The sequence below is a fragment of the Platichthys flesus genome, chromosome 16, assembly GCF_949316205.1.
Source record: "Platichthys flesus chromosome 16, fPlaFle2.1, whole genome shotgun sequence".
NCBI lineage: Eukaryota > Metazoa > Chordata > Actinopteri > Pleuronectiformes > Pleuronectidae > Platichthys > Platichthys flesus.
The window spans coordinates 15,185,772-15,418,739 of record NC_084960.1 but is presented as its reverse complement, the minus strand read 5'-3'; the positions used below and the strand labels follow the sequence as shown (position 1 = coordinate 15,418,739).

Here is a 232,968-nt window from a genome sequence, read left to right as displayed (position 1 = left end):
AATTAGCTTTGGCATACGCCAGGGGCGTTTATAGGACTGAAAGAAAGGGGAACCTAGCCCCTAAGGATGCCGAATGTTTGCTGGCGCTAATTTTTTTGGGGCTCATTTGAGGCTGCGGATATCCATTGTTTCAGACAGTTCATAGATTGGTTCAATCAGAAAGAGTGTGATTTTTCTCTGTATCTTTGCCTGCATTCATTCAGTATAAGATAACAGAAGAGACAGAATTTCAGTGTCATTGTGAAATTTGACAACACAAATATGAACTTTTCTCAAATAGAGAGAAATAATTGTCCTGCTTGTAAAGGAAAGACGGATATACTAGTTTTCATATCCGCGTCACTCCCAAAGCCTTATTCTTAAAGGGAACACACATAATGGATGGGGAATGGACCTGCCATTGTCAACTTCTGAGTTGTTTATTTGTTGTATTATGAGCAGAAGGGAATAAGATACACAATAAAAAAAAATTCATTCAAATGATTTCAAAAATAGAATCCAATGCACAGGAGATTTTTAGAAAATGTAATCACTCTTAATCACTGGAGACAAAATAGCTAGCTAGCTAGCTTAGTTTAAGACAAACACAATCAAGTAACACTGTCTCCATTTACGCTGATTCTGTGCAACAACTGTGACTCTTATTCGGAAAATATCTGAAAGTTAGATGCTTACTATTGCTATTTGATCACCAGCCATAATGAGGTTACTCTCCTCCGCATTACACAGCTTTTGGGAGCTAAGTTCAGGTGAAGGTGCCGATGGCTGATGAATTAAAGGAAGAAACTTGCACTTAAGAAACCGTGAATTTTCAGCTTGTAAAACAGCCAAACTTAGGCTGAGTGGAATAAATACTGAGAACAAATAATTCCATTTTAGAAATTTTATTCATTTTTATAAATGTGGGTATAACAGGAGCACCTTGAGAAAACCCATTGCAAAACTTTAGACTTAGTAAAAACTAGGCCAGGCCGGAAAATCCCTGGAATGAAAATTATTATGGGGCTACCTGCACCACAGAGGATCACTGAGCGCAGGTGAGAGCTGATATCTGATTGGTCCACACTTTGTGTTTGTGTTAAGTTTGTGTGTTCACGTGTGTGGTGTACAATAAATCATGTTAACAAGCAAACATTCCGTTTCTGGCTTTGTGTGGGAGAGCCCCTTGGCATGCACCACCGCCACACTGACATTTGAAAGTGAAGCTATCGGAGTAACATCATCCACCTATTACCTCCTGAAGAAGGAAGAGATGCCTGCTCTGAAAGAGGAGAAGAAGCCAGGCTTTTTGCACAGGCGTCTTCTCAAAATGGAGATTATTGACATCTCAAGTTCAGGATCTCTTCCAAGAAGGGAAGACAATAGCATCTTTGGAGAAGGCCACTTCTTACACAACTCCTTGTAAATGTCCATGTTGAATATTGTTTTCGGGATGTAAGGTGAGTCAATGTCTTTGACCTCGGCCCATATTCTCTCCAGCAGATGAAGCCTTGTGTCATCATCATTACAGGTCAGCTTTGCCTTGTTATAGATTTGTGTGACGAGCTTGTCCGAGAGAACACTGACATACATTTTATATTTGGCCTCTGCCTGGATCTTTTCAATCTTCTCCCTGGCCCGCCTGTCTGATGATCCCGAGTTCTCACGTTTTTTGCCGACTTCTGATGAGGAAGACTGCTTCGATCTTTTCTTCCCACTGCTGGTGACCACTGTTGATGTTGACTGCTTCAGTCTTTCATTCCCTCCACTGCTGACTTCTGAGGATGAAGACTGCTTCGAACTTTTACTCCCACTGCTGGTGACCACTGCTGGGGTTGACTGCTTCAGTCTTTCACTCCCTCCGCTGCTGACTTCTGAGGATGAAGACTGTTTCGATCTTTTACTCCCGATGCTGCTGACCACTGCTGATGTTGACTGCTTCAGTCTTTCATTCCCTCCGCTGCTGACTTCTGAGGATGAAGACTGCTTCGAACTTTTACTCCCACTGCTGCTGACCACTGCTGGTGTTGACTGCTTAGATATTTTCTTCCTTTTGCTGGTGACCACTGCTGGGGTTGACTGCTTCAGTCTTTCATTCCCTCCGCTGCTGACTTCTGAGGATGAAGACTGCTTCGAACTTTTATACCCACTGCTGCTGACCACTGCTGGTGTTGACTGCTTAGATATTTTCTTCCTTCTGCAGGTGACCACTGCTGGGGTTGACTGCTTCAGTCCGTTGTTCCCTCCGCTGCTGACTTCTGAGGATGAAGACTGCTTAAATAGTTTCTTCCTTCTGCTGGTGACCACTGCTGGTGTTGACTGCTTCAGTCTTTCATTCCCTCCGCTACTGACTTCTGAGGATGAAGACTGTTTCGATCTTTTACTCACACTGCTGGTGAACTCTGATGATGGTGACGACTGCTCAGATCTTTTCTCCTCGAGGCTGTTGACCTCTAATGATGATGACTGCGATGAGTCGATGGTCATTAAAGCGACTGACACTTTTTTTGTGTGGCGGTTAACTTGGTTGTTCAGCCACCAGCTTATCAAGGACAGAAAACAAAACACCCTGGTCTGAATGTCTGCATATATGCCCCTGTGTGAAGTAGGAACACGAACCTTCTTCACTAGACCTGAACCCCTGTCTGAATTCTTGCCAGGTGCGATGTGTGAATAGATGAGATCTGAAAGCTGTTTTGTGAATACAATAACCTTTTCAGATTGAGGCTTTTCCAGTGTTTTGAATGCAGAATTTTCATTTCCACCACCTGGCTTCTCCTTCTCCAGAAGCACAGCGTCAATACTAGCAATCAATGACTGCATCGCCTTCCTGCTAGCGACATTGGGATTCTCATTGAATTTTTTCGCGACCATTGACAATATTTGGAGCGTCCCTGCTGCGGCAAAAGTCTTTATGAAAAGCCTATTGATCTTTCTCATCGCTTTACCGTTTGAGAAGTTTGGCTCTGAGGATTCCTTTCCATTTGTGCTTTCCTCACTGATTGACTCAATTATTTCATCTAAAGCCAAATCAATCTCTGAAGAAAATGAGGAACTGAGAGAGAGGCTGTCTTTAAACTCACTGAAGAAGTCTGTGATGTCAGTCAAACTCTCGTTGATTGTTTCCTGGACAAGCCTCTTCACACTGTCCACACTGCTTGTTGTTGAACCTCCCTCTGAGGAACTACCTGACTTGGAGCTTACTCGTGAAGAGTAGGAGCTTGAAGAAGTCCTAGACACCAGAATGGGATCATCTGAAGGGTCCTGTTCCTCTGAGGAGATGGCCCGACTTTGCTTGACCAACTGTTTGATTCGTCTGTCTGTCTTTAACGACTCGCAGGCATAACAGATCATCTTCTGGACTTTAGCGGGGTTAATGAGGCGGGTTGGGACAGGCTTCTCAGAGCTCACACAGCTGGAGCTTGCAGACAAGGTGGAGTTGACAGTCTCCGTCACCTCCTCTACAACCAAGTCTGTGAGCTTATCCAAACTCTCAGACGTTGTTTTGCTGCCTGGTGAAAGACTGTTGTTGAGAGTGTCCCCCAGAATGGACCGAACTTTATCCTCAGACACGGGTGAACGGGGACGCCGCTTCACAATGGCATTTGAAACAGACGTCATTAGGTTCAGCAGACGTTCTGCCAGCATAAATGTTGTAGCTTCATCCGGATTGCATGACTTCAACCTCTCCCACTGCTCTGCTGTGAGCTTCGTAAAAAAGCTTTCAAAGTAAGAGCGGACAGTCTCTGCATTTATGTCCATTTCTTTAACTTTCTGAGTGAACTCCATTGTGACTGTTTTTTTCGCTGTTCGAAATGTGTTTTGCATGAAAAATCTCTTGTTCTTCTTAGTTCTACCAATTGGCTGGTTGTTGCAGACTGATTCTTCAATGAAGCAAAGTGGTTACTAGGAATTGAGGCAAAGGGGATTAGAGGAATTGAAGCAAAGGGGATTAAAGGAATTGAAGCCAAGGGGGTTAGAGGAATTGAAGCAAAGGCGGTTATGTAGCAAAGGGGGTTAGAGTAATTGAAGCAGAGGGGATTAGAGGAATTGAAGCCAAGGGGGTTAAAGGAATTGAAGCAAAGGGGGTCAGACGAATTGAAGCAAAGTTGGTTAAAGGAAGCTAATGGGACTAATAGATCAAAGGAAACTCTGATGTCACAATAAGCCACGCCCCTCAACTTTGACTGTTACACAAAAATAACTCATCGAACTATTATATCCATTAGTCTGGTATTAGGCTTTTGTTTCACAGACAACACGTGTGCTTGCGCTTTCCACTTGGATCGATCTTGTACTGCAGTACCTAACCCTACCTGGTCCAGAGGAGCCCATCACATCACTAACCCTAACCCTAACCCTTACATATTATTGGGTTATTCAATATGGCCTTGTTTTGTCTTTTTTTGCCTGTTATTCATTTATTTATTCAAATTGATAGTTAGAGTTAGTTTGTTAACAAAATAAACATACAAGTTGAAAATATCCTACTGTGTTTTTATTTATAAATTATTATTTTTAATAAACTAACCAGGGACAAATCCCCAAAAAGAAAGGTCTGGGAGGTAAATAAAGAGTTTAATTTTTCGTGGACAGATTAATTTGCTTTCAATGCCAACGAAGCAGGTTTACCTGTATGCTTGATATATGGCAAGGAATTAGCAAACACAAAAATATGTAATGTTTAAAGACATTTTAAGAGCAAGCACAAAGTATCTGCTGAAAAGTACCAAGCTGGAGATGAGCAAAAATAGCATAGTTCTGTGTTTCATTCATTTCAAAGTAGGCCTACACATGTATTATGTTCTCCTCTTCATAAGAGTTTTGTGTTTTTCCTTTTTTGTATTCGGTCCAGTTTGGGATTATTCAAGCTTTCCACGCAAACCATTGGGTTTACTGCTAAATTATGTACTGAGAATAGGGAAGCCAGTAAATGTGATGCCGACACAGAGAAGATTCCAGTGCCTGTATTTTTTCTGTTTCCATTGATGTTTATTCCGTTGGTGTAAAGGGTGTTTAACTGCCAAGACTTTCCTTTGATCCTGAAAAACATCTTCCGTTGTCTCACCTTAGGTCTCGGATTTGATGCTAAATTTGGCAAGGGCCCAAAGAAGACGACGCACTAAAACATCTGGAACGCAGAGAGAGACCGAAACATTGCAAAAGAAATGCAAACACTTTAGAGCCAGTATCTTTATTTTCTTAAGACATGCTGTACAGGCAAACTGTGCCTATGATATGATCAAGTACACCATACGTTTTTTAACATTAACTGTATTTAAAAGTCGTCTTAGTTTTCACTCCCATATTTCTGTTCTGTTGATTATACTGTTATGAACATTCAACTAGGGATCAAGATCTGACTGAGCTGCCATGAGCACTCAATATTGTGTTCGCTACACCAGCTATGGCGGTTTTGTGGAAGAATTTGGACTGGCTGACAGTTGCTCTATTGAGACAAATCTTGTAATGTTTCTGAAACCAGCTGTCCTCCCTCGAATGGAAGTTGAACCAAAACAAAGCCTAAGAATTTCAGCATTTAACTTGACATCAAATAAGGGCTGATTTACAAATTGTTGCTTGATATCACATCCTGTTTATTTCTTGGCAAACAATTAGCCAAGTTTAATGCAATTTATAAATAATGAACGATTGTATGTGGCCTGTCGTGTTATGTCCAATCTTACTATTGAATTGTTTTTACTTTTATTTTCTACAAGTTGAAAATCACTTGCCATAAAAGGAATAATGTGATATGATTTCATGGTCCTTTTCTTTTCATTCCACCGACTTTACTTCATTGGTTCACACCAGTGAGCATCCTTAAGATAAAATATGGAACTAACATCCATCTTAATACTGTATTTTAAACTCTCTTAAGAAATCATGTCTGGGAAAAGCAACCATCTACATTTACTTCAAGACTACTTAACCACAACTTTGAGTACAAGTATAACTTGTGTATTTATATTTGGGTACTGTATGCCTCCACTCTATTGCAGTTCAGAGCTTGTGAGCGCTGCGGAGCATGTCGGGGCTTAATTTTCTCAAGAACTCAAATAAATGCCCCGTCAGATATCAAAACACAATTGGGGGGAATTGATGACAGAGAGAGTCATTTTTATTCTTAAATATTGATGAATGAAGAAAAAATTGGGCTCCAGCAGAAGGGCACTTTTCTCATCCAGGGCAAAAGGTCCAGTGCTTGAGCACCATCTCCACCTCACTAACAAAGACCTCGACATCAGTGTCGCAGAGCGCACAGGAGAAACTTTCCAAATAAAATCCCAGAGTGGAGGCAAGGATCCACTGATATGAGGGAATCGGTCCGATGCTCTAAATGGATAAATACTGCCGTGACACCGGTGCTGGGTTCTGCACGATGTGTGCATGCAAATGGAAGGAGGAGGAGGAGGAGGCGAGGGTTCAGCGAATTCTGATCTCACACATTGTGTTATCCACAGCAGCAGCGGCAGAGTATCAGTGTATTTTCTTTATTAGTGACTGAAAGAAAGGGGGGGGCCTAGCCCCTAAGGATGCCGAATGTTTGCTGGCGCTAATTTTTTTGGGGCTCATTTGAGGCTGCGGATATCCATTGTTTCAGACAGTTCATAGATTGGTTCAATCAGAAAGAGTGTGATTTTTCTCTGTATCTTTGCCTGCATTCATTCAGTATAAGATAACAGAAGAGACAGAATTTCAGTGTCATTGTGAAATTTGACAACACAAATATGAACTTTTCTCAAATAGAGAGAAATAATTGTCCTGCTTGTAAAGGAAAGACGGATATACTAGTTTTCATATCCGCGTCACTCCCAAATCCTTATTCTTAAAGGGACCACACACAATGGATGGGGAATGGACCTGCCATTGTCAACTTCTGAGTTGTTTATTTGTTGTATTATGAGCAGAAGGGAATAAGATACACAATACAAAAAAATTCATTCAAATGATTTCAAAAATAGAATCCAATGCACAGGAGATTTTTAGAAAATGTAATCACTCTTAATCACTGGAGACAAAATAGCTAGCTAGCTTAGTTTAAGACAAACACAATCAAGTAACACTGTCTCCATTTACGCTGATTCTGTGCAGCAACTGTGACTCTTATTCGGAAAATTTTTGAAAGTTAGATGCTTACTATTGCTATTTGATCACCAGCCATAATGAGGTTACTCTCCTCCGCATTACACAGCTTTTGGGAGCTAAGTTCAGGTGAAGGTGCCGATGGCTGATGAATTAAAGGAAGAAACTTGCACTTAAGAAACCGTGAATTTTCAGCTTGTAAAACAGCCAAACTTAGGCTGAGTGGAATAAATACTGAGAACAAATAATTCCATTTTAGAAATTTTATTCATTTTTATAAATGTGGGTATAACAGGAGCACCTTGAGAAAACCCATTGCAAAACTTTAGACTTAGTAAAAACTAGGCCAGGCCGGAAAATCCCTGGAATGAAAATTATTATGGGGCTACCTGCACCACAGAGGATCACTGAGCGCAGGTGAGAGCTGATATCTGATTGGTCCACACTTTGTGTTTGTGTTAAGTTTGTGTGTTCACGTGTGTGGTGTACAATAAATCATGTTAACAAGCAAACATTCCGTTTCTGGCTTTGTGTGGGAGAGCCCCTTGGCATGCACCACCGCCACACTGACATTTGAAAGTGAAGCTATCGGAGTAACATCATCCACCTATTACCTCCTGAAGAAGGAAGAGATGCCTGCTCTGAAAGAGGAGAAGAAGCCAGGCTTTTTGCACAGGCGTCTTCTCAAAATGGAGATTATTGACATCTCAAGTTCAGGATCTCTTCCAAGAAGGGAAGACAATAGCATCTTTGGAGAAGGCCACTTCTTACACAACTCCTTGTAAATGTCCATGTTGAATATTGTTTTCGGGATGTAAGGTGAGTCAATGTCTTTGACCTCGGCCCATATTCTCTCCAGCAGATGAAGCCTTGTGTCATCATCATTACAGGTCAGCTTTGCCTTGTTATAGATTTGTGTGACGAGCTTGTCCGAGAGAACACTGACATACATTTTATATTTGGCCTCTGCCTGGATCTTTTCAATCTTCTCCCTGGCCCGCCTGTCTGATGATCCCGAGTTCTCACGTTTTTTGCCGACTTCTGATGAGGAAGACTGCTTCGATCTTTTCTTCCCACTGCTGGTGACCACTGTTGATGTTGACTGCTTCAGTCTTTCATTCCCTCCACTGCTGACTTCTGAGGATGAAGACTGCTTCGAACTTTTACTCCCACTGCTGGTGACCACTGCTGGGGTTGACTGCTTCAGTCTTTCACTCCCTCCGCTGCTGACTTCTGAGGATGAAGACTGTTTCGATCTTTTACTCCCGATGCTGCTGACCACTGCTGATGTTGACTGCTTCAGTCTTTCATTCCCTCCGCTGCTGACTTCTGAGGATGAAGACTGCTTCGAACTTTTACTCCCACTGCTGCTGACCACTGCTGGTGTTGACTGCTTAGATATTTTCTTCCTTTTGCTGGTGACCACTGCTGGGGTTGACTGCTTCAGTCTTTCATTCCCTCCGCTGCTGACTTCTGAGGATGAAGACTGCTTCGAACTTTTATACCCACTGCTGCTGACCACTGCTGGTGTTGACTGCTTAGATATTTTCTTCCTTCTGCAGGTGACCACTGCTGGGGTTGACTGCTTCAGTCCGTTGTTCCCTCCGCTGCTGACTTCTGAGGATGAAGACTGCTTAAATAGTTTCTTCCTTCTGCTGGTGACCACTGCTGGTGTTGACTGCTTCAGTCTTTCATTCCCTCCGCTACTGACTTCTGAGGATGAAGACTGTTTCGATCTTTTACTCACACTGCTGGTGAACTCTGATGATGGTGACGACTGCTCAGATCTTTTCTCCTGGAGGCTGTTGACCTCTAATGATGATGACTGCGATGAGTCGATGGTCATTAAAGCGACTGACACTTTTTTTGTGTGGCGGTTAACTTGATTGTTCAGCCACCAGCTTATCAAGGACAGAAAACAAAACACCCTGGTCTGAATGTCTGCATATATGCCCCTGTGTGAAGTAGGAACACGAACCTTCTTCACTAGACCTGAACCGCTGTCTGAATTCTTGCCAGGTGCGATGTGCGAATAGATGAGATCTGAAAGCTGTTTTGTGAATACAATAACCTTTTCAGATCGAGGCTTTTCCAGTGTTTTGAATGCAGAATTTTCATTTCCACCTCCTGGCTTCTCCTTCTCCAGAAGCACAGCGTCAATACTAGCAATCAATGACTGCATCGCCTTCCTGCTAGCGACATTGGGATTCTCATTGAATTTTTTCGCGACCATTGACAATATTTGGAGTGTCCCTGCTGCGGCAAAAGTCTTCATGAAAAGCCTATTGATCTTTCTCATCGCTTTACCGTTTGAGAAGTTTGGCTCTGGAGATTCCTTTCCATTTGTGCTTTCCTCACTGATTGACTCAATTATTTCATCTAAAGCCAAATCAATCTCTGAAGAAAACGAGGAACTGAGAGAGAGGCTGTCTTTGAACTCACTGAAGAAGTCTGTGATGTCAGTCAAACTCTTGTTGATTGTTTCCTGGACAAGCCTCTTCACGCTGTCCACACTGCTTGTTGTTGAACCTCCCTCTGAGGAACTACCTGACTTGGAGCTTACTCGTGAAGAGTAGGAGCTTGAAGAAGTCCTAGACACCAGAATGGGATCATCTGAAGGGTCCTGTCCCTCTGAGGAGATGGCCCGACTTTGCTTGACCAACTGTTTGATTCGTCTGTCTGTCTTTAACGACTCGCAGGCATAACAGATCATCTTCTGGACTTTAGCGGGGTTAATGAGGCGGGTTGGGACAGGCTTCTCAGAGCTCACACAGCTGGAGCTTGCAGACAAGGTGGAGTTGACAGTCTCCGTCACCTCCTCTACAACCAAGTCTGTGAGCTTATCCAAACTCTCAGACGTTGTTTTGCTGCCTGGTGAAAGACTGTTGTTGAGAGTGTCGCCCAGAATGGACCGAACTTTATCCTCAGACACGGGTGAACGGGGACGCCGCTTCACAATGGCATTTGAAACAGACGTCATTAGGTTCAGCAGATGTTCTGCCAGCATAAATGTTGTAGCTTCATCCGGATTGCATGACTTCAACCTCTCCCACTGCTCTGCTGTGAGCTTCGTAAAAAAGCTTTCAAAGTAAGAGCGGACAGTCTCTGCATTTATGTCCATTTCTTTAACTTTCTGAGTGAACTCCATTGTGACTGTTTTTTTCACTGTTCGAAATGTGTTTTGCATGAAAAATCTCTTGTTCTTCTTAGTTCTACCAATTGGCTGGTTGCTGCAGACTGATTCTTCAATGAAGCAAGTGGTTATTAGGAATTGAGGTAAAGGGGATTAGAGGAATTGAATCAAAGGGGATTAAAGGAATTGAAGCCAAGGGAGTTAGAGGAATTGAAGCAAAGGCGGTTATGTAGCAAAGGAGGTTAGAGGAATTGAAGCAAAGGGGATTAGAGGAATTGAAGCAAAGGGGGTTAAAGGAATTGAAGCAAAGGGGGTCAGAGGAATTGAAGCAAAGTTGGTTAAAGGAAGCTAATGGGACTAATAGATCAAAGGAAACTCTGATGTCACAATAAGCCACGCCCCTCAACTTTGACTGTTACACAAAAATAACTCATCGAACTATTATATCCATTAGTCTGGTATTAGGCTTTTGTTTCACAGACAACACGTGTGCTTGCGCTTTCCACTTGGATCGACCTTTTACTGCAGTACCTAACCCTACCTGGTCCAGAGGAGCCCATCACATCACTAACCCTAACCCTAACCCTTACATATTATTGGGTTATTCAATATGTCTTTTTTTGCCTGTTATTCATTTATTTATTCAAATGTATAGTTAGAGTTAGTTTGTTAACAAAATAAATATATAATTTGAAAATATCCTACTGTGTTTTTTATTTATAAATTATTATTTCTAATAAACTAACCATGGGACAAATCCCCAAAAAGAAAGGTCTGGGAGGTAAATAAAGAGTTTAATTTTTCGTGGACAGATTAATTTGCTCTCAATGCCAACGATGCAGGTTTACCTGTATGCTTGATATATAGCGAGGAATTAGCAAACACAAAAATATGTAATGTTTAAAGACATTTCAAGAGCAAGCACAGAGTATCTGCTGAAAAGTACCAAGCTGGAGATGAGCAAAAATAGCATAGTTCTGTGTTTCATTTATTTCAAAGTAGGCCTACACATGTATTATGTTCTCCTCTTCATAAGAGTTTGGTGTTTTCCTTTTTTGTAACAGGCAAAAAATAGCAGCTAAATGTCAACAGTTTTTTTTATTTTCATTCTATAATTTAATAAATGCAACAAACTATAGTTTTTATACATATTGTATAACTATATATATAACTTTATAACCTGTGTTATAAAATATAGTTTGCAGCTCCAGACAGAGCTGCAACCCCCCCTTCCCTAGGTTGAGGGAAGGGGGGCAAAATGGCTCTTTCGATAGTAAAGCTTGCCCACCCCTGAGGTAAGGTCATCTTATCTCCACAACATTTATTATTAAATCCACCACTTGTATGTATTATTAAGTAAATCTACGTAATAATATACTGCAGTAATTAATACTTGATATAAATGCATCAAAAGTATATGAAACAGGATCGAATACACACAGTACATTAAATATCCTACACATTCAATAATGAGAACAATATAAATAATTTTCAGTGTTTGTATTTGGCTGGATTTAGTTTTGTTTCTGGTTGAAAGCAGGTGAATATAGCAACATTAAGAAAACTGCCAGAATAAAATATTTTATGGAAATTCTGTCTGAAAATAAAACGGGCACAATTAGATGAAACCAGGTGAAATTTCTCAGTTTTTATACATATATGTAGTCAAATATACTTTATAAACACCGCATATGATATAATAAGTGAGGTTTATTTCGACATTCGCGCAGGCACTATTCGAAGCTTCCTACTTTCTCCCCTCGGCCTCTGACGTTAAATCGCGCACGGTGTCGAGGCGACTGGTGGTATTACGGTTATTTCTGTTCAAGCTCCGCTAAATCGGATTCCTCACGCGTTCAAAATGATCGGCACGGTCCGCAAACAGCTGACCAGCCATCCAGCTGTGAGTAAACTCCACTTTTATCCCTTAAAGATTCGGGTTTGAGGCTTTGCTTCTTCAAGCATCTGTGAATTCTTCAGGCTAACCTAGCTTAGCCTCTTCAGCTAACTTAGCTTGGTTGGACTAGTTAGCGTCGGCTAGCTAGTCGCGCTCCGAGTTTGACCGCTCTGACTTTGAGAAATCGTGTAAATCGTTCTGAAATTATCGTGTTTACTGTTGGTCTCTCACAGATGTGGATGAATAAACATTTCCCAGACTTCACATGTGTGTGTTGACTTGTGGCAGTTGATTCTTTGGAGTCAAATCAGGTCACGAATGAATTTTGACCAGGGAAGCTCCGCTGTGCTGGAACTAGCAGCTACTAGCTTGACTGGGGGTCGTTAGCAAGCAGGGCTAGCTGAAGTTCAGCCCGTCAGGAAGCGACGGGAGATACAGAAACGACCTGAGTTTTTAACTTATTTAAAGCAGACTGAGTATATTTAGTTTAATGTCGACCACCTTGTGCTTTGTGTGTGATCGCAGTGTTGTTAGTGTCCACAGCCTGTCAGCCCTCTCTCTGCGCTCTCTCATACAGAGCTGTGCAAATCTCTTCTGAAGTTTAACAACACCTCTCACCATCATGTCTGTCACTTCCAGCTCATCCCCCTCTTCATCTTCATCGGCGGAGGAGTCGTCATGTCCATGTCCTACCTGGCTCGTCTGGCTTTGAGAAACCCAGATGTCTGGTAATGACCCTCGACACGCATGATCTCATATTTACCTACCTTCTTTATTTCTGAGTATTCTGTGATTGCGTAAGAAGTTGTGTAATATATGAAAATGTCACACTGTCTCTGCAGATTCTGTTTTTAACGTATCTTGTCCTCTGCAGCTGGGATCGCAAGAACAACCCAGAGCCCTGGAACAAACTGGCCCCCACTTACCAGTACAAGGTGTGTTTTTCCTAAAGTCCTGTTTCTGCTGAGTGTTACTCTTCTGTGCTGAAGTGGTCACTGAAGGAGTATGTACACACAGGCTGTTATATTTAGGGATCGTAGTATGGATCTTTGCCAGACTTAATGCTGAGCTGGGGATTCTTCCTTCAGTTTGATTAATCAAATTACGTAATCTGGTTAACTCTGCCTTGTGGTAATACATCTGGTGGAGTCATTAACTGTTCACTCTTCCTCCAAAGTAATAAGAGTTCCTACGAGACACTGGATCTCTCCTGTCTTTTGAAATTGAATGATTCTGTAACGTATTGGGCATCATTCTGTGCCAAGTCACCTGAACTTTATTCGTATGTGAAATGTCTGTGTTTGGACTCGAGCTAAAAAACAATTGTGTTCTCAGTTTTACGCAGTCGGCATCGACTACAGCAAGCTGAAGAAGGAGGGTCCCGATTTCTAAAGAGTCACATCTGCTGGACCAAAGGCACAAAGTTGGGATGATCCACCGCACAGCCCCGTTTTGGACTTTCTCTGGAAACCTTTGGGGATGCAGAGGCTAAACCCGCACAATGATTTCATATTTAACTTCTTCGTTGCATCCCATTGGCTTTATTTGAAACCCTTCCTTTTGTTTGTCATTGTCAGTCGCTCTCAATAAAGTGAATGAGTCTTTTCTCCTCCATACAGAGAAAAGCGCTTCATTTATTGTGGTCTTATTTATCGGCACTTATGTTTTCAGTGGCCTTGATCCTAAGTCATGATCCCGAGTCATGTTTTTTTTAATTTGCAAGGTCACAAGTGTGTATCATGTATTTATTTGCATGGTCCCTCAGTTCACTCTTTGTTTACAGTCCTGCTCTGCTGTTGCTGTTTGGGTTTTGCTTTCACCTCATTTCACCTTCGTCCTGCCGTAAACCCAACTGCTGGTGACTTGTGTGCCACACTATTCTTGGCTGCTGTCCAGAACCTTATCGCATGGAAGGGGGCAGACTTTACCCTGGTCACGAGTGAGCAGAGGGCTCCCTCTGGTGGCAGCCTTGAAGCTGCAGAGAAGCGTTAATAGGCTTACTGGTCACCCTGTGCTGCTTCTGCATAGTCTTACATGCGCAAAGGAGAAAGTGTAGTCGTATACTTTAAAAGGAAGACTGAGATAGAACACATCACTCCCTGCAAAGGTTGAGTGCTGTTTGCTTTGAAGCAATAACATGTTCACGTGTAGCACAAGGCGGTGGAGCCAGGACTGTGAGGTGGATATTTGGAGGTGTTTCCCTTTATAGAATGCCATCGCTCTCAGCCAGATGAGTTTGTAAATGTCATCAGGTCGCGCTTTTCCATCTGCAGTTTGGAGAATTGTGACATGGATGAGCAGCCGACGCAGTGCAGGGAAATGTCAAGGAGACCTTCGTATTTGAATAGAAGCCCACGTCTTAATCTTCACTCAGTCGCTCCACTGTTGGAACGTGCTACACGTGTCTCGTTCTTTCTCCTTTTCAGCTGGAGAAATGAAAATTAACTTCTGGCACAGTATGTGACATTGATTCGTTTTTAGAACATGGCAATAATTTCAGTGTGTTCACTGTGAGCACTCAGCCAAGACCAACATAACTACTGGTTCAAAAACATTTTTCAAAAATGGAAGTAACACCACAAATGCCATTTCTTTACATAAGCGCCTTGATCTTTGGATGTAACCTGTGATGTTCAGCTGAACAGAGGGAAAATGAAAACAAGGGTCTGTACAGCAAACACTGGCAACCGAATGGTTGATGGGAAAATGCAAAAAATACCATAAATACAACCTTAATGCTGCAACTGTTTAATAAGGTTTTATAACGCTGTCTTTGTATCCAATGTTTTATTATAAGGCAAAATTTAGTTAAAAATATTTCAGGGTTTTTATAAAATATCAACTGAAATCACAAACCTGAGCGAACAGTTAAATTCCGAAATGAAACATCTGCTTTGGAAGCTACAGACATTTACAGTTTTACAGGAAGAGTCTGAACAGTACATTAAGTGCAGAGTGCTGTGAAATTATGTTTACGATATTAACGTTTTTACATCAGTGACTATTTACATGGATGGAAATAATTTGACCTTATTCTGAATGAGACATCTCGATTATGATGTTTACATGCATCGCTAATAAAATATTTCCGTTTACAGAATGTAGTCTGACTTCAAGCAGGTGTAACTCCTGCACATCTCACACAATGCTGTGATATCTCCCAATATGTGATCAAAACATACGTGTCTACATACTGTGACTTAAGTCAGAATAGTCCACATTTCTTAATTCAGTCCTTGCTAAATGTGAGTGTGACCTTATTCGGGTTTAGATAATCAGAATATGCTGTCTACTTGGCAGTGTCTTATTCAGACTATTGTCTTGATCGGTTAATGTTGAATTATTGCTGTTCATTTGTACAAAAGTACTGCTACTGCTGAAGAATGAAAACCACTCGATTTTTGTAGCTCTGACTGTAAAAAAAAAAACAAAAACTCTGGAAAACCATGAATGTCTTAACATTATGTCATGACAAAAATAATTGAGATACTGGAAAAGGGGGCGACAATGTTTGGCCAAAACATTTAGAATCCAAATATCAAGAATAGGCTGAAACTCAGAAGATCACATGCCTACGCCAACAGGCCCAACTTTAATTTCAATCAACATGAACCACCACACTGCACACACTCATAAAAAACAGTCCCCTCAATATGCCCGATTTTTAATAAAGATCTTGGCATTATTTCTTTAGAAGTTCACAAACTTGCTTAGAAAGTTAAAATAAATGTATCCCTGCATCGGCCTGTCTGAATGTCCTCCAAAAGGTATTGGGTTCTTTCCTGTCTGAGACCCCGCCCCTCGGCTCAGTAGTTTTTGTCTCATCCTGTTGACAGGCAGACACAAAGTGATGGAAACATTAGCTCTGTAGAGGAGGTAATGAAGCAGTCCATTTTTGTCAATGATCTAAAAGTCATGATGTCAATCAGCGTCTTCCTTCGGTTGTAGAGATGTGGATAATTGTGACGCTGCAGAGAAGATTGATTTTCATCGCGCATGTAGTATGTTTTGTTACTTGACATTAAAGCTGAGCAGTCGCTGTCTGCTCCATTAGTACTGTTTGTGGATCTCTCCTCATCATTACGGTAGATAAGCGTCAGCACCGAGGGTCAGCTTTTGACAGACAGCTGGAGGGGTCAGAGTTCAAATGGCTTTTGTGTTGGAGAATTCTCCGAGGACACAACTGTAGTAGCCAATCTGACCTGCATCTTTAGCCTCCTCCCCGCGACCCCTCACCCCCTGCTGTTGAATCCACCCCTCTCCTGCCAACCTGCAAAGGTAACAGTGGGAGAAAAATAATGAGGCAAAATAATGTGGGCCGAGGCGCGAGGCGATCGCTCCCGCTTAAGATTTACTTTCGAAAGGTCAAGCCAAAGGTCTGTCAGCCCAGGAGCCAGGTGTGTGTGTGTTTGTGTGTGTGTGTCTGTGTGTGTCTGTGTGTGTGTGTGTGTGTGTGGGTGTGTGTGTTTAGAGACTCCTGCTCCATTATTACTAACATAGCATCTTCATTGTATACTTGATATATTATTACTATTATCCGCCATGAGAATTAAATGCAGTTGACATCAATGTAGCTCACTGTTTTATAACTACAGAAAACATAACTGTTGAAGAAAATATCTCAATGTTTAAAAAACTATAAATAAATGTAATATTGTTAAAGGCATCAGTGTTAAATTAGTCAAATAGGGATTATAAATATGAAATTGTTTTAATTTATATTTTCCCATCCTACCTATAATTTGAATGGACCTGATCCCAAAAGGTTTACTAAAAGAGATGTTAATACCATAAATGGACAAATGAAAATCACATATTTAGAACATTTGAACGTCTAAATAATAAAAATAATACTAAATATTAATAATTACATATTCTAACTGGTTTGCAAAGCACCTCACGGATCTGAAAAGAATAGTTCAATTGCAAGTGGGAACAAGTCGATGCCGATAAACCAATAAAACATTTAATTGAAAGCCATTTAATAAAAGATTTTAAAAGAGGACACTGACTCGTCTGATCGAAGGTTATTCCACTTGTGAAATCCCGTCTTGTCCTTGTAACTGAGAGAAACCGCTGGTTTGCACAAGGTGTCCCCAGCTTCATCGACACCCAAAATAAAGATACAACAGACTTGGGACCCCCACTGTATGCTCCAAGCATACAAAAGATATTGATTTGAACTAGTTGATAAAAAACAACGTGCGCATGTTGCAATGTTTCTTGTGATGCTGTAAATTGACCTGCTGCAAGTGATTCTGTCAATCATGTCTAATGTTCTGTCATGTGGGCACAAAACACAAGACAGTTAATTGGCTAAAAGATGCAACGTCAAATAGTCCCCCCCCCCCCCTTTTTCCCAATATTGTGAGATATAGGATCTTCAATATTTTCCCTTCATTTCTCAGAGGATAATTCATGGATAATGAAGAAAAAATCTGACATGTTTAGGCAACGGATATTTATGAGGGTGTGCAATCTTGTAATTTTGCGCCTTATCCAAATCCAAATCTTAATGTGGTGTCATAGGGGACTTTTGATCCTTGGCAGGGACATGTGCTCCACTGAGTGACATTCTTCCTGGAAATCATCTTGCGACCCCCCCCCAACCCCCCGCCCACTAGCTCCATGTGACCTGCCAGGGGGTCGCGACAACCATACTGGGAACCACATTGGCACTTTAGCAGATTGAAAAGTAGCAGGGGCACAAGAGATGACGAGGATGTGTTCCCAAAACACGACTGAACTGCGACTAAACAACTCATCATAAACTCGGAGCTGTTTTATCTCCCCCGCTTAACTGCTCCTCCTCTCATCACCCAAACACTCAAAGACTATGTCGCCGTATCTTCCTGCTGCGAGTCTGTAAACGGCAGACATGCAGATGATAAACCCTCTGTAGCGTGTTCCCTGTTAACTCAACACGCAGAAGAGTAAAAATTCAACATGTCTGCAGTGGCCACACGTACAGATGCACAGTGTTAGTTTTCGTTTATCTCTGTCTCAAATCTCCCTCTGTATTGCCTTGGTTACCTTTCAATTACTTCTCTGATATCAGTCAGTCACACACACACACAGACACACACACACACACGCTCGCAGACGCTTTACTGAAGGAATAAACCGCTTTCCGTCCCCTGCTGTGAGCTGTGTGTGAGTATAATGAGCGAAAGCCTTCTTCCCTCTGTTTCTCTCAGAGAGAGTGCCTCTCATGTTTTGCCACTTGGAGTCGGACTCAGAGCCGTTCTCCACTCGTTCTTTCTGTGTGTTCACCCCAGCTTTCTTTTTTATCCCTCCTTTCTTCTCCCTCCTTCCTCCTCTTTCAAGAGTTTAACTTGTTTAACTCATTAAGCCCCCCCCCCCCCCCCCCCCCCCCCACACACACACACGCGCGCACAGCCAATCAGACAGCAAGTTCATCATGGACGTTTTATTCTAACACAACCACATTGATCCTTGGGCTTGGTCACTCGGGATGACAAAGTGCCATTTGCAGCAGATGCACAAAAAGGTCAGGGTTGTCGATGTATTTTTGCATGAGGGATTGAGTAAGGACGCTACAATTTAACAGCCATTTCAACAGGAATACCACAGGAATTAATCATCCCCGCTATCTCAGGGACAGAGGGGCCGTGCGGGCGTGCTTTATGGGCTGTTCCGGAGCGTGCATCACTCACTTTGGGAGCCAATTCAGCGGCGGCCCGGCTGGATGGTTAGAGACTGTCTCATAAATACAAGGCCTCAGGTTTGATCCCTGGAACAAGCAGAGTTGACTTGTTAACGTGTCCTTGAGCAAGACAGTGAAGCCCCGAGGACAGACTGTCAAACAAATGTCTGTAATGAAAAAGAACAGTTGAGATATTGAAAAAGTTAAAGAGCAATATTTGATGTGTGATTACTCCCTGGATGCGTTACGAGGACGGGGATAACAGAGATGCCAGATCTACGTTCCCTGGCGTCTGTGTTTCCATGAAATCCCTTTCTTTTTTCTTTTTTGCATCCATGGTAGGAAAGCAGGTCAAAATTTAAATAGCTGAAAATAGAACATCTGGCTGGGCCTTGTCAGTCAGCCGTGTGTAATGAAATATGGAAATTGGGGCGCTCTTCAAAGAGATGCGGGGCCTCTCGATGCCGTCCTGGGTCTCCAGCAGGCCCCTCCACAGCCCCGGTGGAGCCCCGCCCCCCTGAAACGTGTGCTACATTCCCAGGTGCTGCCGCCGAGGCCCAGTCCGCCGCCAGTGCCAGCTCGTTAGCACTCACAGCCTGGCGGAGCTGGCAGCTGGCATCATTAAACTTCAAACCGGCTTTCGACCCGGGGTGCCGCTGCAGGGACAGACCGCCCGCTCGTCCGCCTGCCAACAGCTGATCAGAGCCGTGCTGACACCAGCAGCCAGACGCTATCCACACGCCATCCACACACCACCAAGCACACCAAAGAAACGGCCATGTCCACACACCACCAAACACACCAAAAAACTGTCCATGTCCACACACCACCAAACACACCAAAGAATTGGCCATGTCCACACACCACCAAACACACCAAAAACTGTCCATGTCCACACACCACCAAACACACCAAAGAAACGGCCATGTCCACATACCAACACACACACACACCAAGAACTGTCCAGACATAATGTCCACACATATCCACAAACCACCCTACATACTGGAACTCTATAGAGCCAAAACCACTGCCAAGGCCAAATAGTCCCTTTAAATTGAATCAAGTCGCACCAAAATGTCTCACTCTCATAGATATCAGTCCTCTTAAAGTGCCAGATGATCTTTCATGAAGATCCACATACTCCTCCTTAGGAAAAAAATGGTTCCCGCACCATAAATTAATAGGTTCTTCCGTGACCCGTACCACATCCTGCCACCAGGTTTCATGGTAATCTGTCAAGTCGTTGCTTTTCATAATCATGTTTATAAACAAACAAAGGACAGGGGTGAACACACAACCTCCTTGGTGGAGGTAATAAGCTGCATGTTTTTAGAATGTGGGAGGAAGCTGGAGTGTCCACAGAAAAACAATGCAGACTCGTGGAGAACATGCAAACTCCACACAGAAATACCTCGGCCGAACCGTGATGTGAAAAGAATCAAACCCAAACAGCCGATCCACACAGCTAACCAAACCACAACCATCGTGCCAGTGTGTCCCCCAGGCCTCCAGAACCATCTCCTCCTCAGTCTGTAAATCTACTTCAATTAATATTTTTCATGTGAAGAAGAGCGAAGATAAATTTGGAAGCCTTGGCGGAAATATCTCTCCGTCAAATTCGGAGAGATGTGCTTGGCAGAAAATCAAATGGAAGCAAAACTGCCATGACCAGAGGCCTTCATGTTCGAGCCGAGCAGCAGTGGAGGAAGGCAGGTAGACAGTTATAACCTTGATGGATTGTGAGTCAACATTTCAGTCAGGTTTAAGAATATTCTGTACTTTGAACATTTCTCTTCATTGAGTCTCAGTCAGCAGGTGGAGGAGAAGATGCATATCGCTCTCGCACGTAAGTCAGGCCCATTCACAAACTTTAATAGTCTTTGTGCCACCTCAAACTAATTAATACATCTCATCTCATTCGTTTAGTCGGCACGATAACCAAAGCTTTATAAGAAAACGACACGTAGTGGTTTCACGGGTGTTATGCCCAGGAGTTGTACGTGCCAGACATTCTTGGCTGTGAAAGAGAATAACATCCTGAGCTCGCCGCCATTTGCCTGGCAACCTCGCAGCGACGCAGAGACTTCAAGCAGTTGCCGGTTCAGGCCAAGAAATAGTCCTGCTCATATTTTATATTCAGTGGAAAACAGTCAGAGAGTTGTATCGATCTCTTCTAAATCAACTCTTGGCATGAAAGGGAATAAGAGTGTTTCCTAAAACATTGATTCCATTATTTACGATTGGGGAAAGACACAGAACCCTTTGTATCCTGGAAACTGACCATTGAAAAGCAGACATCCCTCGTTCACCACGTCAGACAAAAACCTGTGTTACCCATCGTCTGTAGTAAAGATGGACGATGGGAGGGCCCTACTGTCCCGCTGCAGTACAGGTCATTAACCCTGAGTCCTCCATGTTAGTGGACGGGACAGAGACCAAAGTCAAAGTAGCCTACATGTTAAAGATGGTGTCTGCTATGCAGGTAGTTCTTTTGTGCATGTATGTGTAGGCCTATAAATATTTCTGATAAAACTTTTAAAACTAGATGGAACACCATGATTGACAGCAGCTCATGATTGGTCGAGCGCGTGCATTGGCGGGGCCTTGATACCACCACTCCACTCCATGATCTCTAGACCATACTGCAGACTCTGGCTCATTACAGCGTCATTGGCACAAAATGGCAGCGTACCTATCCCTGGATAGTGGGAGGAGGTGGAACTACGTCGTCCATCTTTATTCACAGTTTATGGTGTCACCACATACTTCTGTTCAAAGTCCACATTTATTGACATCAGATCATGGAGAGATCCAAGTGCATTCATTCACATAACCTCAAAATGTAATTTCATCAACCCATTGGAAATAAATAGCACACCAACCACAAACAAAATGACAATAGTACTTCTTTTGCCTTTAGGATATAATATTCGATGTAACACACATGCGATTGTACACTTCGCCTAAATTCTCCCTTGATATGCTTTTCTTTACAGCTATTGCCTACAAATAGATTGTTGGCCATTTTGTGCTCCGTCTTTGCCTTCCATTCAGATGATGAGACAAGATTTAATTTGCACTCAATCAGGCCCAGGTATGGCAGAGCGCCCATATCTCGCCAAACCCCAGTGACGCACATGAACACCGGTCCCACCGGAGCCAGGGACTGGTTCGAGCTCCATTAACGTCCCTTTGTTTTCTCACATGTCTGCTCTTTTATTATTTCTTTCCTCTGTGCTGCCGGGCACAAGCAGAGACATGGTAATTTCCACTGTGATTGAGTCATGAATGATAATGGCTTGATTATTTGGCGAGAATTGGTCTCTTTAGATTCATTTCATGTTCGGTGATAATTGAGAAGCTTTGTCGGGTCTAGATAATACCAAACGGACTGACTGCTGCTACACATCCCTCTGTCTTTCTATTTTCACAGCTGAATACTTTAGGCCAGTGGAAAACTCATTTCGTTTTTCGTGCGTTGGGAAAATCTCCAGATAATTTCCATTAAACCAATGTATCAGCAGACCACAAGGCTGTAAAAGAACCCTGAAAGCCAGTGCAGGAAACCTCGGAATCTATTCCCTCCAGTGAGAAAAGACCGATCTCGTCTGCAGGGCTGTCGAGGAATCTTGGCCCCTCCCTCCTTTGGGCGCTAAATTGTCCCTTCTGTCATCGTTTGGAAAAAGGCACTTTCACCTCTTTACAGTAAAACACCAGATCTAAGAAGTCAGTTATTCATCGATAAGTAGCCCAGGATGAGTGCCGATTTCTTTATCGCTGAGAGGAAGGTTTTGCCACAACCATAACTTCCTTCCTGAAATAGCAGCGAATCCATTAATGCGCTCTAAAGGCACCTCTGGGATGAGTGTGGGCTGCTGGGAGGAGAAACAGCCTAGTTAGGCTGCTGCGGCGGCTGCTGCTGCTTACTGAGAGAGGACTTTAGTCATAATGCAGCTCTGCCGCTAATGAACACAGACACCCACAAATATCAAGGCTGGTTCTGGTCAAATCCAAGCAGGGGAGAATTTATGAATCCACAGAGAGATAATAGAGAACAGATATGAGGTCTAAAGGAGCTTATATAAGGACAGCAGTTGGAAGTTTTCCCTTTTTTATTCGGATAGGCTCCTTTTTAGGAGAGCTGAGTGTATCGTTACAAACTAATAGCAGGAGGTTATTAGGAGTTCCAGAGGCACAACTGGTGTGGGTGGATCGCTCCTTAAAGGATCCCTAATGAGCTGGCCGTGTGTCTTCAGAGACCTCATGCATTGATTTATCACAAAACCAGAGACGTTAAGGTCACCGAGTCAAGCTGTGATGGACTTCGGTGGTTTGGGGTTTTGACACAACCCTTTAACCTCTCCCTTGCCTCCAAATCCTCTCCATATCTTGCTGTCACGCAGTCCACGTGCATCAATATGCAACCAAATCCCTCCCCGGGGATAATAAAAACCACATCAATATGTACACCATTTCCAATTTGGCATCCCTCCCTCTCTCTCTCTCTCTATCTCTCTCTCTCTCTCTCTCTCTCTCTCTCTCTCTCTCAATGAAAGATGAGCTGACACAAAGACTCCGGTCTTGATAGTTTCAGAGCTGATAGACCTTGAGAGGGCATGTTTTTGTCTGAGAGAACAAATAACTGCGCTTCAGTCTATGCTTGGAGATGTAGTTTTGCTTGTATCCACGGGGGGGCACCAAAGTGTTTGTGGGACAGGAAGGAGGCAGGGTGACCCCACTCTGTAAACAGTTGACCCTTGTGGCGCTGGAGGGCTGGGGGCCGGGCAGGGTACCCATGTTCCGCTGGCCTGTTGCCGTCCGGCCGGGGCGGGAGGGAGCTGGACTGAAAGGAGCAGAACCTTCGGACTCCATCTGTTGCTTCCTCCACAGCGGAGAGGAGGGAGACAGGGAGAGCCAGAGACAGGTGGGCCCACCCCCCACCAGCTGGCACCGCAACCAGCATCTGCCCACAGCCAAGGCAACTTTCCTTTCCCCTCGTCCTCAGAGCTCAGACAGCTCTCTCCATCTTGTCCTTTCATCCTTTTTTAAATCTTTCATCCCTCCATCATCTGAAGTCCCTTTACCCAGCACTTTAATCAAGTTACTTTATATTTAAGCTAAATCAGGAGCACTCAAGTTTCTGTGGAGCGCTTCCTCTACTGCCCGCTGCTGTCTGTTCAATACTCAATCAATAGCAGCAAAAGTGAAGCGTGGTCACGTCATCAGAGGGATGCAATCATCCGACAGATTAGGCAAACATTTTTATATTTTGACACAATGTGAGTTGTGTGAAGGAACCAGTTAAGTTAACAAGTTGAAGCCAAACGTATACCGTAGCCTACATAGAGAGAAAACTGTGCAACAGCAGGTTTCAGAGGTCACACTCAGTCGAAACATCAGGGCTGGGAAATAAATTGTGGGGAGATTTTTTTTCTGAAGAATCTTTGGGACATTTTATACCTTATTATAGAAAAAGTCAATAGAAGAGCGGTGGCAGTAAATGAGGAGAGAAAAATCCAGAGGACAAAAGTTCCATTGTCAGCAAGGGTCATTGCAAATGGTTAAAGCCGCCGTTCACCAGAGGATCCTCCACAAACAGGTTTTTGAACCTCTTTTCACCGGTGGACGTCTGTTTTCAAAACTCTGTACAAAGATGTAGGCCAGAAATACAAACTTTTATTCACGGCTGTGGGTATGGAGGAATTTTTTTGGGCAGCACAGAGCCGTTAACACTTAAAGACAAACATATTTGTACCTTGGTAGATAAAGTTTTTAAACATGAATCAAACTTTTCTTTAGAGATCAGGTCAACACAGTTTAAAAAATACTTTTTACTCTCTTTTAGTGTCTCCTTACCTGAAACTATTTTGAAAACTGATTCAGAACAATTACACTCCTCCTCTGTGTTAAAAGCCTGATGGTTTGTCTCAAATCCCTTCATTTCATCACAGCTGGATTTACTGTAATACACTTGTTTGTCCCTGTCACATCTGGAGCCGATGCAGAATGTTGCTGCCGGACTGGAAACCGGTACCTGTACTTGCATCCCTACATTGGATTTAGTGTAATCTTTTTTTATTTGTTTTACCTTTTACAAATAAGTGCTCCCATTCTGTTGATATATTGATAAATATATATATATATATATATATATATATATATATATATATATATAAAATATTATTCTATTTTATAACATTTGTATGCAGGTTTAAACTAGGTTAGAGTTCAATGCAACAGATACTGATACATTCTAGCCAATGCCTAATATCCATCACAATATAAGAATAAACACTTCCTTCACTCTGGCTGGTTGGCCACAGAACATCATGCTCCGCTATACACTACATTCTTGATACTCAGATGTGCCCTGGTAGGAATGTATTTGAGCACATTAATCTTAGTGCTCGTAGCACTTTGCGTATCTCCCACTGGGAAAGTGCCACTTTGAGAAGTCATGATTGAGATATGTTCAAAGCTCCCTAACAGCTTTGGATTTGTTTGTATTATAGGTTCATATTTCTGTTTATAATTTGCTCTTTTTAACCTTGACTCAATGGTTATTTGAAGTGTAATGTTTACTTTAAGTAATAATAATCTTTTATTGATTTGATTGTTGTAGCTCACAACAGAGATTTATAACGAACCTGCTCATTGTTAATTATCATATAACCTTTTTAACAGGTCAGGTTTTTTTTTTAATGAGCTGTTCTGTTGTTGGGCTAACTAAACAAACTGAAGGGAACTGAATCACCCTTCCTGCATGTGATAGGATGAAGATAACTGACATCTCCCCCCTGTTCTCCTTAGAAATTGGATTGAATCAAAAGACCTATTATATTAGTTTGTTCATTATTGAAATACAATGTAGGTTGTAACTCACCTCGGTGTCGTGGTGCACACACAATGTGTAGAGGGGCAACGCTGCAATGATGTCACCCAGAGCTTCAGAAATCCTATAGTCTCGGCCCAGGAATGCACTGCCCATCACAGTGGATCTCGCCTATAGGGGGCGATGTAGCTTCTCTGCAAATTTGGTGGAACTAAGTCAGGACCTCTGTACCCTTTTGTAACACAGTGAAAGGTTTAACATCACACATCTGTATAGTTTAGCCTCTGAATGAGCTGCTGTTTGGTGTTTTACTGTGGAAACTGTGACACTGGAGTGAAGTGCGATGATAGCAGCCCAGCCTCTCCCCCCTCACCGCCTAATTCTGCTACATCTCTGGTGGACCAGGCTAATTTAGTTGAAAATTGATACAAGGATGGGGATAAAATGTTAAGCAAGACAATCCAGTAAGTCAGATTAGGCTGTATGCAGCCAATTAGGCCCACTGGCTCCCATCTGAAGTCGAGTGAGCAGCAAACACAGGCACATTAGTCTCCTGGAGAGCCTTTCGTCTGTCCCGTAACATAATTATACCCACGCCGTTACATTTAATCAGATTCTTGTCAGATTTGACGTCCCTGTAAAGTGCACCCAAACAATAAAACTAAAAGGGCAAAGTGCAGCTCGTAGATTTGTAATTTCTGTGTCGATTGTAACAGGACAATCTTGCGGATGCAGTTTGACGTCTCACTCAGTCACCACAGGAGATATGTGGCCAAAATGTAAATGTAACGTTAATGTACAATATTTAATCAAATAAGATGCAAATTGCCCACAAAAACACAAATGCATCTTGGCACATGGAACATCTGCAATTCTTTTTTTTTATAAGTGCAGAGAACAGACTAGCATACTGGTGTTTATGATGTTTAAAGACCCAGGACAGGAGATTTTGTCCAAATGATCCCCTTTCTACTAGATGCATCATTCTGAAATCTTGCTCATTATAACTGGTCAAACTCCTTTTAATTCATACTGCTTCGTATTGATGTTATTCTTCCGACTCTTTCTGTTGTTTATGGTCTTTACTACTTTGCCTGTAAACAAAATCCCTCCCTTGAGTTGTATTCCCTTCAAAAGAAGAGGAATCCAATTTAAGGGGTTGCTCTATATTTCCTGTAATCTCTGAATGAGTTTTAAAGGGAGCAGCAGTCGGTGGTCGGCTTACCCAAAATAACATGCAAATGAAGCTCCTATATATTGCTTTGAAGACATCACGTGAAATGCATGGATAAAGAAAAATAAAATCACATTACATGGTTAACTTTTAGATTTGAAGTATAAACGTTATGTTCTCTGTAAATTCATCATCTAAAAACCTCAGCGGTCACGTAATGAAGAACAGGTGATCGGTACATAGATCATTTTGCTTCTGATTTGTTTTTTATGTGCGCGGTGGCACCATTGCCTCTGTCTCATTTGCCTCTGCCGCCTGCTGGGTTTAATCTCAGCTCCCCACAGACCCCAATGTCCATCTATTTATGATCATTAGTCCTAATAGATGTGCAGTTGGCCTCTATTTGATGACCCAGGTTGTTTGTTGACATAGCCTTGAGATGTTATTTATTACAAGCTGCCGAAAGGATGGATTTCCTACCACAATAACTCAAAGCACATAGGTTTGTATCAATATACTGTGCTCATATGTCATTTAAATATAGATCCCACAATCGATTATTACGGTGATCTTCACAACACTACAAAAACCCGATATACAGCTCCACAAGGAAAAATACAATTCTTTGGAAAAAGTGGCATGATTAATAAAATTCACTTAATTGCGTGTATTGGATATAAATGAATGGGTTGTGAGTTATGCTGGAGGGACTGTCGGATGGGACTGTTAAAAAATCTTAGATTTCTGGAAGGTTGAATTTGGAATGAAAACCTTGCATAGGGGGAGTTTAGACCAGCGTTCAGTTAGTTTCTGAAAACTCTGATTTTAATTATCAAAGAAAATGATGACAATCACCTGGTTAAGGCCACAGCCCCCAACATAATGCATTGAAGACACTCTAAAAAAAGCTCTTTAATTATTGTTGTATTTATTACAGTGAAACTGCATTCATACAAGTGTCTTTTATTTTATTTTCTACTTTCTATTTTCTACTTTATTTTCTACTTTATTTTTTTTACTTTATGATCTACTTTCTATGATTTAACTCCAGATTCTCCAAACAGCAAGAGTTTCAAAAACTTTGAATGATATTCACTGCTGTAATAAGTGGCATGTGACAGATTATCACATCCTAAAATCAGCTCAAGGTTATTAATGTGTAAATATGTATTCCAAGGTGTGATAACGCACCTCTGTGAACACATGGTGCTATTTTTATGCCCTGGAGCATCTGATGGAGGACGTACTGTAAGTGTTTGACAGTCAGAGGGGGAAGTTTGCTCAAGGCCCCCCCCCCCCCCCCCCCGAGAGCCTTCAGGTACATGGCGTATATGTGATTTAAGCAGGTTGAAACGATGAGCTGATGTTGCCAACAAAGTCAGCTGCATAAACCCATACAGTACTGGTGGTGAATTGTGTAAAATATTTTTGTAGAAGCAAAAAAAAGTGAACTTAGGTCAAACAGTAATGAACATCTGGATGTTTATGATTGATAGTGGATAACAAAGATGTCGTTATCCAGACATAAGTATAAGTATAATCCAGTTTTTATTGCAGTGACCAGGAGACTTTCCTTATCTACACCTCATTCAGTCTGGTTTTAGTTTTGAATATGCATATACACTAAAAAAACGTTTCACATTACAGTCACTGACCTGCACTGACATATCTGCAGAGTAGCGCAGGAGACGAATGTTCCAAATCTCCCTCGTTCACACTTTTAGAACCGACCTAATCCCATTGCTAGTTATTGCCTTCATTCGTCTCCAGTATTATCATTACTGCAGGTGATTGGCAGTCCCCCAGTGACGCTTTTTGGCAAGTCCTCCCTTTACTTGAAGTGTGTGAGCCAGGCGTGATGGACGCGCCTCTTGGCACCACGTCGTACCTATCTTCAGATCATCTGTTATCGCTGACTGAGCATATTGGATTATTGATTCAGAGAGGGAATGTGTTTTTGTAGGCGTTCAAAGATCCACATTTGTCTGTAGAAACCTAACATGTAGCCTAACTGTGACTCGATAAAATGCTCGATGGAAAACAAATAATAAACCTAATTCTCTCCGTGTGCTGGCATTGGACAAATTCCAGACTGGAGCTGTCCATGGTGCTGAATCTGATATTTTGGGTTGGTTGAGCCTTAAAAGAGAATTCCAATGATAAAAAACGACACAAATTAATTAAACATAAGAAAAGAGGGTATACGCTGGCGAGCTGAAAACCCCGCCTCTCACCCAATATCAGCTGGGATTGGCTCAAGCCCTCAACCACCCTCAATGGATGGATGAACTTGAGAACCAAAATTATAATGTGTTGTATATGGTTCATTTTTCCACTCTACAATTTAATTTGACTGGTGGCAGTTTGGTCAGAGTGTCCATTTTTCATGCTCGTAGCAGCTGATCTACTAGCAGAGATGCAGAGATGATTGATCTGGTCTTATAATGGAGGATCTTTCTTTTGTTTGTCAGATTTGTAGTTTTTAGCTACAACCAATGCAGACTCCAGGGACATCACTTGAGGCGATGTTTCAGATTGAGCATATCTCCCTTGGGAACCACAACAGGATTTGCACATTTTCTATATGCTGTAATAGCAGAAGTACTTGCCAACAATGAACATTTAATGTGTAAAATCAGAATTTCCATTTAACAAACATTTCAAAATGTTACACCATGGCCTTGCGAAACAAAATGAAGGTTAGATTTCCTACGTGGAGGCCGAAACAGAGGAGTTTATTTGATATTATTAAAAAGACATGCAACCATCCACATCCACAAACATGTACTTTAAACGTGCGCTGGTCAATCTGGGAGCAGGTTTAATTTCTGGACACCTTCTATTTTAATGTGCCCTCTTTGCACCAAATGTGTAAAGCTGCGTGAGTGCACCTGCGCACACTTTGGGGTAAAACGAGCGGGTAAAGCAGGACAAAGACGCACAATACAGGCAGCTGCACTTTGATGGTTCCTCAGGAGGATCTGTGAATTAGGACAGCCTGAAAATCAGCAGCAGGAGAGAGGAGGAGTCTGTCAACAGGAGGAGAGCAAAGTGGGAATGCGCGGAGACGTGGCAATGAATTTTATTGATATTTCTCCTGCCTTTTGTGTGTGTGTATGTACACACTCGTATGTGAGTGTGTGTGTGTGTGAAGGAGGCAAAGATTGAGAGCGATAGAGATTGACCAAAGAGACACCAGACTCTTCTGCTGCCAGGTCACATTAATTGTATATCAGTAACTGGCTTCCATTCCTCCAGTCTGATGCCGTTTCAAGTAACACCATGATTATTTTACCAAGCATGCTGAGACACATCCAACAGTTTCTATCTTTGGCCGTCGTATGGTTTCAGCCCATCATCAGCCTTGCAATTAAAATGAAAACATGCAAGAAGATTTTATTTTGCTGGTAATCACCTCTTGGCTAGATGCAATGGACATCTCTGCAGTTCCACCTTAATTATATTTCAGTCAAACTGTGTCGTAAATGTAAAATGCATGACTTCCTTCACACCTGAGTTTTCCCTCCAAACAGTCAGTGGATGATTGGAATCATTAATGTATATTCATGAAATGGGAATAGGTTGATTTTTGTGTTGTTATCCTGCTGATTAATTTAAACAGGCACAGCGATTACAACTCATATAGATCAATAATGGACAGAGAGAAAGCAAGTGTCTATACATGTGACAGCGTGACCAAATCCACTCTCTCAGAGGAGTGGATTTAAACTTTGAACTCTTTTCTCTCTGCATGTCCCCATGCTGGCGCGCTCTCACTGTTTACCAGCGTCTCTCTGGTATATGACGATCAAAGTGTGTCTGGCTGCAAAAATCTCTGCTCTCTGAGACAAGCTCCTACTTCCTTCGTTCTACAATTACCTGACGGCACTTCCTTCTTCTCACACAAACACACACACACACACACTGGTCCCGGCTAAATTAGCTGATGGCATGCTGTCTGGAAGCGAGTAATACACTGGGGACCTGCTCCTACTGTCCCCAGCTGTCTATATGAATTAGTAACACACCGTGCCACTAATGCTAGCAGATCACAGTCCCAGGCCCGCTAACATCTGTGCACATCTGCGTACATCAGTGTGAGTCCTTGAACCTAGCGGGGAATCTGCTCTGAGGACACTGTCAACTGTCAGACAACCGGTGGGGGGCGCTCTCAGGGTCTAACCTACACGAAGGAGCAACATGTCCTTCTATCTACCCGTCCTGACTGCTGCCATGTGTCCGGGGGGGGGGGGAGCGTGGAGACGGTGGGCTCAGGTGACCTCATGAGTCGCTGACAGTCGCCTACTCGTCATCCACCACCCACCACCTCCGCTCGATCCGTCGCCTCACCCCGTGGCTCCGTCACGGCCTCTGCTCATCACTTCTCAAACGATCCCCTCCATCTCCATTTTCTATTTTAGTTTCCATATGTTTGTTTATCTCTCTCCCACTTTCTCTTGGCGCACAGCAACCCCCCCCCCCCCCCACCCTCACACCCCCCTCCTCCTTCTTGCAGGCAAACAGAAGCGTTGCCAAGAACAGCTCCGTTGGCCTGCTTAGGATTTACATATGTAAATGAGAGCCGGCGTTGCTTGTAGATCTGCAATTAAGCAAACAGCTGAAGCTTACAAACAACGTCGGTCCCCATTACTTTACCAATAATAGAGTTTCTTGCGAGCTGATTTATATTGCTAACCCTTATTACCTTCTTTCTCCTGCCTTTATGCAGTTGGTTGAAGATAATGTCCCGGACCCGACTCGAGGTCTTTGATTAGCGGGAGCGGCACAATGTGTTCAGAAGGAAAAGAAGCGGCGCACTCTGTCTTTCAAAACACAAAACACGGAGCTTGACTTACTTTTTATGCGGTGGGGTCAGAGGAGCTGCTGAGCATGTGTTCATCAAAGAGCTGGTAAATCTATTCACTTACTGCACTCCAAAGAGAAAACAGCTCTTTTAGTGGGTTGCAGAGTTCAAAAGTCATGATTTGGATTTCACACCATCACTTATTATACCCAGCATGCAAAAATATACAATCCATCTCTAAGCAAACAAAATATTGTGTATAAAAAGGCTCTGTACTTCATAGTAAAGAGTGAACCAAAGCAACCTGACTATACAGTTTACTACACAACAGTTCAGAGTTTATCTACCTGCTAATTCAACAAACGTCTGTCTGTGGGACGCATACCCAGCAAACTGTTCATCTTATTGGCTTCAGACATGTTAATTCCCAATGGCCCAAGGAAGTGCAGTGTTCAATTTTGTGCAATTAACTAACCTTTGGAAAAAACTGAAATGTAGAAAAAGAAATGCAGAGACCTCAGGGTGGATCACAAGGGAGGGATCCTTCTACTTGGACAGACAGAAGAGTGATAGATTAAGTAATAGCATGGTAAATGGTAAAGGGTGCATTTAAATTGAAAGCTTCTTGCAAAAAAAACAACCAAAACAACATTAGGCCATTGTGAGGTATATAATAATATTAAAGGTTACAGCATGCCAGGCTGACATGATATCAGATAATTGCATCTGGGAAATCTTGCAGTGAATCCACCCAGTTCCAGTTCCTGGCTTGGACTTCCTTAGAAAGTTTCCGACTTTCCAGCATCTTCTGGCTGTAGCATTAGATACGGCATCTGGTGCCAACTGGAGATAAGGAGGTCGGCCTTCTTATTGCAGCCTGGTAGCCCCAGTGCTGCTCGGGACTTGATGTGCGGTGATTTGAGGTCACTGTGACCTGCCCCATGTGTGAGGTGAGTGAAGGTTCTCCAATAGCACCTCCCCTCCAAATGATTCCTCTACAGAGGAAATCAAAAGAGGGATTCAAACTGTGTTTGGTGACAGGAGAGGCTGAAGTCGTCAATCGAGGTCATGCATTTTTTTTGTCCTGATTTCCTTCCTGTTTATCTGACACAAACACTCAAATGGTGTAAATATCCTTTCAAAAAACAGATAGGACTTATCAGCTGTGCCATGTTGCAAAACCAAACAGACTGAAATTGTAAACAAAAAAAAAAGCATAGAGAAATTGATTCATTCACCAAAATCAGGAAAATCACCATGAAAATAAAGCATAAATTAAAGGATTTGTGTCTATGTAAGACTCAGAAAAGTTTATCCATGCTTTCAATTTGGGTAGGCTATCAGGGGAGAACTCACTAACACTAAGAAAGCAAAGCACCATACTACAGTTCTCAGATCAAGGCACAAGGCACCTGTGAGTCAAAGGACGGATATTTGAACACTGTAACAGACAGAGGATGAAGATATGATATACATCTGTGACCTGGTTCTGTGTTGCAAACCCTCCAGACCTCCAAACTTTGTCTCAGGTTGTCTGGGGCTAATTTGATCACTGTTCCAAGGAACAAAACAAAAAAACAGCAGAAAACATCTTTTACTTTGGAAACATCTCATATTTGGAACAAAACGTGATATTTAAAACACTGTAAAAGCTTATTTTTTTAGCTTTTTCTTCTATTTATTGAAATTGCAATTCACACTTTACAAACTTTTTGGACCATTTAGGACCTGGATTGCCACGATATTTGCCGGAGAAGAGAATAAAAAGCCACTATTGAAATGATGGAATTGGATTATGGCACATGATGAGAAATTAGGCTGGGGACCGCTGAGATGTTAAGTGTTACAGTCCCAGACCTTCTCTAATAGCGTGAAATGAGAACAGATCTGTTAAAGCCTCAAAGAACACAGAAATGGGATGGGATTGGCTTTATGCCCTTGTACATTACAGCCCTCACATTGATAGGCGCTTTATGAGACTTAATTAAAAAGTCGATGGCATCTTTAATGGCCACGGCGCGGGTTGTTTTTCTGTGTTTCTAAAGCGCGGCTTCCCTAATGACCAGAGGCAGCCTCATTTGGGGGTTGGAGGAAAGAAAAGTATGTTTTGACCTGTGGCACGAGGTCATTATGCCCCAGCTGTATCAGAAAAACAAGTGTTTTGTACATTTCCACTGAGCTTCAGCTGCTGGATAGCGGGAAGAAAATCAGGCGGCCGGCATCACAGATACAGCAGATGAAGGGGTTAAATGAAATGACAAATGGAGTGTTTGTTGACAGGATGCTGCTCCATTTGCTCTTCACGCAGCTACTTTTCTGGCATTTTGTTTCGTGTCCTTGTTTATCCTCTGAATTAGGAGCCGAGTAATAGTGCAAGATGTTTGCGATGAAGCCAAGCGTGTCAAAGCCTTGAAAGACAGCCAGTGTCCTCCCTGTCTCATAAACTACTTTAGTTGAAGTTAATGACTGCACTTTAAAGGACACAGGAGAAGGCCTCATCAGAGTATATGTAGTGGAATATATTATAAACTGATCTAACAAGTTTTTCCTTTATTCTTATTTGTAGCTCGAAACAGTTGATGAAAGAGTATTCCAGTTTTCTACGACATTACATTTTGGGACGAATTTAATTCATAGTAAATAACGATGGTTGATGGTTGATCGAACTGAAATATCCATATACAGGATATTGACCTTGTGATGTCTCTTGGAGCCTCAGTCTCGGAAGCGATCAGGTGACCCAGCCAAGGTACGACCCCCCCCCGCCCCGATACACATGCATGACCAATCAGAATTCAGTTTCAGCTGTCAATCATGAGGTCTAACCCTGTTTTAATGGCATCAATTATTTGATTAAAACTTACCGAACAAATGAACAGTTGAACAAACAGTAGTATGATAAAAGCCTATGACTTACATTGCAAAAAGCCACCAGGGGCCAATCAAGATGGCTTAATTTTTTGCCAATATTTTTACACATGAAGATCAGTTTGCTTGTTATTCGACTAACTACATATTCTGTGAGTTATAGCTTTCCAAAAAACTTTAAGATTAATAAAAGAAAATTTGTGTTACAAACTGTGCGTGTGTTGTTTGAAAGTTGTTGTTAGTAACAGGAAAGTGCAGGTTCTGTCCTGGCATAATCCTGTTGCACCTGCAGGACCACGCAAGGACCTGGTGACATGATGCAATTTCATTTGGATTCAGCAAAGTATTTCCATTCACACCTAATTTTCATAAGGAAATGTATTATCTACTTTAATCTGTCTTTTTTGAGTCCAACTTCATCAAAGAAAATCACCAAAGCGTTTCCCTTTAAATTTAATGATTTCTGTTTTCTGAACTTAAAACACAGAACTGTGTAATATCTTTGATCATCATCAATTTCATATTGAAACAATTCATTACATAAGAAATATTCAAAACCATGTGCGCTCTTGTCGTCGTATTTCCCATATGTTTACCCTGAAAACCTTCCAGCTTCTATACACACTCACCCTTTGCTATGCAAATGCTTCTGTGCAAGTCAGTGCTGGAGGGGAATTAGCCTGTGGAGTCAATCAGATTGAGCTGCATAACTCAGCCTCCGACAGCTCCAGAAAAACAAGCATCTTTCATTCTCGTTACGTGTCTCGTTCTTTTCACGTTGTAGTTGTTAATTAAGATATTAATAATTTGCTTCATAGAGGCAAACTACACTTCCAGCAAGGATGTGCTACTTTCATAATTATAATTTGCCTAATTCGGAAAAACACATTTGCAAATGGCCAACTTTTCAGTGAAGCATTTATGTTGACATAAATACATCATTAACTTATCATTAATAACTGCTGTTGTCATTAATCATTATTGTACTCAAAGTGCAAAAACTACTCGACATGGAAATTCACTAAAGGTGATTGCGATATGAAAAAAGTAGGAAAAGTGAAAGTGGAGTGTTAATCGGAAATATTATCAACACAATAAAGTGAGAAGTGAAGATTATGTCCATTAAACACAATGAGGCGATCTTGAGTCTAATCTAATGGATACATTTATCTCATTTCTTTTCTTTGAGCTATCAACTCCCACGAGGCTCTAGTCGCTGCCTGCCTTTGTTAAAGATATTTTCCCACCTTGATGTTTTAAGGCATTTCCAGCCTGTTTGAGTCTGACATTAGTGAGGGACTGAGCATCAACAGCTCTCCTTTCTCCATCGAAAGAAAAAAAATGATCCTCGCTCTGAACAGGGAGTCTATCTTCCAAAGGATGCCTCTAATTGGAGGAGAAAAAGCTTCTTCCTGACAGCACTGAAGATTTCAAATAAAGCTCATTTGCCGATGTAAGGAGTCATTAAACATGTCATTAAACGCAGCTTCTATGATATAAGTGGATGAAGCTCTGGATCCCATTTGGTCTTTGGAAAGGATGATGGAATTTAAACTGGGCTTATGGCAGACAGAGAATCCTGCCGGAACTGCTACAAACACAAAGCGACATATATAAACGCGCGTTCACACACAATGGGCGAGTGTGTATTGTGTATTCAAAAGACGACTAGTACAGTCTATCATTTTCATACAGGAGGCCCCCAAATCATCCCATTACTGCAGGAGGAGAGTGTGACACTCAGCCACCGGATGACAAATCCTTGATGTTCTCAGACCGGTCACGCTCTTCTGTCTGGCTTCCACTTCTTTGTTTCACCGTTGCGGCAGATTGTTTTTTTTTTTTTCACTAATCTTTGTTTTTATTTTTTTCACTTTGTGTTCTGATTTGGACTGCAGCGAGTGGCTGGTAAGTCCCAGTGGACATGTCGGCCTAAACAGCCGGGTCTGAAGTGATTATGTGAGTGTAGTGTGAGAGATTCCTTTAGGGCCTGTGGGAAGCCTGCACATTCTTTGTTGACAGTAGCAATGGAAGAGAGAGAGAGAGAGAGAGAGAGAGAGAGAGAGAGAGAGATAGGTGTTGGGGGAAAAGATTATCTGAACAGAAAGAAGAAGTGGGGAAATTAAAGAAACGTGTTGATATAAAATCCCCTTTTTGCGGTAAGCGGATAGGTTCATGAGATGAAAGCAAAATTGGAAGAATGCAAATATATCAGGACAAAAAGAGGAGTCCTACACTAGAAAAAAACAATAAAAGTGTTGACATAGCAAGACAACGAGATTCTAGAGCTTCCGGCGATATGGGTCGCTGTTGATGTGCTGCAAACAAAAACACTGCTCTCTGCATTCTTCAATTGTCTCCTGCTTATCCAAGCTCGGGTCCTAGGTAGCCTGCCAAGGGGATATCCAGACATCCCTCTCCCCAGCCACAACCTCCAGCTCTTCCTGGGGGATCATGAGGTGTTCCCAGGCCAGATGGGATATAGAGTCCCTCCAGCGAGTTTTGTGTCTATTTCAGGGTCCCCTCCCAGTTGGGGCAACGGAAGACAGCCAGCAGGCATCCTGACTAGATGCCTGAACCACCTCAAGGACGACAAGGAGCAGGGATTCTACACCTCACCCTTATCTCTGAGGCTGAGCCATAGGACAGAGAACAATATTTCGGCTGCAATCTTGTCTTTTCGTCATTACCCATAGCTTGTGACCATACGTGAGGGTCGGAACTTAGATCGACCAGTACATCCAAAGCTCCCTCACTAAAACGGTCCAGTTCAACAATACTTTCTGCAACAGAATATTTATGTCTTTTCCTGCCTCCTTCCTGCTCTACTCAGGCACCCCCCCTCACCTGAATGTTATAAACATGTTCCTGGTGTTGTGCTCGCGTCGGACACAGAAAATCTCCTCCTGCCTTTTTAATATGTAAAAGACTAACTCAGGTAAATGGAACCCAATTTTCTCGACATTTTTCCAAGTTCATGTGTGAAAACAGCTTATGTTCAGGTAAACCTCTGGTGTGTATCTTACAACCCTCTCATGCTGTTTTTGTGCAGCCTCCTCATGCAACTTACTCTAAAAGGGATCCCTCTACACATTTTAATCTTTAAATCATTGAAAACTCACCGTGCCTCGGGCAAACATCACAACCAGTAATTAAACACCGCGAAACCTGCATTTAGCTCTAAAACAATTAATTATTCACGTTCATTTCATCTCACTACGTCTTCCTAACTTTAGCCGTGCAGTCAAATTGAAATTTTCCCTCTTTCTTCCCTGCCATTGGTTTGTTTACTCTAAAAGCATGTCCTTCAAGCATCTCCTTCTCAGAATCAAGGAGCTAAGCCGTGGAAAGGCGAGCTGCCGTTTATCGCTGCCTTGCAGACAAATCCACTCTAAATGGCTGCTGATTTTCGCTCATTGGCTCAATAATCCATTTGAGAATTTACTCAGGGACTCAGACACATTGTTGAGGTTTTTTCTTGCTTCATTTTGAACAGAGTCTTCCGTGAACCCCCCTCAACTTGAAGGAGACGTATGTAAACAACACAGAGAATGGAAATTAATGTGTGCGTACACACACACATACGCACACACACACACACACACACACAAACACACACACACACACAAACACACACAGGCATTTGGAATGAGTGTGGTGCCACACTGTGTAGCGCCTGGCTGTTTAATGGATGCATGTTTTCAGACGTCCTTGTTGAATCCAAGGCCAGGACTTTGAGCGGGGGACCCGAGTCACACATGGATGGATCTCCCCCCAGTTGTTCCTCCTCATTTGATCCTTTCCTCCGTCCTTGTCTTTGCACGGATCCATCCCGATTAAATACTTGGCTCAGGCCGCACAAATACTTGACATCTCTTACTTTTTCTCCTCCTGTCTTCTCGCGTCACCTTGCTCCTTTAGCCCGCTGCCTATTGGCCGTCCACCCCTTCCTGCATACACTGTCCCTCCCTCCGTAGTGCACTGTGGTAATTGAGTGAGAGCTGTGGCCCTGGAGTCCTTGTGTAATCCACACTTTATAAGCACTCTAATTGAAGTGCAAATTCAATACTCCCTCATCAACCTTTTACTGGCTGTGCTTTTGCCTGCACCCCTCAGGTAATTACAAGGAGACTGGCGGTTCAATCATTTTGCAGAAAATAATGTAACAAAAAACACAGCGGCGTACACCAAACCATTTCACTGTGGCTGTGTAGAGGGTGTGATAGCGAGGTGACTGGGGGTGAAGTACTGGAAGAGACAATTAAAATACCTTTGCCTTTGTTATCAGGGAGGTAAAACATCCAAAACTGTGTGATAAAGAAGTTTGGAAAACCTTATCTAAACATCATGGGGATTACTCTAGACTCACGTTTCCCGTCTGTGATATGGTCTGTAGACATGTTCACACACAGACTCATGTGCATGTGGATACCAACACGGCACATGCACGCTCACATAATTTCTCTTTTGTATAGTTGCAAGGGAGACGCATACACAAACATTTGTACGTTTATCGGTTTGCCTATGTTTCTGCATGCGTGCGTGTGTGTCTGTGTGTGGGAGTGCAGTTTGCAGCTTTAATTAAACTTCCTCTATTTTCTCTCAGCTTGTCCCCATAGGGCCCTGTCTTCTTCCCGTCCACATGCTTATTTATTTATAATTGCATAAAACTCCAGAGCTGAGCCGCGGCTGAACACGGTGCCAGACCTGTGCAGCAAGCTGGGGTCGTCACACAGTAATACAATTTCATGTTCTGAAACATCCCACCGCCTGGGACAATTCCACATTATGAATCATGAAGAGGAAGCACTAATCATTAGAAAAGCACAAACAGAATGAAAAAAAAACTTCAGATCACTGTTTACAATATGAGAGCAGCAATACAGTGTCAACAAAGATGTATGGAATTTAAATCTGTGGGGAGATGGACTGTTTCACGCAGCAGAGAAGAAAAAGGATCTCATGAATATCATCATTGCGGCAATTGTCTTCCTCAAGAGATCAAACATTCCATAGAGGAAAAAAATCCAGGTGTCTTAACAACTTTTTCTTCTCTCTTCTTTATTCAATTGCCAGATTTCGACCGTACTTTTTTTGTTTATCTGCCTAATTTGCTTTGCCTTATAATAAATATCCCACCAGACAACCTTTTGGATGAGCATCACAGCAAATGCATAGTTATCCCATGTGCTTTTGTTGAAGTTGGATGAATAGATTTAAATCTTCAAAAGAGAAAATCATGTTACGATATTCCTATAACATCGCGAAATTGCCAAGATAACCTACACGGGCAGCTATACCCACATGCGGAGACTTAATATCTGAAATACTGCCTCCACACATCTGCAGAATAAACCAGCCTGCACAGCCTTCTTTTCAATTTGAATTCTGGCATCACAATCATAATCATATTATCGCACGTCTTTTCCTGTCAACTCATCGAGCAGCAAAGCCCCCAGACCTGCACAAAGACACTGTACACTCATTTATATATCCAATCCCTAGCAATAGTGAAATGTGAAAAGCATACCTAAGTATACTTGTCAAGTATAATTTTAAAGTTATTGTTGAGATACAGAGATTGGAAAAACAAAAGAGAAAAAGCAAGACAGACAGACAGACAGAAAAATTAACCAGACGTTAAAAGTACTCAAATAATGTATCAACATTTGTTTTAGAGTCAGTGCATCTCTACCTGTGGAATATTTCATCTATATCATCACTGTCAAAACATAGAAAAAAATCCATATCCTGACACTGATTTGTTTGTCCAGTTTTTATCCTTATAACATAGACACCCAACCAAAAGACCCAAAACATTTATTGTTTCATCAACCAGTTCGCAGAAGTTGCAGGGATCTCAAATATTGATGCAAAATCAATCACGTGTCTTTTTAGCTGCATATATTTGATTTGAATTAAAAAAAAAAAGTCTCTTTGACATCGTTACCGAGAAAAAAATCTGTCTTTAATGGAACAAATTCCCAGTGAGATTCCTCCTCCTAAGAGAATCGACCTGCTCTGCAATCAAAACAATCCCAGCATGGCCACACGCCTGTGACGCGCCCTTACACGTCACAGGTTCACCCGGAAGTGCGGTGACAGCGCTTGTCAAAAATCCTTCAACGCTTCCATGGAACTACGAAATAAAAGGTGAGTGTCACGGCTTTAGAACAACCTCTTCCTACACTGACTCCCTGTGCGTCACAGTACATCACCGGCATTGACACGGGTTGTAAGTTTGATTTAACGCTCGCAGCGCTTTTATACTTCGTGAACATTAGCCGCTAGCTGGCTAATGTTAGCAGGTGAGCCAGCGTGCGGGTCGGGTATTTGTGTTGCCGGCCTTTGGGAAGCACTTCCCGGCGTTTTTTTGCCATTTTTCCACGTCTTGCCGCTGCTTTGACGCTGACGTCACATCAGCGGGCAAATTTCCCTCATGCAAAATAATGAGCCCACTAGCAGAACACGTGTTCAGTCGGCGAATCCTGCCAAATAGTGATCCAGCCGGCTGCAGTTTAATCCACCTGTGTATTGCATGATGCATCTGCATGCTCAGCGCGGGACAGCAGCTCTTTACACTGAGAACCCCTGCAGATCAGACTGAGGAGAGCCCGAACTGAGAGGCCACTGCCATATAGTGGGACGTGACAACGATACCAGTGCAACAAGTCGTCATAAAGTGGCTTTGAGACTGATGAAGTGGGTTTATTTCTTCAGTCAGAGAATATTGACTCAGTTTCATAAATGGCCCCATCAGGGTGAATATTGGGATTTAACTCACAATTACGACGCTTTAGAGTCTTAATTGAATACAACAACAACACAAGGGCTGGCCGCAAATATTGTTTTTATCATCGATTAATCTGCAGATTGTTCTCTCCGCTGCTTGTTTAGTCTATATGATGTCAGAGGACGGCACCAAACCTCTTCGATCAAGTTCCTCAGTTGAAGCAGACTCAGTCCCCCTATGAGGACGGTGAGATGTGGGGGAAAGTTAGAGAAAAAAACCTTTTGAGTAAATCTTTGTTATCAAGGAATTTTCACACTGAACTTTAAATGCCTTGTTTTGTCAAAACCACCAGTCAAAACAGAAACAAAGTGGTATAAACCAGAGAGAAGCAGCTAATCCTCACACTGGAGAAGCAGGTGTTCCTGAATTTAATGATTGATCGATTATCATAAGTTTTAAAGACCCATTTTCTGTCAGTCAAATAATTGAATAGATTGTTGCAGGTCTATATTAGATCCAAGCTCCAAGCACATCTGCGACAGAAGGATTGGGAGGGAAACCTTGTGGAGTATGATAGGGTGATTGGATGTTGAGGAACAGACTGGTGTGTAATAACAATAGCAATGGGTTATAAAATCCTCATGGGGAAATGGCCTGAAATCTGATTTTATAAAGTAGGGCGTGAGAAAATGTTGTATTGTAGAAATCAAAAATTGGTTTGATTGAAAAGAAAAATTTTCAAGGGTTTAAAAAAACAGTGGTCATTCAAACAGAAAACAACTTTCATATTAATTAATGTTTTTCTTGTTTGGAGCAGGAATGTCAATCAATAGAAGTACATTTTATGATATGACAAGAAAACTAAAATTGATTCATGTCTACTTCTTGAGCATTACGAATCAGTTGAATTCATTCTTTGTGGATTGGCAGGAAATTAAGAGCAGCTATTTTAGTAATTCAATAATTGACAAGTCGTTTTCTTAAAAATGAGAGTTTGCTGCATTTAGTTGTCTTGGGCTAAATAACACATTATCTTCAGCTCTGTAATAATAATCAATAATGACAATATTATGTGCAGCCTTACGGCAACGTTACAACACTATTTAACGAACAATTTAAAAGTAACACAAGATCAGATAGTCAGCAATGAGTTGATTAAACAATTAGTAAAATAACAGAATGGTAATCAGCAGCTATGTGAATAATCAAATACTAATTTTATTTTAATTTTATAACCCAAACATTTGCTGATAATCAAATAATATTTGTTTTCTTTGTCACATGATTCTAAAGACAAAGGGAGACATTTGAACACAGGCACCACTTTGGATTGTTGCTTTGACATTTTATAGACAAAGCAATTTATTGATTAATGGAGAAAAGAATCAACCTGGTTTATCATTATTAACTTTTTTTTCAGTCCTAATTGACGGCTTGTTAATGACAAAACAATTGCATTGACAAAACACATAGATCCAGGTCATGAACAATTGACTAACTACCTATTTGGATAAATTGTAAAAATAAATCATGATGACTTAACAATAATGAAATAATCCTGAATAAATCTATAACTGTTAAAAAAAACACAGTTAAATACTTCTCAATTCTTAGTTGTGGTGACTAATGAGGAGCAAGTTGGTGGAGTAGCTGTTTCAGTTGGTTTGTTCCACAATGTTTTTCCACTCAACTGTGCTGGAACTGTATGCATGAGTAGAGAGGCAAGTGGGAGCTCAGAACTGCTTTGAATGGGAGGCTTGTTTGATTCATAACAGTCAATGGGTGAAAATATTTGAATCTCAAAGATTACTTGTAGACTGGCTTTGCATTTTTACCATTTTACTGTTCCTCTCCTACTGTCAATCACACTCTTTATATATCTGTCGGTACAATGAGTTATGTTGGTGTAAAAGTTTGTGGAAATATGTGTGTGAGTGTTTTTAAAAGGATGCTGCTCATCCGGGAAAAGAAAACCCATTCTGCTGTTCTCTGATAGTATTTGACTTCATTTTACAGATTTACTGCTGCAGTTGTCTCAGTCGCTTCAGCACAGCGTAAAAAATGTCCCTTGCTGACACTCATTGATAAAAGGATGAGATGTAATGTCACTATGTGGAGTTTTAATAAAAAAAGTTAATTATTAAGTAATTATTGACACACACCTCAAGTCTAGATCTTAAGGCCGAATTATAGTACTGCAACTGCGGCTGTTGCATCGACGGACTCGTTTTGGTTTATGCTCCTCTAACGTGTTGTGCAACGCAATTCACCTCCAGAACACTAGGCGGAGTAATTTGTTTTGTCGAAGAAACGTCTTCTTCTTCGTCGACTGATAATTTACATCGCCACTCCGGCTCCTCATAGCCTAATTTTGGTGGACAAATCCGACAGTCAGTGCTGGGTTATACATGTGGTCATACTTGCAGATCTCTTCTGCCAAGTGCTCACCTATTTGGTCTATTTTTCGTTCTTCTAAATCTTCCCTGATTTCCGCCGGTTTTATGGGGCATGAAACCGGAAACTAGACTCTGGACGGGATGTAGTAAGCAGACCAATCACAAGCCTTGCGGGCTGCGTGAGGCTTGCGTCGCTTTGTCGTATAGTTAAAAAAATTGGCGGACGCAGGCAAGCCGCAAGAGGGGGCACGCAGGCACGCAAGGGGTGTGCTGTGTGTCTTGTGTGCATGCGTGCCTGTGTAAAATCCGACTATAAATCGGCCTCAGGGTCAGGGTTGTTGCAGGAGGTTGATCTGTCTTAACTATATACACAGCATTCAGTGACCCTTATATTAAGTTATGTGATGCTTCTGCTGAGCACACAGACTGTCTCATAAAGATGAACAACGTGCCTTCATATCCTCCCACTATCCGGAAATGAAACCAAAATATCTCAGATACGAACGCTGACATCACAGAAAAGCTTATTTGATTTGTAGAAAACCACCAGGGGGCGATAGAGACACTTCAGCTTAATTTAAGGGCAGCTATCATGTCTATGGTTATACAGTCTATGATTGAACATGGCTCATTGATACCATAGCCATCATTATTTGTATCAAATACTCTGCTGTGCTCTTCCTGCTATGACACATCCAATTTTCTGAAAAGAATAGTACAGAAACAATCACATGTATTCAAAGGTCTGTTTTAATTATATCTGTATGCAACTGACATGTACTTCTATCTCATTTATTATTATATTAATTAGTATTACAAATACCATATATGCTACTTTATTGTATGTCCCCCCAAATAGATTTCTTCCAGCATATTATTATTTCTTTCAGAAGTTTGAAGTACAAATAGCTGATTAAATTTCACTTTGTGAGCAGCACTGCCAGCCTTTCTTCTGTCAGCATACTTAGTTTTCAATCCAGTTCTTTTTTTTATCTGTACCTGTTCCAAATGCAGTAAAAAAAACTAATTTAGCTGCAGCATGTCAAGCATTGCATTTTTAATAATTGTCACTAGAATTTGCAAATCCATTTAATTTTACTGCAGGGCTATTTGGTTTGTAAAGAAAGAAGAGAAGCGTCTTGGATAAAAAGCTCTTGGCTTAGCTGGACAACAACCAATACATCCTCACTCTCTTCTCTTCCTCAAAATGTCCAGTGGACATCTGGTGGATGAGTGTTGGTGGCAAAACCACATTGTGATCCCAATCCCTAATTCGTTAAATTGAAAAACACAAAATTATCTTTTTGGTGAGTGGAGAAAAAAGCTGTTTAGGTGAACCAACCAAATGAATTCCATGTGAGGATCTGTGACAATTGTGCTGTTAACACGATCAGTTTGAAGGGGACAGGCCAGATGCTTAGTTTCATATTGCTGAGCTGTGTGCATCAGAAACGGATATTAGAAAGGTGGCCTTTCCTTCCACTTCCACCTGGCAGCTGGCAGATACACTTTTTACTTTGTTTATGGGAGTGTGTGTGGAGTGGAATGAGACCACTTGTCTTGATTTAACAGCGCTTCCCTCGCCCGGCTGCTTGTATTCTTCTTAAACACCAGTCAAATTTAAACTCTTCCACTGATATGTGTCGAGCTGTCCCTCTTGTCGTCTGTGTCCATTTAGCCCGGTGCTGTATATTAAACTATTCAACCGCTCTGTCGGATGTTCTTTACACACAAGTGCCCAGCTGCCCGGACCCCCCCTCGCCTCCCTCCGTCCCCCCCCGCCCTTCACACCCTACAAGATGCAGCCATTTGGTTTATTTACGGGAGGTGCTTCTGTAACTGCTGGGAATAGGCCAAGAGCCAATCGAAACGCACAGTGGAGGCCAAGCTAATAGGATCTGACAGGAATGGAGTCGTAGTGGCCGCTCAGGCATCGTAAAGCTGTCGACGTTTAAGGCCCCTATATTTGTCGCTATTACCTGCTTGCCTCACCCTCTACATGGGTAATGACTTGTGAGGAAAAGTGCGGCCAGACTCCCGTGTATCGCTGCGTGTTGTTAATCATCGTTGCCTATTTTAGCAACATTAAAGGAGTATGGTTATGTTGGTTTGTCGAGGACACATGCCCCTGCATGTTCAGGGTATAACGAAAGTTGTTCCTTCCAGAATTAACAACCAGCCTCGTTGCCGCTCGACCACAAGCACCAGGATCCTGACTTTCAAATGCACCAATAGTTAACTCCAGTGCAATGTCATTTAAACTGTGCAATACTTGCAATCTTTTTGTCCATAGAATCTTTAGATCTTTCTATGTACATCCTTTTTTACTAGAGCCCATACGTTGGCAGATAATATCGGTATGGACACAGTATGGGTACCAGGTTAATGTTTACAAATATGAAAACTTTTATTTGACAGAATATACTATGAAGAAAAGATGTCTTTTATTTATTTTCTCAATTTAAGTTCTATATATATGGTTGTATTTGTGTCTTCTCTTATAGATATTCATATAAGAATTTATCATTAAACAGTATCAATCCTCATCTACATTTCAAAGACTGACATCTTGGACTGCTTGCCATATATCTTTACTATTTCAATATTTCCTTATATTTATACTGCATGTTTACTTATTTAGTACTTTATATTGATGTAAATGTAGTGAATGTAAAGATTGGTAATATACTGATCAATAAAGTGAATTCCATCAAACAAAATACTTCTGCACTGCACCATTTCTCAGTTTGTCTCTGCCGCAGCCAGTTATCCATGTACTGTATTTGTTTACAGTCATATTATTATTTGTGTCTGTGCTTTGTTGATGGCGCCACAGGGAGCGATGTCAAGATGAGCGAGTCTGTTCTGTGGTGTCTGATTGGAAAATGCATCAGCAGTTAGTATATTAAATACTAGTCAAAAAGGAGGGAGCATTTTGAGATTGTTCCCTCGTCAGAAACAGAAATCCATTGTAGAATCCAAATGAATGGATCCCATCTGATGAGCCTGATTTCACACGACACACGTATATATTCCCCCTAAAACTTGGCTCGTCACTGTGGCCGGTTTGTTTCCTGAGCTGCGTCGGTGGATCGAATCCAAGAAGAGTTGGCCGATGGCATCACAGCCCACAGCGTTTGCATTCTGTCTTTGGCTTTGAGGGATGTTTACAACTTCATAAATCTCCACTGATAAATGTTTTTAGCTGAATTCCACTCTCAGGGTCAAATCTAAAATTAGAGCAAATCATATAAGAACTACTCATTCAACAGACTGACCCACAGCTTAATACTTGATGCTTATTTAATAGCTTGGAAACCATGAGTAGTTAAGCCCTTGATATAGACACTGACAGTATACGATGTAGTTTTAGAGTCTAAAAAATGGAAGACGGGCTGAACGCAGTCTGACGACAGGAAGTGGAGAGAAGCGATTTGCATTTTGTGCTTCATTGCGGTGAGAATGTTATAAAGCACAGATTTTCCATCCTCAAGCGTTACTTCCAAGAATCTGCCTTTGTGCAGGCCTACCGAGACATAATTGATGTGGGCAGAGGCTCTCTCAAAAATATCTCTGATTGGGCATTTTATAGAGGCAGCACGAGAAGAAGCTCATTTCTCACATAGCTGATCACATGTGGGGGAAGGAAGCAAGTATTGAATTAGTTTGCATGAGAGAAGGAAAATTGAAATATGGATTGGGGTCGCAAATGCCTGCCAGTGCTATTGGCTGTTTCGGATGTGGAGGATGAAATGTATTTTCGGTGTGTATGTGAGTGTCAGCGTGTGACTGATGCAGACAGTGTCGGCATCGAATGGTTTTCCAACGTTCTTGTCGGGCGCTATATTCCAATAACAGGTTGAGAGCTGCAGTGACACAGATGAAGTGAATGTTTTAAGAGGAAAAGTCATCTTAAAGACAAGCCGAGCCATTCCTCACTCGAGTACGTCATCGTCTGCCTCCCCCCACATCACTGCTTCTGTCTTAGAGCCAGACATGAGCTGGCTCTCTTGCCATCTGCCATTTAGATGTATTTAAATCATGCATGCATGCTGAGTTTGGACCCGCGATTTGAACTGGTCAAGTCCCTGGTCTGCGCCAGGCTGCTCAGCACAACGTGTGACCCACGGAAGCCATCTGAATATGAATTAATGACAACACAGTTGGATAGAAGTGTCACTGCCCAAAAGTCACATCCAAATTTGCTGATATTATCTGGCATTTATGCCTGGAATATGTTGACCCATCCAAATGGTTTGATTACCAAACGCAGCTCTGTGGAGGCTGAAAGATCGTCTGATTTGGCATTTGAGAAGGATATCATTTTTATGTAAAATGTTGAAAGCAAAACCAGGGTTAATGTGTTTAGAATATTGATAAAGTGTCCAGGAAGAAAAGCCATGAAGCCAGAAACTGTGGTTTATATGTTAAATGAGATGAAAATAACAATAACATCCTCAATTTGGATCTAACTGAACTTATTTACTCATTTATATGCATAGTTGTTGCATGCAGATTGTAAATTGACATTACTAACAGTGTTTATCCCAGCTTGACTGCTTCTGGGGGGGGTGTCATGTTTTTTCATTTTTGTTGTTGTGTACAGATGCAAATTGGACAGTTTGTGGTCTGAGTGGTAAAAGATTGAATGAAGTTTATACAAGTGCACATTTTATTTACTTTGGCACCTAACCTAATTAATATCAGTCTTGCATAGGGCTGAACGATTAATTGCATTTGTGATAAAATCGTGATATGATAAAACGCGATTTTCTAATCGCAGCGTGCATGCCTTGTGTTTATACTTACAATGACTTTGATTAAATTACTTAAATGCACACTGATTCGTTGTTCCTGGTTCTGTAATGAGCAATTCAATTAAAATGTGGGAATGAATATTATACAGTAAATGTATCTAATATTGTGGTGGTCATATTTAAATCATTCATTATGTTTTTTTGGGGGGAAAAGAGGATAAAAAAAAAAAAATCGCATATTAAATCGCAATATTTGGGAAAAACAATTTGATAATTTTCCCAAATCGTTCACCCCTAGTCTTGCAGAGGTAATGTATTTCCTTTCCGACAACTATGGGTCAAAGCCAGTCCTCTGTTGGGGGGGGGGGGCAGATGTAACAGCAGGAGAGCTGCTAACTTCCTCGCCACTTTTGCCAGATTGCTGTTATATTTTTGCTTTCACTCACTTTCAGATGTTCAGGGTTAGACGTTTTTCCGTGTTTGGTTTTAAGAGTGAATTGTAACATTTATTTGAAAGGTTTATTTAACTTTTCAAACTGTCTCTCCTCCCTGAAATGTGTGTGGGAAAGGGCGAGCACATACACGCACACACTCTGGAAGTGAGAGCAGAGGAAAGGAGAGAAACACAACCGTAAATGACAGAAAAACACAGTGTAGACTTTTAGATCGGAAGTGACTGCACATTTTTCAATTTACCAGTTAATTGATTATTTGATTGACAATAAATGACTGGAACAATTAAGACAATTAACTCGTTGCTTTGATCAATTTTAAAGGAAACATGCCACTAAATGACTAGTTCCAGCTTTAGTCATGTGTCAGTATTTGCTGGTATTCTCAGGCTTTAATAGAATTGCATTGGATTTATGTGAATTTGAATATTTCAGCTTGGCTGCTTTTGACTTGTAATTGGCAATTTCACTATTTTCTGATGTTTTATTGAAGAAACGGTTAACAAATTAGGTAAGAGAATAATGTAGAGTTTAATCAAGTATGAAAATAATTGCTCATTATTGCTGTAAATAGTAATTAAGTTGAAACTTTTTTTCTAGGCCACACACAAATCAGCTGTTTTGACAGCTGTTACTGACTGAAGCAAAAATAAAGAGCAAACAATGTTTAAATTTTTTTTAAAACATCGAAATGCATTTAGAAAGAGCAGTAAGTAGCTGCATTTTTCAATTAGTGCAGGGAAAGAGTTACTTGGTTATATTTCAAAAAGATAGCTCTAGATGCCCTTCCAGTGATTCATTTTACCAGGGGATGAGACTTAGAATTACCTTGTCCCAGACCAACTGAAGTAACACCACAGTAGGTCACTTGTGAGGGATTTGAATGGTGGTCTAATGAAGTTCACAGATAAGGACGAGTCCGTCACTCTCACTACTGAACATAAACATTCACGTTTCCATTTAACAGAGATTGGAAAAGCAGTGTCAAGGGTAGGGGACTGGTAAAAAGAGAGGACAGGGAGAGGCGGAGGACGAGTCTGAACCATGGCTGTGAATCGATAGTTCATACCGTTCTGAAATTGAAGTTTTTTTTTGTCTGCAAGTGTGTGTGGATGCTGGAATATGAAATAGCTTTGGTAAAGGCCCTTCATGTAAGCAGCAGTATTGATTTCCAGAGACCTGGTCCAATTATGGTTGCATGTTTTTTTTGTCCATGCCCTTTAAAGGATCAGAGTGACTGGTGGGGCAAAGTATTTGGGCATCGTCCAACTTCACCTCATGTCCTCCTCTGCTAGTGTCCGAATGCCTGTGTCACCACAACCACGGACAAAAAGTCAAGGAAATGGAGTCTGCTGCTTCTACACTTTCCAGGGTCTCTCTGAGGACACAGCTGCAGGATGGGAGATTTCCCCTGTTGGCAGTTCCTGTTAAGAGATTCACTGGCATTACAACATAAAGAGAAAAATAATCCCCTCTCTACGTTTGGTTGTATCTGTCCGTGTGTGTGTCTGTTGGCAAGTGGCTCAGAGAGAAAGAGTCTGACTGACTGGACTGACAGACTCAGTGTCTGTATACTAGACAGCCGGGCTTTGTACGGCTGCATGTGCGGGTTTGTTTTGTTGCTGAACAAAGACGAAGGGTTGCACGAATGTCTGTACAGCTGCAGCTTGTGTTGAGGTGCATTTTCACATATCTCAAACACTTCAGCTGTTATTGTGAACAACCAGACATTAAGCAGAGAAATTGCAGCTGTTTTAAAGCTTTTATTGCGTGTGCTTTTGTCGGGTAAAATGGCCTGTAATTCTCTGCCTGCGCACCCGCTGTGCTGTCCCTGCTGCTGACGCTGCTTTCATACTGCCCTAGTCTGGCTTCGTAAGGAAAAGTGGCAGGAGTTTATCAGCTCTCGGAACAATATGGAACATTCTCCCTCTTCACTCTTGAGACTCAAAAAAGTTTGCTGGCAGTGAAAAGAAGGCTTTGCCTCTTACTCTGCTTCTCTTCCCCTTTGCTTCCTCTACAATCACCATGTGTCCCATCTCTTCTTCCCCTTTCCTCTCCCTCCCTCAACTCTCATTCTCTCTCCAAGTAAGGGGAGTCTCATGCAATATGCCGTGTTCCCCCACTTGAGTGCTAATGAGGCATATGAATATTCATGAAGAGGAGGCTGACATCGCTGGATAGCGATTGTGTAGAGGGTGTTTGTGTGCACTGGGACTGTGGTGGCCACATTTCTGAGGGATCTGTTTTGCAGTGAATAGACATCAGGAGACTCTGGGCCTCTCTGCTAATGATGCAGATGTGCATCCCTGAGTTTTGTTTTGGTCGGTGATTGTGTATGACCCCTTCCCAAGGCCTGGCCTCTCTCCCTAATGGCTGCTGGAGGAGCCGAAGTCTAGCCTCCAGCTGCTGTGGAGGACAGCCAGGGAGATCAGGACTGAGGAGAGGAGTAGCAGTCTGCACTCCTTCTCCTCCTCCTCTTCCTCCCTGTGGTCCTGGCTTGTGACAAGCAGTTGCCATGGACCATCTCTCTTTGGATCATCTTTACCATTTTCATTTTACCCTTCTCTCTTTCTTGCCAACCCTCTTCATCTTTTCATTTTCTCTGGCTACTGCATTTCTCTTTCCTGGAACATGTTGTGATGTGATGTCTGAAGCTGTCAGCACTATGTTTTGAAGGACATATGAGGAAGCACTCTGCCTTTTTAAGCAGCAAAAGGCTGTGTGATATGTGCCCATCATTTCTCATGTATTGCCATTTCCTCCTGAGCTCTCGCTCCCCCTTTCTTGCTGCACGTTTTCATCTGCAGCTTTGTTCTTCTCTTCAGATTCCTGTCCAGCAATTCCTGTTGTAATCTCTCACTTTCTCTTTTCCCTCTTTTGCTCGGCAGCCTTCATTTGCATTTTCTCACTTACTTGTCTTTTTCTTCTCTTCCTTCTGTCATTAGCCTGCCCCCCTTTCCCTCTCTTTTCAGCCTTTAATCAATTTGTTTCCTCTCAGGCAAGCATTATACTTTTTGCATCTACGCAAGGGTCCAAGTGACATAAATGTCATCAGAGGAGCTACGCGCCACACTGTGCCTCCAATTGGTTGTGTCTGGACACACAAACACACAGCTACACTACGTTGACATCAACTGTGCATGGTCTGCACCAAGCAAATTACAAGCAGACATTAAGAACTATAATAAGAACAGCTATGTGTCTTTGGTGTCCACTATTGTCCATGTGCACACTAGCAGGGGAGAATGATTTAGCCCCAAGCTTTTCTCTTTCCTCCCTTTCTTCTCTATGTACATATCCAACTCCTGTAGTCTACCTGAAATAGCTCCTATGGTTCTGTAAAATCTCCTCTCTCACTGGTTATTTTCTACATAAAATGATGCGGTGGAAGGATGTTTGTTTTTCTATCTCATGCTGCTTTTGCTCTGCAACCTTTAATTTTAGAGAGGTAAGTTTGTTGGAGCTGTGGAGGAGGATATATAGTCCAAAATACTTTTTATGTGTACTGTTTGCAGGGGTCTATGATATCACAATCTAAAATTATGCCTTAAATGTTGTTTTAATTATGTTAGAGCTGTCATAATCAAGTTTTTCTCTCTACTTTCCAAACCTATTAAAAAGCCACCTTGTGAGCCCACACATTCACTGTTGCAGTTTGTAGACATGCCCTGCGGAGGGTCTCCGGAGGATTGGTTCTGGACCATCTCCACAGTTTGCCTGTTACATAGGCACAATGCAGCGGCAAGTTCACTGAAGGAATTCAGGTGAGGTGTGGTACTGCAGGCAGAGGCAGGACGTAACGTATGAAGTCTGCTGCGAAGATCACATGATTTTGTTTAAAGTACATCGAGATATTATACCTATTGTTTTTTTCAATTTTGGGTTATTGATGTGTTAGAAGTGTCATCAAGCCCCCCCTCGCTCTTACTGAATCCAGTTGGGGAACTCCTGCTCTGTTCTCACATTGACTCCTATGGACTCGGTGGACAACAGGGACCAAGTCAGATAGTGTCTGTCACTCGGACATTTGCGTTCACACATACACCTCCTCTGTAGAAACAGTGGACCATATCCGGAGATCATTGCATGTCTGAAAGTAGCTTGTGTTGCAGTGCATACAGTGTGCTAGGTCATACATAGCTACTACAACTTGCATGACTGAAGTTATAAATTAGGGAACAAACAGCAACAGGAGACTTTATAAAGCCACCACCAGGCTCAAAATATTCGTTGTGAGATTAACTTGCTAGATGTGGATGATACCCACTCTCATGGCAGTGGTTTGGCTTTTAAAAGATGGATGTTGCTTAAAAAGGGGCGATCTGACAAATATGTCATAAAAGACAGCTCTTGATCCTCATGTGCAAACCAACCAAAATATGAAGAATATGAAAAGCAGAGCAAATTCACAGGTAGAGAGTGATTTTTTTAAACATTGCCTGGCAATTTTTTTTTTCAGTCAATCAGCTCTGCCTGTATGATTCATGTCACCGAACAGTCAATATCTTCAACACCATTTTGAAGGACGCGAAATACCCTCTACTTATCATTATCAAAAAAATCCCCCCAGATATCCAGATATCATTTTTCGTCACTATCATACGCCCCTGTACTGTGACATAATAGAGGCCCTTCTGCTCATTTGTGCTCTTGGCGTCCCTGCGTTCATGAAATCGGTGACAGAGCCACTTTATATTGTCAGTTCCAGTCTAGCAGGTGTCCATGCTGATTCTCATGCACAAACACACTCGCTGCAGGCGGGGAAAGGGTGGAGGCTGGCCAATTTATCCGCGCTCTGACTGTAAGGCTACAGGGAGCCCTCCGTCTTCATCAGTTCACTCAGCAGATAGGTACCCTCAGTCACTGCTACTAGACTTACCTCATGCGTCTCCATTACACGTTAATAACAAAGCGGCGAGGATTGACTAGAATTGGGGCTCCATGTTATGCCATGTTAAGAAGCAGGGCTCTGCTGAAAGCACAGGTGAGACGGGTTCAAATGTATTTATTAACTAAATTGAGCAGCACCTTCGATTTATTAGTGTACCTCTGAGTGTTGTGGATGGCAGTTAACATATACTTCATATTATGATAGTAGTCATTTTTTATTAACTAATGGCATTAACATTAGTTGAATTGTCCCTGTGGTATTTGCAGAAAATTACTGTTGATTTTCTGGAAGGGCTGTATGTGAGAACAAAAATGTCCAAGTCAGTTGCTCCGGACATATTCCCGAACTTTTCGGTCCAGCCTGGACAATCTTAGCCCATGGAAAAAAAACAGTGGGAAACTTCCCAGAAAATTTACAGCGAGCAAGTGAGCGTATTGATTATGTTTCCATCACACGACAGACAGTGGAAGAATGTAAATATCCCAGGATGAAAACGAGGATCCCCACATGTAGAAGACAGGGACGAGGATACGAGAGCTTTCGGCGATAAGTGCTGACGAGTTGATGTCCTGTAAACAAAAACACTGCAAATGTATACGTCAGGTTACGCCGACTCCTTAATGGTCAACCCAGACACCAGCCCTCACCTGAATGTTCCTGTTATCGTAAAACAAGACTGACCTCTACAATCTCCTGCTGTTCAAATCTTAAAAATGGTTAATGACAACATAACCGAAAATATCAACAATGAATCAAATGTATAATGTGGAAAAATATATCGGCACAAGTAGGCACATGTAGAGGCAACCGCACATTCTTTATTACTTTCTGCATAACAATCAAAAATGTCTTCAATTGAGTTGATTTTTGACAAGTTTGAAATTTATCTTGTCAGCGTATTTGACAAGGTTATGCTCAATAAGTTTGAATGCTGGTCAACCGAACTGTTGCTGTCCCATTATGTGATATCTCAGGGCCATCCTGTAAAAGCAAAGGGTGGTTGTCTCCTTCGTCTATCTGTCTGTCTCCGCTCTCAGTCTCTGTGCTGTCCTTGGCCCGTGTGCCCCCTCGCTCTCTCCGGCCCGCTGATGATCAAAGCCCCTTTGAGGATGCTGAATGGGTCCAACGATGAAAGTGATTCGAAGATATTTGTGCCTCTTCAGAATCTTCTCTTCTTGTGTGATTAGATGACAGCCGAATCAATTATCAGTGGTTATGTTAGTGTCAATGTCTTAAAAGGCTGGTTGAGCCCGAGTCCCGTTGCCTCTTCCTCCTCCCCTTCCTCTTTGTCACAGTGTCGCTCAGAGACCCAACAGAAGCCACTCTGTGCTGATCCCCACTCAGAGCTCTGCTGTTGCTGAGGGACAGATAGAACCAACTCTCAGTTTACTCTTCCTCTTCAACAGTGGTGTAACCAAACAAGGAGGGTTTATTATGCCTGACAAAACTCTGCTATGTGGGGAGTCTGAGCCTGTGGTCTCAGACTATTGGACAGTATTTTCTCTACAGTGCAAAAGCTGTATAGCGATTACCCCTATCATGCTCTCGTGCGGGTGTAGCCGTCAAAGCTGGCTTTGTGGACTTTATGTGTGCTTGGATTAAACACGATGCACATTGCTGCAGAAGACTATTTGTATAAGCAATAAGAAAGCGCAGAGCCTTTACTACACCACACTTGCGTTAGCTGGTAATAGGAGAATTTGCTTTGCAAAAAACTCTCCTCCACACTTTCCCATGTATCCTATCCTTTTCTCTCGTGGGATTTTCTCAGAATTACCCACTTGGCCTTGGATTTGCTGGTGATAGATACCCAGTGTGTGAGTATGTGTGTATGGATTATTGCCAGTGTAACACATGGGGCAGTGAGGCGGCTCGTTAAAAACCCCTCTCCGCTGCAAGGTCACAGCTCTGGCTTTTGCACCTTTGCTTTGCCCCAGTGCTTCGTCACACACATACTCGCACACGTTCTGGAGTTTTTAAGCATTGTGAGGCGGCAAATTTAGGCTGTAACACTTTCAAACACATTCAAAGATGCGCTACCTACTGTTTGCTTGGGGTCTTTTCAATAAATAAGTATCAGCTGCTCCATCATGTCCCCCAGCTCCTTTGTATTTACTCACATGCCTGCTAGTGCTGAAACAGTATGGGTGGTATTTTGGCTCCAATTTTTTGCTTCAAGCTCTACCATTAACATTACTCTATCAGCAAATCCTCTTCTCTCTTTAACCTTTTTAAGCTTCACATCTTTTGCCAGTGCTGACAGCCATCACTGTTAAAATGTCAAACATATAACAAACATATTATTCTGGTAGTTTTGTTGGGACTGTTGTAGATCCAACAAAGTGGCTACTCTAGCTGTCTTGTTGAACTGTAATGGCTCGGGGAGGGAGAGCTGCTTGTCTCTCAATCGGAAGGTCGGCTGTGTGATCCTCCCATCGGCAGGTTGCCATTGACGGCTGTGCTAGCAGTGTCTGCATGGGATGTGTAAATGATAGATAAGCACTGTGTGAATAAGTTGAATGAACCGCGGTGGTTGTTAAATTACCATTAAATTAGAAAAACAAATTCCCTAGATATTTGATCTAGCTCATTGTACCAGGGAGCATTCTCTCATTAGTCATTCCTCTTTCATGAATATCATATCAACATTTAAATTCTGTCAGAATAACAATTATGAATTGGGATCACCAGCATTTGAAGCAAGTAATAGGTTCGTCACTGTTATTTTGCTGTGTCAGAAGCTACCTTCGAACATGCACTGAAGTCTGGACCGTTTCCCTTACATTTTCCTGTATGTGAGAATACAAATGTCCGATTCAGGTGCTCTCGACATTTTCCAGAAGATTTACTGCCAGCCCCTCAGTGAAATTTCTGGATAATGTCAGTGTGACGCCATATGAGAATACAAGAGTAAAACTACCATAAAACTGACAGTGAGCGAGTGGGTGTGATGATGACGTCTCTTACATGTGATGTCCATGCCCAACCACAACGCAGTTTGTCAATTTGTCAATAAAATGTTTCGTTTAATGAGCATAAAATTAAGTCAACATTATTGATTGTTTGTTTTAAGTATTTCTCAAGAGGAGACTTAGCCTTTGTGAGCTGGTGGAGACTTTTATTGCCATTTTACAGATTCATGCTATCATCAGATTGATTTCAAAATATCTTTTTAGAATTAATTTGATTAACTGATTACAAACCAATTGATAGTAACAACAGATCCTCCACCCAAGCCAGCCGTTTACCAAAAATAAAAGCTGAAGTGAATAGCCTGTGTTCCTACATCAGCAGAACTCTGGAAATAAACGAAGGGTCAGGTTTGAAGTTGCCATTTAGGATTAGATTTTTTAAATTCAGCCGTTGTCCTTTATTTGACAAGCCTCCGCTGTTGACAGGGGGGGACGTTTGTTTGAGGCTTTTAAGATCTAATGTGTCCGCCTGCTATCTAAGATTGTTTCTTTGCCTCTCTGTCTGCCCACCCTCTCCTTCCATGTTATCCAGTGTTGAGTGGAGGTAAGGAGAGATAGTAATCTGCTGTAGCCTTGGCACTCTCTCGCACTCTGGTATCACTGAAGAAGATTGATGGCCCTCTTTCTGAAATGGCTGTTGTTTTGGATGGAGAGAGAAAAAGACGGAGGCAGAGAAGTGGATTTAGAATGACAAACTGAGCGAGGAAGGGCAGGTTATATTCGGAAGGGGAGAAGAGAAATGGAGGTAGGGAGAATGTTAGTTGTAAAAGACGGAGAAATGAAAGAGGAAATGTCACAGTGGAGGAGCTTGAGAGCTCATTAAATTTAGTTTGTATTTTATTGAGCGGGAGTGTGCATTCATCTGTGATTGGTTTCAGACTCACACATCATTCTGTTTTCTGATGGACCCACGGGTTATGGAATTGGCTGCACGTACTTTGCATGTCAGCAGGATTATATTTAAATGTCATGCTTTCCTCTCAGGATGCAAATGAGGCAGGGATGTGATGGAATGAATTTCTACATGTGTCTCTTGTTTCTGTTGCATTAAAATACTGTAGCCTGTAGGCCGTTAAGGTATCAGGTATTCACTATAAGCAGTCAGTGCGGAATTGCTAGGGGGAATTAACAGCTCTTTATCCTTCTTCATGATAGGTCTATTGCTCAGTGCCTGTATGTGGGCAGCACTGGGTGTATTAGCTGTGATGACAATAATTTCCTTAATTGTGTCGATTATTTTTCCTCTGTGACTCTTTTTGGATAGAGTCAAGTGCTTCGTGTAACCTCCTGGCGTCTTTACTCCTTTCTACATATTGGACTTTTTAAGTCTGTGCAGCTTTTCGGACCGGTGAGACTGAGAGGAACAAGCCTTTCTTCGTTGTTCTAAATTCTCCCTTCTGCTGAGAGAAGAATTGGTTCTGGCATTCTTTTTTTTGGGCTATCCTCATCTCATTGTGTTCCCCTCTGCCCTTTGCTTAATTTGCCTTGGATCTCTTTTGAGTGCCTAGCCGGCGTTGTCAGACTCACAATTCTAGTCAGAATGTGAGTCTGATTATGGGGCCTGTTTCAACTGACCAGGAATAAAATTCCTCTTCGCTCAATTGGATAGACCTACAACCAATCAGAGCAACGTAGTATGTGACGTATGCTAAGCAACGCATTGTGAGTTATTTACTAACCCGGGTTCACACCGGACGCTTCAGCGCAGCGCCAAGCCTTAAATAACAGCTGGCTCCCATCCACTCCCATGTTAAAACTTTGTGCCGGTCACACTGGAGGCTGAAACACTGTGAGGCAGCCTTGGCGCAGCGCGGTGCTTCAGCCTCCGGTGTGACTGGCACAAAGCCGTGCAGCGATCTACTGGATCAACGGGTGATATTATTAGCGCTGCCCGGCGGTTCAGCGTCGCTTCAGTGTCCGATGTGAACAGCCAAGCGCCGGGGCGATAGGGATTAGCGCGGTGCTTTGGCGTCGCCTCCACGTTTTGTGTTCCTCTTTCAAAATGAATGCGCTGTCGATGTCTTCTAAAACAGACTCAATGGCAGCATCTACACATCTCAGCTCGCCAGCGGCAGGGATGTTTGTTGAAAACGAATTCAACCCAAGGGCACTTTGATGACTTGGTTGATTACGTTACCGTTGATCATCTGTCAATCATCGTATAAAGCCCGCCCTGACAATCTGATTGGCCCGGTTGGGTATCATTTTTTCCCAATGGAGCGACTCCAGACCGAACTGCCCGACCAAAAATGTTGTGGGCGGGGCTAAGTTCGTCTGGCATCCAGGCTAACTCCAGGCCGAACTGCCCGACCAAAAATGTTGTGGGCGGGGCTAAGTTCGTCTGGCATCCAGGCTATAGAGTGCCTCCTCTCGCCTCTGTTCTTTGGTATTGTTTGAGTTGCTGTTCCACTCCTTTTTCCCTTCTGTCTTTCTTGCTCTATTGTATCAGTCTATTGTGCAGCCACCAATCCTTTATCCGCCTGCTTTCAATTCTTCCTGCTCTTGTATTGTTGTTTCCCACATCCTTGTCTGGCAGCCCCATCCTCCTTTTCTATTCTGTTTTCCCTAGAGTCTAGGGCCTAGACAGACCACACCATCTCATTATGCTCAGACAGCGCTGGAGTCAACCAGTCAGGTTTTGGTGGCATGACCAATGTCATCCGTCTCTGTCGATAGTGACCACTTGAGACTACCGGAGTCAAAGGAGGAGAAAACAGTGTGAACTTAGAAGACAGGAAGGGCATGAAGGCCAAGTCCTGTCCTCCTTATCCAAACTCTTGATGTGCTCATTACAAGCTCCAGGTCATACCTCATTTCCTGTGGTCACAGTGATCACACCTCTGACCAGCATGAGTGTTTGATAGAGAAAGTGCTGAGCTGTAGTCTCCTGTTCGGCTGGTCAGTTGGTCGATTACCTCTCCTCTGACAAAATTATTACTAGTCGGAGTTGGTCGAGTTTGGAACTCTGTCCTCCTTGTTGTTGTAATTTAGCCCTGGTTGGGTCACCACCCTCCTCTGAGGGAAGAAGTATTGCTCTTAAGGTGCTAAATGGTTCCGCTATGTTCATTAGCAAGAAGCTAACTTTTTCCATCCACCATTTGGTGATTAAGTTGTGGACAGTGAAGATTTAGAATGAAAACAGCTGATATTTGGTTTCATTATTTATCATATTATCATTTAATTATATTAGGTAATGATTTTTTACCAATAAAATATGAAATAAAAAGGAAGAGTTCTCTGTCTTTGAATGTGACACCTTCAGAAAGTTTTTTTTTTTTTTTTTTGATTATTACAGCCCAAAACCTAAGATATTCAGTTAATGATAATATAAAAGAGAAATACTCAGCGGGGAAAAGCTGGATCCAAAAAACAATTGATCGTTGAATCAGTTGGCAATTATTTTTTTCTCACTACTTTCACAACAAATAGAGCTGTTGTCTCATCACCACTTCTCTTCTTTTTTTCATAGTTTTTCTCTATGATCCTGGTAAAATAAGCTTCATTATTAAATCTGTAGTAGTGACAAATGAAATTGATCTTAAAACTTAAAGAAAAGAGGGATTACTGAAGTAGCGTAGTCTCATCTTTTGTGTTAAATTAGAAAAATGGAGAGCAATTGAAAAAATCCAAAATCGTTGTAAAGTAGGATGGTCAGTACTTAGTCTGCCTGCTGAAAATGTTTTCTCAAACTCGGTCGGTATTAAAAAGATTTTGAAATGAGTCCTATTGATCTTAGTTGTGTCTGTTTAGTCTATTTTTAAGTTTGGAGTGCATGTCGAGTTGGATTCAGAGAGAATGATCACATATTCATTTCAGGTTAGCTATTGATCAAACCGCACTGGGCCCATTCAGAGATCACAGAGTCAGACTAGCTTTTTGACATTTCTTTCAGGGCTCAGCCTCTGCGATTTTGCATCCGATTGACATTTTCGTGGTATGTATATGTAAACATGCGGCTCTTAAGTCATTTCATTCATTCATATTGATCATCAGTTGTCTCTCTAAGGTAAAAAGCCCACAGGCAGGTTTAGTTCTGGTCATGAATACAAATAACCTCAGTGTGGTCTATTCTTTGCACAGTACATCATAGTGTTTAGTGTTTTAGTTTCACTGGAAATGCATTTCAAGTTAAGGCAATTTGCGTCACACATTTAAGTATTACCATAGTTTCAAGTCATTCATGCCTGTTTTAAAACTCATACATCTTTGAGCTTTATAAGCTGGTATAAACTAAAAGTCAATTAAGGCAGAGTTTTCTAGTTTAAAGGTTTGTGTGTGGACTTTAGTGACATCTATTGTCATAAGTGTCATGTTGCAGCTGAAGACCCCTCACCTCATCCTCCCCTTCCAATCGTGAAAGAGAACCTGTGGGAGCCTTCAGTTGTCATAAAAATCAAAGGGTGTTTAGTTTGTCTTGGCTTCTGTAAAAAAACATGGCGGCCTCAGTAGAGGGGACCTGCTCCCAATGTAAATATATAGTATCTAAATACAAAGGGTAAAGAAAGCAACAATTTGTACAATTTAAATCAAAAACAATAGTGAAAACATCACCAGGATTATTTTATATTAAATATCTGTCAATTGATTCCTTTCACCTAATTCTTTCACACTGAACCTTTAAATGTCAGGCATCTTTATGGATTGGCTTTATTATGAGCCCAAATAGTATCAGTGTGGTTTTTAAGCTTCAGACGTTTTTTTTTTTACAATCCACAGACCCATAGACACTTTTTTAGAATAATGGTTGACCAGACACAACCAGCTGCCCGTGAAGTCCTGCTCCTCTGTGGTTGGCTGGCATGTGGAGTATGAGTTAGCGTCTACGGCCATGTTTATTTAGATAAAGGTGGTATCTGAAGAGAATAAGACTTGGAGGATTTTAATGAGAATGTCAGAGCAGACTTCTACTCTGGGGTTGACCGTCACCATGGGTCTGCTCTGTCAGGTAGTTTGACTATTATTTGGTTGACTGTCGGCCATTTACATATCACATTAACATGCAATGCCTATATCAGAATTATATCCACAATCTTTTTCTTTTCATTATTTAAGGGTCAGAGTATATAGCCTTAAAAGTATCAAGGAAGTTTAAACCTGCTTTGAATCTGCTTAGCACCATCATTTGATATGTGGGAATGAGATCGCTTTCCTCCATGGATCTGTTTACACCTGTGACTTGGCTTTTTGTTTGGATACAGTCCAGATACTGTTTGTGTTTGGATTAGTGTTTTAATGGCGGTTGTAATTACATTTGGAGGGCCCCTCTCCCACTATGTTCCGCCTGGCTGTGTAAACCTCACTACAGTCCTCATAAAACTGTGTCTTTGTAATATCTTGTCAAACAGTTACATACAAACACAAGCATACACTATATCTAAAGAAAATTCTGTTTTCAAGTCTCCTACAAAACAGATGTGCGTCAACTTGACATGGAGTCTCTTACAAGAATGTGATAAGGCACTGGCTCACACCCATCGTGTTGTTGATTTTTTTGGTTGTTTGCGTTTGCAGCTTGCCAAGAAGCTCCAGCTTTGGACAGACAGACACGCAGTATAGTGACACACCTACAGATGCAGAGACCTGACGCACACAGTCCAGCTGGCTAGTCATGGCAGCAGCAAGCAGAACAGATGTGCGAGGGACTTTGATCTAGGTGAGTACCAAATAGGGTGAGGATCTTGGGCGAGGGAAGTGAGGGCATTGGTCTGTACCAATATTGGGAAATGCCAAGTGTGTGCAGGTCTTGGAAAATTCTTAAAAAAAGTTTGGAACCATGCTATTGAAACTCAAGGCCACATATTCCCATCAATGAAATATTTTATTTATGAAACTAACCCTAACCTACTTTATCTTAAATATTGTTGGTGCCATGTTTTCTACGCTGATTTGTCAGCCCACATACAGTATACGGATCAGTGTTATTATTATCAATCAACAGTTAATCAGATTTACATGTTTAATTAGGTTGGAGAGGTTGTAATCCTATGAATCATATATTCCCTAACTTGTCTTTGATAGTCTTCCAGACAGTTTTTTAAATATATGTTTTGCTCTGGAAGACATGCTGTTGAAAATGATTACTCAGTGTATTATATTTCTTTAGACATGCACTGAACTGAGGACATTCTACTGGAATTATCCGGAGGATTCTGTGCGTGAGAACGCAAATGTCAGAGTCAGTTGCTCCGTTTATTCTCCAAAATTCCTATTCCTGCCAGCTCCCTAGTAAAATATCCGGAGAATTCAAAGCGATTAAGTCGGTGTGTTGATGATGTTTCGAACACAAAGAAAAAAAAAAGAATAAAAATATCTCAGGATTTAAAGATGTGCTAGTAGAGGGTGCAGACAGATAAGTCACTTCTGTCACAAGGTCATGTCTGAAAATGGAATTAATAATTTGTTCTCACGCAAACTACATTTAGCTTTTTTTTTTTAATGAAACCACCAAACACTGAGTTCTCAGATGGCCAGGACTGAACCAAATAGTGAGTAAGAGGAACTGGATGGTGCAGAATTTGAAATAAGTCAGATGGTTTGAATAGGACACACAAGCCTTCAAAAAGAGTGAAGGTGACAGAAGATCTAAAAGTTACCTGTGGAGGAATACCAAGTAGCTCAAAGAACAGAGGATTCAGTAGACAGTTGATCACGCTGGCAGCTGGGTATGAAGTTTCAGGTAGTATTCAGCTGTCATTTAAAAGTGGAAATCGCATACACTTATAATAAAAGAGTAAAAAGCGAGAAAAGGGGAAGGAGATTACGATTTTTAAAGGGCAAATGAGGGCAGAGGTACAGAGTATGTGCTTACATGAGAGGCCAAAGAAGGAGAAGGATGAGAAAAAAAGAGAACACAATAAATCCTTCAGGGGAAATTATGTGGGCCGGTGTGTTTCATGCCTCCCCCCAAAACGTCTATGTTAATTAGGTAAAGTAAAACTAGCAAGAACAGCAGGACAGCAAGAAGAAAGCAAGAGCAAAAAACTGGATGGAAATACAGTGTAAAACAGCAAACTCCATTCAGTTAGAGGCGATAAGACTTTTGCTCTTTTGTTGGTGCTGAGACGAGAAAAATATTACATGATAGATGCATTATTGATGCGATATAATGGCCTGCTGATGTGTACAGGTTTGTTGCTGTTCCTTTTGGTTTAAGTTCAAAACACAATGTAGAGACGAGAAACTCCAGGTCCCAGTTCAAATCTTTCCCCACATGTATGGAGTGTGATTAACCTTCATATGTTTATATTGAAGTGAAACTAGCATTTCACTCCGGCGGCGTCTTCTCAAATCAGTGCTGCTGTATATCCATGAAAATTAAATCTGTGCGTAGGATTTGTCGGGAAATGCAGGCATATTATTTTCCATCTCCTTTCTATATTATCACGCAGGCAGCTCGCCATGCAGAATCAACACGGCTGTGGTTCTGCAGATGGATGTACTCCGTTACTGGATTTTTTTTAGCTGTGACATAATTTCAGTTCTCTGGGGAAACAATGATGGGTTTTCTTTTTGCACAAGACAGGATGTGTTGTGGGCATCCCGTGTGTAAACGCGAGTGACAGACAGTCCTCCCTGACCCTGCAGTTACATCCAATTTTCTGTGCAATGACAGAACGTCTCTGTATGTATACTTAGTAATTAGTCTGGAGAAGATGCAGAAAGCTTGGTGTTAGTGGGGCATTAGAGGACCTGTCAGAGTGCCCCACTCATCTTACCCCCTCCCAAAATCTGCCAGGAGGCCTGTCTTAGGTCCCCTCCCTCACACTTGGCTGCTCCAGTTAATTGAAGCTACTTCAGATCAGTCAGAGGTGCTGGATCTGCACGCCTGAACAGACCACGCCGCTCACCTAATCTGTCACTCAACACTGCCAGAAGCCCGCCTCACACACAACCACATCCACCACACGTCGTCCACTTTTACATTTACCATCCCTAAAACTCTGCAGGGGAGACGCTCAGTATACGCCCACGCCAACCCACATCATCAGGGTCCTTCTAGTCAGCTTTGTAGACGTGTATTTGAACCTTTGCTTATTTAGTTTTTTCATTCAGATAGGTGAGTTAGCATCACATAAATCTCTACTCAATAGCCTCAGAAATATTGATCTCTAGTGAACAGCAAAGCTCTGTATTAGGAGTTAGATCTTCATCTAAAAGATGTGACCCTGCAACGGAGTTGAATGGCTGCAAGGAGATGGATATTGTCATCTCATAGCTAATACTTACTGGGGCTTGAAAAGCCAAGCATAACAAAAAGAATGAAGGGCAAACCTACACTCAAGATGCAGTGAAATGTATTTTAAGTACATAGCACATTTATAAACTATATAGCTCAGTGCAAACAAAGAGCCAAGACTGTAAGTCCACACAATACTAAGTGAAAGTGATATGCTTTTGTTGATATTTTATGGCTTAATTGAAAATTGTCTATGGTTTTCATAGAAGCAACCACTGGATAAAGTGAAAAATAAACAACTTGTCCCCTGATTTGGATCGAACCTATCTCAGCAATGTTTGCAAAGATCATTAATGTGATACCTTCATCCTCCCTGCAGAGATTATTCTTTACATTTGTCCCTAGCACACAATCAGATACCTGCTACCTCAAAAAGGAAAATAATAGGTTGTTAGTGCTTTCCATAGACAATATGTTAAGACAGATCACATCACTGCTCCCAAAAAGTGAAACCAGAGTGTCTTGATCACCACCTGATGGCTGGTTGCAGTACAGGTCATAAACCCTGCCTCCTCCATGTTTGCAGATGGGACATGGACCAAACTAAAAAGTATATCTTAAAGATGGTTTATCTTTTGTGGTAGTTCCTATCACATTCACATAAGTGTTCATTTGTTGCACATTTGTTTTTAATTACTTATTGGATGAAATATAAAGGAAGGGAAGTTTCATGATTGATTGATTTGTTGACGGCAAATGTCAAAGGGACCTTGCTACTGCGGCACAACTATCCGATCGCTATTTCGCTGACTTTGGTTTTGATAAATGCTGAAGATCATGGTGATGTTGATATCTGGCATATTTTAGCTGCATATCTGGATAGTCGGATGAAGTGGATCGGCGTCATCCATTTTTGTTACAGTCTATTGTACTTTTCAAAGTTTTCGGACCTCTACTATATGTAACGACTTATCTCACCATGTTTAAGAAAGTAAACGTAAAACATTTCCTCACTCTTCCAAAATGGGATTTCTACTAATTAGGTTTGTACTCCACACCTACACAAAATTTGACGAGAATCAGTTCAACTGTTTTTGTGTAATCTTACTAACTAATTTTGAGAATTTTTTTTATATTAGCATAACTTCCTGGCTAAGGTAATAATAAGAGGTTTAGGGTTATAGTGTTTAGTTAAAGTCTTCTACTACAGCATAAGCACAGTCCAATCTCTGAGATATTATAAATGGCTCAATGTCTTGATCAGTGGCAAATTGGCAAGTTTAAGGATAGTCACTGTAACTTGCCAATCTTACATCCTGCAGGAATTCTACAGTTTGCTCTTAAATACTGTTCTCTTCTCTTTTCTTCTCTTTCTTCTCTTGGTTCAGCGCAGCGTCACAACACCGAGCACTGGGGATGTGTTGAGGTGAACTCCAGGGAATAAATCTTTTTGAAACAACCCACTTGGGAGCGAACATCTAAAATGAGATGTAGGGCTTGTGTATTGTTTGAAATGCCGGGCTTCGCCTCATTCTGTGTGAGTTCTGGCACGAGCCTTTAGTTGTAGCTCAGTCAGCTGACATTTAATGCCCGGCCATTACATCCTCTGCCGCTGCTTTAGAGTAGCCTCGGTCCTTACTGGCATGAATATGAACAGACAGATGTGACAGCTGGCCAGCCATATGTGACAAGCCTTTTAGATCTTTACGCCTTAATTATTCCTTCCCATGGGACCAATATTGACATTTTAGGTCTTAACACTCAGACCTTATAAACTGCCAGCCTCTGGTTGTTGTTATCTGTCTCTTGGCAACCTCCAGACGAGAAAGGTGCTTGATATCTGCTCACGGCTAAATTTGTGTCTTTCAGCTGTGTCGAAATGGCTGCTTTCACATTTATAACGTTGTTATAAAATCAATTGTCAGTATATCATGTCTGTTGTTTACTGATGAGTAGCTCTTTTTTCTTAATGACGTTTAACGGGAGTTTTCCTCCTCATTTTCCATGAAGGTCTGAGGTTGGAAATCGTCGTTTTCATTTATTTTGTGTGTGGGTGTTGAGCAATCCTTAGAGACTCGCTGTGATTAGAGGCTATACAGATAAAATTAACTTAATTCATAACTTACACAGAGCTCCAATGATCCTGCTGCAGTATGCAGCCATGTATTATTATCTTATTCAATTTAGATGAGAACCCATTTATAGTTCATCATATATTATGTTGAATTAGCCACAGCCTTTTTTTTTTATTTGTGTGTTTTGTTTATTACTTTCTTGTATAAGTGTACACTCATAGGAGTGTAGGCAGCTCTTTTATTTTTTTTCCAGACCTCTTTTTCTTTCAGTCAAATTTTTTATCTCGCTGTTCCCGTCTTTCTGTCTGTCTCACCTGCATCTTCTCACACGTCCTCATTTCTCTTGTTATCCCAGGTTCTAATTTCAGTTGCCTCAGCAACTCCCTCTTTTATGCCTCCCCCGTCGTCTGTCTGAGCTCCTTGTTAAGTGCGTCAGAGTTGGTTAATGTTTTGTTTTATTATTTATTTCCCCCCAAGTCGGATTTAGTTTGATGGGCCATACATGTCTTCACTCTTGACTTTTTTTCCGACTGTATCTTTATTTTATTTCTTTCCTGCTTACTTGTTTGCTTTCGTCCTGACTCGTCTCTTTGGTTTATCTCACCCTCGCTTTCTTGTTTTGTCGTATTTTCTTGTTTTTCTCATGACTCCGCAGACTGCCACTGCTAGCCGTCAGTCAGGCAGTAAATTGTGGTCACTCAAGGACACTAGCTGGACCGTCACTGCCTATCCAATGGCAGATGCAAATGAGTTTGCTCAGTGTGCCTTGTCTGTTTGTTTTTATGCAGATCAAGTTTTAATGGAGTTCAGCCAAACTCGTGGTTCAACTATTTCAGAGAAGAATCCAATTCGACACACACACATGCAATCCATTTGTTAAACATCTTAAGATTTTTTATTGTTCTAAATATCAGCTGTGGAAGGAATTGCAACGAAGTTAAAGTACTGTTATTCAAGACCTTTTACTCATGAAGAAGTAATAATACTTGTATTATAATTTACCTGGTTTGTGCAAAGTAAGTAGGTTAAAGTGAATTTGAAAGGGGAGGAGTCAAATTTTGTGTAGTAGTAATGATGTATGATAAAAGCAATTAATTAAAGAACATCTATCGGCTGCCATTAATATTTCAATGCATATCTGCCGCCCTGGATGAAAACCAATAAATTCCGCATTTACAGGCTGTGCTTAGAGCTGATAATTAATAATTGATAATAACAAGTCTACAGACACCACGGCGGGTGTCCATTAACTCTTCAGCAATATTCAGCTAGATAAATGATATAACCTGCCACTTAACGCTAGAATAAAGCACCACAAACAGCGATGTATAAACAACAGAAACTCCACAGCAGCGGAAAGGCGGCTACATTCCTCACTGGCAGAGGAAGTGAACGTAGAAGTCACAGCTAGAGGATGCATTAGCATGAAGAGTTTAGCCAGCATGCATGTGTCGGTCACGCAACGTGGCAGGTGTCTTTGATTTGGGACACTGGGCACGGTCAGCCGGGTGGTGCTTCCAATCAGCAGCTTCTTCTCCTCTGCAGCTGCTGATTTGGCTCTTTTCATTTGTTGCGTTCTCCCACAATTTATCACATGTTCTAATCATTAAAATTCACATCAAAGTAAAAATGAATGAATTACAAAACTTGATAAGCGAAATTAATGCTTTTAAAATACTAATGTAAATGTAACCTGTTACTTTAACCATTTGAGCCGATATTTTTTATTTCACAGTAATACCACCAGTAGAGTTCACATATTTTACTGTAACTGTAGAGCTTAGTACAGACATTTTTAAGTGCTGAATTATTTCATTGTCTGTTTTCAGTAAAAGCAGGAAGAGAAATGTGTCCTTTTTTTGTGCAGCAGATGCATCTCTGAAAGGTTTCCAGTTAGATTCTGACTTTCTTAGTGTTGTGTTAAGTGAAAAACGTGTTGTTCTAAATATCAAAGCAGGGAATTATCCTCCAATTTCTCATCATGTTTAGTTTTAGAGGTTACAAAGAAAGGGAGGAAGTAAAGTTTAGCAATTCAGTATTCTTCAGCGGAGATATTCCCTGAAAGCCCCAAAAATGACAAAGCAAAAGATATTTTGGGCAATTATTCCATGATACGTGGGCTGACTTGTATATTGTGCACCTCTACAGGAAGCTTAAATTCACTTAGATGACATACTGAGTTCTGCTAGTTCAATACAGATGCATCATGGGACTGAACAGCCTTTTTTCCCTCCCTTTGTTTGGATATATCAGTGTAAGAAAAGCCGAGGACAATCCCCTGCACACTTTGTGTGCTTGTTTGCATTTCTTTCCTCTTTCTTACCCTACCACTCGTTTGTACTCCTGTCTTTTTATCTTATGGCGTATACAGTATATGTCCGGCTCCCCACTGTTATTTTTATCTTGCCGACTTTCTTTGTCTGTATGTCTGGCTGTCCGTCAATCACTGCCTCTTGTTGCCACCGTCTTGGCATCTGCAACTGCACAGAAAGTCTTTCTAGTTTTCTAATTAGCGTTCAGAGATATGTGAGTTCTGGACTCAAATTACTCCATTAGAGGGTGATAACCTTTGAAGGGGTTTCCACCAATTGTAACCCGATGTGACTGATTGGTCATAGCCATTTAGACAAAAGACGAAATGTGTGGAAAAGTTAATACAATTCATTTTAAATGGCAGAATCGGCAGAGGCGACAAGTTTTGGGGCTTGAAGTTTGATATTGGCCGGAGTACTCTCAGATATAGTAAAAAGAGAAAGGGGATGAATTAGGAAGGCTTTGATTCAGAGCGTAACTGTTGGTTACGGTCCCAGATTTACCGTGGCAGTGTGAAATGTCAGTGTGTGTGTGTGTGTGTTTGTGGTAGTCTAGCAGCTTTATCGGCCTGGCATTTCCTGCTTTCAGAAGCGAGTACAGCACCAGGCACCATCTGATGACCCTCCAAAAGGCTCTGCGCTGCAAAGAATATTGAAGGGGAATTCATGTAACCTTAACAGGAATTACCACAACACGGATTTGGAGGATGACAGACACGGTTGCATCACCTTTACTAACGCCACCAGTTATTTTGTGGTTGTTATCTTAATAGTTTGGGTTTGGATTTGATTCTTCCATAGAGTCCCTGTATGCAGGTAATGAACTGATATCAAATCAGGCTGGTGGCTGATTAATACAGATGATATGACACATTCACATAGTTGTCAGCTTGTGGCTGCAACTTTTCAGTCTTTTCCACTTCAGCTCTGCAAGGATCTAGTTTGGCATTTAGGTGCCAGCAGCCAAACCGAGATGTGCAACTGCAGGCACTCAACGCCCACCACTATCTCAACTAGGGCTCTCCTGGGAGTGAATATTGAAAATGTCACTAGAAAATTATGTAAATATTGAAACTGTAGAAAATTGTAGTTTATTTAATGCCATGTATCTCCTCAAAAGAAAATTACATACAGACATAGATTAAAAATAAAGTGAAGTCATTGAAACCACATTTACATTTTATACTCCAATCAACTGGGAAGTACTTTTACTTTTAATGAAAGCATAGTTAGAAAGAAATGTGTAAAAACACTTTTCATCAGGTATATGAATAGAGCTTCCAAGTGCAACACAAGGCTCTTGTTTAAATAGCAAACCCACTTGTCCCCATCTTAGAGCTCATAGATGTCTTGGTCTTAAAATGGGTAGTGGAAGGCAATTATGTGATTGACCATCAAAAGCCTCAATGTTATTTTAAGGGTACAAAAACAAGATAGTTATTAGTGTCGACATATAGGTTCACAACCTGTCTACACTCAGGGAAGTGCAGCAGGAATGTTAAACGGCAACACAAACAGGTATTATTGCCGACCTGTTTCCTCTACAGAAAAGTGTTAATTAAATCATTAAAACCATCATAATAAGATAAACAATTTTAATCTGCCAAGGTGCAAACATGACTGGATTTTAAAGGGGCTGGCAAATGGCACCACAACCAATTCTAATTGAAAGCACAACCCTCTTTAGCTCTTGAACCATGCATTGTGTGCAGCGACCTTCATTTGTCCTCTGTCGTGGCATAGACTGTTTAAAAGCCAAAGCATCTCATTCACCACCTGGTGGCCGGCTGCGGTGTCGGTCATAATCCCTGCCTCCTCCGTGTTAGCAGATGAAACATGGACCAAACGTAAAAATACATGTCAAAAAATGTTTCCGCAAAGATGGCTTCGGTCATTCTAGTTAGTTCAGGTTAGGTGGTTCACATGGATGTATGTTCAGGTGTTCATGTTTCCAGTTAGTAATTATGAAAACAGGGTGAAAGTGATGGCTGAGACTGACAAGTTATTGCTTGAGCATCAGTATTGGCAGGACCTTGAAGCCAAGATTGCCACTGCACAGACTCTGGCTCCAAGTAACAACATCGGTGCAAAATGGTAGCATTCTGGAAAGACCAAATAAATTGATTATTTGAGATCTTTTGTCCCCTCAGATGGTCCCATCAAGCAAGGCCTTGGTGATATTGCACACAGACATTTTAACAAAGGACAAACAGGACTCTTATTGTCTCTTTTTTATTTAACTTGTTTCTTAATGGCTGCATCTTCATTATATGTTTTCTTTTATGATGTGTATGGGTTGTGTGTTGGTTGTGTGACTACTGTTTGCTAACCAAATTGCTCCTCTGGGACAATAAACACTACACTTAACCATTAACCTTCATATGAGGGATATTTTGGCTTCATTTCACGATATTGGGAGGAAGTGGGTGAGTGTTATCCATTTTTATATATGGTCTGTGTTTAACTAGCAGATGCAGTATTGGACACAAACTGAATGCACTTGCTCTGTGCGCTTTAGACCATTTGTTCCTGAGTAACGAGTACAGCCTCATGCATCTAATGTATTTTCAATAGCACTTGTATAAAAAAATCCAATCAGTATCTTGAGCCAAGTTTTGCTGATGTTTCCATTTTAAAAGTTTATGCTTTTGCACTTGTGTTCTCATCTGACCAGCAGTATCTTCATGAGCTTGCTCTAACTGGCATTTTTTTATTTCTTATTATCAGGTCTGTATTTTGACGCTTTTTAGAGTAAGGTGGCTCATTTCCTGTCCTCACTGTATAATGTGAGTACTATTTAATGTATATATAACAATGTATAAAAGGTGAAGAGATCACTTATGGTTTCAAAAGACGATCCATCTTTTATGAATTTAATGGAGAACATTTAACATTCTCGCTGAATATAAATGAGTGTGAATGTGAGTGTGTATGTGTGTGTAAATGTGGTAATTGGGAGGCAGAGTGACGTCGGGGCACACGAAGGAGTAACCCTTGTCGTACCAAGTGCAACCGATGGATAGAACTGAACTTATTAGCGCAGCTACCTTTCCTCTCCCTCCCTTTTACTGAAAAGAGCAACAGCAAAGCAATAAGACAGAGAGCAGTGTGTGCAACTGTCTCCCTGTCTCAAAATCTCCCGACTGCGTTTTCCACTGTGTAGAAGTGTATTTCTGTAAGCTTTAACCATAGTGAATGAGAGAAGCTTGAATAGGAATATTTCTTAACAAATTATTAGTTCAATAATGAGATAGGTGCATTCACTCCTTTTAAGAGTGTTTTCATAACCCTTCGTTTGTACATTACTTGATTGTTATTTATATTATTTTTATTCTGTAGATGTTGAAATACATCGGTTAAATAAAATGTGGCCTCACATCAGCAGACATGAAGAATAACATCTTCTCTTGTATTTGTGTTCCTGACGACTTCACACTCTCCTTGTCGATGTGATTTTCTGTCTGTAGAAGCCAATTTATTCACCTCAGTAGAGCAGATGGAAACACACATTTTCCATCTGCTAATTGCATTTCAAACGATGCAACTTTTCAAATATCATTTTTCGTTTGGAGTTCTTGCATGTCTGATATTACCATAAATATATCAATTTGAAATAATAAAAAGTTTTTGCCCGGATTCTTTGGCTTCATTTTTATACAGTTGGAGGATGTGGAGATGTGTCGTCCATCTTTATATGCAGTCATTGGTCCAAACTGATCTCCCTGTGTGGTCACTTTTGCTCTGTAACATCACCCCAATTTTCCTCATTGCGCACCAGGACCAAGCTTTGCGACCTGAACACACACATACAACATTCTGTTGTTGTTCTTGGGAGGGTGACCCAGCACCACAGCTTCCAGTGACCCTGCACAGTGGCTCCCTGTCTTAGTGGTTTCTGCTGAATGGTCTCAGATGTAAGCTTCTCCAGGGAGAGGGGGATTAAAAGTGGCATTTGGTAGGAAGCAGGAATATTGTCCCTGCTGTGAAGATATGCTTTTGCACGGACGAATGTCAGTTTTAACCCCGTCTCTCCCTCCTATAGCATTAAAAAAGCCTTTGATTCCACAAAAAGATTTTATAGCTTTTTATTGATATTTGGTTCAGTGATGTTTCTCTTGACTGGGTCTTCTATCTCCAGAGGCAGACTTACATTGGATCTATGAGATGATTCTAAACAGCTTAATGAATGGTCTTGTGCCCCCTGCTGTCAATCATATTTCCTTTTTTTGATTATACCAGCTTTCTTACATTATTGCTCCTTCTCCCCCTTTTTTTATTTTAATTTGCCCACACGACTCCCTGTACCTCTGTATAAGATGACATCTCACAAATTCACTCGCTGCATTATAATTGTTGGAGCGAAGAGAGGATAGGGTGAGGAGGAAATGAAAAGTAAGGGAGGATAAAGTCTGAAATGGCTCCCGTATTTGCTCATCCACTTCTCTCCACAAATTAAACATTTCAAAAACTCAGAAGTCCTCCCTCCACTCGTTTGTGAGCTTTCATAGACTACTAATGCACAATCATTCAGTGGCACAAATGTCATCTTAAGAGCAGTAGTGAGCAATTGAAGTGGGATTTTTGAATGGCTAGTATTTGTCTATGTTAAAAAAATTATTTAGACTCTTAAAAAATTGATGAAGGTACATTTTGTAGCAAATTAACGAGGAGTGATTCTGAGCACCATAGTGGAAGGGGAGACTGAAATGAACCTTTATAGCTGTCTGGAGATGGATGTACAGCAGTTTTACCTCAGGCTACATTTCTGTGCCAAACCAAGCTGACACGATTTCAAACTGTAATTAAAATGGAAAACAACATGAGGAGGAGATTGGTGACCAAAGCCTGACATGGTCTTAACCTTTATGTGTATAATTCTAATAATGTCAGGACATGCTTTAAACAACCAAATCGATTTAAAAAAAAAAAATTGTGTGTTACTCTGTTAAATGTCATCACACAAGTTTAGATTTCTTGACATGAAAACATTACAGGAAATATGGGAGTAAATATTAAACTTGCTTTGTAGTTGCTAGTAGTTTATCAGTCTTGTAGCAAATGTAATCTGTTTCTTCAAGAGTGGTTCACCCAATGCTGTATTCAGAGGTTGGTTATTTTTCAGATCTGTAAAATACACATCAAATCCAACATGTTTGCTGTCATATGAGCTCATTCTTATTCGGTTTTAATAAATTGAATGATTGATTTGATGCTATTAAAAAATGAGGGTGATATATCATGATTGACAGCTGAGACTGACTTGTGATTGGTCAAGCTCATGTGTTGGTGGGAACCCCGATACCCCGGGTCTGTCCCACTATCACTACTGCGCAAACCCTGGCTTCAAATGTACAATATGGCAGTATTCGTGTCCAGTATATTTTAGCTTAATTTCTCGATAGTGGGAGGAAGTGGAGACATGTCGTCCATCTTTATGGACTATGGTTTGTCCAATTTTGTGAAGTGAGAAACAATTTAAATTAATTTACTCAGTATTTTCAGCATTTTAAAATGCATTTTATGAGGTGAACTTTATCATTAATGATAACCCATGAAACAGGTTCTGTTTTGTTTTTTAAGCCTGTTCTTGTGGCTCGGGTATCTAATTTTGCATCATGCTTTAGTTCATCAAAGCTGAAACCTCTTGGCATATAAAGTTATTGACTCTGTACATATATGATGTCCAACACCCTTCGTGAAGAGAGAAGGATCAGAAGAGATTAGACAAGTGGAAGGGATAAAGATAGAGCTAAAGACAGGCTTTGTTTTTGGTCCCCTTATGATCCAGGGCTCCTGCTAATTACCAAGCTCTCTGGTCCTTGCTAAACGTGTTTGAAATCCACTGGATGCAGATAATTGAGCTGGAAATGTGTTACATGACAAAGTCACACTGAAGGACAACCAATAGAAAAAGCTTCCACTCCACTTCCCCCCTGTTTTCTCTGTCAGGCTCACTTTTGGAATAAAACTCACCCAAATGATTAATTCCATGGCATTTGTCTTTGTTGTTTGTCAAGATTGAAGCTTAGAGGACATTTGAGCCATCTATTGTGATAAGCTATAGTCAAAACAGAGACAGGCCAATGGCGTGCATGTCAGACAAGCCTGTGTTTTCTTCTTTCTGAAATAATTGCTTTTAGCCTTCAGTTTAAGGATGTGCTTTAAAAATCCCTCACACATCATCTTAGCAAAGTAGAAAATGTTTTAAAGCCACAGGCTGGATGTTTCTGTCCGTGCAAGTTTTCTCTCAGCTTCGCACCGGCTTGTGCTTAAAATTTAGCACAGCCCGAATCTCAAATTGATTTCAGAGCTTCATATGAAAATTGATTTACTGGCTTGGACACATAGATAGTGCGCAGAGATGGGCCTCCCCTGAGAATACTCGAGTAAAGTGGAAACAAGGTGAAGAGAGACTCCCTTTCTTTCTATTTGCATTTTAATTATAAATTGCATCATTGCACTGAGTGCAGTAACAAAACAAATCCCTCTCCCTCCATTCACTCCTCCCTTTTGCTTCAAGCTCGACTCATTTCATGAGAATGAAACTTCATGCAGAGAGCCTCTGCAGGGCGGAAAATAAACAGGGAGGGTAAAAAAAACAACCCCGCAGGAGCACATCCAATACAAACATTGCTGCACAAGTATATTGTCTATCATCTTTGTTCAGGGGAACGAAGAGGTCCTCTGATCACTCATCAGCCACAACATATATATGATGTGTGGGTGTATATGTATGTTTATGTATGCATATATAATAGGGGTGTCGCGCTATGGTAACGTGTAAATCAATTCAGCTCTTCTTAAATTATTTAAGTTTCTCCTCATCGGGACACAGTAACTATCTGGATCACATTCCAACATGGTGAATATGTATTATTAGTTCAAATTATTATTTCTGCCATATGTGCGGAGCGAAACCCGTCTCTCTCTCTCTCTCTCTCTGTGAGAATGGGGGTTGCAGTAGAAAAACAGGTGTGTTGCTAAAGGCAAAGCAGGCAATGAACTTCGGGCCCTAGCTGAGAGCCCCCTTTTCCTGGGGACTCCCTCGAAATAATACTGCTTATAAACAGCAGATAATGGGCCTTTGCCATTACCAAGATAAATAATAATCAGGCTGACTAACAACTGATGTCTTGTCTTTGTTCTAATAATTTAATCATGAATACTTATGGCCATGATTATTATATATGTTTTAGTATAATACCTAATGTGTGGGTATGTATATACAGTATACACAGAAATAGTACTTTCTTGATTCTTGTTGTTCTGGGTGTTACGGTTTGAGGGAGGAGATGGACCCAGGATGCAGAGGTTGCAAACAAAAAGGTATTTACTATAAAAAAGGCTTTAAACAAGACAAAAACAAAACACTAACACTAGTAACACTGGCGACAAAGCGCACAGAGAACAAGGAAGCAGGAGAAGCTGGTGGAGACAGCAGGAACAGACAAACCATATCTTACACGTGTGGAGACGGCTAGACAACAACAAGTACGAACCGACAAAGGGCTTGGGGAACACAGAGGCTTAAATAGAGACACAGAGGGAAGGCAGGAGCAATTAACCACAGGTGAAACACATGAGGACTGGGAAGACAATCACAGAAAGGAAGTGAAGATAGAAACCACACACAAGGGACAGATACTACAAAATAAAACAGGAAACAGAAAATACACTGATGAGACTGAGATTAACAAACTAAAATGACAGGACGTCACACTGGGTCTTGTAGCCTCATGGTTGAATGCACTTATTGTAAGTCGCTTTGGATAAAAGCGTCAGCTTAATGAAATGTAATATATGTACACAAACATTGTTGCTGATTAAAGTATGCTGTCTCAAATAATTTTATTTTGATAGTCACTCTCAGACTTTGCTTTGTTGCTCAGTTAATTTCTGTGTTGGAGAAGGGGACAGTGTCATGTTGTCGTGCACCTCTCTGCTGCTAACTCAGCTACACGTGTTCGCTGAAGTTTGATGTCTGCTTCAGTTTATATCATTTTTATCCTTTCAACTCTCAAATTACTGTGGATTTGCTGTGCTGTAAGTGTGTTATGCATGTGCGTGTGTTGTGCTGTGAGTGTATAGATGGTTAATTGGTCACACTGAGTAGAGGAGAGGTTGTGTGAGCGACGACTGAAAAGCTTCAGATGTCAGGCTCCAGGATGCTAATCTCCACATACACTTGGTTTCATTTACGGTTAACGGTTGTGTGTGAAAACCACATGCAACTGTTACTGCTGTGAAATAAGTACAGCAGCAGTGCAGGGTTATTTTTTAGGTCAGTCTTATTGAATAAGTAATATCTGATATTTCTAGCTGAGTGTGCAAAAAACTGCAGAGGAGTATGCAAATAGATTTGTTTTGCATGTGTAATGTGATTCACTAGGACTGGAGGTCATGCAGTATAAAGGTATTTGTGTTTGTATGAAGTACACAATACTTTTTATTTATCAGGCAGTCATTCATAAAGTGCAGCTTTGTGGCAAAATGTGAGACAAAGCATCAACATTTGTTTTTACTGACTCGTAAAGACGATTAAATATCTTTGATAAGAGAGAAAGAAGTTATTGATATTACCACTAACTTTAACAATTTAAAGTGAAGCAATGATATTAACATTAGTGTTTGGGCCTAGCGATCTCACTGTGACTGTGATATTGTTTCACTTTCTTTTTTCTTATCTTAGCTACACAGATGAATATTTATTATATCTTTTAAAGCAGGAAATGCGATCAAATCATAGCATTAAGGAAGAAGTGTGGCATTGGAAAGGTTGTGTGGTATTCTAGCAATTTTGTAGGTTTAAGAGGGAAAATTTGAAGTCTGGAGGATGGTTTGAAATGGGGAGAAATAACATGAAAGAGGAAAAGAAAGAGATACTCAGAGAAGACACTATCAGTGATATGGAGAGGAATGGTGATGTTGTTTCACTGGGGTTAACTCCACGGTTCAGAGAGGGCCTCTGTCTCTGCCAGCGCCTCTTAATCCATCATACCTCCTGCGGCCCTGGCTCCGACACACTCCAGTGTCTCCTCAACACTGCCACCGACTCTGCACTCAGCCCTGTCATGCATGTGTGCCCGCTTGTCCTGGCATTCTCTTATCCCTGTTTTCACCCTCCTTTTCTCTCCCTCAGTGAGTGTCAGGGCTTTCAGCAGTGCCTGGGGCAAGATGGACGGACACTGTTCTAGAGCAGAAATGTTTTCATATATGCTCCACATCCCGTCTTGTTCACACGTGTGTGAGTGTGTGTGTGTGTATGTGTATTTCGCTCGCACCTTAGAGAAGATTCTCCTCTTCTGTCAATTTTGCCTGCCAGACTCACCTGCAGCAGCTTCTAATATAGTTTAGATTTTCTTGCCAATAATGTCAGAGTCAGCTCCAAGTTACTTTCCTCTCTCACAAATGTCTGCCTGACGGCTGCCAAAACTCCTGAATCTTACACCTACAACTCCTGTGTGTGTGCATATTTGACAGGACGTGCACCAGTTGTCCAGCTGTGTATGGTAATTCTTTTTGTAGAAGTGGGGGTCAGCTTACTTCACTTGATCAGTCTTGCTGATCCCCCGGATGCATTCGCTGCCAGCATTCGCTGCCTGTAAGCTTTCATTGGAGCTGCAGTCTGCCTTTAATGGAATCTGACCTTATAATGAACAGGCTTCGTTAACCCTCTGTCAGATTTCTCACCAGAGCTGAAAGGAAGAGGGTGGTGACGGGAGAGGAGAGGGGGGTTGTATGAAGAGCACACGGTTGACTACAGCCGTGTAAAAGCGAGCTAGCATGTGGGTGTTTGATTAACAGTCAGACAGGCGTCATGCATACGCTCATGACTGCAACACTTTGTCACTTAGCCTCAGCTTTTGGGGTATTTTTGTCACTCCCTCTCTTGTACTTTGTCTTTCTAAACCCTGCAGCTCATCTTTGTACCTCACTGTTACACTCGCTGCCTATTGTCTCACAAGGTGACCCTCCAAACACTCCACAATAGGTGCTGTGATCGCAGCCTTTTCTCCAGCAGCCAAAATCACTCAGCTCCACCCTCTGTCCACCTGGTGGTGGTGTCTCGGCACCGTACCACCCATTTATCTGTCCTCCCAGCAGTAAGAGGGACCCTGAGGGAGAGGCTAGTGGGTGGTTTGGTGTATTTGATGTTTCCCTTTCACTTTGCAAGTTAAAGGGAATTTAGATAGAGACATGTTTGTGTGTGTGTGTGTGTGTGTGTGGGGGGGGGGTGCTTGCATGCAGAGTGTGTTATTTTCTGTTGAGCATCTGAGCAAAAGCTGTAAGGAAATCCAGGTGGATATCCATTGCTCTATTCTGTCAGTCTTCACCTCCTACGGCAGACCTGGTCGCCCCTAAAGTCCCTACCACACGGCCCTACTGAAGGACGTTTGGGACAAACTTGACAATTTCATACAAATCAATTGGTTGAACATATAATATCTTATCATCAGGTAATGGGTGAATACTGATCGCGAAGAAAAAGGAGCCTACATTATCTTATAAGAATGTGTGGACAGTGATTTAGTATTTTGCCATTATTAGCAGCAAATATAAGACAAGAAATTAAATCTAGACAGCTTTCATAGAGTGAAATAATTGTTGTTTGAGGGATTGCCTTGAGTCGAAATCAGAGGCCAGCTTGAGCAGCCATCCAACAATCACCCTTCTCAATCAATGTTGCTGAAAATATTTTTGCTAGAATTTTGCGGCTGTTCCATGAGAAAACATTCTGGAGGCAGTTGGCTTAACAGCTCTCAGCAAAAGACGAGTAGGCAAACAGGTCTAAGCTCTCTCCCTCTCAGCCCAACAGTAGGTCAATAGAATCCACTCTGCAACTGTGCCACGCATGAGCACTTACTTTACAGAGTTCGCTGAGTTAATTGATAAGCCCTGTCCACTTTTAGCCAGCCAATAGGAAGAGGAGATGTTTTAATTGTATGAGCTAATGCCTCAACATGCATGTTAATATGCTCACGTTTAGTCTAAGATTTTAATATTAGCAAATTTGCTCGCAGATTAAAGCGCAGCTGAGACTAAGTACAGCTGAGGCTTAGCTCTGACAGCTCATCCTCATCTGACAGGGTAGATCTAAGTCGCACAAGATGAAGAAATACTGTCAAATCGCCACTGTACAGAGGATAAACCTATTAGATTTAGTTAATGGGACAAGTCAAGTCAAATAAAACTCCTCAAAATCACACATGTGCTACAAAAGGATTTATAGTTTATACAAAATAGACCATTCAATATATGGTTGTAAATGAGGCTTTCTACTGTGCCTTCGTCAGGCAAGAAGTATGTAGCCTCATTTGTGGCACAGATCTAAAAATAGCAAAGTTGTGGCTCCATTTTTTTGTTGTCTAGATGTTTTTTGTTTCTGGTGCGTATTAAGCATTACAATCTCGGAGGCCTCTGTGTCAACATGTTTATTTCTGTAACTGTTTCATTGGTAACACCATCAATTTAGATTGCAGCAGAAAGCGTTAATTTAAACACAGAGACAGGTTTCCATAAGGGACAGTAAGTGTTTGTGTATTTCCATGAGAGTTGTACTAAAGGTAACGTTATCATATTCAAACATATAGTAACACACTGAAAATACACTAAATAAAACATGTTCAGAGACTGGCAGGTCGCGGTAGCTGTGCAGGCAACGTGTGCATCACCAGCGATCCGGATTGTCACGAGCACAGATGGAAAAACAAATGAACAGAAATTCATCCTGGAGTATAAATATGCATTGTAAGCTGTTTGTGTTATCAAATTTGCAGATGGAGGTAACATATGCGCAGTGATATATGCTATCACCATATAAAATTTACAGATGGAGTAAATATCACAGCACAAGCATTACAACACCAGGAGCTGATGTGTTGACTCGGTGGGCAACATGAGCTGGCGGTGGAATGACTGTACGTGGTGTGGTCAGTACACTGGGCAGCTGGCAGCCTCCAGCTCTCATCCTAATGGGGGAGGCAGATCCACCATCATCTTGCTTAGCTCTTGTTTATACAGAGGAAGTTGAATCTCTCTTTCTGTTGGTTTGTCGGACCCTCCTCCCCGGCGGGCTGAGGTGTGTGACAGAGAGATGGAGGCTGGACTGGCAGAGTGAGAGCGGACTGTCTCTCTGTAATGAATATAAATGGGCTCCAGGTCTGTCTCTCCTCATCTGGCTCCCCCTCCCTGAAAACAAGCGTGGGACCTTAGATGCAGGATGGAGGTTGCCCATCCTCCTCCCCTCCCTCTTAACATATGCTTGCACACTTGCTGCATTGCACATACAAAAAAAAATGCAGATATACTCCTTTTGTGGTGAGGGCTCTGTTGTTTATTACATCCCAGTTCAACCAACGCAGGTGAGAAACAGCATCAAAGTACCTGTTTAAAGTGTTTGCTTTTTTTTATTAAGAATGTGTGATACCAAAAATATTAAGCCAGTCATTCTTCTATTCCACCTACTACGATGTATTCAAATAATGCTTGAAGATGTAGAAGCAAATAAGACCAAACTTCATGAAAATTTCATTCCTGAGATAAAGGGACAAAATACTCACACATAACATTGGAGAACATGACTATATCATGTCATTGTTGAAACAATCATTTCACAGTTGACACATAATCACCTAAAATGTGTTTAATCAATTAATCATTAAAGATTAAAAATGCATCTGGACAATACAATAAATAGATTTGTTATTTAAATGAAAAAAACATATTCAGATATATCCTAATTAACACTAGAACTCAGAGAGCGCACACCTCCGCCAAGGCCCAGCCAATTGCACTCACTCATAAATGCCAGTCTTCTATAAACATGGCAGAGTTGGCTAACCAACAGACAGACTGAGAGAAAATCAAAAACCACTTGTTATCCTACACTAAATCACAATATTGCATCAGTTGTTCTTTGTACCAAGCTGCAGTCTGTCACACACACTCATACAATCGAATGTGTCTTTGTGTGGCTCATGATGTTGAATAGCTGTTTAAACTTGAGGCAAAATACAGCCTCCGCTATAGTATAATCAGTATAACAACAGCCCTCATGAATTGCTGCATTGAATCCCAGTAAGAAGTCAACAAGAAAGGCTTCACAATGTAGAATCCACTGCAGGGCCTTTGTATGCATATGTATGCAATGCGATAAGCTGTTGTGTGCTTCTTGCTGCATTTGCTGGCGAGGAGATTAAGGCGTATTCTGCTTATAATTCCTACTTGTTTGCTCTCTTTCTGTATTGACGTCTCGAAGCTTCGAACCCTCTTCATAAATTCCACTACTTTTTAATCCAGCCTATGAGGTGCCGATGACATCCTAGTAGCGGCATCAAACACTTCAGCCATTATCTGAAGTACAGCACCTCCATTACCTCCATGGTCGTTTAATTGCCTTTTTGAGGGGAAATACAGTCTTTGCGAATCCCTTCAATACGAACCCTGTAATTTGACAATATTTATTTTCTCTATGCACTGTGCATTATCGCCTATTAGTAATTTTTCCCATTCACGGTGTCATCAGCTGATTTCCCGTGACAAATGAACTGTCTGAAGACATTTCTACGGACTCGTTATTGCAGCTTTCCTTCTGCCGCTGTGCTCTTGATGTTTGTCATGAAAAGGATGAAAAAAATATATATCTTCAGCGTTACTCTGGTTAAGTGTCATCTGGGTCTATTTAGAAAGCTGTGAGGCTGTTAGCAGTGCTGCCAGTGTTTTCATGTTTTCTTAAATTGATTCCCTGTGATTACTAGGCATTCATGGTGCTCTATAAGGGACAGTATACAAGAGGAGCACTCGGTAAATTGTGCTTGGGATATGCTGTGAAACAAAGCCCGAATGATGACATATACACACGCACACACCTAGAGAAACACACATACGCTCTCACTCACTCATACGAAATATAATTAATTGCCAGGAAGTCTCAGGTAATTTAAATTGCAAATCAGGGCAGCCTTGTTCTCCCAAGTTTTGTGATTAATATTTTATTGTCTTACTGAGCGAAAATGCCACGAGTGTTTTTCATCAGATACAAATAGCACAAAAGAAGAAAAGGGGGGCGCAGAATTGAGAAAGATCAGATCCAGGCGTTATCTCGAAACATTAATTAAGCCATGTCTCGGTCTGGAGCTGTCGAGGTTTCGGTGTCGCCCCTGTCGTCCCCCAATCCTCTTGCAAAGACAGAGGTCACTCTCACTTTATACCTTTCTCTCATTTCTTCCTCCTTGTCTTATGCACTCTTGCTCTCATACTCTAAATTCTGACAGGTTTTCACAGGTCCTGAACTTTTCTTTCAATCAGCCACTAATTAAGCACCAAAGTGGATGATTTCTTTGGCTGGAGATTGGAAGGACGTGCAGGTTGAGTGGGAAAAGCCAAATCCTGAGACCTTGTGATGACTTGGGTATGAAATGTCTGGGGAGGAAAATGAAAGGAGCAGGGATATGAATCCGGCGGAAATTAGGGATTTAGTTACCAGAGAAATTAAGCTTTGAAACCAAACTTTCACGTGATGTTGGATCTTTGACTACCAAAATTGATTCAGTCCCTTTGAGTCCAAGTTAAGAAAGCTTTTCAAGTTGTTACTGTCGGTGAAATACGTCATTTACAGAGACCAACACATGTTTTGTGATATAACGGTGACCCTACAATACCAAAGTTTAATGGATTCGCTCCTGATCAATAGTGCACCTTTTCATCACGTTGTGTGAGAACCCATCCAGTAGTTCTTGCGCAATCCTGCTAGCACGCAGATGAAAACATAACTTCTTTTGCGGCGGTTAAACAATACTGTGAAAGACGTAGGTCGACTGTGTGATTGCAAGATCCAAATCTTTTTTTATACTTTCCTCTCCAATTCAGTTGCATTTTGTACCAGCTCAAAAGCTGCTGTGATTGTTTACTGTAGCAACATGAGTTTTGAAGATGGAACTTGGCGGCAGCAGAAGTGGAGGAGAATTCTACAGTGACCCTGACCTTTGACATATGACCATCAAATTAGGTGTAGTTAATATGGATGTTTTTGCCCGGATTTGAAAAACTTCCAAAGATACTGTGTTTATAAGAATGGGATGGACGGACAGACAAACGTGATGCCTCCAGCCACAGCTAACAACAAGAGGCATACAAAAAAAAGTCAAGAATACGGGTGCTTATAAAAAAAAACATAATTTTAAGTTTCCTAAACCATTGCTGCCTTTTGAAATAACCGTGTGACCTTGAATCTGTTTGAATATAGACTGGCAGCTGGAGATGAAAGTCTTACGTCTTGCCCTTTCAATCAGAGCCACAGCAGACAGTTGCAGCCTGGCTGGAATCAGATGGCTGGCGCAGCACTCTGCTCCTCTCAAAGCAAAACAAAGACGACACCAGGCGCAGATTAAGGAAGGCTTCCCTTACTAAAGCAGAGCGCGTGCCACTGCTGTGCTCTGAATGCTGACGCCTCTTTAAAACAAATGAACTCAGAGCCCTTGCGTTCTACTTGCTGGGATATACCGCTCTATTACCCCATTCAATTAGAAATTACCTTAATGTGCACAAATACAAACACAGACACACAACAACATACACAAGGTCACACATTTTTAAAGAAATGTGCCATGCAAATGTGATACATTTATTTTAATGACTGTATTTGTGTGTCCCTACAGGGTGCCCGTTACTATTTTGGAGTCTGGTCCTGTTGTACTGGATTCATCTCCCTGCAGCTCACAGTACAGATGTTGTGGTTTAGGAGGCTGCCAGCTTGACCTATTATCTGCACTCCTCTCCACTACACACCCTGAACCACCTCACCCAACACCTGGCTGGTGCTCTTGCCCCATTCAGGTTCCCTCTGCATCAAGGCTGGCAATGTCCAGTGCCCAAAGCCCCCCTTCCCCGGCAGACATGTCCAGCGGCCCTGTGGCTGAGAGCTGGTGTTACACTCAGGTGAGGAGGGATGCATGACTTCCGGATGTGTGGTATAAGTGCTTGAATTCCAGTGGTGAAAAATGTTTCATAAAGGGCTGTCATTAGTTCTGTGTAAATAAATGTGTATTTGCTGTTTGATTTAAAAGAGATTTGTATGTTGTTTTACTCAGTGTGGGACAGTTGCTGCACAAAGTGCATAACACTGAGGCCCTGTCTAGACGGCTGCAGATATACATGTTTATATTTTCCCTTCCACTAAATAAAAACAAAATATCTCCATCTAGATGAGAACACAATAACGACTTTAAACACTCAAACAAGCGTGGCGGTCCAATTGGTGGAGATATTGTCTACATTTACAATCCTTCAAATACCACATAGCATTGTGAGTTTCCTCAGTGAAGTCATTGACCTTCAGCGGTATACAACCACCGTTGTTGTTGTTGTTTTCTGCTGCATGCTCATTACACAGAGCAACAATGGGCATGCGCAAAGTAAGCTGTGATGTCATCGTTTTTTTCAGTGTTTGAAAATCTGCACTTTGGAACGCATTTGTAGAAATCTCACTTGAGGTGACTTGAAACGCCATTTGAGTGTAGACGAGAGGCCCAAAGACGGAGGAACCGGTTTGTTTTGCTAAATATCTGCATTAACGTGGACAAAGTGTGAAACACCTGAATACGCGTGGGAAGTTATTATTCACGTGCCCAGTGCATGTGCCTGCCGGTGTGAACAAAAGACAGATTGCCTTTACTCTCTAAAATACCAGGATCAAGAAACAGCAATGATGAGAAGTTAGAGCAAGCGAGGTGGCACTGTCTGTGTGTCAGTAGGTGTTAGCTGCGTTTCACCTACAACGCAGGTATAGGCGAGTCAAGGCTGATAAGAAGTGTAGGGATGGAACTGACTCTCAGCTGAGAATTGCTATATATTTTTGTGTAAAACTCAAACGTGTGCCTTCACTCTCTTGCTCGGTTTTGGGCGTAACTTCTTGAAATGAGCCAAATCAAGACAGAAGCAGTTCAATGAAGATGAATGTGATTAGTCAGACAAACTTGTATTTTATGTGATTTAATTTGCAGCTGAATGGACATTAACCATATTAGGATTTTTCCAGTTTCTGATTAAGTATTATGAGCATAATTTTTACATTGTTGTCATTTCACTTATTTACTTGTTGAAAGGTACCTATACTGTGATAATGTTTTTGTTTCAGTCCTTGCAGTAGACTTTTCTAGTTCACATATCACTCCTCTGTTAGGAGCCACGGTAGATAAACTTCATACTTCAATTTCATTGATGATGTCTATTTTTTCATCTCTGTCCTTGTAAATTTTTTTGTTTTTTTTGTGCTGCTACTTTAACAAAATCCTTTCTTCTCTCCAGTCGTTTGTTGTCTGATTTTATTTAGATGAAAGGCACTTTTGATGTGCGGTTTTGAAGTCCAGGCTGAGCAAACACCACTTACCCATATAGAATAGATAAATATATAAATAAAGAGGTCTTGTCTCAGCCCTTCCTGTGTCCTCTCTGTGCAGATCAAAGTGGTGAAGTTCTCCTACATGTGGACCATCAACAACTTCAGCTTTTGTCGCGAGGAGATGGGAGAGGTCATCAAAAGTTCCACTTTCTCCTCTGGAGCCAACGACAAACTAAAATGGTTAGTCAACAGCTGGTTAGAGGAGCTGCTGAAATCTTTAGAGGAGGTCTCTGAGAACTCAAACAGCTCTCTCAAGGCTCATCCCTCGTTGTCTTCATTCAAGAGATAGAGCATTTTCTTCTTTAGAGAAGAAATTCCTTAACCTCTATATCCTTTTGCTCTAGTGGTTTCCTTTGTCCCTTCATATATTCTGAATCAGCACTGACGTTTACCTACTTGTGTGTTCGAAATAATAAATGATGTGTCATTGTCATGCCTGAATTTCAACAAATCAGGCGCTACTTATTTTGTCATGTTGCATTAGCCTCAGAGTGAAAAATAAAGCACAAATACTAGGAGAAATGTGTTTAACTTATATACACTAATATGGTGAGACATTTTTAAATGCAATTCATTAAGTCAGACTTATTGTATATTTTTATGAAGAATGTCTCTGTAGATTTGGGGAAGTCTTGACCATGTCTTGAATAGACATTGTTGAGGGAGGGAACAGTGGCACCAGATTTGACCTGAAATGGAAAAATAACAATAATTCAAGTTCCTCCCAGAGCAGATTAGAGCTCTACACTTCTACTTGGCATGCAAACGTGTCTGTTGAGGTACCATTAGCATCTGACTCCGATGCCTCTTGGATGCCTCCAGGAGATATTATATCTTACATCAATACACTCTGGGATTCCCTGGGAAAGATGGATGATGTATTTAGGTAAAGGGACATACAGCCTACTTTGCGTATTGTTCTACAAAAGTGACAAATTAATTCTAAAGACTCATATTGACTGTCTAAGTTGATCCAACTCTTCAGTATCATGTGAAGGTCTAGGGCAGTGCTTGTAAGATAGGGAAGGTTCCCATTTAAAAAAAGTCCTCCTTGTGTCAAGTTGTCACAGTGATCTACCTCTATGGAAGGCTTACGCCAGACAGCGTGGTGGAATCGAAGCTCTGAAATATGATTTCAGTTTGCTCTGAACGGAGTTAAGGTGGTTTGCACTGAGCTCATACTTTCTGGATGTCTTCCTGTGGAAGCATATTCAATTGGAAGGAGAGGATAAGAGAATATCTGAAACATGCTACAGGGTTTACATATCCCTCCTGGTCTGGTAATACCCTGACATGTGAGAACCCCCTGGTGGAGCTGGACTTCTACTTCTTCTGCTGTCACTGTGACCTAGACATGAATGGCTGGATAGATGGATGACTGCATTAATGAGGACACTTCCAAATGTTTTGTCTCAAGTGCTTTAGTAGAACCCCAGCTTCCAGATGCTTCTTATGTTAAGTAATTGTCCATATGGGCATGTGCTTCCTTTTACTGTTTTAAACCGTATACCAGCATGTCCAACAAACAAACCATATGTTACAAAGACAGTGTGCAAAGCTAGGATTCTTTTGAGTCTGCTCTCTGTAACCACAAAAACACAAGGACTCAGCTGAAGCATTGATGTACTGTAACTGAGCGCAGCAAATCTAAGTTATTAAATTCAATGTGAGTGTATTGGCTCACTGTATTTGTTTTCAGTTTCATGGAGTTTAGCTAGAAAGCTAGTTGCTAACCCCATTCAGAAATCACTGTGGGCCAAAAAAATCAATGTTGTGTTACAGTCTTGGTAACTGTACCATATTGATACTCCAGAACCAGCGTTTTTTTATGTTGTATTTCTAAAGCAGAGGTGTTCCCTGCCCTCCGTGTACACACTTGAGCCGTGAAATGTTTTGCTTTTGGCAGTTCAGCCTTTTGCCAGATTATTGCTGTTGCTGACAAATATTGGCATGTATTTTGGTTTCTGTGTTTGTGTTAAAAAGACTTTCCTCTTCGTTACTTTCCTCTTTGTTTCAGAGTGTTGCACTTCAGCTTTCTATGAAAATTTGTGAAACAAAGTGACTAAATAGATTATGGTTTCAAGCTCTTTTAGCGGAGGTTATATTTCCATACTTACAATTAGCCTAATTTTAATTTTTATAACAATGTTACCATTGCATACAATTATGAAGAAAAGTGCCTCTAGGCCTCTAGGCCTCTAGGAACTGAAGCATCAGGTCACCCTTCAGCGTTATCTCTCTTACCAGTCTTTTTTTCTTTCCCTCAGGTGTTTACGTGTAAATCCTAAAGGTCTGGATGAGGAGAGCAAAGACTATCTGTCACTTTACTTGCTCTTAGTCAGCTGCCCAAAGAGTGAGGTGCGCGCAAAGTTTAAGTTTTCTATCCTCAATGCCAAGGGAGAAGAGACCAAAGCCATGGGTAAGTCAGAGCCTCCAGGTCAGAACCAATCCCTGGCTTAAAGGGATAGTTCACCCAAAAATTCAAATTCATTCAATATCTACTAACCACTATGCCAAATTTTATGAGTCCACAAAACACTTTCAGAATTTCAGGGGTAAACAGCGTTGCAGCCAATTATCCCTTTATTATAACTAACCAAACCAAAGTATTTAAAGGTGGGGTAAGTGATTCTCGGGAATGACTGTTGCTATTTGAACTCAAGAATAAAACAAATACAGCCCTCCCTTCGCTGGTCCTTCAGAAGCTCCAACCTCTACATTCATGCATGTCCATTGCCAAGGCGAACCAGTGATCTCAAAATGTTGGAATAACCCACCACAAACATTTGAAAATCAGACCAAACAATACTGAACCAAATGTGAGCAAAAGAGAATGAATGCCTAAGAACCTACTTCTTCATCTTTTTTCATCCCTCTCTTGGTGGTCCCTCCACAGTTGAAACGGCTCACTGGTGTTTATACGGGTCTTTGCCCGTTTGTTACTCAGTTATCTTCTTTGTATTAGATGTAGTGTGTGGCTCTTCAGCTCATAGCATTTTGAGCCCCACTGGGAAGACGATGGGCTGTGTAACGTCCTGTGTCATAGCAGTAGCAAAAAAGGCACATCAGTGGTTTACTGTAGTACTTACATTCTGAAACAGTAATACCAGTGTACTTTATCCCATATGTCAGGTTGTACACCCATCCTTTGATGATAGAAGGCAGATGAATGATAACATTATCTTGTATAAGATGTAACACACATTTCCACATATTTTATAAATTGTGCCAAAGGGGATTAGTGGATCCTTAGCATACACTGTTAATGACCGTTCCCATGGAAATTGCTTTCTGCTGTTCCATCCCTCCTGCACCTACACCCTGCCCTTTCTTTTGCATGTGCCCGAATGCCTTAGTTGCTGATCGGCTAAATTAGCATTGTGCTATTTGGTTATAGTCCAGCATTCTTTGGTCCTTAAATACAGAGTCAGGGATCTGTGTTTACACTGGATTTGTTTCCAGCGCACACACAGAACCTACAGCTATAGCAGACAGTGAGTAAAGATTAGCAGAAAACAAAAAATGCATTGGATTAAAATCGCTTACACCACCTTTAAGGCCAGCTTTCATGTCTACGTTCAGCAGAGAAGCATATCACAAAGTTTGAAAGTTTCAAAATGAAAAACTCATGTCACACCTGAGTCTTTTGGTCGGTGAAATGTTCTAATGTAGGAGGTGGGGAGTGTGTCTAATACGCCAAGTGTGTCTAATAATGTGAAGTATTGATAGCCATATGGGCCTGTGTAATCACTGCCGGTTGGATTCATTTCTGGTAAATATAAAATTCAAAGTAGCGTGGGGCAATTTTGATTTTAATTAAAAAAGACCCAACCTTTTTAGAAGTCTTCCTCTGCATCTCTCTCCATTGATGAATTGGAAATGAATCCGCCTCCAATTCCTGCTTTTTTTAATTAGGTTATGTTATGGGGAGGAAAAGCAAACTTGTGTGGAATTGAATTAGTGAGGGCCAGATGTGACCGCTTCCTGGTTATCAGGCTTTTTGGCTTCCTCCTCTCTCCCAGTACCCTGCAGCATACTGTACAGGAAGCGTGGAGGAGGGAAAACGGTGCAGGTGGGAGGTGTGGAGAGGGGAGGAAAGGAGAGGTGGGAGGAGGAAGTGTGTTTGAATCGGAGGCATGTGCGGTGAAACTGTGTACAACCCCCTGCGGTGCAGCTTGTGTAGAAAGGGAAATCATTTTTCCTGCTAAGAAACATTCCCCCACGTGAACTTGACACCCCCATCCCCCTTGTGTGTGTTTTCCACCCCTCATTTGCTCACTCGGACCTCTCTCTCCTCCCTGCCACATCCACAATGTCACTTTCTTTTTCCTTTATTACCCTTTTTTTCGTCTTCAGTCTTCTAATATTGGAACACCATCTCCTAATTCTCAGCAGCAAGCTTGAGAAAACTGAACCTCACTGCAGTTTAAGTTGTTAAATCTGTCATTTCTGACATTATGCTCATGGCTATGTGGTATTGTGGAGAGGCTTTTCCTGGGGTAAGAGCAATAAACAGAATTCAGTCCATGGCCATTTCTTGAGCACTGATTCCCTAAATGACCACAGAAATTCCAGAATAAGGGGAATACTGAGTGAAGAGGCTCTAATTTTCCGCTTCTCCTCTGTTTTTGTGTCCCAAGGGGCTTTTGCCGATAAATGGTGTGCTCTATGGTGCACACCCCATCCCATTCTTGCCATATGCCCTCCTCCAATCTTCATACAATCCCCCTAAGGAGACCTAGGCCCTCCACTATGGTTGCCCTGTCACAGGAGAAAATTACCCAGCTGCCAGTGTATTTGTGACAGTTTAGTGAGCACTCCATCTAAGAATATGGCAGTAAAGATCACTCTGTTGGTTCTGGATCATTTAGAATCCAATTTAATCCAGGCCTCAAGGAAAAAAGGCCAAATAAAAAACAAAGTGCTTTAATTAAGAAAGCTAGGAGGATGTGGACTGTTTATGTGGCACGTCCCTTTAGGGACAGTTTTTAATACAATGCATATTAATTCCATTGTTATTTAAACCAAAATAGTAAGCTAGAACAATGAGTGAGTAATCAGTGTAGAAGAAATATTTTGAAACCGTGAGCGCAACGTACTGAAACATAGCAAATCGACAATGCTTTCACAGGTGCGTGTAAAAATCTAACTGATGGAAATCTTCTTTAATAAGCTGAAGTTCTGAATGGCTGAAGTTGGTGTTTGAGGTGTCTGGTTGAATTCCAATCTCTTGAAGCTTTCAGATGAGGCAGACTCTCACTTACAGAACAGTCTTGTCACTAATGGAGAGGCACTGTTACGCTTTACCTGCTCTGAGAAGGTATAAATCTTTATTTTGTTAAGGATTCTGTGGAGTAGTCAAAAGAAGAGGCATAAATACAGTGGGAGATATGAAGGCTGTGCTATGATGGCAGGTCTGGAAAGGGGGGACAATACCTGATGAAACACCCCATCTGCATCAGTCGGCCCCGAAGCCCCAACTAGACAGTGTGTGCGTCTTGTGTCTGGATCCTCTGATGGTCCGTATTTGCTAATGGAGATAGATTCAGGTGGCAATAGTACTGGCAGCCCGCCGCCGCCCCCCCTCCTCACGACGCCGCACTACCGTACTCTCGGCTCGGCCCCATCATTTCTCTCCCTGGCTTAATGTGCTGGTTTTCCTCTGAGTCTGTCGGGTGGGTTGTAACTTGTCTCTTGACACCCCCTCTTTCCTCGTCCTTTTGCCAGATAAAACAGCTGCACCCCTGCAGTCTCCTGCTCTGACAGCTCGGAGTGGAAAGATGGAAAGTTCTCATCCTATGCTGCAAGCTGTTTTGTATTCAAATAGTCTCCTTGTTAAGTCTCCCCTACAGACAATGTTTTTTTCTGTGTTCTAGCCAAAGGCTAAGTGAGCTTATGTGTGTGAGTCGGCCAGAGAGTCTATCTACAGCAGGTATTGGTGCGGGCTGCCTCTATACTTTGTGGCTGGAGATTCTGTGTTTTTTTTTGGTTTCAGTTAATTGAAGCTCAGGGTGTGAGCTTGTCAGAGTATGTTGGCCCCGGTAACTGATGGAGGTGATCAGGCATTCTCTGTGGGTAAGTGGAGCATGGCTAATAGAGTAGAAGCTATTGGTCAGTCTCTACATAATCAGATGGTATTGACATTGGAAGAAAGGAAGTCAATAGACATGTTTGTGCTGACACTAGCTTATAGAGCTCAATCTTCAATAGGGATTAGATTTTCTCTGAGAGGCTGTGTGTCATGTTTATGTGTATACGCCTGCTTTATGCCAGCCAATGTGATCACAGCGTGTAGATGGGAATAATGTATTAACTCTTTGAATGCTGCAATAGAAATGACCCACCAATGCCTCCATCTGTATTTTTGTTCACTGCGATGTATGGGATGGTACTTGGAGTATCTTTATATCTCGAAACTCTGCACAACCTATTCTCAAAGGTTATGTAGGTCAATTAACCATAACAAATGATAAAAGTACTCAAAGATGTAATATGTAACAACTTGTGCAACCGTTTAGAGGTGTGCTGTCACAAGGTAAATCTGTAAACTGTGTATCCCGATTCCAAATTAAGATTTAATTTCGGAGGGTAAACCTCCTTAAAGGGAACGGTAAATGTATACAGAGCTATGCCTGGTAAACCCGCCGCTAACACATCCAGTATATCTCAATCCCTTCCTGTTTCCACATGCGCAGAGTCACTCTTTCTGTGCACTGGTCATTTAGCTGCACTTTGCACAAATAGGGCCCAATTTTTTTATTGACTAGTAATTGCAGACATTTCCACCACAATGTGGCCTCAATCAGAGTCAGTGCAGACAGCTTATCACCATCAAGGCCATTATAGAGGATACACCATGTGGTGAAGTGAAACTATTGATCGCTCATCCAAGAGGCTTCTTTGGTGCAGCTCGCCAGGTCTTGTTCCATTTATTGCATGTTGACATTTTTATATGAATTAATATCACACAAAACATATTTTTACTAAATAAACACATGAATATAGAAACATGAACAAAATATATCTAAATATGTCTTCCTTTTGTTTTTTTGGAGATATGAAAGATTTCTCCTTCCAGCAATTTTGGGTCCACCGTACCACAAGTCACGAAATGCTATGATGTCATCACAACCATACAACGTGATGAGGTAGAAGAACATCTTTTATAGTGACCACTCTGAGGCCTCCCGCCAGATTCCTGTTTTCAGAGGGTTAAAGTGAGATCAATATACACTTTTATAGACTTAGGTTTCAACTAGTGCTGTTAAACGATTAAAATATTTAATCGCGATTAATCGCATTTATGTCATAGTTAACTCAAAATTAATCGTGATTAATCGCAAATTTTATCTATTCTTAATGTCCCTTCATTAATTTTTTTCTCCAGAATTTTTTGGGGGTTTAATGCTCTATCAACATGGAAAGTGAATTGGCTTGCTTTATGCAAATGTTTTATTTTATTGAAAAACTACATTACCAAACAGGGCGGTTCAAAATAAAATTATAAAGTGCACATTTCAGGTAAACAAGGACTCAGCCTATAGTGCAGTTAAACCATGGCTTAATATTTTCTTTTTTTCAAGTTTGCTGTGAACATAGCAGTCAGGCCTCTCAAACAGACCAGCAACAAAATAACAAACAAACAAAATACACAGGCAAGTGTCGGCCTACTTTGAAACAAATTAAACACAGAACTCTGTAGGGCTATTTAAGTCCTGTATGAAATAAGAAGTACCCTATTTTGAAATAAATAAAAACATATAGCTGCAGCCTAGTAGCTTAAATATATATTTTAGTTGGCGAAATATTCAAACAAAAAGTGAGAGCAGGTCAGACTGGAGGCGAACACAGATACTGAAGCTCGGTAAAATCTCTGATCGAGAAGCTGAGGCGCTGATCTCTGATCAGCTGAGACCAGAGAAACTCTGTGTTTTCACTGTTTTCATAGTTAAGAAGCAGTGAGTCACTGAGAGGCTGCTTCACGTGAACGAGCTCTGATCTCACTGTGTCTCCCTGAGCGAGTGCGCGGGGCAGGGGGCGGGGCTACGGTGCGCTATCTGGAACCACACACACACACACAGACACACACTCACTCGCCCGCTCCTTGTACTTCATGACGGCCTGATACGACGATGTTTTAAAAAATGATTGTGACTTAGTCAACCACAAACATGCATAGGCGTGTGTCACACGGCAAAAGCGTGAGAGTTGGCAGCTCTGCGTTAATCTCGCGATTAAAAAAATTGACGGCGTTAAAATGGGTTTGCGTTAACGCCGTTAATAACGCGTTAAACAGACAGCACTAGTTTCAACAGCTGCTGGTTGCGCTAATTACCCTTTCGCGTCAATAGTTTGAGAGTCTGGGAAATAGATGTGAGTGTGGTAGGTCGGTGGTAGTGAGCTGAGGTGAGTCCAGGGTTCTTTGCTGAACCTGAACGTGTGAAAGATAAGGCCATAAGAATGACAGACAGGAAGAGAGATGTTGACTCTGGCCGCTGTGTCGGCCGGCTCCCAACACGCCAGCTCGTCTTCTGGTGACCTTCTCGTTCTGTGTGCCAGCCGTGCCCCCGAGCCCTCCATCTGAATATGGATGCCCCGCTCACTCACCTCAACGTCCTGGAATTGCTTCTGCTCTCCTTCTTCTTCGTCTTCTATACGTCTTAAGCTCAGACCTCATTTTCCTCCCCACCTTCTTTATCACCTTCAGTCTTATTTTGGCAGGGTGAGAAACTGCTGTTCACGGCAAGGAAACTAATCATTGCAGCTAGCTTTTACAGTAAGGTAAAAACTTGAAAATCATCTCTCTTTAATTGAAAAGTGTTTACACATATCTTCGATATAAGTGTGATTTTTCACACGGATTGTATAATATCTTCCCATATGTTAATGAGATCTATATGATCTCAACACATCTTAAATTTAACACAGTCTCCTGTTAATGCTGGATAATCTTTCTATAATACCAGTATTTTTCATCACTCACTTTTTACCCCATTGGATATTTCAGTGGCACCGACCCCCTCCATCACTGTCCAGCTCTTTTTGTTTTATAGCAGAGTGGCTGCACAGCCGCCACCTTGACGAGGGCACAGAAAGAGTGGACGCCAGCGATCTGACCTGCAGTTGATTCTCTGCCAGTGCAAGTTTCTGATGCCCCACTGGAGATGGCAGCATGACATTAGCTGAGCTCAGCACACACGGGCACACACACACTTCATCGTCAAAACTATGTGCTGTAGAAGTCCCCCCCCCACACCCCAGAGTCTACGGGTTTTTCTTCCAGCATACACTCTTCTCTTTCTCATTCTGTTTCCATCGTCCCTCTACTCAAGATTCAAATAAGTAATAACAACCTAAAAAAATAAAATAGAAATAGTATAAAATAAAATAATTTCTTCACCTCTCCTCAAACTGGAGTTTATCTACATATATTGAGAAATCTTTGGATTGTCTTTTTTGAAAGAGTAAAACTCCCTCTCTGTTACACATAGAGACAGAACAATGAATTAAGTAGAGAGCTTTTAAAATCACAGTGCTCGGATTTGTAATTTTTTTCTGCACTTTGAATGCAGGATTATGCAAGTGCGTGTGTGTGTTTGCGTGGTGATTCCTCTTAGCGTCTTCGCGAACACAGTCTGCAGAGGCAGAGGATTACAGCGACGGACCCCCTGCATGAGCAGTCATGGGAATAACTGCATATGCACTGTACTCCTCCACCAATCCCTTCTTTGGCTGCCTGCTCCCTCGGATCTAAGCAGAGGATTTGACACAGGATCTTAGCATTGACACTTCATCTTAGTACTTCCCACTGTGATCTGTCAGCAGATCGCCTGTTGGGATCTCTACGCAAGAGCAGCCTGAAGAGAAGACTGTTTGAACTGCTGGGCCTAAACACATAGCGCTGTGCACACGCTGCAGATGTGTGGATGTGGGGTCGATGACATCTTGGTATGTGGTGACTGTGCAGCTTATCGGCGGCTCTGTCTGCTTTTAACAGGAGTCTCCTATCACTTTGTGCCTCATGCCTCTCGTTTTTCATCATCTAGTAGTAACACGTGAAATGAATGTAGGTTGTGGATGGATATTTCTGCAAGTCCAACTAAATAGTCTTGAAGATCATCAGCTTAATGATAAAAGCATTAACAAGAGATGGGTTTAGTATGCACATACATGCAGGAACATGTTCTTAACCAGGGCTCACCCAAAGACGGACTGCAGTCCGGTTTCCGACCCAAACGGGTCCTACTTCACACGGATCTAGAACAGATCATTCAATGTGAAATATCAAAGTTTGACAGAGCGTTTGTATTTCACAGTTTCTTTACGGCACTGGTTTAGCAGGCCAGAAAACTCAAACAGACCAATTGCGTCCGTTGTAAATCCTGATGTGACGCCACTCAGCCAATCAAAAACTGTGAATTCTAAGGAGCAGTGAGTCAGAGTGAGATACACACGCCAGCATGAGACGAGTGGAGGAAGAATAGACATTGATAAGTGAGCCAGCTAAAAGAAAGAAAAGTTACCCTACACGGTCTACTTTGAAAGAAGAAAGGTAGACAATGGTCTACTTTGAAAGAAGAAAGGTAGACAGCAAAAAAATAGTGTTAACTTAAGACTGGACAGACTCTTACATTTTGGTTGAGACTGTGAAGTGAAAATTAATTAACAAGGGGAAGACACTGGGGATTTAGTATAACATTTTAATTTATTTTTTAATAAGAATATGTCCATTTTTAAAAAGCTTTCTGTTTTTAAGTCTTTTTACTTGACATGAGAACTGAGCGTTTCTATTTTGTTAGAGTAATTATTTGTAATCCCTCCTGACTATAAGTATTGTTAAAATATTATTGCATTATACTTTTATTGTACTTTATACGAGTTAACAGTCAGTTGTATATTATGATATTTCCCCACCTTTTTGTCAGGACACTTTCTCAATCTGGGTTTCTCTGAATTTTAATAGACTACCCCACCTCTAGACATTTGCTAAAATTTCCGTGTTTTTCCTCATAGAATGTTGGTCTTATATTCCATTTTATATTCCCGTGTCAGAATTTTCATTTCACTTCATAATATTTCATGTATCTATAAAGATGATCACATGTGCATTAAAATAATCCTCACGTACAGGTTGAAATTGGATCTCTTGCCAGATACATCACTCCACTATCCCTCCTAATACTCATATCCCTCTCAATGAGCTGCCTGTTGGCTTTCTGCTGGAATACAGGTACTCATTTGCATATATGGGGTTGATAAACTGGATGTAGACTGGCCACACGTTGCTTTTCCTCCCAATCAGAATAGTCCGCGATGAGAATCGATGAAGCTATTTTTGCTTTGGGATCTTCACTGAAATTGCTCCTGGATTGTGAGTCAGCTCAGTGTCAACACCATCGAGTGCATATTCATTTTCTGTGATTACCACTTTCTTGGAAAGATTACGATGCTGCTAAAGAAAGGAAAATAATTGAAGAAAGGAAAATGTTTCTGCTTGTTCTGTTGTGCAGGTTTCATTATTACTGTTGTCTGGTGGCGAGACATGTCTACCCTGATAGAAATAGACGATGTCTCCACACACAGAGAAGCGTCTGTGTCACCGGAGCTCGGCTCAACTGAGCACATTCAGAAATCCCAGAGCAGTGTCCAAGGAAGCATTATCTTCTCATTAACAAAATGGCAAATGATGTAATTTCTCTACAGAATGGTGTTACATCCCTCCAACAGAGCTCCAGTTACTTGCTGAAATTATGTGTCAGTGCTGTGTTTCCCCTCTATTGGCAATTAGTTTTAATTTGCTGTGATCTCTGTGGCAGTCATAGCCAGTAGCCGTTGTCTTTGGACCTTGCATCGCAAGCATTTGTGACTGTTAGGTGACTGGAGATAGCATTGACCACCCCCACACTGTGACTATTGTACACACAAGAACTCCGGCACCTTTCCTGTGTCTTTGTAGTGCAACTGAGTGTTACAGAATCCTTCCTGCCACTGTCAGAGATAATTGGCACTCCATAAACACATGATAATTGGACTGCTTTGATCCCTGCAATTTCTCACTTCTTGGCCAAAGAGGCACAGCAGTTCTGTCTCATGTTTACCACGAGTCTTTATGTGGCAGCGAGAGGATGGAGAGAGTGAAAGAGGGAGAGAGATATTCTGTTTTCTTCTGAAGTGTTAAAAGCTCCCTGCAGGCAATACTTCCTGCACCCAGCCTCTTGCGCCATTGTTCCTCCGCTGCTTATGGCCATGACTCATAACAAACTTTCCCTTTTTTCGCGGACGCATTCATTGACACGTGCAGAGTTTAATGACACTGTGAAAGTCCCCAAATAATCCTGTTTCACCTTTTTTGTGTGTCTTCTTTCGCAGAGAGCCAGCGGGCCTACCGTTTTGTCCAGGGGAAGGACTGGGGTTTCAAGAAGTTCATCAGGAGGGACTTCCTGCTGGACGAGGCCAACGGTCTGCTGCCCGATGACAAACTGACACTGTTCTGTGAGGTAAGCGTCGAGGCTGTTCACTTGAAACAAAGATCGCCCCCTGTCTGCGTTTATTAGCCTTAAATCTTTTCCCCAGAGAAATTCAGAGAACAGGCTGCACAGTCAAAAGTGATAATCCTGATTATATTGCTGGATCAAAATTATTATTCATAAGGTGAGGTGCCTCGACATTGCAGACAAATACAGACATCTATGAATAACTGTTAAAATGAAAATTGAAGTTGGATCACTCTGATGCCGGATCGTGTTTACATTTTGAGAACTGTTTGGATTACCCCAGAATAGATCATTTTAATAATAATGAATGCTGTTGAAATATCTAAATTTCGTGTTTGTAGTCATGCTTTTGCCTTGAAGTGATCACAACTGTAATTCCTGTTTCACTCATCCTTTTATTCAACACTCCCCGCTCACTGTATGTCCCGGTTAGTGAATAATGTATGTTTTTATTGGTACTACATAGCCTCTGGGTTTTGATCTCTCTCTCTCTCTCTCAATGCTAAACTTACAAGATGATTGTCATGCAGCCTGCATGGTGGCTTGGCTCCGATTCCTCTGATCCAAAGCTGGCTGCTGCTCCTCATCGAAAATTCCCTTGTTGTTTTTCAGCTGTAACACAGGGGGCAGCAGAGGTCAACTGTCCTCTCTCTCTCAGTCTCTCTCTGGTTCCCCTCTGCCCCTCAAAGCGAGTCAGGGAGCAGAGAAGAGGTTAAACTTTCTGGATATGTTAATGCCTTAGTTGTAATGCATGCACCCATAAATGTTTAAAAAGCATGGCAGTGGCTGTTTAAAACAATTCTAATTAACCCTGCGGGTATGGAGGAGCGCATGTCTTGGAAGTTTTTCCTTTTTGTAGTGGAGCAATGTGCAAGTCTGTTTAAAGTGTTTCCAAACTGGGCTTATTGACAGAGGGGTAGGAGGGGTAGCACTGCTTCTCCAGAGTCGTGTGGGATGGCGGAATAGAGGCGTGTGTGTGTGTGTGTGTGAGTGTGTGTCTTATGCATGCATAGTGTGTGTTTCTGCAGGCGTGTCTCTTTGGGATGTAATTTGAGGATGAGGTTGTCTGCTGGAGAGAATGAGCTGGAAGAGTGAGAAATTAGTTTCCTTGCCGAGTCTCTCATCCACTCTCCTGAAGGGGGGGGGGGGGGCAGGGTGGCTGGTTCAACTCCTTAGTATATAATATATAATATCAGCTGCACTGTAATTAGCCAGCCCTGCTGATGAACAAGGCAAATCAAACCTGATTTATATAGCAAGTTCTATACACAAGCAAAAACAACAACAAACAATCAATGTGCTTAATATAAAAATCACAACAAACAAAAAGGAAATTAGACAATTAAAAGATTGAGAGTATTTTCTGTAATTGAAAGTAGTTAAGTGCTGTGGTCAAAGTTTACTAAACAGTGCATATGGCGTAATGTCTTTTTTTTTATTCAGGAAACCGAACGGCACCAGACGACCTGCGAGGTCATATTGCTAAAACGAGTCGGAGATGTGAAAAATAAACACACTGCTTGAAATCAATTAAAAAACATACTGGCAGGCAATGTGTTATAGAAAAATGCTATGTGCAGAAAATGATAAGATTGCCAATGGTGATGTCTTGTTGCGTTTTCAACGAACACGTGGGCAGGAGAGTTGGCAAAGTTGGCGAATTGGAAGGGGTGCGGCAGGCGGATGGTGGTAAGAAAGTGTGGAGTGGGTGTTTGAATCTCTTCTCTTGGTCTTTTTCCATGTAAAAGTGAAGCCCAGTGTTTACCATCAGAGACCTGGCTCTGCTCTCGTCCAGATGGTCCTGTCCTGCATCTGAGAGAACCCTGTTGCCCCAGAGCCCAGCTCTCTCTCTTCTCCCCTCTCTTACTTCCTCCACTTTCTCTTTTTACTCTCCATCTTATCTCTCATTCAAACCCAGTCTCCTCCTCCTCTTTTCCCTTTTCCTTTCATCTCTCGCTACCTCCAACTTTGAGCATCCCAGTTTTCTACTTTTTTTCCCCCTCCCTTCACCTCTCTCTCATGTCCCTTATCTACCCCTTCTGCTCTGCCTCTCTTCGTTTACCTCGTACCTCTTTGCCCTCTTTGGTCACCCGTCTTTATTCCGAGAGTGTCAAAGAGGCGAAAAGGCTGTGAGGAGAGGCCAAATCACTGTGAACGGGGGATACCAGCACAACCTCTCCTCCTGACCCTTGGTCCCTGTACTCTGTTCAGTTACCTCTGGAGACATTACTAATTCAAATCCAGCGCAGAGAATCTGGCTATATGTCATGTCAGAGAGAGCCTGAACAACACCAGCTGCCACTCCGTCTCTCTCTTTGTATCTCTCTTTGTCTCCATTTCTCTTTCTCTCTCTGTCACTGCCAAAGCGCTGTAGACACCTGCAGGTATTTAATGAGGCGATAGCCAACATTAAAGGTGCTGCGCTCGCTGTCAAAAGAGGGCATGAGGGATGGCGGAAGATAAAGAAGAAGGGGAAGGAAACGCAGTAGGAGGAGTTCGAAGCAAAGGCCCTTTCCCGCGAAAGTGTGCACGCTGGGTGGCATAGAGCAGAGGGGGTGACGAACAGACGAAGAAGATATAGTATAGATTATACAGGATGAAAAACTAAAGGGCAGGATGGTTTGGATTTGATTTTGTCAGTGGATGTATTCATGTGGATGTGGACGTTTTTTTTTTTTTACCCTCTTTTCTCATTCCTCCTGTAATGAGACACAGAGGCAGGTATCCGTTTGCTTTCTAGCTGTTTCCTGCTCGAGATAATGCAGGGGCTGTGGAAGTTTTCCATACCAGCCCCACACAGTGGGACCCATATGGCTCCTGGAAAATCTCACCAACTTTTTGCTGTCGTGATTCGCCAACCTGCAGACAGCCGTGTTGACTGACACTGCGAAGGTTAGCGCTCTGGAAGCCTAGTTTGATCGAATATAGGGAAAGGAAGGGGTTGTTTTGGAAGGAAGAAGTTTATAGTGAAACTTGTGTGTCAGTCATGTTAAATTGGCTGGTGAGAAGCAGAGGAGCACAGTGTTCCACCTTTAGTCCCAAAGAAGTCGAGGCAGAGAGTTACAGCTGCTGGACACATCTGGTTTGTTTCACAGAGGAGGACCTATCCTCCCCTGCAGTCTGCTGTGGCTTCAGGAGGCACATGTAGGACGAGCACTGATCCTCCCTGTATCCAACCTGCTGAAACAACTCAGGGTTATTACTCTACTTTAGCCATCTTAAGTCAAAGCTTTTTGGTCTTTATGTCAGCTGAGGACATACTAATGAATTAACCATCCTTGAAAGGACAAGAGTAATTTTGAAAGGGAAAAATAAATTTAATTTTGAAAGTTTATAAAGTTTATATTTTTAAAGGAGACGTGTGATATGATACTTCTTTCTTTGTTATTTTGTGAATGTAAAAGTTCTGCAAGGTTACATAGCTTTAAGTCAGTGGTAAAGGGAGTTCTTCTTTCCCACACAGAAAACACCTCATGAAGCTTTTGAAACATCTCATTAGTTGTCTGGCCGATACTTCAGCATCATTGCGATGCCTCAAATTTGTATAATGCACGCCTGGCAGCTAGTCTAGCACTCCCCCTAACAAAGCCAGGTGAAGAGAAAGCAAAAGCCGACATTTAGACAGGGTGAAAGCAGTTGACCAATCAAACCAGAGTGGGGCAGCTGGCCAATCAGAACAGACTGGGCTTTTTCCGGAGGGAGGCCAGACACAGGAGCTAAAAACAAGTGTTTCAGGCAGAGGCTGAGAAGAGGAGCTGCAGCAATAGACAGTGTGCGGAACCTGATGTTATTTCTGAACATTACAGCACTTGAACCTGAATATGAACATAATGTTTCTCCTGGTGGCCATAACCTACAACTCCCCTGTTTTTTTGCCAATTCAAATCCAGAGACACAAACCTCCTTCTATTCTGCTTGTTACTGTGACTCACAATGTTTAGTCATGTGTGGTTTTATGTGATGAACATGGTTATCTTGTCATCCAATTTATGATTTGACAGTAGAATTTATTTATAAACCCCCCAAGTTCCAAATAATTCTTCACAACTGCTTATTACAGGAAGAGGGAGGAATATTGATATAAAATTGTAAAATACAGCACATTGCATACTTGGCATATGATATACTTTTACTTAACAGAGGACACAGGGACCCAATCAAAACCTTCGGAACTGTCCCTTAAACATGAAATTATACAGAAATGAAAATATTGTTCAACTATAGGGATAATTATTGTAACTGTCGGGTGTGAGGAAAATAAAATAAGCTAAAAGCTTGGTTCAGCTGCATGTTTCGCTAGTATTCATGTGTAGGGTTATTAGCAGTCATGCAGGCTTATGCATCACTGTGAAACACAAAAGGTTGATGAGTGCATGAAGGATCAGTGCCTGCATGTGGAGGCTGGAAGATGAGCCAGTGTTTTTCTCCTGATTGATTTATCTCCTGCACATGCTCTATCTTTGATGCAATTTACTGTAATGCAGTGCGACTCATGTCTTGGCCACTGCTCGCCGGTCGGAGGTCTTTTCTTAAAGGCTCCTCCACCGTGTCCCTCCTGGGGAGCGGTGGCGGCAGGAGAATAAATGAGTGGGGTGCTGATGTTCAGCTGTTTCCTCCTCTTCCTCATAGTGTTAGTGTGGCTTGCCTCTCCTGTCGGTGGGTAAGCACTTTGCTGGGTGACAGCACCCATCCTTCACAGGGCCCTGCCATATGCTGTGCTGCTGTCAGAGGAGACGACTGCAGATGCTCCAGCTGCTCCCTCCCTGCACACACACACACACACACACACACATACACACATGCACACACACACACTCAAACACGCGCCCAGAAGAAGGATTGATTGAGGGAGAAAGGATGCACATAGAGGTTTGGATTTTTCGTAGGAAGGCAGAGACAATCCCTCATTTGTGGGAAATGAGGTAAAATATATTTATATAATTCAGATTTTCCACAATTGAAAATGGAGCAAAAGTAAAAGAGGAAAAATTTGGTGTATCCTCTAAAAGGGAAGTGTTGATCTAAGTCAAGGGGAAGCACAAGCTTCCTCCTCCTCTTGCAGGGGGGTTTTCAATATGATCGCTTTTTGGCATCTGTTTTTTGAGCCGTAACAGATCCTTTTTATTCGTTGTGTCTTCTCAACACTTTTGCACCCAACACCACATCCACAGGTCTTTTATATCCCATCAAAAGCACTTTCCTACTCCCAGAGTAAAGACCATAGAAATGAAAGAAACGGGCAACTTTTCCTGTTTGTTCATTCATTTTATTTATTTATTTTGTTTGTCCAGACGTTTCCCTCAAGCACTGTAGTTCAGACCTCAGAGTCTGTGATTCCTCCAGCAGAGAAAACAAACTACTTAAGCCTGAAACATGCTTCTGCGTTTTCACGGGCCCGTAAGCGCAAGAGCCCTTCCGGGTCCCTTACGTGCTTATGTATCCCTCCTTACGTGCTGACGGGTGTCGACCCCCTTTTCTAAAATTTACGGCAAAGCTCCGCAAGCTCACTCAGCCCGCAAGGCTGTGATTGGTCTGCTCTACATCCCTTCTGGAGCTGCATTTCCGGTTTCATGCCCCATAATACTGGCAGAAATCACGGAAGATTTAGAAGAACGAATATGGACCAAATAGAAGAGCACTTGGCAGAAGATATCCGATAGTATGATCACTTGTATAACCTGTCACTGACTGGCGGATTTGTCCACCAGAAAAAGGCTACGAGGAGCCGCAGTGGCTATGTAAATAAACAATCGACGAAGAAGAAAGAAGGCGTCTCTAAGGTCGTCTCGACAAAAAGCATTACTCCGCCTAGTGTTCTGGCGCAGAATTGCTTTGTAAGACGCGCAACGGTTGGGGATGCATGAATGAAAACGAGTCTTGCGCCACAGCGGCGTGAAAAGACGCAGACGCAGTCGCAGAAGCATGTTTCAGGCTTTAGAAAGAGACCCAAATGGTTGGGTCTCGGTGCACTGAAACTCATGCACTGCCAGTGGTAACACTGTGTGTGTGTGTGTGTGTGTGTGTGTGTGTGTGTGTGTGTGTGTGTGTGTGTGTGTGTGTGTGTGTGTGTGTGTGTGTGTGTGTGTGTGTGTGTGTGTGTGTGTGTGTGTGTGTGTGTGTGTGTGTGTGTGTGTGTGTGTGTGTGTGTGTGTGTGTGTGTGTGTGTGTGTGTGTGCGCGCGCGGGCCCATGTTAAAAAGCCTGTGCCCTGCAATGTGCACAGAACAAGGTTGGCCAAACACAGCACACTTGGCTGTGAGTCAGGGCACCGGCCACATCACTTGTTCAGTAGCTTGACTTCAAATCATGCATGAAATATGCCTCTGTCTGTACTGATTCACCCAAGTTCCTCTGTGTCAATAGTAAGCCCACCTGCCTTTCTATGGGCTGAGCCAATGAGATTCAAACCGCCAGGTCCTTCCACACAGCAGTTGAAATGACCACTGTAACACATGAACAGGCACATACAGTGGTGTGATTATGTGAAGGAAGATTCAATTTGAATAAAGAACAGTGACAGTCTTCTTAAAGTTTCCAGCTATCAGGAAAAAGTATTGAGTCTCATCAAGTTGTTTGAAGTTATAACCTTTAAGAATTTAGTGCCGGTTGATTTAGTGTCACTGTTGGTCCTTGATGGTGACTGCAAGTGTGGTTTGATATGAGAGGTTAAGTCCAGAAGTCCATCAAGAACATGTTATGATACAACAAATCAATAATTTAGGTTATCAGACCACTCCCCTTTTTTACTTTCTTTAACATTGAAATATATGGCATTTCCAACATTTTCACCTCTTCTTTAACAGTGGTATGAATGCTAGTTTCTTTCGTATTTTTTACTATTTTCTTGATTTTATACCCTAAATATGTTATGAAACATCATGATTGACAGCTGTGACTGACCCATGATTGGTTGAGCAGACTGGCTCCAAAATAACGTCAAAAGTGAAAGATGATTGTATCTGAGCACAACAGTGCAGAGGAAGTTAAAATGCTGACAACAACACACTTGTTTGGCCTTGGTGGAGATTTTGCCTTTACCAAGTGCCTTTGTAGTTTTGTCTTTTTTTTGTGGTGATCACTTTGCAGTTTATTGTATTTGATTTGTTGTGGGCTGTTTAGTGACGCGCTGTTCTTTGCCTGCTAGTGTCCACAGCTGCTCAGACTAACGACCCAGAAGTTCAGTGGTTATATTTTTCCTTTTTTCTTTAAACAAACCAAAAATACAAAACCAATTATCTTTTGAGCACCAAAGAAAAGACCGATCACAAACGAAAATAAGCTTCTATTATCCTCTTTAAAGGTTGTATTGGGATTTTTAATACATAACACGACAAACAATTATCTTCTGGTTCATACAATTCAACCTAGCTGCGGCTAGGGGACATAGCACCCTCGTCACTTAGTCAGACTTGGGTCAATGGCTCAGAACAATGGAATCACATTTGATTTATACTAAATAAGCCCCTCCTTTCACAGAGGTAGAATGTTTATTCAATCAGCTCTCTGCGTGTTGTCTTCAGGCTTCATTTGGTCACCTTCAATCTGAATGAGGACCCCTTCGAAGTCTCACTATACATTTCCATCAGGCCTCTGCTGAGACCCGTTTTCTCAGACCCCCTTCTCTGCTGGATTGACCCATAAAAGACTCTAGGTGTGAATCTCCAACGAATACACATCTGAGTCTGCCACATCTCAGGATTACAAAGTCTAAACCACACAGGAACACATCTCAGAATAATATTCTCCATCTATACTTGTCATTCCTTCATTAAACTTAACTAAATATAAAATCTGCCATCACAAGGTTGAATAAGGAGGTTGAATAACAATAATTATTAAATGAAAAGAATAGTCTGCAGTGAAAAAAGGTTTTTACTATCATATTCTTGTGAATGAAATGTTTATTTATTGACTTTAACAGCTTTCGGATATGGGGTCTACGTTTGTTCAACGATATCAGGACCATATCAGATTCTGTTATTGTTCTCAGGTTCCGTGACCTGCTGTAGCCGCCAGAGGGCTGCTCACTCTGATGCCTGTATCAGAGCGTCTCCTAACTAAAATATTCTGTAATCGCTCTGAACGTTTTTTTGGATTTTTCGTGAGCAACGAATAAAGGGGGAGAAGGAGAGCTGCCGAGCGCATCTGTGACATGTAGCCAACATCAAGCCTGTTTCCACTGCCTGGCTGGAGAGAGGAGGGCGAGTCATGCATTATAAAAACCTGGTGTTGAGTTCCGTGCTTGGGGCTTCAGACAAGTTTAAAGATTACAGATCTTTTAAGTTGTTGTAGATGAGAGGTGCTCATGTGCATGTTGTGTGTATATATGTGGTTTTAGTGAAAAATCTGCAGGTTCTCGTTACCTGTGTCTCACATCTCATTTCACTGTCAACAATCCAACACATTGAAAATGCATCTGAAGCAAAGACTAATGGGATATAATTGGATTAACCTCTTTTTCAATGCAGTGTGATTCAACATGGTATGATGTCATGCAAAACAATAAGAAGCTGTGCAATTCAGCATGGTACAGATAGTTTGGTTTTGTTTCTTCGGTTCATCTGGCAGCGAACCACAAATCATATATTAAATAAAAAGGATTGTGTTTACTTCAAATATTTGTTTCTGAAGTAGTCCTGTGACTCAGTAAACATCTCATTTATGCTGTTTCTTTTTGACCTCTGAAAGACACTTTCAAACAGGCCTCTTCACAAGTCCTTTGTTGTGCAAACAGGAAAATAGTCTCTCACCAATGATGAAATAAAACCAGGCCTGGACTTTATCCTAAACCCATCCATGTTTTTCTTCTTCTCTGTTTCCAGTTATGCTCTTATAACCTCACACATATAACTGTTAAACAATTAAAGATGCTCGGTATTAACAATGAAACCTAGTGCTTTGTGCTGTTGTGCTTTTACAGCGCCATGGCCTGTTTTACAAATTGCATTTTTCTTTTCTAATCGTCCATCTCACTTGAAAACCTGAAGAGTCATCAAACATTTAATTTGTACCAATTCAGTGGAATGTGTTGCTCTCTTAAAGACAAGATAATCCTTCATTGATTCCACATAGGGGAAATACGCCTGTTACTGCATCCAGGTACAGAATATATACAGGTAAAAAGAATAGAAACACATTAACTATAAACTAGAACTACTTTATATGAGAACAACAGACTCTATTATCTATGACTTGAACACAACCCATGTAAGACTTAGCAAGAGAAATCAATCCTAATATGAAAACATCATAACAAAGAATCACTCTGCATAGGGCTGATAATAATAATTATATATAAATATATTGGATTTTACAAGATCACAAATTGTTTCTGGTGCACAATTTTTTAAATCCGGGCAATTACATTGTGAACTTATGATCCAGGCAAATGAGAGCGATGCTGTTGCAGTGATCCGTCTGATGTTAAACTAAAAGTAAAGGAGTTAAAGAACATAGTGTCAACAACAAAGTGGAACCCACCTCCTCACACCTGAGAAACACAGCCAAATGCAGCCATTTTCAACACAGCGGGATAATGACAAATTCATGCCTATTTGAAGATTGAATTATAATGCGCCCTCCTTTTTACGGCTCCTGTTTATAACGACTCTGCAGCTCGACTTTTAACCAAGACCAAGAAGAGAGAGCACATAACTCCTGTCTTAGCTGAAGTGCCCTGTTTCTTTTTGAATTGATTTTAAGGCCCTTTTCATTGTAGACAAAGCTCTTAATGGCACAGTACCCTCATACATCTCTGACCTTTTAATATCCAGAAAAGCCATGAGATGTTCCAAAGCTGGTATTTTGATCGGGACCAAAGCACTCCACAAAAAACAGCTGCTTTTATGATTTATTTGCCAACACTGTAGAATGCCCTGCCTGTTCGTTTTTCCAACATACAGGAACCTCTGTGAACAGCCTCAAAAAGACCTTCAAATATACCTCTACTTGGAGGTTTTAGGTAACACATCTTTAATTAGTTTTAGTCAAGGTCACCTGACAGGTGACCTGCTATTGTGACAGCCAAAATTGAATTTCGAATTGAGAGATTGTTTGTAATTTCAACAGAGCAGGTGTAGGCTATACTGGACTTGATGTGGGTTGTGTTTTGTTGTCGTTGTCAACCTTTCCTCAGCTTCTGTAATTGACTTTGTGTTGTAGACACACAATTGAAATTTGTTAGGCGAACAGTCTATCGCTGTTATTTATATACCTCGAAATAATAATAGGGCTCAGGCACAATGGTATGTATAGCTGTGTGCATGTGTTTGTTTGTCTTAAAGCGACAAGCAACCTTGTGATCACTTCTGAAGCTACATCCATACAATTACGTTTTCATTTGAAAATGGTGTTTTCAAACTAAAGCTCTGTCTACAAAAGCCTTTTGTCCCCATATTAGTTTAAACTCTCTTCCATCCATACACAACTGAAAACACACACATGACCCCTCACATACATAGGGCATGCGCTCGCCAATTTGAACAGGAAGCATTTGGTATTTGCTAAATAATAGCTTGTCTCCTACACATGTACACAGTTGTAACATTGTAAAATACAATTTAGTAAAGACAACTGGGTAAGCAGCGCTTGTAATTGATTATCCATTTTGCGTTCTACACTGGTAGCCAAGGTGAATCACGGTTGTTTTCTTTCGGAAGAGCCTGATGAATCAGCGCATGTGACATCGTGACCGTAAAGACCCAATCAGCAAGCGATGGTGAGTGTCTACATCATCATTTCAAAACATCTCTTCTGTTCTTCCAGACTGAACTGCTGTCCTGGAGTTTTCAAAATGAAAACATGACCAGCAGCGATTCCAAACTGAATCGCCAGATTAGTCTGGACTTTAGAATATGTTTGGATGTAGCCTTACTGTTGAACTCTACCTCTGTAACAACAGTTGCACATGGGTCATTTTTGCATAAATTTTGCATTTTGTATAGTTAGTTATATGTTGTCTCAAGTCATTTCGACATAAGTCTCAGATTCTGATCAGATGATCATGATCAAAGATGATCAGTATTTGCCTAGTCTAACAGATGCTTATTTCCATATTAGTCTAATATGGAGTATATGATGAATACCAGAATTACAAGCTACTAAATATGTCACGACTGTCACCACGACTGTGTGACACAAATATGAGTTTATAGCCATCAACAAATCTTGACAGTTTTATGTCACAGTAGAGATATGAACTCACACTGATTGCCACCTAGTTAAGGTCAACAGCAAAGAGGAGAGCAAGAAGGAAATTATCCAAATGAAAAGAAAAGAGTTAGATTTTCTTTTCCAGCTTCAGCAAGTGAAAGCACATGAGGATGTGTGTGTGTGGAGTCTGATGAGGCAAGTGTAAGCATGTTTCTGTCCATGTCTGTGCATGAGTCTGTTTGTCTCCCTGATACCCGTGTGTACGTGTTCGAAAAAGAACGGGACTGACTGAAAAATGAGACGAGGGAGGTAAAAGAACAAGTGTTCCATAACTTAATGAATATCATTTGATTTGATGTTTTTTTTTTTCTTTTTCAAACTATTTCACGCATGGTAAAGCACTGCAAATCCATAAACAAACACATAAACAGGCAGGAATTGATGCATTATGAATAAATCATCTGGGCACCGAAACTCAATATTAACTCTGTATTGCCTGGAGGGTTGAGAGGGAGCTTACGACAGATCCATCTTGATGTCTGTGGATCTAACTGGGAGGCGAGCACGTTAGCAAGTACTTATCTCGGAAACTTAATTAGCAAAACAAATGATGATTATGGTGATTCAGTGGCAGTGATTCTTTATTACTGTTATTCTTTACCTTGAGTTTTAAGCAGAATGCATCATGACCATTAACGCCAACAGGGATAAATAAGTCAGTTGAGAGGGCATGATATCGTCACCATTGCTGGCTGAGTTACCATGAAATTTGTCATAAATGTGTAAAGATCTCAGTGGATGATTCATAATGACTTTTGAGGTAAAAATGATAATTACTTTTCATTTATTTGCTGTGAAATTTGTCCCTAGAAGGAACCCAAACATTTTTGTTGAGTGCATCTTCATTTGTCGGAACTCTTGGATTTTCTCTGTACATTTGAAGGTTAAGGTTTGGCCTTCAAAATTGTACTGAATTGAACACCTTTTATTTTAGTTTCTTCATCTTTTTACCATGGATTTTTTTGTGAATGCCTTTAACTTCTTTCAGATAAGTGCTATACAAATAGAGTTATTATTATTTCCTGTTGTGCCACAAACCATTATGTGCACTGGTATATACAAGTAACGAACTCAAATCAGCAGATTGGTTGTAAAATCAAATTTGTTATCCTATCCAAAGAAAATGGGGTTGCAGCCAGGCGTTACAAAATACATACGAAACATCATTAATACAACAGTTAAAGCAAATACCCAAGAGATGACAGGGGAAAAAATACAATACAATCCTGTTTTTTTTTCAAGGAGACAAAGATGAGTCAAAGCTTATTGTGCAAGAAAAGTGTCCTAGTGGCATCAATTGTTCAAATTCAGCATAAATAATCAACTATGGCTTTCCTACTTGAAAGGTAGAAGCACATATTCCCTATGAAGGGGTTGTTCATACAGTCCAATATGGACTGCACCTTCCTTAAAAATCTAACTTTGTTTACCAGCATGATATTAGCAAGAGGGATGAATCTTGTTCCCTGTTATGGTCAAAGCGTTTGATAAAATGTCAGCCAACAGATAGAATGCCAAGTGCATACATGCTTCCAAAGGAAAAATCCTGTTGAGTTTTCACTAGTCTGTGACCTTTCTACTTGCGCCACCAGCAGGTGATACTTAACAATTAAGCTCCATTTGTATCACTATGCAATATAACTAACCCTTAACGCTTTAGTATTTAGGATCGTTGCTAGCAGATTTGTCAGATTTTGTCCAACGCCCGCTTAGAACGACACAAGTAAACATTTTCTTATCTGACTGCCCTGTAGCAACAGTACATCATCATTTAATCCAAAATCCAATTTTCATTATCACTATTATGATAATAAACACTTGATAAACGACAGGAAACAAGAGTGGTAATGGCAAGAAAATGCAAATGTTATTTTTGCATTTTCTGTAATACATTTTTGCAGCAGATGCACAAATGCATGAGTTAACGAGGGGCGGAAACTCAACTTATCAATCATCAGAAATAACTACAGTGTATGTAACGTCAGCTGATTACGTGGATTTAAAAGCTTGGGACAAAATCATTTCTCTACAAACTTGGCCTAAATCATTTACAGATTGTAACCCCTAGAGTTTTAATTTTTGTTACCCACTCCTGCAAGCTGTCATATGCTTAGACTTAGGTGTTTGTCCCAGCCTGCTCTCCGAGTGTGCCACATGTGTTTGCTGTGTGCCCGTTCATGCCATGTGATATCTTCTCCTACTCACACTTCCCTGGCTCATGGAGTTATTGTACCCTTCCGTTTCTGCTTTGCTTGCATTTTTTTGGTCTTTTTTCCAGTGTGCAGCTTTCGTCCCTGCTCTCGCACAGCAGCATGTGTGTTATGTGTGTAGAATGTTATTCATTCACTCTGACCATTCAGACCTGAAGCAGGAGACCACCACAGCACAGCTATTTTTTCTTTAATCACTTCATAACACTCATATACGCTGCCTTTGCATACGTAAAGAGATACTTCCATTTCGAACATGGTAACCGTCAGTGTTCACACCTCTCATGAACTAGTTCAAAGTTCAGTTCATACAAGTAAACCCCTCCTCAGAAGAAGGAAAACATTCCATAACGTTTTAGCTCAGATAATATGAACCGTTCAAATTCATTATTTGTCATGAAGCTGCGTTCAGTTCATTGTTCTCATAAAAACGAACGTGTTCATTGAACGCGATCTTTTGAACTCGTTCATGCGAAACACTGGTAACCGTCAATACATCCGCTAGAGGGCAACGTAGAGGCGATAGCTTTTTGACATCCACAAACATGGCAATGAAGGAGGAGGTTTTGATAAAGTACATTGTCACCTCTTTGATCGGCCAAAGGAACATCATATCCACCCCTTTAGCTTCTAAACACCTGGAAAATTCTATCCTTAAAAAGTTCTGCTAGTGTTAAAATGTCTTCCTTGTGTCCTTTGGATATCTCGCTTGAACTAATGGCTACACTGCCTCCCCATGATTTCCAGTAGTACTGCTACATTTTGTTAGGTCCATGCACATAAGCTTTCAGGAGACGAGCACAAATACGGACAAAACGAATAAGTTCAGACATTAGGCTCTATCCGTTACGATATACGTATCTAGAATTGAGCACGAAAAAGCCTTTTCAATTTGGCCTAAACAGAGGTGACCATTATACTATACCCAAACAGTGAGTTAATAATATAGACACAATGGTTCTTCTTCAATATAAGCTTTCCATTTTACTCAAAAATATACATAATCAGAAAAAATGTGCCAGTATCGACAGTATGTTATTTCACCACATCCCTGTCCGTGAGTCCAGTATGAGAAGGAGTGTTGAAGAAGCAGGAAATGCAAGGAGAGAGAGAAGAGGAGGTTGACAAAGACCGAAGATGACAGCTAATAGTGTGAAGACTGTCAGGGCGGCCAGAGCGTCTAAATAACCAGGTGCTGCGATTTAGTTTCTGCCTGGTTAAACACTGGAATAATTGGTCAAGTTAGCCAGTAATTAGACCGACTTTACCATGCTGCGTCTGAGAGCCCAGCTACGGTTCCCCATGCTAATTGGGCTATTTATACCAAGACACATTGACCAGGCTCGCTGGCTTCCTCTCCAATTTCAGCACTTGTTTATTTTCTCAGTGTGTGCTCAGGACACGAAGCTGGACCTCCCTCCCTCCTCCTCCTCCTCCTCCTACTCCTCCTTAAGCCATTTTTCATTCCAGCTTGAGCTCACTTAACTTTTGTCCTCAGCCTTCGATCTCTTTGTCCATCTGTGTGTCTGTCTTGTCTGTTTTTTTTCACATTTTTTCTTTTTACTCTTCCACTTCTACACAGCAGCTGCCTCTCTGTGTCAGTGATCAGTGTGTTATGAATGCCAGTGTCTGTGCTTTGGACCTTCTCCTCCTCATGTGAATGAGCATTCCTCCGAAAGTATTTAGAGATGGATGGATGGATGTCAGTCAGCCAGAACTGCATCCTCGCTGGAGTGGGATTTACATAGCCAGCTGTGGAAACCAGACTGTCACATATGCACATGCACACATACATGTTGTCCCGCATCACTTTTAGGGGCATCACATTGAACTGGTTTTAGTGGTCAGCCTTGAGTTTGTCTGTTCCCACCTGGAACTAAAACACATCCTTTGTTCCATCTGTGACAACCTAAGATTGAATCTCTCATCGATTTCACTCTATAGAAAAAGAGTCACGTGCATCATTTTTGTTTACAAAGGAAAAATTACGTTTGATGTCACTATGCTTGTGTCTTTGTGTCGGCGTGAGCCAGTGAGAGAGAGGAGTCAGCAGGGGCTGAATTAAGAGAGATTAGAAAGGTATCCATTCATGTAATGATCAGTGTTGATATGTGGCCAGAAATAAATCTGCAGGTGGGGCTTGAGAAGAGTCAAAATATATTTGATTGATTGTGAAACTGTAGCAGGTCAGAGGACATCAGCTGAGCAGACGGTCCTTCATATGTGGCCCAGGACACATGGAGGTTCCCACGTTGAGCGATCAAATCTCAAGATGCTTTGAGTAAGCATTTGGGTGCATTTAGACATGTTCTGAGCTGTGACCACTTGTGATTGCACCACTCAGGATAGAAGTTAATACCTGGTCTGAATGGGGTCATGGACTTGAATTGCCTTCCACGCCACTTAACCCTTACCATAACTACTAGTCTGGCTACCCCTGATCCTAACCAAAGTGTTATTCTAACCCTTGACCCCAAACCATGTTGTGATGCTTAAAAGGCAGTGTGTACCCGTTGGGGATCTTAATTTCTGCCACCATACTGACTATCATGGGATAGTGTGTATTCAAGTTGAAGTCACCGATGGGGTGAAAAAACTGGAAACACACAAACATACACACTCACTCACACAGGAATATTTTTGTCCATCAAATTTTTCGTCTCTGTTCCAGAAATGAGCAGCTGCTTATGAGAGGCCATCTCCAATTGTAGATCCCTACAATAGCTAGAGCACACACTTCCATCCCTCTTTGTGTGTCATGGTCTCTCTCTCTCTCTCTCTCTCTCTCTCTCTCTCTCTCTCTCTCTCTCGACTGTCACTTGGTATTTCTGCATCTGTGTTATCTTAGCCTTGTATTATCCCTATATCTTCCCCCTCTCCTCCCTTTTGTCACTCTCCTCCTCTGTTGTATTATCTTCCTCTTTCTCTCTCTTTCTGTCCTTTTCAGGCTAACCCTCAAACCTCCATCAGGAGCAAACAAGTTCCTTGACATTCAATTTCCTGCTTGCCACGCACTTCTCTATTGTTTGCGCTTCTCCTACTTTTTCAGGTCTGTTTTTGTGCGAGGTGAATAGGTGGATGGACGTGGCGTTGGGCGAGTGGGCGGGCAGAAGGCTGGAGGGGTGGGGTAGTTGGGTCTCAGCTTCCCTTGCTAAAGCTTAAACAGCAAGGTCAGTTTGAAATGACGTTGTTGCCGTTTTCTTGATAACAGCCCTGATTGTGTTTGTGTGTGAGAATTTGCTCCAACTTTTTCTAGTGTTATCTCTTACCTGACAATATCATAATTGCTGAATAGAATATAATCCTAAAGTATTCTTTGATTTAATAAAATTCCTTTTAATAATGTAGTACGATGTGAAAAAGGTTCTTAAAAACATGATTTTGTTTTGAAAAATCCCTAACATATATAAAAAACATGTAGCACAACATGCAACATAAGGATAAACACATCACTTTGAATGGATGGAAATCTTTATAAAACATAAACTTCGAAAACATTTTGTATGAATCTTTTTTGGGTCACATTTTCAAAATAAAAAATATGTTTATGCAGAAATAACTGTTTTCAGGAAACCTGGTGGAAGGATGTGGTATGGGTCAGGGGAGAACCCAAACAAATTTAGGGGGTCATCCGAATCCGCAGGTGGTTCCAGTTTTATTTGAATTGTTTTCATTTTCTGTTACAGTGTGAGATATTTGATTTATTTATCAGAGAATAATTCCTGGACCTGATGAAAAATCAGGTGTTGGCGCAGATTCAAATGAAAACCCAGATCTAGTGGTTTTAAATGTGCTTTCATAACTGGACTGTTGGGTCTTGGTGGAGGTCTTCACTCTACCGAATGCCAGTCAGTATGAAATAAAAAATACAGAATCTCAAATTTTCCAGTTATATTTTACTGTAAGCTTAATAAGACAAATGACATTTTGACAAGTTAGATCTTATATTTCAGATTTGATTGCATTTGTTACTGTTTCATACATTATTGAACAAAACAACTTCCACTTCATGTCTACTTCATCAGCTACTGAGAAGTAGACATAATGTTCTTTCTCCCCTGTACATTCTCACCTTTCCACAGAAGGATGATTTAATAATATCACATACAGCGTGAGGCCGTCGAGTACTTCAGCATAATTCCAGCATGATGAAAAAGTTTGGTTTGCCAGATAAGTCTAGATTAAACAATGCGTACGTATGAGCCTCCAATATTATTATGAAGAACAGACACCAGAGTTCACAGTCAATCTATTTGTATCAACCCGCTTTCAGAAGAGCCACTGCTGTTTAAGGAATCATCTGTGCTTGGTTTATCAAATATATAAATATTATCTCTTAAGTGATATTTTTAGAGTTAAATTAATTAAAAGTTTATACAAGGCCAACTTACGAAATAACTTCAGCCCACAACTGTTAAATTATATTGACCAGTATGGTTATTCATGGTAGTTAGGGCCCGAGCACCTACGGTGGGAGGCCATATTGTAGGTTGAGGGATTTGTATTTACCTTTTGGGCTTTTTCCGGGCCTAGACATGCTCAAATTCTTACAAAAGTTTGCAGGAAATTCAAACCCCAAAAAGTAATTGTATTCTGGAGTAATTCGAAAATGGGTGTGGCAAAATGGCTCAACAGCGCCATCTAAGGAAAAGCCCCTCAGTTAGTTTTCACCGATCTACACAAAAATCGTAGCCCAGGTGTATCATGACTAGACTAAACATTTCAGTGATGTTGGAATCTGTTGATGTCTTAGATGCAAAGATGACAGATGTATATGATCTTAAGAGAGAAAAGAGTGTTTTTGACCTGAATTAATCTATATGTCTAGTATAGTACCTTCTAGTAGGATCCTTATTTTCATCATGGTTTATATATTTGTAATTTTGTTCAGAGAAAAGACAAAGTGACCCATCTCAGACAAAAATATGTAGAAGGTGAAATAGCAAAGTCTCCTTATTACTTTTTTTTAACAGCCTATCAGTGTTAGCAAAGAGTTTGATTGGATGAGTTCAGGTAGGCTGTCAGACCACATCAGATACCACACCAATGATGTCATGTTTTCACCCGTGTCTGTTTTTTTGCTAATTTGTTTGCCAGCAGGATTCCACAAAAATACAGAATAGGTTTTGGGGACATTGGCCAAGAAAGAACCCACTAGAGTTTGGTGCGGATCTGGACAAAGGAGTAGATTTAAGAAATTTATATCACTTTCTTCTACAGTGTGAAATAGAATGTTTTGTGATGTTTTCACTCAATTCCAAGAAAGTCATTGTTGGATCTTGATTAAAAAAGTCTGTGTTATTTGATTGACTTTAAAGGAACTGTTAAACCTTGGAGAAGGTTGCACAACAAAGAGTGTGGTTAAATTCTGAAATGGTAAAAAATCTGAACAAGACCGCTAATCACAACTTTCTCCCATTGCATTGTAATTTATTAATTTGTTATTTGTCACAACTCAAGTGCTTCTGTTCAAACTAATTGGGAATGTTTATAAGATGATCGCTAATATTTCTCAGCCTGAGCAACTTTAAATACTTACAAAAACTGTAAGATGCTGTTATTAGATGAACAGTTAACAATGTTGAATTATCAGTGTTTGACAATATCATAAAGACCCATAAACAATGTTGTTATCCTCTTGAGTATTAAGACTTCAGATGTAGCTTCTGTATAACAGTCCAGTTACAGTCAGTACAACTGGAATCCTGCATTGAAGCGTCTCAGTGCATTCAATAGCACCAACACGGATATCTGCACAATAGATTACTTAGCTTGCTGAGCAATGGTCCCTGTTTGAGTCTTCCAAGATGCAGAAGTGCGATGTCCATCTAAAGTTGTAACACTCAATAATCATCAAACTTTTTTAATTGTAAAATTCATAGAACTTTTACATCAGGAACCCTGATCGTTAGAACCTTATTTGCTTCAACACTCTATTGATGCCACCGGGGAACATTATAATATTTTATACTTTTCCTTATTCCTAACTAACCAGCCAACTGACTAAGCCTTTGTTATCAAACAGGCTGCAGCCACGTAATTCTTTTTTTTATACCATGGCACAGCAACCAGGTCAAAAGCTGCAAGTCAATCAAGACAGTCAGAAATGTCTTAGTAATTGTGTGTGTGTGTTTGTGTGTGTGTGTGTGTGTGTGTGTGTGTTGTGTACGTGTGTGTGTGTGTGTGTGTGTGTGTGTGTGTGTGTGTGTGTGTGTGTGTGTGTGTGTGTGTGTGTGTGTGTGTGTGTGTGTGTGTGTGTGTGTGTGTGTGTGTGTGTGTGTGTGTTGCGGGGAGTCCTGTTGAGAGATAAATGAGTTTGGTTGACATTGTCTGGAACAGGTGGTGAAGTCAGCAGGGAAGAAATACAGACAACAACAGACAACTATCATACACACACACACACACACACATAAAGAGATGCACACACACACTCACACACCCAATTTGACTTCAGTGCGGATTTTCTGGCTTGTTTGAGAGTGTAGCCAGTCCGACTGGATAAAGAGGGAAGAATAGGTTGTCTTTGAATAGCCCCGATGCTGTATTGATTACAGTGGCGGAGAAGCCACATTAATCACTCACAGCATGTTTGATTGACAGAGGAATTTGTGCTTATGTACTCTGTGTATGTGTGTGTGTTTCCAGGTGAGTGTGGTGCAGGACTCCGTGAACATCTCAGGCCAGAACACAATGAACATGGTTAAGGTTCCTGACTGCAGGCTGGCAGAAGAGCTCGGGGATTTGTGGGAAAACTCGAGATTCACAGACTGCTCCCTTTGTGTCGCTGGCCAGAAATTCCAGGCGCACAAAGCCATCTTGGCAGGTGAGGCTGTCCTTTCATTCATTCGGCTACATTTCAAAAGTGCGGACGGGTACCAATCTTTACGCGTAGTTTTCAATCACAAAAAAATACTTTGAAACTTGGAATCAGGTTCAACAGGCTTCCTGTCTTCTAATGTATGGATATTAAATACTTTGATCTTAGTTTATGATATATTCATGAAAACATCAAAAACATGTTAAGTCATTGCGGGATCGTAATTCTTGACGAGTTTATAGTAGGATACAGCAATACTCTGTATGATTTTGTCTCTTTTGCAGTAAAACATGAACTGTAGAATACAGTGAAAACCACCCATTTTATTTTAAAGATATGTCCAAGATGATATGTTCAGATTGCATTTATATGACTTAAATCTGCTGTTATATGACTAAACAAATACGTACTCATGTGAAGGCCCCTCATCCTAAACAGTGCACCATGTTTACCTGAGTCACGATGTCTACAGCTTTCTCTGCAATACTTTTGTCCATCTCACGGCCCTGAGTAGAAGCATTAGACCGCTCACTCCCTCCTCCCGAAGTTCCGTTCAGCAAATGTTTTAGGGTCTGTTCTATGACCTTGGTTGCTATGGCATCAGCCAATGGCAACTTGGCTATCCCATCAGTGTCTTCAAAGCTATGCCAGGATTATTATATGTGACGCTGCTTAACCTAGAGACCTGAAGAAGGAAAATATTTTTCGAGATACATTAAATGAATGTGGATGCTTGGTGTTAGTGATGGTGATAATTGGTGATGATTACCATTAAAGCTGTGTAAAAAAAAAATATATATCTGAAAATTTAAATGACATTCAATACAAGGATTAACAAATAACTAAGTTCTGAATATATATGTAATGATGAAAAGTACTCAATTCATATATATTGGTTTTGTATGTTGTTAGGCTGTCGGTGTATTATAATGTAAATGTTCATACAGTATGAATGACACCACTGTGAGGTACATAATAATAGTCCTAATAGTTTTAGCTCTACATCACCTCCAAACTAATACGCTTGTTGGAGTTTTTTTTATTCATGGTGGTGTTGGCATTATCATCTAGCGTTTCATTTCAAAGTTTTATTCTCAGTCTAAATGCTATTTCAAATGCTTCTCCACAGTGAATTAAATTCCAGAGGAAATCCTAATACAAATTATTAATTTTAATGAATACTACTGCTTGCCACAGGGATGGTTAAATTTGAATATATTGAATATCCATACAGGAATATGCTATTGGCACCTTCAGCACCTGCATGTTGTCTTCTTCTTCTGTGGCTTTCAGGAATCAATATTGTTCAAACATGGCTAGTCGTAGACACTTAGAGAAAAACAAAACAACAACAATGATGCATTTTGAACAATTTGCTGCAGATATTGACACTTTTGTGACAGTCAGCGTCAGATTGTGAAAAGTTTGAGGGAACTGGTGAACTGTGTGTCTCTGCGGAGGCAACGAGAGGCTGTTCATTATTGGATTTGTTGAAATGTGTGTGTGTGTGAGGAGCCATTTTAATTATGTGCTGCTGTGGTTTGGGGTCCCCCCCCTCTCTCCCCCTCCCCGCCCTTCCCTTCCGCCCTCTCTCTCTACCTCGCTCTGCTCGGTCCAGACGACGTCCCTCCTCCTCGTTATTCCCCCTCTCGGTCGTTCCCGTGACAACTCTCCTGGCCGTTAATCGCCGTGGAGACGGACAGAGAGGGATCAAACGAAGGAGGAGAGCAACTGAAATTGGCTCCACGTCGGCCATGTGCTCTTCACACCGCCTCGCTCTGTCTCTCATCTTCTCCCCTGGATCTCTCCGATACCTTTTCTCAATATCTTTCATTCGCCTTTTACTTGAATGTTCTTCCTTTTAATACTTTCTTCTCCTCTGTTTTCCTCCACCATTCACCGTTCCCCATCTCCTACCTCCTCTTGAGTTTTCACATATCCTTTTATTTGTCCTCCTATCAGTCTGCACTTCTTTATCCTTCTCTAATCTAGTTTTCCCTCTGCTCTCTTTACCTCCTGTCTTTGTCTTCTTCCCTCTTCCTGCGACTTTCTCTTTCTTTTCCTTCTTTCACTCTCTGTGACCCGCTCTCCATCCCTCACTCTCTGAAGCCTCTTTCATACAGAGACCCTTCTAGAGAATGCCATCAAGAAGACCCCTCACTATGCCGCTTTCGCTCGTTGAACCAAACAAAGCCAGTATAATGCTGCTCCCCTGTTGGATTTCAGATAGCACACTAGTGTTTTGGAATCTAAGGCATGATGTGTAACACAACAGCATATGTCCTGCAGTGCTCTGTCTCGTTTCTACACAGATGTTCGTTCGCCTCTGTGACTTCCACTGCCGCGGCTTAAAGGCGTATCAACAATGTCCCCTCATTCTTTATCATAGCTTTAATACATATTGGTGAGGCCGAATAAAGGTGCAACATTCCCGCCTTGAATGCGCTGTATAAAAGGAGCTTGTCTCTCTCTCTCCTCCACCCCTTCCTTTTGTTGCTGCAGTATGAGCTCACCAGTACTGAGCTGCACCAGACAGACTTATTGTGAGTTTGTCCCCATAGTCCACCTGGGCATTCAGGGCTAAGTTTGTTTTCAGTGCATATAGTTGGATGTTCACTCTATTCTATGTCAAAACTAGCCTAAATTATTAAAGAATAATCATACAAACTTTTTCTGACTTAAACTGATGTATAAAGAAAGGATTGATACCAACATCATGTTCATCAGGTTGCTGGTTTGAATCCTGGTTTAGGCACAGTCTTTTTGTGTGGCATGGGATTTCTGTTGAAAGTCATGTTTCCTCCCAAAGTTCAAAGACATGCAGGCTGGGGTTATAGTTTAATTGGAGACTCTAAATTGAGTGTTGGTGTGAAGTTGAGTCTGAACAGTTGTTTGGCTCTATAGACTATATGTCAACCCTGTGATAAACTGGCGACCTGGCCAGGGTGTGCCGAAACTCTTGCACATGTCTGGGATTGGCTCCATCTCCCCCTGTGACCATTAAAGGATAAACACTATAGCTAATGGATGGATGACTAGATGAAACTGACTTTCATGCAATTGTTTTGCATGCTGTACAATTTGACTTACCGGAAATTAACCAAGAACCTACAGCCAATCTAATTGTCTTGTAGACCTCCTGAAGCGAAACTCCCTCTTTTTAGTTTGCTGTTAGTATTTTCTGAAACCAATCTTCATAACTATTGAGCTGTTTCCACAAATCAACTGTTCAAAAGAAAAAACATCTTGTCTGGCCCGCTTCCCTTGACTCCCCTGTAGACAAAACAATTTACCTTTTCAGCAGAAAAGAACTGTGCTACGACTTTAATTTTCTGATTGCTAGCCAATCCCCTTGGCACTGACAAATATGTAATCTGTTACACAATCATGAAATAACAGGAACTTTCTTACCAAAACAATGTCTGAAAGTTCTTTTTTCTTTTATCGGACTCCTTCAAAGTTTTGAGGACACCCAGAAGTATAACTTTGGTATTTTTGTTTCCTTCCTATCCTTGTACATTACTCTGACCCTGAGCCACAGTTTAACTGAAACACATTGTGTGCAACCTGATGTTAGTTTGTTTTAGTCCATCTTTACCGCTTATCGTTTGAGGGTCCCGGGAGCAGCTGGAGCCAATCCCGCCCTGGACCAGTTGACAGCGTATAGGGACTACATACAGAGACAACCATTCACACTCAGACTCACACTTATGCTCGATTTAGAGTCTCCAATTCCGTGTGCACTGAAGCTGTGTGCGAGAGCCAAAGCTGGAGCACAGGAAATTTATGCACAATTAGGGTATCTTTGACTGAAAGCGCAGGGTTTTAAGTGAAAATTTGAACATGAAATCCATAAGTCTCAAACTGAAATGTCACATTTTTTAATAGAGATAAGGAAACAACCCACAGTGGTGAAAGGGATAATGGACTAGGGACAGCTATTTCTCCCATTCAGGCAAGGTTCTAGTAATACTTATTTGTGGCTTGGGCAGAGTTGATGGATGACACCCTATTTCCAAATGAGTAATTAAATTGGTAGCTAGCTCCGCAGTTAATAACTGATTACTAAGCACTTAAATTAATTAGCATACCACTGACTTTGACACGTACTTAATAATGTGTTAAACATTTGTTAAATTTTAATCACTAGTTAATTAGGCGCATATTAAAAACCAGTATTATAAAGTGTAACCCAGTGAGCACATCATCAAACAAAGTGAACCAAAAGAAGAGGACACTGGTTGAGATGTGATTCTTAGTAATAGGCCAAGCACTAACATTGGAAGAGGCACATTCTTCCTGCGCTGGTGATCAACTTCAGCCTCAACCTCATCTCTGAGATTCAGCCTCAGCATATGCAGAGACTAACCGCCATCATAGGATGATAGGGAAAGTATATGGTGTCGTTGCCTGAAGCAGAACTGCATAGACAAGAGGGGGTGATTACTTTCAGCTTGCACAATTATCATACAGCAGTGGAAGTGATTGATGTTATTTGAAGCCCAGTGGTTGGATCAGGTAGCGAGCAGCGTCGGTCTGTGCTTGAGATTAAAGATGACTTCTTCATCTGGGGGTCACGTCGGTGATGAGAGAAGAGAATAGAGAGTACACTCTGTGGAGCAGTTCAGTAAGTTATACATCAACTTCTCGGTATTGAAAATCAAATACCAGAATCATCAATTTGTCTCTGTTGTAAACACTTTGAAGTCACCGTTTCAGTCATAATTTTGTTTAACTGAATCTGTGTTTACTTTGGATATTAAATAGAGGTAAAAATCGACTTTACAATTTTAAATCTGAGTGAAAATTGGAGTCATAAAAATAGATCCTGCATTGCAAACATTCTTTTGAACCATTTTCTTTTACATTTGGTCAATTATCAGCAGCTCTTTCTTACTTTTACTTTGTAAGAAAGAGCTTTAAACTGATGTTTCTGTGCCTCTAGAATATTTAGTAACTGTAGCACTTCGTTTTGAATTTGTAAGGACATAAAAACCCATTGAAAAAACCTAAGAAGTGTGAATTTATTTTATAAAAATTGAATGGCATTCAGTAGAGCACACACCTGAAGTCACACCAAATTGCAAAGACTCGTAGATATCAGCTCCCTAAATATGTCTGGAAAATGGGTGAAAATGGAAAAAAACAGGCAATCTCAGAGAGAGCGATGAAAAGATGAAAGTGCTCAATCCGCACCAAAGTGTAATGGATTCTTCCCTGACCCACACCACATCCTTCCACCAGGTTTCTTCATCCATTCTGTTGTTTTTGGATGAAAACACACACTTCTTGCATGGCAGAGTTAATAAACCATATAACTTCTCTCTATGCCACCATGTTAGAATAGTCTATATTGAATAGCAGCAGTTGACCATGGGAAGTCAAACGTTAATTAAAGCATAATGTTTCAAACAAGCTCCAGTCTAGTCAAGTCTATGAGCATCAAATGGTTGCTAAACAAACCTGAGAGGTCGTCATGAGTCTGTCAGCAGGAAGGAGCTGCAGTCAACCTTTTCCACTCGATGCTTCTACGGCTGTCGCTGCTGTCAATCATCCGCCTCACTCTGCTCCGGCCCTGTGGCAGGCTGTTAACAGATATCAGAGACCTCGCCGTGTATCCACATTGCGCACAATAACAAACCCCCTCTCTCTGTGTCTTTTGTTTCCCTCTGCCTCAGCCCGCTCGCCGGTGTTCAGTGCCATGTTTGAACACGAGATGGAGGAGAGCATGAAGGTGAGTGCAGCACTTGACTCTGTTGTTCCCGTTTCTCCTCTGTGGCGAGTTGAACGTCTACATTTTTATCTTTCTCCCTGTTGCGTCAGGAAGTGCTCACGTCTGAAAAAGTGTCTGCACATGTGTTCCGTCACCCCTTGTTGTCTGCAGCTCCGATTATCTGGTGTCCTCACAACAGCTATCTGCACTTCTTAAAGCACAAGGTGCTATTTGTGGACAGAATGAGACAGCACCACTGAAAATGAGTCACTTCCGCCTCAGTTTCGGTAATTACTCTGTTTCCAAGATGAAATCTGGGTTTGAGGTTGGAATTGGTGCTGTGGGGCCTTTTGGGGGGGTTGGGGGCTGAGTTTCAGATACAACATAGGAGCTGCACATACTAAATATTTTAGACTAATAACATTACCAGCATTAGAACAAATTGAATTACACCCCAGACAATATTATTTTTTTTCGATCATAAGCACATAACCAAAATATTACCTACATGTTGTGACCCTTACATGCACCCAGCAGGACATTTTACAGCACAAAGTAGGTTGTCTATTGTGTCCGATATATCATTAGCATTACTGTTCGCATTCCCCACCAAAGTTAAGTCACACAAGCTTTTAAAGTGAATTTCTTGGACAGAATCACTGCAGTCTGTGGATTTTGCTTATGTGGTTGTTGTAAATCAAATTCTGACCTTTGAGGGAAAAGAGAGACAGAGAGTTCAAAATGGCTGAGGCAGTTGGAGCCAATTTGCAGCTCTGCATCATCCACTATTATTTAACTATCTTCTCTCCACTTTGAACTGCTCTGTAAAAAGAGGAATGTGTTAGAAACCATTCTCTTTTTTAGAGAATATCTAAATGCGTCTTTTTGATTGAAGAAATTAGGAATTAAGCTTGTTGCATTGCTTTTTGCCCATTTCCTAACTTCACTTAATGAAATTATGGAAACATTTTGGGATTAAATGCCACAACGAGGTAAATAGCCAACAACCTAAAATAGAGAACAGAGAGCTTTTGTGCCTGTTCCCAACTGGTTAGTCTGTTTGTAGTTAGCTCAGCAGCTGCTACAGCTTTCTAACAAGCCGTGCAAATAGTCACGAACAGGGACTGTAAATCAAGATGGACCACCTGCAGCTTCCAAGAAATTAAGCCAAGGTGTTTTGATCGCCCACTGGTGGCTGGCTGCAGTATCGGTCATGAAGTCCACCTTCAACTTGTTAGCAGGTGGGACTGCGATCAAACAAAAAAGACAAAGTAGACACGTCCAGCAAGGTACTTTCATTTGATTTATCATTACAATTATACTTATATATATATAATAGGTTGTTCTTTTACTGATGTCTGTTTCTGATAAGTTTAGTTTGAACTTACTATTTGATGTTATTAATTGGGGTGAAACATCATAATTGACACCTAAGATGGACTCACAAGCTTTATCCCCCACCACTGCGCAGATTCTGGCTCCTAATGTGAATGATGGCGCCGTCTGACAGTGGGAAAGTTTGGTTTAATTTCCAAATCTATCTACTATTTATGGTGCATGGTCACTAGCACCAAAGGTCTGGAACACATGCTGTTGGCTGACATGCTTAATTTGCTAATGCTAATGTACTGTATCTCTGACAATAGATTATATTGGTTTATAATTACAGTCTCTATTTTAAATATAGTGGCTCAAAACAGTCTGAAAAAAGTATTGTAAAAATAGCAAAACATTAAGGAAGGAATTCTACAAACTCAAATTTAAGTTGCAGTGGTTGATTGTCACTTTATGTGCAGTTTAATAGAGCTCTGGCTAGAACCATCTCATCCTTTGTGTGCACTTTTTTATCTGAGTTCATTGCTGTAATTGTTAAGCACTGTAGCATTGAAAGGGTTTCATGGTAACTCAAATTGAAACCTCTGTGATTTAAATTCTTAGTTGTCCTGAGTGCAGTTGATGTAATAGATGCATTGAATAAAAGTTTATATGTTTGTCTTTTTCATGTGCAGTGCGTGCATGCTTTTCTGTGATGTTTGTTTGTGCTTGTGTGTCTGTGTGTGTGTGTGCACATGTGTGATGCAGAGAGCCCTCGTGCCACAGTTTGTTGTGCTCATATGATATGAGGTGGTGAGATTGAACTGTGGTGATTTAGCCGTCACGTCAGCGGAATATTGATGCCTGCTCGGCTCGAATGGGGAAATTATAAAGCATAGAGCCAGGAAATGCATCTTAATTGCTGTTTAAGTGGGCGTCTTCATCAGAACGAGGGAGAGAGGGTGGGCCATGTCCCTGTACGATTTACAGAAAACAGATAGATGGGTAAACACCCTTATGCAGCAGTGATGGTGCTTTTATAGTGTCTGTCTCCTCTGCATAGAAGAGAGACAAATGAGCTCAGACAGAATCTTGCTAATAGATGACTGCTCTGTGAATAGGCTTCAGATACTGTAACTATGTGAGTGGTGTCTATTTATGAGAGACCGTTGACAGCAGGAGTGAAACAAGTCCTGTTTCTCATGTGACCTCCGCTGTGGTTGCTCTGTGCTTTTTTTATTATTTCATTATCACTCGAACAGGCTGCCGTCGCAAAATTAGCAGCACAAATGAGTCAGGTTTACATCATCTGTATGTGAACCCCCCCCCCCCCCTTAATATTGGTTTGTGTTCACAATATCAAATGTGTTGTCTGTGATGAAGAAAATTACTTCTCAAGGAAGAGCCCGTAGGTAATTTAAAAAGCAATATGTTCATAATTTAGCAGAAGATTCGTGTCATGCGTGCTCACATATGTTCGTGTGTGTTATCTGAGCTCCATGGAACAGCAGACCCCTTGCATCCAGGCCCTCCCTCCATTATTCCTCCATGTCTTCATGTTGCTGTCGAGTGGTCAGAGTCACAAATGCACTAAGCTGTTGGTACACCCAACCTGACCCCGCTAAAACGCCCTTGGTCACCGTGGCGACGATAAAGCACTGTTATAATTGGTTTACTGCTTTGTTCTGCCTCTCTGTGCGGAGGAAAGGTTCAGGTTACTGTCACTGTGCCAGCGAGCGATAAAGCCGCTCCGCTGGCTGCAGGCACTTTCAAGGAATGAATGCTTGGGATTAATTTTCAGGAATCAGCTGAAAAGAGTTAAAAAAATATACTAGAATGGAGTTTTACTGAAACGTGTTCAAACTGCTCAGAGAATCCTTTTACTTTTCTTTCTTCCTCTTATTTGAAACTTGTTTTGAATCACTGCATGGCTGACTGTCCCTGTGTGTGCGAAACAAGGTGATTGAGTTTAATTCTGATTTCAAGGTTTCGGGGACACTCGACATGAAATAAAAAAACACTCAGCCGCCGCCGCGTGTGGTTTTGAAGGATTGTCAAAGCGTCTATTTTCCTCCCTCGCCTTTTATTTTGTTGAACCCTCTGTGTATTCTCTCCTGTCCTCTACTCCCGTTCAGAACCGTGTGGAGATAAATGACGTGGAGCCAGATGTCTTCAAAGAGATGATGTGCTTCATCTACACAGGCAAGGCCCCCAACCTGGACAAGATGGCTGATGACCTGCTGGCTGCAGCTGACAAGGTACAGAGAGCGTGTTTGCGCGTGGACGTGCGTGCACCTGTTTCTGTGGACATTTACTCAAAAGACAGTGCGCATAATAATTTCCCCGAAAACAGACATTTAATGTTTAGTTCCCGAGCACATACACGTTTATAATCTCATCCATACATGTTGTGGGAGGTATATACAGTTTATGCACTCATTTACAATGAACCCGTCACTGTATGTACCCTTGAACTGACCTTGTATCCATCTTTTATTCTACCATGTAAGCTCTATTCATCTCAACCCGTATTGTACTCCCCCACTCTTCGCTTTCTTTTGGTTGTACTCTCACTGTTTTCCCAGTCTTCATGGAAATCATTGCCCTTGTTTTATTAATAGCAACACGATGCTTGAGTTGTATTTCCAACTTTTATTTGCTCACAGTTATGATGGAAGCAGCCTTTTATCCACTTAATAAGTGAGGCCATTTTTTTAAAGCATGTTTACAGCAGAAATCTCATCAAAGGATTTACGGACCAAAAGACAACGAAAAACCCATCTCGTATAAACTTTAAGGAGTTGAGTCACTGATTTTAGAGAGATGGCCGAAGGATTCAGCTTCGCCCTCATATTAATGGGGTTTTCAAGCGTTTTATACCGGGTTTAGTCCCTGTCCATACTCACACCCCTCACAAATCTCGTGACCACTCACGTTTTGCATGCGTGAACAGGTGTAAACAGGAAATGTTTGGATAATAGCTTGTCTCATATACATGCAAACAGATGTTTCATCGTAAAATGCAGAATTTTCCTGCAACAGCTGTAAGCAAAGACAACAGGGTCAGAACCGCTTGCAATTGATTATCCATTGCATTCTACACTGTAGTTGAGTCAGGGTCGGCCCTGGCAATGTTGGAACCAAAGATGAGATTTCAGATTGGCGCCCGGTAAATGCTGATGGTCTTCACAGGTGACTGATCTACGCAAGCCTACAAATGATGGGATGAATGTTTGATCAGCTATTTTATATATTGTTATCACTTATATCGTTTAATTTCGATTTTCAGTGTGTTTTCTGGCCAGATTCGCTCGCGGCGAGCAGAACAAAGTAGAACAGACCCTGAAACCGTCGCTGCAGATCGCGAGCCGCTTCCCGGCGCTTTGCTGCCAGTGTAAACATCCCAATTGATTAACATGGGTGCGAAAAGGCGAACAGCTTTTCATGGCGCTTCACAGCTCTTCTGCCTCCGGTGTGTCCCCGGGGTTAGAAGATGATGGTGTGACGTTACTGCATTGGTCAACATTGCATGTATCACTAACATTGCATGTAATTCAGCCTCTTGTGGTGCCCCCTCTGCGTTTTGCATCCTAGGCAACTGCCTATGCAAGGGGCCGCCCCTGAATTGAGGCTTATGTGTTTTTTCCTGGACGAGGGTGATGTGGTAGGAGCCTGACAAATAAGCAAAGGCTCTGTTGTGACCCAAAAGACCAAGCGATTGTAAGTGTCAACATCATCTTTTCATAACATCTCAGTTTCTGCCCATCCAGACTGAACTGCTACCTTGGACTTTTCTAACCAAATCAGGGCCGGCAGCATTTCCAAACTTCTCTGCATTAGGTGTTCAGAACCTCTCAGCATTTTGATAAAGAAAGGATTATTGTTTTTCTTTTCTATTCAAATATCCTTACATTACTTATATTCTTCTTTCTTGAATGAATAATATTTTATTGCAGATACAGTATTTTCTCTATTGTGTCTTAATATATTAACCCTTTGAACGCGATAGAAATGGTCCGCTACTCCCCACGTCTATATTAATGCTCATCGTGTAAATGTTTCTTCTTGGACCCTCTTCGATGCTTCATCCCTAAAATCCCTACAACCTAAGCTTAACGATTTTTCAAGTCAATAAAGCCATAATAAATTATAAAAGGACTGAAATTATATTGATGAATAGATAAAATAAATAAAAAAATCTGACATAAACCTTTGCCCAGTATCCATATAAAAACGTATTGATCCAAGTGATTTCTCAACATAAAAACATGAACAAAGTTATTCAAACTTTTATTACATTCACTTTTTATTTAGATGAAGCTTTGATCCGAAATGACTTACAGTAATTTCATTCAACCGTGATGGTACAAACCCAAAGCAACAAGATTCAAGAAAGCACAATTTTCATCAAGAAAGACGTTCTTGATAAGCTCCTCTCCTGCCACTCCCTGGCTCCTACGTTTGTTTATCAGCACATAAGTGATAACGACATCATGGGTATATACAACATGATGAGATGGAAGACAGTGGCCGTAGCTTTTATCTTCAGAAAGATTGAATATTATTGTTATTATATTTTTTTATTTTATTGATTTAAAAAAAATTCGATTTTCAGGGGGTTAAACAGCTCCGCACAAGTCCTAGTATTTAGAATAAATTAATATCACTTTCACATCATTACTGTTGGTAAATACTTTGCTGAACTGAAAAACTGGTGGTGATGCAAATTCCCCTGTAGTCTCTGCGGATCCTCTACAACTCATCCTGAAGTGTGCTTGTGTAAAAGAGAAGATTATTGTCCCCAGCAATTCCGTAATCAAACGTGGTGGAAACTCTGTCTGCATAACTGTCACTTTCCCCTCTCCTGGTCATATATTTTCTTATTCAATTTAGCTGTTGTTTTGCTGCTGCTGCAGTGGAGCAATTCGGTGTTTCCGTATCATTACACAGTGCGACAGCAGTTGTTAGTGGCAGCATTGTTTAAGTAATTTAGTTTACCTGTTGTTCCCCCCTCCCTCTCGTGCTCTCTCTGTCACCGGCAGTATGCTCTGGAGCGGCTGAAGGTGATGTGCGAGGACGCCCTGTGCACGAGTCTCTCTGTGGAGAACGCCGCAGAGATCCTCATCCTCGCCGACCTGCACAGCGCCGACCAGCTCAAGACACAGGCTGTGGACTTCATCAACTGGCGAGTTACACTTCACGTCATCCTTCCGCTCTTATGCAAACCAATTTTTATTTTTTTTGTTTCCACGCACAGCAAGTCATTAATTTAGAGGGAGCAATCTTTTTTCCCGAGGAAGTTTAATTGGATCCAAAGATCAAAACATTTTGCTGCCAGATCACATTGGGCTATTGAGCAATAAACTTCAACTGCCGATGTTAATCACATTGCAGGCAGCACGTTTAGGTGAAAAAAAGTCCTATTGGCATCAATGACTCCTTTTTATGTCCACGGAGAGGTGATTGATCCCGTATTTGAATGCCCAGTTGAAACAAAGAGCTTGTTCACAGTCACTACCTAAATTGCTCATCACCTTCCCTCTGTTATCTGAATTTTCTGTCTCACAGCCAGACACATTTCACTTCCCTTTGTCCATTCATCGGTCCTCCCTCTGCAGCTTGACTCCATCTCCTGGCCTTGTTCCCGAACGGATTCCATCTCCGTCTCCCCTCTTGTTCGCCCCTCCTCCCTCTTTCCTTCCCCTGCCTTTTTCTCTCCCTCTCCTGTTCCGTGCTCGAGAGCTCATGTGTACCTAGAGGTGTTCAGTAATGCAGATTTCTGCCCCTAATCCCTGTCATTAATTGTGGTTATGGGCGTTATGACAGTTTAATTTGTGAGTGTTGTTGTGGTGGTGGGAAAATTGGCCACGGGGGACTCCTGGCCAGCAAAGCCTTATCAACCCTCCTCCCGCGGACACAATCGACAGCAACAAGAGCAACAAAACAAAAATCAATTTAGAGGACGAATACAGAAAACAGATGACACGGAGGAGCCAATACCCCCCCCCCCCCCCCCCCCACCAGTAGCATCTCAACCTCCTTCCAGACCAGTCTTTACAAGCAGCTTACAGTCATTTAGTCGAGACAATGGGAGTTCTCTTTATCCCACCTCTCTCTCCTTTATTCATCCCCTCTAGAGCCTCTAGAGGTGTAGCAGAAAGTAAAGCCTTCCAAACTCTCCTTATCCACTTTGTTTATAGAAAAGAGTTAACACACTCTTTCTTTGCCTAACATGAATCTTTAGGCTCCAGAATATTTGAATAATAAATCATAGTAAGTTGTGCGAATGCAACCTGAGTAATTGAAGCAACGGTTCTTTTGAAGCAGAAAATAACCTGTGGTTTTCTGAAATTAGTGTATTTGATAATTGTGGCAGTTTGCCTCATTATATCTGCTGACTGGAGGTCATGTTTTGGCCTCTTTTTAATTTACCTTCACATCACTGTTCCCTCGGCCCCCTCCTGTCCTTCTCTCTGCACTTTCATTACTCACCTCCCTTGCTATTTATTTATTTATTTATTTGACACTGCTGCTGTCTTCTGCTCTCCTCCTTCCTCTCCTGCTGTGGCTGCTCCCCTCGTGCCCTTTCGTTGGCCCGCTGCCTCGGCCTCAGCATACGAGCCATTACTGTAAGCAGGGGTTCATATCCTCCACAGAGAATAGGGTCAGAGGTTGGCTGGAGGTCTGGAGCTGCTGTGTGGCAAGTGTGTGACCACAAACACACACACATAAACACACCTTGGTAGACATGCCAAGACATAAATATATGTGAACACACAAACACTGTTGTGTATTTACTCCAAATGAAACGTGGAGAATGTCATTAAAGGCCACACAGTGGATTGCGTGATAGTGCAGCTCAGCACCCTCAGGGTGTTGGGAGGGTCAGGACTGCCACAGTGTCTGAGATGATGACCACCAGTCAAACTTTTCAGCAATTAATTACAAGATTTTCCAACTTTCTTGGGCTGACCGGCTTCCGTTAGTTTTTACTTCCCAACAAACACGGGTAATCCAAATAGCCCTGCAGTTTTAAAATGGCCATAACCTACAAAGAATCATTAAAAAATATCAATTAAGAATCTGCAATTAGTAAGCTGTTTTTTTGCACAATAACCAGCTTATTGCTTCCAGTCACCTCCACTGTTTATTACCTGACACCAGGATTTGCTGTTCAGATTGAGGTAATAAAATGTCGATTGTTTGTAAAACGTCTTAATTTCTTCTTGCAGTAGAGATGATGTCATTTTTTACTGCATTATGCAGTATTATTATGGAATGTAAAGTATCATCCACTGGAAATATGGAAATATGTAGAGTACAAATACATTTCAATACTTAATATGATATATTTCCACCATATCAAAACAAGTTAATGCTGGTTTACAATCCTAACTAAATTAATTAACTCAAAGTCAGTTAGGATTCCCCTAAAGCGTTGAAAACAAAATCCAAGGGGCCGTGAAGTAATTAACAGTGTTGGAGAGATGGGAGAAAAGTCTGGGGAAAAAACTGTGTAAATAAAAAATAATCATTAAAAACATATGTTGGTTTTTGTTGAAGTTTTCCTCCCTTTTCTTCTGTGTAAAATGCTGCAGAGTTTTTACCTCCTCTGAACTCGATAGAACTATAAGAATGAAACAATGTGTGAAGGGAATATAATCTTTTGGTTGAAGTGTTCACAGCTCATAACCATATGTAATGTGCGATGGGGGGTTGCAAATAGTCCTCTGCTATAAAGGAAACCAGGGCTCTAAAGAGAAATGACGTGACGTGATGTGACACAACTGTGACTAAACAGACTTGCTCATCACATGCCCACAGATTTGTGGTCTTTGACTGGTGCCTTTTTATTTGCGTTTTGTTTTTTTCTCTCAAAAATGACCTCTGGGGTTAAATATTTAAAAATATTAAGTAAATAACAGGCCTGCCAGCTGGTATGACAAATCCTTAATGTCTCAGAGCTGTACTCCACACAGATGGAGTCATATAATCTCCAACTCTTGAGTTGTTTGTGCCGTTACTTTGTCCATTAAGTTTGTTTTCTTTGAACATTTAGTCACACTCTTCAACTTCATGCCTCCTCTCGTTGCCCTCTTCTTCTCGCAGTCACGCAGCGGAGGTGATGGACACGTCGGGCTGGAAGTCCATGGTGATCTCTCAACCGCAACTCGTGGCAGAAGCATATCACTCCCTGGCCTCGGCCCAGTGCCCCTTCCTGGGCCCGCCACGGAAACGCCTCAAACAGTCCTAGTGGTCTGGAGAGTGACTCCTCAGTCTGGGTCCTTCTGTACCAGCGACCTCACTGCTCCTTCCTCCCAGTGCTCCTCTCGCTCCTCCGGCATCCAGAGACACCAAAGACTGATACCCAAAGGACTTGGCTCTATATGACCAAACGGAAAGCTCAGCTGAAAAAAACAGGGACTGATGCAGAGGAGGTAATACAGATCTCTGTAGATGGGGATGAAGTGAATATTCATATTTTCTCACTGTGATACTGGAAAGCCAGAGCCTCGATCTGGGAGTCGGTCACGTAAAGAAAACTTCTCCTGGCTCGAAACTGAAAAGTCAATGTTGAGTCCCTGTAAATTGAATTCCGTGGCATGTTATCTCGCACGATGTCTCGAGTTTTGACGCCCAAACTGCTCATGAAGGCCGAGTGAAGAGGATCAACCATCCAGAAAGTGACGTTTGTGCAAAGTGCTGTTCTTCTAGGGCATAATCAATTCTCAGTTTGAATGAAAGAGGACTGATCCGAACATGTCTTCAAATGGGAGGACGGTGTAAGGCTGAGTTAAATTTTTAAATCGAGGTGAATATCTTTCAGATCAATCGCTGCTCGACATGAAGTTTGAGGGCGGTCACGACACCTGATTAATGATCCATACGATCAATTAACTGTCTCCTGTGCGATCTGTTCAGGGCCGACGTTCAAACAGTCGACCATCTTGCACTTTAAGAAGTTCCACACTTCACTTTCTTACAGGGCTGCTATTACAGAAGCTGTTATCAACTGTAGTTGACATGTTGGAATGTGGTTGTAGCAGTGTTTACATGTTGTGGCTAAAACTGTCGTCTTAATCGAGACAGTGATGTGATGTAAAACAGCATTTAACTTTCCACTCGTAGTGGAATCACACAGAGCAACGCTGGATTTCTCTCTTTTAAATGATTTGATTAAATCTTGCAGTTTGATTTAACACAACGCAGAGGATCGGAAAAGAAAAGCACATTGTCTGCCAAGCTTTAGGAAAGGTATTAAACAAACAATCTACCTGTTAATTAACAGCTCATTTCCTCTTACTGACACCAGGCCATGCAGATGTTTTGCAAAACTATTTGTTTGTGTTTGAGCCTCTCGTTCACATATAAGCAGCTTTTTTAAATCACTAAAGCCAAGATTTTACAAACACCTTCCAAAGTGCTTTCTGTGTTCATGTAAAACTGCTTTGTGTAAAATCATGCACCAGAAACAACAACAATGGCGGCTATAGACCAGCGTCTCTACAATTGGTTAAGTTCACAGCTAAATTAATCATCACTGCTCCACATCAGTGGCGGTCGCAAGCGTCGGCCTCAACCGATTTGACTTGGACCAAAGCTAGCTGAGCACGCTCGCAATGTTCGTCTCTGGTATTTGACGTTGATTCAGCCTTCATCGCCACCTGCTGGCCTGACATGCTTGTATGAGCGGTTGTATTCGTTTTTGTGTTCTGAACAAAAAATATTTTGTACAATGATGGACGGGGGGATGGAGAGTTTCCTTTTTAAACAAATGCCAACATTTCTGTTCAAAGAAAGACCTGCAGTGTTGTAGACAAGGCCTGAAAAAACGTTTTGTCCAGTGAACCTGTAAAATACAGACTCTTTGACTTTATCTGGCTATGACAGTGTCTTTTTCATCTTTGATAGCTTCACTATTGCTCATTATGCAGTTTGGTCAGTTAGTGACTCATTAATGCCCCCCCCCCCCCCGTTCAACTTGCTGCCAGATCTGTGTGTGTGTGTGAGTAACACATTTCAGTTTCAAGCTTAATCTAGTCATGATCAAAGTTCAGTCCCCAGTGCACGTGCTGTTCCCCCTGTCTGATCACAGGGGCTCACACCCAGCCGTGCACTGTGTGGACCCACCCCTGCTCATGGCCACAGGCCTGTTTGACTTGATCTCTGAGGGCTTGCTTAGAGAACATCTAGGTTGTAATCACTTCTGAGAGACTTGGGCCTTTCTCTCGGACACTATTTTAAAAGGGATTTCTCCGTGCTGACCAAAGTTGAGGCCCAGCGGGACCTTAGGGGAAGCTCATTCCTGAGCCCTGCAAATCGCTGCTCATCCAACGGTCGGCCTTGACCGCTGATCTGTGGGGATATTCTGCCGTCGCCCCGGCACTCATCAAACTGATGGAAAGCCACAGTTTGTGATACAGAGAGCAAAGTGTAGCTTTATGATGGAGCACATGCAGTGTCTGTGGGACGTCTGATTCAATTTCATCATGCATCATCATGATGGAGATCATCAACACATCATTTTTTAAGCTATATATAAATATATATATATATAAACTGTTTTTAGTGGAATGTTTTTCATTAATTTGATGGCCAGCAGAGGAGAGATGAGAGGAAATGAGGAGAGAGGAAAAGAGAGGAACCAGACGAAGCAGAGGACTGAACCTGGAGACATTGGAATTCATGTTGCGTTTCGTCCACTGCCAAATGTGACATGCTGTGAATCAGCGCCCGTATATCAGCAGAATTATTTATTGTGCATTATCAGACTAAATCACTGATAATGAGAAGTGAGGTCAAACCTTGCTCTGCATCGTGTACAAAATGTAATTCCTGCCAGTTAACCTGATCAGCCATAAAGCTCAAATATTACCACATTATATGAATGAAACCAGTACACATATTAATGGGCACCAAACCAGAACATGCTTGAAGTTCAGTTCACACACATTAAAAAGAACTAGTTCAAGTGTTGTCACGTGTTTAGACGGCCTGGTCCGAGTTACCTCCGTCCCAAACTAAATGACTTACACTAAGATAGAATCACAGATTGACTGATTCATTTTAATAGACAGGGACAGACGAGGTGAGTGCGTGTTCCACCACTTCAACAATGTGTGTTCAGGAAGTGAAACAGTCGAGGCGCAGCAAAAGGTGGATGTAGATGCAATGGAGAATTTTTTAGCCTGCGTGAACCAAGATATACGCTGTTCAAAAACAGATTGATTAAGACTCATGGAGACAAAACACCAGGCTCTGCATACGATTACAGACGATGCAAAGCACTTGAATTGCTATTTCCAGTATTACCGACATACTGGGCTAACGAGGCTCACGCTAACGTTCAGCCGTTCTCAACTGCTCACGCCTTTTCACTTTCATGATCAACAGAGTCGATGAGTATATTTGTGTCCGTTGACGTGAATCTCAATAGGACAAACACTGTTAAAATGCATTTGCTTGGACTCTCTAATGTGGACGTAGAATTATATAAAACCCATCACGCTGAGCCTCGTGTATATGAGACTATAAAATCAAGCTGTAGACAGAAAAGGAGGAACAAGGGTTTGCTAAGTTGTACTCTGTAATGCATGATAGCTCTGCCTGCAGCCAATTCTCCTGAGTTTGAGTGTTTCCCCAGTATAGGTCAAGGTGTGTGCATGAAAGAACGTGTGAACATGGCAGGCATATAGTGCTCTCTGAGTGGACATGCATGTCAGCACTGTGTGCTCTTTAGGACTGTCCCTGAGATAGAAAGAGGCTTTGGTAACTGCAGTCGGGGCCAGTGTGACCCTCCTCATGTGAGCTGAAATTTGAGGCATTGGGGTGTGATCGTTTTTTTTTCTCCCCGAGCTTTGATAGTCAGCTTGTGTAGCAGCTTGCAGCCAACCTTTTGTATCTTTGTAACGATATGTGTGTGTGTGTGTGTGTGTGTGTGTGTGTGTGTGTGTGTCTGCGCTTGTGTGTCTCCGATGGCCTTAGATGAGACAGTCAGGGGAGGGATATAGATGGAGCCATGCACGTGGAGAGGCGTGCTCTGTTGTTATGCATTCTGTATGAGTCTGTCACCCCCCCCCCCCTCCTCCTCACTCGTCCTGCCTCCATCTCGCCTTCCCATCATTCACTCCTCCTTTTATAGGAGATGGGAGACCGAGGTGTGGCAGGTCAATGCTGTGAAAGACTGTGACAAGCTCTGCGCCTTTGTCAGGACACCATCACAAAAGAGGAGGAGGAGCCAGCCAGAGATTGCTGCCTGATGTTGAGCACCGCCCGGCGAGGAGGACGACGGAGGACGAGGGATAGGGGAGAGGAGGTTATTTTTCGGGTTATGAGTTCAAGGGCTAGAGATTGAAACCAGGTATTTTAATGTCAGCTCCACCCATCAACTCAGGGCTTTCCAACAAGTCTGGGCTTGTTGATTATTAGTAGGACATTAAAAAGAGCAACTATTGGATTGTCAGTTATCCGTCTGCGTTCATTAAAGGTTTTAAACCACTTGGGGGCAGCACATTAAACTGTTAACTCGATATTAGCGTATTATCACCTTATAAAGTAGCTATGGTGGTACACAAATTATGCGATCACACAGAAACATTAGCATCCGTCAGCAGTGTTTTAAAGGGACTTTCAGGGGGATTAACCGGGGTTCCCAGGAAATTGTCATTGAGCTGAACTAGCGTTATCCTTGGTCCCTCTCTCAACCTTTGGGGGACCCACGCAACTGTCCGATTTGCCCAGCCTCCCGATTCATTGTGTCTCCACCGGCACTTTATCTGTCCACTGTTCGGAGCGGGACAGGCAGCGTACAGTGGGTTTATGGGAGCTTTCTGCCGGCTGCTTGAAGCAAGACAGATGAGAGCACTGAGACAGAAACAAAGCAGTAAAATCTCAGGCTGTAAAAACCCAAACTGCTTTGTCATTCTCAGCAATAATTCAAACAATTTTTACAAACTATTTCCACAAAGTCGTGTTCATAGATCAATTTTTAATAAAAAGAATACAGATTAATAGCTTTACATTGCATGAATTGAAATCCACCGAATGAGTCGTTCTATACTTAGAAATGCGGTAAAGATGGTAAATAAGACAAAGATTAATCAGAAATATGAGTGAGACATTGATAAGGACAATTTTTATGTTGCCAGCTTGTGAAAATTCATCGGGTTGTTTCAGTATTTGTTTCTTAACTTTTACATCTTTTCTAAATTCATTGTGAATCATGTTTTGTGGACTGTTTAACCACAGATCTGCTGGAAGGAAAGATGCAAAGCGGTTGCCACAGCTTTTCTTTACTGACTCCTCATCTTGTAAATGGTTTTAAACTCAGACTTGACTGATGACTTTACCGAAAAAAGCCTTTATTAATGACTTTAACTAAAAAAAAAAACTGTTTACTAGTGATGTAAGCATTTTCTAACTGGCGGTAAGTGATTCGGTAACAATAATATAATAATAAGTAAAAACAAACTGTGCGTAATTAAAAAAAAACAATAGCCTGTCATCAGGGCGTCAGTACGTCACGGCTGAATGCAGCAAAGGCATATTGTAACCTTTGTGTGGAGATATTTGACCATATATCCCTCATGATTTCCCAAGTAATCCACTTAGATGGTATCATCTGTGACAGGTAAAGGGAAGCTCGGGGCCTTGGGGCGGAGAAATGGAGGGATGAAGTGACAGGGGTAATGGATGGATGGAGGGATGAAGAGTGATCGTGTGTCATACAGGTGGGATAGGGCCAGACAGATGGAGAATGAAGGAGCGATGGAGGATGGATGGCCGGAGCCCCTCAGACATTGACGGCGTTGAGAGATTTGTCTTCTTTGTGCCCCATTTGTCTTGTTTCTCCTTCGCCGCTGTGTCCGAGCGAGTTACACCTCAAAGAACGATTTACTCTCGACAATTTGGCGGCGGCAGCGGCGTACAGTACCTGAGTGTTGTCCTCTCTCCTCCTTCCTGAGAGGGTTGTTTCAAGGATTAGTGGGGAAGTGCACAAACAAACTGCAATCCGCAATAAACTGTTTGCTAATAACAGCGGATGTAGAAATTAGAGGAGAAGAAGAACCAGACGTGGGCGCTGAATCATGCACACACACACACACACACACACACACACAGGCAGACACAATTACACACATATGAGCTGCTAATTGCTTTGTGCGCACCAATCTGTCCTGTGAATGTGCCGGTGCAATATTGCGGTGCTGTGGGTGTTTGCCCAGCTCATAACCGCAGACCAATGTGACGGAGACAAGCTCGTATATTAAGATAACCCCGAAACAGAATGGAATTGTATTTCCCCGGCGGTTCAAACGACTTCTGTGGTTGTAAACTGATAGTGGATGAGATTTGGCTTTAATGAAGCAAGACTTATTGTGCACAGCGCAACAGAGGAAGGTCCACGCGGTGTATGTGTTGCATTATTCAAGTGTGTTTGAATGTGCATGTGTGTGTCCATTAGTTTCCCTGTAACAAGGAGCGCTGTTATCGGCACCTGCGTGTTTGTTGGAGCTCTCACGGCGGATGTTATTGTGTCACTGTTTTTCTTGCTCTCAGATTGGAGGGTGTCTGAGGACTCAAGTTTATTTTGCCTGAAATAATCAAGTGAAAGGTTTTATTTTGTACTTGTCCCCGGTGTAATCTTTCTCAAGGTTGTGTGTGTGTTTGTGTTTGTGCGCGCAGTGTCATCTTCATCTGTTTATTAGAGCGCTCCCCATTGGCCTGGCTGTAATGAGACCTGTGGAGCCCGGGCGAAAAGGAGTTCATCATCACAACAGAGAGAGGGATGGAGAGGTAGCCGGGAAAGGTAGACATTAAAAAGCCATGTTGATTTGTGGAAAGGCCGCGAGATGCAAGACATTTTCACCAGTTTTTGTCTTAACCTTATATTGACTTTCAATCTCCTTTTCTTTGTTTGGATCTTTTCCTGAAAATCAAATCACATAATATTTCGAGGCGATGTCCTCTCCTCGAAGCTTCCTCCTGTGCTGAATTCCCTGTGGAATTATTAGCTCAGTTACAAAGCGGGAGGAAATATTTTACTACCCGTCTCCCTCTGGAGTATTAATCCTGTCCAAATAAGGCTGAAGATGTACAGTATAATGGAAGGAGAGATGAATGGGAAATAAATGGGGGCCCGCTCCAGCATGCATTAGACCAGAGGAAAGATGGGACGAGGAAAGTACTCGAGGGCTTTTATGACCCTGAGGCCCAATTTGGTTTACAGTCAAACAGTAAATGTATAAGCTCAGTAATAGAAAAAACACAATAGATACAAACAAGACCAAAGCTGCTTTCAGACACCCAGTCGACTCCGGACATTTCCCTGAAATAATCCAACATTATCCATTTCCAGAGAATCTAAATGTCTCAGGATGAAAAACTGTAGCCAAACACGTCGATTCCAGGTCTATCCTGCTGCGTTCTTCATATGTGGAAGACGAAATCCTGAGAAAGACCGCCCAAAAAATTGCCCAGACACTCTCAGGAGCTCAGGTCCTACGGCTTCCAGCTCTGTGAGGCTTTACTTAGGCAGACCTGCTGGTGGTACAAGATGAGAAGTCGGGGATCACCGGAGTTAATGAGATTCATTGTCTGGGCTCCATGGATATCTGTGAAATTCATGCCAATCCATACAATACTTTCTGAGATATTTCAGCTTGGACCAAAGTGACAGACGGGTTTTGGGCCAAAGTAGAAATGTGCAGACCCACAGAGAGAACTATGGTCTATAATATTAAAAACTCTTCCAGTGTAATACAATCCAATCCAGCTCCCCCACTAACTGCTGGATAGACTCAGCTATTACCACAGAATTCAATCGACTCCTCCCCGACAAGGAATCAACAAAAGTTTCACATTAGAGCGGGAGTGTGTTTTGCAGGGCGGCCGTGCTGGATTGCATCAGATTGTAAAGGAGCACCTAATAAACTCGAAACCTCCACTGTAAAACAAATATACAGCAAACTGATAGAGCCTTGGTCCGAACATTGAAATGGCTTTGCACAAAATAAAATAAAAAAACAATGTGAGAAGAGTTAAAAACAGTGCTCGAGTGGAAAGGGCGAAAAATTAAAAGCAACAGTGTATAAAGTTTATAAATGACACAGTCTGTGAGGCGGGAGGGGCTGTGGAGCAGGAGAGAGATGCGGTAAAGGACATCACAGGAAGGGGGGGTGTGGGGGGGGGGGTTGTCTTCTGTGCACTGTGGTCCATTTGTTACCTGTGCTCCGGTAGATGAAAGCTCTCTCTTAGCCTCGTTAAGCATGATGCACGGCCGCAGCCATCAGCACGCCGCTGATTAAAATTCACCCTCTGGAGTTTGAAGGGGGGGGGGGGGGGCTAGCTAGCTGAGGCGGCACTCCTGCGCCTGCAGAAGCAAATGGGCCGAAAGGTCATGGCTCAGCGACCCTCACAGCCATGCCTTATTTATTTAGCCTCTTACCTCAGCTGCCACTGGGAGGGAGGGAGACGGGGGGGGGGGGGGGGATCTCCATTCAGGCTCATGCCCATAGACTGACACTGACACTGACAACAATATGAACTGCTGCTCTGCATCGAAATGATCTATACTGGGCCAATTTTCTGCTTTTATTTGATTTCACAGATTTGTTTTGTAACTTTGCATTCGTGTTTTCCATGAATGTGCTTGTGTGAGTCGTCTTGTTTTTTTTTGCCCATAAACCCACCAACAAGCGAGTTCCAACTGCAGACCTGAAGAAAACCTGATGTGTCATAAACGTTATCAAATGTGAAATCTCATTTATTTAAAAATTCTGCTGTAATGTGATATGCCAAGCAACCAGTCATGATTTACTTCTTTGAATATTGCTATTCATTAAATGAGATACATTTTATGGTAAACATACTCACAGGATTAAAGCTAGACAAGATCCATGGATTTTTATCTGAGAAATCAAGAAAGTGAAGAAAAAGAATCCAAGATGCAACAGCTGATTTGGATCTGCTCCAAAAACTGAATGGTTTCCTCCTTGAACAATACCACACCCTTCTTAGTTTAGTGGAAATTCACAACACACGCTAAGAGAAGGTAAATCACCACCAACTAGGCTGTTATTTAAAGGCTTTAGTTTCTTTTGAGTATTCTGAGGTTTTGGCCCTGAAGCCCACAAACAAAAGCCAGGTCCAACTGCAGACCTTGGGAAAACCTGTAGTGCCCGAAACCTGATCCAAATCTGGCTCTGCTGTCATATGACATGCCAAGCAACCAGGTAGGATTGATTCTTGAGAATTTATTTTGCATTTTAATGGAATTTCTTAACAGTGTTAAAATAATGAAAGAAATTGTTTGCAGTTGCAGAACTGGCACATTCATTTGTTTGGGAGGTAACATATGGTTTTATGGATGTGTCAGAAAAATGGACCCTCATTCTCTATTGACTCCGTCTCTAATAATATGAGAAATATATTAATATGATAAAATATAATAAATGAAAAGCAATTCTCACCTGGGAACACACTTGAACTGAAATCCTCAGTATCCTGGGAATGTCTAAATGTCCGTCCAGATGATGTTCCATCCTGCCAAGAACAAAATTCACAAGGAAGCAAGCTTGCAACCTTTTGGATGAATCGGTGTCGGTTTCTGAAAACCAACATCATCAGTCACCCGCAGCAGACCTGATAAACTCAGCTCCCTCTGTGTGGAGCGTGTGCTAGCTGAAGGAAGTTAAGCTGGAAGAGACACTATTCCCTGTTTCCTCTCCTTCTCCTGGTCTCTGCCTGTTTGGGTCTGTTGCATCAAACTCTTTGATAAGTACAAACACCAACTGTACTCTGAACATTTTGAGAGGCTCACAGCAAAAAAAATAAAATAAGTGAAGAGGAGGTTTCAGTAATTTGTTGCTAAGGATAGATGAGTGTAAGTGTTGTTTAAACTCCAGAAGGCAGCTGAGTTTCTATGTAAGATGGCACCTGTTTAGTCAGTCGGCAACATGCTGCGGGGGCCCGCCAGCCCGTATTAGAATCCTGACGTATGTTCACTGACAGCAGAAACTATCAGATTGGTGCTTAAATCAAATATCCATAATACAATCTGAATTTGATTTGATCTCACTTAAGCTGCTTCTGTTCAGCCTGCCTGTTTTACGTCATCTTTACTCCGAGAGTTTCGACAATTTTGCAGAGCACTTTTTGACAACCAGAGGGAACTCAGCTGGATGGTTGAAGTCACGATGAAAGAGTGGAGGATGTATCCACGAGCCAAGTGGGGCTGTAGAGGAGAAATGTTCATCCATCTATCCATCCATCCATCCATCCATCCATCCATCCATCTGTCTATCAATCCAGCCATCCATCCAGCCATCTATCCAACCATCTATCCATCTCTGTCTATCCATGAATGTATCTGTCTATCTATCCATCCATCTATGAATATGTATATTGATCCATCCATATATCTTCCATCTTTCCATCCATCCATCCATCCATCCAGCTATCTATCCAACCATCCATCCAGCTATCTATCCAACCATCTGTCCAGCTATCTGTCTATCCATGAATGTATCTGTCTATCTATCCATCCATCTATCCATCCATCTATTCATCTATCCTTCTATCTATCCATCCATCCATCCATTCATTCCAAAGATCTGTATGATTTATGTTAGCCCGTCTTGTGCATTTACTGCAGCATTCAATTTTTTTACTGAACTGGGAAGATTGTTTGAAGAGAAGACACAGTTGACCCTTGACCTGCTATGAGCCATTAAAACTCATTAACAAGCAAAAGGCAACTATAATGATGTTGAGATGTCGAGCAGTGATCTCCAGTGAAGTAACGTTATGATTAATCTTTAAATTAGTTTCAATTTATCCTGCTCTGGTAGATACAATCTTATTTACATCCATTTGTCACCAGGGATTTAACAAGTGCAATTAGACAGTTATCACCTAAGAAGCTCACGTAATGAGAATGTGTACACCCTTTGTATGTTTACCCATAGGCTGTATAACGAGATCGACAACTTGACAGCTCATGAAGACAAATCATCTTGATCGCCCTCTGGTGGCCGGCTGCAGTTTAGGTCATAAAGCCCGCCCTCTGAGGGGACATGGACCAAACTAAATAGTCACGTTTCTCAAAGTGGGTTTCGGTCATTTTGGTTTTAATTTGTTATTTGATGCCATGAAACCAGGTCATCATGATTGACAGCCGAGACTGACTCGTGAGTGGTTGAGCGATACCTGAGCAACTCCAAAATGCGAATGCAACATTGGGATATTTAGGCTTTATTTTTTAACAAAGGAAGAAAGTAAACATGCCGTCCATGCTTACTTACGGTCTTGTTATCCTCATGTTATCATGCTTTGATCTGTTAACTAGTACTAACCCCCAAAAGACTAAGAAGTCTGTGTATCGCTAAGGTTATTATTTTTTGGGCAGCATTAATGTCTGTGCCGCATTTAATCACACAGTTGTCTAGATTATGAAGTGCGAACCACCAACAGACAGAGAGCATATAAAACTGGACATTTAAAGAAATGCGTGGCTCCTCTTGTTGACACGCTGTGATCTAAAGACTCTGAGCAGTCTGATCGTACAACACGAGGAGTCTGTCCTTCCTCCCGACAGCGTGACGCACGATTCATGTTCTTTCAGGTCCTTAAGTTTCAGTGAACTCTTTCTGCCAGTTGGAGTCGCACCTTTTTAACCAAACACGGTATTTGATCTCCTCGGGAGACGTCTGACATTGCTTTTCCTCTCGCCTCTGATATTCTCAGTTCAATTCACCCCCCCCCCCCCTTTCTGTTCCTAACACCTCCCTTTGCATTGCACTCATCCCTCAAACTCTGCTCTCGCCTTAACTTCAGACCAATCTCTCCTTCGCAGTCCTTTTACCCCGCTAAGACATAGACGCTTACCTTTTTTCTTCCCGCAACCCAGTCTTCCCTCCCTCCAGCCTCCCTCATCTCCATCCCCTCTTGTCTCTCGTCTTTCTTTGCTCTTGGTTCGTGGTGCAGGTGCGGCAAGGTGTAATTGGGTGGTGCTCTGCTAGCGAGCTGCTGGGAGAGGAGCTTTAATCTTTAGCCTCGCTCGAAATGTACAGTAAAGAAATGCGAAAGGCTTCTGCAGAGATTTCCCCCCCCTCTTGCCACACACATATATGCATATTCACCTTTCTTATATTACTGTAATACACAACAGGGACTATTTGCCCGCCGCCTCACTCATGCATGCGTCCGACCACACACTGGTCACGTTCCCCTCGATGTCAGCTCTCATGGCGTCCATTCAGTGTCAGTGCTTCCAAAAGACGAGTGCATGTGCTGATCCTGCCCAGAGCAAGTAAAGCGCATTAGTGCTCTCCAGGTGGTGTGTTGACTAGATAATGAGCGTTGAGGTAATTGATTGGGGGTTGTAATTAGTGGTTAGCTGTCACTGATTAATCACACTCTGCTACTTCCTGCGTTATCTCCGGGCCTCACGTCGCTTTGTGCGTCTGCTTCGCCAGGCAGCAATTGTGTCTTTATTCTCATCCTCGCGGTGCTTAGCTGCGACCTGCTGTGGCCAAAGGACACACACACACGCGCACACACACACACACACACACGCACACACGCACACACACACACACACACACACACACACACACACACACACACACACACTCACACACTCACACACAAACGCACATATCTCACCTCTTCTGTCTTTTGCTCCCACAAAAGAATCATTATATGTCGTGTTTGGTCCTCGGGGCTCTTTCATCTTTCTGTCCCTTCATTCGCTCTCAATTCATTTTCAACATACAGGGGGCGCCGAACAGACCCGCAACCAAAGCAACGACATCTGGGACATAGCTTAGAGTGGCTGAAAAATATAACCCAACCAGAATGGTTCTCGGCGACCGCACACCTCCACCACGGCCCTACAGAACCTTTATTAAACCATATTTAAATTCACTAGACTAGATTGTGGCGGCTGTGACTAGGGAGGTAGAGCGTGTCGTCCTCTTACCAGGAGGCCGGCGGTTCGAGCCCAGTAGCTCCCATTCTGCATGTTGAAATGTTGTGCGAGATACTGATCCCCAAATTCCCCCAGAAGGCTATGTCAACTATGTGCCTGATGTGTAATAGAGAAGGTGCTGCACATAGATGTACTGTCTGTATGTGAAATGCAAAAACAAAAGTTATATGAGTTTTGAGTGGTCATCAAGACTAGAAACATGCCATATATATATATACAGACCATATAGATCACCAAAATCTGCACCAAAACCATTAGTATCAATCCCTTATACATGTCTGATGTTTTTTGTCAAGATTCATAAAAGATTCTCATGATAAATAATAACATTTTGAGAAAATATGGTTGGTTACAGTTTGTATAGTGTGTTAAAAAGCCGATCCACCCGACCTCCACATCAGCTGCAGCCATCCTGGCTGTTAATGAAAATGCTTCAGTGGCGTTCCCACTGGACGATCCCCTGTCAACCGTTGTCAGACCAGTTTCAGGGGGGATGGATATGCAATAATAAATATGAGCTGACAGATCGGACTGCTTCTCTCGCTGAAGCTCTTACTGAATGGATATCTCAGGCCTTGAGACTGTTCTATTGTCATTCGTGATTAGTGCTGCTTTGTCAAATTAGTCCACTTTAATCTCAATTAGATGATTTAATAAGTTTCACAGTTGTATCAGTCGACGCTTTTGGAAGTGAATCATTTGTATGCCGAGCTTTGTGAAATAATTCATGTTGATGTGATAATTCCGGAGCTAATCAGCAGGTTCTTTTCTCAGACGAGGTTCTGCGACATCTCCATATTACTGAGTGATAGCTGTGCTGCACGTTCATATACACAGAGCTTCAACAGGGAGAGAGGAGACTGATTCATCTGTGTGTGTGTGTGTGTGTGTGTGTGTGTGTGTGTGTGTGTGTGTCTGTGTGTGTGTGTCTGTGTGTGTGTGTGTGTGTGTGTGTGTGTGTGTGTGTGTGTGTGTGTGTGTGTGTGTGTGTGTGTGTGTGTGTGTGTGTACCCACTTACCTATACCACAGTGGCCTGGTCCTGTGTATGGTTTATGTTCTGATTGATAGTCAGGTTGAGTGCATACTGTGGGCTGGCAGTGTCATGGAAACAGGCAGAAATCCACAGCAGCTTGACCTTCTGAGTTTTGGGATGTCTGTCTGTCTCTCTGCCTGTGTGTGTGTGTGTGTGTGTGTGTGTGTGTGTGTGTGTGTGTGTGTATGTTTGTACCTCTATATTTGTGCCATTCTATTTGAGTATTTGACCACAAGGGTATTTTTGGGAGGTGAGGACATTTTGACCTGTGCCAGAAGACACAATTTATCAATAATATTGAGAGAGGTGTGATCAAATTTCTGGCCCAGTTGTAAACAAACATCTAAACAAACACCTCCATCACTAATGGAGCTCTCTGGTTAATAAGGCTGCTTTCAGACCAGTACTGAACACCGGATGTTTTTTCTGCCAGCCTCCAATTTAAGACTCGAGAATGTGAGTGAGAATAACAGAGAAGATATTTAGTTTAATAATTTGATGTGATGCTGAGTAGTTTGTGATCATCTGTTCTGCATGCATCCATCCAAACGCCACCCCTTATTTGCATTATCTGGAAATGGCCTGCTTCCTGCAGTGTTCTTTTTATGAGAAAATCATGAAGAATGTCTAAATTAAAAACTGCATATATCCCCGATACTCAGTGTACAAACCTCACAGCAGAAGGGCTCAAGGTGGCCCTAGAACTAAGACTAGACTTCTATCTGTTTGCAGAATACATTTGACTTTTTAAACATGACTCTTGTCTTAACGCCTCTTTATACCGTCTGAATGATTTCATCAACTTTTCTGAATCTGTCAGATCCTTGTGAAATTCAGTGTGAAGCATCTGCTTCCTAAAAACTGTTAAAACCCTTTTAAAGAAATGCACAAAAACATCAAAACACACGTTCATATATTTTGTTCATTAATATAGTCAACACTGACTGTGCCAGTATTTCTGGGATAAGGGGTCTATTTCCCAAACCAAAGGTTGAATGTTCAAATCCTGCTGCTGCCTTCCGTCACCTGCTCTTGAGCAAAACCAAGAGCAGATGATCCAAATGACCACAACCTGCTTGGACACTGATTACTGCAACTTTATTTCTCTATAAATATAAATTTCACCATAAACAACTCTTTCACATTTCTATGAAACTCACGAGGTAGAGAAGTTTATAGGGTCACAGCTTTAAATGTGTAAGTAAGGGTTAGAGATAGTGAATGTAGTTGTGAGGGGAAGAGTCCAGGGGAAAGCATTATGGTTATGAGGGTGCTTGCAAACGAAGAACAAATATCAAATGTGTGTGTTTGAGTGTGTGTGTGTGTGTGTGTGTGTGTGTGTGTGTGTGTGTGTGTGTGTGTGTGTGTGTGTGTGTGTGTGTGTGTGTGTGTGTTGGTAGACATGGTATTCAGGGACAATTTACCCGTTTACACACCAGCAATCCGCGGACCTTAGGGTAATTTGAGGACTATGCCAAGGTCCCCGAATTTCAAACAATTTATTTGCATTCGTGAGTGTCTGAGGAACATCCTCTCTCATTTTCGTTCATAGTCCTTTTTTACCATAAACCTGTTTTTCGGTGTATCCCAGTGTATAGCACAGCGCAACCTATCTGTGGTGCTTATACTGCACTCTCATACACATTTCTGACACACACGGTTCGATTTTGCCGCCCTTTTCACTGATTGGTTGGTTTGAAAAGTGGGTGGCGTCTACAGGCAGTTCGCTCCAAGGACCGCCCCGACTGACGGCATTTAATCTTTAAAGCCCATTTGAAGCAGCTGGCGACCTAATGGAAGCAGTAGAGGATTTAAAACATACAGGTAAGCATTAAAACTTCTAAATAAAGTAGATAATTGCATGAGGAAGGATTTTTACACCATAACAATAACTTATTAGTTATTAGTTAGTCTAAGTTTTTTTTTATTGATGCATATTTTAATGGAAATAAAGTAAGGCTAAACTAAATGGATATTGGCATTAGGTTGTTTTTACAGCAGTGCTCACGCATGCTGTTGAGGCCTGTGTTACCTGCACAAGCCTGCACTAGTAGTAGAGCTAACAGCTACCAGCTCTCAGCTGCAGCAGCTTCATAGTAGGCAGGAGAGGATCAGTCTTTTGTTTTGGAGGAATGTGCCTCGTGCTGTGTTGTGTAACCAGCTGTCTTGTGGACAAGAGAAGGTGAGGATGTTTGATTCTTGTTCATTTTAAGCCACAGTTGCTTTTCATGCCAGTGGAAGCTGCGTGTCGGGAGTGGCCATGCCCCCTCGTTGAGGTGCATGCTTCACACACATGATAGTAATGAGCACAGGTGGTGGGGATGAGGACAGAACATTTGAGCAGTTAGAGTGGTGTTTGTGTGCTGAAAACAGCTAAAAACAAAATAACCAAATCTTATGTGATTAAAAAAGTAAGCTAACCGTGTTTCCACAGAGGTTTTTGGCTGTTATCGTTATTATGAAGGTGTAAAGTACAATAGTGAGGAGAAACAAAGCTGTGGTATAGTAACTGGTGCAGTGTGTGCCATTTAAAAATGCTGTTTAATGTTCATGTCGATTATTTAACTATTCCATAGCTAAAAGCAAGGATGAAATGTCAGCAGGTTTTATTTCTATTTCATATTTTTCCCTGAGACTGGGTTCTGTGTATGATAGAGACTCACAGCACTCACGTTGTCTAACATAGTCTTTCTAAATTAACATTTTGCATCTGGTAGAAAACAGGTTGAGCAGTTTATTATTTCAGGTTGTTATTTGAATTAATACAAAATGATGAAAAACTAATCACATGTCAGAAGCACTGATGTGATAACATCCTAAACCACTGTCCTTGTAAATGTCATAAAGGACCTTGGATCAGAAATCTGAACCCAGGAGTGTGCTATCGCACAATAGTCAAGTCATGCTGATGCTGCTGTAAATATAATTGAACGTTAATGTAAAGTTATATATGTAGGTTAAGTTCTTGTTTGAAGAAGCAGGACAAGGTAAGTGAGTGAGGAGGAGATATAGAGACTGAGGATGATCATTTAAGCAGATGAAAGACTGTATTGATTTGTGTGTTTGTTCCTTCTGGGTGATAATGATGGGACATCAATCCCACAGAGGTTCAATGCAGCTGATGTAGTTATAGAATCTCTGTACACTGAGATTATGTTACATTAAATGGTAGAGAGGTAAGTCTGTGGTCCAACACAGCTCTACACTAGAACAGACATCATCCTCCTGTTTATATTTAGTTCATGTGCAGCCTATTTCTATTGTAGAAATGGGTTTCTACCTTTTAATGGGCATATGTAAAGAAATTAATTTCGGTAAAGCATTAAGTCCTTTTGTATTAAATTTAAACTTGAATGTTGATTTATCAGCTCAGAATATGGCTTCTGCTCAGATGCCACATGTACATTACTAGACTTCTAGTACATAATAATCATAACAACAATCTTCTTTTTATTATGTTACTCTGGCTTTTGACACTGGCCAGTGAATCATGCAGAGGCGAAGGCGCATTAATCTCCAGAAATCTGGAGGGATGTCATCAGATGTCCAACATGGTGAGGTACCATCCACATCAAAGCTTTCTACAAGAACTCAAAAGAGGTCAACACATAAGGCCCAAAAAAAGATGCCTGCAGGGACATCAGCTGGTCGTCTTGAATGCTTTATTAAGGTATGTAACAATTTCAAGTTCATGGTTTGTGTAAACAGTTTGAAGCTACTTTTGGATGGTATGTGTTTGCATATTGATTGATTGTGTGCGTAAACTTAAGGAGGCACACCAACAGACTGTCCTCTTCTTGCTCTCATCACACTCTTCATTAGTGTTATTTTCCTGACCATCTCTTACTGCTTCAGCTACACTTAAGCCACTTTCACACATGAAGTGCACTCTGGACTTTGTTTGGACATCAATTGGTGGAACTGTAAGTGTGACCGCAAATGTCAGATTCAGTCACACCGGAATTAACAGGTCTTTAACATGCCAGCTCCCTAATACAAAATCTGGGTAATGTCTGATATGTGAATACAACAGGTAATAGTCTGCAGGATTCACAGAGTGCTAGTGGGTGTGTTCATGATGTTGATGCATAATATGTACTTTAACTGCTTCTTACTTTTTTCTGATGGCCTGTATGTTATTTTGCACTCTTTTGTTGATATTTGATAAGTTCAAATACACGCAGTTTCGTTATTTTTAACATTAGTGATGAGTCCTTCTGCTGCATGCTCTGACGGTGCTCCTCCTCTCAGCTGATACAATTTGACATTTGCAGTAATGAGATCGCATCTGACAGTCTCTTGCGTGAGCTGCATATGTAAAAAGTGTAGGGTTAGGGTTAGTGTGTGTGTGTGCTGTCACCTGAGTGTATTATGGTGTATAAGGACAATGGTATTTAAGGACAATCTCAGAGGACGTCTTTCAGAATCTAAGGCAGAATAACATTTGAGTGTGTGTGTATTAAGCTCTGACACCAATATGACTTGGGTGGACCATACGTTATTTGGGGTCCCTCCCGTAGATGGGGTTGATAGTGGCATTACTATGGTATTTAAGAGTACTTGTACAACCTGCATTTGATCTTTATGTTAGTTTAATGGGAGTGGTAAGTTTTCGTATTCATGATGTATGTCACAGATGTGGACCTGGTCACCAATAATGCATGAAATGCAAGACAAGATCATATTTAAAATCAATCAAAACAAATCTAGGCATGTTAGAGGCCTGGAGTCAGACAGCAAAAAGCTCACAGCCACCAATCACAGGTAGCGTGAGACCAAAATGGGTTGTCAGAATATAAAGAAGGAATCAAAAATCAAATTCATCCGTCACAATTAACTGTGATTAGTATAGTTCTAACAGCTTGCAGGCTGCCGTAATCAGACACTTCAGGTGACTACAAATACTTCCAAAGGACATTTTTCTCCCCACAAAATACTTGGAACCACAGTCATGATGACTGTCACATAATGTTAGAGGTATGAAGATGTAAAACGATCTAGAGAGTTTCCACTTTTGCTTTTTGTAAGCTGTATGTGGTCTTTTTCATCCTGACCTCAAATATCCCTTTTGACTACTGCATTCACATTACATTACTTTTTATTCAACTTTTCTTCCATTCATTATCTGCTACAGATGACGACCGAAAGAGGCCAGATTGAGATGACTGCAAGCAACCTGAACCAGTCAAGTCCAGTGTTGATCCAATCACAAGGATTGGACAGGTAAGTGAAGTGTGCTTGATGACATGAATTGTGGCAAAATGTAGGGTTAGGGTTAGTGTGTGTGTGTGATGTCACCTGAGTGTATTATGGTGTACAAGGACAATGGTATTTAAGGACAATCTCAGAGGACGTCTTTCAGAATCGAAGGCAGAATAACATTTGAGTGTGTGTGTATTAAGCTCTGACACCAATATGACTTGGGTGGACCATACGTTATTTGGGGTCCCTCCCGTAGATGGGGTTGTTAGTGGCATTACTTTGGTATTTAAGAGTACTTGTGCAACCTGCATTTGATCTTTATGTTAGTTTAATGGGAGTGGTAAGTTTTCGTATTCATGTTGTATGTCACAGATGTGGACCCGATCTCTTGCGTGAGCTGCATATGTAAAAGGTGTAGGGTTAGTGTGTGTGTGTGCTGTCACCTGAGTGTATTATGGTGTATAAGGACAATGGTATTTAAGGACAATCTCAGAGGACGTCTTTCAGAATCGAAGGCAGAATAACATTTGAGTGTGTGTGTATTAAGCTCTGACACCAATATGACTTGGGTGGACCATACGTTATTTGGGGTCCCTCCCGTAGATGGGGTTGTTAGTGGCATTACTATGGTATTTAAGAGTACTTGTACAACCTGCATTTGATCTTTATGTTAGTTTAATGGGAGTGGTAAGTTTTCGTATTCATGATGTATGTCACAGATGTGGACCCGGTCACCAATAATGCATGAAATGCAAGACAAGATCATATTTAAAATCAATCAAAACAAATCTAGGCATGTTAGAGGCCTGGAGTCAGACAGCAAAAAGCTCACAGCCACCAATCACAGGTAGCGTGAGACCAAAATGGGTTGTCAGAATATAAAGAAGGAATCAAAAATCAAATTCATCCGTCAAAATTAACTGTGATTAGTATAGTTCTAACAGCTTGCAGGCTGCCGTAATCAGACACTTCAGGTGACTACAAATACTTCCAAAGGACATTTTTCTCCCCACAAAATACTTGGAACCACAGTCATGATGACTGTCACATAATGTTAGAGGTATGAAGATGTAAAACTATCTAGAGAGGTTCCACTTGTGCTTTTTGTAAGCTGTATGTGTTCTTTTTCATCCTGACCTCAAATATCCCTTTTGACTACTGCATTCACATTACATTACTTTTTATTCAACTTTTCTTCCATTCATTATCTGCTACAGATGACGACCGAAAGAGGCCAGATTGAGATGACTGCAAGCAACCTGAACCAGTCAAGTCCAGTGCTTGATCCACTCACAAGGATTGGACAGGTAAGTGAAGTGTGCTTGATGACATGAATTGTGACAAAATGTAGGGTTAGGGTTAGTGTGTGTGTGTGCTGTCACCTGAGTGTATTATGGTGTACAAGGACAATGGTATTTAAGGACAATCTCAGAGGACGTCTTTCAGAATCGAAGGCAGAATAACATTTGAGTGTGTGTGTATTAAGCTCTGACACCAATATGACTTGGGTGGACCATACGTTATTTGGGGTCCCTCCCGTAGATGGGGTTGTTAGTGGCATTACTTTGGTATTTAAGAGTACTTGTACAACCTGCATTTGATCTTTATGTTAGTTTAATGGGAGTGGTAAGTTTTCGTATTCATGTTGTATGTCACAGATGTGGACCCGATCTCTTGCGTGAGCTGCATATGTAAAAGGTGTAGGGTTAGTGTGTGTGTGTGCTGTCACCTGAGTGTATTATGGTGTATTAGGACAATGGTATTTAAGGACAATCTCAGAGGATGTCTTTCAGAATCTAAGGCAGAATAACATTTGAGTGTGTGTGTATTAAGCTCTGACACCAATATGACTTGGGTGGACCATACGTTGTTTGGGGTCCCTCCCGTAGATGGGGTTGTTAGTGGCATTACTTTGGTATTTAAGAGTACTTGTACAACCTGCATTTGATCTTTATGTTAGTTTAATGGGAGTGGTAAGTTTTCGTATTCATGTTGTATGTCACAGATGTGGACCCGGTCACCAGTAATTCATGAAATGCAAGACAAGATCATATTTAAAATCAATCAAAACAAATCTAGGCATGTTAGAGGCCTGGAGTCAGACAGCAAAAAGCTCACAGCCACCAATCACAGGTAGTGTGAGACCAAAATGGGTTGTCAGAATATAAAGAAGGAACCAAAAATCAAATTCATCCGTCAAAATTAACTGTGATTAGTATAGTTCTAACAGCTTGCAGGATGCCGTAATCAGACACTTCAGGTGACTACAAATACTTCCAAAGTGCATTTTTCTCCCCACAAAATACTTGGGACCACAGTCATGATGACTGTTACATAATGTTACAGGTATGAAGATGTTGAACTATCTAGAGAGGTTCCTTTTTTCTTATTTTTTTTAGCAATACTTGTTCTTTTCATCCAGACCTCAAATATCCCTTTTGACTGGTGCATTCTCACTATATTATTTTTTATTTAACTTTTCTTCTATTCATTATCTGCTACTGATGACGACCGAAAGAGACTTGATTGAGATGACTGCAAGCATCTCAATCAAGGGTGGGGTTGATAGTGGCCTTTCTTTAACATTCAAAGTCTGCCAACATCTTATCATGAGGGAAACGTTAAATACAAATTTACCTTTTTGCCAACGGTAGTAAGATACGGCTATTCAGACTACTGAACAAATATATTGGTGTCTCAAATGGGCTGTCTACAAAGTAACACTGTAAGGAGATTCTGTACTACAATTATAATCAAAAATATTCCATTCACTTTACATTAAAAGTATTTAAACATATACTAATAAATATTATGAGTAAAAAAATGTATTGGATTGGATTCTTCTGGTGTTTCTGGTGTTCTGCCTGACCAAAAACACCAGAAGAATCCAATCCACTTCAGTTGTGGTTTATTCCAGTCTTTGTGCAGAGCAGCGGCAGGTTATATGGCTGATACAGACAGGTGGTAGCTGGTCAAGGCAGTTGAGGCTGTTTTATTTAAACAGAAAATATGTAATGCGTTATCACTACACGTTAAACTTAAAACATAGGAAGCTAATGTTTATGGCTACCATGTAACTATTAAGAGCTAATTCAGTGTAATCATTCTAACCAACAATTCAAGTATCAGAATACTGCAACATTTACTAGGAACAAAGGAACTCACATTTCCAGTCAAACAGTTGTTGTATGTAGAGCACAGGGTTATTCTGCAGGTCAGGGCTTATACCTGAACTCAATCATATATACTGTATATTGGATTGAGTTCACCTCTTAATGATAGCAAATTTGTCCAAACTTAGTGTTGTAGTACAATCAATACGTGACCACTGATGTGTGAAGTGATTTTGCCAAAGGTGTATATGAGTGAAGAATACCCTCCAAGTATAGTATCTCTTTTTTACTTTGTAGATGGTTCCTGTGCACTCTTTGTTTTAATGGAAATTAGGTTGTAGCTCATTTTCTACCTTTTCTACAATTGGGAAGGACTGTTTGTGTTTTAAGAACGTTTCTCCAAGGAGCTATTGATCCGACAGTTGAGGATATTTCCAATTGTAATATGCATGGAGGAAGTCTGTTCTACTGTTCTGTCGCTCTGTACATACATTAACTTATCCCGTGCTCAAAAAAGTAATGGATTAATCAAAACTTGTATCTCATGCAATAGCATATTGAGTCCTTAATTTAATAAAACATTGTCTCAATGACCATCTCTAAGGTATTTAAACCTATTCAGAGCAATACAAATCCTGCAAACTAGTGTTTTTAATTGCATTGTAAATGGATTACACCTTTTTAGTGGGATTTTTGTTGACCTACTGCCCAACTTAGATGCATGTGCATTGTGTCTTTTTTAAAGGGTATGTCAATCATGATTACAGCACCGTATAAATATATAGTATATTCAATCTGCTTTTTATTAATTTTGTTAATTGTTACTCATAAGTATCTTGAAAGATTTACCAATACATTTTTTTCTTTTTTTAAAGGAAACCAACTAATAAAAACAGATTGTGAAATATCTTGCTTTTCAAATGTTAGACACAAACAAATGTTTCACTTTTGTTATTAGTGTCCGAAACATCGCCTAGTGTGCGCAACAATAGGCTCCTTGGACAAGTGCGTTCAGTGTGTGAGACCTGTATCCTCCTTCAAGTGGCTTCAATGCGAAGGTGAGTTTTTAATGGAGTATGTGGTAAATGGTAGTAGGTGGATGAATGTGCATTGTTCTAATGTATGACTGACCACACTGTAAAGAAAAATGGGTAAAAGAGATTTCATGATGAAATGAAACACTGCAACATCAATTTGGCAGCAAGTGAATAATTGTAATTCCAAAAATATTATGATTACTTGAAGAGGTCAATTTTGCCTCTTTTTCACTGACAAGGACTGAGTTAAATGGATCTAAGTTATCTTTTTTTTTTTTTTTAAACTGTAGTGTTTATCTACAAATCAGATTTATACAGTTTACAGTTCACATGTCTTTCTTTATGTCATACAACACCCATTTTTTCCACTTTGTTATAGAAACATCTTCCTTAAGTCAAAGTTGGTAGGTCATTCTCTCCATAAAGTTTATTTCTCTTACAATCCCTAACCATTGTTTTATGGTAGGAGATTCAGTTTTGTACCAGTTTCTTGTTATTGTTTTCTTAGTTGCAATCAACAGTATCTTGACTATATATCTATCACTTCCAGTTACACTTTCAGTTACATTTCCAAGGTACATAGTTCTCTAATGTTTGTCGTCCTGTAATAAATCCAGTTTGGTGCTCGTCAATTAATTCTGTCATGAAATTCTGATATCTCCCTGCTATAATGGATGTGTATATCTTGTAATCTACATTCAGTATAGAAATGGGTCTGTCATTTTTACAATATTCTGCGTCTTTACCCTCCTTGGGGATTACAGATATGATTGCTTCATTCCATGAGGGTGGCATTCTACCTTCCTTAAGGGTACAGTTAAAGGATGAAACAAGGAGAGGGGTTAGTTCTTCTCTAAAAGTTCAGTTCCAATCCGATGGAAAACCGTCACTGCCTGGTGATTTATTTGCCTTAAGCCTGGATATTGCCTTAGTTATTTCTTCAGGAGTTATAGGTGCTGTGAGAGCATTATATACCATGTTAATCCCTTGTTGTTTCCTAATTCTCCTTGCGAGAAGCCATGTGCCTTTAGGGCCTGTTTCATAATAATCTTGTTTCAGAAATCTAAGTTTTTCTCTCTATTTCGCTCCCTAATATCATATATTATCTATTTCCCCTTTAATATCCTTTATTTCTTGTTGGATTTGGGCTGTGTAAGTAGTTTGGCATTGTACCTCCAAGATTTTTTAGTCTTTCCACTAAGTTAAGATAATTTGCCTGCTTAAGTTTTTTTTGTCTTGACGTGATGGCTATTAATTTCCCCCTTATCACCGCCTTCATTGTGTTCCATAAGATTGTTGGGTTGATTTCTTCTGTGTCGTTTTCCTCAATGCTTTTCTTTATTTCATTTTTAATTTGTTCAATCGTTGTCTTGTTGTTCAGTATGCTTACATTCAGTCTCAAGGTAGAATTTTTCTTTTTATGCTTGTTGTGTCTACCCTATGATCCATTATCATGTGAAAATCACCAGCACATATCACTATACCTTCAGATTCTAAGGCCATGACTGAGAATAATGATTTTAAAGAATTGTTTAGTACTCTCTGGAGGAGCATGTACATTTATTAATGTAACCACCTCTTTCTTTAATTTCCCCTTCACCATAATATATCGTCCCTCTGTAAATCCTTGATTTCTTTGAGACACTCAAAATTATTTGAGTTTTGTATAAGTATTGCCACACCTCTTTTGTTGCTTTGTTTACATTTACTGTAATAGGTGTTTCTAAAACCGAATTTCTTCAGCTTTTCATGTTCTTCCTGGGAAAGGTGTGTTTTCTGCATGAAGACAACTTGGGCCTTAAGTTTTCTCATTTTCAAAATTATCTTAGATCTTTTAATTGGATTGTTCAACCCATTAACATTTAACGACACTAACGATATGCTGTTCATTTATAACTTCGGAGAATGGCGTTATACATTTCTTTCGGGCCCTTATTGCAGCCATGAGAAAAAAACAACAGCCCAAAGAACATTGAGCAACTCAACACTGAAAAAACAACGAACTAAGACAGTAGGCACTTGCCCCCCACGTTTCCCCTGTGGGTTGAGGGGAAGTTCCCATGAAATATGGGGGCACCTCCTTGGTGAGGTCTATTCTTGTTATACAGATTCTCTTGAACATCTGTCTCATTATAGCTCACACATACACCATCCGATCAATCCTAACAATGAGGACTATTAAGTCCAATCACCCAGATCCACCTATATACAAACCCTTAGACTATTTATCTTCAATGTCTTTTATGTGTTATCTTTCACTTACTTATTCATGTAGATGCACTCACATACTTTATTAGTCCATTCCTAAGTGATCTTTTTAGATGTGTAGTCAAGTGCCCAGAGCGCAAGTGATTCCTTGAGATGATATCTTCCTGTATGCACATCATTTAACGTGCTTTTCATTCTGAACGTCAAATCAAAAACATCTGGAAGTGCCTTAGTTCACTGGTCACTAACTTTTTCTTAGAAAACCTCGGAAGTTCTAACATATATTGTTTGAGCACACAATGGCTTTTTCTGTTTAACCTTACCTTTACCCTTGTGGATTTACCTAACTCTACTATAGTGAGCTAATATACAATTTCAAATTGTTAATTGATTAATTGTTAGCTTTTCATGTAATGATGATATATTCATGTTAGTTTTAATACCTTTTCCCAGAGGAAATTGCATTGAGTGACACTGAGACCAAGGACAGTGAAGGCGAGTCAGATGACAGTGACACAGCCGTCACAGCCTCAGAGGCTGGAAATGCTGGTTGTGCATTAGCTTCTACACTCACAAAACAGGTCCAGGAAACTGCAGATTTTGGTAAGTTGCCATACCCTAAAGTTATGTCTAAAATGTACCTTTTCCAGTGAAAAAACGACTTCTGTTGCATTGTGTTTAGCAGGAACTGTGACGTCCACAGTAGATGAGGCTTTTTGTCCGTCTGAAGGTAAGGCAAGTTTTAAGGTATTTAGGAATGGTATTAAAGAAGACTAATGCAATAAATAAAGACAGCATATGATTTAATCGAATAAAACAAAAGTATACAATTGCTGGTTAAGAAGCATACTACATAACTGCAAAGTTGGATTCTTGGTGAGGACCTCTGTTGCATGTCATACTCTGCTCTACCCCTGCATCTGTGCATCCCAGTTTCTCTCTATTGTACTCCAATTCCAAGATTCCATTAAACAGCAGAGTAACAGAGCCGAGTCTTTAATAGTTTTTAAGATTATCTTCCAACACTGCATGTATAATGAAGGACTGCATGTATAATGAAGGACGCGTGTGTGTGTGTAAAATCGAGACTTAGCCATCAGTCGCACAGAGTGCACTTTCAAACTTCTATTAACAAATAACACCTCAGGGTGGAGGTAAGGATCCACTGATTTGTGAAGTAATCAGTCCGTTTGCTCTAAATAAATAAATACATCGGTGATACTCATGCGTAAAGCTGCGTGATGGATGCACACAAATGGAAGGATGAGGAAATTCAGTTTCAATGATCACAGTTTTTTGTCCCATGGTGATGACTCATCAGTTAATGTAGATCCCATAGATCTGTGATCTTGGATCTTTGTGCTGAAGGGAGTCCAGTATTAGATTGACCGATGGAACAGAACCATCTCAATAGAAACACAGGCATATCAAAATTAATCTGTTCAATTTTATAGTTTTGGGGCATCACAATTTAATTAGTTGCTTTGCGTTGACCCTTTATGGTTGAATGTCCGCGTGCAGATGGGCAGGATATGAGGCAGAGCCACGTACAAACGTTCCCAGGTGAACTCGGGGATTACATGCAGAGCCAGAAGAGACATTGAGAAAGTTAAAATCCACAGCAGAACTGTGGAAAGCTCCCAAGGATGCTGAACAACCTAACTGCCAAGTATACAGGAGAACGGATGCTCATACCAAATATTGATTTTAACTTGGGGTTTTTCTCCTAACAGTATCTAAATAATTCTCAAACTATTAATGGTACTACTCCTATAAGCATCCCAGATTGATCTGCCTAAAACTTGTGCAGAGTACACTACATACAATATGCACCAATCATCCTCAACATAAAAAAATGAATGAATAACATTGTTTGAATATGAATAACTGAGTTAGATAAATCTAGTTGGGAAAATCATATCAAGTGAACCGTGAACAGGTAACAAGTTATCAAGAATTTTCATCAAAGAGACAATTAGTGGAATTAGTTGGAAGTTTTGAAGGATCAAAGTAGTCATCACATTTTGTTATCTGTTTGTGGGACAAATGTTTTCTACATATTTTACTGTATGTCTTCCAGGCAAAACTCATCAAGAACACGATTCCAGAAAAGTGAAAAAGAAGATCTGGTCCAAGGCTGAGGTGGCTGCAGTAATGCGGCACTTCAAAAGTCACATAATCAAAGGAAGACTAGCCACAAAATATGAATGCAGTCACTGCAAGATGGTCGAAGGCTCCGTGCTAGCACAACGAACAGTGCAAAATATAAGGGACTTTGTCAGAAACCGGGGAATAACTGCAAAGAGGCAGACAGAGCAGCAAAAGCTGTAAATCCACTGACTTGTGTTCATTTGTTTTTGTTTGCATTGTGGTTTGGCTGATGCCTTAACGTTTTAAAAGGCCATTTGTTTCTAAAAATGTGTTATTGCAAAATGGATACATGTAATACTTCATCAGAAAAGCTAATGGAAGTTCATAATGGACGTGTGTTTTGTTTGTAGCGTGTGTGGCTGCTAATAAAAAAAAACTCCAGTTCTGTTATTCTTCATTATTTGGTTAAGCTCAGAATTGAGATCACTTATTTTTAAGTGATCCCTGTATATATATTATATTGTGTTCTTATTTCAACATATATCTAAGGTTTAACCTAATTTTATGGTAATAAAATGATGGTCCCCCTTATGCTGTGTTCTGTCAGGTGTGTGTTTTATGTTAATGAGGAGCTATTTAAAAGGTGACGTCATTGTCCCTTTAAAGTCCCAACTTGGTTTGTTGTGTCCTCAAATGCCACAAAAGATTGATGTCTGCAAAAACCACAACCCAGTCAGGGCCTTGTGTATAGAGTTCTGTAGCTCATTTCTACATTCTAAAGTGAGCTGAATTTTTTTCAGATTTTTTAGAGTGTGTTGACCTTACTCCCATTGCTCTAGGACCTCGGGAAAGGGTAGTCCCTGTTTACCACCACCGGGCCTGTTTGAGGAAAAAGTCTTTCGATACCATCTATACCCGTATGTGTGTGTGTGTGTGTGTGTGTGTGTGTGTGTGTGTGTGTGTGTGTCTGTGTGTCTGTGTGTGTGTGTGTGTGTGTGTGTGTGTGATGGGGGTTTTCTTGGATGTTCGTAGAGGACAGAAGGGAGCGAGACAGAAAATCCCTCATTTCACCACTGTGCAGAGGAATGCCAGCATGATGCACGAGGTCACCCGTCCTTCAAAAAGCTTTGCTCCAACTGCTTTATCGGGGGCGCTGTTCTGTCTGCACACAACACACACACACACACACATACACACACACACACACAGGGACGCACACACACACAGCCTCACAAACATTCCCGTGAACCTGAAAGGTCACTGAGAGGAGTGTCGGTCCATCACTGCGGCCATCACCCTTCATTATCTGTAAAATATCTCTTTCCAGCTGACACGGAGAAACAGTGAGAGACGTTCCTGTCAGGACCTCATGAATTCTTCAAGCAGCCGATTGCCCTCCTCCACCTGAAGAGTCCCCGATCGCTCAGGTGAGCTGATGGCACCAAACCTGAAGTCATCGCACATTCTCCTCACACCTGAGGTAAGTCTGTGGCAGTCCTCGTCATTGGGAGTGTGTAACAATCACACACACACATAAAGTCCCGCCTGGTTAAAAATTCCATCAAAACTCCCAAAGCTGATGCTGTTTTGCTTTCCCTGTTGTTTATGTACCGCTGTATTCGTGCCTTTTATTTACGTTCATTTCAAAGTTTTCATTAAAATGCAAAGGATTGTTTCTCTCACTTATTCTTCCCCAATCTGCCAATTTCCTCCGCCGCACTCGAGAATTATCTTGACTTATAAGGCTTTGCAAGTTTGTCTTTCCCTGTTCCTCGCTCATTCCCTCACTCTCGCGGGTGCTTCTCGGGTGCGGTTATTTCTCAGCGGGGGAAATACAAATATTTCCGCAGCGCTCGGCCAGTAGCTCATTGCATATGACAATAAACTATTGAAACCCTGACTGTGTGTGGGATTTTTGTGTTTTACATTTGAGCACAAGCGCAGCAACCCACTCTGACTGCACATCTCTCTACAACGGACTAAACCAATATTAACAAGTTAGATTACAATTAAAATACAAAGGAGAGGAATTGGATATTTCTGTTTTTCCATGATTTTAGGTGGAAATCTGATCCGTCAAAACATGTTGTTTTCTTATTCTGGGCAAAAACTACTTAAACAGTAATTTATACAAAGAAACCAATAATAAAGTTAGCATGAAAAACAATATTGAAATGCCTCACAATAAACACAACAGCATGCAAAATCGTTTGGATAGAGGCAGCTGGATATGGCAGCGAAGCAAAGTCTTTTCTCCTTCAAACGCTTCATTTCATTTGAGGCTCTGTGCTATGAAGGCGTGTGTTTATGAGAACTTCTCCGTTTCTGACGGACAGACATTTCGTGGGATATGTTTTATTTCTCTGTGTGTTGTGTAAATGAGTCCTTGTGAATGAATAAATGAATCAATTACAAAAGCCGCACAAAGGTTCGCATGCAGTGATGGGAATAATCAGCCTAATTGCACTGTCGCTCTCCGGCTAATGTCTACGAGTGGCTTGTATGTCGAAATGCTCCATCGCTGCACATTCAGAGAGTATAACTGCTCACGGCTCAGAGTTTAAACTGAAATGTTCACCATAGATTAAAGCTGTAAACCATAACATCTCATGACTTTTAATTTGGGCATTATTGCGGAGGCTTCTTGCTTTTATTGCGGAAGCTTCTTCTGTTGTGTTGAGCCGCGCAGACTCATCATTTCTTCTTCTATTAATCCCAAACACAACATAACGTACATAATTGCCTGTGCACGTAAAGGATTCTACCCAGGACAGATTTGAAGTGCAGCGTGAAAGCTTTCATAGCCCGGCCGTACAGTAAGTGGGTTAAATCAGTCCTTTGCTGCAACAATCAGTGAGTTTGTGAGTTGCATGTGCCGCTCCGGTGGGAATCTATTAATAAACAGCTGACGACACGATGCACATTACAAACCAGCGACAGCCGAGAGTGACTGTGCTGGTTGAATGTGTTGACAGAACCCACAAAGGGAACCTCGGAGACATCACTCGCGCTTGCACACATGCAAACATGCGACACGTGTCCGTGTTGGGCTTTTTTTCAAAAGCAAAGACTTCTGTTGTTCACACCGCTTTAGATAGCCAGTAGTGTGTGGAGGGCTGGTGTTGATGGACTATTTGGAACGGCTCACATGGAGTCTCTGGGGGATTCACTGCTTGGTTCCAACTTTTCTCTCCTCATCTTTCTTCTCTCTGTGCTGAGGAAAACATTCAACTCTGATGTCTTTAGGACAAAACATCTGTTCAGCCTCTGAAGAAGTTCAGTGAGAGTGTAAAGTAAATCCACAGTGTGCATGTGCTTTGTGTCTGTTGTTATGCACAGGAGCCGGTGAATGTCGGGTCGCTCTAGAACACACGGCCTGTGTAAAGACAGTTTACAGTACAGGTCAGCGTGTCATTTCAGTCATGTGACAACTTCGATTCAGACAACAGAACATCAGTATCACAACACATCATTAGATTAAGCCATAAAAGTTTCTAACTCTAATGAATCATTTCATTATTTAATATAAACCAACTCTGATTATTTACATATTTATTTTTCTTTCACGCTTGTAACTCAGACTGATGCCATTCAGACCTTTTTTTTCTTCAACCATATAATGGATACTAGCTATGAAGCCCCACGAGCTTAAATGTGTCTTGTGTTATATTGTGCCCAAAATATTTGATGTTATATTGAACATTTAACTCTTTTTAAAATCAGTCTCCTATGTGTGGCAACTATGTAATTACATTTTTTTAATGATATCGCTTTTATTGTGTTCATTATAACAGCAAGTCTGACAGAGCTGAAATCCAACTGTTCCTGGATCAGTTATTCTCAGAGAATAACACGGATGAAAATCAGGCACATTAAGAAGTCTGATATCTCTGATTATCTTTACATTTGGTGCTGCTTGATTGAGTTTAGGGGGACTGTCGGGCCTAGGAAGAGGGGGGTGTTCTATTAGATGCAATTCTAGCTTACCCTGTTTCCATTCGTTAAAAATGCAGCTCTAACTTAAATGCATTTTTAAACATTTCATCATATAAATGTATGTACTGCTGTGTTTCTTTTACTCCAACGTGACATATATGCAGGGTTGAAAGAAGATAAAAGTTGTTGCCAGTACAATATTTATGTCGAACCATCTATCATTCATGTCAGCAGCACATAAAGTTTGTGGTTTGTCGGTCAACCATTACATGTCATTTTATTTTTTGTCCAAAGCAACTCACATTTTTAGTTCACTCAACATTTATGAGGGGCCATTTAGGGGTTCAGTATCTTGCCAAGGATACTTAGGCATGCAGATGGGAAAGAGTAGGATTGAACCAGCAACCTTCTTGTTGCAGAGCACCCGCTCTAACCCCTAGGCCACGCTCTCCCCACCAAAGAAATCCAAAGGGAATTCATTGTACTGTTTGTTGTTTGCCGTCTTTATTGCCAATCCATACTCCAGTACAATAGGAAGAAGCTGGTAATTCACAATTTGTGTGGAAAGTGATGTTGCACATGTTGCCCTTTCAGAGTTACTGGACAATCCATGACGGCCATGAAGCTTGGTTTGCTGTCTGGAAACGGAGCATCATGAAACTTCACAACTTCTTTTCTCTTTTAACTGCTGAGATGTTTGGAAGAAATGGTTTCAACCTGGTGTCAACCTGTAAACCTGGTGTAAACCCATAGCCTGGTGCAAACCTGGTGTAAATCCATAGCATGGGGCCGAATCTGGTGTACACCTGGTGCAAACCTGTTTTAGAAGTGACGTGAGCAGCAGGAGCTCAGGATGCACAGGTATGTTCTGAGACTGACACACTTGATGTATTTAGAGGGAACTTATAAGAATGCTCACTGTTGTTTCTGTTGATATAACGTGGTCCCAACTGATGTCACGTACCAGCCTGCTTCAAGACCTCCACCATCATCCCTGTCCCCAAAAAATCAAATATTGCTGGACTCAATGACTACAGACCCGTCGCCCTGACCTCTGTGGCGATGAAGGCATTCGAGCGCCTCGTGCTGTTCCACCTCAAAGCCATCACTGACCCTCTCCTGGACACCCTGCAGTTTGCCTACAGAGCCAACATGTCTGTAGACGATGCAGTCAACATGGCCCTTCACTTCATCCTCTAGCACCTGGACTACTCAGGAACCTACGCCAGGATCCTGTTTGTGGACTTCAGCTCTGCCTTCAACACTATAATCCCGAATCTGCTGCAGGAGAAGCTCTCCCAGCTGAGTGTGCCTGACTCCACCTGCAGGTGGATCACAGACTTCCTGTCTGACAGGAGGCAACGCGTGAGGCTGGGTAAGTATGTCTCTGAATTCAGATCCATTAGCACTGGTTCCCCTCAAGGTTGTGTTCTTTCCCCTCTTCTCTTCTCCCTGTATACCAACAGCTGCACCTCCAGTCACCAGTCCATCAAACTCTAAAGACAGTGATGGTGCACTTCTTCTCCTGCATCATCAAGTCCATCCTCACCTCCTCCATCACCATCTGGTTCGCTGCTGCCACCTCAAATGACAAAAGGAGGCTGCAGCGTATCATCCGTTCTGCTGAGAAGGTAATCGGCTGCAATCTGCCATCCCTACAGGACCTACAGGACCAGAAATGTTACTTTGAATAATATTAGAAAAAGTGAGTAAATAAAAATTAAATAGTGAGTAAAAATAAACTGGTTTATTTTTTTTGGATTGCTTTTTATGTTACTATGTTCATTGTATGCACCAATTATAAGACCAAATACCTGGTAGGTGTAAACCTACTTGGCAATAAATACTTTCTGATTCTGATTCTGATGTCGTCACACTGAGACGGTGGATACCTACTGATTCTGTCTAGTCTGAGAGAAAACATGGGGTTTCCAGAGTTGTTGTCTCCTCTGCTACTTCACCTTGATTTATGGGGCTGTGTAAGTACATAACATTACATTACATTTCATTTAGCTGACGGTTTCATCCAAAGCAACTTACAATAAGTGCATTCAACCATGAGGGTACAAACCCAGAACAACAAGAATCAAGTAAGTACAATTTTCACGAAAGCCAAACTAGAGAGTGCTGCATCTAAGTGCCATATAAGTTTAACAAACAGAGATGTGTCTTTAGTTTGCGGATGAAGATGTGTAGCGTTTCTGCGGTCCTGATGTCATTGGGGAGCTTGTTCCACCATTTAGTAACCAGGACGGCAAACAGTGGTGATTGTGTTGAGTGGTTGGCTCGCAGCGAGGGAGCAACAAGCCGACGGGCTGGGGTGTAAGGTTCAACCCTGTCCTGGATGTAGACTGGACACGATCAGTTTACTGCACAGTACACAAGTACTAGTGTTTTGAAACGATCAGTTTACTGCACAGTACACAAGTACTAGTGTTTTGAAACGAATGCGGGCAGCCACTGGTAACCAGTGTAAGGAGGCATTAGAACCCACTTCCATCCTGGCCATGAGCTTTTGTCGGCAGAGAAACGGATCATACTGGCCTCTCTGATTTACTAGTCTTGCTAGAACGGAATTCTGAAACTAAATTTGAGCTCATTTGTCGAAATATTCTGTTATTCTGTTTGAAATGTATATATTTTTTTATTGATGATCAACATTGACATAATAGCCTTAAACTATTGTTTTGGAGTCATGGTCCTATTGATGAGGACCTTTGTGTTTCAGATGATGTGTTTTGTGCAGGGGCGGATGATATGAGACCAGTGTCGGCTGGACCGCCAATCTAAACGATATAGGTCTACACTGGGGGTCTCTACTGATAGAGGTGGTAATAAAATAAAGATGAGACTGGGCCCATGATATTTACAGAGGGACAATGCGATTACGAGAGGACTGTTAGTTCTGCTATGAAGCTCCTGGGCTGTGAGGAAAATCAAGAGGAGGATATTAAACCTGAACCATTTTGTAAAAGCCAGCCTTTTGCCTGCCTGTGAGAGAACCTCTGTGTCATGTAAATAAAGAGAGAAAGGAAGAAAGATGATTGCTTTAGCGGGAGAGGGACAGCGGGGTGGGGGTGGCGGTGGGGGGCTGAAAGAAAGGACGAAAAGAGGCTGAAAAAGGTGTCAGTGAAATATATAGAGAAGGTAAATGGAATCTGCTGAGAAATGAAGGATGAAGGACAGCATATTGAAACCTGGGAGAGAGAGCGTCGGCGCTGAGGTGAAGATGAAAAGTGAGTGGGTGTGTGACTGACAGTCAGAGGCTGAGACTCCGCTCGGTATTTGGAGAAGAGCAGAGGTTTGGATGTGGTCAGTCAAACGGCGTTCAGCCGGTTCGAGCCAGGGCTCCGGTGAAACAGTGCAAATTCAGTCTGATCTGTATAAAACCAATCTGCTTCTACCCAGCTCAAGCTTTATCCAAAACACAGATTTATAGGTAATATCTGAATTTCATGAGCTGTTGAGTTTGACTAAATGAGCTCTATTCAGACAGTCCTAAGTTCCTGATCCATGTTCGATTCCACCTTTTCTAAAATAATTAAAACTTGATACACTGTCATATACCACCGTCTGAGAAGTCTTTTTTTCTTAACAGTATTTTGGTAGAGATACTTCTCTGGTCAGAGTTTCAATGATTATAAAATGAGCTCAGATGACCTAAAGTATTGTGGTATTTCTCGACCTTAGTCCAGCCTTCGATCCAGATGATCACATGATTCTTCCTCAGTGAAGATCCACAGTTCTCTGCTTTGTTGGTCTTCTTCTGACATTTTGCAATGCCTCTGTTGAAGATGGCATTTCATATGGAGCCCCCTCAAGGGTTATTTGTTCAGTCCAGTCTTCTTCAATCTGTTTATGCTCACACATAATTTACTAATAACATATTTTATATCACTTGACACATAGTTATACATAAATGTTTCTTCCGACAGCCTCACCTGATGTATTGCTAGTTTCAAATATTGGATGGGCATTTTTTGAACGGTTAAGTGAGGCTGTGAGGGACCAGATTTACTCTTTGTTAACTATTAAATAAAGACGTGTGTGAATGCCTTTCAGAAGCGGATATCTAAAATCTTTTCACCTCAGAAACACATCATCTTTTTCTTTGCTTTTTATCTTAAAACGCATCAAGTCAACACCTATTGAATGAAACTCACCATAGAAATAAACCTGACTTGACTTGAATAATGACAATTCATAAACAGGAACATGGTCTACAATGCAGTCTTGTAATAAAAACATAAAAATAATTATCTTTTTAATATTTCAGAATGTAATAAATATAATGGTTCATGCTCTGATAAGGTTTCAGTGCTGCAGTGCCTCTCTGGCGGAATGGATGTGAAACTGAATAGAGATGAAAATATATTAAACTGCAGGATTAGACTGGTAATATGTTTAATTCCACTGTCAATTGTGATGCTAAATAGATGAAACCTTAGTGGTTACGTCTCATCTTCCCTTTTTATATAAATTAAAAAGGCCCTATTATGAAATTTCAAATTACTCACCATCATTATTTGTAGTATATGACCAAAGATGTTTTATGAGCACAGTTTAAATGGTAAGACTTCCATTAACCGAGCGACACGTAGACCATCAGACTTTGACACACCATCATTGAAAATTCAATAACTTCAGACCCAAAAGAACTTCAATAGAATTGCGTCCATCAGTGCATTCTCTCATGAAGGCAAAAAGCAAGCGCTAGAGCTGACTTTCAGAGAAATAGTGAACTGTAGAGTTTGAATTTCTATAATTTGATAGTAGTTAACACTGATGAATGATTAAATAAAACATAAAAACTTGTCGAAACAAGTTTTTATGTTTTATTTCATTTTTCCTTTGTCTATATTTATTTGACTATATACTTCTGGTTTATTGCTTTATTTAACTTTTTCCCTTTTAGTTTGACTCGTGCAGGGGCTGTTCAAAACCTGCCGGTCTGGAATGGGCTGTTTGTTTGGCCTGTGGTGAAGCTGGTTGCAGCTTTCTCTCTGAAAGGGGAAAAGTGACCTGCAGTAATTGAATTGTAGCTAAGTAAAGCCCGGCTGTGGGACCCTAAACCCTGAAGCTGCACCACCACTGCTGCACAATGAGTTGTTAACCAGTTTGTTCAAAACTCAGTACCCACGACCCCGAACTGGAAATTGGGTCATTTTTGCCGTCGTTGTGAAAGCACTGTTCGTGATGTTGACTAAGTGTCCTTGGCAAGATACTGAACCCCTAAATGGCCCCTCATAAATGTTGAGTGTACTAAAAATGTAAGTCGCTTTGGACAAAAGCGGAAGCAAAATGACATGGAATGTAATGTAATGTAATGGACAGCGTCACTTACCTTGACGAGTCCCACCGGCTGCTGCTTCATAGCGCTGGGTGTCTGTTTATTCAAAGTTTATTCATATTGAATGTATAACATGTCCAATTCTCATCAAAGTCAACACTGCACTTCCTTCAACCCTTATCCCTGCACATACCAAGTGTGAAGCAGATAAGATGAAGCGTTCTGGAGATTTGCGTTCCACATACAGACAGACGGAGAAGCCATTTGCTTGTAGTTATAAGTCAAAATGTTTATGCAGTGGCTCATGTTGTTGCCAATCCGGATCCATTATGGTGACGGTTTTGCCAACAAGTACTCTGACCTCAAATGGATTCAAGAAATACATTTTTTATCTTATCCCATTAAGACCGAAGGCAATAAATGGAAACACCCTCTAAAACCTGAGGGGTTTCTGAATAGCCAACATCTAACAGTGCTGCCGCTTATTTTCAAAAACGAATTTCACAGCCTCTGAAGCACATAGAGACGTAGAATAAAAGAGGACTTGATAGCCATAGCAATTCTTTTTTTAAACCAAGGGCAAGTCAAGACCCCCCCCCCCCCCCCACACACACACACTTTCTTCCTCGTCCTCCTCAAACATGTCTGTTACCAGCAGAGCTTTGGGCAGCAGGCTGATCGTCTGGGTCTGAATCTTCTTTATTGTCATTGTTGTTTTCATTAATGAATAACCCTAACCCTCCCGTTGCTTGGACTGTGAGACATTGTGTGTAATTCTATGTTAGCTTTTGAGCATTACCTCCCCAAAAATACATTGTCCAAAATGCATTTAATCTTTCCTGTGAATATTTCAGCGAATCAGTCGCGCCGTGAAAATGATGACATCATGGATGAGGCACACGATTTAAATTGCAAATATTTGCGAAACAGTAGCACTGTACTTTTAAGGTTTCCCAAAACAATTTGTTCTTCTGTCCATTATCCATACGGCTTATTCTTTGAGGTTTGTGGGGATCAGGATCCAATTCTTGCTGACATTATAGGAAAAAAAGGCAGAGCACATCATGGCCATGTGGCCAGCCCATCACAGGGCCAACATAGAGACCATCTTCCCTGCACAATTCCTGCTATCCTGTAAAAAAGTCTCACAAGAAGTGTCCGGGGTCAGGGAAAGTATCTTGTTATAGTTTGGGGGTCTCTGCGCCAGGCCACTTCCAGGGGGCTTGAAGGTCACAGCACTCCACCAGCGCTACAAGCGATGCGGTCATTTTCGCCCTGCTAATAGAATTAGCAGGCCATCTGTTTTCGTGCGGTGTGCCAGCCCGGAACCCCTGCTAATTATGTCATAATATCCCCTTCAACGGCAGTCGTCTTTTTAATATTCCCCCAGCAAACACTCCGGGGGCAGGCTCCAATAAAAGCAGGTGGCTGGAGACGGAGACGCAGGAACACAAACCCACATGCTCTGTTCTAATGAAATAACACAGTAGCTGAAAGTGTATATCTTACCCGAACTGGAAAATATGTTCAGAGGATGAGCCATGTTGCCAGGCGACTGCTGCCTAGAATGGCGTGCGGGTCTGTGGTGACAGACAGATGGAGGGAGGAAGGACGTGCTGGAGCCAAGACGCTGGAGTTGCAGTCCGTCTAAGTCTGTGCATGTTTGTTTGGAGGAGATTGTTGTCGTTGCTTTGCTGTCGTCACTGAGGCTGTGATAACAGTGTTTGCAGTGTCGCACACTTTAGCACATGAGGGGAGGTGAGCGACACCGTTTTATTATCTGGCCAAGTCCTCGGTAAAAATGCTATTACTGCTCACTGCAAAGCCAACACTGTTTACAACATGTCTGCCATTGCAGTTATTGGGATACGCTGGGCTGCCACTGTGGCCTTTCTTGTTTGCACTGTCGGTGGTTTGTAAATCCCACTTTTTCATGTCTCCTTTGCAACGCCTGGCTTTGTTTGTTGCCGTTTCCTCTGCGTGCCCTTGTGTTCGCAGATTGACCTTGGCCAGACACAGTGAGACAGAGACTCACTCCAGCGCTCACAGTGTGCCTCATTAAATTAGAGCACCGTCAGAGGGGAGATGGAATAATGCAGCCACGCCCATTCTCTGTCCCCCTTTTGTCATCTGAATGAGGCCTGTTATATTCCCCCCCCCCCCGCTTTGCCTCTCGTCTTTCACAGATGTAACTACTGATGCTGCTCTCGGGGGACGTCACACTTTCACTCTTCGGGAGTGACTGGGCGTATGAATATCTCAGCAGCCCGCCACACTCTCCTTACAGGTGGGTGTTCATGTCATTTTATTATTTTATCATGCAACCATCTGGGTGTGGGAGAGGCTGCTGAGGAGACACTATACACATGTTCAATTAAATTATGATTTACACAAGATTCAATACTGCACACGTAAACAGGTTTTTCCACAGGAAATGTGTACGCGCCCATACAGTGATTACAGTCTGGTGTTACAGCTGCAAAGGCCAAGAGGGAGGTTTGTGGGGGAGGCACAATGCCAGCTAATAACTAGCTTTGGGTATCATTTGTTTTATTTTTAATTTGAAGGTGCCAGAACTGATCATATTTTCTGAAAAGAATAAAGACAAAATGACAGTTGCAGATAAAAGCAGCTTTATAATTACTAAGGGCTGCTGCACATTAGAAGATAAAAGTGCTGATTTGTTTTTTCCGATTCGCCCAGTCCGACAATCGAGGGGGTGTTGCTGACTGGAGGCCAGTCGGTGCAGATTATCTGCTCAAATAATCCTGAAGTGTGAGGGCTTTACAAAATACTAGGCTCCTGATTGTGTCTGAGCCTCCCTGATCTCGAATCGTAAATGTACATTTAGCATATGATATTTATGATAATCTGCTCCGACAGACACCCGCAATAGCCAATGTCACCAATCGGATATTGCGTACTTATACTTTTTCTTTTGCCACACTCCACCTCAGAGGGAAGTACTTGTGCATCTCAAAGTAATTTACAAGGCGCCATTAAAAAACGGCAATCGCCATTACAAAAACAAAGGAAGAAGTCTCTGGAATCGCCAATGTAAAATTGTTTCCTACAAATAGCGAGTGTGTGGTCTTACGTTCTAGCCAAATTGTCTAGTGTGTGGGAACGATTATTGAAAGCTGTCATTATGTCTGTGATCTCTCACGTTTTTAAATCGGTGAACAGTTAAAAATCTCAGCCCTAAGGCAGATAGGAAGTTGAAAGTTTAACCCGTTAACAGTATAGAATATACTTAACAATGCAAACAAATATGAGTGTAAAGCTCCTAGCCAATTTAAATCGAGGGTGACATGATTAATAAAACCTGACCCAACTTCGATGAATCTACACGAAAACAATTTCACGGTGTCAGAATCATTTCTGTGTGAACACAATTTGGACCATTTAGCGTCAAGCAATCGGTCCCCAACCCGACTTATAACACAATGACTGACTTTGTTCAAAGTATAACACCCACATGTGGACAACGTAGTATTTAATCGTGCACATTGGATGAAGCTACCTATTGCATCTCAATATTTAGCCTTTGTCCAGTTTTATTTATCCCCGGTCACATCATGATTTTAAAGGAGGATGAAGAGCAGTGGCGTCCCTCTGATCACATAAGATTCACATGCACCCTCCTCGTTAGCTGACAAACCTTAAGGCAACGCACTGAGAGGACGGAGGCATTTTATCTGCTCAAACATCCCCCTTGTTAAATGTGAACAAATTGCCTGCTGATTAACATGTCAGGAGCCTGGGCACGGCGTGGGCCTACTGTAGCCGCTCCGCGATGAAGCTACGAGAACAGAGGGATGAGGAAAGAGAAAAGGGAAAATGAGTATCCCTGTGAAAGTGACAGTGGACGTGGCAAATTACTATGCTGCCACCGTATCTGTGTCTGACCAGTTGGGTTGATTGGGATTTCTCCCCCGAGGTAAAAGACCCTCTGACAGGATTCAAGGCTTCAGCCTACCGTCAGACGCCTGTCTGTAATTTGTGATTACAGTACAAGTAGAAGGGGTGGCAGGGATTAATTCAATCCAACACACAAATCTGATTCCCTACATTTGCATATTAATGAGTGTTTCTGGCAGGTGGTGAAGCAGAAGATGGTTAAAACTTGGAAATTTGGATATTTACTGCTCTTGTGTCTGGCGAGTTGAGGTCAGTGTCTCGTGTTGCATCTATTTGCATAGATTTACATCTAAAAGATGCCATAAATTTGTAGCTATTTCAGTGTCTTTGTGTCTCCTTCACTGCCGCTGTTTCCTGTTCCATTATTGCTGTTTATGCAATGATCATTTATTTGTACGTCTCCAGGGCTGAGTTAGTTTTTAACAGTGAGAGAAACACAGTGTTTCATAAAGGCTGACGACCCCGACCAAGGTAACTGAGGAAGTCAACAATCTCCCCCCCCCTCGTTTGGTAATTAACCTTGAACTAATGCTTATGAATGATTAATGAAGCTGGTGTTACGATTGCGAGTTACAACCACTTACACAATACTATAATTTGTATTAAACCATGATAATAGTCTTCTGAGATGGTGGATTCATTAGTGGTAGTTTTATTGAAATTGCTATCTTAATAAGGAGCGTGAGCCTCAGCAGCACGGTCTGCACCTTCTGCACTGTGTTGCGCATGAAGAACAGGAAGACAGATTCTTTCTAAAAGCAGAAGCACAAACAATGAGCCGACAAGGTTTGTCATTTTAGCTGTGAAAAGGGCATCCAGATAGCAGCAGTGAGATTATAAAGTAGCACTAGCTTCACAGAAATATACTTCCAAATTTCTCCTTCAGTATTAAGTTTGTCATCACAATGAAGATTGGCCTCTTTAGGTGAAGTGATACAACACAAGTGAATGTCCTGATATCCAACAATATTCAACAAGGTAGAGTCAAAGACTGCTACTACTTATATTGAGCGTACTATGTTTCCAAATTAAGAAGTCACAAGCCAAGTGTGACGCGGATTAGATGAGGGGCTCGTGAACTCTGCGTTCCAAATACAGATTTTGGGGATTAGCAGATAGATACCTCATATTTGGGGGTAAATGTATTGGATTAAAAATCTTTACTTGCACAATAAACAACACAATGTATTTATATTTCTGTTTATCTATCCATTGGATTGGAGGTGGAATGAACAATTTAAACTAAAGCGCAGTGCTTGACTTTATTGCCAGTTTATAGGCAACATAATAGAGGCTAAAAAAAGGTGGAAAGGAAGTAATGAAACAGTAAAGCTCGGGCCAGTGCAGATGCAGCGTTGCAGTTATACGATGTGGCGGTGAGTTCACTTCCTCCGCCTGACTGATCGCTCCGCACATGTGTTGGATTCTTTGATTTCTTGTAGTTGTCACTGACTCTTGGCTAAAACGCCCGCTTTGTTAAATGCGGTGACATTTCTCCGCAGCAGCCTTGAGGAGAAGTTGGCTCCGGGTCTCGGCTGCAGTCAGACGCGGTTGTGGTTTATGAGCCACGCGGCCAGCCCATTAAACCCGGCGCTCTTTTGTAAAGGTTGTTTGCCTCTTAAACGGTGTCATCTTTATTGATGTGTTTTTTCTCTTAAGGCCCCCCCCCCCCTCCACTCATGTACAGAATTATGCGATGTGGCCCTGGTTTAAATTCAGTTCTCCAACACGAGCTGTTTATTATGGCAGACAGGCCAGCTATAGAGCTATGGCTTCAGAGCAGGGGAAAAAAAAAAAAAGTGAGTGTGGAGGGGAGGGGGTGGACTGTCCCAGCATGAAATGATACAGCAAATTAATGTCTTCCTTTCACAGATAGCCTCTCAACACACACACACACACCGTCAAACACACGACGAAATACACACAGCAGTGGCTCCCCATGCCACATCCTGCTTATCCCTGACACTATGGCAGCTGTAAAAGTGGCCGCCTCTGTGATCGGACGCACAAATCACAGCAGGGGAGAGATGAGATGGTGCCGTGCCGCCGCTCCGAGAGCCGGGGAGGGCCACGGCAGAGGACACGGCGCCAGCCCCTCGCCCCGGAAAAAAGAGGTCACTCTCCAATCGCTTCCCCCTCCGCGCATCAATGTCATTTACACGTCTCACTTTGCTGTATTCAGCCATTCAACTAGTCTTTACCTGTGAGAGCGACCACCTGCGTTTGCTCCTGTGCACTCACGATGCTAACGTGGACTCCGCTCTCATTTTGCTTTTTGCTTCCGCGTTATCTTTAATGCTCCTTTCGTGCGGACTCACCTTTGACATCAATTTCACACGGTTCATCTTGGGCGGCTTTTCAGAGCCACAGTGCCAATATGAATGTTACACACTGAGTAATAACTCTGGATAAGTATTGATCCTGTGGGATTTCACACAATGTGGTAAGTGCTCAATCTCATCGGCTTCGGTCTTTACATGACAGACTGCGTGTGCACGTCTCCGGCTGCTTTGTGTTGGCTGCATGCTCCTCAGCGCACAAACACAACCATACACAATCACACAAATAAATGTGGAAGCGTGGATGGACATGGGGAAGCAAACCTGATCAGCCCTGGAAGCTCTTGCCATGCTGCTGCAGTCTGTCCCCTCCCTCGGCCCTCCCCATCCCTTCACACCCCCCTCTGTTCCCCAGAACTGCTAATGACTGCTAATTGTAGCACAGCAGGGGAGAGATGCTAAAAGCCGGATATCACCAGCCATGCCTGGCCAACGCCACTGCCCACTGGCTGGGAGTCTGGTGGCCCCTGATCTGTCAGCTCCATTTAGTGGGAAGTTGACTCAGGTTCTGTGTATTTGGGAAGGCAGCCAGAAAAACAGAGTTTACGTCAGGATCTTGGCGAATGGGACAATTCCTACGAAAACATTTATATTGTAAATTCACAATAATCCTGGCCAATCGCTGAAGTGCAGAGCATCTAACATACTTTGGAATTATTGTTTGAGACATCTTCAAAAATCATTTTATCACCTCTGCTAAGGAGGTTGTGCTTTTATAAGCCTTTGTTTATTTGTTAAGTAGCAGGATCAGGCTAAAACTGGACAAATTACCACCAAATCTGGCATAAGGATGAGGCATGGGTCAAGGAAGAACACATCGAATTTTGTTGCAGATGCAGATCAGGGCGCGGATCCACTTCCATCCATCCATTTTTTTTATTTTCTTCAACATTGTGAGATAAGACGTTCATCAACGTTTTCACTGGTTTCTCTGACAATGATTTATGGTTCTTGGAGTCAAAAGTCAGGCATATTTCATGGACTGATATTCAGGACTGGTGCAGATCCTGATTAAAATCTGAATCCAGTGCAATTAAATGTGGGTAGCCTGTTTTAAAGCAGGATCACACAAAAACTACTTTACAAAAATAACCCATTAAATGTAAGTGTACTTTTGGATCAGGTTGCACATTGAGCAATGTTTTTTTTTTCACTTTGAAGGTGCAAAATGGGGCCTTTCACCACATTTGTGCAAAAGATTATGTAAAGATTTTTGATTTAAAATATGTAATTAACTTATATGTAATTAACCTATATTTCTTTGAAGGGGTTTAATGTAAACAGTTTGCAGGAAATGTCTGCGCGTACATGGTAATTCTGCTGAAATGCATGTATTTGCAATATGGTGATAAAGTGGCCAATCAGCCTTGGCAGAGGTAAGCGCTGTCGGAGTGGCCTTCTAGTTTCACTGATGTAAAGACTCTGATGGGTTCTACCTCATCCAACCGCTGTGGAGCACAAGCAGCAGATTATTGCTCCAGCAGTAATGCACCATCACCACCATAATGGTCCACATCTTCCAGTAAAAATCCTCATGGTAGCAAACATTGTCATCATTTACTGTCTGTGAAGCTGACGACACGTTACAGTCTGTCTACCGTCTCCTGAAATTAGAGGGATGCTCCAACAGTTTTACACATGAGGGAGCTCACAGCCTCTGACAACAGTTGAATGAAACATTCCTGTTGCGTTGAAGTGAGACATTTTTGATTGGAAAAAAATGATTCATAATGATTTTGTTATTTTGACTCAGGTTTGGGACCTAAAGTATTTAACGTAATGTTGACAAAGATAATCCTATTGCAGTTGTTGCATTATGGGCCTTTTTTTAGATGACTCAGATTATATCTATATGTTCCATGTGACTTCTTCCATCTTATCAGCACTAAATTGCTGAAATGTCCAGTGAAGCACCCTCTACAAAGGTACTGATAAAACTAATCTGTAAAATATTAACAGAACAATCGTATTTAGTGGATTTTCCTTTCTATGTGTCTTTTAGTGATATATAACTGTCACTCATCTCACAACACTGATAAATCTCCACAGACAAATCACAGCTCCCGTGCTCATCACCATAAATTTTGGTCGCATGTAACTAACAAACAACCATATCTAATTTACATATTTGAGAGTAAAGCACAGGGAATGTCTAATAAAAATAATAAATATTGTCCTGTAAAATCAAATATAATAAATCTGAATCTTGTAGATGTGTGGGGAATCCTCCTGGAGCAATCAATAAGCCTCTGTGGTTCTTTGAAGAGATGCAAATTTCGAAGCCATTTCATGTGACAAGCGCGTCACATTAAATGTAGTTTACAGCCACTTAAAGCAGTGATTCAACAGTTTCTTGTGTATTTCAACAAACTACTGATGCTGACAGCAAACACAATGCATCAGTGATTCATCTGCTTCAGACACTGCTCATTTAACAGCAGATATAGAAACAATTTCAGATTGGCTTGTGACTCATTACAAAGAAGTAGCTTTATTTTATCCCAATTCGTTGTTCTAATATGATCAGTTGAGATTAGCTGCATCTCTTGAGGCCTATTTTAAAAAGTGTTCAATTTTGGAGAATTTTGTTAAAATTGTGTCTGTGCTGATGAATGAATGAAAGTTCTATCGTTCTCAGCACTGACAGAGAACAACAGCGAAAAACAAAAAACACAATACCAACCCATTACCAAATTCACACCAAACAATACCAAAATATGGCCTGACGCATAAATTGTCAAAGCCTGAGCAACGGGGCCAACAACCCAACTGAGGGAAAGATAACAATAAATACACAAACAAAATAAATGAATAAATACATATGAATACATTTATATCCTTTTTTCCCTTCCATCTCTTCCAGTTCTTTTTAACTTCATCACTTGTTTTCTTACAAAATAAAGTAACGTTAGATAAACATTCTAACAGATAGATATTCAAAGAATCCACATCCTCAGCTTTAAAAATAAATGTTGTTTTTTTTTCTAACAAAAAGATGAGGTCCTAATGTTAATGTCTGTTTCAGAAACATCTCCTAATCAGCATCCTCGGGTCTCTTGAAAGACACTTTATAAATTCAAGTTTTATTGTTATTGTTATTAATTATAGTGATAGAGCGTCCAGAGACGGCAACTTAAGTTTTTCTCAATGTAAACTCATCTGCTGTTGGATAGAGGAGTTGGCTTCTGGGTAAAAAGTCCACTATAAAGCTCCGGCCGTCCTTTAGTCGCAGCTCGGCCTCAGCTGCTGAGTTTCTCCCACTCACCTTCACCACAGTCCTTCCCGTCTGTGTCCGTGTGCTCGGCTCAGACACCGTTGAGGACATAGTTGTGACAGACGAGCAGGGATTCTCCACATCCTTGCTCTATTTTCCTGAAGTGCCAATTATAATGCCAGTGGATGAGAGATCATAAGCCCTGCATGCAGTGCTGTGATACCCTCCTATTGTCTCCTCTCTGGCGTATTGGACGAGGGGAGAAAGTAGCGTTCCTAACCTTTTTCTTTGTCCTGTTCTAGTTCCTCCATATCGCTCCATCTCTCATTTCAGCAAGGAAATTTCTGCTCTTGTTTCAAATCCAATTTTTCCCAAACTCCATGCGTCAGCAGCAGCCCCTGCGCTGCCCAGTTGAACGCAGTGTCCAATTAAACTCCCATATCCATGCTGGAGAGAATCATTTCTTTCTCTCCTTCTCCCACTCAATCCATCATTAATATTATTTCCTCCCCGCTCTCAATTACCTCTCTCCCTCTCAATTACCCGGCCGTGTTAGAAAAAACGAACATGCCTGATCACAATATGAAATACTAATTAAACCTAAATGTGGAACACAGATTTAGATCTCACATCGGCACCTTTTTTTCACCTTTTCACCTGTTTTTTCCAAGCGTCTGCTCCCTCCCCCCCGCCTCCGATCCCTCTCCCTGCAGCAGATGGCTCTGGTCAGAGGTGGACAGGTAACAGACGACCCTGCACCCCCTCCCAGGGCACCTGAGCCCTGCCCTGCCCCTCCTGCCCCCTCTCCATCCCGCTCCCTGTGTCACCTTCCTCCTCCACCCTCCTCGCCCAGCTCGTTCAACACTTCCAGCTTCTTTCTTTTTCTGCGTCAGCCCCGGCACGCCGACCCCTCCAACTGTTTCCTCCCTCCGCAGGGCTGTCCTCCCCCTCCCTTCCCCTCACTCTCCTCTCCTCTGGGTTGTGTCTGTTGGGCCAGCCCCTCCCTCCTCCCCCCAGTGGTGCAGGCCTTCTGGACGGAGCAGATGGTTAGAGAGGGCCAGGAGGAGACGTCCTCTAACCTGGGAGCCCAGCCAGACCTGGCCCACAGCGAATGCCTGATGCCTGCCTAATAGACCTGGACTGGTCTTGCAAAAATGATCTCACTCCATGTGTGGGTATGGGTATGTGTGTCCATATAGTATTGTTGTGGTTTTTGGAATGTGTGTTATTTAAAACTCAGTTTGTCTATATTTGGCCGTGAAGTTTGTAAACCTTAGAAAGGCCAAAAGTAACAAAATACACATATGTAAGTACTATACCTAAGTTATAGGTATATGTATATGGTATAGGTTATAGGTAGCCACTGTGTTGCGACGAAATAACAAAGTGACCCCGTTCATTTATTGTCTTCACTCAAAGGAGAACAAACTTCTTGTTCTCTATGCACTTTATTCACGAAAGTTTGCAAATACAAGAGCCGATTTAAAAAAATGCCGACGTCAGCACCAGCCGTCTTCGAAACCAATCAATGTCAAGCATAGGTAGACGCAGCCCACGTAGGTGATGACAACATCACACACTTATGTCACGCAAAGGATTTCAGTGAGATCCCTAAGTTACAGTGTGAAACTAAAACTAACCAGATCAAATGTAAAAGACATGAAACTTTGTACTGTCGAGTGTAACTCCGTCCTCATGCGCCCCAGAATCAACCGAATGATTAATGCATCAATTATTATCCAATGATACTTTTACTTCTGGTTCTTTAGGTCTATTTTGATAATGATATATTTGTAAAAAAAATATGCAAAACAAAACATAGAAAAGATATCACACCTAGGAACGTTACATCATTTATACAAGCTAAGCTGTCAGTGTAGATCATATATAAGGTTGAGAAGCACTCTTCTGCTGGGAGAGATATATACATATTCAATACATATATATGTATATATATAAATATATGTGTGTGTGGATGTTAATTATTTTCAGTCGTATTCTAAACACTGACACATGTTTTCATAAAGTAACATAGCGCTTAGAAGTTTTAATTTGACCTTTCCCTGTGTTTACTCGTGTGTGTTGGATTATGATTGCATGTAATTAAGAAATATCTAAACTGTTTCTATGGTAACATGCAGATCCCTGGACTGAGGCTGAAGTTACACAGGCGTCCACCGATTGCTGCGGTCGAACCCGGGTGGTGTCTTGATTTATTTTTTTAAGATGGTAAAAAAGAATGTCTGAACTCAAAACTCTGATGCTTCACATTTTGTTTTCAGGAGTTTTACTGTTTTTGAAGACAGATCTTTTCTACTTGTGTAGGTGGGTTTGATCTCGATAAGTGCACATTATGATTGATGTGCTGGTTTCAGAAATATATTGAGTTTGAAATACATAGTGGAGGAAAGTTTATGCTGTAGCTGGTGGAGAATAAATGTCTATCAAATCCACCACAGAGACTTTTCCAATCCCGAGGATTCCTTCTTCTGCACATGTGGTCTCTAATACCCAGACCTTTGGTTTCAGGGCACCTTCACTGTGAAGACACAGATATTCTGTCTCCATAAAAATCAACGAAACCCTCCCCGCTCACTGTTTGCGAAGTGTATTCATGGCTATTCCCTAAAATTAATTTAAAATGCATTAATACCACAGGGACAAACTCAATGAGCTCAGCCTAGTTTCCCCTCATTTGCCCAGCGAGTCCAAACGGATTGTTGTTCTCCCCAGACGCTGCTCCTCTCCAATCTCTTCCTGTTATTAAATATTAAAATCTCCACTGCAATCACTCTGTTTAGTAAACACTCTGGGGAGCTCACCAAGACTATTAAAGCACAGATGATTGCAATGGTTTGTTTTTGTTTAGTTTTGTTCCTTGATATGGCCGACATGTTAATTGCCAAAGGATGATTAACTGTTTGACCATCACAGAAACATTCCCGTCACCTGACCGATTTTTTTATGCCGCCTTCTGTGACTTTCTTCCCTCTTCCTCCGTTATTTCCTCTCCCGTGTTTGCATTGTGATGCAATATTACATACACCCACCAAATATGCACATTCTCATAATGATTTCACACTCCCACTCTCTCCCTTCTTTGATCTTTTTATTCTTATGTCCTCACCTGCCCAGCGACTGACACGGAAGAACATTGAATTTATCTTCTCTTTCCCTGTTTTGCATCATTTATCATTCCTGTCCATTCTGAGTGCTCCTCTTCTCAATTGTGTTGTTTGTCATCCGATCTCCAGTGTCGTGCTGTTTTTCTAATAAGCGGCACAATAATTTCTGTCTGATATTAATGGCGGCACACAGCACCATCCGAGAAACTCCAGCTGTGCAGAGGCGAGGACGGGCATCTCGTAGCCCCGGTGCCACCAGGCGCCGTGCACGCAGACCGCCGCCGCCCCCACCGCCGCCTGGGGAGCATGCATGCGTGCCCTGGAGGTGATGCTAATGGGAGATTTTAACTACATTTCCCTCCTTCCTCCCTTCCTCGCCTCCCCTCCCACTGGTGCTGCGGATATGAGCCTAGAGCAAACAGAGGGCACTCTCATTAAGGGACTAGTGCTGGTATTAAATTCGCTGTTATTAGAGAGGCCTGCTTTCATTTCACTGGCACAGCAAACCACAGACACCCACAGGAGACTCAGGGTGAGGACTAGATTACACTCATACGTTGAGCAGGCGGGTGGTGTGTGCGTGTTTGTGTGTTTGAGTCCAAGCTATAAAGGGTGTTAAGAATATTGGGAGTTGCAGTCACTGCATCCTTTTTTGTAGGAGCCGCTTGCATCAAGAGACCCAGGTTTAAAATAATGGGATGTAATGTGACTTGGCAGAGAGCATCACGCTAATGGCAGAATTCCCTGCTGTGCTTTGGCCCTGCCTCATTGGCTCTTTGTCAGAGAGGGAGGTCATTTTTCACATTACTGCTAACCCCCCGCCTGACACGTCAAAGATGGACAAAATCAATATACATACGGCAACAAAGACTCGGGCTCCACAAAGCCCGGGCCACCTATTTGATCAAAGACTGCTCCACATGCCAGAGCAGAACGTGCACAAATGCTTCTCCGATGTGAACTGGCAGGTTCGCAGCCAGGCTCCTGCATCTGGAGAAATGCCCTCTAGGATTTCCTCGCCGCCGTTCCTCCGTCTGCCGATGCCGCTCTTGTCAGTGGCCCCTCAGGGCACGGGCCGGCCGAGTGGAGAGAGTGAGCCAAAGTGACTGTGACAAGGGAACTCGCATCAAATTCCCTGACAGTTACCTCACCAACCTCCTCTAATACCGCCATGTCACACGCATAGGGAGATTACTGAATGGATTTAGTGAATGTGAAATGTGAGTGAACGCTCCATGATACATGATTTGTTTTTTTTTCTTCTCCTCCCCGGAGCCAAGGGAGCCTGACTATGTGATATGCTGTTATCAGGCGTAGGCGCTTGGCTGGCTCCACTGGGGAAGAACACAGAACAGGTGGCACAGAGGCAAAAGCGGTGCAGACTGAGCGCATGCTGTGAACACGCCGCAGGTGTCCTGCTCGCCCGTGGCAAAAGGCTTAGGAAACAGTCCGTGCATACCGTCAGAGGCACAAACAAACTTAATTATATCGGAGATTTACTGCAGGAGGACCTCATTTGACTCTCTGTATTTGTTGTGGTGTTTGCGATTGTAGCAGGCACTCGGTTTTTCATGGTGGCAGGCCCTTCTGTTGCTGCTGTAAAGCACAGCAGTGTGTTCAGCTGTGACTGGGACTCATTAGAGGAGGAGAGTGTCCGTCATGGTGCCTGGCTGTCTGCGTACTGGTCATCCAGCAGGGGACTGGGGGAAAATAGGCAGTGGAGGAGGCGGGCAGGGCCCCGTGAAGTCTCCCTGTGCGTCCAGCCCGCTCCATCCTTTTCTTTCTCTCCTCTCTCCTTGATCTGTCCCGCTGCTCTCTTCACCATTTTCTTTGCGTCCCTGTCTTCCATCTCTCACCGGGGGTTCATCTCTTGTGATTCGCTGAAGCCCATTATCAGATTCCCGCCAACCTCCATCCCCAGCCACCCTCTCAACAACAACACACAAGATCCGATCAAAGCCCCTAGAGGACCGGCTGCCTGATTGATGCTTATCAAAGAATCCATTGTTGTTGACCTGTGCTGTCAATCCCAGTCATCATCTGTGCCACCGTTATTGCAGGTCTCTCACTGTACTGTATTGGTGTGTTGTTAGCCAGGTATTGTCTCTGCGGCATCCCAAACAATGTTCAATAATGAAAGACGGTTCCAGGTGTGCCAGACGACCATGACAGGCCGAGCGGACATTCCCTCATTTATACATCAGTAATGCAGTTTCAAATCCTCCATGATGGAGCCTGAAGCCGAACAGAAGCCGAACAGAATGGCCACTGGCATAAAACCCACACCGGACCCGAAACAGAATCAACACCCTGTGTAACAGATTGTTATACTTCGACACAGAGTACCTATCAATACGATTTTTAAGTCACTAAATTCCTGGACTGCCCCAGAAAGTCAAAGATTCAAACCACCAGCTGGAGACGCCTGAGTTGACAGAGATTCTTGAAGTCGGGTGTTTTTGTTTTTTTGTGGTGGTTGTAATTTTTTCAGTCAGTGTGCTCTTTACCTCTATGGACATTTCAGTTCCCAGAAGAAGCTGCAGAGTGAGCGCTACTCGCTTTCATTTTATTCTCTGGGGTAAAATCCTTCCACGAGGTGAAGTGGTCCTGTCTGTGCTGCAGCCGCAGACCTGGACCCGGGGTGAGTCTGAGTTAGACAAATGCAGCAGCTCAGAGAAAAGGAGGCTGTGCTCTGTCAGGTTCCAGGATAACAGGACCTTCTGGAAAGAAGTGGTAAATCCACAGCTCCCAGCAACTTATGCAATATAGTCTCTTGCTTTTGGATGTCTGGTGTCGAAAAATAAGATTGGCATAGTTACTGTTCTGGTTCTCAGACCATCCCCAAGACCCAACAGTCCCCTTAAATTCAATCAAGCTGCACCAAAGTGTAAAGACTTATTGGTGTCTGTACAAAAAGAAATTGTTCCCTTACTTAATCTTGCTATGTTTAAATAAGTAGAAAAACAATCTTCAATCTATACGGATATATTATTAGTAATTATCCTTCCAGCAAGTTTCATGGAAATCCATTCTGTAGTTTTGTGGAAAAAAGTTAAAAATTATCAGATATTCATGGTGAACAACCAAATCTTATTAAACGTACACAACTCTTAAATCTTTAAACGTTTAACAAAGATATTGATCTTTTGATGGCAGAAGAATTTGAAGTCTAAAAGGTGCTGTTCAACTACACAATGCAGACAGAGCATTGAGTGATTACAAACTTCATGCTCCTCAGCCAGAGTTAAGATTTCAATGTGGATGTGTACTAAAAAATACAATGAGGGAGGAAATCAAATGACATCATCTCCTGACAAAGTAGGTGTATGACAAATATTGCGCTGAAACCATTATTCACTCTGATGAAGTGAATAATGCACAAAAAAATGGAAGCAATCAACAGTTAAGCTGTAAGCACCATTGAGAATACCAAGGTCATTGTAGAGTTTCATTGTGAGTTTACTGTTTTGGGGGTTTATAATGACATGAAGAGGGGTTTTCTTTCTAAAACACGCTGAGTTTTTGTTTCATTTTTTTCACATTTTTTTTCAGATGAATTTCTTTTAATCCGGAGGACAATTATAAACAGGGTATTGAGTGTCTGTTTTGCTATCGTTTGTCTTTGTCTTTTTTGTTTTCTACAAATACAAATCCTACGAATCTCTGTATACTTTCCCCTCGTACTTTATAAAGCTCTCTTCTTACCCATGTTCCTCTATGGTCATACATTGATTCATTATTTGCGTTCCACTTTAATTACCTCCACCAAGAAGGTCGTAATTTCACCCCTGTCCTTTGTTTTGTTTGTGTGTTGTTTAGTTTGTTGTGATTGTCAGCGGGACTATGCAAAACTACAGAGCCCATTACATTTTGCCTTGAGCAATTTGGTGCAGCTTGATTGGATTTAAAGGGGCTGCTGGGCCTTGGTGGATTTTTGTTCTAATTCATCAAGAAATCCGCCCTTTCTGTATCTGGCCGTCTTCCACTGATGAGGAGAGTATCCCTCAGAGCCACAGGTCTCTGTGCAGCTCTCAGACCAGCAGGACCAGTGCTGTGTCAGTGTCAGATCTTCACTCATGTGTAGAGCAGCTCAGACACAAGCTCCGTCTCTGCAAGCAACCCAATACTCTCTCTCACGCTGTCTCCTGCTCTCCTCCGCTCCTCTCTTTTTTCCTGTCTCCCCCTCTCTCCTCCGCCAAGCTGTCATTTTCATCTTCTGTCTTATACTCTAAGGGGAGATTACCTCCTCTTCACAAGCCGGGACTGATATTTCATTTCCAAATCAATGTGTCTCATAGTCTCCTGCTCTCTCTTTCTGCGATGTAGTGAGAGACAAACAGAGGGAAGCTGAGGCAAAATGGGCATGTTGACATGTAAGAGGAGGTGGCGTCTGTGAGGCTGAGCCTCTGTGGCACTCAAATGAGAAAGGACATCGCTCATTTCCAACCTCAAATTGCCTTGCTCTCATCTCTGACCCTCGCTTAACAGCCTCACTCAGGCAATTCATTGCCCATTCTCACACACAAAAACAAGTGTGTTTACACAGCAACATGGGTAAACATGTACACACACAGGCAACATCACAACTCTCACCACCGCAGAGTTAACAAAACAGGTCTAAATGTGTTGTCCATTCTGCTGCCACAGCCTTGACCAATGCATGAGCCCGTTATTGACTCAAATCTGTTAACACACATTACAAAGACCAGGCGGCCATTTATATCCCAAGCCTTCTGGGCAAGACTCTGTCTCCATGGCTACACGATCATGTTGACCAGATAAAAAGCTAAAAAATAATGGCTACCCGGGAGGCAGAGTGATTGATTGCAGTTTGCCACGAGGGAGAATCGGCCGTGTAGTGGATGTTCCTGGGTGCTGCGGAGTCATCTAGTTGACATTTCACCTCATGGGCAGGGATGAGCAGCTCTTTCACCCGCTTCAGTTATTTCCCTCCCCTCTCCACCTTCTGTCAGATTGCCCTGTGGAAACAGCCCTGCTCATATAACTTCATTACTTTTTAATGTTGCCATAATTACTCCAGCATGTTGTAATTGGACAGAGATATGAGAACAATAAAGGATGTCAGGACAGAGAACAGGGCTTTAATTGTGGGTTAATGATATTTATTTTGCGGCGCGCTCTTCTTCTTCTGAGTCACAGCTCAGGCGCGTGGGCTAAGTGTTGGATCTCAGGGGAGAGTGAGGGGGTGCCTGTTTCTCTCCCCGGGAGGTGAGGAGATGCTTTCTTTCCTCTTGCTTCACTTTTGGCACATTAACCTCCGATCTGATTAAGCGCTGTAACGGAGCCCGGTTGCGCAGTGGCCAAGTGGCCGCGCTCCTGTGGGCTCGGATTAGGCCTGACCCCTAACCGACGGGTCAGTAACTGATAATGAACTTAGCTTTATCAGCCCCATTTGTTTCCCCAAGGGTCCACGAAGCAGCTGTGCGGCTGGTGTGAGCTCTGGGAGCAGTGGGGGTTAATGCTCAGATGACATTCATGTTCCCTTATCAGGTCTCACTGGAGGCTCCTCAGCTCAAAGCCACTCTGGAGAAAAAAAGTATTAATATACCCAGGGGACAGATACTGTGTGAAGATGTACGTAGGAATGACAGGAACAATATTCATGACGGACAGCAAATATATTTTTCCCACTTTCGATTTGTTTGTTTCACAGAAAGAATCAAATCACACAATTTTGTGACTTCATCGATTAAGTTTAAATAAGTGGAGGGTCAGGGGTCAAATTTCTAAATTTATGTTTTGTCATTTTAACAAACTGCAGTTCCCATCTGTTTAGTATTATTTTTTTTAGATTTCATGATATCCAACTCTTCCTCCCCCCCCCCCCCCCCCCCCCGGCTGCTGTGTGCTGGCATGTTTAAATGATATTGATTGGCCCAGGAGAGGAGTTATAATTACCGACCAAAGCAAGGTGACATATTTGTTTTTGACTGGCCCACAGGGAGACGGCCTTGTTCTCGTTGAACATGTTTATCTTCATCTTGCAGTGGTTTTAGTTGTCCATGGTGAACACTAAGCAAGTAGAGTGGGGTAATGAAAGTGGCTTCTACATAGTTATTAATTATGAATATTATTTTGTCTAATTATAGCAATAATTACAGAGTTGTTTTGACAACTATTGCTAAACTGATGGTTGAAACTTGGCCGCAGTCGACCCTTAACTGATTTCCCCTGCATCAATGACTTGTTATGAGTGACGACGGATTGACAGGCGACTTATGCGACGGCAGAATTGGGCAGCGGGATGGACGAAAGGAGGAAAGACGAGGAGTGAAGAGGTGCGAGGGGAGTTCCACATCCTTATCAATTACTCTCTTCGTCCACCTGGGGTTTGCATATGCCATTGATGAGGTGGGGATTATCAGGCGAGGAGAGACGAGATGAGGAGATGAGAGAAGCCGCTAGATTAATATCCTGCCACGGCGGCCCAGGGAGAGATTAATTTCCTCTTTACCACCATTTAAAAAAGAGGCGCATGCGTCCGGTGCTGGCAGTTACTTTAGTGGAGAGAGAGAGAGAGAGAGTGATCGGGCTACATGCCACGCTGACACCCAGGGGGTTGATGGGTAGGACAGTGGATATCATTGGTCATGTAGTGAACCTACTCTCAGTCTGCCAAAGTGACTTTTGCCCTGTGTGTATATTTTTGTGTGTATGTGTGTGTGTGTGTGTGTGGAAACGTGTGATTGATTGAATCTCTGAGTGCTTGTGCCACTGGGAAGCGAAAGAACCTATGAGTGTGCAGGCATGTGAGAAGATTGAAACGTGTGTGTGTGCGTGTGTGTGTGTGTGTGTGTGTTCGTGTGTGTGTTCGCGTGTGGCATGACACGCTTCCTGAGATTTAATTTGATTAAATGAGAGTGCTGTCACTGTAACCAATGAGAAAGATGATCTTACTCCCATTTCTGCGGTATTAGGCACATGGAAATGATGGCGTTTTTAGATCTTCTGCTCTGTGCCTGGCAATATTTGGTGAATATCCAGCAGAGAAGTCTGACATTACAGGGAGCCTAATTGGAGTTGTAGGAAATGTACAACTCAGTAAAGGCAGGGTTTCCTCATGCAGTTTGTTTAAATGACAAGTAGATCTCACGCAGTCTCTTACAATCCTTCATTAGATGGAAGAATGTGACAGCTTGAGTTTCATTATGATGCGGAAAGATTCTTATTGAAAAATATAAGTGTTTGATATAAATGAACAAACACTGTTGCTGCTTGCAACTACATAATTGTATGTTGTTAACTATTTATTTCCTTCTCCATGGACGTTATGTATTTGTCTGCATTTGTTTGTTAGTTTGTATGATTACGGAAAAAATGACAGGTTACCTGGTCACTTGGTGGAAGGGTGTGGGATGGGTCGAGACAGAAAGAAAAACAAATACAATGTTGTCGCGGATCTGGATCAGGGTTTTTTTTTCACTTTCTTTTACATTGTATTTTCAACATTCTAAAAGAGTTCTCATAAAATAATTTATGGATCTCAATTAAAAATATCAGGCATGTGTAGACGACGGATATCTATGAGTATATACAATTTGGTTCTGATCCAAATCAAATTCCTGCTCTAGTGAGTTTAAATCGGTTTTCATGAGGGGAACGTTCGGCCTTGGCTGACTGAGTGCCATTCTAGTTAAACGTTTGTTTACAACTTATAAATGCTAAACAAACATTCTAGTTAAATGTTTGTTTACTACTTTAAATGCTAAACTTGCTTCAACATTAAATATTATCAAGTAGTATTTATTACATTTTGGTTTATATTTAAATGACTAATTATATCTTGAAATTCTTCCCTACACAAGGTTCGCTCCACTGATTATCGCATTCTGGTTGAGTGTCAGCTCACCATTGAAGCGCTCAGTCATTAGTCATTAGCTGACATTATATATCTTCCTCCTTATTAGAAACGCAACAAGCTCGATAGCTGCAAATGCAGCCACTCACAAACACTCTATCAAACAATTGCCTTATTGATCGGCCTCTCTCCCCTCGTGCACCTGGGCTCAGATGGATGGACTTCGGAGTGTCAGTCAGTCCCGTGAGTCAGATCCCTCGGAATGCACCTCCTCTCACTCGCCTCCTGCAGTGATGGCTCTGCTCAAATGTCAAAGTAAATGAGCTGGCCAGGCTGTGCGACCGTATGGACTCATCAGGCCACTTTCTCCTACATGTTTTTTGCAGAACTCATATCTCAAACACACACACTAACAAACACACACACACAGACACACACACACATATACAGTTACCCTCTCTACAAATCCATCTCTCGCCACCCCCCATAGTTCTCAAGGGGCCCGGGGTCATTTGCTCGCTTACAGGTGTAATTAAAGGTCTGTTAATTATTTAGTCCGCTCTAGGGGGTGGCCCATCCTTGGCCGCCGGTCTGATCAGTGTGTGACTTGTTGAATGGAGAAGATTAAGGCCCACAGGTAAACATCAGTTTCTCTCTGAGTTTAGAGTCTCCACCGAGCGAACACACACAGAAAGAGCAATACCGTGTTTGGATAATTCTATTTCGCTGCCTTTGTTATTTTCAACAAATGAATTATCATATACGTTTTGATCAGCTGCGATCTGTGACAACATCCACAGTGCTATAGCCAAGTTGAGTATTGTAGGTCAAAGTTGAACTATGAAATAACATTATGTGCCATTATGGTTTCCTCCTAATAACCTTAGTTATAATAAGACATTAGTTGTATGGAATCCAACTCTTTCTAATTGTAAAGGTGAGAGAGACAAGAGACCAGGACCAGCTGTTAAACCAGAAAAGAGAGGACAAAGGAACATGATCAAAAAAGTGTTTAAAGTACATAACAATGAAAGAATTGGAATAGTCAGTTTGAATGAAAGCCAATGTCAACCATTTTACTGAAGCTTTTACAAAATGAATAGTTTTAATAAGGGGTTTATAGAAACGGAGAGATTTTGATGTGGTGAGCTATAATAGTGAAAGGCCGGTCACCATTGTTACAAGAACAGCACAGCACAGACCCTTTCACAACAACAACAAATCCTAATTATTCAGGCGAGAAGTGGAGCATCCGGATGCAACAGACAGAGGCAGGAAGCGATCACGTGGTTTTCTTTACAACACGCACCGGTGTCAGCTCTTATCCCCAAATACTCTCCTGACATCTTCGTCTGTGTCTTCTTCATGTGTGTCACCACATTTTCAGCTTTAAAATAAATTTGTTTTCTTTTCATTTTTTTCATTTTTGTGGCTGTCAGGCTTCAGAAGCATCATCAAGCCCCCCCCACTCGCTCGTGTTGAACCCAGCCGGGGGATCAGATCAGATTCTACTGGATTTCTACGGACTTTACACGAGGAGGCCAGGAAGAGAGAGTCTCGCTGAAACTGCTGAGCTCCTCACTCGGACATTTGCATTTACACATGCATTCCTGTTGAAATGCAGAGTATCTGCAGAGTTCAGTGCTTTCTGAAAGCCGCTTAGGTGTCTGTGGATCTTAGTGGTCCAAAGGGCACATACCAGGTCAACCAATCTTTAAGGCCTTAAAAGTGAGCACTACAATTTTAAAATCAATATGAAATCAAACAGGGAGTCAGTGTAGGGAGGCGAGTGCAGGGGTGATGTGGCGTTGTCTTTCTGTCCCCATAATAAGCCAAGCAGCAGCATGCCGTACCGACTGCAGATGGTGCACGGAGCCCCAGCTGATTCCCAAGTAAATTGCATTCCAATCAGCAAGTGGCGATAAAAGCATGTACAATTTTCTGTTGATTATTTTGAGACTGAACATTGGTCATCAAGAAAGAGATTACCCCTGGGTTTCCATCTACCTGCCAAGCCGATGGATCCAAGGGAACAAAACAGGATTATTTATAGAATTCTTTTCAACACTGTTGAACTTAAGCTGATTGTTGGATGATTCAATATCATGTTTGGAGATGCTATGATGCTGAGATATACAGGATTTAGTAACATGATGTCTGCATGAAAATGTACAAATACATCATGACTTTGACCAGGCAAACCATGTGACTACGTAGCTGAGTAGTAACTAAGTAACAAGAGGAACAAACAGAGTTCAATTCCATTTGAGGGGTAAGATCAAAGAAAACTCAGAGCATTAACTTAACGAGACTAGTGAGAATGAACCAAACTACTAAAGTCTGACAGCTAAAGAATGAACGGAAACTCAATATAAAGCAATGAAAGTCCATGGGGAGCTTTGGATGGATTTTCTCTGTAAATTCATCACTTACAAGTGACTTGTTTCACATTGTTCCGTGGTTTATCAAAAATCTTAATGGCTAATTTTCTCTTTGTAGATTAATTAATGAAGTGATTGTTTCAGCATAAACAAAAAGTCTGAAATGAGTTGCTCATGGGAGACTAAGGCAGGAAGTGTAGGTGAGATGTATGAACCAGGCAAGTGTTTTGATAGTTGGCGATCCAGCTTGCTCAGCCCCTGACCGACTCCTCACCTCCATCCCCATGGGGGATAATGACACTAATACCTGTAAATGGCAGCCTGGAAGGAGGAAGGCAGGGGGCACCAGGCCTTTTAAACCAATTTCAAGACCGTCAATTAAGCTGGTGATTTGTGTTGGACAGAAATCACTCTGGCACTGCCACTTCAATGGCCCCCCTCTCTGCACACACACATACTGTTCCTCCATCCAACAGTCCTTGGGGGACTCAAAGAGCCATTGATTGGTTGAGCTGTTCGCCCCTCAGACAGATCGATAAGCACTGTGTTCTCCCAGCGCTGTGCTGGAAGGGTGAGGCTGGGTAGACGCTCATTTGCCCGTTCCCATGGGAACTGTTCCGAGTCCCGGCGGATATAGTGCCTTAAAAACCTCCACAATTTTCTCTCAAAGTTTGTGCTTTGGAAGTTTTACTCAATCAACCTTTGAGGACAGTTAATTTTGTGTCAAACGCTAAATGCTTCAATTGGCAGTAAAACCTGTCCAAGTAAGAGGGTATCTTGGTTTTTATTGGTTCTTTCTTTTAAGACAGATTATAGTGGTGTGTGTGTGTGTGGTACGGCACAATAATGAATTTCTCTTTATTAAAAATTGATTTCCATTAAAAGTAATCAAACTTTTCATGGCGCTAGATTGGTGGGAATTTTTTTTCGATTGCGAAAAACTATTTTAATCCTACTTTTAGAATGACTACCAATCTACACAGAAGAGTTTGAATCATTACATTCATCAATCAGCTGTACAGTGCCTCGCTCCAATATCAGCTGTTAATAGTCTGAACCCTGAACCCTGAAAGGATTGGCAGGCTATCGCTGAAGCCATGAAAAGCCGGGGGAAAGTTTAGAGCAGTATCTTCTGATCCATCAATCTCAAAACCAATAGCTTCGTTGTCTTGGGCATGAATCTCCCCTCAGTACCAGCCCTGAATCGTTTGAACCATCAATCTCCCCTCTATTAGACTTGCACTGTCTGCTCCATGGCCATGTCTGCTCATTGGAGTTATGGGTTGAGGAGAGATGAGGGGGGGGAACTGTAGACAGATGATAGAGACATGCAGGGGAGGAGTAGTGCAGGCAGAGGTTAGAGTAGGCAGAGATATGCTTGGTATTTAGGCGGGGATACATGAAGAATGGTTGTATCCGTCACATCCTGCCCTCCTGTCTCCACTCGGTGGTCCCCGCCACTCTGTCCGTTCATGGCGGTGGCTAATAAAGAGTGCAGCGCGGCCCTATGTTCTGGTCATAAAACCAAATTAAAATATTAAATCTGTCAGGGCCCGTCCTCGTAAATAAAGCCATATATTACTCCTCCGTCTATAAAAGTGAAAAAGGGTCGAGGCATTTTATGAGGGGAAGAGGAGCAGCACTATTTCAGGTCGGATCGCCGAAAGCCACATGCAGCATCACCGCCCCTCACCTGTAGGCCGAGCTAATTATTCACCGTGCCGGGATGGAAAACCGGATCGATCGAGAGTCAGACTCAGGGGCACAGTGTTTTTTTTATATCCGTATCAATACCTGGATGAAATAACAAAAAAGGTTATCAAATCTGCATGAAATATTTGAATGCCTGCAGTAGTATACAAAAATCACAAAGAAATATATATAATAATACATTTCCTGACTGATACCATGTTTTTTCCTTTCAAAGCATTGTCTGATATTTTGCTTTGAAGACGGTGATGCACTTAATTAGCTGGAGTTTAGTCTGACTAAACATTTATCAACAGAAAATACAAAAAATGAATTTGTACATTTGTAAACTACATTCAATGATAAGTCCACTATAATTTCCAGATGTGCATCCTGTATACATAGATTAAAGCAAAACAATTGCATACCATTCTAAACTCCAGTGTAAATCAAAAGGAAAGAACATATACGATTCAAGAATACCTTCCCGTGGTTACTGGTTATCACAAGTATATTTAGAATATCCAATCTGAAATCTTATTTTAAAGGGTGAGGCTGCAATTACTGAAATGTTTCTTATTGGTTACAAATCCCACTGCAAACTAACAATGAATTAATATCAATAAATATGAATATACAGTCCTTGGTCTTGTGATGTTACTGACAGTGCCTTTAGCATTCCCCGCTGCCAGTTGAGTTATGAGACCCAAACAGGAAGTGATTCTTATAAAAATGAAAATGTATAAATTAGCAATTCTGTTGAATAGCAGAATGTCTACCACTTGTCTATAGATCAGTTGTATTAGATGTATGGTACATGCTGGTCTCCCCACATGCCCACTTGAGGGGTTGTACCAGCCTTTGTGATTTCTATCCACAACTGACTGGCCTCCCGCAGCGGCCAAGTCCAGTGGTCCCTGAGATCAGAGCCATTAGCATTAGCAGGTGGAAGGGATGTTGGGATGGACTTCCACCTGCTTCTGGGCAGCTGTTTCTGCCCCCTTAGCTAATTGGCTGGCAGGTGGCCGCGGCAACTCAAGTGTGTCTCAGCCAGGAAGAAGAAACGGGAGAACATCAAGTATCCCACAATATCCTGGACCAAAGATGAAAAGGCTTCTGCAAAATGAAAACAAGTAACACACTATACACACAGGCTATAATGCACAAGCACACACACACACACACACACACACGCAGAGGCACACAGACACGCACACGCATATGCAGAGGCTGTAACACACACACATGCTTGCACAAACTCATACACTCACATCTTGTGGTTATTTGCTCACAATAAACACAAACCTGAAATGAACGCATGCACAGACACACACACACATACGCACGCACGCACTTCCTCTGTCTATTTCATTTTGTCTGACAAAGTCACACAAAGATTTTCACGTACACAGTAGCAAACGCACGCACATTCTTTGAGCTGTGTAGAGTAACCTTGGCGCCAGCATGGTGCCTGCTTCGCCAGTCTGGTAGATAGATGGTCCTCGACGCAGGCTGGCACTGGCTTTTCATTATGTTCGCTACCAATCCATAGAAACTGGCCTTGAGTTCTGGATTTCTTCCCCCTTTCCTCTCTCTCATTTGCCACAAGCTTTCAGTTTACTCTGCTGCACTGTACCTGCTCTGTCTCTCCGTGGTCAGCGACAATCCTTTTTCTTTATCTATTGTCTTTTAGTTGCTTCAATTCCTCCTCTCCTCTCCTCTCCTCTCCTCTCCTCTCCTCTCCTCTCCTCTCCTCTCCTCTCCTCTCCCGCCTTAATTAGGATGTGGGGGAGCTGGTTGTCGGTTGAGTAAGCTCAGTATCAGATGATTAATTGCTGGAGGGGGGTACAGCAGCCCAGGGGCAGTATGGCTGGGGGAACACAAGGTTACAGGATGGTGTAACCCCCACGCCTCCTTTTACTTTGCTCTCTCCCTTTCTCTTTATCTTCTTCAGCAACTTGCTCTCTCCCTCTTTTTCCCCTTCTCTTCATCTCTGTCTCATTTACCCTCTCCGGCTCCCCTCTCTCCTTGTTGATCTGTTGTAAAGCAAACTCCCCACGGTTCCTCTCCTGACCTACGCGTGTTTACTGGCTGCGGCCGCCTCAGAGAGGGAGCATCGCTGCACATATGTGTGCCGTTGATTAAGATGAAAGGCCGAAGGCAGACAAACAGCGAATCAAACCAGCTGTTCAGCACTGCAATGATCATTAGCTCTGTGTACTCATTAACCAGCCTGGTTTTATGTGTTTCGGCTGGTCGGACTGTTCAGACCTCCCTCTGTGTTTGCAGCGTTGTTTGCCTAACGTCTGTGGTGTGGTGGTCATTGGTCTGCTGACCTTGGCTGCCAGCAGGTTGAGGGTGTCAGACTGTGGCTATGATTAGTTTGCAGATAGTGGACCTTGTCTTCTGTTGGCCAGAGGGCAGAAAATCTATTATGTGATTGGTGGGTTGGCAAGGCGCTCTGTGGTGGCAGCATCAAGCAGGAGTGTATAGCCCGGACTATAAATTTAGATTAATAGAAGGGTAGCTGCCTTAGTTTGTAATTAATAGCACTGACCTGCAGGGGCTACACGTATTACTAAAGCCTGAACAGAGCAGGACACCTCCCTGACCCATACGCACCTCACCCACTCTGTTACAGTGAATGGAGACCTCATCTATTTTCTCAGGGTCTCTTTTATTTATGGCTTGTTTGACTTCACTGCTCTCTGCAAAATGCTGCTCGGCACGCAGCGTTGGTTTGCTTTATTGTGCAGAGTCACACAATGCTGTCGTGTTTCGGATTGTACCTGCAAAAGGACAGCAGCCCACCTTACACAAAGCACCTTCTGAGACAAAGTGCTGCTTCAGCTCTTTGCACGGAACTCGTCTTTGACCATTTTGTTTGTACATGAAAGTGATTTTCGGCCATTCTCTGGCTAGAGCTGTATTTTCTGCTGTGCCCCACTTCTCCCATTCTCTTTTCACTCTCTCTCGCTCTCAGTATTTTCACTTTCTCTCCCTCCCCTGCCCACTGCCGACTTTCTCTCCCTCCATCATATCGAGCTGTCTGTCAGTGTGGGGCCTCATGTCTCTCGCTCTTTGATGGATGGGGAACACGTAGGAGGAGCAGCCGTCCTTAATAGACACGGCGGATTGAAACGCTGGGGAAGTAAATGTTAAGGGCCTCATAAAACATCCACTTCCCCACCCTCGTCCTATGCTGCCCTCCCCCACATCACCCACACACCTCCCTCCCACAATCAGCCTCCTTCCTTCCCTAAATCTCCACCCACGCACCACCAGCACCTTATCAGCCTTCTGCAAGTGCTTCTGCTACAGCGACTCTCTTTCTTGGTTACCTTTATTTTGAAGCTTACAGGGATATAATAATAATAATAATACATTTTATTTGGAGGCGCCTTTCATGTCACCCAAGGTCACCTTACAATACAACATGTGTTGTAATATGTGTTTGTGAACTTGCTATTGTATTCATGTGACCTGCCGCATCTCTCCTGTGGTGGGATAATAATGATGAATGGACTCATAGGAGAGACGACCGCCTTCTACCTCAGTCAGATAGCCGTGCGTGCTGTATATCAGATTGCTTGACAGTTTCCAGGAGTGACATGTCACCGTCTATATACAGTGACCGTGGCGGTCCCTGACCCCAGGTAACCGTCAGCTCTTACTGGGATGTCGAGTTGTAGGAAGGGGATTAAGACGACATTGGTAAAGTTGATTTATTTCCTTATCGCCTTGGGCAGAGACAAAGCGACCATGTTAAAGAGCCTCCATCAATAAGCCAGAGCTCTGGCTACCATGTTTTGCGAGAGGCTGTAGGGTCTGCTTTTAAAGTTATAGCTGCAGGGTGATAGGTGTACTACCGAATAACTCAATTCCCCTCAAGGTGGAAGGGTCAAGAGGAGTCAAGGACAGTGGCGAGGTAGGGATGGGTGGAAAGTGAATTTAGCAGTAGAGGGGAGGCTTACTGTTTCATCTGGCGCATTGACCCTGGTCATAATTCCAATTGCCTGACTTGTTTGATGCAGAAAGAAATCCCTCAGCGTGAAAGGAATTGCCTTACCCCGGCAGCTCTATTGTGTGTGAGTGTTTTTGTGTGTATGTGTGTGTGTGTGTGTCTGTGTGTATAGAGGAGCACCATGATTTAGATCCTCAAAAACAGACTCTGAATTCAAGATTTCACAGTGGAGAACAGTTGAAGCATATGGATCTGCCTGAGAAGACAACCTGAAGCCAATAAGTGGGCTCTGCAGATGCAGCCATTAATCATCATAATGCAGGAGGCATCCAGCGATGAATTAGAATCCCCTGGCCCATGCAACCTCAATAATCCAATTATTTAAAAGCCAAAACAGAAGTTATAGTTCTATGTTAAAATCTTTAAGGTGAAGGTCGACACATTACGGCATTGGAAGGCAAAAGGCATCTGCTCCCTGGTGTGCTGTTATTCACTGACAGCTATATTTTATAGCCAGCGTCAAGACTTGAAAAGCGAGCTCCGGCTGAGGTCATGTTAGGGAGCTCAGGACAAGACACTGAATAATGTCATGTTTGGGTCTTTAGACAGGCGCAAGGCATTCAGAAGATTTTACGACTGATATGCTGATTTCAGTCGAAGCCATAATTCTGTTTTGAGAAGGAGTCTGTAAGAAGGTGCGAGCAGCAGAGCGACATTATTCTACAGGTAATGAGCAGGAAAATATTTGCTGAATAGAGATATCTATCACTGAAATGAGCAGAGTGTCAGCACATTATAGAGAGGATTCTGAAAGTAGGGACAATGGCAGAGCTTCGCCAGCAGTAAATACTTAAAATAATAGGTGTTTGAGTGGAGAATTCAACATGCTTGTTCAGGTATTGAGTATTGTATGACTGAAGATGAATCTTTCGTTGCGTGACTGTTATAGACTGTGGAAGATTTTTAGAACAATCTACAATTGAAGTTTCACCTTCTTCTCTGTGAATGCAGCTGAATTCCTTGTGTCTGTGGCTTTAGCTGCTTTCAAACATGCGCTGAAGTTCAGATATTTGCCCTAGACTTTCCCGGAGGTGCTGGATGTGAAATAGCACATATCCGAGTCAGCTGCTGTTTCCCTGGAAGCCCCATAATAACATTTTCACAAAAAGTCTAGACTGAAAATGCAGGAAAATGTTTGGAAAAGGTCAACAGGTGAGGGGGGGGAAACGATGTTTCTCACATGTGACACACACGAAACTGGAAGAATATAAATATATCAGAATGAGAAAGAGCTGCCAAACAGGTAGAAGACGACGATCAAGATGTCAACTTGGTAAGGCAACAGGTTGGAGAGCTTTTAAAATGAAAGACCGACTCGGAAATTTACAAACCAAGTTACAGGTTCCATAGCTTTTCAATGTCCCTGTTGCTGTGACCATGCCTGACCTGCTCTCCCGCACCGTTCTTTAAATGTGAAAGGCAAACTCCGGTAAATGTCCAGACTAAATTCTCTGGTCATTTTCTCGAGTACAGTAAACGTCTGTGCTTTAGTACAGTTTCAAGGTACCGTACAGTTGTGTGAGTTTTGATTGGTTAACAACTCACCAGGACAAGTTATACGTTTTATGAGACTGTAAAAGCCAATATTCTTATTTTTGGTCCTTGGTGTGAGTCAAACTTTAAAACACTAGATTCTACATTTCCCATAATTGAGTCCAGATTTACTTTTACTGAAGTTAAGGATCTCGATCAGTCTCCCACAACTTTTCCCTGAGCTGAAGAGGTGCAACTGGGTGTTCTTTGGTCACCTTTTCAGAGGTTCCAGCTCTATATGTGAAATAATTAATCATCAGGCTGTGGACCGCTTATAATTTGCTAAAATGTCAGACCGCGGCTTACTGCATGACCATCCATTGACAGAGAGAGGTCACATTTAAGCCTAGTCATCCAATTACCTTCCTGCTATGATCCCGCTCTCCGTCGTAGCTTTTCTCGTTTTACTGAGTTGTAAACGACAAAGCCTCTCCAACGATTTCACTCCATTCAAAGCAATAAACGACTGTCTCTGCAGCAAGAAATTCACTCAGACCTTTTAAAGACGGGCCACAGCCAAACGTTTCTATTTCATATAAAACAATTCTGAGGAGAAAAACACCCATTGTGAACCAACTGTTGGTCCACAACTGTGTTTTAATGTTAAGCAATATGAGATTTACTTTTACAGCTTTCATGCCTCAACCATTTGCAGTGAGTTTCTTCAGAGCAATATGCTGCTGTTAGGTGACTGCTACCACTTCCTGCAGCTCAGTCCGGGTTTCAGGAAACATCTGGGCCCAGCCGGACACAGCCCTCGGGCATGCTTCACAATCCGCCTCTGGTGAATATTCAAGTGTAAGAAAAAAATCTCTTTACAGAGAGAAGAGAAGGAGGAAAATAAATTCATCACTTGAGTGATCCCTGTTTCCTCTTCTGCAAATAAGAGAGAGAGTGGTAAAATATGGTGGAAGAAAAAAGACGAACGAGAAAGAGACGGCAAATGATGACGGATTGAGGTGCTGTGTGTCGTCTGCAGCTGAGTCTGCACATCGATGGGTTAGTGAGGAACTCGTGCAGGAGCACCGATAACGATGTGAGGGAGTGAGTGAGTGAATGTCTGCTCATGGACTTTCTCATGTCGTGGGGACCCTAAATCCACATACACAGTCACATCTTTAGGAATTGTCGTCCTTCTGGGGACAAAAAGTAAGTCCCCATATTACAAATCATTAAATCTTAAGGTAAATACCTGTTTTAAAGTTATAAGATAGAGTTAGGCCAGTTAAGGTAAAGGTTAGGGTTAGTTAGAGTTAGGGGAATTTTACACCTTCCTTGTTTTGTCTGGACCTTCTGACTTTTCAGTTAAGTCTGAACCAAAATAAGGAACAACAGACCAAACTCGTGTATGGCCCCAAGAGGTGGTCTCAGTCCATATCATGGTTAGGTTCATTTCATGTTTTTCGGGGATAATTCTGACTTTCAACCAAATGCAGGAAGTTGAGACGGCATTAAACAATGGAGGTGGAAAAAGAAGCAGAGGCGGCTCACAGCGCTTCTAGTGTTCGCCTCTGATGATCTCAAGTTTGAACGATGAGGACGTTCATTTAGCTGTTAGCAAAACCATGATGAGAGTACAGTGCAGGGAATTTACAATCAGTGGGTTCGTTCATTTTCTCCTTTTAAAAGGAAAAAAATGTGTGTGTTCCATGTAGTTTATTCAAAAAAAGAGTAGAGAGAGCTGAACAGACAACCCGCTGACACAACTAATGACCATGTTGGTGATGATGACAAGACGTGTGTATGTCTTTCAAAAGTCTTAAGTGAGCTCCTTAAAGTCAAAGGTGTAACCAAAACTAACCAGATCAAATATAAACAATGTGACGAAGACACTAACCTTGGCTTGGACTTCAACTCAACTCATAGAGAGGTGTGTGCGTGTGTGTGTGTGTCTCTGTGTGTGTGTGTGTGTGTGTGTGTGTGTTTGTTTTTAGCAGCCCCAAGGAAATGGAAAATTATCAGTGCCCCCCCCCCCCCCCCCTCTCTGTCTTTGACTTACCAAGCGACAGCCCCACAGAGCCGAGGACCAGACTGTCAGCAAGAAACCAAACCTGCAGAGATGTGAGTGTGAGTGTGTGTGTGTGTGTGTTGTGTCTAGTTGATAACTCGGGGCAATAGAGGGCGCTGGAGGGAGATGGAGCGTTGCACTGAGGATGTGCTGGGAAAGATGGAAGCAAAATCCATCAGGCTGCAGTTTTTGAAGGACAGTTTCCCAATGAGAGTCTCATCCGATCAACCCCTGGGCTGGGCCTCTGTCTGGCCTGGAGAGAGCTCCTCCCCATGAGAACACGGCTGCTTCTGGCTGAAGGTTATGAGAGCGGGAAAAAAAATGGACAGGAGGAGAGTACAAGCTGGCGTGAGACAGTGATGGAGAGGTGGAAAGCTAACCTTTACCAGCTCTTGTTTTATGTCTCACTCTCTCTTCCCACTCATGTTTATCAACTGATATGAGCCCTAGCTGAACACCCTCTCTCTCCTCTGAAGAGTTTGGCATAAACACTTCGCAGTTACATGAAAGGAGGAGAAACTGTAACATTTCACACCACCCTCATTCCCTCCTGGTTTACCCCAACACACACGCACACACATACACACACGCGCAGTTAGCGACAAACTCGCCAAAAGTATGTGTGCACACACACATAACCAAACATTCACACCTGATCGTCTTCTAAGGGAGTGAATAATTACTTTGCCAAAGGGCACAACTGTGATCCCTGGCTGGTATTTAAAGCCTTGTCACTGAATTTAAATCACCCTCCTCTTCATCGCTTCCTTTAGTTAAGTGGAAATTCTCTTTTCAGGGTATTACAGAGATCACGGCCCTAATGTCTCCATCAGGGCCTCCAGCTACTACCACCACATTGCAGGACACAGACACCACAGCTTGAATTTCCACATTGGCATCGACGTGTGAAGCTATTTGCTGTCACCTTCTGCAATCCAAATTCCACTCGGTGTGATTGTGCAATAAGATGCAGAGGGGCGTAGAAACCCGCAGCCTGGATATCAATTTCCATCTCAAAGTCTGTTCTCTACTTAAGAATGATTTATTGATAAAAATACAAATAAATCTTTCAAGCGGATGTAGTGAGCGTCGATTTGATGGAGGTGTGTGTGAAGTTCCGCACTACTAATTAGCATCATCATTTGTTTCCCTCTCCTCCATGATGTAGCCAATGGCCGTCTGTGCTTTATTCTATTTATTTATTTTTCCCCCCACACACACACACACATCCGCTGTTTCCTCAACCGGTTGTCTGCTGTACTCCAGGCTCTGTCATTGGCGTGGCGGGGCAGAGAGACTGTCAACTGAGCATGAAACTATAAGGGGTGTGTGTGTGTGTGCTTGTTTTTCCTCTTTGTTTGTGTGTGTGTTAGTATGTGTGGGCAGCAAGCACATGTGTACATTTGCTTTGACACATTTGAGCCCGCAGTAAGAGCGTGACTGTGACCACCCTGACACAAAATCCACAACATCAAAGAACATCAAGTAGCATTTGAATTCAGCGAATGCAGCCAAGTAAGATTTGATAATAAATTGCATATGATTGAAGCTGGTATCACATCTGCAGTCCAGTGTCCAGCATGATGTGGAAGCAGACATTAATAATGGACTAGATTTGTAATTCAAAATATGTAAGTAATAAGTAATATATAACTCATGCCAATATGTATTCAGTTTCACTTTGCAATGAAATGTTCCTCGAATAATTTTTTTTTCTCCGGGCAGAAAAGCTTCTGAAATCCCATTTACACACCAAAATCTCTAAACCCCCACACTAATGACATTTTCAGACGGGTTAGTGGGCTTCACCAACACACCTACTCAGTAGTATGTTTGAGGATACATCAGTCCTGTAAATGCAATTTAATTTGACAAAAATGTGATGGAAACACAAAATTATACCTGGAAGATTATCCTCATTGCAGGATTCACAGGCTGATTTGCTATTGTCGGGAAGACACCTGGATCATATTAGAAACACTCGACTGATGAAATCTAATTTTTTAATAATACCTCAGTGTCAGTCTGTTTCTGTATATCCTCACACCGCTGCACCAGTCTAATCCTCTTCCATAATTTCAAAGTGTGAGGAGAAGTGTGTTGAGCTCCGATTTTGTCAACAATGTTAGCGAGGGGATGATGTTGCAGGGTGCAACATCTACCGGCAGCGCAATACTTGTGGTGTCATGTGTCATGGAGGAAAATTACTGATAATTATCACTCTACGGGATTAAATTGCAAACCAGATAGCCTTGTTATTCAAAACAAAGTTCTAACAAGGAGTCACTCTCCTCGTCACATACTTTGTCTAGTTTCTCCAGACACGTTTCATACCTCAAGGTTATTTTTCCGGATGTCTATTTATCATTTTAAGCTTTGCACGCCTTCTCCCGCCTCCTCGTGACATGACTAGTTATTTTCTCAATTGACTATCAGCCAGCTTCCCATTACTCATGCTGAAATGCCCTTTCCATTCTGAGGAACTTATGCTCTTGAATTGTTTTTTTTTTTCTCCTCGGACAACCACAAAACTTCTGGTAAGTTCTTGGTGTGAACCCTGATGCTCATTATCAATAATTGTTGCCTGCGCTTTCCACCCTTTTTGTGTGTGTGCGCACGTGTTGCAGTAAGTGCGTCCATGTGCCTGTTTGACCCAGAATCCAGCTCTCACCGATTTCACATTAACCTCAATCCTGCTTTCTTCCAAATGAGATTTCTATTCTTCTGTCTGTGTGTTGACTTATTTGCCTCCCTTTCATCATCTCCGGCAAGGTTCTCCTGAGGCAGGCAACACTTTTATGGCAACAAGGGGGGAGCGTGGGACGGGGGGGCGGGGGTGTCGGAGGGCCGCCAGCCATGCCTTAATCGATCTGGTTTTGAAGGGATGTTGTGAGCTGAATGTTTGAACCCATCCCCTCGTTAACAATTGTCTGGGATTTAATTAAAAAAGTAGAAGGAATTTAATGTCAATTACATCTTAAAGTGAACGGGGAGTACGGAGATGCACAACAAAGAAACCGACAGCGAGAGAGCGGGGGAAAGGAGAGGGGAGGCTAATTAGAGGATGGAGTTGTGTTCATGCATCATTCCTGCTGAAACATTTCCTTCCCCTCTCTCTCAACCCCATTTTGCTCTGTGCTCTTTTTCCCTCTCTTATTCCTCTCTCTCTCTCTCTCTCTCTCGCTCTCTCTTCTCCCCCCCTTCCCCTCTCTCTCTCTGCATGTATATCTGCAAGTGCCCTAGGCAAAAAAAGAAATTGTCACATCTTTTCCTCTGCCGTCGGCTCACAGTATGGGTATGCAAATATGAGAAAATAGACACTTCAGCATTGTTGACACACTCTTCCTACACAAGAAGCACAAGCGGATATAAGAGCGGAGTCTTTTTCTCTCCAACTGAAGTGGCTTAAGTACTTCTGTGTACTTTATTGATTCTTTTTTTTTTATGTTGAAAACTACAGTAAATGTCATCATATCATCCATACAGTATATCATCCACATGACACAGAGAAAGAAAACCATGAGGAACAAAGAAGATAAAACAGACAACCGCCACTGCATGAACCACATTTAAATACAACTTTATTCAGATCTGCAGACTTTTAGTTTTTATATATATATTTATATATATATATATATACATGTATATTCTTGTTTTTGACAGTTAGTCACTATTCTCTGCTGAGTGGACCGGTGTTGCCTTGCAGTCTCTAAGGCCAAATATCCACATGTCCGTTGGCACTAGATGGGTCAACAGTAAAGCTGCTGCAGTAACAACACAGTCCATCCCACAGCAACATGACTGTCTCTGAAACTTGGTCCAGCAGCCGGCCTGTAGCTGGCACTGGAGAGGTGGAGGAGTCTCAATGAGAGTATTGCTGTAAATCTGGGGGGGATTGGTAAGGAGCAGAGTAGGGGGCTTCTTTTCCACAGGTAGCCCAACATGTGTCCTTGTTTCTGTTCGACATGAGTTTAATGCTGTTGGCTCCTGTTGCCCAGTTCTGATCCCAACATGTGTGAGTATCCAACTTCTCTGTGGACACGCTGCAGGAGGTGGGAGGAGACGTGAATCGAGGTTACTGGGGCGTTTCTGTGTCGGGCACTCGGTTGGCATGCTCTTGAGGAGAATTCATGTCCTCGCAATCCAAGGGCTTATGCAAGACGCTTTGAACAGGAGAGAGGGAAAAAGCTAAACCAGCACATCTTAAGACTGTGTCTGTGCACGCATTTGTTTGATGGGATATAGATATACAGAGAGAGAGATAGATAGAGAGGGAAGGGAGGGAGGGGTGTTTTCACAGCTGATGTTCAGTTGGCTTGGCGTTAAGCTCACGGAGATTAGCTAGCTTAGCTCAACGCTGTGTGCAGGAGGGCAGGCGGGGCAGCAATGAAGAACTACCCACTGCAGGGTTCAACGCCAGGGTATGGGGGCTAGAGAGGGTATGGAGGCTGAGGCTGCAGCCGGAAGAGGGTCACACACACACAAGAAGAGGACAAGATGGCTGAGCAACATGCAGACGTCTGGAGCAGGAAGGGGCAGAGGGTGAGGGAATGAATGAACAGAGCAACAGGTAGTGGTTCACACATGCTGCTTGATGCATTATACGCACATGAGGCTTTGTATTTCATCCAGCGCTACAGGAAAAGGACCTTCAGACAAGCCAGCATCTACATTTTATGTTCCATTACAACCGTTTCAAATAAATACTAAATAAACTGTTACGCTGCTTCCAGACACGCACTGAGCTCTGCAGATACTCCGTATTTTCTCTGGAGGAGGTGCATGTGTGAATAAGGTTCTGCAGACCTTCTACTATCAGGGCAGGTGGAGAAAGTCTGCAGAAATTCAGGATGATCTGATTTGGGAACACAGCAGGGGATCCCCCATTGGATTCAGTGTGTGTGTGTGGGTGTGTGTGTGTGTGGGGGGGTTGACAGATGCAAAAACGAAAAAAAGAAAAAGAAAACAAATATCTCCTGGTGATAAAGCGGTGTCACACTCATAGAAGACACCGGTGTAGATGTCAAGAGAGTGTGTGGTGATAAGAGCCGCAGCTGAGTTATAACGTCTTTTCCCGCCTCTGTCTGCTGCACCCGGCTGCTCCACCTCTCGCCTGAATAATGCGGAGGATGTGTTTCTGTGGCGAAAGCATCTGTGCAGTGAATCTCCTGCTGTGTCGTGCGTGTGTGAAAGACAAACTGAGGGCAAACTCTGTGGCAAATACTCCAGATTTTACCCACAGGTAATGTTCGAAAACGGCTTTAGTGGGATGGGGCAGGAATCAGAATCCATTCCTCCATTCTCTCTCACAGTTGGCTCTAGGATTGATGTGCAATGTGTAAAAGTCGATCTTGATGGATATGTACGTGTGAGGCGAGTATACAAGTGTACGAGTATGAAATATCGGCTGTGATAAAAAACAATACAGTCACATGTAAGAGGAGACAGATGCTGGACAGCCTCAGTGTTCGCTGGGGCCACCAGTCCCCTGCATAATGCACATGGAGAGGAGCTATCCCCCATCTTTAAGGCTGCATCCATATCACTACTTATTTTGTAGGAAGATACATCCGTTATCTTAACCTTCCAAATTATTCCACAGTTTAAGAGTTGCTAAAAAGCAGACGTTTGGAAACACTTGTGGTCTTGTTTTAGTTTGAAAACCCTGGGGCTGTGTTTTAGTCTAGACGGGCAGAGACGGAGATCTTTGGAAATGATGACGTAGACAAAGCCATTTGCTGGTTGGGTCATGATGAGGCCTAAGTGGATTTTTCAGCCTCCCATCACATGACCACCTTCTGGAAGAAAAGAACCGCAAAATGGAAAATCAACGACAAGCATTGTTGCCCCAGTTGGCTACTTTTGGCAGTTGTGCAGTAGAATTCTTCTTTTTACAACGATCCAACTGTTTACATGCGTAGGCAATAGGCTATTATTCAAGTCTGCAGCCAACAACTAAAGGCTTCCTTTGTCCGCAGTCAAACGCATGCCAAGTTATATGAGTGGTCATGTGATAAACGTTTTCAGAGGTGTTAGGACGGGCGAGGATTAAAACTGAAACGCAGCTGTTGACACTGGACAGAGGTCATTTTATTTTGAAAAATGGCTTTTTACAAATGAAATCGCAGTAGCATGGATGAAGCCAAGAAGTAGGTAAAATGTTTTTAGGTTTTTAAGATTTACAGGATTTTATTATCACCTTTCGTCTTGCTTTCCCTTGTACTGCTCTCCTAGCACACACAGCAAAGATGAAGGATTTAAGTCTGGCCTTGTGTTCCCCCCCTCCCAAAAGATTGGGGGGAAACCAGTTGCTGCTGCCTGAGTCCACCTGGGACATCCCTGCACAGCTTCAGCCAAGCGTGCACAGAAACAGATCTTGGCTGTAGTCCTGATCGCGCAGTATATGAGCATCCCACCCATTATCCGATATCACTGGTTAATGACTCTTCACACCTGTCCTGTGACTGTTCGACGCTAATGAAGCAAGAAATCATTGTGTCCTTACAAGCAGCATCGCAGTAACCTCTCAGCGCACAAATGTCAGGTCACCTAATTCATTGCTCCATTGTGCACTGCTCTCCTCTGATATTGTTTGTGAGAGCGACACGAGATGGGCCAGCCAGTGGCCATTTATCTTAATGTGAGCAGTTAACTCTGAGCTGCGCCTCGGCTGGCGGCTCCGCACAAAAAACACAACAATCCTCCATGAGCATCCTCTTACTCCCCCCCGCTGACTTGATTTTTAGGAATGCATTTCGCCCTCTTGTTGAAACCTTAATTTGTTCTACAGGAGATTAAATTATATGTAATTATTATGATAATATTTTCATTTATTCAAGATAACGGGCCTACTTTAGTGAACACAGGATTTGTCGGGAGAGAGCAATCTCCCTCACACAGTCAAAGTTATCAAGGCGTGAAATCAGGAATCCTGACGGCAACAAAATGTAATCTTTTTCATACAGAGGGGACAATAGACGGAGCTGCATACTCTACATCTCCTTCTCCACTTTAATTAAAGTAGCTCACTGAATCTCTCCCTCTCTCACTCCCCCCACCTTTCTCTCTCTCTTATGTGTGGAGGGCCAATCCTGTCTCTATGCAGAATCTAGTTATTTCCCTCACACTGAGCTGGTCTTAAGCCCTGGTCCCGAATCTTTGTTGAGCAATTGCTTTTGCTTGCAAATTTGGGATCTTTTTTCCCTTCTCCCTGGCTGTTTTCCCTGTATCATTGAATGGGAAGTGACATTACTGAAGAATATATAGTAATTGCATTCTGCAGGTAAACACTGGGACATTGTCCTGGCGGGATGCGCGGCTGTGAGGGTACATGGACAGGGTGTGAGAAAGTGTAGGAGTAAGAATAGGAACTTTTCTTTTATGGTGTCCGGGGATTGCCTTGAGCTCACATAAAAAAACATGCCCTCTAAAAAAAGAGTAGCAGCTGAATGATGCTGTGGACGGGGACACTTTACATTCACCTGCTTTTTGTGAGGAAAGCAGTGATTTGTGTTCCCTCTGGAAAGTTTGCAAGTGCAAGTGTTTCCCTTACAGCATATGGTGCTAAACACCACATGATGTCTGTAATAAAGTCTGGATTTTTTATACAACTCCCCAGTGACTCGTAACACAGCATTTCACGGAGAATACTGCCTGGTGACTTTGCGAAAACAGCTACAAAGTGAAGGGTGATTAAAAGGACATTGAGAAAACACTGACAAATGGCTTAATGGAAGAGAAAAATGGCTGGAGAGAAGCGGGTCTTTTTCGAAACGGGATTGAGGTAAGAATGTGTGTGGTATTTAAATTTCACTATCAGTCCATTTAACAAATGCTGCAGTTAAACATTCCCAGTGCTTCACTATCTGCATACTGTCGTTTTTGTTTTGCATATATGTTTGTACATCTTGCAGGCTACAGAGAGGGTTTTTTGAAGATGTATTGCTGCCACAATGGTATTAATGACTTTTGTCAGCCCAGGTTTCCTGTTGCAGTAGCGCCCACTCATCCCCCGTATCCTCTCCTCTCCCATCTCTCCTCCCCTCACACAAGTCCTCTAGCCCGAGGGCAGATAGGGCATCTCGTTATGGTAGTTGTAGTCCGGGCAAACCTTCTGCACCAGGCGGTAGTCCGTACTATAGAAGGATATATAGATGCAGATGACTTTGAAAGGCTTGGAGCAAATCCAGGACACGTGGCTCTGAATCTGCTCCTGGAAGCAGGTCTTGGACGGGTCGTAGTTGCACAGCGAGGTGCGCTTGCTGCGATCCACCTTCTCATAGTCCACGCGGCAGTTGAAGATCTTGGAGTCCTTAGGGTAGACCACGCTCTGGCGCTCCAGGTCAAACTCCACCGCCTTGACAGGTGGCACCAGGCTGACTGAGATGTTGCCCTGGCCTGTGGAGTTATGGCGGAAGTAGACGCTGAACGTGCCGTTACCATGGTCCACAATCTTGCCGGTGATCAGCAGGTTGAGCCTCACTGTCTTGATGTTGGAATAGAAGTCTCCCCAGCCAAACATCTTCTTGAACTTGCCGGTCTTAACAATTGGCCGGCGTTTGACCCTGGAGCTGGAGGCATCAGGCTTGAGCAGGTCGCTGCCCAACATCTCCCAGAACTCCTGTTTCGAAAATTCCTGCTTGGAGAAAGGGAGTGGGGAGCGGTAGGCCAGCTCCAAAGAGGTGTCATTAGCAGCTCTGCTCTTACTGTGAAGCATCCAGCGGCTCAGGGGCGAGAGGGGAGCCTGCTCGCCCCGGAGGCCCAATGTCTTGGAGGAGTCGTCTGAAGAGCTTTTGGGGCTGGAGGACTCATCTTCTTGACCCAGGGCCACCTGAAAAGACGAGGTTTGAAGTAAGATTGAAAGAGAAAATAGAGAAAGAAAGAAGACAATTATTAGCAAGGTAGAAAGAATCGGGACAGAAAACAAATTAAAGGTTTAATCGATACTTAATTTACAGTTTATACCTCTAGTGGTAGTAAGCGTGACATTCTATCAATGTTATTTATATAAATAAATGGTTGCATTTTTGCAGGTATTGCTATTATTACATTCTTTTGTTTACCTCGGCTGCGAGAGAAAATACTCCTATGTATAGTTTTCACCGAGCCGATATATAATTCCCTAAGCTCGCTTGTAATGGGCTCATGTGCCTCCCTTGAGCTACTGGTGGGGTCAGAGGGATCAGAGACGAGATTCAAACAGAAAATCCACACCAAAAATGAACTCACAATAAGTGAGTAACTCCTCTGGTCTTGGGCGGTTTAATCAATACGTTATTATATTCTACAAAGGCTGTAATTCTGTAAAACAGTAAAGGCCTGTCATTAAAAAAATGCTTTCCAAAGTGGTTTCAGAGGTTGGAGGATGATTTATGCACTTGGCATCCTGATGCCCCAAAAGGAGCAGGATTCGTGCAGCCAGTTAGAAAACAACTCGTTTTATACATTGTCTAAACTTCATTCACTCAACTCTTTCAGCATTTCCCTTTCAAACAATCTCTTTTTCAGGAAAGGTCACTTGAAGATCATCCATGTAACTGGAGGATTGTTCTCATATAATATCTACAAGGAACTAAGTGGAAAGTAGACCGAGACTTGCTTTTTGGGTTAAAGTGAGCACTTTGCTTCTGAAGCACTGCAGCGTGAGTACAGGAAACTATTATAGCCTCCAAAGATTTGGTCGGAGGATCAAAGTATACGAGTGGGGGAAGGTGGTTAAGTGGTGGTGATTTGGGGGGGGGAGGCGTGCAAAGAATAAAGTATAATGTCCAATTAAGATTTCCAGTGTTTTAATTAAAGAGTGAGTCTGTATCGGCACACACACAAAGCTGTCAAATGTTAACATCAAATGAGGGGCGGGGGAAGAGGAGCGGGGGGGGGGGGGGAGATAAGATAGCACTGCTGTGCTCAGCAGTAGCTTTGTTAAGAGTGTGTGAATGTGAGCGCAATGAAACGGCTGATTCTTCAACAGTAATGATCTATTAGCAGGTACCGTTTGTCTAATGTGCTACGGAAGCATCCGGCATTACTGCGTCCTTTCCATTTAGCAGCGAACGCACGCAAACACACTCACACACACCGTTTGTGAATTTTGAGTTGTGGTAAACGAAAACAATAAGTGATGCAAATGTGATCAGTGGGATAAGTTTGTGTGTGTGTTTGTGTGAACTACCCGCAGAGATTTTCCAGCGATGCATAATGCATGCGTCTGTGTCTGCGCTCTGATCCATCCACTGTCTTGACTGCCAGAGCTTCCTTATACCGGCTTAGTCAGGATTATTAAGTCAGACTCATTTTCATTCCATTTTATGCAGGGTTTTCCGAGCTCGCTCAGATTTGTTCTCTTGCACCACAGTCAGTCTGTGATATTGATTTTCTGTCCCTCTAAAAATATGTATTTCCTTTCATAACAACCTGTATCGCATTTATACAGCCTTACAGGGATTCACGTTAATGTGATTGTGGTCTGGTGTTTGGACTCAGATGAGCGCCCCCCCCCTGACTTCCCCTAATCTGGCCTCATTCCCTTGTGGGGGCTGGAGGCCAGACACCATCTCCTCTAGTTACCTATGTGCTGCTACGCTTTACTGCCACTCAGATCCTTCAGCCTCCCCACGGGGCCGATCACAGGGCTGACAAGGACTCCTTCCTCTTGAACCAGATAGTTCCGATTTTTTGGAGAACCTCATTAATAATGAACAGAAATTTGGAAGAGCTGAAGACATGGATTCTCATCGATCCTTTCATCAAGAGTATCTTTGTTTTTCAAGGGGGGAGTTGAGGGCCAGGCAGGATGACTTTGATTCCTCATGGCTCTAATTGAAGGACTAGTTTGCGTTTGATGTCTCCTCTCCAATGAGCCAGTGGCTCCCTGGGCATGGAGGGTAGCACTTTGCCCACCTCCCCAGATAGCACTTAAGAGCCCCTGTGGCGACTCAACGAAAAGGCCCGTTAGGGTTCTTGAAAAATATGTCACTTTTTATTCATCTGAAGCTGCCCCCTTGCTTTTAAGATCCTGATCCCTTTGCGAGCTACGTCGAGAAATAACATCTCGCCAGATGCTTTGTTGAAGCTTACACATTGAGAAAAGCCTCCTCGCGCTCGCTCACACAGTCTTCATTAGAGAACCTGTGAGGCCAAGCTGGAGGAGGAGAGATGGAGAGAGCATTGTGCTACTGTTGTACAGAAGATTTAAGTGTGAGGCATCGCTGGAGCTATCATATTTCACTGTGTAGCATCATTGTCAAAGACAAATGTAAGAATGAGCTTAATATTGCTGTGAAAAAACCCGGAGCCAGAGCTGTAATGATTACTGCAGTAAGAGAGCACACACTGTGCATTCGTCCAAAGCACCATGCTGCCGTTTAATCCAAGTGTGATGTCATTTTCTCAGGTTATCATACATGGGCTGCGTAGTATGGAATTTTTAACAATCGTTTGCGTGCTTTCAGATTTTCAGTACATCTGGTTAGTGATGCATATTTAAGGTCATTGAAGTCACGCATTATACAACAGTTTATCCATCAATAAATATTATAACTACACTACTTTTTCCACTGCATGAAAAACTGCATAGTGGTCCGAAACTCTCTCCAGTGCATTTAACAAGGGGAGTATATGAGGTGTAAGATTGAACTATCAGCACCCTTCCAACTTTGACTCATGCAACGAAAGCAAGTTGAAATGGTGTAAAAATATAACCGGAGTTCACTTTTGTTTTAGCAATGTACATATATATGCATGTTCAATCATCTACATAGTGAAACATGTTGCGTTGAAAGGCCAGAATGAGTTTCTTTCGGGCTAAGTTTGTTTTGTTTCCTGAAGCTTGGCAAGACACATCCCAGGTTTAAGCACTGTAGGCAGAGTGTGGGCGATGGGCTATCAGGTCTTAGAGAGGGGGCGGAGGTTTGGGCGGATTTTGTCATTTGTCATGTGCGCTAAGTGAGTCAGTGAAACGGCTGGAGAGGATGGGAGATGGCTGCAGGCTCCGTCGCTGCGGTAATTGTGAGTAATTCAGCCTCAGTGAGCACAGGCCCCGGGACTGTCTCCCAGCAGGGGGCTGTGGGGCGGGGGTGCAAACCTCTCAAGTCTGCCAGCTCCACAGGCAATAACCAGCCTGTTACAGTGACAGGTACATCGCGTTAACCCCCCCTTCTCCAGGTGACAGGGCCACACTATCACCATCATATAGCACAGAGATCAGGGAGCCGCTTAACTGGAGTCAACGCCATAACTCTCACAGAGGACTGGTGACGGACAAGTGTGTCACGCACATGAGATAACACAATCAGACCTCACCTGTTGATTAGCTGAACTTCTCTGGTCACACTTTTAGTGGGAGTAGTGTGTTTTCTTAACATTGTGAAAAAAAAAATCCTGATATTTTATAAATCAAACTTTTCATTGATAACATTGGTTTATATGAATATGGACCCATTTATCATTAGTTAGATAATTGTTTTGGTTTAATTTCCTGCAAAAGTTTTGTTTCACTCTCAGCAGCACATTTCAGTGTGTGGTCACAGCAGGCAGCTGTTAACAGAAAATCATCTCTGAAAAACTGCTGCAAACGCAGCAAGACAGATAATGTGGTGGATAACAAGCCCGATAGATCCTCCAGGAACTGGTGGAGACTAAAAGAGCTGGAGGAAGAGACAATGTTGGAATTAAATTCTTAAATCTAAATCTACTTATTTCCGAAATATCTGTTTGTATGTGCAATGCAGATTTAAAGAACTATTTCCCCCCCTGCTTCACACTTGACATGTGTATTGTTTAGGGCTCAAGGAGGTGCATTGTTAAATTTGGTGCAGTTTGATTCATCATTATTAAACTGTGAATAAACAGGCGACCAGCGCTCTGTAGCAGCAGCGGCTGGGACTCAAGAATGTAAGTGACGTAGATCACAACAACTCAGCCTCAGGGTTCTCACTTTTCTTGTCTTTACCTGTCGAGGCTCAGATACTCCCAAACAAGCAACCATTCCAAACAAGCGGATTAAGAACAGCCACTGTGTTAATACAGTTAATACAAATCGTACTGTTGCTCTGTAACTGCTGGATATTAACTGCTGTTACCAAGTTTACCGTCATACTATGTCATTGAAGAAATTAAGAAATATAAATCCTTAATTATATCTAGATTTATTTGACAAATTCAGCCGCCAAACACACGTGAAACTTTTTACCACAGACCTGTTTCACTGGCTGGTTGTTGTGCTTTCACCTTCTGTCCAGTTCATTCCAAACCATTTCCACAGGGTTTAATTCCACAGACCGTGCTGCCCTATAACATGAAGCCAGGGTCTAAGTTCTTCCTTTCTGATGTTGTTTGGTCATTATCCTGCTGTAGGATGATCCCTCACCAACCTGAATGTTCTCCTTTCCTCTGCTTTCGTTCTTTTTTCTGATAGATATACAGTATAATGGTATTGTCCTAATAACACACCAGAGGGTGCAGTAACCCAGTTTGCCCGTACACTGCCCTTCTACAGTCGGAGAGAGTTTGTAGATAAACAACAAAATATGAAAATAGGCATGTCTCTGCGGGGAAAGTTTGCGTTTAACTTAACGTACTTAGAGGAAAACTGTAAATGAGCTGTTTTCTATCAAATTTACATAATTTCTCAGTTTTGGGTAATCCAATCCTTTTGCTTTTGATTTACCTTAGGCCGTTTACTGTTTACCTTTTCTATGGATGCACGGTCTGGAATGAAATTAATTGATTCATTGATCGATACAGAGAATCTGCCTGTAGAGCCACCCAGCAGGGCTGAAAGCATGCGCACGAGGAGTCGACACTGTGCTGTCAATAAAGCACTCCGTTTCCCTCTGGCTGTTGAGTGGAAATCTTCATCTCTAATATGACATCAATTTTTAATTACACACCCAGGCAGCTTAGATTCCTTAAGTGTTCGTCGATCCTTTATTCTTTTTCTTTTTGTGTGTGTGTGTGTGTGTGCTCTGTCTCCTCTCTCCACCTCCAGATCTAATATGTTCACTGCAGGAGACTTCTCTGTTACATGATTAAAGTCTGAAAATGGCCTTGCCCTTATAACTAATTATTCTTCTGGCTAGTGTAGAAGAGGTGAGGGAGAGAAAGGTAATTTCACAAGAAACAAGCCATTTGACTCTTAATGAATAATTTACTCCGGCTTCTGGGGGGGGGGTCACAGGAGCTTAGATCTGCAGTGGGTGAACAAACTCACTACAGTGAATCTTTTATTCTTCTCTTTTCTCGGTCATTTCTTTCCCCATGCATCCTCCGCCGGCTTTCCCAACTCATATTGGACAAGTTCAGTTGTGCTGTCCCGGTGGATTTGAGCTCATTTTTTATGCTCAGAGAGAAGCCGGGCTCTGAATTGGCTATCAAATTTTTACATTATAAGGTATCGACAAGTCGGCGGTGCGAGGACGGCGGAGGGGGAGTAGCAGGGGGGGCGGTTTCTCCTTGTATTTTCCCCAGGGGGCTGGGAGCAAAGCAAGGGCTGATGGGACAGGGCTGATTCAAACTGCTGCTACAGTAATCACTCCTGTCTTATAAAAGCTGGAGGGACACTGCGATTGTCTCGTGGAGGTTCAGGTATGAAAACCTAGTACTAATTTAGCCCAGGCTGTTGTCTGACGTACTACAGCAGTAACTCTGTTGGATTCGGCACCCACCCAAGAGATTCATATTTAATATTTGCATTCTTATGCTCTTGAGCAAGGCACTTAAATACCTTCAGTGAAGGTACTAAGTGGCCATATCATGTTGTGGTGAACTGCGCAGCCCTCAGCTGGTGATCTGTGACTGTGTGAACCGGCTCTTCACACTCACAGGACCACTAAAAGACAATCTAGGGATCTCATCATTATTGGACAGCTCTAAACCCTGCTGTGACGGGGCCTAGATTGCATGGGGGCTGACTTCTGTGACATTTACAGCTGTGCCAGATGTGTCCACGTTTGTATGAACACGAATGCATCCCTCATTTCATTCCATCTCTTGAATACAGTTTATTGTGCACAGAGCTCAGTATAAAACTGCCTATTAGCTGAAGTCAAACTTTGGTTCCCCTGTTTAGCAGCAGTCTTAAACAGACCCAACCAAATGTGAGTGGGCAAGTGAAATCTGATCACAAGTGCTGAATGGTGAGACATTTGATGCACATCCTGACAACAGGTGTGAAGTGCAGCGGTAGACACGATCGGGAAACGTCAACTGATGACGGACATTGTTCGAGCACTTAAAACATGCTGCAAGGATTCAAATCTTTCCTCAACTCCAGCCCCTTTTACCTAATCATAGCTGAACTGTTGAAGGAGCACGTTCAAAAAAGCTTGTGTATGTAATTGTTTGTATGGTGTGTTCATGTGCTCTGAAGTCAGAATGTGGAAACAAACATGGACACTGTAAATAGAATGTGTTGTATTTATGTGATTAGCTTAAATAACATTTGCGTGATAATGAAGAGCAAAGAAAAAAGAGTCAGATGCGACACGTATATAAATAGCAGTGTTCTCCTAGATGCCTGTGACAGATGTACATGCAGTTTGCAAGTGACAAACGCGAAACACTTGAGTTCCCATTAAATGTCATTGTTTGGAGTTAATTGTGAAATTATGTTAATTGGTTTAAAAGTGATGATGCCAACGACTCTGCAACTTGTGAACCAAACACTTTCCGAGTTGTTCTGAATAAAGATGGATTTCATGTGAGGTTTCCCCGTCTGGAACACATATTTTTGATTATACCAACACCACACAAACTCAATGAGGAACGGATAGAGTTGAGATCACCACTGTTAAGCCACACGCCACCGACTAAAGTTACACCATTGATGAAACGGCAAGCAACGTTCGCCACATTGGCATTAACACTCCAGCTCTTAATCGGATCATTGAGAGGTGGGTCTGGATAATAGCATCACTGGTCAAATTGACGTTTCCTGGAGAAGTACAAGTGAAAATAATTGCTAGTTCTCGCTGCTCTATATTCTAATGCAACACATTCTCAATTCAATCCAGAAATCACTTTGGTCGGTGGGAATGGTTCCTATTATCCATTTATTGTACTTAAAAAATGCTATTGTTCAAGCTCAGCCAAATTCCCTGATCCTTGGGGCGGCGCTGCCTGCTTTAATTGGAAACCCCCGTAAAGACCCTCAGCGAGCCTTGTCTGGACATGTCCGTCTCTGACCCTGAAAATCACTGCACCATCACTGGGCGGCATGCTGGCCAACTGCACACGCCATGGTCGTTCGCGCAGAACAGACTGTTTACAGATTGTGAGAGAATTGAGAATTTAAATGGGCTTCTTCGCTCCCCGCTCTCGCTCTGGCGTGGCATCCGGTCACACCACGATGAGGTCAACATGAACCGCAGAGCCTGCAACATCAGGAGAGCCTCAGTTTTCCTTCAGCGTTAAGCTGACAGCCTGGTTTTCACCCTTCAAAAGCACCAGTGTCCCCTGGTCCCACCTCGCCTTTTCCTTATTGTTTGGCTGCCTACACATCTTGAAACCGCAAAGATTTGATTCTACATTGACCCATTTTGCCTACAGTTTATATTTCCACAAAGCTGCACAGCCACTTTTACTAGCGGGCGTTCCCTGAAATTAAAACGTCTAATGGATTTTCTCATTTCTTTAAGTTATTCCTCGGTGTGCATCTTTATCTGGATCCCCTGGGAGTTACACCTTCTCATTCTACCCATGGCTACGAGTCATTTTTCTTTAAGCTGGGCTCTGTAATCCACCCCTCGCTGTCCAAACCAGCAGACACAGCTCCATACATCCTTCCAGGGTCGTCTCAGTCTCCCCTGGTGTCTCCCCCATCGAGCGGCGCCACAATAAACAGTGCTGGTTTTGAGCGTATTCTGTCTCTCAGCTCAGTGCTTCACCGTGAAGGGCTGTCAGTGTGCGGGGAGTGTGTTCTCTATCTGTCTCTCTCTCTCTCTCTCTCTCTCAGCCTGACAGAAGAGGAGAGCAGGGGTCCTCAGCAGGTGGTGGGGGGGAAGAGGTCCTCCTCTGGGGTCATTCACGCTGTGCTTGTGCATAACTCAAGCTGTTTTACACAACAGGCAGGAAGCTATAGAGGTTATGTTATAACACCAGCAGCTTTGCTCGGCCACCTCTTCTTCATGTTTATATATTGTTTGTGCGGTTGCTCCTTGCTGGGTTATGTATTTGAGCGACGGCCCATGAAATGGGTTAAAACACAGTGGAAAGAATCCCACAGACCAAACAGTGGCCCTGACAGTTTCGATGAAAGCTATTTTGGAGTTTCCTCAAATGCAATTTAAGGAGAAATGTTAAGATGACAGACAACAATCGTTCAATTATCTGCACAAGCCAACTACTAATGGAGTGTGAAGATTGCAAATGTCCGTGAAGGCTAATGCCCTATCTCACAAGAAAATTCCTGTATGCGCCTGTTTATCTGGATTCGCTCTAAAATGTAATTCTTCCTTGGGTCATGCCCCCCCCCCCCCCCCCCCCCCTCCACAAAATTTCTCGGGAATCAGTTTTCCAGTTTTTGTAATCCTGCCGAGACACAGACAAACAAAAAGCAAAGAAAATCTTCTTGGTGCAGGTAAATATAGAATCAAAATGTAAGGGTACAAGCTGTTGGTCTGTGAAACGTTTACAACGTTTGTGAATTTTATTGAAGATAGATGATCAGAGTTCAAACCTGATTTAATATGTGTTTAAGAGGTAATGATGTATCCATCTACTAATCCAAGAAATCTCTGTCCGTCTGTCTGACCCGGGAAATGTGGCGCGCATATCTCAATAAGTGTGTTATTTTATTGGTTTCACACTTGAGATGTGTGTTGTTAAGAGCGAAGTGAATGCACTGTTGAATTTGGAACGCTTGATCACGCGATATGTTCAATATGAATAAACTTTGAATGAAGTGGCGACCGGCGCTCTGTAGTGGCGTGGAGTCGAGCTCCAGCTCTTTGTGCAGCAGCGGGGACGCAGCATCATGGATTGTTACTGGCAGCCGGTCGATTGAACCAGGATTTTCCACCGGCCAAACAACAGCCCATTCTATACAGGCAGGTTTAGAACAGGCACTGCACTCGTAAACTAAATTCAGCAAACGGGTGTCGGTGGGATGTTGGGCTTATTTGTCCCCTGGATGAATGGCTAACAAGGGAAGTGCTGCTGATTGTGCTACTGATCATGAAACAGCCACGACCTGGTAATGGTCCCTCTCACATCAGCCCTTTATGATCCATCATGCACTCACAGTGGAAAGTCGAGGACAGCTGCCATCAGCACAATAAACTGTTCGGCCTGCTTCCACTGAGGGTTTGAAGCCAAACCCTCCCTTATGTTCGAAAATTGACAATTATGAATGACTTGTGTGTTTCTGGCTCCCGTATGGGAGGTGAGGGGGAAGAGGAGGAGGAGGAGGAGGAAGCTCATGAGCCCTGACATGCAGATGTTGGCAAAGAGGAAGACTCAAGAGAGTGAGACGAAAACTTGTATTCACCCTGCTGCTGCTGTCTAACATGTTTGTGTCCATGCAATATTTGCTTTATCAGACATTGAGGTTTTTTTTTCTATTTTCCTTTCAGTATGGAGGTGGTGTTTCTGCCTAGCCGGGGATGTATCTGGGCGGACAAGGTCAGCGACCCGGTGAGGAGGACAGGTATCTAAAAAACATGAATCTAAGACTTAGTGACGGGCCAAAATGGAGAGAGAAGTCTGATGTGGTTAGAATTAGTGTTCCAAGGCCTCTGCTTTTAACCTTACACACGAATATTCACTGTGTGTGTGTGTGTGTGTGTGTGTGTGTGTGTGTGTGTGTGTGTGTGTGTGCAGTGTTGCACCATGCAGTCTGCTGGTGTTCCGGGCAAAATACTGGCAGTTTGCTTCGATCAAATGCCTTTTGCTGTCCCAGTTGTTGTGCTGCCATGCTGTGATTCAAGTGTGTACTCTGTGGTGTGCGGACTAATCACAATCTCTTCTTTGTTATTAAATGGATTTGGGCATTGTGGCGCTCCGAGAATAAGAACATTTGTTTTTAATGGATGTGCCATGCTAAATATGTAAGTGTTTCCTCGCTGGTGGCAAAGTCAAACGGAGGTTGATGGCAAAAGTTTAGCAATTCAAAAAGTGGGCAGCGCTTGGTGCTAATTTGTTGATGTGGAATAAATCAAGTGTCGTGTTTTCTTTAGAGTTTGAAATAACCCCAGCACAGAAAAAGAGTGGGGCATGTAAACCTTGGAATTGGAAAGAGTGTCTACAGTGAAAGTCTTTTTGCAAATAAAATACAAAGGATATTTGTATGATAGAGCCTCTGCGAGCTCATGGCGATCTCGTCTGAAGAGCCGAGCTCCTGCATCCCCCGCGTTCTTTACCCCGTGAAGGTTGCAGCGCACGCAAGGTCCGAATGAATAAAGCTGCTCTTTTGTTGGCTAAGAGGAAAATCTTATTTCTACAAAAAGTGCGGTGATGCACAGTTCGCCCGAGCAGTCGAGTTCAATGCCCTGTGCGAACACACTTCATTCTCCTCGTGGTAGTTAGTGCGGGAGGAAGGTTCCACACACTCACCTCAACCCTCTCATGGTTCGATGAGGGGCCTCAGATTGTCAACCTGCACCATTAAGGCTCGGTGCTGTCACTGTGATTATATCTGGATTAACGTGTAGTTTTCCTGGATGATTTGTGTGCAAAGCGGAGAAAGAATCTGTCACGAGCGTCAACGAGGCGTTTAAACCTCTGAGGCAGACGGATAACGTCTTATTTTTTCGCACTTTATCTTCACCCACTCTCACTTCCTCTCCTTTCCCTCACCCTGTAACACCACCCCGCACCAGCTCTGTCTATTTCCAGTGCGCCCAACAGTGTTCTATAGGCACCTGTCTCTCCTCTGCGTACAGTGTGAGCGCAGTTCACCCAACATCTGCTGCAGCTGTTCAGTGATGGATAGAGTCCTTATACAAAGACTGTAACTATCACAGTAAAGATGAGGCAGTTAGTCGCTGAATTAATCAGTGGATTGTTGGGAAAAAAAACTGTTATGTTTATCGAATCATCATTTGAGTGATTTTTCAAGCAAAAATGTCAAACATTTGATGGTTGCAGCTTCTCAAATGTGACCCCTCGCTGCTTCTCGTTGCCTTACCTACTGTAAACTGAACGTATCTGGGTGCTGGACTCGTGATCAGACAACAAAGCGATTTGAAGACGTCACAGTGGCGATCTGTAGAAAAGGCTGACGGCCATTTTTCAGTTTTGTGACATTTTGAAGACAACACGATTAATTAAAAGCCGATTAAGAAGCGATGCAGCATATTTCACAGTGTGGCTCCGCTTAACAACCGACTGCACTGACTGCCACTCGCAAGGAAAGGTCTCACAAATATCAAACAGCCCCCCCCCCCCGAAACATTCCACACATTATTCTCTTGATATGTGCACATTAGCTGTTCAGTTGACTGAATCCAGTCGGCTCGCCGAGACGCCGATGAAAAATAATTCCACTCGCTGCCAAAAATCCACATAATTTCTCAAGCAGTCAAATATACAGCCGAGATGGTTTATATCATTCATAACCTTCCATTCGAAATACAGAGAATAATGAACATTTGAAACACATCCTTCCTCGTATAAACGAAAACCGGAGTGGCACCTTGTGTTAATAGGCATCTGTATTAGTAACCATTTGGAAAAGGTCCCTCGAGACCCAAATCTATCCGCGAATTGCGGCGCTATTACAACAGAAAATCTTCCAAATCTAATTTTTAATGCATAGTAGGCTTAATGCGATTATTCTTCGCGCTCCGCTGCAAAGTAAAAAAGTTACTTAATTCATTAATTGCTCCATAATTTATCAATGTCACGGGGCTAATGAATTACCCAAGATCTCCTGCTGAGGGATGTCGTGTACGTTTTTCATAGATACATGGTCTTGGAGGTGGGGGTGAGGGGGGGGGGGGGGGGGGGGTGGGTGGGGGGGTTAGCTCCAATTAATTTCATCATCATTAGCCACAGACCTTCTGGGTTACAATAGGCTGTATGCCCCTGCAGCTCACAGAACGCTCGCAGAACCGAGACAACACAGAAGTGCTTGTTAAGCCTATTATCCCACACTCTTGTATCTTGTTATACAATGGCTGAAAAGGCGCTCACCCCCACCCCTCATATTTTAATTCGCCGTGTGGTCTCTTCTTTCTCAGATCAGTGGAAACCGCTCCAAACAAATCCACAGTGCTTGTGTTCAGTCACTTACAACCGCTGTCTGTCAGACCTCAAGTCGCCAAACAGGCCCGATACTCGAGCACCTCCGGAGTATGAAATCCACAAGGTCATCCCAGAGGAGACGCCGACACAACCGGCTGCATCAAACAGCCATTCAACCTCCCATGAAGATTTCCACTGTTTCTTTTCTTTTATTTTGTTTGGAGCCTGCTCATTTCCTGGGCCCTGTGATGAGCGAGCTGCTCATCCCAGGGCTTTGGGGGTGGATGGATGTTTTCAAGTTCCCTCATGTGAATCCAGAGCAGATTTCTCATTAAAGGCTGCTCTTTAATAAATCTCCGAGCTACATGAAAGAGGAGTGGATGAGCCAAATTTGATTGTCAGGTTGTTGGACAGAGGCGGTTGATGTTTACACATCTGGTGGAGCAGGTCAGCGAGGAGCCCTCCTCCGGGTAAAATATACACGGAAAAGTTGTAGTGCTTGATTTTTTTTTCTCCTGTTAATTAGCTCAGTTAGAAAACAGAGGGCGGTGATGAGAGGTTTTCTCCCTACTTACAGATTTAACTCTGTTTTTAATTATATCAGACACGAAGGTAAGATTAGTTGTTATGTGCAAACAGTCTAAACGTGGTTGAAAAGTGAAATGTAGTAACTGCTGTTATTACCTGGTGCGATGAAATAAATATGAACTGACTCGACTTCATTCCTCAGGGAACGGACACGTTTGTCTCCTTTTTCTGTGATGGAAAATTTCCCATATCTGCTAATAGATTGTGCTGTAGATCTCCACACAGTACAGACACCTGGCCATTAACCTGCGAGCTTAGTGTGCAAAATGTGTGTTATTATAAATGTGATAATAACAACAGAACTAATATGTTGTGAATCATGAGACATATTCTTTATTATTATTATTATTATTATTATTATTATTATTATTATCAGTAGTAGTATCATGTATTTTAATATGCATTTTAAGCAAACACACTCTAGACAAATGTTTTTGATAGGACATAACTAAAAATATGTAATTCATAAATATTCAAGTCCTGAAGCGTTTAAATTATTTTGTTAAACACTTGTTATAGTGTGTATACGTGCAATAGGAGTTTTGGCTGAAAATGGAGGATTACACCTGCCTACCCTCATATCCATGAATGATCTTTGCGTGATTATTATCATTTCCGTGCACAGTTCTAGTCACAGTTAACCATGATTTGTAGTTTATAAAGATGAACGTGGTCGCAATTACGCACGGAGTAAATTAGGCTGCTGACGGACACCGACGGCACAACGCGCTCCGCACGCTCCCTGCACATGTGTCCACTGGGAATTGTTATAGTGCACATGTTGTACCAGCACCGAGCGAGGTCAAAGTGAATATTACTGTCCTAATAATCCTAACATGCGCAAAGATGATCCCACAACAACAGAAAGGCGCCTGGAAGCGCAGAGCACAATTGGTTTGAATTATCTCTGCATCAAGAGGCGAATAGATACAAATCAACGGGATTCTAGTGTCTGCTCACCGTCCTCACATGCCGCGCCACACTATTGTATTCTACTTATGTCAGCGAGTTGAGAAGTTTGGGGCGCAAACGAGATGCATACCTTTCAGTGCCTCGTGACGCAGGGGTGAATGGCGCGTTATATGGGTATTTGGGTAATGTGGAGAAAGATGCGAGTGTGTGTGAGACTGGTACTTTTCGCCCTCTCCCACTATTCCTTACCAAACACGCGGTTCCGTTGAGGAGGAGCAGGATGAAGCCGCGGTTGGGGTGCATCGTTCCGGTGCGTAAAACCCACAGCTCCCCCTCTCCGGTCGCCAAAAAACAAGAGATAAAAAGAACTCCCTCACGCGGGCTTTTCCTGCTTCAGGACGATGCTCTTCCTCCGGCACCGGTTCCCTCTCGGCTGACGCACGGTCCCATGTCCAAGGCAGACTCAAGTGCTGCTCCCACAAACATGGAAACCCGCTGGAAACCACTTGGAGTGTGTCCCACCCCCCTTCACCTTCTTTTGTCAGTTTTTGTTTTTGTCCCCCCCACAATCCTGGGTTTGAGTCACATTAGTTGGTGAGAGAAAAATCCATATGCGGTTGGCTGTTCTCATCCATGCAGAACAGATAAAAGAGATCCCAGCTCAGAGTGGAAGGGGTTGACTGGGAGGTGGGTAGATCGCATCTGGTCCTCGGTACCAGTGGAGATCTTGGTAGGGATGGAGCCGCTGCCTGCTTCACAAACTGAAGCGACGCTGAGACTAGCAAGAGCTGAACACACGTTTTAACAGTTCCCACTCTCTCTCTCTCTCTCTCCCTCAGTGTGTGTGAGGGTGTGTGCGCGTGTGTGTGAGTGCCTCTCCCCCTTTTCTCTCACCACATATCTCTTTTCTCTCTCGTCCCCCTCCCCTTTCCTCCATCTCTCTCCACCTGTCCAGCATCCCCCCTCTTCTCTCTCTCATTTACGTTCCCTAATTTATCCTGCCTATAATCAAATAATAAACAACCAGTAGCTAAATAGAAATAAGCATCTGTTCCACTTGTATTAGTGCCTCTCCCCCTCCTTTCGAATCCCTCACCAATATCCCAGACACCGGTTTTCTCACCCCACAGCAGCCTGCCTCACTTACCCAACTTGGTGGGTATTTGTCGCCGCCACGCCGGCCTGTCACCGAATATCCTCACCACTGTGGGTGGGTGAAAAACCATTGATTGGGAAAGACTGGGTCTGTTTTCACACCGCGCTTGTCACAACAACAACTCCAATGTCATATTGTAACCGAGGACGCGGAGGCTGGTGGGAATGGCTTTTTTTTGCAGCTGCAGGAGTTTGTCCCAGTGCCTCATCCTCATGCACGCTGTCACATCAAGCAGGTTCACAATCAGATTGTTTGTCTTCCCCCCCAGGGGCCCGGCGCTGATCCGCAGCCCCCCCCCCCTCAGCATCGACGCGCGCCGTGAGTACCGATGAACCGGTGGCCGTCACCTTAGTGGGGTGTGATTAATAAAGACTTCCCTGCAATAACGCATAGTTCATTAGGAGCAGGTTAATGAACTGAGATGCACGATACCACCACGCGGGTCCCCTGGCTCGCAACAGCTCCATTTGTGCTTAATTAGACTCTTAGATGAGCTTCACTCTCTCCGTCCATCGCTCTCTTGTTTTTCCATCACTTCCCCCTCTCTCTCTCTCTCTCTCTGTAACCCCTCATCTATCTGACGGGCAGCTGAGGGGACGACAGGCTCTGAATCTTTGTCTTAGGTCAGAACCTTTTCTGTCAGTGGTGCTTTGTCTTGGATCAACATATTTAAAACCTTGTTGATCCGGTGGTGTTTTTTGGTCTGCACCTGCTAGTAAAGAGTGTGGTGTTATTGGATTGTGCTGCTGTACAAGGGTTAATTGATCCCAGTTCAGGGGTTAATTGAGCAGCAATGGCCTGATGCCGAGGGAGCCATACCCCTGGAGGTGTAAGGTCAGAGCAGAGGGGCCTGTGGAGGAGCCCAGGCTGTGTCAGTCTGTGTGCGACTGAACAACATCAAAGTGGATGGCTGCAGGAAGAGTGCGAGACGACTGCTCCCCCCCCCCCCCCCCCCTCCCACTGCGTGCACACATACCGATCCGCTGCTCATTATGATGCAGGAGATGCTGATGGAAGATGGGAATGAGCTCATCAACTTAGGAGGTTGCTTGATCTCTCTCTCTCTCTCTCTCTCTCTCCCTCTTTCTTTTTATTAGATTATTTCAGACGCTAAACGTGTCTCTGTATAATTCAAGCCAGCCTCTTCAGTTGCCCAGGGTACCGGCGAGCTCTCTGGGAGAGGAAACAGCGAACCCATAAAGGGAGATCTGCTCCCTGGCCCGCAATCTGAAGAAACAGCAACCATAACAAAACGCCTTTTAAAGCCGGGCACGTTCATTCAAACACACACGTTCTCTCCTGCACATAATTATAGGGCCATAACTCTGTCTGTATACTCCCTTGGGAGCAGCCAGACAAGCGGCTGCTATTTTTTACTCACTTGGATTTCCAAAAAAAAAAGAGAGAGAGAAAGCATTGTGGATGCTTGGATGCCCATCATATGACACCAGGATAGACTTATCTTAATGTTGTTTCACAGACGACTCACATCGGCATGACAAATAGGAATGCCTGTTTGTCTTTCCTTTTTTATTCCATTCTTCTGCCAAACTCCAATAATTGTGCTCAATCATTGCATTGCTTGACACGTAATCCTATTTCACAGTATAATTCAGTTTGAATGAGGAGCTGCAGGCGACAGACAGCCTGGTGAGATGTCACGGGCGGCAGGGCCAGGGCTTAAAAGCGAGTATGGGCTGCCCTCTAGTGTCGTCTGTCGAGTTTACACCTTCAGGATGGAGATGAAGCTTCTGTTGTGGTTACACTTGTGGTTGATAAGAGTATTTTAAAGGGTAAGTTCACTGAATGTCAAATGAAGCTATGTCACCACAAATAGTAAAATGCTGATATTTAAAGTGGGAATTGTCAAGGGATAGGTGTGATATTTCTCCAGATAAAAAGTTAATTTGGTTTAGTTTGTGGTGAGAACACCATTGAATATTTGCTTATTCAGTTCATCCATTTCCAGACAGAGTGTTCCTGTTACTGTGTATTATCCACAGATCACTGTTATTATATCTTAGTTCTACAGCTACATACCCTGTGAATATTTGGAATGAATCTATAGGGTTTTCTTTGTCAGCGTAAAACCACTTTTTGGCAAATGCATAAATTCACTTATTCATTACCCTTGCACATTTTACTCAGCAGAATAACCCACATTGCATTATTCTGCCGTTTCTCAATGCAATTATACATTTTTTTAATACACCAAAAATGCTGCAATGTTTCAACAAAAGACAGAAAGAAAGACTGTGAGCTATGTAAACAATCAGTCTTCATCAAATGCAGAGGAGGGAAATTGATTCAACATGATCTTCAGGATACACACAGACTGCTTTGATGGAAAACACGAAATGTAAATAGAAATTTTTGAACTTTGGAAAACTTATCTGTACTTAACTTAAAAATAATCGCAAAAAACCCTACACAGCCTCAGACTTAACAATCATAATGTCTCTGTCCAGGTAATATAGTTTCACCGCCGTCTCATTCCTCACAAGTCTGCAAAGGTTCAGACTTTCCTGACCAGCAGCACTGTCTGTGATTCCTCCCTGAATAAATGCTGCTTTAATGTCATTTTCAAACTCTGGTTTTGTTCACCAATTTATTTTGCGGTGGCAGCAGCAACATCCAAGGAAATCAAATATATACATACAGGCTATACCACTGGTTAAATTACAAAATAAATGGTGAATTCACCCTTTAAATACCTCAAATGGAAAACTTTTTCGCGGACAGAGGGAATAACACTTACGTGGCATGATTTCTGGTTTTTCCCCTCGTTTGCATTTTGTTATAGATCATATTTACATTTTCAAATGAATCCCACAGTGCTTCAGTCACATGTGATGCAGATGTGCTTGTTGGAATGCCAGTGCTGCATGTGTCCAGATGTGATTCGGGGGGGTGAGCACCAGCAACCACTAGGGGGTGCTGTAATCAAAGGAAACCCCTCGGAGTCAGTGAGCACCTTCAGCCCCCTGCTGCATGGAGCTCACTTGGCATCCATCAGCCGAGGTAGACAGACACCGTGAACAGCGTTTATCTTCTGACTGCAGCAGTTTTGGCCATTGGGTTATAGTCTATTTGTGGCTGGTGTTTCTGGTTGAGGACATAGAGATGACATCAAGCTTTTAATTTGAGTTTTTATCTCATTCCGATGTGACGTAAGATCTGCAGGATGAAAGAACAGAATACTGCAGTACAACAGCAGGAGAGGGAAACTTTAGTGTAAAGAAATGTCAGACATCCCAGCCCCCCCCCCCCCCCCCCCCCACCACCACCACCACCACCAACACCACCACCACTCCACTAGACCGTCTTAATCTGTAATCTCCACAGATATAAATAAAGGAGGCACTTTAAGCTAACAATGGGCTGATTGAATCTCAGTGAGCTGCTCTGTGACAGCGCACTCGGTCACCATCTCCTCGGCTAATCACTGTCTTTCTTGAGAAGGGGACAGGGCCACAATCAGGGAACAGGTCAGGAGGGGAGCAGGAGTGATGACAGATGCCGAGGCGCTGACACAAGGGGATGGAGGGATGAGGGGAGGTTTAAACGTGGATTGAGGGATGAAAAGGAGTCTGAATGGATGGAGGAGAATCAAATCTCCAGCTCTGGGGAGGTCTACAAACTCAACATCCATTAATCCTGCGCAGATCCCCCTTTTCTTTTTGTTTCATTTCCTCCTTTTTCTCAAAGAAAAGAAAGGAGACAGTTTTCCATTTATTGGATTGGCCTCAAAATACCAGTCTTTTCTTATCAGCCGTTCAAGCATTACACTTTGAAAATGGCTTCTGTATTGTAATGCCTGTGTGACTTTTCTCTCTTGTTTGCTCTAAAAACATTCCCACAAGTTAAATATTCACAAGTGACGTACACGTTAAATGTGCAACAGGGGGTTAATTGAGATGCAAGAGGGAAGGGAGACACATTTGGGACTTGTCAGCTTTCTCCCCTCATTGGAGAGTTGTTGATTACTTCCAGACCTTTGACAAAGAAACTGAGACACATGAGGCTGATTCCATGCAAATGTGCGTTCAAGTCTCTTTAGCCACGCCGGTGCTCTGCTGTAGGGGAGAAATGTTGTCAAACTGTTTGACAACTGTTGAATGGGTTGATTTGAAACTCCTCCAATCTGAGGAGACAAATAGAGAAATAAATTCTTATTGTGAACGGAGGAAAAGTCTTCCAAAAGAGTCCCCAGCAGAAAAACACAATGAAAGTAGTCCTGAATTATAGTTGCTTTAAAAAAAGAGGTGGGTCACTTGGTGATCGTGGCACTTAAGTGTCAGATTTGGCTACTTTCAGGTGATTGGCTCAAGGCAAGCACGTCAGGTTGTGATTGGATGAAACGAGAGAATGATCTTCTGGATAGGATGGGAATTGTACATGTGACTTAGGAGGCACGAAGATTGTCTTCTTGAAGCTGAATTTTGTACAAAGATCCGTGATCCTGAAGGATGAACACTTTTCGTAGTGTCACAAGCAGGTCAACATTGCCCCCCCCCCCCCCCCCCTTTGGAAACAACGTGGAACAGCAACAACAGAGCAAACTCGTCTTCTGGCGAGGGGAAAAGGAACCCATTGCCTTCTTTAGTGAGGTTTACTAAAGTATAAAAATGCTGCATTTACCCCTAAATGTTGCTGTAAAAGGGATGTAATTGAGTTTCCGAGTGGACCCTTGCATGTATTAACAAGCTAAATGTAGCATTTATGCTGAAGCATAGCTGAGGGCAGGAACAGCGAGGGCAGACTCAGACCAGTTCAGACTATTGATCCAGTAAAGTGTATGATTACCTGATTACGTTCAGAAGGAGTCTGTATAAGCTCCAGAGCTTCCTCTCTCCCATACATATCACACTCTTTGATTGAAGGCTGTGTCTTCTACTTTTATGATGTGGTCGTGCAAATAAATAAAGGTCTAAAAGGAGAATATTTGCATCAACTTTGGATATTAGACGAATGTGGGTCATCCTCATTAGGCATATGAGAAGACAGGACAGGTTTCCCATGCTGTCCAGATGCTGCTGATGGTGGAGTAAAGTCGGCAGGTGGACGTCTAGACGAACCTGGAGGTCATTGCTGGTTTGAGGAGGTGGTGGTGGTTTGAAGAAGTTAATCTGAACGACAGAATGACAGGAATGCAGAATTTGATAGCAACATCTGAGGTCCTTCAGAAAAAAGAGTATAGTTCAAATATGGCTACATCAGAAATTGTGAAAGCACGGGGAAGCTTAGATCAGGTCGAAGGAGCACAAATGCAACCATTGATACCTGAACAAAGGTTAGCTCTACCTCAGGTAACCTTCACCAAAGCTTCTGACATGAGTCTGACAATCTTAGAGCAAATTCTTTAGAAAAAGTCACAGTCCAAGTGTGGATGTTAAATCCTCTTTTCTGGAAATTGCCCTCAGGCCAAACTTGAAATATTTACTCCCTCCATGCACCGGTGGTTAAAATCCTATCCATGTTATTTTCTGATGTGTAATGAGGATCCCAGCTCACCTTTCATGTGGTTTTCTTTATACACAGTGTCAGGATTGACATTATTGAGTATTATTACTTTTTTATGTATCTTTACTGGTGGCTCAGTTTTCAGACAGTTGAGATAAATCATGGCTGTCTCAGTCTCAGAAAGGACCGGGTGGCATGAAAGAAAGAGTCACAGGTTTCTCTGTGGGATCATAAAACTCCTGAAACCTTTAGGCTCATAAAACTCTTTGAAACCCGATTGGGAAACATCAAAAAATGCTTTGTCATCAAGTTCAAAACCATGCAGATATACACTTTTCTTGTAACTGTAA

At 42.2% G+C, this 232,968-nt stretch overlaps 4 protein-coding genes and 1 long non-coding RNA gene across 8 annotated transcripts; 4 read left to right on the top strand and 1 right to left on the bottom strand.

The window, feature by feature from the left end:
* The first annotated feature begins 11,940 nt into the window (after positions 1 to 11,940).
* Positions 11,941 to 13,728, top strand: ndufa4a (NDUFA4 mitochondrial complex associated a). The gene is made up of 4 exons (XM_062408601.1): positions 11,941 to 12,101; positions 12,735 to 12,823; positions 12,970 to 13,030; positions 13,431 to 13,728. The coding sequence occupies exons 1-4, from the start codon at positions 12,060 to 12,062 to the stop codon at positions 13,485 to 13,487; spliced, it is 249 nt and encodes an 82-aa protein (XP_062264585.1). The 5' UTR covers positions 11,941 to 12,059; the 3' UTR covers positions 13,488 to 13,728.
* Positions 13,729 to 40,519: 26,791 nt separating this feature from the next.
* spop (speckle type BTB/POZ protein) lies at positions 40,520 to 136,220 on the top strand. The gene is made up of 11 exons (XM_062408849.1): positions 40,520 to 40,596; positions 62,156 to 62,297; positions 84,864 to 85,143; positions 86,664 to 86,785; positions 88,873 to 89,024; positions 98,975 to 99,102; positions 119,165 to 119,342; positions 125,015 to 125,070; positions 128,499 to 128,621; positions 131,406 to 131,548; positions 134,473 to 136,220. The coding sequence occupies exons 3-11, from the start codon at positions 85,066 to 85,068 to the stop codon at positions 134,615 to 134,617; spliced, it is 1,125 nt and encodes a 374-aa protein (XP_062264833.1). The 5' UTR covers positions 40,520 to 40,596; positions 62,156 to 62,297; positions 84,864 to 85,065; the 3' UTR covers positions 134,618 to 136,220.
* A 13,538-nt stretch (positions 136,221 to 149,758) lies between these two features.
* LOC133971452 (uncharacterized) lies at positions 149,759 to 162,485 on the top strand. 4 transcript variants are annotated; one of them, XM_062408812.1, is made up of 8 exons: positions 149,763 to 150,213; positions 151,874 to 152,059; positions 153,524 to 153,612; positions 154,809 to 154,898; positions 157,663 to 157,762; positions 160,403 to 160,552; positions 160,632 to 160,679; positions 162,030 to 162,485. In XM_062408812.1, the coding sequence occupies exons 4-8, from the start codon at positions 154,809 to 154,811 to the stop codon at positions 162,278 to 162,280; spliced, it is 639 nt and encodes a 212-aa protein (XP_062264796.1). In that variant the 5' UTR covers positions 149,763 to 150,213; positions 151,874 to 152,059; positions 153,524 to 153,612; the 3' UTR covers positions 162,281 to 162,485. The 4 variants fall into 4 exon arrangements, with proteins under 4 accessions (XP_062264795.1, XP_062264793.1, XP_062264796.1 ...); XM_062408811.1 differs by lacking the exon at positions 153,524 to 153,612 and having other exon boundaries at positions 149,759 to 150,213; positions 160,635 to 160,679; XM_062408809.1 differs by lacking the exon at positions 153,524 to 153,612 and having other exon boundaries at positions 149,761 to 150,213.
* A 44,373-nt stretch (positions 162,486 to 206,858) lies between these two features.
* Positions 206,859 to 225,266, top strand: LOC133970444 (uncharacterized). Its single transcript, XR_009924304.1, has 3 exons — positions 206,859 to 207,861; positions 221,889 to 221,962; positions 224,496 to 225,266. It is a non-coding gene; the product is annotated as an uncharacterized LOC133970444 (long non-coding RNA).
* Positions 211,248 to 226,699, bottom strand: LOC133970442 (neurexophilin-1). Its single transcript, XM_062407259.1, has 2 exons — positions 226,249 to 226,699; positions 211,248 to 212,149 (listed from the first exon to the last, which is right to left on the bottom strand). Exons 1-2 carry the CDS (start codon positions 226,300 to 226,302, stop codon positions 211,376 to 211,378), a joined length of 828 nt encoding a protein of 275 aa, XP_062263243.1. The 5' UTR covers positions 226,303 to 226,699; the 3' UTR covers positions 211,248 to 211,375.
* Positions 226,700 to 232,968: the final 6,269 nt, after the last annotated feature.

Excerpts from the sequence above, each read along its gene's own strand:
- ndufa4a (XM_062408601.1), top strand. The coding sequence starts at position 12,060 with ATGATCGGCACGGTCCGCAAACAGCTGACCAGCCATCCAGCT. Across the intron at positions 12,824-12,969 it reads TTGAGAAACCCAGATGTCTG|CTGGGATCGCAAGAACAACC; the intron begins GTAATGACCCTC and ends TGTCCTCTGCAG. Across the intron at positions 13,031-13,430 it reads CCCCCACTTACCAGTACAAG|TTTTACGCAGTCGGCATCGA; the intron begins GTGTGTTTTTCC and ends TTGTGTTCTCAG.
- spop (XM_062408849.1), top strand. The coding sequence starts at position 85,066 with ATGTCCAGTGCCCAAAGCCCCCCTTCCCCGGCAGACATGTCCAGCGGC. Across the intron at positions 119,343-125,014 it reads GCACAAAGCCATCTTGGCAG|CCCGCTCGCCGGTGTTCAGT; the intron begins GTGAGGCTGTCC and ends CCTCTGCCTCAG. Across the intron at positions 125,071-128,498 it reads AGATGGAGGAGAGCATGAAG|AACCGTGTGGAGATAAATGA; the intron begins GTGAGTGCAGCA and ends ACTCCCGTTCAG.
- LOC133971452 (XM_062408809.1), top strand. The coding sequence starts at position 151,880 with ATGCAGAGGCGAAGGCGCATTAATCTCCAGAAATCTGGAGGGATGTCA. Across the intron at positions 152,060-154,808 it reads GTCTTGAATGCTTTATTAAG|ATGACGACCGAAAGAGGCCA; the intron begins GTATGTAACAAT and ends TATCTGCTACAG. Across the intron at positions 157,763-160,402 it reads CAAGTGGCTTCAATGCGAAG|AGGAAATTGCATTGAGTGAC; the intron begins GTGAGTTTTTAA and ends ACCTTTTCCCAG.
- LOC133970442 (XM_062407259.1), bottom strand. The coding sequence starts at position 226,302 with ATGCACCCCAACCGCGGCTTCATCCTGCTCCTCCTCAACGGAACCGCG. Across the intron at positions 212,150-226,248 it reads TCAACGGAACCGCGTGTTTG|GTGGCCCTGGGTCAAGAAGA; the intron begins GTAAGGAATAGT and ends TCGTCTTTTCAG.